Source organism: Zophobas morio, unplaced genomic scaffold (assembly GCF_036711695.1).
Source record: "Zophobas morio isolate AGI-343-1 ecotype UQ-CSIRO unplaced genomic scaffold, CSIRO_AGI_Zmor_V1 ptg000004l, whole genome shotgun sequence".
NCBI classification, from domain to species: Eukaryota; Metazoa; Arthropoda; class Insecta; order Coleoptera; family Tenebrionidae; genus Zophobas; species Zophobas morio.
Window position 1 is genome coordinate 5,315,541 of NW_026972109.1, and position 240,817 is coordinate 5,556,357.

Genomic DNA, 240,817 nt, shown 5'->3' on the forward strand with positions numbered 1-240,817 from the left:
AGAAGTAGTTAAGGTTACTATATGAATAAATCTCTACGAATACCCAGGGATGAATGACCCTGCGTTAGTGGGTCACAAACGGTGACCTTTGTACACTAAGGGACCTTCGATTGCATCACATTCCCCCCTCTGCAGCATACGGAGCTCTACTGCAGTTAATTGTTTCTCCATAGGCTTTATTAACAGAGCCTTAATGTGTGACTCTACAAAATAGGGCTCTTCTTCTTATAAAAAAAACTTCATAATTTAACGTTTCCGTGTGACTGTATTGTGAATCATTGATTTTAATTGATTATTCTGTAAGTGTTTAGGATGACATCATTGAGTTTATGTTTATGTTTGAAAAAGAAAGTGTGTAATTCATAATCAGTCAAGTACATGACACTAATAAGGCTAAGGAACCGTTCATTAACAGCAAATTAAAAATGATTTTGATTATTATCCCATGATTATTTCTAATTTTTGTGTTTGACTCTTAACCTTCGCCTTGACTTCCTCGAGGTAACGACTGATTTTAATTAAACTTTCGTATAACATAAATTCTATTCTATTATTTCCATTTTAACTGAAAATTGGTTCCAATTTGTTGTTAAAAAAGTGGCAAAAATGGTGGAGGTGCCAGGTTAGCGACTTTTGTTTTCTAAATTTTTTTGTCGAAAAATGATTACAGTGAAACAACAGAAATAAAATTCGATTATAACAGACACTGTAAATGAATTGTTTCTATCTATCAGTTTAAACTAATCACTCTGTATACGAGTGAAAGAAAAATGTGTGGTGTATATTTGGTTGCCTATCTAGCGGCGTTTTCCGCCAGATGGCGGCACGGTATTTACCGTTGACAGTGACCATATTTGTGTTTACGGCACATTTTCTTCGGTCCAGATTCATCATCAGCCTCCGCCATGTTTCGAAAACAACAAACATGGACGTAAAAGTAGTGCATGTGCGCCCCTTCTGAGTGCAACAGCCGATATCTTATCAGTGCGTGTTTTTATTGATCATTGATAACGATAAGGTGAGTGTACCTGACGTCAGGCAAATGACGTCGCTTTAAACCGTGCCGTTATTAACAATTTAAAGATCCTTTGACATGCAAATAACACCCTGTTTATAATAATGCCCCATTTACATTCAACGCCTAAATTAAACCGTGACTACGGTACAAAGAGATTTTTTTCGCTAGATAAGAGCAGGCCGTGGAATGCACGACAGATGTCAAATCAGCACTTACGACACAAACAATTGCGAAACGGCCGTAACACTTTTTTTGAGGTTATGTATTTTTCGTTTTTTCTGGCGAGGCGTGCACCTGGCGCTGGCCCAAACGGGTTTTACTTTCCACCTTAATCGCCGGGGTGGCTAGCACAGGTGGTTCGTCGATTTACGATCGCGTTAAATGAGTTATAAAATTATAACGTCGCAGTTCGGTCGTAATGCGACCTAATGGGTTAATTGCTTGGACATCCCAGCGATTGAAAACCGCAATAGCCGCATGAATGTCTTTTTATTGCTGCGGGGATGCTATATGGAGTGTGTAATTTTGAGGGTTTGGAAGTGTGCGCAAGTATTCGTGTCTCGGAGGAATTTGGTGCTGATAATGTTGGCGCGTTTGAGAACACGAAAACTAAAAAGTACACTTAAGAGGGTCGGACCGGAGGAAATTTGATTAGATAGGGCGAGTGGGGTTGTGGAAAGATAAAGTAGAGCAGCGACGAGGAACGTACGAGTTCAGGTTTCGACAGATATGTGGTTGAACGAGCAATACCGAAGAAAGGAAAACGATAACTCATGCTGAAGGTGATACAGCGATGGTTTAGAAAGACTGCTGAGGTTGCAAAAGTTGTAACAGCTGATAAATCGGTCGAAAACTATTCAATAAACGTCCGCGAAGTCTCAAAAGTGGACGTTTTTAGCGCAAGTTGACAAATTGGGGACCTTTTTGAGGCGAAATAGTGATTTTCCACTAGACTGCTTAAGTAAACACGGTTTTACTAAAGTGAGTCTGGTTTATAGAAAAAATATACAGTCAGTGTGACATTTAGTGGTTTGGTTCAGTAGTCGTCACTTTATTTTGATTTATTTTGTAGCGCCATCTATCCCGAACTTGTCACGTACAACCTCGAAACGTCATTTTCAGTTTCAGTAACAGCTGTAACAACCGAGTTTTGTAAATTTTCATCCATTTTCATCATATTTTTTGATAATAAAAACTCCAACCAAGTCATTACATAAAAAAATTGAATATTACATTATTGTTAAGAGAAATTGCGGTTTTATAATTTAATCCTAAACTTTATTACGCAATATAATGAAGTTCCCTGTTCGTCGAAAGCAAGACAATCTTTTCAAAAAAAAACTAAATAACAAAACTCGTCTTTATTGCCAACGAAGCGGAAAGTCATAAGACGATTTGAACATTGTTACGAAATCGCTTTTTGTATATTATTGTGTGTTTTAAATCGAGGTTGTTTCAAAAGCGCATCATCGTTCAGTAAACATTAGAACGTCCTACATTTCTATTTACAATTTTAAAATTACACTTCCTTATTAGAGTAAAAGCTACGCATTAATTTAGTTTCGTGTTTAAAGAAATTAAATTCACCTTTTTAATTAAAACTTTTAATGTTGCAAACAATCTTATTTACGATCGCAGACATTTGATATGCAGTTGTAGAAACACACTATAAATTAGTCGTGAACAGAATGCTAATGAGAGTAACCACAGTTCTTGCTTTTACGGAAATAAGCTTCCTTGAAGGAAAATTAGTTCATTTTTTTTATTCGTTTTACTTCCCTTCTTTCATGGTTTCTGATGTTTCATGACCCCGAGAGTACGGATAATGTGTCTGTCTGTCGTTTGTGTCAGTTCTAATGAGACAGCTAATATTCGAAACTACTGGATCGATGGTCGTCAAATTTTACACCGGGTGTCTGGAAAATAGTAGAATAATATTTCATTATTAACTACTGATATTTTTCAGTAATATATATAATAGGGTCCACCTGATGAATTGCTACTTTGATGTTTACTATTTAATTTTTTTTTAATAACATACTCGTGTATTTGTGGTTTATGAATCCGCTCTGAATTTTTGTCCTACGTATCTAGATTTTCGCAACAAAAATCCAATTGAATGACAATTACACTGTGCTAATTATACCGTGTGATTTTTGAAATTTCTGCTCTGAAAATTTTAGACATGGAGGCCAGTTGTGAAATTCGCTCATGGCAACTAGAGTATAAATTTAAAAAATCACCCGATATCGTTGGCGTCCTGCTCGCGACACGAAGTCGTGTCAGTATCAACATTTGGAACCAAAAACAATGTCTTTTTGTCTGTTTTTTAATTTTATCAATTATTAACAAAAATTCATAGAAATTATGCATTTTTTTTCTTTTTTAGGTCACCATAGATTTTAAAAAAATGTAGACATTTTCGAAAATTATCCAAAGATATTGCTTTGTAGATTTCAATTTGTTAAACTTATTTTCGGGTTCATTTTTTCAAAAATTCCAATAACTTTCTCAAAAAGTATAAGTAAAAAATAATTTTTGAGAATAAAAGAAAACATTTTCAAACCAAATTTTTTGAAAATCTTGATCAGGGTCCATCCACACGTTATGCTTTTCGAATTAGCTTGTCGAAATGTATTTCCCAGCATTTTTGTGGATTTGTAGACAAATTTTCAAAAATGATCGTTTTTCTAAACTCTCCTGTATAATTTTTTTTTTACTTTTTTGAGAGAAGTTTTCCAATGTTAGACCGATTTTGGCGAATAATATACCCTCCAAGAAAAGAGAGGGTGGGTGGGCGGGGCTAGTACCTGCTAAGATAAGAGTGATTTTGGCAAATGAGATACCTTTTAAGAAAACAGAGGGTGGGTGGGCGGGGCTAGTACCTGCTAAGATAAGAGTGATTTTGGCAAATGAGATGCCTTCTAAGAACACAGGGTGGGTGGGCGGGGCTAGTACCTGCTAAGATAAGAGTGATTTTGGCAAATGAGATCCTCTAAGAATACAGAGGGCGGGTGGGCGGGTTTAGCACCTGCTAAAATAAGATCGATTCTGGCAAATGACATACCCTCTAAGAAAATAGGAGACGGGTGGGCGGGGCTAGTATAGTTTTGGAAATTTCTTTCTACCCTATACAATTTTATTGGCAATAACGAGGCGAACAGTAGTACAATAGTTGTCGCGTGCCGGCAATCTCCAGATATTAGAAAGCAGATTAATCTAGTCGTTACTCACGAACGAAAATGACCATTATTTTATGAGTACAACTACTTGCTAAATGTTCTCCGACAAATTCGAATGCACTGGTGTGAGACATAAATATTTCTTACCATTGTGCTACGTCTCGTTATTGTCAATAAAATTTTATAGGGTACAATGAAATTTCCAAAACTATACCTGCTAAAATAAGACTGATTTTGGCTACTGACATACATTCAAATTCTTTCCAAACAGGAAAACACTATAACCTCAAGAGTATTTCAAATTTAAAAAAAAGGGTCCCAAAATTAACCTAAAAACAGAAATAGGGTAAGGTAGTATCTAAAAATTTTTCAATACCCTTATCAATTTTTTTACTTTTTCTCGAGCATACTAAAACGAATTTTTTTGTTGATGTTGTCCTTCTGAAGTCATTTTCGGCTTCAGTTCTTTGAAAATTCCAACTGTTCTTCCAAAAACGCGAAATTAAATTAGGCAATTTTTGATATTTTTCAAAAATTTATTTTGACATCGAATTTTCGAGAAGCTATAGGCGCATCGACTTGGGATTATTTTACCTTTAAGAAGCACTAATTCTGCGTAAACTTGATTTTTTTCATAATTTTTTACTTCACAGTTTTTCCAAAATCGTGTTAGATACGTTTTTAGCAAAAGTGCCAAAATTGACCCGAAATTTTTGTTTCATGGCCCACAATCTTTATCTGGGACCTTCAACTTCTTAGGTTTTTGGATTTGGTTCGTCGAAATATATCGATCAAAATTTGTGTGCAGATTTTCAGGCAACTTTTTCTAAACCAAAATTTTTCAATATTAAATTTTTGACTTTTTCTCGAGCACATTCGAAACATACTAAAAGGGATTTTTTTTTGTTAATTTTGTTCTTCTGAAGTTGTTTTTCGCTTCAGTTCTTTGAAAATTGCAAGTATTTCTCCAAAAACTCAAAATTAAATTGGGCAGTTTTTGAGACATTTCAAAACTTTTATTATTTATCTTATATTATAACATTATATACATACACAACATATTATATTATAACAATTATTATTTTCCATTTTAGAAGCATTATTTCAGCGTAAACACGATTTTTTCACAATTTTTAGGGGCATAGTTTTTCGGGAATCGTGTTAATAATTTTCTAGTAAAAATAGCACCATTGGCCCTAAATTTTCTATAATAGTTCACAATCTTGTTCTGAGACCATTAACACGTCATGTTTTTGGATTCAGCTGTTTGAAATCTATTCGGCAGAATTTTTTGTGGATTTTTTGTCAATTTTTCAAATTTTTCGACATTGCCCACAGTTATGAAATTTTTTATCCTTCTCAAGCATCTCCAAAACTTAGAAAAGGATATTTTGTTGTTGATTTTGCAACCATGAAGTCGTTTTTGGCATCAATTCTTTGAACATTCTTTTCAAGATCATAAAAATAAAGTAAGGAAACTTTTTAGATTCGTCAAAAATTTTTATATACACTTTAATGGTTTTTTCTTTTGTTGGTTTTGTTTTTGTTCATAATTTGTCTTTTTAATTTTTTTTTTTAGTTTATTTATCAATGAAAAATAAGAGCTTGTTTTATTACTAATAATGCACAACGATTAATGACTACTGGTTGTTATGGTTATTGTCCCAAAAAAAAAAAATAAAAGGTCAATTTAAGTCATCGTCGTTACTAAGAAATCAGAAAATAATCATCCGCACCAACAGTGTGATGACGTTTTCGTAAAATTGTTTATAATAATTCGGATTTTATAAAATAACATACATCTGTATTTGTGGTTTATGAATCTGCTTTGAGGTTTTCTCGGAGGCATCCAAATTTTCGCCAAAAAAGTTGTATATTAGTCTTTTATAGAATTTTACAATTTATTGTCAATTATGATTATGCCTTTACGGAATTACTAACGCCCTGACCAAACTATGATCCGTGTATTTCTTTGACACATTGAGTCAGTCAGTTGTTTCCGAATGCATGTGTTAGTCGATTAGGCTAAATATATCATGAATCACAAGATAAAGTAAACAATATTTATTAACTAGTGGGATTATTACAAATATTTTGCTTGTTATCGCTGCACGAATTCTTGGTATCATCTAAATTTCGGATGTATAGAACGGACTGTTGACCAATATTTTTTTCCACGTAGCTTATATCGGACAATATTTGTTCGCCATATTGTATCGCTTTTATGAATTATTCGTGGCTAGGTTTCTCTGCAGATAAATTTAGTAACAAAAAATTGCTCCAAACTGGCCAAACACGTTAACGAGTTAACATCTCTTGGAGCATTATATGTACGCCAGAGTATTATCCAGTAATTACAACATCTGCACATGCTTCGCTAATTGAGCGTGCCATGTAAAGTATAATTTCAACATTCCTCGTCAATTTTGTAAACGCACTTACGTCAGCATTATTCTGCGCATTGAGGAGCTTTTACACAGAAAACTGAAAATAAATTTCATCAAATTGGCAGTTAATTAAGCTTTTTTTGAACGAGTGGTTAAGGTGCGCTTTCACATACGCCTTACTTTGAATTATCAGCCAAAACTCAATGATTTTTCAAGTGCCAATTTGCTTAAAAGTTTTCAAATTAGTTGTCTTGTCATGCTGAATATTTCCCGTACATTTTCAGAGTTTCCTTTTGTGAATAAAAAATTAAAATCCCGACGAACACCTGTACAACATGCTTCGGGTCTTTATATTTGATGATCGTGAATTTCGCCACTTGGCATTTTTCCTTTTTTGTTTCTTTTGATGTCGTGAGCGTCTAATTGTTCCTTTCTTCCGTCTCGTCGTTTTTTACGTAAAAAGGAAAAGCGCTGACAAAAAGCAACCGAGGAAAGTCGTCGCCGAATAAAACCAACCTTGTTATGTAAAACGTGTAAATATAAAGAAAGACAAATTCAGGGACCCAGGAGAAAGTCGATTCCGCTGCGCGCTACCGAATCCATTGAAACGTGTGCGAATTTTCTTCCAGCAAGGTTAGCCCCTGCAAATTAAAACAATTGCAGTGAAATCTCTCGAAAGTTTTATCTTTCCGCTTCCATTGGCAATGCAAATTGATAGTGTCGTCTGGGATCCCCATCGAAGTTTCTTTGTCGCTAATTCCCGCCATCGACTTTTCTAACAAGTTCGCATTCTTGGCCCGGAGAGCACCGGACTCCGCTATTAATTAATTAGCAACGGGTTAACTCCGCTGAAAATTTAATTCCGTCAAGTTGCAGAGCGAATTCTCTAAAATGTCCAATTACACTAATTTAATTAAACTAAAATATCACGTCTGTTTACTGAAATTCTACCAATTAGGGACCGGAACGAGGGTCGAGTTTGGTACGCCGAGTATGATTCAGAAATTTACATTGTTGAATGTTTGGAATAATGGTCGGAGTTGCGGTGTGACTAAGGCTTGCTCCGCTTTCTTCGTGACACTTGGAAATCGTGACTGTCAAAAGGTTAACATACTTTATATTTTAAAGTGGCGCTCTTAAGAGGTTTGTTTCGTTTTAGTCTTTTAACGGGAGAACTTGAGATAATGGCGTTAAGGGAGAAGGGAAGATGGATGGAGCTTTGTTCTCTCGATAGAAAGAAAATGCGTTTGTTCCCCATTCCGCATACGCGACGAACGCTCCCCATTTGCATCAAACAAACACCTAAAACTGGGTTTCCACCCCTAATTCTCCTAGTTCCAGCGGAAGATCTCAATTTTTTCACTTCTGTCCTGTATCCACCGCGTCCAACTTTCTGTGACGCTCTCCTTCCAAGCCAGCGGTCGCATTTCCACTATTCACCGCCCGTAAACCCAGTTTTATCAGACGAGTCGAATCCGAATTACCCTATTTCTGCCGTCAAATTGATTAGTTAAGAGCGGTCACGTTTCATTTAAGCAAATCCGTGCTTGACCCTCGATGCCCAAGTGTGCTCGTGAAAAGTGTCGGTCGAAATTCACTTGAAACATCGCTAATTCGTGCTATTGTCTGCATTTACATAAATAATAACCACCCTCATGGGGAGATTTATGCGGACCCCTTCCGCCCGATTGGGTTCTTTGTAGTGGCTCTTTACATCTCCCCGACTGTTTTAATGGAAAGTTCACAGTGTGACGACACAAAAGAGAGCAAACTTACACAGAGAACACCGGTCGAAGATTGATTCGTGGACTACGGATTTATTTTCGAGGGTTTGGGTGTGGGTGTAGGTCGTAGGAGACGAAAGTGGACCAGAAGGTACAGATGCGACAAAGTGGTGATTCAGTTTCGCGGTTTACGGACGGGAACGCGGAGCGATGATTGTTTAGCTGCGACGTAGTATGGAAGTTTACTCACTTTTGGATTTTTTTCAGTGAAATGGCTCCGACGACCACAATTGAGACTGTTACGATCACAAGACCATTAAAGGTGAGTGAGCGAAGCTGAATTTGGTTTATTTTACTCGGGTTTTTACTGTGCGTTGTGTTGTTCCCTTTTATATTAATAGAAATGCTTCACGGGTTTATTTTTTGCTTTTATTGTGTTAAGGTGCGTTTAGGCCAGACCGGTCAAAAAAGTGCTGATCTTGGCGATAAACGACATGTTTTAGAACGTTCGGTAAGATTTAACTTCAGTGGTTTCCTTGTTGATCGGTGATTTACGAAGATGCGAATGTTTTAATACACTTTGTAAGATTTATTCGGTTCCAGGTTGGTGTATTTGCTCCTTTAGAGTGAGTTACTGCGGTTGCATTCACGAGATCGCTTCAGATATCTCCCAGTTGTTCGTAGAAGTCGATATGTAGTTGAATTTAAACTCCGTAATGTTCATTCGTCTTTAAATATGTATGTTATGTCCGAAGACTCCATTATTAACATTTTATTCGACTTGGTTCCCGATGCACCGCATTTCGTCTTAGATCAATGAACCTTCTTCGCTTATGTTATCAACCCTGCCGAAGTGACCTCTAACCCTGAGGCTAACGCACTCGTTATTACTGGCCTACTTCTAGATGCAACGCACATTCGTCTTAGAGCAATGAACTTTCTTTGTTTCGTACTCCTTATCAACCCTCGACCCTTGGTTGACCTGTAATTCTGATGCAAGCTCTTACATCAGCCCATGTGCAGCTTATCTTCGCCAAAGGAGGTCAAACCTCAGTATATAAGGGAGAAGAACGAGCAGAAGATTCATTCAAGTATTCGACACTCAAGTATTCAACATTCGAGTCGTGATCTGCAGTCAAAAGTCTCACATCATACCGTAACGCCGTTCCCGTCTTATCATAAAATATTTTACTTTTATATTTTGTCCGGACTTAGAAAAGTCTAACGTTATTTTATTATATTCGAACTTAGAATAGTTTCAAGTCTTGTAATCATCATTTAATAAAATAGAATAAAAAATTGTTAATTTTTATTCGTAACGACCATCAGGATCGTTAAAGTGGCGCAGTCGGTAACATTTGCAAAAATTTTGCAAGTCGCGAAAAATTCGCAAACTCGAATTTAAGCGAGAAACGAACCTATTCGACGTAGTTCATCATCTGGAAGAAGCAGCGAGAAGATTCTTGAACACTATCCAGAAAGAAAGCGAAGAAAAGGCGAAATTGAAGAAAGAATTTTCGAAAATCCCGAAGAAAGAAGACTGGTATCTAGGGTTTTCATTTTCCGGATTCCAGGTTCAATGAAGAGCATGTATCTATTACTGTAAGTAGTATTTGTCTCTTATTTTTGGTTTTTTGCAACATATTTCGTATTTTTGCATTTATTCGATTTATTCAAAAATTCCTTGTTATTCTTCAATTTTTCTCAATTTAATGAAATAATTCTTGCCTTTCTTTATATTTTTCCTTTAAGTTAATTTAATTACAAAAAGAAAAATGGCAGATTTTACTCTAAAAGATTTAAAAGAATTAATACCAACTTATGACGGAGAACAAGCAACTTTGTACGACTTTATTGAAGCGGTAAATTTTGCATTTGAAAATGTACAAGACGAGCACAGAAACGCACTACTTTTCGTTGTAAAAAGTAAATTAACCAGTAGCGCGAGAAAATTTATTTCATCAAGGCAACTTAATAATTGGGAAAATATTAGACAACTATTAATAGGTCATTATGGTGACTGCAGAGATACCGAAGGGTTACTTCGTGATTTGACTTCTTGTTATCAAAACCCAAACGAACTTCCAAGAAATTTTGTGCAGCGTATTGAAGACCTTCTTACAAAAATTCGTAGCAGCGTCGCACTAAATAATGAATTAAATGATGCATCCCGAAACGCATTAAATGCATCACACGAAAAAATTGCTTTAAAAACATTTTTAGCCGGTCTATCCGAACCTCTTGGTAGTATTTTACGTTCACAAAAACCTAACTGTCTCGAACAAGCCGAACAATTTCTAATTGAAGAAGAAAATATCTCTTACTTAAAAACTTTTAGATCACTAAAACCATCACTACAAAAATCGTTAAATAATAAAATAGTACCGAAAGAAAATTATCACTCTTCTTCTGCAACAACTATAAAAGCTTGCTCGTACTGTAAGAAACCAGGACATATGATCGGATCTTGTTATAAACGTATACGAAATGAATTAAACCAACCAGAAACACGAAGTATGCAAAATAAAAATTTTAATGCAAATACTTTACAACAAAATAATTTCACTAACATAGAAAATTGTCGAGACTTGAATCAAAATAAAAAACGAGACTTTTATACAAATCAGCGAACAAATGAAAATAATCAGATTAATTATTTAAATCTTTCCAGTAATTCGATGTACAATAAATCTAAAGGTAAAAGTAAACCATCTAAAGTGCATCAAAGTCATAATGAAATTTTAAGTTGCAATATAATGAACAAAAATAGTTCAAAACTAATGTACATTGTAGATAACGATAACAAGACATATTTAGTCGATTCTGGTGCAGCATTATCAATAATGAGGTCAAGTTCTGTACCTAGTAACGTTTCAAGACTAAATGAAAATTTTAAAATTCAAGGAATTGCTCCAAAACCTATTCATATCACCAAAAGTTTTTATAAAAAATTCGATGAAACAAATACTGAGTTTAAAATGTACATCGCCGATTTCAAAATCGCATTTGACGCAATTTTAGGTTTAGATTTTCTCACCTCATACGATTGTGTCGTTGACTTTAAGAATAATGTTCTAAAAACTAATTTTAAGGATATTCCGTTATTAGTTTATTGTGAAACACAAACAAAGAAAAATGTTTTACATCACGAAAAACCTCGGAATTCGAGAAAAAGCTTTACTACCCAAAATGATAAAAATTCTGCGAATTATTTTAAGTCGCAAGTGCGCAAACCTCGTTTTAACCAATATTTGAGATCAAATGGAAATTATACAAGTAACAAACGTTTTTCAAATCCATCCCAAGTTGTGGCACATACTACTGGTTGTAATTATAGAAGTTCAAATCATAAAGATTTTAAACCACAAAAATATAATAACTATTTCCACAGAAGGAATAATTTTAAGAATTTAACAGGAAATCCTTATAATGATTTTAAATCCAAAAGCGCTTACATGAATAAAAATCGTAACTTTTATTATAACGCTAATAATAGCTTTAATTCTGTTTCACCTATAAATGTACACTACATTACACGAAAGCAGAGTAATAATGATCAAAATAAGTTTATAAATCTCAGTCGCTCTCAGACTAAAAACCAATCGTTTAATAAACTTACTTATTTGAGATCAACGGAAAGTAATAATTACAGGAATAAAAAGAATAATTTTAATTTTACGAAAGATTTTTACCCAAATTATGCAACTGAAATAGACAACAGGTCTTATGGAACAAATTTTAGATCTAAACAATCGTTTCTAAATAGAAACTTATTTTCGAGCAACAATGTAAGAAAAGATCAACAGATTTATAACAAAAGCTCTTATTTAAACAAAGATAGATTTTGTTCTAATTTTTATTCAACGTATTAATAGACGTTTCAGTTTTCAAAAGGAAAATAAATTCCTAAGTGAAAGTACTAGCTTATATTAATTAAATATTAAAACATAATAAAAAAAAAAAAATAGAAAAAATAAATACACACAAAAGGTTTAAACAACGTTAATTACTTATCTATCATTATTTTCTTTTTGGTAAACATTTTTGTAATTAATAAAATTATAACTGTATTTAAATTTTAGTATTTACTTTCACGATTAATAATTTACAATTATACTTATTTGAAAAACTAAAATAATTATTGAAGTATTAAAATAAAAAGAAAAGCTTTGGGTAAAGAAAGTATTGTTTGATGACAATATAATTAATCACATTGAAATTAAACTCGTTATTTCATAACTCTAAGAAGTGAAGTTAAGAGAACAAATTTACTTCCTTTTACTTTCAGGTAATTTACGATTAACAAAAAAAAAATCAAATATTTCTTGGTGTATTAAGCATAAAAAAAAAAGTAAACAAATAACGTATACACAAAAGATCTTTTTTATAGCACTATAATAAATCATTAAAGCTACAGTTACCATTTCAAAATTTTAAATCATGAAAATTAAGAAAACTGTCGAAAGCTCTATTTAAATTCTAGTATTTACTTTTACTGTTATTGATTTACAATTATTTTTGAAAAATTGAAATATTTCTTAGAAGATTCAGAAAAAGAAAATGTTAACGATCTTTGGGAAGGAAAATATTACTATGTATCATGTAAAGTTAAACTTGGCATTTTGTAAATCTACTTAACTAAAATAAGTTTAGTTCCTTTTACTTTGAAGTAACTTACAAAAAAAAATAAAAAAATCTTTATTTCCCAGAGTTAGTAAGTATAGAAAAGAAACAAAAACACAAAGGGATAATGTGTACAAAAAGAATATTGCTTGATGGAATTGCAATGCATCATTAAAAAAATTTTATTTATTTTATTTCATTTCAAATTTATTGTATTTGAACTTGTAAGTAGTTTTAAATATTTTAAGGAATAATTTTCATAATATTGAGTTTGTAAAACAAGTGAAATAATTTTATTTACATTGAGAATTAGAAAAATCTTAAACTGAAACTACTGATGGAAAAAAAATTTTACTAAAGAGCTGATTAAAATAAATCGTTATTAGTTATTTAATTATTTTTAAGTAAATCATGTTTGCAACAGGACATTATCATCAGTTATTTTTACAAGATTTAAGAGAAATTTTATGTTTATGATAAAGCCTGAAACTTTGAACCGAGTGGATAATTTGAAAGTAACTATCGATACTTTGGATATTAGTCCTACAGATTTATTAGGAATTATTGATAATAATTTTTGCTATTGCAAAAATCACCACTGGTTTTCTTTCATTACACCAACAAATGTTCAGAATAATGAACGATAATTGAAAATTAATTTAAACTTGCTTGTTTTAGCGTTTTAAGAAAACGAAAATATTTTATCAATTTTACACGGTTTAGATGCAATTTGGAAAACAATTAAACGGAATCTTGATCCTGCAATTTGAGGATATATTGATTAATTGATAAACAAATAAGAAAGGGTCGATCGCGAAACCTTATATTTAAGAAATCAAATACAAGCAGCCACTTCGAGTATTAGTAAATTTAACTATACTGTCTAAAAGTTGCGAATTGATGAACGAACCTTTAAAACAAAAAAAAAATGTCCAAAAGGAAATCAATAAGATCGTAGACATTACTTATCATTTCAATATTCAAGTACATACTTACGAACAGTTGCTTGAATCACTTATGTTAATTGAGTCAGAATTATGTGACATTTTAGAAAGTATTACTTCTGATAAACTAAAGATATTGCATCCTTCAATTATCAAAGCTGAAATTCTTTGGAATCAGTTGAATTTAATTTCTCAACATTTACAACTTTGGATGCGAATATTCACATCTATCAAACGTTTTTGATTTAATACATTTAGAAGCTTTTAGCAAACAAACAAAAGATTTAATTTTGTTTTGAGGATTACATTAGTTCAAAAGGAAAAATATACTGTTTATCATTATTTTATACTCGATTCCATTTAAAGATAATTTTTCATGCAATCATTTCGGAATCAAGATATGTTGCATTAGCTGAGAATAATAGGCACTACTTGAAAATAAACAGTATAGAACGATGTAAAGAACTTGGAGAAGACACCCTACTATGTTTCGAGATGATACCATCCCTATATGAGAGTCCATCTTGTGAAGTCAAAGTTTTGACCAAGCTACAAGCAAATGAAAGATGTCATCCAGTTTTATTCGACATTTGAGGACCTTCGATGTGATCACTATTGTGATTATATCTCCTTTATATAACATGTTTTAAATTTGGACTACTTAAAGATCCCACTGGATACTTCACGGGTTTCAGTCCACCACAACCAGGTTCCTGCTGTCCTCAAATCTTCATCTACTCCAATGTGTCATGAAGATCGTCAATTCATATCGAAACCGATGACCACTCCGAAGAAATTGTCCATCAAAGCGACATCCCACTGGCATCGATTTCAACTAAATGAAGACTATGATACTCTTCTCGGAGTGAAGAGACTTACGGAGGGAGGTGTTATGTCCGAAGACTCCATTATTAACATTTTATTCGACTTGGTTCCCGATGCACCGCATTTCGTCTTAGATCAATGAACCTTCTTCGCTTATGTTATCAACCCTGCCGAAGTGACCTCTAACCCTGAGGCTAACGCACTCGTTATTACTGGCCTACTTCTAGATGCAACGCACATTCGTCTTAGAGCAATGAACTTTCTTTGTTTCGTACTCCTTATCAACCCTCGACCCTTGGTTGACCTGTAATTCTGATGCAAGCTCTTACATCAGCCCATGTGCAGCTTATCTTCGCCAAAGGAGGTCAAACCTCAGTATATAAGGGAGAAGAACGAGCAGAAGATTCATTCAAGTATTCGACACTCAAGTATTCAACATTCGAGTCGTGATCTGCAGTCAAAAGTCTCACATCATACCGTAACGCCGTTCCCGTCTTATCATAAAATATTTTACTTTTATATTTTGTCCGGACTTAGAAAAGTCTAACGTTATTTTATTATATTCGAACTTAGAATAGTTTCAAGTCTTGTAATCATCATTTAATAAAATAGAATAAAAAATTGTTAATTTTTATTCGTAACGACCATCAGGATCGTTAAATGTATATGTTGTTTTTTTGTACCTATTTTCCCGATAGAATAACTTTACGTGTTGAGTTTTAGTGCTGAAATTCATTCATTTGGTCTCTAAAACATTGACAACACATCTGTCGAGTGTGGTAAACGACACAACTTTTAAACTGTTAGTTTCTATACAGATTTTATTTTCCATAAATCTGTTAACACAAACAAAGTTTCTAAGGGCGTTGTCCATTCCCATGCGCAATAATGCTTGTCTATATTTAGTTTAAATCTTGTAGCTCTATATTTTCGGGTCAGTGTGAAATAGAAAATGTGTTTAGTAAAAATGAAGTTCAAATAAACATCAAAAGGAGCTTAAGAACACTAGGAAGTTAAACATGTAAAAAAAAACTAAAACTAAAAAAAAAATTTAATTGAAGAAAACAGAAAAGTGCCAAATATCGAAAGAAACCAAGAGGATGGCGCTGAAAAAATATTGTAGAGCCAAAATTAACACAAAATCGGTTTAAAAAATGCGAAGATTTCGAACCAAAAGGAAATAAGTCAATGAGTGAAGAGGAACTAAGAAAAGAATTGAACGGCACCAAGAAATTAAACACAGAGAAATAACTACATGTGAGCAATGGAGAGAAAGGAATGAAGAAAACCAGGAAGAGCTAAATAGTGAGGAACCAAGAAGAAAATGCCGAAGGAGGAGGTGAACACGGGAAGGAAATGACCCAACGAAATCATGAACTACAGACAAGTATTAATGAAAACTCAAGGGGGTTGAAAATTGAGATAAATCAAAGGAAAGATACCGAAAAAAGCATGAAAGGCCAAAACCAAAATGAAATAACAACAAAATTATGAAGATTCAGCCACAAGAGGAAAGAAGTCATTGAAAACAAGCATAGTCAAGGGGGACCAAGAGAAAAGAGCACGAAGAAGCCAAACAGATCGAGCAATAGACAGAAAGAAATTGAAGGAAACTAGAAGAAGCTCTAGCACGAGAGAAATCAAAATTAAAAGGCTGAAGGAAGGAAGACATGAAAAGTGAAAACAAAAAAGAAATCGCTGAACAAAGTCATGAAGAGCTAGAGACAAGAGTAAGGCATTGAAGAAAATTAGGAGGGATAAATATTGAGATAAACCAAAAGGAAGGCACTGAAGAAAACTACAAGAACCGAAACCAAAAAACAAATAACGGAACGAAATTAGAAAGTTCTAGACACAAGAGAAAAGAGGGAAAATCCAGATACAAGAGAAAAAAGGTCAATGGAAACGCGTACAGCTAAACGTTAAGAGGGACCAAGAAAAAGTGTTCAAGGGATCAAGAAGCCAAACATATGAGCAATAGAGAGAAAGGAATGAAGAAAACTAGGAAGAGCTAAATAGTGAGGAACCAAGAAGAAAATGCGGAAGGACAAGAAATGCAAAAACGGGAAGGAAATGACCGAATGAAATCATTGAAGAAACTCAGGGGGGTTGAAAATAGAGATAAACCAAAGGAAAGATAGCGAAGAAAGTACGAACAGCCAATACCAAAATAAAATAACTGAAGAAAATTATGAAGATTCAGATACAAGAGGAAAGAAGTCATTGAAAACAAGCATAATCAAGAGGAACCAAGAGAAAAGAGCACTAAGAAGCCAAACAGTTCGAGTTATACACAGAAAGCAATTGAAGGAAACTAGAAGAAGGTCTATAACGAGAAAAATCAAAATTAAAATCCTGAAGGAAGACATGAAATGCGAAAACAGAAAGGAAATCGCTGAACAAAGGCATGAAGAGCTAGAGACAATAGTAAGGTATTGAAGAAAATCAGAAGGGCTAAATATTGAAATAAACTGAAAGGAAGGCACTGAAGAAAACTTGAAGAACCGAAACCGAAAAAGAAATAACGGAATGAAGTTGGGAAAATTCAGATAAAAGAGAAAAAAGGTCAATGGAAACGCGTACAGCTAAACGTTAAGAGGGACCAAGAAAAAAGTGTTCAAGGGATCAAGAAGCCAAACATATGAGCAATAGAGAGAAAGGAATGAAGAAAACTAGGAAGAGCTAAATAGTGAGGACTCGAGAAGAAAATGCGGAAGGACAAGAAACGCAAAAACGGGAAGGAAATGACCGAGTGAAATCATTGAAGAAACTCAGGGGGGTTGAAAATAGAGATAAACCAAAGGAAAGATAGCGAAGAAAGTACGAACAGCCAAGACCAAAATAAAATAACTGAAGAAAATTATGAAGATTCAGATACAAGAGGAAAGAAGTCATTGAAAACAAGCATAATCAAGAGGAACCAAGAGAAAAGAGCACTAAGAAGCCAAACAGATCGAGTTATACACAGAAAGCAATTGAAGGAAACTAGAAGAAGGTCTATAACGAGAAAAATCAAAATTAAAATCCTGAAGGAAGACATGAAATGCGAAAACAGAAAGGAAATCGCTGAACAAAGGCATGAAGAGCTAGAGACAATAGTAAGGTATTGAAGAAAATCAGAAGGGCTAAATATTGAAATAAACTGAAAGGAAGGCACTGAAGAAAACTTGAAGAACTGAAACCGAAAAAGAAATAACGGAATGAAGTTGGGAAAATTCAGATAAAAGAGAAAAAAGGTCAATGGAAACGCGTACAGCTAAACGTTAAGAGGGACCAAGAAAAAAGTGTTCAAGGGATCAAGAAGCCAAACATATGAGCAATAGAGAGAAAGGAATGAAGAAAACTAGGAAGAGCTAAATAGTGAGGACTCGAGAAGAAAATGCGGAAGGACAAGAAACGCAAAAACGGGAAGGAAATGATCGAATGAAATCATTGAAGAAACTCAGGAGGGTTGAAAATAGAGATAAACCAAAGGAAAGATACCGAAAAAAGCACGAACAGCCAAGACCAAAAAGAAATAACTGAACGAAATTATGAAGATTCAGACATAAGAGGAAAGAAGTCATTGAAAACAAGCATACTCACGAGGGACCAAGAGAAAAGACCACTAAGAAGCCAAACAGATCGAGCAATAGACAGAAGGAAATTGAAGGAAACTAGAAGATACTCTATCACGAGAAAAATCAAAATCCTGAAGGAAGACAGAAAGGAAATCGCTGAACAAAGGCATGAAGAGCTAGAGACAATAGTAAGGTATTGAAGAAAATCAGAAGAGTTAAATATTGAGATAAACTCAAAGAAGAAAATTTGAAGAACCGAAACCGAAAAAGAAATAACGGAATGAAATTGGGAAAATTCAGATACAAGAAAAAAAAGGTCAATGGAAACGCGTACAGCTAAACGTTAAGAGGGACCAAGAAAAAAGTGTTCAAGGGATCAAGAAGCCAAATATATGAGCAATAGAGAGAAAGGAATGAAGAAAACTAGGAAGAGCTAAATAGTGAGGAATCAAGAAGAAAATGCGGAAGGACAAGAAACGCAAAAACGGGAAGGAAATGACCGAATGAAATCATTGAAGAAACTCAGAGGGGTTGAAAATAGAGATAAACCAAAGGAAAGAGACCGAAGAAACTACGAACAGCCAAAACCAAAAGGAAATAACTGAACAAAATTATGAGGATTCAGACACAAGAGGAAAGAAGTCATTGAAAACAAGCAGAGTTAAGAGGGACCAAGAGAAAAGAACACTAAGAAGCCAAACAGATCGAGCAATAGACAGAAAGAAATTGAAGGAAACCAGAAGAAACTCTATCACGAGAGAAATCAAAATAAAAAGGCTAGAAGGAAGACATGAAAAGCCAAAACCAAAAGGAAATAATTGAACGAAATTATGAATTTCCAGAGACAAGAAGAGAGAAGTCGATGAAAACACGCATATTCAAAAGTTAAGAGGAACTAAGGAAAAAGAGCTAAAGGGTACCAAGAAATCAGACAGATAGATACAATGTAGAAAAAAGAATTTAAGAAAACTAGAAAAAGCTAAATAACTGGAGGAACTATGACACAAAGGCTGAAGGAAGACATGAAAAACGAAAATCGAAAGGAAATCGCGACGAGCTAGAGACGAGCAAAAGAATAGGAAAGGTTAAAGATTGAGGCAAACCAAAGGGAAGGCACTGAACAAAATCGTGAAGATTCAGACATAACAGGAAAGAAATCAATGAAAACACGTATAGTCAAGAGGAACCAAGAGAAAAGAGGACCAAGAAGCCAAACAGATCGAACAAAAGAGGGAAATGAATTGGAGGAAACTAGGAGGAGTTATTAACGAGACGAATCAAGATGTAAAGGCTGACGGAAGACATGAAAAACGAAAACCGAGAGGAAATCGTTGAACGAAATCATGAAGAGCAAGAGAAAACAGCATAGTTAATGAAGGAAGTCAGGACGCCTAAATATTGAGACAAACCGAAAGGAAGGCACTGAAGAAAGCATGAAGAGTCAAAACCAATAGAAAATAACTGAACGAAATCATGAAGAACTAGAGACAAGACCAAATCATTGAAGAAAATTAGGGAGGGTTGAAAATTGAGACAAACCAAACGAAAGGTTCCGAAGAAAGGATGAAGAACCAAAACAAAAGGAAATATTTGAATGAAATTATGAATATCCAGATACAAGAAGAAAGAAGTCAAATTCAAAAGTTAAAATAAGCACATAGACACGAGAGAGAAAGGAATTGAAGAAAACTAGGAAGAGCTAATTAATTAGTGAGAGAAACTAAGGATAAAGCTGGAGAGGGACATGAAAAGCGAAAACGGAAAGTAAATCACCGAACGAAATCAAGAAGAACTAGAGACAAGAGTAAAGCATTGGAAGAAAATCAGGAATGGCTACAGTTTGAGGAAAACGTCGATGAAAGCATGGAGATCTAAAACATAAAGGAAAAACTGGACGAAATTCTGAAAATCGAGACATAAGAGCTAGAAACAAGAGCAAAACATTCAACAAAATCAGGGAGGACTAAAGATTGAGATAAACTAAAAGGAAAGACATTGAAGAAAGCATGAAGATTCAGAGACAGGAAGAAACAAGACAATGAAAACACGTATACCAAACGTTAAGTGGAATCAAGAGAAAAGAGTTACAGAGTACCCGGAAGCTAAACATAGAGCAATAAAGAGCACAAAATTGAAGAAAACTAGGAAGTGTTAAATAGCGAGAGGAACCAAGATGAAGAGGCCGAAGGATCGCATTAGGAATCAAAATAAAAAGAAAATTATTGAAGTAAATCATGACGAACCAGACAAGAGGAAAGCTAAATGAAAGGACCTACGCCAAACGTGGAGAGGAACCAAGGTAGAGGAGTTGAAGAACTACATACCAAGTAAAACAATCTGAAAAAGAGACGTAGCTAAATTTCTAGAGGAATCAAGAGGAAGAAGGGAAAAAGTTCAAGATGAACCAAAAAATTAGATAATGTCGAGGAAAAATAAGCCAAGATTCGTTGAGAAACCTGAGAGATATCTTAAAGTAAAGTAGGTAAAGCAAGTAAAAATGATAATTCCTCAGTATTCTCGTTAATTGGAGGTGTCATGAAGTGTAAGTGTTGATCTAGAATTTCTATTAACCTATTAACTTGGGAAAAGTCCACATACTCGAAGTAGTTGGTATCATTTACGTCATTGTGTGAACCACTTTCTCACTCCTGTCGTTTGTATGAAACAATAAACAATGTTGCGAATGAACATATATAATCCGTTACCACTTCGTGACTCTTACCTTCCCACTTTCCCTGCAAGACATCTATCACCTTCCCTCCCGGAAGCGTCCTTTCCCCTCGACTCTTAATACCTCTTCGGCACACCGCGGCGTAAACAAGCCAGCAATAACCATTAATCCAGCGAGGAAGAGGTTGTTGAGGCTAAGCATCGAGTCGTGGTCCGATTATGAATACAATCTTAATCTAGACAATGGCTGGTCGCCCCGAGGTGTCGTGCCGCTTCCTCCACAGCAACCCGACAATTGTATCGTCGTCCTTCCTCCCCTTATGTTTTATTGGCCGTCGGCCCCGAGGCGATAACAACGATTGCGTTTTGTATGATTGGTTGTATCTCGTGGGGGCAACGTCGCCGTGATTCTGGGAAATTGACGTATTTCGCTCATAGGAAAACGCGGAAATTGCAAATAAACACGTCTGAATGTCGAACGAATCGAAATCCGGGTCGAGGGCTCTTTCTGTGCGAGCTGCGTGAGGATGTGGATGTATGTACGTTTGGATTTTCTGGTTTTGTCAGTTGTTGTTTCGGGGGTAATTTATTTAGGCGGATATGTGGAGCGTGTTGGCGGCGTTGCGATGGGAATTTATAATTTTAAGTAGGGAGTTGAGGGGGCTCGAGATGACGGCAAAGTGGAGATTAAACCGCGGAAAGTTGCGGGAAGGCGGGATTGACACGGCGGGAGGGGGCGGGTTTTAGGTGATTGCAAAAACAAAAGAAATTGAATTGGGGGAGGCTGGAGGTGGCGGCGAAGGGGTTTTGGGTGCGAGAGGAGGATTTTTTTCGTACGCATTGGTGTCTTACTGTGCGTTTGTGGCTCAACTTTTGAAATTTAGGTCGCGAGTTGTATCAACCAGGAAAGGCGACTTCCAAATGGAAACATATGAGAAAGAAATTGATGGGAAAAGCTAATAAAAACTTTACGCGAGAAACTTTTTTTAATACGTCTATGCGAATTTCAATGCTTTAAAGCGGGCTCGTTTTTGTCGTGACGTCACAGCTTATTTACGTTATTGGAAATGGGAAAGCTGGAAATCGATTGTGGTTGTTTTATTGTTTGTTGTTCGTTGTCATTTCATTAACTCAGTGCTAATTCTGTCCGTCAATTTGGTTGATTAAAATAGCTGAACGCCGACATTTCCATAGTTATTTTTTTATTATACTTTTATTTTGTTATCTTGTTCGTTGTCAGTTGGCTCGGTTTTCCGTAATTGGCACAAGTGTAATTATGCTGTGTAATTGTTTTACCATGTTCTCTTTGGGTGTTAGAGGAGCTTCGTCGAAGAAGTGATTTCCGGCTTGATCAAGATAGATATTTCTTTGTTAGCTTTGGCGCATTTGTTTATTCAAGGTTTCCTTCCACCTGACAGGTTGTCTAAATTAGCGCTCCCCCGAGTTGGCCTCCTCTCCGCATTCTGCCGCCCTCCAACAGAGCACACCTGATTACAGCAAAACCGCGGTCTCATATTTTTCCGAGCCCGAGCATGCTTATCTCGAATTTAAACACTGGCCGTAGCGAATCGATTGGCCGCCGGCCAAATCCGATTATTCTTCCTTACACATAGACGTCCGTCGAACTATGCACTAATTGCCCAAATAACTCATATCGAGCGGACCATCTCTCCGAAAAGAGGGTGGAAGGAGTTTTTCCAGCAGCCGATAAGTTAATTTGCCTCATCTCGCCGACTCCCGATCCCGGCCCGAAGCATATTTCTGTTTGTCTCTTTTTGTACTTGCGGCGGAGCCGAGAAAAAAGGAAAAAGTTTTTACAACGCACTAAATCTGGCCCGAAAGCACCGATACGCCTCGGGAGGGATAAAAGTTTTTCTTTTCGGTGAGGCAATAAAATAAAATGCCGGATGAATTTATTTGATGAGGTCGCGTTTAGTTAGGGATATCGGGCCATCTTTAATTATTCATCGTCCAGGAGGCGGACAATGAGGTCCCCCGCGATAAATTCGTCCGTTTCGGGGGGTGAAATATGAATAAACATGGGGATTTTTCCGGGGCTTTGTTTCGTAATGAAAAACATATTTTCGTCGGGTACGCGATTCGTCTTGCTGACGTTGTTGTACAAGACAAAACACGGGTTCCGCGAGGACGGGCTTCATTATTCATCCTAACGGATATTTCATTATTCAATATTGCTTTATTTTTCGTGGGGGTGGAGGTTGGAATTTCTGGCGCTCGTCTGAGATTTTATTCTGGTCCTGCGGAGCCGGATATTTATTCGTATATATTCCCGAAGGGTGGCTCCGAAGACGTATTACCGACAAACGCGACAGCAAAAGGGTTGTGCCACCCTTCCTAAAACAATCCCTTTCCTCTTCGCCCGACCTGACTTCCGTAATGATTTATTAAGACCAATTTTCGAGTCGAACGATTCCCGCCGAAAAACATCGTCCGAATCGATCCCGGAGAAAAATAAAAGGGATCGCATTACTTTTATGTGGAACCATGAGAAATGAATCCAATTTTACGACGCTCTTTTCCGCCGAGATAAACGCTGCCGAAAATATCAAATTTCGAGAGACACACGCAGAAACAATAAATCCCCTAGCCGGGCGACACCCCTCCGTTTCAATTACCATGGTGGGGTAAGTGTCCGCGCGGACGTGGTTGCGGGATGGTTGCTAGATTGGGCGTGAGACCTCGTTATGGTCTGTCGAGCGCGAAAATGAGAAGAAGAGGAGACGTCGGATGTTTTATTCCGGCAATAATAAAATTTAACACGGAGCCCGCTGGCAAAATTTAAAGACGAAATGGAAATTGCCCACGAAGGGAGACCTAACCCTTTGACGATATTAATCACCGCCGAAGCTCCTCATCTGCGCCAATTAAATATTTCCGCGTGCGGCGGGAGACGTGACCCGTTTCCGGTCCGAGTTATGGATGGGGACGGTACTTCCTGTATGGTTTAATCTTGGGAATTAATGCGAGGCAGACGAGACGCCCGTTTTTCTCTTTGACTGGCGAGGGAGCGAGTTATTGGCGCTCGGAGCCGTCACTCTCGGTCCCCCGAATCGGACGAAAATTGATCCGCAAAGGAGCACCGGATTCGGAAGTTAATTAAGCACTAATCAGCTTCCAAATTTAGAAACTCGTTTAAAACAGCACCGGTGATGGATATTCTATTTAGGATTCGTCGAAGCTCATTTTGTGTTGGTTCGTCATATGTTGTCTCCTTGTTGTCTCTTCTTCCACGTGCATTTTGGCCGTATTCGGAAGTTAATTAGTGACTAATCATCTTCCAAATTTAGAAACTCATTTGAAGCAGCGCCTGTGATGGATATTCTATTTAGGAAATTCTATCAATCTCGTCGGAGCTCCCCTCTCGTTCGGAATCGCAACGCAGTGAGTCGTAACCGTCGACGTTCCTTGTATTACACTGTATTTTAATTAAAAAGTTATCCGAGACGAGTTGCCTCGATGGCTTTCTCGAAACTCAATAAAGAACTCTCGTCCATAAAGCTCGCTCAAAAATTAGGCGCCGAATCCTTAAATGAGTCCGGAGCAAAAAAGCCGGGATTATTATCGCTGCACCTGCATCCTGTTCGTTAAAGCCCCACTTTTGTCCCGGCCTCACAATGACAGACGTTCGTTCTCCATTTCAAGCTTTGACGTCGAGACCCAGAAAACCCTCCGGCTAAACTCATAACGACTAATCGCACAAGATCGACCCGCTCCCATCCCTCCGGCCGGGATTAATGCGTTTACATTTAATCAATTTTTGACGCGTTCGGATTGTTTTTCTTCTTCGACGGAGGAAATTTGCAACGCCGGCGTGTCGACGATGAAGTTGCCCATTAAATTGATTTTTCATACCATTCATCAGACCCTTATCAAGGACGTCGACAGATCAGTCATTAGGTGGAGCTGTTGGCTAGAATTCGGGGCGTTTGCGACTGCATTAATCTTTGAGGGATGTTCCGGCGGGGTCGCGCGACCCCACGAGGACCGCTTCCTTCCAACGGAATCGTCCTCGACCTCTTAATTACGCAGAAAAAGCAATTAAAACTGACCGCGTCGTCGTTCCTCTTTTTGTTTGTTATTATGAAATTTCGCCGAGAAGCCCAATAATTAAAAATCGATCCCGGCCGCCCCCGCCCTTTTTTGCCGATCTCGCTGAAAAAACCCTCCGGGCTGAAAAAACAAGCCGGCGGATCCGGCTCGAAGGACCGAATAGCAGCGTCTTCGTCTTCCAATTCAAAATTTGGGGGTAGATGTTTTCACTGTATTCAAATGCAGTGGGACTGAGGGATCAGCGTCGGCCATCATCGCGTAATTAGCACTAAAAACCGACCCTCCCTTCGCATCTATTTAAATCCTAATTGGTTGATTATCTGAAGAGGGGTTGATAAATAAAAAAAGCGTTTACGAGCGATTTTCGAACGTTTTATTAGTCGGAGGGTTGTTTATGTTGGAATTAACGACTTCTGAACGTTTTATTAAGACGAGGACGACCGCATCTCCCCCTACAATATAATAAAGCTTTGATGGGACGAATTGAATGCAGACGTGATTCCATCGGATACCCTGAGAATAATCAGATAATGCCAGCATATACATGGATGAACTTTGATGCGGTCGGACACGGGTCAGATCTGTTTGCGCTCGGGAATACGAGGTTTACGGTTTAAAGTTTGCTTCATTATCATATTATTGGAGATAAAGCGGAGAACAACGGAGGGAGAGTGCATTATTTGCGCGAGCGTTTTGTAATTAAGACATTAAGCATTGGCTTGCAGCACTCCCTCGCGATTCAATCTGCAGAAGTTGGTGCCGTGACCAGGATTCATCGCCAATAAAACGCTCGCGTTCTCGACTCATTAATGTAATGAACCGATGTTCGACAGACATCTGGTGGTTTAATGGGAGCGGAAGAGTGCCGCCCCTTTCGGTCCGAAACAAGAGTCATCTGGCCGAGGGTCTCCCCCCGGTGCGGTTTTTCCCTAACAATGCCATCCGCAGCAGCAGAAGAGAAAAATCGGCCGTCGTAGGCCGTCGAGTGTAGGTTGGCGGCGGCGCATCGCCGCCGTCCCGATAATCGATTCCGGGGGCGGCAGCGGGACGGCACAGCGGCACGCACACCATCCATACACACTCCGGGCCGTTCGGGTCGTCCACAGTTCGAATTTAGCGCTCCATTCCGCAACAACAATTTCGAATTTGACCAGCACGTGTGGTACCCCGTCGATAATTTCGTCCCAGTGTTGTGTACCTAGCGCGCTTAGACTGTGAGTGATGCGGGGTGAACGTCCGAAGCCGGACACATGCATTTTTTAACTTCACAGTCTGTATACCTGGGTACGAGCACCACCGGCTGTGACAGTTGATAGTTTTCGCTTTAATGGCGGAAAATCAGATCGCACAGGTAAAATTCGGGGGAACGCACGAGACCGTGAGGGTTGATATGAATTAGTGCGCTCCTAGCGTCGGATTATGGCCGTCTTTGTACGATGTATTGTCTGAGGGGTTGGTTTTTTATTGTTATTTTTATGGAGTGTAATTGATGGCGGCAGCGGCGGCGATTTTTGATGGATCGGGCATGGAAGCGGTGCGTTCGTGCCGTCGCCGGGATTTTTACACTTTACGATTGTTTGGAATTTGTTTGGATGTTTTTAATTGCGCTTAAAGTTAGATTTAATGGCTCATTTAAGTTCGGGATCGTTATTAGCTTGTTTTCGTGTCAGTTTTTTTGATGAATGCGGAGTTCGTGCGGCTCAAACAAACCCCGCTCGGAATAATTTTGTTAAAAAGTCTGCGGCGCGAGATTTGCTATCAATATTCAAGGTTTAAAGACGGGTCCTTGAAACTTGCACAAGAGGCGAAAATTGATTGATCTAAATTCGAAAGTGTCTCACATCGTCTTCGTACTTAATTCGGTTACGGGCGGTGCGGTTCATCCGGCTTTTAAGCTTCCCTTTCGGGCCGGATTTTTACATTAAAGTCCAAATTGCATAATTTTTTGAAGCGTAATCTTGTTTATTCAATGTAGGAGCGACTTTCGACAACCCTCCAGCTTCCACTTAATAAAAGTAAAAGTTTATGAGGGCATTTCGTTTTATTTGATGCCTGCGATTTTATTTTATTTGTTTACATATTCCGAGTTCTCGGAACAAAAAATTGTAATAAAGTGGCTATTAAGCTCTTTTTATAGTCTTGACAAAGCGGTTCGCGTATAAATCCGTAAAGCGCCCCACACCTCGTAGCAAACGAGCCGTTTCGAAATCCAATTATTCAGCAGAACTCGGAGAAAAAGCATATTTTCGTCGAGAGATAATTTCCGGGGGATTTATCTAACGGTATAGGGTTTTTGGATTATGGCGTGCTAGCTTTTTCCGACGAAAGAAGGGATAATAACTGACCATCATCCACGAAGAAGTCGAGACCAAATTAGGAAGACGGCGATTGCCGAGGGGAGAGCGCTACGAAAGATGATAGGTTCAAGTAGCTACAAAAACCACGCCGACGATCACGAAAGGTGTCCCAGAGCAACTGCACGCCATAAATGTGTTTTTCCTTGAATAACATTTTCGATGGAGCGAGATAGATCGCCTTCATGTGACGAGAGTAAAATGAGAGAGGGTGCAGTCCACGTAGCAACAAAACGATTGCGGGCGTGTGGCAAAGGCAGAAACAACAATGCGGCCCCTCCGGCGGTGGAAACCCGCCCCCGTTCGGAGGATTCGAGTGTCCGCGGGGGCAGTAAATTCGCCCGTACCTGTTGTGTAAATTGTCGCCCCAACCCACTTAACAAGTTTAATCGACACCGTGCCCTGTTTACATTCCGAGGTTTTCCGTCGAAGAAAAGGGACCCGAAACAGCAGCGCGTAATTTCCATTTTACACGGAGCTCGAATTCTCCACCTCGTTTTACATATATTTGTCGATTTTTCGGGGTGGAACCCGGACTCCCGGAACGTCCCCTTCATCTGCAATATTAATCCGGCGCGCTTTTATGCGGCGACAAATGCCGCCGTCGCTGAAGAAAAATACTAACCCTATTTCCTTTTTTCCCCGGAATAATCCGGAGCGGTGCAACCGAGCCGTAACTTGATTATGCCCCGGACTTTGTTACGGCGACGAGTAACTTTCACATTTGCGTATTTAAGGGTTGTTCCTCCAGGTTAATTCCGTTCACCCCGACGTGTGCTACAGGGGGGTTGATTATGGCGCGACTGAGGCACGCCTTCTATCGATTTTTTTCGTCTGGAAGAAAGCGGCAGTCAGTTACTATGGTTACAAGGTAATTTCCAGACGTAGGGACCGACGACGGATGAATGAGGTTAGGTTGCTGGGGGCACGTGATCGATTCGAACCAATGCAATACTTTGGCGCGTCCAGAAAATCAAACTTTTCAAGTCTGTCCATTTCCGAGTTCTTTGTTGGCACGACATATGATGTCACTTAAACCAGTCCACCGCGTTCCGATAAAGTCCATCCAACCCACTTTGAAGAGTTGAGTTCCACAAGTTGCTTTTATCTGTTTCCGATGTTGCGGGGGAATTTTTATGAAAAAACTTGGCGCGACTTTGACGCCTCTCGATTCACTTTCCCACTGAGTTAGTTTGGAATTTTTTTCGCCCGTCCGTCACCTCCGCAATTATCGGTTTTTGCTCTCATTGTCGAAGTTCATTTACCGGTTGGCTCGGAGCCAGGAAACGTGTTGATTTCTGGTGTTTTTTGAAGAAAACTCCCGTAAATTAGGCATTGTTTTAATCAAGAAACGCGTTCGAACACATTTGCGAATATTTCGCCGATGATGAATACCAGCGAAGGAGTGTTGACGTTCGGAATGACCGCAATTAGCGAAATTGCACGAAATTTCGGTTTGCCCCAGTTGTGTTTACGGTTACTGTTAATCCTGGCGTCGGGGCGGGATTAATTAAAATCGCGAGATCTATGATTTGTTCGCGGAATATTTATGTAAATGCAGTTAGTTTTCATAAATTGAATTCAGCCCTCGTTCCGGGAGATTTTGTTGTGTTTAATAAACCAATCAACCGGATGTTAAAGGCAAATTGGTTATTTTTAATTTCGATGAAACAACATTGTCAAAGCGTGTGTTTTTAGAGCCGCGCTATCGGAAAACGTTTGATCGGAAACTAACAATGACACGAAGTAATTCAGGGTTTTTTAATTTGCACAAACTCGATTCTGTATTAAAATGGATTTTTATGGTTCGGCTTTACGGAAAATATTCCGCTGGAATAATTAGTTTCTGTTGGGGATTTCATACTCAAATGATTCATTTATTCCTTGTAGAGCGCTAGAGTACAGTGTTAAAGTACTTCTCGAAGTTTTAGCAATGCAGATGCGATGCGATGAATGCTTTATTGTAGTTTAATCGTGTCTTTCTTTCATCATTTCGGGTGATCGTTCCGGCGTTTGCAAAAATGAGTTTTGCATACTAAATAGACTCTAGGATGGCGTCAAGGGGTTAAGGATATAATGGAAAAGGTATTCTTCGCACGTTGTTTTTACTTTTTACATCGGCCGACTGGCTACTTTTATGTTTTCTCGGATTTCATGACAACTAGAGTACGAAAAAATAGGTCTCCCGTTTCCGTCTATTTGTCTGACTGTCTTTCTGTCATTTGTCCAAATTTTTATTAAGGTCAGTTTATATTATGGGATTTTTCTTAAGAAAACTCCCAAGCGAAATACTAAACGATTTCTTAAGCATATATTTGTCACTATTGTCAGCTGATTTTAGGTTCATTATTTGTTTGTTTATGTTATTTGGTGTACATACATATACTTTGTGTTCTCAGACACAGTTGTCACATCTTTATAGATCAGAAAATTTTGGATTTAAAGTTAAATGTCAAAACCAACCCTAACAAAATCACAAGTAATTTCACAACAATATAAACCCCAAAACTCGAATATTGCTCATAGTGTTTATTCCTAAGCAATCACAAAAAAAATCATAAGGAATTTGCTTAAGAAAGTTCCTAAGAAATATCCCATAATGTAAACTGACCTTTAGATAGATAATCTCCGAAAGTACCGGACCGATCGTTCTCAAATTTTATATGTCGGATTATCGTGTAGATGGTAAAACGCTAACCAAAATTTGGTTAACAATTTTTCCATTTTTCAGTTCTCCGATTTTTCAAATTTTCGAGATCTCGATTTTTTTATTTTTCAATTTTTGGACATTTCGATGTCTCGATTTTCAAATTTTCAATTATTCAATTTTTCGATTTTTCAGGTTTTTGATTTTTCGATTTCTTAATTTTTTAATTTTTCGAAATCTTAGTTTTTCGATGCTTCAGTTTTGGGATTTTCAGTTTTTCGTTTCTACAATTTTTCAAGTATTTTTCAATTTTTCAATTTATCGATTGATCAATTTTTCGATATTTGAGTTCTTGGATTTTTCAATTGTTCCATTATTTAATTTTTTGATTTCTTAAATTTTAGAGTTTTCGATTTCTTGATTTCTTAAATTTTAGAGTTTTCGATTTCTTGATTTCAATTTTTGGGTTTTTAAATTTTTCGATTATTCAGTTTTATCAAATTTTAATTTTTCGATTTTTTCGATTTGGCTCATTTCGATTTCTCGATTTTTCAGTTTTTCGGCTTCTTGACTTCGATTTCTCGATCTCTTTTGATGTTTCAATTTTCCAATTGTTCGATGTTTGGATTTTCCAACTTTTTGATGTTTCGATTTTTCAGTTTTTCTGTATGTACCTATGTATTTCAGTTTTGGTATTTTTCAATTTTTTTATTTTTTAATATTTCAATTTTTGGAATTTTTTATTTCTGGACTTCTCGAAGTTTGCGTTTCTTGACACCTCGATTTCTCGATTTTTCGATTTTCAGAATTTCAATTTTTCAATTTCTCGACTTTTCGATGTTTCCGTTTCTTGACACCTCGATCTCTCGAGTTTTCGATTTTCAGATTTTCAATTTTTCGATATTTTCAGGTTTTGATTTTTTGATATCTTAGTTTTTCGATGTTTCAGTTTTAGGATTTTTCAGTTTTTCGTTTCTACAATTTTTCTTCTATTTATCAATTTATCGATTGATCAATTTTATCATTTCTTGATTTATCGAGATTTTGAAGTTTCGAGTAATTTTTCAAATTTTGATTGTTCGATTTTTCGATTTGGCTCATCTCGATTTCTCGATTTTTCAATTTTTCGGCTGCTCGACTTTTCGATTTCTCAATCTTTTGCTACTTCGATTTTTCACTTTTTAAATTTTTCAATTTTTCTATATTTCAGTTTTGGCATTTTTTAATTTTTCGATTTTTTGCTTTTTTAGTGTTTCAATTTTTCGAATTTTACCTTTCTAGACTTCTCGGTTTTTCAGTGTTAAAATTTTTGAATTTCTCAATTTTTCAAGTTTTCCGTTTTTGAATTTATCAATTTTTTATATTTTAACTTTTGATTTTTCGATTTGTCGATGTTTCGCCTTTTCGATTTCTGATTTTCTCGGTTTTTCGATTTTTTTAGGCTCTTAGAGTTTTCAAATTTTCAATTTTCGAAGTTCCGTCTTCTTCATTTTTCAGTTTTTCGAATTTCCGATTTTCGGTATTCGAATTTTTTGAATTTCCATTTCTTGATTTTACGATTTTTGGATTTTTCGATTTTAGATATTCCGTTTTCTCTGTATTTGGATTCTTGGTTTTTTGATGTTCGATTTTTACATTTTCAATTTGTTTCCTTTGCGATTTCTCTGTTTTTCAGTTTTTCGATTTTTAATTTTTTGTATTTTCACTTTCTAGACTTCTCAATTTTTCGATATTCGAATTTTGACTTTCCGATTTTCAGTTTTTCAATTCTTAAGTTTTTAGATTTTTCAACTATTTTACTTTTCAAATTGTTCTTCAGTTTTAGGCTTTTCAATTTTTTTATTTTTCCATTTCTCAAATTTTCATTTTCATTCTTCAGTTTTTCGATTTCTCAGTTTTTTTTTACTTTTCGATTTTTCCATTTATCGATTTCCCAATTTTCCGATTTTTCGAATTTTCCATTTCTCGATTTTTCAAGTTTTCCATTTTCGATATTCGAATTTTTTTAATTTCCATTTCTCGATTTATTTTTCGATTTCCCAATTTTTTAATTTTCGATGTCTTGGTTTTTCAATGTTTCATTTTTGGAATTTTTCAGTTTTACGTCTCTACAATTTTTCTTATATTTTTCAATTTTTTGATTTCTTAAATTTTAAAGTTTTCGATTTCTTGTTTTCAATTTTTGAAATTTTAATTTTTCGATTCGGCTCATTTCGATTTCCCGATTTTTCAATTTTTTGGATCTCGACTTTTCGATTTCTCGATCTTTTGATGTTTCAATTTTCCAGTTGTTCGATGTTTGGATTTTCCAACTTTTTTATATTTCGATTTTTCCGTTTTTCGATTTCCCAATTTTTGCATATTTCCGTTTTGGCATTTTTCACTTTTACAATTTTTTAATATTTTAATTTTTCGAGTTTTACAATTTTCCATTCCTCGACTTCTTGGTTTTTCAGTGTTTCAAATTTTTCGATTTCTTGATTTTTTCAGTTTTCCATTTTTGAATTTGTCGGTTTTTTATATTTTAATTTTATATTTCTCGATGTTTCGATTTCCGATTTTCTCGGCTTTTCGATTTTTTGGGGCTCTTAAATTTGTCAACTTTTCGATTTTCGAAATTCCGTGTTTTTGATTGTTCCATTTTAGAATCTTCGACATTCGATATTCCGTTTTTTCTGTATTTGGATTCTTGAATTTTTCGATTCTCGAACTTTTGATTCTTCGGTTTTTCGATTTTCGATTTTTACATTTTGAATTTGTTTCCTTTGAGATTTCTCTATTTTTCAGTTTTTCAAATTTTCGGATTGTCAATTTTTAATTTTTTGTATTTTCAGTTTCTAGACAAGTTTTCCCTTCTTCAGTTTTTTGATTTTTCAACTATTTTACTTTTCGACTTTTTGATTTCACGAATTTCTGATTTTCGATACTCGAATTTTCAGTCTTTCGATTTTTGTTTTTTCGAATTTTCGATATTTCAGTTTTTCGGTTTCCCAATTTTTCTATATTTCAGTTTTGGCATTTTTCGATTTTTCAAGTTTTCCATTTCTATCAATTTTGTATATTTTAATTTTAGTTTTTTCGGTTTGTCAATTTTTCGACTTCTAAGACTTTTCGATTTTTTGGACTCTTAAGATTTTTCACATTTTCAATTTTAGAAATTCCATGTTTTTGATTTTTCCGTTTTTCGAATGTTCGATTTTCAATATTCGAATTTCTTTAATTTCCATTTCTCGATTTTGCGATTTTTGAATTTTTCGATTTTCGATCCTTTGATTCTTCGGATTTTCGATTTTCGATTTGTTTCTTGATTTTTTGAAGTTACGATTTCTCGATGTTTCGATTTCTGATTTTCCCGATTTTTCGATTTTTTGGGCTCTTCGATTTTTCAAATTTTCAAGTTTCGAAATTCCGTGTTTGGGATTTTTCGTTTTTCGAATTTTCGATTTTTGATATTCGAATTTTTTTTATTTCCATTTCTCGATTTATTTTTCGATTTCCCGATTTTTCAGTTTTTTGGCTCTCGACTTTTCGATTTCTCGATCTTTTGATTTTTCAATTTTCCTTTGTCCATTTTTCGATTTTCGACGTTTCGGAGTTATTTACGCCACTGGTTTTTACTTTATAGAGATACAAAACAAAAAAAAATGATATTTTTCAAAATACCAGGATTTCAAGCTATACTTCAATCAGTTACATACAGGCAAACAAACAAAACGTAGACGATTAATTTGAAAGTAGAGGGATACGGCCCTGTTCTGTTGTTTCCTTTGCGATTTCTCTGTTATTCAGCTTTTTGGAATCTTCGAATTGTTTGATTTTTAATTTTTTGGATTTTCACTTTCTAGACTTCTCAATTTTTTACTTTTCAATTTTTCGATATTCGAATTTTCGAATTTTGACTTTCCGATTTTCGGTTTAACCATTCTTCAGTTTTTAGATTTTTCAACTATTTTACTTTTCAAATTTTTGATTTAACGAGTTTTCGATTTTCGATACTCGAATTTTCAGTCATTCGATTTTTCTTTTTTTTTAATTTTCGTTTTTTCAGTTTTTCGATTCTTCAGTTTTTAGGCTTTTCAATATTTTTGTTTTTCCATTTCTGAAATTTTCATTTTCATTCTTCAGTTTTTCGATTTCCCAATTTTTTTTACTTCTCAATTTTTCGATTTTTCAAGTTTTCCATTTCTGGATTTATCAATTTTGTGTATTTTAATTTTAGACTTTTCGGTTTGTCTATTTCTTGACTTCTCGACTTTTCGATTTCTCAATGTTTTGAAGTTACGATTTCTCGATATTTCGATTTCTGATTTTCTCGGTTTTTCGATTCTTTTAGGCTCTTAGATTTCTCATTTTCAAATTTCCAGTTCTCGATTTAACGATTTTTGGATTTTTTGACTTTTTGATTTTTCGATTTTCGAACTTTTGATTCTTCGGTTTTTCGATTTTCGATTTGTTTCTTGATTTTTTGAAGTTACGATTTCTCGATATTTCGATTTCTGATTTTTTCGGTTTTTCGATTTTCTAGGGCTCTTTAACTTTTTTCAAATTTTCAATTTTCAAAATTCCATGCTTTTGATTTTTCCGATTTTCGGTTTTCGATATTCGAATTTTTTTAATTTCCATTTCTGGATTTTACGGTTTTTCGATTTCCCAATTTTTTTATTTTTGGATATCTTAGTTTTTCGATGTTTCAATTTTGGAATTTTCAGTTTTTTGTTTCTACAATTTTTCTTTTTTTTTCAATTCATCGATTGATCAATTTTTCGATATTGAGTTTTGGGATTTTTCAATTGTTCGATTATTCAATTTTTTGATTTCTTAAATTTTAGAGTTTTCGAAATGGCTCATTTCGATTTCTTGATTTTTCAATTTTTCAGCTCTCAACCTTTCGATTTCTCGATCTTTTTTTTGTGTTTCAATTTTCCATTTGCTCGATGTTTGGATTTTTCAACTTTTTAATGTTTTGATTTTTCAGTTTTTCGATTTCTTTGTTCTTGTATATGTATTTCAATTTTGGCATTTTTCAATTTTTCGATTTTTCATATTTTTCAATTTTTAATATTTACCTATTTTTCGAATTTTCCATTTCTCGACTTCTCGGTTTTTCAGTGTTTAAAATCTTTGGATTTCTCGATTTTTCGGTTTGTCGATTTCTGATTTTCTCGGTTTTTCGATTTCTGATTTTCTCGGTATTTCGATTTTTTTGGACTCTTAGATTTTTCAAATTTTTAATTTTCGGAATTCTGTTTTTGATTTCTCGATTTTACGATTTTTGATTTTTCGATTTTAAAATTTTTGACTTTCGATATTGCGCTTTTCTGTGTTTGGATTCTCGGTTTTTCGATTTTCGACTTTTACATTTTCAATTTGTGTCTCTATGTATTTTTCAGTTTTTCAAATCTTTGAATTGTCGATTTTTATTTTTTGCATTTTCAGTTTCTAGATTTTCCAATTTTTTTACTTTTCAATTTTTTGATATTCGAATTTTCAATTTTTGACTTCGATTTTCAGTTTTTCCGTTCAGTTTTTCGATTTTTCAACTATTTTACTGTTAGACTTCACGAGCTTCCGATTTTCGATACTCGAATTTTCAGTCTTTCGATTTTTTTTTTCGAATTTTCGATTTTTCAGTTTCCCAATTTTTCTATGTTGCAGTTTTGGCATTTTTCGATTTTTCGAATTTTGCATTTCTCGACTTCTCGGTTTTTCAGTGTTAAAAATTTTTCGATTTTTCAAGTTTTCCATTTCTATCAATGTTGTATATTTTAATTTTAGTTTTTTCGGTTTGTTGATTTCTCGACTTCTAGACTTTTCCGATTTTACGATTTTTGGATTTTTCGATTTTAGGATTTTTTTGTATTTGGAATCCCGGTTTTTGCGATTTTCGATTTTTACATTTTGAATTTGTTTCCTTTGTAATTTCCCTATGTTCAGTTTTTCAAATCTTTGAATTGTCGATTTTTATTTTTTTGCATTTTCAGTTTTAGATTTCCCAATTTTTTTACTTTTCAATTTTTTGATATTCGCATTTTCAATTTTTGACTTCGATTTTCAGTTTTTCGATTTTTCAACTATTTTACTGTTAGACTTCACGAGTTTCCGATATTCGATACTCGAATTTTCAGTCTTTCGATTTTTGTTTTTTCGAATTTTCGATTTTTCAGTTTCCCAATTTTTCTATGTTGCAGTTATGGCATTTTTCGAATTTTCCATTTCTCGACTTCTCGGTTTTTCAGTGTTAAAAATTTTTCAATTTTTCAAGTTTTCCATTTCTATCAATGTTGTATATTTTAATTTTAGTTTTTTCGGTTTGTTGATTTCTCGACATCTAGACTTTTCGGATTTGACGATTTTTGGATTTTTCGATTTTAGAATTTTTTTGTAATTCGATTCCCCATTTTTGCGATTTTCTATTTTTACATTTTGAATGTTTCCTTTGCGATTTCTCTATGTTCAGTTTTTCAAATCTTTCAATTGTCGATTTTTATTTTTTTGCATTTTCAGTTTCTAGATTTCCCAATTTTTTTTACTCTTCAATTTTTTGATATTCGACTTTTCAATTTTTGATTTTTCGATTTTCAGTTTTTCCATTCTTCAGTTTTTCGATTCTTGAACTATTTTACTTTTCGACTTTGTGATTTCACGAGTTTTTCATTTTCGATACTGGAATTTTCAGTCTTTCGATTTTTGTTTTTTCGAATTGTCATTTTTTCAGTTTTTAGGTTTTTCAATTTTTAGGCTTTTCAAATTTCATCATTCCAACTTTTGTGATTCCGATTTTTCAATTTTCGACGTGTCGGGGTTATTTACGCCACTGATTTTTACTTTATAGAGATACAAAACAAAAAAAATGATAATTTTTCAAAATATCAGGATTTCAAGCTATACTTCAGTCATTTACATATAGGCAAACAAACAAAACGTAGACGATTAATTTGAAAGTAGAGGGATACGGCCCTGTTCTGCATTTGACGACCCTGAAGCTATTTTAAGTTAATGATGGAATATCCGACATATCAATACAATTAGAAGTACAGTTTATTATTTTACGGATTATGATATTTAACTTCTAAGTTGTAATAAAATTTTATTAGTGTATAAAAATAGAGTACGAACAGTTGCGCTACACTCGATAACAGAATACCCACAAGGTTCTACGTTTCATTTTATTTCCTCATACGTGACTTTATTCACACTTGATGTAACACAAATTCTTCGATGTCTTTTTGTTCGTTGTCAAACTGGGGGTTAGGGTTCCATTTAATCTTTTCCAAACATTCGACTTCACGAGCCAATCCATTAGTACAACAATCAATTCTCTAAAAATGACACGACAAAACAGGGCGTTTTAAATTTGTAGCTCGCTGCGCTCGCCTTCGGTGTCTCGGAAAGTAGGCGAATCGATCTCGCAAATAATACAAAAAAAAACAAAACATAAAAAACATCGCCACCACCCAACCAAGTTACCCACTCTCGGGTAACAGATAGCATTTACGTGTCCAGTTTTATTTACCCTCGCCGCATAAATATTTACGCTTGACTCGATGCACGCCCCATTAACAAATTGCACTCGTACTTTGCATTCGTGTTTGTTTTGGAGCTGTTTTGTTTGTCCTTCGTGATTAATCAAGGCATTATCTTTACACTCCTTGTAATTAATACTTGACTCTAGTCAGATTATGTTTTGTTACCACGAGATATCGGAACGGAAGTCGCTAAAGTAAATAAGTTTTTATTTTCGTCGTTTTGTTTTTTGAGAGACTGCCCCACCAACTTTGTTATCAATACCTGTAGCCACACCTGACTGGGTGATTACGCACACGTCTCTTGTTTAGGAAATGTTAGTCACAAAGTTGCGGTTGATGGTGATTTTTGTAGAATGGGAGAGAAAACTGTGGTGAGGGTGGCGGCGCAAAGTAGCCGCTACCGTTTGGTATTGGAGGTTAAGATTTGGGTTAGTACTGAGTAAGATTTTTTTTTTGTTGTAGGTGATAGCGTTCATATGTGGACTCATAGTTATAATATTAATGATAATGGGTCTGGCCTCGACGGACTGGCTGATGGCAGCCGGTTGGCGCCAGGGCCTTTTCATGCACTGCATAGAAGAAGACGCCCCCCAGCCGCTCCCCTTCAACATGCAAGAGCCCCCTGGATGCTACCAATCACGGGATGCAGGTGCGTACTTACCCCTCGAGCTAAGTCAACTGATTAATTAAGTCGCTTACATATAGATGAGTCCAACAAGCAACACTAATACGAATTAATTAATATTCAGTGCCGCCAGTTTAATTTAAATGCTCCGAACGACACACACATATAACGTTATTTTCTATTTGCCAAACATCAATTTAGCGGAATTTCCAGCCCCATTAAAACATTTACCCAATCCGTGCGAGTTGTTTTGCATAATCCAGGCCTCCGTCTCTTTGACAGCTGCATGCACAATGAACCGGAACCGTGCTTCCTCCCGAAATTGCAATTTAAAAAAAAGTTCATGCATAATACAGGCCGAACGTGCGAATTCAACAAGTCTTCAAGTTTAAATGCGAAGGGTTCGAGAATAATGTCGTTCTGACCTAAATATCGAAGGGGTGTTTTCGAGTGGCGAAGATCATCAATCTTCCCGCTGTTCGGCAACGTCGGAATGCAAATATCGCGTTTTATTGGCAGGTTGTTGCGAGTACAATTAATAATTCAGGGGTGTTTGGGTTCGAAGGGTTGGTATGTGCCGGGTCAGTGGCGTGCCGGCCGCGTTTTTGAGACTAAAACCGATGTGAATAATTTAATTGATCGGGCGACGATTGGATGAAAATTGTTATCGTAGTGTTATGACAGGGATCAACCGCGAATTGTTCGTAGAAACGAAAGGTCCGTGACGTCACGCATGACGTATCGGTAATGTGTGGTAAGTAAATTTTCCCGTCAACTGGAATGTAAAATTGCCCCTAATATGCATGCATTATTCCTTTATACCATAAGGTGCATGCAGGAAAGTGGCGAAAATGGATCGAAGCGACTAGAACGAGAAACCAAAGCCGCCTCAGCTTTAGCAGTAATACATCAATCATGTATTTTTAGTTCGGAGCGATGACAGGTGAAAAATGCTTGACAATTCGCCACATTATCGCTGTCAGCTTTAAATTGCTAAAATATTTCAGGCGAATAACGCGCTCCACTCTATATGCATCGCTTTTTTCTGGTTTATTAAGCGCGCTTGCAATAAATATGACGGTCGCGTCGATAAAGTGCACGTAAAGAATGCATTATTGCGCGCTCTGCGGTTACGCCGTCACCACATTACTAACCGAGTACTTAAACTAGGAAATACCAACGCGTTTCCATCTAAACACCGGTGGCGATGATTCACATTTTACACTATTGCTATTTTTTGCAGCCTATATCCGGGCCGCCGCCACCCTCTGCGTCATCACGCTGCTCACCGATTTGGTGGCCACCATCCTCACGGGCTTGGGGTTGAAAACCAAAGACCACCACTCCAAATACAAGTACTACCGATTCGCTGTGATAGTCATGGGGTTTGCCCGTAAGTAAACACATATAAGCGATAGCGAGCTTCGCTCGCGTCGGTAATTTTAAGTTCATAAAAATATTAAATGAAGTGGGTCATCAGAATGAAGAGCACGGTGACAAATTACTTTTGGAAAGTAAATGCGTTAGTGAAGACAGTTATGTTAAACACTTTGAATTATCGCTTATTACCTATTTCCGTTATAAACGGTATTTAAATGCGACGTTCAACTAGAGAGAAACTTGTTCATTTTTAAACCTATTTCGTGTTTTTTGTTTTTACAAAAAATATTTAGTATTTTTAGCGAATATTTGTTGCATGCATCAGAGCACGAAATGAAGTTCACCGGTGTGTGGAAAATTAGTAAGTAGTTGTACGTGCTGGCGTGAGTTGTTGGTTGCATAAGCACGATTTATGCGTCTATTATTGGATGAAAGAATTTCATATGATCCCTGACATTGAAAATTTGTAATTTTGTGCAACAGTCACCGGTCAGCGACTATGAAATTTGCTCTTTCAGGAACGCAAAAAAACTGATATTAAACCTTTTGAAGTTAATTAATTTTAACTTTTTGATGCAAAATACGTGTAACTCGTTAAAATTGTTAAAGCGATCGTTTTTTACGCTGAAAATGTCAGAACTAATGCGCAATCAATGTAGGTTAATAATTAATGAAATCATTTTTTTATGACGTTAAACATTTACTGTTTTTAGAATAATTTATCAGTTTTTGTTGAAGTGACGACGCGTCCAAACAGAAAAATGTTATCAAAATTGTTACAGTTTCTAATTTTGCTTTATCCAAACCACTTTTTTATGTTAAGGACATTTCGTTTGTTTTTTTTTCACTGCAAATATATCATAAATAATTGTGATCGTCGGCATCTACGCTTACTGTTCTGAGTTCATGGTTTCTTGGAAAAATGTGTTTGTTTGCAAAATCTAGTTCTCGCTAGCAGATTAACCATAAACAAGTCACTATTTCCTTTGATATTTCAATTTGTACAGTTATTGTATTTTATTTATTTATTTTATCGATTGAATCAGAAATGGTTCATCCAATTTTCCAGAAAATTCGGGAGTATTATGTACACAAAATTTTACAATGTTGTTTCATTGATCTATGTCTTTAAAAATAACAAAATAAAAATTAAATTATGTGACCAAATATATCTGTATCCCATTCTACCATTTCAAAGTCTAAAATTGACAGATTGCAATAAAAAAAAAAATACGTTTACGTGAGACAAGGGAAGGAAATTCTTTAAATTTATAACAAATTTTAAAGGAAACAACAAAATTAAAAAAAAATACAACTTCTTTCTTCGAAATCCGCATAAGCATCAGATGGTAATGTAATAGTAGTTACATGCGGACAAGCATATGCAACCAACAATACGGTAGGATTTTTTAATTTGGGCGTTTGGGGAGGCTCTGGAAACAAAAGATGTGAAAGACGTAGGGCTTAGTCAAGGCGTCGTAATTGGCTTAACCTCAATTTGTATTAATTAGTGTCAATGACAGTGACATTTATATAAAAATTATGAAGCTACGCCTTACGTCTTTCGCATTCTTTGTTTTCAGAGCCTCTCCTTATCTGAAATTTAAAAAAATCGTACGGCAATTTTCTTGTTTTTTGAAAAACGTATTCAATATACAGGGTGTCACTCTGTGGCCTATCTGGAGATCGGATATACATATTAAAATTCTGTAAATGCCATTGTTTCTATCTTGAAAGGGGAAGCTTAATTTAGTACATTGCATCCATGGCGTAGGCGTCGCGAAGTATACCGGGTGTCTGGAAAATAGCGGATTAACTCTCCGCTACGCTCTTTACAATCGGCTGGTGAGTCTGGGAAAAAAATGTAAAAAAGTTCTTCTCACATTTTGGTGGAGTTATAATGATATTAAAATTGTTTTTTTTTGGTACGTTTAAAAACTAAACAATACATTCATTAGTACAATAACTAGTAATCAAATTTTTAGTTAATATTTTTCTCGCCCATGACCATGTTTAATTACCATTTTAGTTGATATGGTTGTGTTTTTTTTGTAATAATTTAATAAAATTCCATTTGACAAAAATGTCAGACCTATCCAAAAATTGTCAAAGTTTTCAAAACCGTACGTTTAAACTGTTTATAGAAAGCGAATTGAAGTTAATTCGAGATTAACAGTTAATTGAGGTCCGTTGCTAAGCAACGTGCATGTTTAACCAATCACGGGCTTATATTCTACATTTTAATCCTGTGTTAAATTAATCGAGGATTAAATATTTAATTCGCTTTCTATAAACTGGCCCCTGGTGTTTTATTTTCGGATAAATTTACAGAAATCTGGGATGGGATTTTGTTTCTTGATCGAAGTGATAAATTATCACTTGCGATAAATGTCATTGCGTAGCTTTTAAATGCAAATCCCATTTGCCAAATTCAGTCTTATCTTGGCAGTTACTAGCCCCGCCCACCCACCCTCTTTTCTTAGAAAGTATGTCATCTGCCAAAATCAGTCTTATCTTAGCAGGTACTAGCCCCGCCCACCCACCCTCTCTTTTTTAAAATCGTTTAAGTTCAATCGTTCAAGTTTTTATTTACTTTGGAAAATTAGGTCCAGATTAGATTTTTTTTTAATTTGAAAGTCCAGGCAACGAAATTTTGAACTTTCAGTTTTCCAATAATGAGTTTTTGAAAAAAATGTAGACGTCTTCGAAAATTATCCAAAGATATTTCCTTGTTGATTTCAATTTGTTAAAGTTATTTTCTAGTTCATTTTTTCAAAAATTCCAATAACTTTCTCAGCAAGTATAAATAAAAAATAATTTTTGAGATTAAAAGAAACATTTTCCAACAAAATTTTTTGAAAATCTTGATCAGGGTCCATCCACACGTTATGCTTTTCGAATTAGCTTGTTTATGAAAATGTATTTCCCAGAATTTTTGAGGATTTGTAGGCAAATTTTCAAAAATGATCATTTTTTCTGTACCCTCCAATATGATTTTTTTACTTTTTTGAGAAGTTTTCCAATGTTATTTAAGGATATTTCCTTGTTGATTTTGACGAAACTGTCAAAAATTGCTATATTTCAATTAGGGATTTTGGAAAAACGGTAGGAATTTCCGAAGAAACGAAGCCGGAAGTGACTTCTGGATTACGAATTCTACAAGAAAATGTCTTTAACTAATTTTCAGATATAGTTCAAATCAGTCTTATCTTATCAAATACTAGCCCCGCCCACCCACCCTCGTTTCTTAGAGGGTATGTCATCTGCCAAAATCAGTCTTATCTTAGCAGGTACTAGCCCCGCCCAACCACCCTCCTTTTTTAGAGATATGTCATCTGCCAAAATCAGTCTTACCTTAGACGATACTAGCCCCGCCCACCCACCCTCTCTTTTTTTACAGGCTATCTCAAACCAAAATCAGTTTTATCTTACCAAATACTGATGACTAACTTTTACAAAAAATTTGGAAACTTTAATGTAGCAATTAACGTTAATTTTGATCATTTTTTGTAAAAATTAGCCAATAGTACTTGCTAAGATAAAACTGATTTTGACAAATGACATACCCTCTAGAGAGGGTGGGTGGGCGGGGCTAGTAGCTGCCAAGATACGACTGAATTTGGCAGATGAGATACCCTTTAACAGAAGAGAGGGTGGGTGGGCGGGGCTAGTACTTGCTAAAATAAAACTGATTTTGGAAAATGACATAGCCTGTAAGAAAAGAGAGGGTGGGTGGGTGGGGCTAGTATCTGCTAAGATAAAAGTGAGTTTGGCAAATGTACATATCCTCTAAAAAAAAGAGAGAGTGGGTAGGCGGGGTCAAGGTACAAGAAGACATGGTATGATATTGCGCACTTTGTGTGACGTCATGTGGATGTCATAACCGCTAAGTTTAAATTCTGGCCTGTTGTATGTTCCTATTATCACAATCAACGAACGATCCCAAATTTTGAATACATGCTATTGGCTTCTGATGTCAACTTAGCACCTTCGAAGATAAGTTAACCCTTAAAACACTCAACTGAACCGAATCTCAACATTCGTTATAACCTCACATTTCATGTCACTGATAAATTGACATTTGACAGCTTTAGAAGTTGTCAGAGGAGCATTTCAAGCACGTTTCTAAGGCTGTTGCGCAAAGCAGACAAAAATTCATCCACCCGACTCTCATACTATGTCTTCTTGTATCATGGGCGAGGCTAGTAGTTGCTAAAATAAGACCGAATTTGACAAATGACGTACTCTCTAAGAAAAGAGAGTGGGTGGGCGGGGCTAGTAGCTGTCAAGATAAGACTGATTTTGGCAAATACGATACCCTTTAAGAGAAGAGGGGGCGGGTGGACGGGGCTAGTACGTACTAAGATAAAACTGATTTTATTTTAACAGGTACTATCCCCACCCACTTGTCCTCTATATTCTTAGAGAAATCTCACTCGCCAAATTCAGTCTTATTTTAGCAGGTATTTGCCCCGCCCACCCGGCCTCTCTTCTCTTAAAGGATATCTCATTTGCCAAAATTAGTTTTACCTTAGCAGGTACTAGCCCCGCCCACCCACCCTCTCTTTTCTTAAAGAGTATGGCATCTGCCAAAATCAGACTTATTTTAGCAGCGACTAGCCCCGCCCACCTACCCTCTCTTTTCTTAGAGGGTATGTCATTAGCCAAAATCAACTTTATCTTACTGATGACTAACTTTTACAAAAAATGATCAAAATTTGGAAACATTACGACCTTACTTATATGTACAAGGCAAGAATTTTGAACATCTCTAGTGTTTAGCTGGCTTTAATGGATTTTTCTGTGGTAGTTTTGATTTTGTTTATAATTTGTCTTTTTTAATTTTTTTTTTTTTTGGTTTATTTATTTATTAATGAAAAATAACAACTTGTTTTATTAACAATAATACACGACGATTAATGACGACTGGTTATTATGATTATTGTTAAAAAAAAATAAAAGGTGCATGCACTGTTGCCAATTTTACTTTTATAAAATTACGTTTTCTTCGTAAATCACACATAATTTTTTATTATTTTTTTGGGACTCCCGAAACCCCCGTACTGAAAAGTTAATCGGCCATTTTCCAAACACCCGGTATAAGAATATAACTGTATATCGGGTGTTCAATTGAAAAAGTCATCATGTGATAAATTAGCGCGAATGGATTAATAAAACATGCGTTTTTTCCTATTTTTTCTATCAAGCCAATTTGATGATTTTTTTCAACCGAACACCCTGTAATTATCTACTATATCTAGATCCACAGTTGAAAAGAACACAATTTGGCAATGTCGGTACTCGTTGGTATATTTAGTTCCTCCTGATTGATGTAGGATTAATCATCTGTCAGTTGTATGTTTGGTTGCATATACTAGCCTAAACAGATATTTTTATTTCAATTCAATATCATTGCATTTCTGAAACAAAATCATCCATTTACGAACGAATTAAGGAGGGATCATCGAAAAAATTCAATAATTGGTAACCCGTTTATCTAAAACAATGATAATAAGCTTCGGTTACTCCTATCAGCAAGATAAACTCGTATTGTTGCATTGTTTCCGTGTAATTAAAACTAGAAAAACAAAAACGTAATTTATTACTAACCTAATTCCATTAATTCCTAAAAATGTTCATCGACCGTTTCGTTGAAGCGGATTACGTGCTGCAGGAGATATAAAAGCACGATGCATACTCACATAATGTTCAATCTAGTTATAATGTGGCAAAAAGTTTCATAACCACTGCTTTAGCGGATACCACCATGCCTTACCGACAGAATGGGGGCAAAACGACGGTAAATATCGTAAAACTTAACACTGATGGAACGTGAAATAGCAATATCTTTCAGGATTTATCTCATTTAGCACGAGTGTTTCTAAATGATTTTCACATACAAAGTAGAACGCTGAATCCCGCTGGCGATTAATTTTTTTTTGTGCTCTCAAGCAATTCGAACTCGGTTACGCCTCGTCAAAAATATTTTTAGTGTTTGTGTTTTCACGTTATTAAAATGTATGTTTTGCAGTTGTCTCAATCCTCATAGCCCTGATCATCTACCCGGTGTGTTTCGCCGCCGAGCTGAACCTCGGCAATAGGACAATATGGGAGTTCGGTTGGGCGTACGGAGTGGGCTGGGGCGCCGCCATCTTCCTCTTCGGCGGCGTGGTGCTCCTCATGTGCGACAAAGAAAGCGAAGAGATCTACTATAAGGAACGAAAAATCGTGCACGATAACGATTCGAGGGCCTAGTGGCCACATAGTCTGCCCGATGTTGTTCTCTGATCGTAAGAGGTCACCCTCTCTCAGAGAACGCGGCGTGAACGAGAGATACGTGTGAATGGGTCGCTTGCCTGACACTGGATGTACACCTGGTCAGTTTGATTACGACAAAATCGCGATTTTCGTCTTTCGTTCCAGTCTACACGTAGACCCGTTTTCGTCCGGAACTTCGCCGTCAAACTGATTAGTGGATTACCGTTTTTTATGATTTGTTTGATTTGCTTGCCTGGTCATCACCAGTCAGCCAGTTTTGTAGTTGTTACCATTTTACGGCGCTGATTGGTTTGATCGTTCGGCTCGATCTTTAAGTTTTGTTTTCGGTGTCGCGCGTGATCGGTCGAACGATCGGATGGATTAGTGCAGGATGCGTGATTAGAGCGACTGAGAGACAACCCGGGCAGGCTAGATGTATGGAACACAAAGACTTGAACCAACTTTTAAAATGAACTGCGTGACATGTGCACGACTGACTGTTGTCCGTTCGAGCGAATAGTGGACATGTCGGGGCAGTTCGTAGTGATGTCAATATAGGTATAGTTATTTCCTCGATCGATGGCAGCTATTTTTTTTTTCGACGAATTTTTCGAAGGGGCATTATTTTGCGTTGGTTTGTTGTATGAAACGAAATTCGTGCAGCTGCGCTTACATGACCAATACGTAGTTTATTTCGGTTCAGTTGTGTGATGTTAGGGTACATTGGAAAACAAGCATATCGATTTTTAAAAATTTAAAGTGAACAAATTTTGCGTACGTTATTTTTTTTGTATAGTTAGGGTAATTTGATAATACTGGACCAATGTTATTTTGCTTTAAAACAACTGCCAGATTTTTTGTGGCCACAAGCATTCATTCAAAACAAAACCTTCTCATTTTCTGTAATTATAGTTCGTAAGTTTTTTGATAATTAAGTAATTTTTTATTTATTATATTGTAAATAATGATATTGTCACATAAGAAGCATGGTATAAACTGTAGTGTTGTGATATATAGCTTGTGTATATAATAGATGTGAGAGCCATATATCTTGGTAGAAAATGCAACTTATAAGTACATACTTACTTACAACTTATATTTTCTACTGTTAATTTCATTCCATTATTATAAAATGTGTAAATTACTGTTAACAGTTGTATAAAAATAATAAAAATTTAATTCTCTTTATGTAAGGGTAGTTGATCTCAACTGGAGGTGTGTTCCAGGGCGGGAAATTCGTTACATCGTGTATTTCATAAAAGCACTTGTACCTATCTTCTGTCAAAAAAAAATAAATTATTTGTATTATAAGGCTTTATTTACAAAGTTATATATAAAATAAACATTCAAATTTCGTACAAAATACACATCCAACGACAAAATATACATTTAAACCATGTTTTTACACTAAATTCTCTTATAAAACAAGAAACTCTGTGTGAATAACGAACGCAGTGTTGCCACGTCTTGAAACTTCAGTAGATTCAACTGGGCTTCAGCACGGGCTTAGCAGTGTTGGATTTTACTACTGACATTAAAGTGACGTTTGTGAATGAGTCATACTTAAAAATACATCGTCAAGAGTTCTACTAAGTTAATGGAATGTTTATATTTTATAACTGACAATATTAGAAAAGCAGGTCTTAAAATTTATTCTGGTGGTATCACTGCATTCTTAAATGGAAACGTCACTTACATTTATTAAATTGTGCATTGTAAAACAGCCTCGCTACGTAGTATCTTTCAAACATTTACATAAAATATACTTACCATATAAACAATCATAACATTTGATGTCAAAAATAAAATAAAAGCACTTTTTGGAAATTCCTCACCAATAATCAAAAGCCGAATTTCCTCGGAGGAGAGTCCAAAATGCCGTTGTCCCACCCAGAATCCTCACTATTTTCCTCAGGTGTATTTATCTTCTCTTCCAGTTTGAAGAGTTTCACTTTTTTAGCCTTTGGCTCGTCCTGTTCTAAGTTTTGGTCAATATTCTGATAAATCTGTGCATTTAGGGTTTGATCCCTGTGTAACACGTTAGGTTCAACCTTTTTAGGTTTGAGAAATTTTAACAAGGCCACGCCTTCTTCATATGACGCATGCGTAGAATAGCAAACGTAGTGCGTATATTCATTGCTTTCAGAAATACCCTTCTGAAGACTATCACTTTTCCATCGAAACGCCGAAACTTTTATATTTTTGACTTTGTAATATACAGTGTTGCGACAGATTGTTGTATAGTGACTACCACAAGCACAATGGACTTTGGTCTTATTTCTGTCTTTAGTGATTGCTTGATCTAATTCAGGTACCCTTTTATAGAATTCATAGATGTCGTCATTAACATGAATCGGCATTTTAACTTGTTTGGAAATTTCCATAAAAAGATACTCGTAGCCATATTTCGCTTGTGTATTCAGAGCTATTATGTGTTTGTCACTCTTCGAAATCCACTCGTTGATAATGTTACAAATTTCATCTAAACTTTCCGCTCTCGAAGGGAACTTTTCATACTCTTTTAAGAAAAAAGTCGTGTCCAAGTACACCGCGTCGATCTTTTTTTGGTTATTTAGAGAATCATAAAATGCTTTGAGTTTGGAAATATCGGAAGAATTAATTCTGTAGTCACCAGTGTACAAAACGGTTTTATCTCCTTCAAAGAGAAACATCACAGAACCTGGGCAATGCCCTGCCGGAATTGGAGTCACACATACGGTCTTATTTTTTAAAGTTATTGTGGTGGAAGAGTGAAAATCTAGTTCCACCAAATTGTTTGCAATGAAGGGGTGCATATTCTTGAGAATTTCTGCAGAGACGTGGGATACGTAGATAAAACGGTTATTTGCAACTAGATTTTTTTGAAAATCGAAGTTACTAAGACCCTGCATGTGGTCGGTGTGGCAGTGGGAGAGGAAGAAGGCTTCCGAGTCGAAATTGGCCCCATCGAACCTGAAATTTATAACTGTATTTTTCATTTTATTTAAAATGGCTTGAATAGGCAACCAGTAATACTGCAAAATGACGTGGACGTGAATACATCCGATGAACTGATTTTAGGACAGCGTTTTATCTTTTCCTAAAAACTCGGATTATATTGTTCGTAATCACGAGTAAATCGGGATTTGTGTTTCATTTTTGTTTGCTTTGTTCGCTGTTCAAACAAAGAGTGATTCTTTTAAAATTTTCTTAAAATATTGTAACCTTAAGTCGTTATTGCTTTCCACAGACACACTTTACTTTATAAATGCGAAACTCCCTCACCTATCGATGCTGATCCCCGGAATCTCGTCGACTTTCCCTCCGAACGTGCTCATTTTCGAACTTCCCGCGCGCCTTTGACAGGAAGCGCGTCGTTGTTTTGGCGGTTGTTGTGTAGGTTATTTTGTCGTTAACCTAATTTTCGTGGGGACTTGTTTGTCCAATTTCGCCCCGAAAATCTGCCACGTTCGTCCGCCGCCGCCGCCAGCAGCCTGCGATCCTCCCCTCGTGTACGCCCCCCTGGACACCGCCGCCGCACCGCCACCGATTCACTGCAACACGAATCGACGAGTCAAGCAGCCATTGCTCATCGCAAGTGAAGGTCGACGCTTTCGTAAAGCTTGGTTAGGTTGTCATTTTTCGCCGTAAAAACCCATGTAAGTAGCACTTTTAGCCCCCTAAACCGGCCGCTTCGGCCTGCGGACGCCGAATCGGCCTTTAGTTTCGCCCCCACGGCCGCTGTCGACGCGAAAATCGGCCGTGATGTAATTGTCGTTTTCCTTTCTTTCCTACAAGATTGGTATGCAATGGACGTTTATAGCACGCAGTTACGGGTAATTTCGTGGCGCTTTGGAAAAAAATCGACTCCGGAATCGGGAAAGTGGCGGAAATTGATTATTGACGGGGGAAAAGCGGCAATGTTTACGTTTTTAGGATTTGTAAACTGTGCTAACCTCAATTACGCATAACCTCACTTGTCAAAATTGTTTAACCTCTACGGGGGACTGGAGCTAAACGGGGTTGCGATGGGGGTTGAAGGGGCGTAGGCTGACGCACACGTCAGCGGATTACGGGGAATCGAGCGATTTGGTCGATGGGTGGCATGGGTTTGGTTATGGCGATGGTTGCGGGTATTGTTTAATTGATTTATAATAGCCGCGTCGAGTCGGTTTATTTAAACGCGAAGATAATGCGTGAACGGATTCTAAATATTTGCATTTTATTATGAAATATTGGGCGAAGAAATGGCCGAATTGGATCGGTGTGACTCCATCGGGGACGTGTACGTCAAACTTGTCATTTACATCTTCAAAGCCTGCGTTGATCTGTCTCATGAATATATTATAACTGGTTTATTGCTTGCTCAATGTTGTACGCTATGTTAATAGACTATTTTGTGATATGAATACAGACATAACTTTTAATGTATTGTTAAAACAATTTACATACTTTTAAACGACCATGTAGTGGATGTAGAGTGCTGCGGATAATCGGGTCGCGTTTCAAGTGTCAAATTATCTAAGGCTCCTTTGATACGACACGATTTTCAAAACAAAATTTAGTATCGTGTTAATTGGACTTTAAACAATAATTTTGGTTCTATTTCCTGTATTTAACTTGATGTAAATTTTGTCGTTAAATAGTGTAAAGCATACTTAATGACATGTAGAATTCCGTTCATAAATATACACCATTTTTGATTAACAAAGTTTCAAATGTCATTGTATCGATTTGAAATTGAATTGCCATTTCGAACTAGTCGGAAAGAAATCTCATATTTATTTGTAAAGTCACACAAAGTATGTTTCAACTTCAATAAAATTTTCAAGTTGGAAACTTGGAGATTCTAACGAACCAATTTCATCAGTGACCTGAAATTTTATGTGTCATAGTTATTGGTGTTTGATTGTTTAATTTACGATTTATGAAAACATTAGTGATGTCATAATGGTAAATTTGCGCGTCGAAGTAGGCTGAGGCCGAAAAATGAGTGTGAAACATAAATTTGTGTATATGGATTTAAAACTCTTTGTTCATCCCTTTATTAAAAGTGGTGACGTCACGTCGAAATATTGTCAATTTAAATACGTTACACAAAAATAAATATGTAATTCTGAATTTGTCGCTTGGGGTTGCACAATATTAACTAAAATAAATTAATTCATCCCCTCCAGAAATTTGATGACGTCAGAGCGTGTTATCTTCAAAAAATATACAGTATTAGTTGTCCCTGAGAAACAAGTATCTAGTTTTAGCATTGATTCCATTAAAAAAAATTATTAAATTTGTTATAAGTTTCCATGTGTATATTAGCCGTGGGTTTTTGTGATAGTGGGTTTTTGTGATAGTGGGTTTTCTCAGATGGATCGCCTTACGCCTATGTTTCACCCAATAATTCACACAATACTAGTTTACCAACATTCATAAGCAGCAATCCGAAATTGATAAGAATGTCGTCAGATAATATGTATAATTTTTTGCCACGCGTTTGTTTGCTATTGTCACAACTTCATGTTTACAGATTTACACTATGAGCGTTTAATATTTATATAATTAGACTTATTAATTATGCATAGTTTTGAGAATATTTACCCCTGACTTGGAATATTTTGAACTACCCTATAAGTTCGATCGAAACCTCACTTGTCACTTGTGCTACGAGTGTGTCAAATTTTAATCGAGCCAGTTTTAAAAATTAAAAGTACCACTTGACTTAAGTAAATAAAAACAAACAACATTATTGTACTTAACTCTCGTTAGAAGGTCAACGATTTTTCATTACTACTAATTCCATCGTAATCGTGTATTGTTTTATAAACTAACTACAATTGTCACTTAAAATTATTAACTGTTTTGTTAATAATATTTGTGTTGTCTATTAGTAACATAATTCACACTTGTTTCTAATTAGTGACATATAACACTCTCCAATTAGTAAGTGTGTGTAAATATACGATAACAAGTGTTTATGATAATATCTTATATGTCAAAATATTGTCTCAAAAAATGTTAATTGAATAAAAAAAAACCCGAACGCTAACTGATAAGAATACGATCTTCGAATCGAATAATCACGGATCTCGCCCAATATCGATAACGACTTAATCCCATTGATATTGTAATCCCATTGAACGTTATCTCTTTTCCAGGATTTTAACTACGATGACTACAAGCACCCACCATGGAAGATAATTTCGCTCTAACTTGGGAAGACTCCGCCGCCGTCGTCCAAGGCGAAGAAGTCATCTGCAGCATAGAAAATGAAATCCTTCCGGCCGAGACCTCGGAGTTCACCGGGGTACAGCAACCCGAGGAGGAAGAAGAGGAAGAAGGTCCACTAGCCGAACCCATCCCCGAGCCCGAGGGCAACATCGTCTACATCACCGAGGACAATGTCCTCGTCATGCAACCGACTAACACCGTCAACTTCCAGGACCAATTCATGGAAGTTGCTGAAGACGTGGCCGAAGAAGTAGCCGAAGAGATCGTGACGGAGCAGTGGGACGAGAGCTGCCCGGAAGAGATAGTAGTGGGGTCGGAAGAAGCGGTGGGTAACGAAGAACAGACGAACGAGGATTTCGATATACCGTTGCCGACGGATCAGGATGAGTACACGGCGTCGAGACCGTACCCGTGCGACTTTTGCAGTCGCAGGTTCAGGAAGAAGGCGAACTTGATGAACCATATGGTGGCGCACCAGACCGATAGGCCCCACGGGTGCAATCTGTGTGGGGTGAGGTACATAAGAAAGTGCGATTTGATGAACCACTTGAAGATACACGCGTATATTCCGGAAACGGATGGGTTGGAAGAGGAGGATGTGCAACAATTGGATGAGTCGGATGGGGAGAAGAGGAGTAAGAGGAAACAGTTTCCGAAGAGGAAGAAGAACAGGATTAAGGAGGAGTATGATTCGTATGAAGGGGATGAAGCGGCGTCGAGTTCGAGGTCGTACAACTACGTCGATGAAGATATGCGCTTGATGGAAGCGATGGAGAATAACGTGAAGGGGGATTACGCCGACTATGGCGATTACATGGCGGAGAATCAACCCGTGGAGGTGCGATACCCGATTACCGACCCTCGTAAACCCTTCGTGTGCCAGCATTGTGGCGTAGGGTTCGCTCGAGAGAAAGCTTTAGCGTCTCATGCTCGTATCCACGGTGGCGATAGCCCTTTCGAGTGCCAGAAATGCGGGGAGATGTTTTGGGACGTCGCCCTCATGCGCGAACACGTGCGCAGTAAACACGGAGACATCGAAGATTTTGATGATGACGAAGACGAAGACTATTCTGAGGAAGATACAAAGTATGGGACCTTCTATTGCTCGACGTGTGGTTTGTCGTTCCACCGCCAGGATAATCTAAAGCGGCACCAACGAGTCCATATAAAAGAAGAATACATCAATGATCATGAATTCGGCCACATTTGTAACGTCTGTGGCGAGTCTTTCCCCGAAGCGTTGGATCTTCTCGCTCATGCCGAAGTCCACGCTCGCGGTTCGGAGCACCGTTGCATGATCTGCGGAGAAGTGTGCACTGATGACCAAGCCGTCGCCGCTCACGTCCAGTCCAAGCACGGGAAGAATCTCCCCCCGAATACTTGCATGTTGTGCGGACGCACCTGCAAGGACCGACGGACGTTGCTGAAGCACTCCTGGGAACACTCGAAAGAGAAGAGCTTCGCGTGCTCCAAGTGCGCCAAAACCTTTCATAATAAAGCCCGTTTGAAACGACACATGTTATCCCACAGGAATAAAATCGTGTCGTGTGACGTTTGCGGCGAGGAGTTCCCGGACGGGAGATCGTTGATGAATCACAGACACAGCCACAGTAGTTTATCCGGGCGCCAGTTTCCTTGTAGAGAGTGTGGCAAGACGTTCGGCTCGCGCAGCTCGCAGCAGATACACATCAGGATCCACACCGGTGAACGCCCGTATGGGTGCAGGTTCTGCTGGAAGGCCTTCGCCGACGGCGGCACGTTGCGCAAACACGAGCGCATCCACACGGGAGAGAAACCCTACGCATGCGCGGTGTGCCCGAGGGCGTTCAACCAAAGGGTCGTCCTCCGGGAGCATATCCGGTCACACCACTCAGGTCCCGATCCTAAGTACACTCACAGCGTGACCCCGTATTGTTGCTCGGTCTGTTCGGATATGTTTGCCACGTCGCAAGATTTAATCGTGCATTTGATCCACCACTGCGATTTAAACACGGCGATGAAGAGACAACCACAGGTGGGTCCGAGGAAGTATAAACGAAGGAGGAAACTCAAACCGCACGAGCTCGAGTTGATTTCGAATAAAGCGGACGACGAAGTGGAAGAGGAAGAAGAGCAGCCACACTACACTGACTCAGAAGAAGAAAGAGAACTCAGAAAGAAGAAACAAAAAAATAAGAAACCTTCCCCGAAACCCACTCTGAACGAAACTTACACCGACTTGTACAACAGTTGTTCGTCTGCGATCGAAAACATCAATTCGATAGTGAACTCGAAGTCGACTTCCAAGTCGAAACGGAAGATCAAGGCAGAGCCTGCGGTTCCGTCGCGCCCGAAGATGATCCACACGCAGAAAACTCGCGTTCCTGTGGAGACCGGCGAGGACGGGAAAGTCAGACATAAAACTAAAACCCTAGTGACGCGGACGCAACCCACCGAATTAAAGTCAGCAACCGGCGAACGAATAAGGCCGAGGACTAAAAACGTCAGTTATCACATACTTAATTCCGAGAAGCTCCCTCTGGCTACGTTTCCGGACGACGACACCGAGCAAGCGGTTAACAGTTTGTTGAAGGAGGATCAACTGAACGATCAGAGCAACGGGGTGGTGTACATGGAGCAGACCGAGACGACGCCCGAGGTGGCCGCCGAGCAAGTGGTGGAGACCGAGATGGACAACGGACCAGTGCCAACCAACATAATCAAAGTGACGTCGACGCCGACGCAGTTGCACAATTTGAGGCCCGGCCGCACGATCATCGGGCCGGGGAGCAAGGTGGTGAGGCTGGTCAAAGGCGGGATGATCATCACGAAGAACAAGAAGATGGAGCCGGAGAATATCCTGCCGGATATCGACAATATGAAGAACGACGACGAAGTGAGGGTCAAGCAGGAGGTCGTAGACGCCAGTCCGCTGCACGAACTGGCCGAGTTGTCCATGCAACATGCACAAAATATGTTTAAATGTGAGATGTGCAGTGCCGTTTTTGACGATAGAGCTAAACTGTTGGATCACGTGCCCATACACATATGATTGTAAATAAGTTCGTTTTTGTTTGGTTCGAGATAGAAGTTTTCTTTGAATTGTGTTGTTTATTCATTGAGATAGGGGTTTCGACCGAATTGTCAAAATTTATTTTTTTATGATGCGAAGTTGGTTAGAAGACCGAGTTTTTCAAGGACTGGATGTGTAGCGATTCTGAACCCTCTTTAACTACTGAATATATTTTTGTATTATTTTCTATGAGGAGATGCTTCTTCAATGACACATTTTTAATACATACATACATACTTTTTTCTTTAAGTAATTGCAAAATATTGTAGCAAACTAAGATGTATTTTAACCTCTTTGTAACGATTTTACTAGTTTTTATGTATATAAAGTATAGATTATAAATGCACTAGTAAATAGAATATGTAAGTTGTATGTTATTGATGGAAATAAATCTTTGGTTAGGCAGCGCGCTCGCTTGATTGATCACAAAAAGGACCACCCAGAAATTCATTTTTGAAGTGCAATGAAACGTGTGCCGAATTTTTTGCTACGTTGTGTACAACACGTATTCTTGACACCTAACTGCACTACCCCACTTTTTTGACATTAGCAACAATTAAAATCGTATTAACACCATAAACAATTAGTAAAACTTAACCAAGTTTGTCAGGATCGCTTTATCCATTGTAAATTCGCAAAAATCTTGAAAATCAAGCTTATAATTGTTATTTATCAATTACTTTGAATTTAAAAAAGTCTAGGCCGCCATTATGTTGGCTGCCTTGATTTTTGACACTTGTCGAAATTGGTTATCGGATTTGCGTCAATCAATTCGGGGGTGTTTTCGTCCAAATCCCAACAATTCCAGTTGGGAACGGTGCACGTGCGTAAATTCCCACAAAAGCCCCCACCATGGCGCTGGAAAACACGGAGCCTGTGGCCAAATCGAAAAAACCTTCAGGTAATTCCGCAATTATGACATTCACGGGTGAATCGACCTTTTCTCAAGAAACCGCCCCTCATTATCGATCTCGCAACCCCATAAAAACGTTCTATGGTGTAACACTATGGGAAATTGCCATGTGTTGTTGTTTTAAGGTCACGAACGTAGCAATTTTGTCCCAAGTACAAAGACTTGCTGTGAAATAATTTACTTGCAATGATTTATAATTCATAAACCACGGTAATGTGTAGACTAATAAACATGGGTTTATTTAGTGTTGAGGTAATGATGGGAGGGTATTGTATGCTCTCTTCAAACATTGGTAAACTTTAAATTACGACCGTGTGATTTCAGACAGCGCCTTCAAGCAGCAGCGTCTGCCTGCCTGGCAGCCCATTTTAACAGCCGGGACTGTTCTACCTACGTTTTTCGTCATCGGGATAGCGTTCATTCCAGTGGGAATTGGGTTGTTGTATTTTTCGGATGAAGTGAAGGAGCTGGTTATTGACTACACCAACTGCAACAAAACAAGGGACGTCAATGGAACTTTCAATGAGACATCTGAGCGTTGTGCTGATGTCATCGCCAATAACGCTACTGAAGAATGCAACTGTACCATTCCCTTCACCCTCGAATCGGATTTTAAAGGAAAAGTCTACATGTATTACGGTTTGAGCAATTTCTACCAGAACCACCGACGGTATGTAAAATCGCGCGACGACTACCAGCTACTAGGCAACTTAAACCCAGAACCATCAGCAGACTGTACCCCCTTTGCTAAAACCAAAGATGGCAAACCGATAGCACCCTGTGGCGCTATAGCCAATTCTTTGTTCAGCGACGTACTTACTTTGAAGCGTTGGGAGAACAACAAAGCCTGGGCTGATGTCACTTTACTAAGAAGAGGGATTGCATGGGACTCTGATAAAAACATCAAATTTCGAAATCCTGATGGAGGTGATTTGAAAGAGGCTTTCAAGGATTATGCTAAACCCCTAGCATGGAAGAAAAATGTGTGGGAGTTGGATCCTGAAGATGAAGATAATAATGGGTTTCAAAATGAGGATTTGATTGTGTGGATGAGGACTGCCGCGTTGCCTACTTTTAGGAAACTGTATAGAAAAATTGACCATGACCAAGACGGGTATAAAGATGGGTTGCTTAACGGAAAATATTTACTTAAAGTGCAGTATTGTAAGTTAATTAACGCGTTCGATTTTTGGTTCTAATATTTTGATTTGTAGCCTACAATGTGTTGCCATTTGATGGGTCAAAACGGATGATTTTAAGCACCACGTCTCTCTTGGGTGGAAAAAACCCGTTCCTGGGCATTGCTTACATTGTGGTCGGGTGTGTGTGCCTTCTTCTAGGAATAGTGCTGCTTTTTATTCACATAAAATGTGGAAAAAGGTGATTGATATTGTGTCGTTTGAAGTAGTAGCTCATTTTTCATAATTTTAGCACAAGTGAGATGATTAATGTCAACCCTAGGACAAACTATCAGTAAGAGCGACATTCCTATGTCTTAGAGATTACAAGTGGCCTTATTGTTACTAACTTCACCACATTGATTTATTCAAGGCTGTCACCAGTCATTAATTTATAGTAGTCGTAAGTTTAATTGTGATAAATGTACAAGAAGATTTTTTAATTTAAAATTGTATAATTGTATTATATTTGTTCGTAAATAAATGTGACGTATTATATAATTATATTAAGTGCGGCACGATTGGTAGCATTGAACGTGGACGTGTTTAGTTTGCAGTCCGCAACAAAATTAAATGCCAAAAACGCGTATTTAATGGTAAAAAACGTGACGTCACAGGTGGGAAAACCGTTGAATTGGCGGTTTCATTTCGTCGCAGTTGGCAATCCTGCGTGACGTTGCAAAAGAAATCAAGCTCGTTTTCTTTTAAATAAGTACATTAGAACGCTCACGTCGATACTTTGCAAAGACTTGAAAAGATATCAACTGTATTTTCCCCGTTTTGTATAATTTTGAACCAGTAGTGACAGTGGTGTCAGTATGCTCATCCGCCGCGCGGTGGCGCTGTTGTTTTTCATCGACAACACTGTCACACATAACCTAAAATATATCGTTTGACAGTTTAGAATGTGTGCATAAAATTAAATAATGCAGTGTTTTTTTAATTTATAAGTAAAAGAAGAACTTATAGTGTTCGCGGACAAACTTCTGCCACAAAAGTAAACATGGCTGCAACAAGTTGGATGCGATATCCAAACACACGTTACGGTCGATTTCAGAAAGGTAATGTGTTTATTCCGGTGAGGAATTGCGATTTAACGCTATTTATGTTTCTAGGACGGTACCAGAACAAAGAAGACGATATTAATTTTGATGTAAATAGCGGTAAGCGTACACGTGAGAGTCATAGTTTGAGTGAGTACATGAGGGAATGCTGTTTCAGATTCACGCCAGAATGTTACGAATATATTGACAGCGCTTTGTCATATCTCCGATATATCCGATGGGAAACGCTTGAATTATTTAAACGCTTTCGTTAAAGTTACTTTGCATATCGAAGGCAACTTTGAAAGTATCGGGTTCAACATGAGGGATATTTTGTGTTGGTAAGTCGCCTCGTGCATTTTTAACGACCGGTTTTTTCATCCGTCACGTTGTAAACACTGACCATAACCTACTTAGATGCTTTGAAAAATTCATGTACAAATAACCTAGTTAGATGTTTCAAAAAGTAAATAGTAGACTTATACTCACGACGTTGCGCAGCCTCCGCATAGCCCTCCTTCACGAGTCGACCCAGGTCCGGTCCGGGGGCTTACGGGCCATCCGTCACGTCTTACGCAACGAGGACGACATAGCCCAACTCAACAAACTCCTAATCCCTTTTCTAATAGCCCGATCTTTAGACTTAGTTTTAAAAAACGACGTCGAACGAATCGAAGCGATGAAACTCATACGCAAGATCCTCCTCCTGTCCCCTTCCAACTTCCACGTGGCGTTAGGGCGGAGCTTGGTCTCTCTGGCCAATGGGGGCGTCGAAGAGAAGGACCGCCTTCTCCGCATCTGTCTCGCGACTTTGTGCGAACTGGGTACGTCTACGTTCGTCGGTAGTGACACCAAATTAATGTTTACGTTACAGGTGTGGTTAACACAAGTTTATTCATCGAAACGGGAGGCGTGGCAGCGGTTACGCGAAATTTACTAGAGTGTCAAACACCGAAAATTTCCGAATCTTTGTGTGGAGTTTTGTTGTCGTTGTTGGATAAACCGGCCACGAGGAACCACGCCGGGGTGGATTTACACTCGATTGCAGCTCCTTACTGTGATTTTCATTATAGGCACGGCTGGAAGGACAAAGACAAATATGTGTTAGTAGCGGGGTGGAGTGGAAGGGGTGTTAGTGCTTTTGTTGTTTTAGGGATGAGAGAGAGTTGAGGTTTAATTGCAGCAGGCTGGCCTTGTTGTCGATTTTGCGAAGTTGGCCAGGGATTCTGCACTTTTGTGGGCCGGCCAATAAGGCGGGGCTTAGGGCGGTCGTTGAGGTGCTGTATTTGAACCAATTAGAAGTCCGGGTGAGTTGTGTAAACTAAGTTCGAATCCTAACGACTGCGCTATTTGTGTTGCTTTATTATAACAGAAAGCCGTTTTGGACCTCCTGTACGAGCTCCTCGGTCTCCCTCAGCCCGAATGGACCGACGAATTTTCAGTGGCCTTGAGTGCAGTGGACCCCAGCGAGCCCCAATCTTCGTGGAGACTGAACGAGGGTTTCGTGGCCGCCGAAGGCCGCTCGATTTTGCCCCACTTAGCCAAAACTACTCCTAGTATAACCGACATGCATTTAGCTCTACTGCTCTACTCTTTTCTCGAGTGCGGCCTCCTAGGGGCCATCGTGGAAGTGATCGCCACCAGCGACACTTTCATTAGTGTGCGGGCCACAGTTTTGCTAGGGGAACTTTTACATTTAATTCAAGTTCTTCTACCTCCTGAGTGTTGTAATATTTCGCCGGCTTTGCCTTCGTTGTTGGAGTATGCGACGTGTGGGAATCCGCAGGCCGTCAAGGCCGTCAACGGGTTGCAACAGTTGCAGAAGTAAGGCGACGTTTGCTATTGAAAGTGTGAAAATACTGACTTGTGGGTTTTAGGTTGCTGCGAATGCGACCAGCGTCGTATAGTTTATATTTGGATTTTATTATGCGGAGTGGGGGGAATGTTAAGTTCGCGAGTAAGAATAATAAAAAAAGTCGACACAAATTGAAGACGTTGAAGGTTAAATTGCAGCAAGTAAGTTGAGTAAATCAGGTCAGCTTTGGAGTTCATGTTTGTTGTGTTTAATAGTTAGTGGGGAAGGACGGCGATGACGTTATCAAAGAAACGGGTGTTTTACTAAACAAAGATGCCTACACGTGGAATTGGAACCTTATTCGGATAGTGCTTAAGGTGAGATGAGTGAGAAGTTACGAAAATAAATAATAACTTAGGGAAAACCACAATTTTACGCGATTTTCAGGGCGAATCTGTCAAACTCGACCTCTCCGACGCCACCCACCGCAACTTCATGAAACGTCTCGTCGACTTCTACACTCCGTCTCGTAACCGCTACTCCCACATGGACCTCACCACTGCCAAGATCAGTACCGCGTACACCCTCACCGGCATCGATCTAATCAACTGTCTTCTCGACCTCGACCACGAAGAAAACAGCAGGATGTTGCGCGATTTGTTCGCGGACATTTCGGGGAACATCAGCGCCATCACCAGCGGCCGCAGCGTCCACGACTGCCTCTTCAGCCCGCAGCACATGAACAGCACCCAGTGCCAAAGCTACTTCCTCTTCGTGGGTCGCCTCACCTCCACCGACTTGGGAACGCAGCTTTTGAGCAGTCTGGACGTCTTCAGGAAGCTCGAACATTTAGCGACAACAACCAACAACGACTGCTACGTCAAGTTAATCGTGTCGTCGTTGGATTACGGCAACGTGGGGCCTTGTAGGGAGCTTCTAGGCGCGGTGCTGAGGTGTCCCGTGGAAAGCTCGAGGTTGTACGCGACACAGTTCCTATTGGTTTTGCTGAGAGCGGGAATCGGCGGCTTTTGTGATTGGGGGGTGAAATTTCTAGTCAATCAGCTGAGGGATAAGGCGAGGTCGGTGTACCTCACCGCCTTAAATATACTACATGAGGCTTGCGAACTCCAGAGTTGTCTGGAGACTTTGGTGAAGCTGAATCCCAATATGGGGAGCTTCGGGGAAAAGGGGTCTTTGCTAGCGATTCGGTTATTGTCGGTAGCGTCGGGGTTCCAGGTTTTGAACAAGAACGACTTTGTGCTTAACGAAATCAAAAGGTGGGACGATTACTTCAGCTGTAGGTACATTAAGTTGGTGGAAGGGGAAACTTCGGACGTTTTGACGTTACATCAGAGGGACGAAGACGGGAAATACGATAAGCGTACGAGTGCGATAAGGATGATTAGCAGGAAGGATTTTTTCTTACCGCCGCATTTGTATGGGCAGTTGGCGAGGCACACGGATGGGTTTTTGATGTTGGTACATCATGGGTCTTTGGAAGCGATGTTACAGGTGACAGAGGCATCGTGCGGTGAAGACAATAATTTAACGCTTGGAGTTTTTAGACCGTCACAACCGCCTCTTGCCACACCGAGGACGACATCCTCAAGCTAAAGGCTGCTCTTTGGGCCCTGGGTCACTTCGGGAGTACCAGCGAAGGTCTGCGCTACCTCATCCTACACAATTGTTTGGCAGCCATGATCGTTTTGGCACAAGACTGTCTAGTTTTTTCAATTAGAGCCACCTCATACTATTCATTAGGGTTAATAGCCACGACACGACAAGGCGCCGACGAGTTGTTCAAACTAGGTAAGTCAGCAAGGCACCGCATTCGGTCACACTCTTCACGCAAATCGTCTACAGGGTGGTTCTGTACGCGTCACAACCGGCACATCGCGTGGCCAATCATCGAAGAGGAGGCCTGGGAGGACGACAGCGACGATAGTTTGCGGTTACCATGCGCTTTCCCCGACATTTCGTCAACGCTGTATTTTTTCGATTCCGGTATTAAAGATGTGGAAGGCAGCACCGATGACGACACGTCGGAATCATTGGTTGCCCTACCAGGTGATTACCACGTGTCTAGCGAATTTTTGCACAAATCCGTGTTTCAGTAGATAGCATTATTGCCGGACCCCAGAAGTCTCTAACTTTACCCGCCAATCAAAATCAACCTTCGGCCTATCACAAGAGGTCGCTGTCGGAGTCGAAGACTTTCGAAATAATCCGAGCGCCCTCCGATAGCAAGAAAGGCAGCTTTAGGTTAGGTACCGAGATCGTGCGAAGGGTGCGCAACAACTCGACGACCGAATCGACGACTTCGGGTGTGAGTTCGTGCGATTCCGTCGGCGGCGGCCGATCTGTCGTATAGTAAGTCAATCACACTAATGTAGAAGTGTAGTAATGTTTATTTTCTAGCGAACGCCAGCAACTCCTCAGCCCCATCCCGAGTTCCTGCAGCTTAAGCACGTTGAAACAGTCTGGCCAGAAAGTGAGGCGTCATTCCGAATCGTCACGCCGCGTCTCCGTTCAAAGTACCGCCCAGATGTCTCGTCGACCAATCGCTAACTCTCTTTCCGTAGGCGGGTCTAACTCGGACAAATCGCTTCAGTCGCTGGTTGGAGGCGTGTCGGGGAAACTCAGCCACCAGGATTTGATCGGCTACGCCACGTTGCGGGCGTTGCGTAAGTCGCCTAGGTACCTCGAAGAGCCGGCCTACGACGCCGACGAGGTCGTCAACGATAGCTTGTGGGACGTACCGATTTCGCTCATTGAGGATTGTAATTTGTTGGAGATGACAAATTCGAGCATTAAGCGATTCTCGGTGCACGATGGGGGGGACGAGGGCGACGAGAGGTGTTACATGGGGATTAGTTTACCCGGAGATATCCACAACCTGTTTTTGGACGTGGAGGAGGAGGTGAAAGATGTGCCGTTGGAGAGGTTTCCGATCATTGAAGACGAGGTCGTGTGTACATTGCACGATTTTAAGGTGAGGGAGGAGACGCTTTGGAAACACGAGGCAGAGATGTGTTTTGTGTGTTCGGGGAAGGCGGCGCAGGAGGTGGAGGTGTTTGTGGCGGTGCCTGGAGGTGGGTATACGGGGGACGTGCGACCAGCGCGATGAACGCAAAATTCCAGACTGAGAAGTTACGAAAATAAATAATAACTTAGGGAAAACCTAAGATGTATTTTGTTTTCGTCGCGTAGTACGTTGTCGCACTTTGCTACTTGGACTAGTTCAGTATTTCATGTCGAGTATGTTAATTTTCAGATTTCGTGGACACCAAATACGACCCCAACAGCCCCGATAGTGAGTTTAGTTCCCGGTTGCGTTTCTGCGGTTGTTATTCGTTCCGTTTTCAGGTTTAATCAAAGCCCACGTGCTGCAGCTGATCGACCAGTTCTCGAACCCCGTCTGGTGCAAGCAAGTCAAGCAGTCGCTGCTCCAGTGCAAGCAGGGCAGCCCCCAGGTCTTCCAGGACCCTTGTCTCTTCTCCGAGGTGTGCAAGTTGCTCTCAGAGTGCACTTACCGCCTCTCTCCGCGTCGGATGCTGCACGAACTCTTTCTCGACGTGAAGTACGACGATCTGTACGCAGAGTGCGCAGATATATTGAAAAACGCGCAGAACGAGATCGATTCGGGTAAGTCATCGGGGGATTCGATCGACACTAGCGAGGGGGCGCAGCCGTCGTCGAACATTAAACAATTAGACTCGCTGAAACTCGCATATAAAGAAAATAAGTTTCCGATTCGGAATCGTAACGAATCGAAAATTGTGTAACTTGTGGTTCCTTTTTTTTATTTATTGTTTTTCGTCGAAGTATACAGGGTGTTCTGTTTAGGTTAAGTTTTAAGTTTTTTTCGCGTTGATTACACTGTCGCTTGGTTTTCTTTTGGCTGAGTTTGGCTCATTCCATTCTGCGTTCTGCCGGGAGGAGAACAACCTGTGTATTTACTTTATTTATTTGGATTTGAATAGCTGTTGATGTTTTATCGATTTGTGATGAAAAAAAAGTGAAGATTTGTGTCTGAAAATTCGTTTATTCACATGTGGAGCAGTTATCGTTACTTTTTTATATACAAAAAGGCAAATAAAAAGTGTTTACTACAAGGGATTTTATTTTCCGGTGTCCATTTTTCCAAGGCGCGTGAAAATGGCGCAGCAGGTGGGATCCTACCTTAGTCAATGCAGTCGCACGTTATAAATCTAGGGACAATATTCTCTAAAAAGGTCGGGTTTTTAATAGGGGCGTTATTCCTAGCGTAGTACTCTATGGTATAAAAAGTGCACAAACTACTCATACCAATCGCCAAAGAATACCAAAATATTACATTGAAAACGATATTTTTATAACCCCCGACGTTCCCCAAAATCGACCCGAGTACCACGAACTCCACAAACAACAAAGGAAAGAAGAAACCCAAAGCGTGCGTAAGACACCACTCGTGAACAAGAGCCGAAATCACAATAACACCGAATTTGGCCACAGCAGCACTCGTACCAAAACTCTCCATAAACTCTTTATAAATATAAACGTACAACCAATCCTGGACGACGATATTCCACTTTCGAAAATAGCCGCCATAACTCGTGCAGGTCCACCAGTCGCTGTAGAACATCCTATCCCCGAATTTGGTGATTTCGCCGAATAAATTTTGGCACGAATGTAGAATTATGAAGAAGGTCAACACCAGAATGAATATTCCGGTAATGGTGTTTTCGAACAGAATTAAAATGTGTTCTGTGAGTTGGTACTCTCGAAGACCGAAGTCTTGAAGAGAGGGATTGAGGAAGCGCTCGATCACAAAACTGAAAAAAAAATGGCTCCTACGAATTCCAAGAGTTTGAAGGCGGCAAAAGTCCAGTCGATTTTGTCTTTGCGGGGGTAGGAATCTCGGTAGAGGAGAGTGGGGATGAAGAGGAAGTATAAGAAGTTGGAAAAAATGGGAGGAGTGTGTTTGTTGTCGGTTCGTTTGGTGTTGATTATGTGCGGGAATTTAGTTCTGACGAAAGAGTGAATTTTCATTAAAAGTCGAACCTGGAAGGGTTAGTTTAATGAAAAAGTTGTAACTTTTGGTGACTTACGTGTTCGCATGTGACGATGAATGCAGAACATATTGGTAATTTAAAAGTGGTCACTATATTTTCGGCTAGATTGAAACTGCCCACGTAATACAATACTAAGAGGGTGATGCAGCACCGGTCCCAAATTTTTGTGTGTTGTTCTAAAAATTAGTGAATTTTTAACTAGCACCAATTGTGGTATAGGTACTTACTGTTTCGGAAAGTTCTAAATTTGGCCCAAATATTGAAACAACAGAAAACTAAGCAGGAGGATAGAATATAACAAAGCCAGGTTATTATAACTATGTGGATTTTTCCAAAGCCGATTTTTATAAGTCGTACCCCAAGGTTGATCCTAAAGGTTTATTTGTATGTCAAACCAAGTACTTTCCAATTGTGTAACTTACTCTCCTCGTTTAATATAATCGTAGGCCACCGTATTGAAAAATAGTCCTATGAAAATTGCAAGAAACATGTTGTATACAGTACGAATGTGTCTATCCTCGAATAAATCAGTCAGTAGGGAATTTCGCTCAATGAAGTCTTTTTCCTTAGAACTGGAAAAGTTCGAGGGTTGAAAGCCAAAATGATTCTTTGGTACTTACACATTATTTCTCTTTCGTGTTGACTCCATTGCGATTTCAATACTGTGAAGTAACACCTTTTTGTTAAAATAATTCTAAGTCAACCGAATCAAAATACGCACTCATTTCGTGTAATCACCGTAGTTATCATGAAGACTCCGACGAACATGAAAATACACTTTACAAATTCTACTATCAATTTCAGCAACGAATGACTAAGCATTCACAATTCTTTGCATTTTTTGGGAAGCTTAAAAAATGAAAGTCAAATAACTTAAAAAGTTCTATTGAATTTACTTGAAATTCATTCATTTCTTAAACTAACTAATGTCAATGCAATCACAGGTTAAAAACCTCGCAACCACCCATTCCCTAAAACTTGGACGCTCAACAGGAGCGTTAGCCCTCGCATAATACTCAATCCCATACATCGTCACCAACGACCCCATTCCCAAAGCCAACGCGTACCAAAACAACACATTAAAAACCGCCGTTTTGGGAGCCCCCACGTAGTTAAAAATAGTCCCGAAAACCAAAAACTCCGCAAACAACAACGGGAAGAAGAACCCGAACATGTAGGTGAGTACCCATTCGTGCACCACCGACGAAATGAGAAAAACGGCCAGTTTTGAGAGCGTGGTGTTCCCTTTGAAGACGTTGTCGTTGAAGTCTTTGTAAACGTAGAGGTATAGCCACGACTGCACGATGATGTTCCATTTGCGGAAGTACCCGGAGAAGTCGGTACAGGTCCACCAGTCGCTGTAGAAGAGTCTGTCTCCAAATCGTGTCAGTTCTCCGAACAAGTTTTGCCATGAGTGTAACACTAGAAAGAAACTAGGGAGGAGGAAAGAGATCCCAGTGGTTGGTTCTGTTTTCGAAAATGCACAGAATTATTTCGTTTGGGGTGGATTTTCGGGTACCGAGATGTTGTACTGTGGGGTTGAGGAAGCGGTCGATGATGAAACTGAGGTAGAAAATGACGGCTATGCATTCTAGGCGACGCAGAAGTACAAAGTTCCAGTTGATTTTAATAGTACGGGGGTAGGTTTCTTGGTAGATTAGTGTTGGTACGAAAAAGAAATAAAGGAAGTTGGAGAAAGAGGGCAGTTTTAGGGGGTTGTTGCTGTGCGGTTTGTGGCTGGTGGAAATGTTGCTTCTGATGAAAGAGTGGATCTTCATTAATAATCTCGTCTGTAAAGAGATTTTTATGAAAAGGTACTATTTTCGTGGTACTTACTTGTTCAAGAACGACTATTGCCGAGGAGGCTGGTGGCAGCTTAAATTCTGTGACCACAGAAGCGGCAAACTTGAAACTATGAATATAGTAGAGAGAAAGGAGGGTTATCCAAAACCAGTCCCAAAATTTCGGGAATTGTACTAAAAATACGATAAGCGAACGAGTGCGATAAGGACGATTAGCAGGAAGGATTTTTTCTTAGCGCCGAATTTGTATGGGCAGTTGGCGAGGCACACGGATGGGTTCTTGATGTTGGTACATCATGGATATTTGGAAACGATGTTACAGGTGACAGGGGCATCGTGCGATGAAGACAATAATTTAACGCTTGGAATTTTTAGACCATGACGACCGCCGCTTACCACACCGAGGACGACATGCTCAAGCTAAAGTCCGCTCTTTGGGCTCTGGGTCACTTAGGAAGTAGCAGCGAAGGTCTGCGCTACCTCATACTACACAATTGTGTGGCAGCCAAGTGCACCCCAAAGGATCGTATTCTGTCACACTATTTTCATTCAAATCGTCTACAGGGTGGTTCTGTACACCAGGTGATTACCACGTGTCTAGCGAATTTTTGCACAAATCCGTGTTTCAGTAGATAGCATTTTTGCCGGACCTCAGAAGTCTCTAACTTTACCCGCCAATCAAAATCAACCTTCGGCCTATCACAAGAGGTTGCTGTCGAAATAATCCGAGCACCCTCCGATAGCAAGAAAGGCAGCTTTAGGTTAGGTACCGAGATCGTGCGAAGGGTGCGCAACAACTCCACGACCGAATCGACGACTTCGGGTGTGAGTTCGTGCGATTCCGTCGGCGGCGGGCGATCGGTCGTCTAGTAAGTTAATCACACTAGTGTAGAAGTGTCGTAACGTTTATTTTCCAGCGAACCCCAGCAACTCCTCAGCCCCATTCCGAGTTCCTGCACGTTGAAACAGTCTGGCCAGAAAGTGAGGCGTCATTCCGAATCGTCGCGCCGCGTCTCCGTTCAAAGTACCGCCCAGATGTCTCGTCGACCAATCGCTAACTCTCTTTCCGTAGGCGGGTCTAACTCGGACAAATCGCTTCAGTCGCTGGTTGGAGGCGTGTCGGGGAAACTCAGCCACCAGGATTTGATCGGCTACGCCACGTTCCGGGCGTTGCGTAAGTCGCCTAGGTACCTCGAAGAGCCGGCCTATGACGCCGACGAGGTCGTCAATGATAGCTTGTGGGACGTACCGATTTCGCTCATTGAGGATTGTAATTTGTTGGAGATGACAAATTCGAGCATTAAGCGATTCTCGGTGCACGATGGGGGGGAGGAGAGCGACGATACATATACATGGGGATTAGTTTACCCGGCGATATCCACAACCTGTTTTTGGACGTGGAAGAGGAGGTGAAAGATGTGCCGTTGGAGAGGTTTCCGATCATTGAAGACGAGGTCGTGTGTACATTGCATGATTTTAAGGTGAGGGAGGAGACGCTTTGGAAACACGAGGCAGAGATGTGTTTTGTGTGTTCGGGGAAGGCGGCGCAGGAGGTGGAGGTGTTTGTGGCGGTGCCTGGAGGTGGGTATACGGGGGACGTGCGACCAGCGTGATGAAAGCAAAATTCCAGACTGAGAAGTTACGAAAATAAATAATAACTTAGGGAAAATCTAAGATGTATTTTGTTTTCGTCGCGTAGTACATTGTCGCACTTTGCTACTTGGACTAGTTCAATGTTTCATATCGAGTATGTTAATTTTCAGATTTCGTGGACAGCAAATACGACCCCAACAGCCCCGATAGTGAGTTTAGTTCCCGGTTGCGTTTCTGCGGTTGTTATTCGTTCCGTTTTCAGGTTTAATCAAAGCCCACGTGCTGCAGCTGATCGACCAGTTCTCGAACCCCGTCTGGTGCAAGCAAGTCAAGCAGTCGCTGCTCCAGTGCAAGCAGGGCAGCCCCCAGGTCTTCCAGGACCCTTGTCTCTTCTCCGAGGTGTGCAAGTTGCTCTCAGAGTGCACTTACCGCCTCTCTCCGCGTCGGATGCTGCACGAACTCTTTCTCGACGTGAAGTACGACGATCTGTACGCAGAGTGCGCAGATATACTGAAAAACGCGACTCTAAAAAGGTCGGGTTTTTAATAGGGGCGTTATTCCTAGCGTAGTACTCTATGGTATAAAAAGTGCACAAACTACTCATACCAATCGCCAAAGAATACCAAAATATTACATTGAAAACGATATTTTTATAACCCCCGACGTTCCCCAAAATCGACCCGAGTACCACGAACTCCACAAACAACAAAGGAAAGAAGAAACCGAAGGCGTGCGTAAGACACCACTCGTGAACAAGAGCCGAAATCACAATAACACCGAATTTGGCCACAGCCGCACTCGTACCAAAACTCTCCATAAACTCTTTATAAATATAAACGTACAACCAATCCTGGACGACGATATTCCACTTTCGAAAATAGCCGCCATAACTCGTGCAGGTCCACCAGTCGCTGTAGAACATCCTATCCCCGAATTTGGTGATTTCGCCAAAGAAATTTTGGCACGAATGTAGAACTATGAAGAACATTAGCATCAAAATGAAGATTCCGGTAATGGTGTTTTCGAACAAAATTAAAATGAGTTCTTTGAGTTGGTACTCGCGAAGACCGAAGTCTTGAAGGGAGGGGTTGAGGTAGCGCTCGGTCACAAAACTGAGGAAAAAAATGGCTCCTACGAATTCCAGGAGCTTGAAGGCGGCAAAAGTCCAGTCGATTTTGTCTTTGCGGGGGTAGGAATCTCGGTAGAGGAGAGTGGGGATGAAGAGGAAGTATAAGAAGTTGGAAAAAGTGGGAGGAGTGTGTTTGTCGTCGGTTCGTTTGGTGTTGATTATGTGAGGGGTTTTAGTTCTGACGAAAGAGTGGATTTTCATTAAAAGTCGAACCTGGAAGGGTTACTTTAATGAAAAAATTGTGACTTTTGGTGACTTACTTGTTCGACTACGACGATGGCTGCAGAACATATGGGTAATTTAAAAGTGGTGACTGTGTTTTCGGCTAGTTTGAAACTGCCCACGTAATACAATACTAAGAGAGTGAGGTAGCACCGGTCCCATATTTTTGTGTGTTGTTCTAAAAATTGGTGAATTTTTAACTCGCACCATTTGTGGAATAGAGATACTTACTGTTTCGGAAAGTTCTAAATTTGGCCCAAATATTGAAACAACAGAAAACTAAGCAGGAGGAGAGAATATAAGAAAGCCAGGTTATTATAACTATGTGGATTTTTCCAAAGCCGATTTTTATAAGTCGTACTCCAAGATTGATCCTAAAGGGTTCTTTGTACATCAGTTTAAGTACGTTATAACTAAAACTTACTCTCCTCGTTTAATGTAATCGTAGGTCACCGTATTGAAAAATAGTCCTATGAAAATTGCAAGAAACATGTTGTATACAGTACGAATGTGTTTATCCTCGAATAAATCAGTCAGTAGCGAATTTCGCTCAATGAAGTCTTTTTCCTTAGATCTGGAAAAGTTCGAGGGGTGAAAACCAAAACGGTTCTTTGGTACTTACACATTATTTTTCTTTCGTGTTGACTCCATTGCGATTTCAGTACGTTCAATGAAAGACTGACCTAATAAAACTATAGTTGTTCAAACAAAACATCTGATAGTGGACAGAATCTCGAGAGATAAAGAGGTCAAAATATGTAGATAAATTAATATGGTTGCACGGAAATATAAAAAAAAAGTTATTTCTGTACGTCGTGTTTCCAACGGCGACAAAACTAATAAAGCTGATTTGAATAAACTGTGAAGCAACACCTCTCTATTAAAATAATTCTAAGTCAACCGAATCAAAATACCCACTCATTTCGTGTAATCACCGTAGTTAGGTATCATGAAGACACATGAAAATACACTTTACAAATTCTCATATCTATTTCAGCATCGAAGGACTAAGCATTCACCAATAGTTTTTTTTTTGGGAAGCATAAAAATGAGAGTCAAGTAAGTTAAAAATTCTATTGACAACCTTAAAATCCATTCATTTCTTACGCTAACTAACGTGAATGCAATCACACGTTAAAAACCTCGGAACTACCCATTCCCGAAAACTCGGCCGCTCCACAGGAGCGTTAGCCCTCGCATAGTACTCAATCCCATACATCGTCACCAACGACCCCATTCCCAAAGCCAGCGCGTACCAAAACAACACATTAAAAGCCGCCGTTTTGGGTGCCCCCACGTAGTTAAAAATCGTCCCGAAAACCAGAAACTCCGCAAACAACAACGGGAAGAAGAACCCGAACATGTAGGTGAGTACCCATTCGTGCACCACCGCCGAAATGAGAAAAACGGCCAGTTTTGAGAGCGTGGTGTTCCCTTTGAAGACGTTGTCGTTGAAGTCTTTGTAAACGTAGAGGTATAGCCACGACTGCACGATGATGTTCCATTTGCGGAAGTACCCGGAGAAGTCGGTACAGGTCCACCAGTCGCTGTAGAAGAGTCTGTCTCCAAATCGTGTCAGTTCCCCGAACAAGTTTTGCCATGAGTGGAGTACTAGAAAGAAGGTAGGAAGGAGGAAAAAGATTCCAGTGGTTGTGTTTTCGAAAATGCACAGAATTAATTCGTTTAGGGTGTATTTTCGGCTGCCGAAGTCTTGTACCGTGGGGTTGAGGAAGCGGTCGATGACGAAGCTGAGGTAGAAAATGACAGCGATGCATTCTAGGAGACGTAGAAGTACGAATTTCCAGTTGATTTTGGCGGTACGGGGGTAGGTTTCTTGGTAGATTAGCGTTGGGACGAAGAGGAAATAAAGGAAGTTGGAGAAAGGGGGTAGTTTTAGGGGGTTGTCGCTATGCGGTTTGTGAATGTTGCTTCTGATGAAGGAGTGGATCTTCATTAATAATCTCGTCTGTAATGAGACGTTGTATGAACAGGTACTCATTTGGTGGTACTTACTTGTTCGAGAACGACTATTGCCGAGGAGGCTGGTGGCAGCTTGAATTCGGTGACCACATAGGCGGCAAATTTGAAACTATAAATGTAGTAGAGAGACAAGAGGGTTATCCAAAACCAGTCCCAAAATTTCGTGACTTGTACTGAAAAGGTATCTAATCAGGAATTAGTGACTTAACTAGTCTAACTCACATTTGTGGAAATTTCTATAAGTGGCCCAAAGTTTGAAAATGTAATAAATTGAACACGTGACTAAGAAGTACCCGCACCACACTAATAGCGCTATGTGCAGTTTTCCGAAACCTGATTTAATCAGTTTTAACCCTAGAACTACCCTGAAACATTCATGGTCATTTTCTTTCCAAGAACAAGTAACTGACTTACTCTCCTTTTTTTAAATAGTCGTAGGCCACCGTATTAACAAACAGTCCAATGAAAGTGGCAATAAATAAATGATAAACCGTCTTAATGTGGTCATTTTCGAACAAGTCGGTCAATAACGAATTTCTTTTAATAAATCTGGACCTAAAAAAGCGATTTTTTTATTGTTTAAATGTCGTGTTACTTACGGCTTGCTTTTATTTTTTTCCGAGTTCATGGTGACCCCACTGTAGCTAAAATAAAAATAAAAAAAAACTTTATCGTGCCGGTACAAGCGATAACGAAGATGTCGCGACGAAGTTCGAAAGGTCACTGATTTTGTGTTTCTGTTTAGCTTCAAATTAGTCAGTTTTTATTGTGTGGTTAAACGGTGTTGATTGATGCATCTGAAGAGATAATGCGTTGTCAAGGTCCGGCGCAGTGCAACTGCACTGATCTGATTCATTCATGTTTTTGTCATCAATTCTGAGAAACTAGTTACTTTCGTTTCGGTGGAAACTGATAAGATAAACGCTTCCGCGTTGCTAAATCATCACTCATTCAACGATTATAATTTATTTCATTAACATTTAAGTACATCGATAATTAAATAACACTTCGAAGATTGCTTTATACTATGAGGTGCGAAACGTCGCTGGTATAGGCCGGTAGGTACCTAGGAACGGGCTGCACTCCTCCACTATCCTCGACCCTCCTCTGCCTAATATCCGAATCGCCTGGCCACGCCCTCTCCGCCCCTCCAATCCTCTGGTACTTATCCACAGCCAGTGAAATCGTAGCCGGGTCATTGACCCCGTTGGATTTGATCCGCCTCTGCGTAGCAGTGGAAGCCCGAAGAGTTTTGCGCTTCTATAAACCACAAAATACACAAAGTACACACACACAAAAAGTGACAAACCAACCTCTACAGCCCCTCGCCACTTATCAGCCGCATGTCTCGCCAATTCCATACGTTTCTGTTTTTTGATTTGGTGCTTCTTGTATGCCATTTCGATGACAATTAGACCGATTCCGCCCACAATTCCTGCAGCCACTAAAATAAAAACTCCGGCCATGTTTTTCAAACCGAGAGTGTTGGGTGTTTTTTCGAACTGTTCGCATTGTTGGACGTTGTTTTGAAGGATCCATTTGTTGTCTAAGTTCTCCATGAAGCCACCTACAACAATGTCAAAGTACAAGAGGGAAAAAATGCACAAGTTTACTTTCGTGGAAGTCTAGAATTGCTAGAGTGACGTCGTCCGCCCAGGGGGACCCTTTCTGGAGACCTATTCCATAACCCGAACGACCGAATAACTCCCCGGCTGTCACTAACTCGCAGTCTTGGGCCGCTTCAAACTCCAAACGAGAACTATCCCAAATGAAGGCCATCAATTTTCTGAAATTTTGAGTCAAATTTTGGATTGGTTGTGTGTGAAACTAAGGTACCCTATTTTGACGTCTTGGATTGCGTCTTCGGCGGTGTTGTAGTTATTAGCTTCCATGGTTCGATACATGTTTGAGAGTTCGACTTGGCGTCTGAAATACATATCGACGGCTGAACCTTTCACCGTAGCACACGTTAAATTCTCCATGGTGTTCCTAAGCTATACAAACAGTCAGAATTAAAGAACTAAGACTGTAACACCGTACCCTGGCGTCGTTGATTCCAGTTAGTTTCGTTTTAGGTCTTTCCAAAACCAGAAACGCCGCCAAGTTGGCAGTGTATGAAGCAACGATAATCATGGCGAAACCCGCCCAAACCATCCCCAAAACCCTCGCAGAGAAACTCCGCGGAGTACCTTCACCGATTCCGCTATTTAGTAGTACCCCCCAAGCAAACCAAATCGCGCTTGACAGATTAAGCGCGTCTTCCTCGGTACCGTCAGTGTTTGCCAATTTGAATCTACCAAACGGAGAAAATCGGTCTAAAAGATACAAAACTAAAGCCACCACGTGCACTGAAACCATCACCAAAATCCACAAAGTGTTACTAAATGGTTGCAAAAACGACACTAGAGTGGACGATCTGGATGGCTTTTTCTCCAAAATGGTGATCCCTTGGTACTTGAAGGGTTTACTGAATTCGATGAATTCGGCCCGTTCGGGGTTGATAGTCAAAGGGGCGACTATCATGTCTGCTCTATTCCCGACAAGCTCCCCGATAAGCCCAGTCCATTCCTTTTTGCCACTACCAGAACTGTTTTTGATTATGTAGTTGCCAAACTGGCCGTCTGGGGAGAGCGCAAGACCGTACGTGAAGTTGATCTTCTCGGAGAGTTTCTTGAGCAAGTCCATGCAGTACCCTTTGCAACAGTAAATCGCAGTCACTGAAATTTTTTTTTAGAGAAATTCAAACTTAGTATCATTCTTACTGTCTTGCGAAGTGTTAAAATGAGGGCATACGATTTCATCAGTTGTACAGTTATCTTTGGGGTCTATGAGTTTTCGAACGTAGACGAACGGTTTCTCTTCGATTGTGAGTACTTTGAGGTGTGTAGGGATTTTGAAACCTTCAGGTTTGACGTACTGGCGTCCCGGCCACAGAATGTCTTTTTCGTCGACGGCCAAGTGCATGCGACTGCTTTCCTGAAACATAGTAATTGTGACAATTTTAGTCAAACGATTGGTATTTGGTGGTACCCTATTGAAGTGGAACTTCCCGACAGTTACTTGTCTCCTTTTCTTCTGTATGTTTACAATGTTGTACTCGGCGTTAATCCGGTCACCTTGATCATCGAAAGCCACCTTCCCGGTCTCCCCATTGAGCAAAACTTGTTTCTTAATAAAGTCGAAAAGGTCGCGTCCGGTTTCCCAAATTTGACCCGAATCGTCGCAATCTTTGGGGGCTTCGGTTATCTCTTTAGTCTGGTTTAAGTCACGAAGAGCCGACGCTAAGACGTATCTAAAGACGAAATAAAACTTGTATACAACTAGTGGGTACTTACATGCTGTCCTTAATGTGTGCTTTTTCATTCGTAGCATTTACCAATTTCAACCCTAACACACCCTCTGCAACATTATTCGCTTCCAGGGCTTGCTCTGTGACGATCCACGCATACCCAGCTTCCGTTATATTGAATTCCGCTGCGTCCCGAAAAATGACTTGAGCGTCAGTTTTACTAAAAAAGGTGTGTTAAATTTGGATTGGTGGCAGCAGTGGGACCCACCTGGCGTACATGAGGTATACTCTCGACTGCGCCTTTTTCATGTCGCTTAGTTGCTCCTTAAAGTTGTCCAAACCCGGCTCGAACTCAATTATTGACTCAACTTGGACTTTTATGTCGACGTCGTCTTCGAGGCTTTGAGATGTGGTTTGAAACCTCCCCAAAAGCGCTCTACCGTCGGTGTCTGAGCTATGAATGAAGATAACTTTTTTGTAATTGAAGTGTTTGAGCATTTCCACCCAGACGTCGGCTTGGTGGGAATAAGGGGGAACGGTTCGTAGAAAAGACACATGAATATTCTAAAAATCGAGTCATGGTAGTCATTTTTGAAAAATTGTATTGTCTTACTTTGTCGGAAAATGCTGAATCTCGGCTGGAAATTCCGATGACCGGGATGTGGTAAAAACCACTAGTGTACGACACCGCAGCTGGTGATAGGTCACCGGTTAGGGGGTGAGACACCACCACGGCGTAAACTCGACTCGAAATTAGGTATTTACAAACGTTGAGGGCCGTCCGGATGGGGTTGGGGTCCATGAGGATCGCGGTGTCGTAGTAGGTGACCCCTTTTGGCACATATTGAGAGTCGAAGTTTAAGTGCTAAGAAAATAACAACGGTGAAAATTGTAGTCAACACTAAGAACTTACCGCTATGGTTTCTTTGAAATAATATTCACTATCGTTGCTACTTAAAACCCCACCAATGTTAAAAACTGTGGGGTTACTGGACGCCCACAGGTCACCCTTAGTAAACAGAAAATTTAGTGCGAAAACCACAAAATATAGCATTTTTAATTTGGGTTCATATCGAACTGACGGTGGATCTGGACCGCGCCCGTTGCTACGGCAACAACTCCAGATGATATCGATTGGGCTTGACCCACCTCAAGGATTTAAATAGGCCAAGGTTTGTTTGTGTGCGGTTTCAGAATTTTTAATCACAACCTCTAGTAAAGTGACAAATTAAATCGTAATCTGATGAACAATTAAATCCTTGTCTTACTCCAGAAAATACTTTTATTCAAAAAAACTCATTACAAAAATTACCCCCATGGGTTATTAACGTGCACGAACTTCGGTGTCACCCAGGCCACTTGCTGCCCGTTGCCCCCTCTCTCTGCGGCCGCCGCCACCGCCGCCGACGTAGCCGTCAAACTCCCGTCTTTTCCGGCCGAACTCTGCTTGATAGCTTCGGCGTTGGAACTCTGCAATGCCGCCAGTTTCCTCGCCGTCTCATCTGCAACCCCAATTTACAACCCCTTCACTCTCGTTGTTTGACTTACCGCTCCTTTGGATTTCGGCCGCCGCCGCCGCCGCGCTCTTCTGAATAACAACGGCGGCTCGTGCTTCCTTGGCAGACGCTACTTTTTGTAGCTCCGCCACCTCGGCTTTGGCGTGGGCTAGTCTTTGTTGGGCCTGGATTAGCGCGTTGGCGGCCGACTTGGCTTCCTGCTGCTGCACCGCCGCCGCCGCCTCCGTCTTCTGTAGAGCCAGAGCGGCTTGGGTTTGCTTGTGGTTGGCGACGTGTTGCTGATTAAGGACGTCGTCCTTAGCTTCTTGGACGCGCTGCTGGGCGGCCATCACGCTGGAGGAGGCTTCCTTGGCGGCTTGAATAGCCGCCGCTATTTCAGCGGGGGAAGGGACGTGCGGCTTGGGGGCAGAAAATTGAGGAAAGGAATGGTAGGAGAAGTCCTGAGGGAAGGCCTCAAAGACGACGCCGCGCTTAACGTTGGCGCCCGAGACAATCAGAACAAAGGTGGCGATTATCTTAAAAATAATAATAATAGTAATGACTATTAAACCGTGGTTGTACTTACTACTGGTGTGTAGATCATGGTTGTGGTGATTCTGCCGCGTCTGTATTGATGGTGTGGTTATATACACTTCCATTATGAAAAAATGCTACAATTAAATGATAGAAGAAATTGTTTCCGTATTTTCTGAGGGCATCCCTATAATCATGCCTTTCATTGAATGCGTGTTATTTAAAATGAATTATAAGTGCGACTAAAACGGAAAGGTGGCCCAAATTGCTGTGTAAAGTTTACAACGACATTATTAATTATTTCAGACCAAAGATGGGAGAAAGTAACCTTTAGATGTTCGCAGTGTTGGTTTTCTTTAAAAAATGTGTAATTTAATGTTACAGTTACTGGTGTTTTGCGGTTGATCGTTTGATTATTTGCGGCTTTTTTTGTGATTGGAATGTTGGCTTAACATTCACGATTTGTCAAGCTGAAAAGAGCGCAGGCATGCAAAGATTAGGGTTTTGGTTGAGAGAAAATTAAGTGAGGGATTTTTGGCGGAGATTCTTGAATTTTTCAGCATTTGTGTTTTCGAAATTTAACTAAACTAACTCCAACCATTTTTGCAGAATCGCCCTTTGTAATATCGCAATTTTTCAAAATTTCAAAAAAAACTAGAATTTCACACCGAATTTTTCGAAAATATTGCTCCGTGACCCTAAATACACTATATTTTTGGAATCAGCACGTCGAGATCTACATCCCTGAATTTTTTGAAAATTTTTCAAAAATGAAATTTTCTGTTCAAAAGATTGGTGTTAAATCCACAATCTTGTTACTCAAATATCACCAAAATTATCAAAACTGTTTAATCACACATTTTCATCAAAAAATTTTTGTGTACGTAGTATACACTGAGTCACAAAAAAGTCACTAAATCTATGCAAAGAAAAAATTAATAACATGTTTTCGAATATCGTGTTATTCAAAGAATATTATGTACCTATATTAAGAAAAAAATAAAGCCAATTTAATTGCAAAATTGTTATTATTTCTGTACAAGAAATTACTATGTTTTTGAGTGTCGTTTTATTCAAAGAATACTATGTACCTATATTAAGAAAAAAATTAAAGGCAAAGATTAAGCCCCACCCATACCTGCCCTGATCTAAATAGCATGAAGTTTTCATTCGTTGACAGACCTAGGGGCAGGGCCTAATTCCAAAATCCATATTTCCTTACAAAAGTTTACCATTTTAAACGTGTTTTAAGTTTCCAAAAATAAAAAATCATCACAATTGAGATGGGGTGGGTGGGTGGGGTTTATATTTTGCCTTTTTTTCTTAATATACATAGGAGTGTTTGAATAACACGATACTCAAAAACATGTTTTAATTTCTTGTAAAGAATGAAGTATTTTGCAGTTAAGCTTCACCCACTTGGTTCACGGCGAATAAAAAAATTCATTACAATTGAGACAGGGCGGGCGGGCGGGCTCACATTTTGCCTTTTCGTTTTCACAACAAGAAACTTAAAACATATTTAAAATGGAAAATTTGTATAAGGAAATATCGATTTTGCAATTTGGTTCCGCCGCATAATTGCAAAATCGATTCCTTGCAAAAATGTACCATTTTAACCATGTTTTAAGTTTCTTGTTGTGAAAAGATGGCAGTGTATATTAAGAAAAAAAGGCAAAATATAAGCCCCGCCCACCCGCCCTATCACAATTCCGATGATTTTTTTTATTCGTTGTAAGCCGAGGGGCGGGGCTTAATTGTGAAATACTTATTTTTCTATGAAAAATTTTTCTTATGCAAACTTCGACACATTTTCGACGATTTTCGAAATTTAACTAAATACATTTTCTTGTAGATTTTGGGTTGCGGAAATCCCGGCCTCATTTCTTTGATATCTCCAACCATTTTTCCAGAATCGCCCATTGAAATATCGCTAGTTTTCAAAATTTCAAAAAATTCAAATTTCACACCGAATTTTTCGAAAATATTGCCCCGTGCCCCTAAACACGCTACATTTTTGGAATCAGCATGTCAAGATCTGTAACCTTGAATTTTTTGAAATGCTTTGAAATCTTGGAGATATTTTAAAGTTATTATAAACATGGTAAACTTTTGTTCAAAATGTATTTGTTCATCCCTCCTAAAAAAATTGATGACGTCACCCTTAAATTTTGCTGAATAAATCTTATCTAAAATGCAAAAAATATGATGAGTTTGTACTTGTGATTTATCATTCCATTCATATTTTTTAGATTTTCTTAAGAGGTGGCTCAAAAAAAATTAATGAAGTCAATTTATTTTATTGATTAAATTAAAGACAACACTTATTATTAGTATTACATTGGACCAACCCAATTTGGTAGACACAAAATTTTTTAAAGTAAAAACTCGGTTGATACATAAGGGTAGCACCCTTATTTACATCGATTTTAACATTACAGACGTGCATTTGTTTTGTGCGCTGACTAGGTTAAGCGAATGTGGAATAGACATGTTTATAATCAACCAATTGTGAATTTCACCGTCAAAAATTAAAATAAAACCCAATGTTTTATATAATAAGCGGAAGTCGAAGTAATAAAACCGATGGTCGTTTTGTTTACAGTTTCTCTGTTTGACTCTCACGTATGCTGTTACGCTTGTCATCTTAAATTAAGAATGTTTATACATAAACGATTTTCAGCTGCCTCTCATATTACACACCGGCGCCGTATACGTGAGTAAATTGTTTCGTTATTTTATTGATTATAACAAATCAATATTCAAAGCGACCCAATTCATTTTCCCGAAAATCTTAGTATTACACTACATCTATCCCAACTGATATACTTGTCCTTGCAAAAATGTTGATGACGTCATCGCAATTTTTTTTTAAATTCCCACTACAAAAATGTAATGAGAAAAAAAACACAATAGGCATGCAGTCGTCAAGTTTCCGACAGCGAGGGAAGTACTGTCTAAACTCTTTAGACCAATTTTTTTCTTAATATACATAGGAGTGTTTGAATAACACGATACTCAAAAACATGTTTTAATTTCGTGTAAAGAATCAAGTATTTTGCAGTTAAGCTCCGCCCTTTTGGTTCACGGCGAATAAAAAAAATCATTACAATTGAGACAGGGCGTGTGGGCGGGCTCATATTTTGCCTTTTTGTTTTAATATATACTGACTTCTTTTCACAACAAGAAACTTAAAACATATTTAAAATGGAAAATTTGTAAAAGGAAATATCGATTTTGCAATTGGGTTCCGCCGCATAATTGCAAAATCGATTCCTTGTAAAAATGTACCATTTTAACTATGTTTTAAGTTTCTTGTTGTGAAAAGATGGCTATGTATATTAAGGAAAAAAGGCAAAATATAAGCCCCGCCCACCCGCCCTATCGCAATTCCGATGATTTTTTTATTCGTTGTAAGCCGAGGGGCGGGGCTTAATTGTAAAATACTTATTTTTCTATGAAAAATTTTTCTTATGCAAACTTCGACACATTGTCGACGATTTTCGAAATTAAACTAAATACATTTTCTTATAGATTTCGGGCTGTGGAAATCCCGGCGTCATTTCTTCGATAACTCCAACCATTTTTCTAGAATCGCCCATTGAAATATCGCTAGTTTTCAAAATTTCAAATAATTCAAATTTCAGACCGAATTTTTGCCCCGTGCCCCTAAACACGCTACGTTATTGGAATCACCACGCCAAGATCTGTAGCCCTGAATTTTTAGAGTTTTTAAACATGTTCAAAAATTTTTTTTTTATCTGAAAAAAAAAGTTTGTTGACAAAAATGGCTAAAAACGTAACTGGAATGTTCAAAGGGAGATTAGAACGCGTGTGCAAAATTTGTACCAGATTCGGCCATCTAGGGGTCGCAGACTCGCATACACAGAGAGAACAAACTTTATTTAAAGTGGACCCCCTTGTATGGCTCTAGAAAATCGATTTCTGTTCAAAATATTGGTGTTAAATCCGCAATTTTGGTACTCAAATATCACCAAAATTATCAAGTTCTGAAAAGATGACTACATGTTAAGAAAAAAGACAAAGTATAAGCTCCGCCCACCCACCCTATTTCAATTGTGATGATTTTTTTTTAATCGTCGAGAGCCAAATGAGCGGAATTTAGTTAGAAAATCCTTATTATTTCTCTACAAGAAATTACCATGTAAGACGTGTTTTTGAGTATCGTGTTATTCAAAGAATACTATGTACATATCATATATTAAGAAAAAATTAAAACCCAAGATTAAGCCCCACCCATACCTGCCCTGATCTAAATAGTAATGAAGTTTTCATTCGTTGGCAAACCTAGGGGCAGAGCCTAATTGCAAAATCCATATTTTCCTTTATCACAATTGAGTTAGGGTGGGTGGGCGGGGTCTATATTTTGCTTTTTTTCTTAATATGCGTAGCATTCTTTGAACAACACGACACTCAAAAACATGTTTTTAATTTATTGTAAAGAAATAAGTATTTTGCAGCTATTCTCCGCCCCCTTGGTTCACGGCGAATTAAAAAAATCATCACAATTGAGATAGGGTGGGTGGGCGGAGCTTACATTTTGCTTTTTTGTTTTAATATGTGTAGACTTCTTTTCACAACATGAAACTTAAAATACGTTTAAAATGGAAAATTTGTATAAGGAAATATCGATTTTGCAATTAGCATTTTAACCATGTTCTAAGTTTCTTGTTGTAAAAGGGCAAAGTATAAGCTCCGCCCAATTTCAATTCGGATGATTTTTTTTATTCGTCGTAAGCCGAGGGGCGGAGCGTAATTGTAAAATGCTTATCTTTCTACGAAAAATTTCCCCTTTCCTATTCTCCACGGAAAATATATTCTTTTCCATATTATTTACACATAAATAATTAATACGAGTTCAATCATCAACAGATGGCACCAAGAGGGGGGGGGGTTAGGCTACATCTATAACCTTGATTTTTTTTGAAAATTTTTTGACGACTTTTTTAAAAATGATGCAAATATACAAATTTCGATACATTTATGACGATTTTCGAAATTTAACTAAATACATTTTCTTTTAGACTTCGGGCGGCAGAAATCACTTCCGGCCTTATTTCTTCGATATCTCCAACCATTTTTCCAGAATCGCCCATTGAAATATCGCAATTTTTCAAAATTTCAGAAAATTCGAATCCAGTTTTTCCTTATGAAAATTTTTACCACCTAGACTTTTTTTGTAGATTTCGACCTTCAAAAGTTTCTTCAGCCTTATTTCATCGAAAACTTCTACCATTTTTTCAGAATCGTTAAATGCAAAATACAGGGTGAGCCAATAAGTGCGCGCTCCTTGATATCTCATCTCATTATATTTATTAGAAACAAGAAAAAGGCAAAGACCAAAGTTGCACGGTTCTTTGAGGACAATACTCTAAAATTATTTTTAACTATACGGAGTGTTCTGTTTTAAAGACTTAACACACAACTTGGTTTTTTTAAATGAAACACCCTATATATTTTTGGATATTTTGCTTATAATTTCCTTCAATTTGAAACGCATTTCTCAGGAATTTTGTTCGTTCTGCTCGAACGTTTGCGGTGCCGACTGTTGATGTTTTTTTAATTTAAAAACAAATAATATAGAAATAAATCATCACTGTTTAAAAAACATGTTTTCATTTGTGGGATAAATCAAGCAAGATATAAATTGCACTGATGTAAACAAATAAGTTTCTATTTTTATTTTGAAAGTATGCACATTTAAAAATCTCCGAGATTATTAAATTTAGTATTGGTTACAGCGAGTGTCGTAAAAATTTATAAATTCCTATCCTTTCTAGTTTGTCAATCATCATTTCAACAGATACTTCGCGGTTTTGTACCTTTCACAATCAATTTTGAATGTTTTAATAAAAAAAAATCGCCCCATGATTCTTAAACTTCAACCAGATTAAAATCATTCAAATGAATGTCGTGACTTTTACTATCTACTCTAATTCAACGCCCTAAGAAAGTAAAAGTTCATTCCAGATGATTGAAATTTCTTTCTTCAGAGGTCACGTTCAAACCAACTCAGGCATAAAATTAACGAAAACCGACGACTTTACAAACAAACAGTATTTATTTATTATTAAATAGAAAACAAATAAAAAACAACAATAAGAAAATATAAAACAATATAGCACATAAAATAAACAAATCTAAACTAAAAAAAACTATAACATTGAGTCATCGGTACTCTTCGTGACATACCACTTCTCCTTAAAAATCTTCTGTTTGTGAACCACTGGAATATTCCGTGATTGTTTCCCTTCGATTTTTTCGTTTCGGAACCTCGGGTGGTCTCCCTTCGAGCCCTTCACCGTCTTCACTTGTACTTTAGGGTTCTTCATAATTTTCTTCCCTTTTCTCATCGGTTTCTCATATTTGCTACTCGTGCTGTAGCTTTCGCTGTATTTGTAACCATCACTTTTGTTATATTTGTTGGGTTTTGTTACTTTCTTGTGCTTCTTTGGTACAGGTTTCGAAGAACCCCTCTCATTGTCTTCTTCATCGTCTTCCCTATAATTATTGTGGTCATCATCGTCGAAACCATATTTATTAAAATAACGATCGTCTTCGTCATCTTCCTCGTAACTCTCCTCATCGTTCTCTTCATTTTCTTCCTCTTCTTCTTCCTTGTTGGGCGCATTTTCCTCCTCTTCCACCTCTGGTTCTTCTTTCTGGTCTTCGTTCACTGCTGGAACACTCATCGGTTTCGTGATTGGTAGAATCTGCTGAGGCTCCGGTGCCTGGAAACGACGATAGGCATTTCGGGTTACAAGAGGTGGAGGGACGAACTTGTGGGTCCCTGCTTGTGGGTGCGTGTACAAGAAACTGGGTCTTTGTTGTGGCTGGAACCCATTTTGCTGCGGCTGGAACCCATTTTGTTGTTGTTGGTGCTGCTGCTGGAAGGCTTGGTGTTGTTGGAACCCATTTTGCTGTCCCGACGGATACGTGATTTTCCCATTCACGTACAGCAACTTCCCTGGGATGTACTGATGGGTTTGCACGTGCTGAGGTAGCGGATGGTACTGCACTTGCGCGAAATTCTGACCATGCCTCACCAAGGCGCTGTGTTGCACTGGTGTGGCCACCGTTTCAGAGCCGCTGAACTGGGCGGGCCCTCCGTCCTTGCTCTGCAGCGGTTGGTAGAACTGGTTCACGTGAACATTGGAAACCGCATTGGTTGGTGTTTGCTGAAACTCGTACAGGACTTGCTGGGCTGCTACTTGTTTGGAGAGCTCTGGATCGAAGACGGGTTTGAGGGTAACAGGGGCGTAGAGGCTGGCGAGGCTCTGGGGCGACACGGGGGTGCTTTCTGGATAGAGCACCACGGGGCGGTTTTCTCCATAGTTGTGGACTTGACCAGAGACCGTGCGTTTCGTTTTGTTCGTGGGGGCTTCTTCGGTGGTGTTCGTGGCGAAGATGCCGGTTGTAAGGTGAAAAATGATTGCTGTCACCTGTAGGGGATTTTTGTAAAATTGAGGGGTTGAAAAGGGAGGTACTTACGATGAGGTTCATCGTAGCTGTGTTTGAGTGATGTTGAGCAATGACTGGATTAGGAACGACAAAGAAATGGTATTTATAGTTGCGCTCAGAAAAAAGGTAATCGACCACAAATGTTTTAATAAAATGTTTCGGTTTAGCGAAATTTTTTGCTTGAGAGAGATTTCTAGAGTGTTTTGGGTAATCTCTGTTGGTCACAGTTGTTGGGTACTAATTATTTGAAACGGTTGGATGAATGTCAATTTCAATGTCTTGGTGAGAGAAGTGTTTTTTTGGGTGCTGGTTTTATGGGAAAATAATGGAACTGGGCTTAGGCGTGTGCATATTTCCGACTGACAATATATTTGTTTCATAACACCGGGTGTCCGGAAAATGGCGGATTAACTCTCCGCTACGCTCTTAACAAACAATTTTGGCGGAGTTATAATAATATGTATTAAAATTGGTTCTTTTGCTACGTTTAACAACTAAACAACACATTCATTGTCACAATAACTAGTAGGAGTAATAAAATTTTTAGTTAATATTTGTCTCGCCCATGACCATGTTTAATTACCATCTCAGTTAGAATGTACAAAGATATGGTTGTGTTGTTTTTTTAAAATTCGCACTTAATTTTAGGTCCCCTGGTGTTTTATTTTCGGATAAATTTCAGGGAATCTGGTGTCTTGTGGGTGGATCAATCTTTTGAGCTTTTAGTGTTTTATTAGTTAGGAGACTCTTGGGTAGCCATGGTGTATTATTTTGGGGGCCCATGGAGATTTTTTTTTGTAAATTATTTAAAACAATTTTGGGGAATTTTGGTGTTCTGCTTTTGGAAAATTCTGACTTGACCTGTTTTTGAGTTAATTTTAGGACCCCATTTTTTTTTGTTTTGAAAAATTTAAAACAATCCTGGGGTTCTAGGTATTCCCGTTTGGAAAGAATTTGAAAATGCTTTGGAGTTTGGAGCCTCTAGGGTCTTTATATATAATTAAATTTCTTAGAGGATACGTCATTTGCTAAAATCAGCCTTATTTTAGGAAGTACTAGCCCCGCCTACCAACCCTGTCTTTTCTTAAAGGGTATCTCATTTGCCAAAATCAGTCTTATCGTAGCAGTTACTAGCCCCGCCCACCCATCCTCTCTTTTCTTAGAGGGTATGTATGTCATTTCCCAAAATCAGTCTTATCTTGGCAGCTTAGCTGCTAGAATAAGATCGATTTTGGCAAATGATATACTCTTAAAGAAAAGAGAGGGTGGGTGGGTGGGTGGTTGGGGCTAGTAACTGCTAAGATAAAACTAATTTTGGCAAATCACATACCCTCAAGAAAAGGGAGGGTGGGTGGGCGGGGCTAAAACTTGCCAAGATAGAACTGAACAATGTTAAGAATTAACACTGGAATGAATAAGGGGTGGGTGGGTGGGTGGGGCTACTGCTTGCTCATAAAACTAGAAAAGAAGATAAACTTGGCTCCGCCGATCTCCCTTCCCCATTTCACTGACTTTTTACTTCCCGAGTGTAAACAAAGGAAGAAAAAAATACAAGGGACCTTTGACAATCTTTAAATTCTTTTTAAAACCAAAACTACGGGTGCCCCTAAGATTCTTTAAATTTTTTTCAAAAATAAAATGCCAGGAGCTGTTTCAAATATTTTTTTTTAAATTTTATCAAATTTTATTTATTATTCCAAATTCATTTTAAAATAATGGGTAGCCCAAAATTCTTTTATGTTGATTCTATAACAAATCAAGATTCCAAGCTCAAGATTCGTTCACATTTTTGAAAAAAAGATGCAAGGGGTCTCTGAGGTTTTTTGACATTAAAAATGATGTAGGGGCCTCTTGAGAAAAAAAATACAAGGGACCCTTGACAATCTTTCAATTATTTCAGACATAAAACAGTAGGACCCCCAAAGATTCTCTAAATTCTTTTCAAAGCCAAACTACGGGTGCCCCTGAGATTCTTTAAAAAAATTTCAAAAATAAAATGCCAGGAGTGGTCAAGTGTTTTCAAATATTTTCTGAAATAAAACCTCTGGTGCCCCTGAGACTCTTTAAAATTTTATCAAATACAGAACACCAGAGGGCTTCAAAATTCTTTCAGATTTAGTTTAAAATAATACAACAGGGTGGCCCAAAATTTCTTCATATTCATTCAACACCAAATCAACAGGGGTGCCCAAGATTCGTTCACATTTTTGAAAAAAGATATACAAGGGGTGTCTGAGGTTTTTTGACATTAAAAACGATGCTAGGGACTTCTGAGATTCTTTAACTTTTTTCAAAAATAACAGAGCAGGAACCATCAAGATTCTTCTATATTCACAAAAAAGAAGACCCTTGAGTTTTTTTCACATTTGTCAAAATTAAAGATTATTTCAAATTAGTTCCAAAACAAAATCACTACTTCCCACCAAAATTATGACACTTATCGTAGCTGTAATAAAAAATAAAACGTAGAATTAAAAAAAATATAAATATTTTTCGCAAACTGCTGGTAAGATAAGACTGATTTTGGCTAATGAGATACCCTCTAAGAAAAAAGAGGGTGGGTGGGCGGGGTCTAGTAGCTGCTAGAATAAGACTGATTTTGTTTTTATTTTTTTTGGAATTCCCGAAACCCTCGTACATAACGTACTGAAGACTTAATCTGCCATTTTCTAAACACCCGGTATAGTGTAGGTATTATATGTAATCATGACAAAGAATAAACATTGGTCTAAAGTTATTTAGAAAAACTTTCCTTGCATCTAAAGTATAGTCGAACAATTCAATTTTTAATAAGTAGACTCCCGACTTTTACGTTTTCTTGATCTTTCAAGACCCATACAGTACGAAAAAATAGGTCTCCCGTTTCTATTTATCTGTCCATCTGTCCGTCTGTCCGTCTTTCTGCCGTCCCGGATTTTTATTACACAGATAATCTCCGAATGTACTGGGCCGATTGGTCCCAGATTTTGTATTTATATTAGGAATATCATGTAGATGGATAAAACGCTAACCAAAATTTGCCTATCATCCCCACCAATAATGTGATGACGTCACTTCAAAATTGTACATAGTAAATGAGTTTTAAATTGTATAAAATAACATAGGCCTACACATGTAGTTTATGACTCCGTGTTGAGTTTTACCAGAAACAAAATTTTTGGAAAAAAATCAAAATTATAAAACAACATTTAGCAATTTAATTTTGAATCTGCAAAACTGAATGCTTTGAAATCTTTTTTAGTTTTATATTCATCCAGTCCATCGGACGAATGGCCACTTTTATGTTTGCTTGACGTTTCATGACTCCTAGAGTACGAGAAAAATAGTTTCCTGTTTCCGTCTGTCTGTCTGCCTGTCGTCTGTATCCATTTTTATTAGATACGTAATCTCTGAAACTGCTGGACCGATTACTGTCAAATTTTGTATGTATATTAGAAATATGATGTACATCGTTAAATGCTAACCAAAATTTTGCTAATCATCATCACCAATAATTTGATGACGTCATTTCAAAAAATTCTATGTTTATTTGATTTAACTGTTATACAACAATATAGTCATAAGACTATATTATTGTATAACACCACGGATTCGTACACCACACTTATAAAATAAGTGTGGTGTACGAATCCGCCTTGAGTTTTTCCGTAACCGTCCAAATTTTTGCAAAAACATAATGCGTAGTGATCCATAATAACAGTTCACCATTAGCGTAATCAGGGACTTTAATTATTGTTATTTTATTCGTTCTTTACCTGATTAGTTCTTCTCTCTTTGTATTTATTTCCAGACATTCGTTTACTTTTTCGATTTTTTTAATTTTTTTTCCCCCATAATTCTTTCTATAGATTTCTTGTCAAGGTCTAACTAGTTCTCAAAACTTACTTGTTGTCGTTTTTTAATATTCTTCTCATTTCTCTTTCCATGTATCTCTTGTTCTTTGAAAAAAAAATCTCTTTATTATTTATTTGATTTTTTTTTCATTTGTTACATATATTACCTCTCCTTTTCTTTGTTAGTATATTTCCATATATTCGTTTACTTTTTTAATTTTTTATTTCTCTTTTTGTGTCTCTATTACTCCGATTTTTCTTCTTTGACATCAATTTTTGTTTTAGATTACTTGTTACTATGTACCTACCTATTTTTAGGAACTTATTTTTTTATTAATTTTTTAGTACTTTTGTGTTCATGTTTCTCCAATCTTTGGCAAAAATTTCATCTCCCTTTTCATATTTATATTTCGGTTGGTTTTTAATATTTAATCGCTTCATGATATCATTGTTTTCCGCTTTCTTTTAATATTCTTTATAATTTTTAGTTTTTGTTGTTTTTTTTTCTGTTCTCCATAAAATTTTCAGTATCTTCCCTAATGTTCAGATTTCACATGCTTTTTTTTACCTGATTAGTTTTTCTCTTTATTAATATTGTTACATTGACCGATGAATAAAATCGACGTGGGTAAAACTCAACAATTTTATTTCTTAATAATTCCAACTTACAGGTCTAACTATACAGCGATTACGTACAGAATAATTCCGACTCGACTGGAATGGACTTAACTAGACTTCTCCCATTGTCTGGACTACACCCGTCGCAACATCCGCTTCCAGGCTCTTCCCGGCCGCCGTCACCGACAATGAGTCATCACTGCCGTACATACTACAACCCATAGGTGTCATATCGGGACAGCAGCGTATGGGTTTATTTCGTAACAATATATTTCCAGACATTCGTTTACTTTTTCGATTTTTTAAATGTTTCCTTTTTTTTTCTCACAATTCCTTCTATAGATTTCTTGTCAAGATTTAACTAGTTCTCAGCACTTATTTGTTGTTGTTTTTTAATATTCTTCTCATTTCTCTTTCTATGTATCTCTAGTTTTTTGAAAAAAAAAAATCCATTCCAAAATTGGTCTTTCGTTGTTTTCTTTTTTTTTTCTATTTTTCTCCCGCATTGTGTATTATATATTTTTATGACGTCATAACAAATTTTTTATGGTTGAAATTATCCCACTTTCTCCTAAAGGTGAAAATACGTCCCTCTTTATTTAAAAATGTGAAATCTTCTCAGGGGTCCCAACTGTCTTTTTTTTACTGTAAACCTTCTCGGGGGCCCAAATGTATTTTTTTAAGAATGAGAAACCTTCTCGGGGGTCCCAATTGTCTTTTTTAAAAATGTAAAACCCTCACAGGGGTGCCAAATGTTTTCTTTTTTTAATGTGAACCGTGTGATACCTTCTCGGGGGTCCCAACTGTCTTTTTTAAAAATGTAAAACCTTATCGGGGGCCCCAAATGTCTTTTTTTTTTTTTAATATGAAACCTTCTCGGGGGCCCAGCTGTCTTTTTTAAAAATGTAAAGCCTTCTCGGGGCGCCAAATGTCTTTTTTAAGAATGTGAAACCTTCAAGGGGGTCCCAGCTGTCTTTTTGAATGTGAAACCTTCTGGGACCCCCAAATGTCTTTTTTTAAGAATGTGGAACCTTTTCGGTTTTACTCCATAGAGGTTATCGCGAAAAAGTAAAAATTCCGCAAAATCTAATTCTATAATTTTTCAGAGAAACATTATTTGTTGCACTGTACTTCAGAAGCAAAGGAAGTTCTGTCGAAATAATTTTCGACCAATTTTTTTTTAATTAAAATGTTTATCCTCTCCGAAATTAAGTGGTCACATACTTGTATAAAATATAAAAACAAATGATTTTACGTCTTTTAGTAAATAATTGTTTTAAATAATTTGCATGTTAAGATTAAAGTGTGGCCACCCTAAAATCCAATTGTGGCCACTGCAAAAAACTGCGGTTTGTGGTATGAAAGCATACGAATGTATGCACGATCAGGAAGGTGATTTGTTATAGGAAAATAAACCAATAATCATTTTTTAGAAATTTATTCCACAATTTTAATACAAATATAAAATATAAAAGAACAACTGATATTTGAAAATAATTTAGAGACATCAGTCTTTCAATATACAGAACCCATGAATAAAAAATAACATCAATCTATGTACAATCTTGAAGTTTCAGTTCAACATGTTTTAAGAAATATGTGCACCGTCAATACGAACAATGTCCATCTGTGTTTAAAATAGACTCCGTCACACGATTTTGCTTAAACTACTCCCCCATCTCGTCACCACAAACATATTCAACCATCATCTCTAGCCTTACATATTAAAATGTTAGGAACTCCTTAGCGTTTAGTACTTAATTTAAAACGAAAAAAATTAATAATTATCCAGACACTTGGGGCTAAACACGTGAACCAAGCTATCCCACCCACAATCCGCCACCTGCCCCTTCCTATGAGTATTCCAATCCAACCCGTAGACGAACTCCGAGTGGTGCTGAATCGTCTCCAACGCCTCCGACCCCCTTTTAAAATCCCAAAGCCTCGTAGTAAAATCGTAGCTAACCGAAGCCAACACGGTGGCATAATGCGGCGAAAACTGCACCCTCCTCACCGCATATTCGCACCCTTTTAACTGAAAAACGGGCTGAGTATAACTTCTAATATCCCACCCTCGAATTAACCCATCCGACCCGCTCGTCGCTAGAATGTTCTCGTCATATTTACACCAATCACACGACAGAACTTCGGCATCATGCACCCTGAACGAGCTCGTGGGCTGCGAGTTCAAGCTATTCCACAGCTTCAAAGTCCCGTCTCCGGACACCGACGCGAAGCAGTTCGGTATATGGGGCGAAAACATGGCGCTGTAGACCAGCTGCGAGTGCCCCTGGAACGTCCCAATGGATGATTGTCGGTTAGGGTCCCAAAGTTTGATGCTGCAGTCCCACGACGCGCTCAGAATGTACTGGTCTTGTCGGGTTCGAGACCAGTCCACCGAGTAGACTTCGTTTTTGTGTTCCCAGAAGGTGACAGGGGGGTTGTTGGGGGACGAGAGGTTCCATAACTGGAGACCGCCATCTCCGGAGGCGCTCACGACTAGAGAGGGGTTGTTTTCCGCCCAGACTACGTCGAAGAGACCGTCAGACCACTGGTAGGTTTGGGTTTCGGTGAGTTTTCCCTCGGGGGTTAAGTCGAGGATGAAGAGGGTGCCACCACCTGCGAGGCCAAATAATTGACTTGTTGCCACCACCAGACGATCGGGCGTGAATGGGGAAAAGCGAACGCTGTAGCCGTGGCGATTTGGGGTGAGATATGTGGCCATAGTCAACGATTAAGGCATTTTTGAGTTGGGTTTGATTTAAAATTTGGGGGTTGACACTTGACAGGTGTCAAAGTCGAAGTGGCTAAAGTGGCACACCGCGCAACGCACTAATTTAATTGTTAAAAGAAACTAAATCATAAATACAAAACAACCATCACATACGATTATAATTCAGATAAATGTAATTTCATGTTGTTTCGTTTTAACAATAATTTGTGAAAAAAATTCCGGAGAAGGCGTAACATTAACCACTACTTTTTCGTGTCGATTGACAGACAGGCAACAAAAAGTGAGGTTATGTGTATATTTTTATTTTTTTCGTATTTGTGAAGACCACAATGTGTTAGTTTATACAAAAGTCGAAAAATGTGGTTGCCTGTGAATTTTAATTACAACTATGCCAAGAGAAACCAGGTGAGTTGATTTTTTTTTCTGCCGAAGTTGAGGGTTATGTTTTTAGTAAATGCCGTGAATGGGAAAAAGAGCGCAGAAATCGTCTAAATGATGCCTTTGCGACCCTAAGTAAAGTATTACCATGTTACGACCCTGCCGTTAACGTTAGTAAGATCGACATTTTGAAAAATGCTGCGACTCACATTGAGGAACTTCAAGCCAAACTTAAGACTTTAATGTCAGAAAGTAACGACGATTCTGCGAAAAAAGTTAAAGGTGAGTTTGATTTTTTTTCAAGGAAACGTTTCATTTTTTGCTCGCAGGCGAAGAATTCAGAAAATTGCATGATCGTATTCGACGGCTTCTCAGTAAAAATGAGCAACTGTGTGCTTTATTGCGTGAAGCCAAAATTTCAATCCCACCAGGGTGTGTGTTTGTTAAAAAGTTTAGGAATCCGTTATTTTGGTCGAACCGGATTTTGCCAGAGCAGGCAAAAATTCTGCAGAAGAAGGAGGCCGGAAGTATATTTTTCATGATTTATATATATACATTAGTTGACTGATTATTTGTAGAAGAAAATGATGCATCCGTCAAGAAACAAAGTAAATTTACAAATAAAAAACAGAATAAAGTAGGGGGCCAGAATAGTACCCCGAAACATAGAAAGGCGATATTGAATCGGTCTGACTCCAGGAAACTTCGCCCCATAAAGAAGAAAAAAATAAAGCCTTTAACACCTTCCAAATGCGTGATAGTATTGTCACAACCTAGTGTCACACAATCGTGTTACGTCATCACGAATGCTCCTTCAAACAACATTGTAGGTGGTACTTCTACAGGTGAGTTCAACCGTCTATGTAAACTTTATCTAAAAACTGTTTTCCAGTTATTACAAACTCAGGTTTTGTTACAAATCCTTTGGTTTCGTCAAAGGCCAATAAAAGCGTTTCTTCCGTGTCTGCTCTCGGTCCGGGTACTTTAATCCTAGCGAATGGTACCATTATGCCGGTACTACCACAACAAACCGTCCTTCCTCTAGCCCCGCAAATCATAACTCGACCACCTATCATTTTCCTGCCGAAAACCCCGGTTACCGTACCATGTAGTACCGTATCAACGAGTAAAATCGTGACGAGCGGCACTAAAACTTTGGCTCGAATCCGACCAAAGTACTGTTCAACGAAAACCACCCAAGTGAATAAGGTACCAATACCGGCGTTAACCTCGAGGTACTCGAACGCAGAAGTAGTACTACAAAAATCCGAACCGAAAGTGGTTAAAGAGAAAAAAAGCGTCGCTAAAGAGAGTAATAAAAAAGAGGAAGTACCGGAAACGGGGGAGAAAAGGAAAGTACCGTTGTCTGAAGAAGAGGCAACTGAAGCAAAGAAGACCAAAGTCGCAGAAGAGAGTACTGGTGATGCTAAGGAAAAAGAGTCAACTGAACAGGAAAAAGTGCCAGAACCAGAGGGTACCGCTAACAAGGAGAAAGATGACGAAAAGGCAAGTGAAGATAAGACGAGTGAGAAGGCTCCACAGAAGGCGAATGAAGTAGAAACGAAAAAACCCGAAGAACCAATTGAGTTGAATATAAATCACTCAGAGTTGTCAAACGATTTGTTTGCTTCTTTGCAAGTACCTCCTGGGTGTCAAAATCCGGAAAGTACGTCTCCGACGGCTGCTTTCCTTCTCGCGTTTCCTTTGGTGTCAACTTTGACTGGTGGCGTGAAGGTTGCAGAAGTGACAGAAGAAGATAATACAGAGAGTCAAAGGGAGACTCCCACGCTTCTTCAAATCGGTACTATGGATAGTACTAAACCGACGCAGTCTGAGAGTTTAACTCCGAGTCTTTTGAATTTGGATAATTTCTCATTCTTGTCTTCAAAGGATATTGGAGGATTTTATAATTCGTTTGAGGGTACTATGGTGACAACCACGGCATCAACTGTGGTCAGTACTCATAGTGTTGCGAGTAAAGATAGTTCAGCAGAGAAACAGCAACAGAGTTATCAAACAAGTCAAGAAACGCAACAGGTTCAACAGCGACCTCCACAACCCCAACAACAAGTGCAACAGCTCCCCAAACAACCAAAAAAACCTCTCCAACAACCCCAACAGCCTCGACAACCTTCACAGTCTCACCATCAGTCTCAACCTCCTCTCCAGCAACAGCAGCAGCCGCTTCAACAAACCCAGCAGCCACAGCAGCCTCTCGCACAGCAACAAACTCTTCAACAACAGCAGCAACCTCTCCCGCAGCAAAATCAGCCCCTTCAGCAACCTCTCCAACAGTCCCAACAACCTATCCAACAGTCGCAACAACCTATCCAACAGTCTCAACAACCTATCCAACAGTCCCAACAACCTATCCAACAGTCCCAACAACCTATCCAACAGTCCCAACAACCTATCCAACAGTCTCAACAACCTCTCCAACAGTCTCAACAACCTCTTCAACAGTCCCAACAACCTCTCCAACAGTCCCAACAACCTCTTCAACAATCCCAACAACCTCTCCAACAATCTCAGCAGCCCCTCCAAAAACCTCAACCCTCACTCCAACAATCTCAACAGTCTCTCCAACAAAATCAGCAACCTCTACAACCTGTTCAGCAACAAAAACAACCACTGCAGCAGCAACAGCCTCACCAAAAACAACAACAACCTCTGCAACCACAACAGCCTCACCAAAAACAACAGCAGCAGCCCCTTCAACAGCAGCAGCAGACTCACCACCAACAAACTCACCAGCAGCAACCTCATCAACAACAGCTTCATCAACAAACTCAACTTCATCCACAACCGTCACACCAACAGCAACACCAACAGACTCAACCGCAACAAGCTCAACAGTCACAATCGCTTCAACAGAATCAACAACACCGTCAAGAAAAGAATCAGTTGGTACCGTGTTTCGACAATCACACCTTCGGTGGTACCAATGCTCAGTCGCTAAATTATCAACCGAAACTTAGCGTCGGCAACCTTGAAACTAAGCAGCAGCCGGTTTGTGGTAACACGTACGGTCAAAAAAGTTTTACGTATGAACCTCCTAAAGGTAGTACCACGTGTGTTTATGCCAACATTAAAACTTATCCAGAGCCGCTGTACACTAATAGTAGTACGTACACTTACGGTAATACGTCGGATACCAACTTTAACCAAAATTACTACAAAGAAATCCCTAAAAGCGACAATCGGAGTTACTATTCTCTAAATTATGAGAACTACGCGGATTATAGAAAGAATGACGGTAATAGTTATTTTCCGAACTCTAATTACTACCCTAATACAAATTATTCAAAGGATAAGTTTAATAATAATCAGAATAATAAGAAAGGGGTTCAAAGTCGACCACCAATTAACTGGATGACTGCGCCAGATAACCGGTTACAAACACCTGCGGATTATGTGTTACCCCAATTCACGAAAGAAACTGACTTTTACCCAATTAACACTTTCACTAACACTCAAACCACATACTTCAACACGAACCCGATGTATCCGACGAACACTAACGAAGTCGCTAACCAAGAACCCCGGAAGAGTCTTGATTTATCGTTGGTACCACCAGTCAATTCGTACCAACGCAACGAAGTCGAAGACAACCAATTATCGTGGTCGCCTACTAAAATCCCACAATTCTTAGATCCACCTCATAGTTTCGCCACGACTCTACCAACTCTAGTCGGAGATTTAGCCCTCGGCAACTCACTCTCGTTCAACGAACAGAAAGATAAGTGTCCCAAGAAAGACAGACGCTTGAAGAACTACGAAAGTACCAATCAAAGTAACTTCCTATCGGTGAGTCAACTCGTCGATCATAATAAAGAAGTACCAGCACGGACAACCACGCGCAGAAACAGCGGAAACAGATCTTCTGGGAAGAAAGTCCAGCAGAAATCCAGTCAAAGAAAAGAGAACAAAGAAGTGTATCCACAAGCAAACAAAGCTGAAGGTAGTTCCGGCAAAGGAATGAAGCAGTTAGGGTACTCGAATAGTACCACCGATATATTTTGCGATTCTAGTCAGAAAAATCGTACCGTTAGTAAAAATAGTTATTCAGCGGAGGCTCTAATCGGTCACCAGATGCAAAACGACACCACGCAGAAGAAACAACAGAACTACAACAACAAAACCATTTCTGTTTCGTCGTTCTTACACGACAATATAATTCCCTATTTCCCGGTTGATCTACCACAGGATAATACCTACATCCAACAAAATCAAAACTACCAAACCTCGTCTTTCAGTCACAACTTCCAAAGTACGTTCCAGAACAACACGTACACAGCGAATAGTTTCATCCCCACTACTACCATCACGTCTACTTACAACTTCATGCACGAAGTGACTCACGACTACAGCGATTTGTTCCCTCCAATGAGCAAAGACAAGAATTGCAGTAAGAACATGAACAGGAACGTACGGGAGCAACAGTGTCCGACGACTCCCAAAAAATCGTCAAAACGGAAACACTCGAACGAACTACCGGGTTTCGATTTCGGGTTTCTGTCCATGCCGGGGTCCATCAATTCGCCGATTTTGCCCGACGATTTTCACACTCATACAGGGTTTTTGCAACCGCCCACCCCTCAGTTGTATCCTTGTAAAAATCCCTTCACGAAACCTAACGATTTGGCGTCCCTGGTACCGTTGCCTCCGGTTCCAGGGACGAGGAGCAGTATACAGCATCCTGAGATTTCCCCGATTAATAGTGCGGGTACTTCGTTGACTAACTTTAACCTGAGTACGATTTTCCCGGAGATTAATAATAAGGTGAGTGGGGAGAGACAGTGGGGGGGTGGTTAACTAAGAAGGTTTTAGGGCGGGTTGTCGGATCCGTACTCCGAAAACAAAGTAAAAGATAATCCGAGAAGTTACACCACTTCAGTTCAAGTAAGTTGTGGCTAGAGAAGGGATGAGTGTTGTGAGGGTTGTTTTAGGTGACCTTCAACGACAAACCGACGTTTAGTTTTAGTTATATTAATTGTACCACGTCTCAAAGCTACAGCAATCAGTGATATGTGTAAAGAGGGCGACCGAAAGTGTACCTGATTATTTAATTTAAATAAAAATCGTATACCTAGGTGTGTTTTTATTGATCCAACTTCACCTATCCCTTTGTTTCCGACCATGGACAAGCCACGTTTCGTATCTTGGTTACCGTACATAACATTGACGGGCTTGTCAGTTCCTCAAAATGAACCGACGAATTCACACCCGTTTGAAAGATTATTCTCTGGTTGGCGTCCCGCCGCCTCCTTCCAGGTACGTCCGGTCATACTATTTGTGGTACTACCCCCAAATTTCAGATTTACTTTAGAAGAATGGCACTTAAACACACAGTTGCGCTACCGAAATTGCTACGACCAACAAACTTTAGCGGATCGCGTTTTGGCCGAAAGCGACCGAGTAAGTAGCCGTTTTGTCCCCACAAACCTGTCACTTTTTTGTAGCTTCGGGACCAAATCGCTGAAATCACTCGCCTAAACCGGCGCGAGGCAGACCACAAACTCGACGAGAAACTCAAAGATATAGAATTTAATATCAGCGAAATCCAGAAGCAGCGAAAAGAGGTGTGTATTGAAATCGACAACCTGGAGACTTACGGTGAGCGAATTCTGGACGCTATGGAGAGTCTGAAGGAGCAAGCTATGAAGATTTGTCAAAAGTGTATTCTTCTGCGCGACGGCCGCATCGGAATCGACTTGGTAAAATCAAACTTCACGTAAGTGGCGCAGTCGCTAGTAATTTGCTTCAGTGTCACGATGTAGTCGAACTCGAGCTGCGCAAAGAAATGGACGTGATTGAAGGCGCCCAAAAGCTTCTCAAACGAACGCTCGAGCAAGCCACCGAGCAAGTCCGACGTCTGCGCTCGACGATTTACTTCATGGATAGAGATTTAGAAGACAAACACAACGTGTTGAAAATCGACCAGTATAATCGTACTTTGCAAGAAACTAATCTCAACTTGAGCATCTACCACGGTTTTGCGCCACTCGATCCTTCGTAAGTGAGTCGTTGTGTGTGCAGTGACGTGAATTGTGGTTGTAGGAACGTCACGGCGGAGGAGTGGCAAGAGTTTACGACGGCCAATATCGAACGAGCTGCCAAAGAAATCAACAGTGCGCGACAGTTGAGGTCGTACGTTGATACTTTACTTAAGCAAGTGATTGAGGATTTGACTGATCAGTGGCATAAGGTGAACGAAGCGTACCGACAGAGAATTGAGGAAGTGAAGGAGGCGAAGACTAAGCTAGAGACGCAGCACTTTGAGGTTTGATTCGGTGGGTTTGTGTGTTAGGTATAATTTGTCTTGTAGATTGTGCGACAGGCGAATGAGATGACGCGCAATATAACTAGACTGGAGAAGGCTATTGCGGAAAAGGAGGGTTTTATGGCTTTAGCACACACTCGATTGGGTAACAGAGCGCAACGACCGGGGATCGAACTGTGTAAAGACCTGGTGGAAGTGTCCCTCGTTAACGAAGTAGGCGAACTCAGACTGAATGTAGCGCAATTGCAACACATGCTGGCTGAAGTAAGTAACTTTGGGTTTTGATTTTCGTTTCAATGTGGCTTCCAGGCTCAAGCGTCTCTCAGATACTTACTCAAAACCCAGATTCAACTAGAAGAGGATATCAACGTAAAAACCAACACGCTAAAAATTGACGAAGTCGACTGCATGACTTTACGACAAGGAATGGATTATCATGCGTACTAATAAATCAATTTGGGTTTAAATTTTTATTTAGGGCCACTCAGCTACACTACATTAACATGTCACACTGTACACAGCCTAAATAAGTTAAATTTAATTCCTATCGGAATGATTTTCGTTAACATGTATTAAGTACAATACGACGTTAGTTCCTTGCGGCGCTACCAACTTAAAAAAATAAAAAAACTTAAATAAATTAAAAAAATGCAAGGAAAAAATCCCCGTTTAGGCAGAATGCGGCTGATTATCAGATCTTCCACTTCCGTTTTTGTTTTCCTTTTCTGGTTTGCTGAGATCAGTAAGCTTGTTCATTTTGTTGGGTCTGCGCTGGTTCAACAAAGACGGCGTCCAACTGAACCCATTCGAGGACGACGGTTGCACGCTCCCGTCGACGTTCTCTCCCAAAGGAGGCGGCGTGGATGCTTGTAATAACGCAGAGTACTTCGGCATCTGCACCGAACTCTTTAGTCGTTTTTCTTTAGTGGATTCTTTCTTACGGTGTTGATCGTGCTCAGGGTAGCAGTTAATCGACCGCAAAAAAGACTCCAGTGGTCCCATTACCGACTCTTTCGTGTTTAGTGGAACGGTTTCTGTCCACGTCGGGTTAGTCACTTCGGAGTTAGTTGTACCTTTGAAGCGCTTGCGCAGCTTTCTCCTATTGGCTATGTCAGGTACGGTGGGGGACGGCAGTTCTACCAACGGTGAAATGAGATTGTTTCGGACGAGGTATGCGTACTTACCGTCGCTTTTAATGGATAGATTTTCCAAGAGCGCTATGTCTAGGCTAACTGGGGGCAAGTCGCTTTGCGAGCGGTTTGTAGACGGCGCTGATGCTGCAAATTAAAATTAGACAAAGTAAACTACGATTGAGTACCTACTTGACGGGGTTGCCTGCGGCGAGTTCTCGATTCGGTCGAATAGTTGCAATAGCATGAGTTTGTCTTCGAACGAGTTAGTTTCGGTGGGCGACAACGCCGTGGCGCCTGCAGCTGCAGGACTCGAATCGCGCATCATTAAGCGCTGCGTCATGGAAAATTCGGCGTATTCGACGTCATTTTCGCCTATAAAAATACATCGAAACACATAAACCACGAGTAAATTTTTAATGGACGTAATACAACAAGTACAAGGATTTGGTTTTAAGGAGTTGCCGGAAGGGATGAATTACCGTCTTTTTCGGCTGCTTCGTTAGTAGGACTGTTAGTATTTTGTGAGTAAAGCGCATGTCCGTCACCATTACCTTTAAAGGTCACAATTACGCAAGGAACACATGGGATTTCATGGTTACCTGACATGGTTTCGTCATCCACGTCATTCTCGTCGTTGGAATTATCCCCTGTACTGATCAGGTTCGTTTCGGCCGGCTCGAACTCCTCCATCATGTTCTCGGGTTCGCTCAAATCCTACACTAGCGTTAAACAGAGATAGAGCGAAACGGAGTTACTTACACTCTCGCTGCTGCTGCTACACAAAGCGAAGGAAACGTTGGAATTCAGGAGGTTAGGCGAACTGAGCGATACCCCTAGTCCTAATAGGTGTCTTGGTGATTCCACTAAACCGTCGCCGGGTTGCCTTCCGGACTCCTTTTGCTTCTTAGTTACGACCTGCGGCTGCAGAGACGTCGCCGACGAAGAACTGCTGGCGTTGTTGGGGCAATCGTCACCGTTGCCCGCACCACCAGCACCTTGTTTACTACAATCATTCCTTTAAAACACACCAGTACCGCCAACTGATGCATACCTATTAGCACTGCTCATCAAATTCTTCGCCAAGGTAGTAATATCAGTGGGGAACGTCTTCTCCGGAACGTTACTCTTAGAAGTGGACGCCACCGGCTGCGAATCCCCCGTTTCAGTGGCCACCACCGGCGTCATATTGTACATACTTTTCACAATCCCGATGGTGGCGATGTCCGGGATTTGTGTGGCCGCCCCCAGCGTCGCCGCCACCGCGTTTCTGGAAATTTCAGCGGCGAGCCGCTCCTTCGATTCGTTAATCTGAGAAATATACTGGTTCTGGACGGTCTGTAGTTGGTTGATGTACCACTGCTGGTCGCGACACCTCTGGTAAAACGTAGGAGCGCGCACCTGGAATCTACACACCAAAATTTCGTAAACGCCATTGGTTTAAGCTTGACTCAATATGACTCACCGCAACACGAGGGTATCTAGTGCCACATTTAAATAACCCTCGCTCGCCAGCAAATCCAATCGGAAGAACCGATTGTACCCCCAGCATTCCCCCACCTCGAAGTCCGACGCGAACTCCCGCACGATGTTCTTCGAGGAGTCCCGACTGGCCTGGTGTATCATTTCAACCCGATATTCATACCTGCAAACTTTAAATCAACCACCATCCCCACAACACCCCGACTTACTTGGACGTTTCCGGGTATCCCGCGCTCAGCTCCAGGAACACCGACAAGTAGTTCCCCCGAACCACTCCGTTTCCGTCCGGGTACACCTTCAACCTCCAGCACAACCCGTTGCAGTGCAGTGGCGTCGAGTACACCGGGTCTGCCTTCCGCTGCAGCTGCGAGAAGCAATGCATCACGAACGTGCTGCTATCATAGGCCGGTACGATCTCGCTGTGGAAGTCCGCCGGCACTGGCGCCGTCACGAAGCTCGTCATCGGTTTCTTCCGAATCGCGTGGATCATCCGCGAGAGCTCGCCGCTCTTGGCGATCATCTCCGAGCGGGTGCAGGTGTGCAGCTGGTGCTCGATCTCGTGCAGCAGGTGCTCGAGCTGCTCGGTCTCCTGCGTGAGCGAGTCCTTCTGACCCATGAGGGTGAGCAGTTTGGTCTTGAGCTGGGAGTCGAGGCGGGCGATCATGAGCTCGACGGCGTTGCGGATCTCGCGGACGCGCTCGTCCTTGGCCGAGCGGACGGACTCGACGTTGCGCTCCTGAGGAGGACACAGTGAGAAGGGGTGGGTTTGGAATGGGGGCACGTACGACTTCTTGTACAATACTGATGAGCTCCATGAGGCGCCGCCGCAGCTGGGTCACTTCGTCCTTGATCTGGGTCACGTGCTGCTCGTAGACTTCGTCGAGGGGCTTGAAGGTGTGGCCGGAGTGAGTGCCGCCCCAGAGGGCGCACTGGTGGCAGATGCAGCAGCGGCAGGTCCAGCAGTACACGGACAGCTTCTCCGAGTGGGTCGAGCACCTGGCGGAACGTCATTTCCACACATGTTATTTATTATCCCCGCAACACCGAAACGATATCTACTTTTTGTGCCTTTTATTTTTCTGTAAGTTTTTATTGCTATGTTATAAAAAAATCAACACAAGCAATTCTATGTAAAAACGCTGCTGTAAGTGGTTTTTCTGTAAAGCTTGGGTTACTTTGGGGTTCCTTACTTGTCTCTGTCGTTGTCATCCCCTCGGCTGCTGTTCAGGTTAACGGCTTGCAGGGTGTCCAGCTGCTGCGTCACCTCCTCTACCCACCGACAATTCACCAATTCGTGTAAATGCAGCGAGGCGCGGCAATGGGGGCACTGCGACCGCTGCTCAGTGAGCCACCTTCGGATGCAAACGTAGCAGCACAGCTTGGAGCAGTGCGGACACAAGTGGGCATCTCGCAGTTTCTCCATGCAGATAAAGCATCGAAAAACTTCAGCCAGAGTCTGGAAAAAGAGACAAGAACGTGAGGGGGTTTCTCGCGCTTCTTACTGATTCCGAGCCATTGCTGAAACAATCCATCTTAACGGGAACTACCGATTTTGACTGGACCTTGACGGTTCGAATTTCGTTGGGTTTGACAAAGACAGGGACCTAGGAAACCACGGTTTTTCGAAAATACTAACCTCGACGCTTTGGTCGTCATGTTTGCTTCCTGATTTGTTCCTAGTGGCCATTTTGAGTGCGGAATTTCGGGAATTCCGGAAACGTCGAGGGGGCCCGTGCGAGTCGCGCAGCCACTACGAGACTACGACGGTGTTCCCATTAAACATTCCACAATTCAAAATGCAGCGAACAAAGGAAAATACAGTTAGAAAATCGTGCGGGGGCAATCAACTGGTTTTTGACAGATGTCAGCGTGGGAAGTGGTTACGGTCACCGACTCGGGATCGACCACTGCCATATACGTCCAACGCAAAAAAAAAAAAATCAAACGGGATTTAACCACTTTATTAAAGTAAAATTAAAATTATTATTAACATAAGTTTACTGTATTTCTAATAAACATTGCAAGACAACATAATTACTTTTTACGCGTTTTACTTGTATTTTATTCTAATCCATACAATTTCAAAGTTCTATCCATGGAAGTGGACGCTATGAATCGTGCGTGTTTGCCAAATCTGACCCCTGTCGCGGTGGCCGTGTGGTCCATGAACACCCTCAGTTCATCCCATTGATAACAAAGATAAACTCTGCAACAAAACAAAATTAAACCAAATTTCCAACCAAATTTTAAAGTAGTTCATTCCACTCACCGTACGTCCGTTCCCGCCACGGCGAGGTACGTCCCGCTCTGATCAAAGCACAAATCCTTAATCTGATAATCCTCATCCAACTGCAACGTCTTAAAGTTCCTCAGCTTCCTCAAATCCCACAACTTCACGCACGCGTCGTCCGCCGCAGTTGCCAAGTAGTACCCATTTTCTGAAAACGAAATCGACGTAATAGCCCCCGAGTGTCCCGTGAAGTTCGCAACGTCCCTCTGCTCCTCCAAATCCCAGATTTTCACGTGCGAATTCGCAGTCCCGGTCCCGAAAATCAGCCCGTCGGGATGCAACTGGGCAGTCGTCAGTGGTACACCCGTCTGATCGGCAACTTTCGTCAACAGTCGACCCGATCGGATATCCGAGAACGCCCAATGGTGATCCTCTGAAGTCGATAGAACATAATCTCCGGTCGGATGGAGTGACAATCCGGTAATAGGACCTTCGTGAGCACGTAAAAGTAGAGTAGTTTGGGACGTCGGAACATTCCATACGCGAATTGTAGAATCGGGTGAGGCGGTGATAACAAGATCTTCGTCAGGATGATAAATAACCTTAGTAACTTTCTTTGTATGGCCTTTAAGAATGGCGACAACTTGTTCAGTGTCTTTATTGAAGACGGTAGCGTTTCGGTCATTGCCGCCCGTGAGAATCTTGCTGGTGTCGGACTTGTGGACGTCGAGGGCGAGAATTCCGGGCACACTGGCGGAATGCAAACCCTAAACAAGCACAAACAAGTCAAGTTTGACAAGTTTTCGTTATTTAATACTTACTGGATGTGATGCTAATGTCTTGAATGCTTGTATCTGCTCCTGCACAGTCAGCTCTTCTGGAACCGTCTCTCCTCTCTTCTTCCTCTCCTGTGTCAGTTTCCTTTCTTGTGTCAACACTGTAGCCTTTTCCTTCAATATTTGTATCACTTCTTCTGTCAATCCATCTTGTTCTGTCGGTTGGTTGGCAACGCCGCCGGCTTCCGCAGCCACCGCCGGTTGCGGCACGGTCGTGATACCAGCTTGAGGTTTCAAAGTGGCTAGCGCTTCTCTCGCGGCCGTCACTTCTTTATTAAGACGAGCGATAACTCGGCAAGCGGCGTCATGTTGGTATAGAGCGTGGCTGAGTTCTTGTCGAGCTGTCTGCAGCTGCTGTCGCTGAGTGAAACTGTACAACATGACGGCGTCCCATTCATCTTGGAGCAGTTTTAGAGTGGCTGGAATACTTGTCGCACTGGGGGGTTTGGGCTTGACGATTGGTGGTGCTGCGGAATTGGCGTTGACATTGGTGTAGATTGAGGTTATGTACTTACTTTTTATTTCGATTAGTTTCTCGACTGAAAGTTCTTCACCGCTGATGGGGTCCTTTCCGTGTTCTTGGATGTACTTTTCGATCATCCGCTTCTCGAAAATCGCCCCCGAAGAAGGGGAAACGACGGGATGTTCTGGCACCTCGTTTGACACTAAAAGCCGGCAAAACGAATTGTGTGAATGGAACGAAATGAATGAAGTTTGTGTTGTGGTTAAATTTTGGACTGATAAATTGTGTGCGACTGATACAGTAATTGAATTATGTATTCGTATAAATAAAATACTTACGGGCACAACACAACGCCATTTTCGTTGACCATTCGGCAGTCAAACGAACGCTAGTGACTTATACTACCAACGTAAAGTGACAATGCAAAAGTCACTGTCGCCACTAGTAAATTCGTGCACATAAATTGGTATCACTGAATAAAATCACAACTATTAATTAATAAAAAATCATCCTTTATTTTTCTTTTTTGCAACAAACTGCTCCACATGATGTTTTGCCACTTTATACAAAATAGAATGTTGCCTAACACTATTATTTACAATAGCCCTTCTATAACATTTCAGTAACGACAAATCGTCTTCTTCTGGTTCCAAAAACCCTTCCAAAGGACACACACTTTGCTCCACAGTCACATTAAACATCTCTACAACCCCTAAATACTCAGACCATAGCGTTTTTCGCCACTTTAGCGAGTGTCGCTGAGCCAGCGGCACCAAAACAAAGTTACCAAACAAAACATCTCCATAACTAACCCCTTGGTACTGTTCCAACAACTGCGTATAAAAATCTTGGAAACTGGTTAATCCTGCAAGACCATTTTGACAAATCAAACTTCAATTTTCACCCCCTTACCTTGTATTTCCTTATTAAAATTTATTTCTTTTTCAGACTTCATGATATTGTTTAGACACAACTGAAGCAAATTGTGGATTTCGTCAATTAGGAATAGGTTGTCACTCCCGAGGAATGTGCAGGCGATGCGGCAAAAACGATCAGTCGGATTTATAGCACAAGCCAACTCCGAAAAATACGTTTCATAGATTAAAATCCAACGTAAACAATTCCGGATGATGAAAACTTGCTCCTGTTCGGTCGGGTTTTGCTTATTTTGTTGTTGGTTGGAGTAGAGAACGATGATTGGAGTGTAAATCCAGTCAATAGGGATCACGTTTCCTTGATTACAGTCTAACGATAAATTCGTGGTGAAGGTTGGTACGTCCTACAAACTTTTATTTCTTTTAGGTTGTAACACTGGGTATATACTTACAATTTTTAAACCCAAGACGCGTGTATACACTTCTAAAATATCATTCAAATTTTCGAGTGATGTAGCTATAGAGTCACTCCTTTGTTCTAGGCTCAAATTTCGCATGAAAACATCACTAGGATAAAACTCTGGACTCAAAACTATATTTTTGAGAACATATTCAATGTTTGTTTTTTGTTCGGTTGTAAATATACTCAAACATTTAATTCCCACTTCATAGAAAGGTCGAGTATCCAGACTATTTTTGACAACTATGGAACACTTCAAAATGTTCATAATTAAGTTACTTTCAACCCTAGTAAACCAGTGGCTTGTGAGATAATACTTATGCAAGTGTCTCATCTCGCTTAAGTAATTTCCAATATTGTTGTCACTCAGAAATGCTAATTTTAAGTCATTGTCAGAACACGCCTCAACGAAATTAGATAAAGCACTCAGAAAAGGTAGCGGACTGTTTGACTGTATTAAGGGCACCACGTGTTCAGACGTGTACCAAGCAGCCGCCTCTAGACTCTTCAAATTGGGGCTAGTTTTATGTGGTTCATAATTATTCAGCAACATTGAACCATTTCTAAAAATTAAGTCAATAATAAATCAAATTATTGTAGCAAATGATTTACGTACGTTATAGTTTTAGTCACAGTTTTAAAACCCTGCGATTTTAAAACTTCACAAATTATTGTAGCGACATCTGCTGGAAGTTCGGTCGCTTTACTTAACATCGCTAGACAGTAAAACATAGAAGCTATTATTTGGAGTTTGCCACACTACAATCAAATATGTAAACACTTCAACTAATTTAGTTCAAACTTACTGTAAATTCGTTCAAAGTCATGAACTGTTTGAACCACTTGGTCATACAAGAGTGCAGTGTGCTTAAAAATGGCGACACTAATGTCACTCGTTTGCAGCAACCACCAATCAAAATTAGAAGTGCGGACACGTGACCCTGTCGGACGTAGGTTGTAGACATGTCAAAGTTGGTATTTTTTAAATGATAATTTAATAGTTCGATTAAAACTGGCTGCAGAACTCTAAAAATCGTGGAATAAACGATATTTCTATGTATATTATGTGAAACTCACTCAATATGTTCCATTGCCAACCCATAGTGAACAAAAACTGACCACAAATGCATACTTTCAGTTTGTAGTTTGAGTCCGTTGGTGTTCATGGAGTATTGATTTGTGGATAAATAGGATAAAATGGCGTCCATGACCCGGTACTTCCCCACTAAGTCGCTTGCGATTGTTTGGCTGCGACTAGCCAAAACCCGCAGAAGTTTCAAAGCCTGAATAAGCGGTAAACCATAGGGAGAGGATGGGTCAGAACTGCTACTTTGTGTGTTTGGGACAAAATTACTAACAATACTCGAAATAAGATTTTCACACTTGTAAAGTCTGGTGAAAATGAACTGAGAATCTCGAGACAAACGAATCAAAATATCCATGCAATAAACAATAGTTTCAAGACTGGGACGCACTGTATTTATGACGTATCTTAAAAAAAAAAAAACAAAATTATTTTTAATAATTGTTAATGCAAATAGGTACCGTATTCTGGCCAAAATTTCCGTTCTTGCTAAACATTTAACTAAATTCGTTTCTGCCAGTTGTTGGTCGTTGACTCTATCATCATCTTCCGGGTCATTATCAACCGCTAAAATCGGCTGAATTCGACCTAATCCAAATCCTAGAAGACAATCAAGACAGGTTTCGTCCACTTTGCTAGAAAACAAATTCCTCATAGCTTTTATAGCCGCGTTGAGGACCGCTGGAGTATTATCATCTAGGCAAAATCGCAAAACGAAAAAAATTTGTTCAATGGGTAACTCAATTACGTCATCATACACTCCCGTGGATTGTAATTCCAAAATGTTGGCAATCGTGTTTAAGGCGACTATTTTTTGTTGAATGACATTTGACCTGCAAGATGTATTTCAATAATTGACTCACTATGGAATTAAAGTGGAATTTATAAATTTGCTGTTGACATTGAAGTAACTTTTACGTGGTTGTAGAAGAAAAGTGGAGGATTTAAGTTGATTACTCTAAAAATTTTCCATTTTAGCCATGTTTTAACTTTCTTGTTGTCGAAATAAGTCTACACATATTCAGAAAAAAAGGGCAAAATGTAGCCCCGCCCACCCACTCTATCTCAATTGTGATTATTTTTTTTATTCATCGTGAGTCAAGAGGGCGGAGCTTAACTGCAAAATCCTTATTTCTCAACGAGAAATTAAAAACATGTTTTTGAGTATCGTGTTGTTCCAAGAATGCTATGTACATTAAGCAAAAACATAAAGCCAAAGATTAGGCCCCCATTCGCGACCAGATCTCAATTCTCAATCGTGATTAATTTTTCATTCGTTGTTAAATCAAGAGACGGGGATTATTTGCAACATAATCTACAAGAATTTACCCTTTTAAACATGTTTTAAGTTTCTTGTTCTGAAAAGACAACTACGTATATTAAGAAAAAAGGCAAAATATAAGAAAATCCGTATTTCCTTACAAAAATTTACCGTTTTAAACGTGTTTCAAGTTTCTAAGAAAAAAAAATTCATCACAATTGAGATGGGGTGGGTGGGAGGGCTTACATTTGGTCTTTTTGTTTTAATATGTGCAGACATCTTTTCACAACTTGAAACTTAAAACATGTTTAAAAGGGAAAATAAGAACATAACGATTTTACAATTAGCCTCCGCCCCATAAATGCAAAATCCATATTTCCTTGCAAAAATGTACAATTTTAACCATGTTCTAAGTTTCTTATTGTGAAAAGATGGAGATGTATATTAAGAAAAAAAGACAAAATATAAGCCCCGCCCACCCGCCCTATCCTAATTCTGATGATTTTTTTATTCGTCGTAAGCCGAGAGGTGAGGCTTAATTGTAAAATCCTTATTTTTCTACGAGAAATTACCAAGTGAAATATCTTGTTAAGTAATCGTGTTATACAAAGAAAACTAAATGGATTAATTAGAAATGAAAACCAAAAGAGAAGCTCCACCCATCCGTTTCGATCTCATTCGTTGTCAGACCGAGAGGCGGAGCCTAATTGCAAAATCGATGTTTTCCTACAAAGATTTACCACTTTAAAGATGTTTTACCTCTCTTGTCGTGAAAAGATGACTACATATATTAAGAAAAAAGTGGCAAAAGTAGAACCCCGCTCACCCACCCTACTTCAATTGTGATGATTTTTTTTTATTCGTCGTGAGCCAAGAAGGCGGAGCTTGACTGCAAAATCCGTATTTCTCTACGAGAAATTAAAAGCATGTTTAATCGTTTTTTTAATCGTCGAGAGCCAAAGTAGCGGAATTTAATTACAGAATCCTTATTATTTCTCTACAAGAAATTACCACGTAAGACGTATTTTTGAGTATCGTGTTATTCAAAGAATACTATGTACTAAATTAAGAAAAAAATAAAGCCAAAGATTAAGCCCCACCCATACCTGCCCTGATCTAAATAGTAATGAAGTTTTCATTCGACAAAAGGCAAAATATAAGCCCCGCCCACCCGCCCTATCCTAATTCTGATGATTTTTTTATTCATCGTAAGCCGAGAGGTGGGGCTTAATTGTAAAATCCTTATTTTTCTACGAGAAATTGCCATGTGAAATATCTTGTTAAGTAATCGTGTTATACAAAGAAAACTAAATGGATTAATTAGAAATGAAAACCAAAAGAGAAGCTCCACCCATCCGTCTCGATCTCATTCATTGTCAGACCCAGGGGTGGAGTCTAATTGCAAATTTATTATTATATTGCTTATTTCTTTACAAGAAAGACTATTCATATGTATTAAGAAAAAAGGGCAAACTATAAGCCCTACTAGTTGGCGTAATATTAGTGGACCTCATTGTCTCTATAAAAATTTAATTTTCGTGGATTTAGTCCTGTCAACTAGAAAAATGTCCCCCTTACTTCAGGGGATTTTCCTTCAAGTTGTCACACTACCTCAATTTGATTGGCTGAAAATGTAACGTCAACGGCAACGTAACGGCGAACAGCAACGTCAACGGCGAATAGCAATGTCAACGGCGAACAGCAACGTCAACGGCGAACAGCAATGTCAACGGCGAACAGCAACGTCAACGCCAAGTTTATAAATCGCCCTTAACACATACCTTGACAACTGAAACAACTCCTGCAAAGTATAGCCAGGTCTACCAGCCTCATCACCATGATGATACAAAACCCTAGATTTCTCAGTGATTTCCTGTTCACTGTATGGCAACAACCACCCTTCAAAATCAAATCTACAACCATTAAAAGTAACAACCCCCAATTTAAATATCTACCTGGCCTCATAACTTCTACTTTTTTCAATTTTCGGTACCTCCACCCCCTTCATCCACGCCAACTTACTACTTTCAAAGACTTTAAAATTGAGCCATTTTTCCGCGTCTGGATTTTTCAAAATTTCGGTAGTTGTGTCAATATCCTCAACTTCCATATTGCGCGCAGCTGCGTTTTGCTCCTCAATCGTTGGATTTCTATTATCCTTTACTGCAGCTTCCACTTTCTGGCGACGATTTTTCAAAAACGCGATAATCGCCGGATCCATTGTCTCCATCAAGCGTTGTCTCTCCTCTAAAATCTCTTTCTCTGACATTTCTTTCATTTTTTTAATATTTTCTTCGTGAATGTCGTTTCTTTCGCTTCCTGTTACAACAAAACTTTGACTTGGCAGTCTTTCTTCAGAAATTTTCACATCTTCACTTTTTTTCACGCGCTTAAATTGCTTGGCAAAAATACTCCCACTGCCTTGTGCACTGTCTACACCAGCGTCTCTACGCTTAGGTGCCGGAAAACCGCGGTTTGTGTTAAAGTTCAAGCGCGGTAAAGTGTGAGTTTGGGGGGTTTTCTCGATAATACTCCCCAGGTTGCTGTGGTCAGGAATTGCTTCGAAAGTGTTAGCCAGCTGGTCTTGAATATCATTGGGGTCACTACTAGACTGAGGTTTTTCATCTGAAAAGAGCCACTTAGGTGTAACAATCTGAAAAATACAATAAACAAACCTAACCTTGCTTTTCACTGACTACAGTCGCAGCCAACTTGACTTTGTTTTCGGAGTGTTGACGAGCAAATTCTTCTTGAAGACGAAGAAGATCTTCGTCGGTTTCACGGGGGGTTGGTCTAGAATACATTTTCACTTTTGTTTTTAACTTAAATTTAATAATTAATCGGTGTTTGAATCATCTACCCATTGCATCTCACTAAACAACAGTGATTTATTTTTTGTTGGGTTGGCAAAAAAATTTCTTAAAAGCATTCCAGAAAAAATAACTTTGAGTTTGAGGCTTTAATCACTGGCTTTAACTGCAACATTTCTTTGAAGTTTGAACCGTCATACTAATAGCATTGCATTATTACAACAATTATTTAATTAATTGTGCGGCTGAAATTTCAGTTGCCCCCCCTGCTCACTTGTCAAAGTTGCGGTAAATTAAAGTTGAATTTTGTCAGTGTTAAATTTGAGAGAAAAGGAAAAATTCCGCCAGTAACAATGAATCGCGATTGCATACTCAGTGAGGGTGTTCTCGAGGTGCCCTTACCCCTCATTTAAACGGGTTTCTACTTTTCTTTAATTTCCAGAAAATTATGAATGGTGCCACCATTCCATACCCTGTACTTCAAGTTTTGGGAAGCAAAAAAATGGTTTCTAACAACATTAAGGATAGTGAACGCCTGAGACTCCTGCTTTCTGATGGAAAATATAAAATAAACGTGGCAATGTTTACTGTTCCTGCGAACAATCAAGATGCGCTGGAACTGTACTCGGTCATCAAACTAATCCGCTATTTTTCCAACGTCATTAGGAGTAAAGACAAGCGTGACATGTATTATCGCTTTCGCTGTTATTCCATTTTTAACTATTGTTTACAGGCGCGTGTTAATTATTTTGGAACTTGAGCTGATTTATGAAGGACGCACTGTAGGGCGCACTATTGGAGATCCAACCACATTAACTGACAATGAGTTTCCAACTTCTCAAAGTTCAGACAGTTCAAATTTTGCCGGCTCTTCAATCACTCTATACCGCCGCAAAAATGAGAATGGGGACTTATTTGGGGACACGAAAACAATCAGCCCCATTGCTAGTCTCAATCCGTTTCACAACAACTGGATTATTAAAGCGAGAGTTATCAATAAAACTTCCATTCGTCACTGGTGTAACTCCAGAGGTGAAGGAAAATTGTTTAGTTGTGATTTGGTCGACAGAAGCGGTGAAATCAGATGTACAGCGTTCAAAGAACTGGCAGATAAATTCTATGAGTGTTTAAACGTAAAGACGGATTTAGTTATTTTCGTTTGTTTAACATTGTAGACTTGTAGGTTGATAAAGTTTATTATATTAGTAGGTGTCTTTTGCAACCAATCAATCGCCAGTTTTGTAACTTAAAACACGACTTTGAGATGACCACGACCCCCGAGACGCAAGTCGAGGAGTGCTTGGACGACGATCTCTTGATACCCAAAGTCAACTATAATTTTACTACGCTTGATAAAGTTGCTGCGATGGTCGGCGGAACTATCGTCGGTATGAATTTTTAATTTAAGTTGAACAAAACTGTGATTAACGCAATTTTAGATGTAATTGCGGTTTGTAAGTCTGTCTCTGAACTTCAAACCTTTACGTCTAAATCCACCAATCGTGACTTGAAGAAAAAAGAAGTTTTGTTGGTTGACCAATCAAAAACAGGGGTGGGTATTGAGGTCGCTTTGCTCGTTTGTATGTGTTTTTATTGTTTTAGATTTGTTTGACTTTATGGGGGATGAATGCTGAGTCTTTTAATCACTCTGATCAGCCGGTCGTTTCTCTCAAAAATGCTAAAATTTGCGAATTTCGCGGAAACAAAACAATAACTCCGGTTATGGGTAGTCTGCTTAAAGTTAACCCAGATATTCCAGACGCGTATAAATTGAGAAAATGGTTCGATTTAGATGGAAATCAAATCGAATTTAACAACGTCAGCGCTAAGTATTGTATGAAATTAATTTCTCTGCAGCTGCATTTTTCTTATTATTAATAGAACAACCATTGGTAACGTTCCATGGATGACTTTCAAAGAAGCCCAACGTTATAGTCAAGACCACGGCGATCAAGGATTCTATTTCCAGACTTACGCCACAATTCTTCTAATCCGTGTAGACAGAGCTGTCTACAAATCCTGTCCAACCCCAGAATGCCAGAAAAAAGTCATAGATCTAGAAAACGGGATGTTCCGTTGCGAAAAATGCAACAGAGAGTATCCAGAATTTAAATACAGATTCTTGGTTTCGGTAGGTTTATATTCCGCATTGTTGCTTAATTTCTCGCCAGATGAACGTTTCCGATATGAGCGGCAGCCAATGGGTGACGCTGTTTTCCGCGGAAGCCGAAAAAATTCTCGCAAAAACCGCCCAAGAGATAGGTGAGGCCATGGAGCACGACCAGGAAAGCGTAGGCAAACTTTTCGACGAAGTGCAATTCAAACAATTCCTGTTTAAAATAAGAGCCAAAATGGAGTCCTACAACGTAAGATTTTCGCCTAATTAACAATCAACTAGTTTAAGATTTCAGGACGAGCAGAAGCTAAGAATGATCGTTGTTAGCACCTCCCCGATAACTTTCGAGGACCACAACGCCTATTTAATCAAGAAAATCGAAGAATTACGTGGATGATTTGTCAAAATTTAAATAAATTAGAGTTCTGTTCGTTTTTCAAACCATTTTTTATTGACAGATATTAATGCGCATGCGTGCCAATCAAATCTTGCGCTTTTGCACGTTTCAGTTGGCAACCCGTTATATTGTGGCGGTCAAACGGTCAAATTTGTTTTCAAACGTACCTCATAACGGTCGGGTGGAGGTTTTTCATCATTTTAACCCATCTAACTCCTGTGATAACCAGTAATGTCCACAAACTAACTCACCATGGATTTAAAAAACAAAACCCCATCCAAATCAAAAACTAACATCATGAACAAAGTGCTTACTAACCCCAAGAACTGTGATAGCCCCTTCAGATATCTCCCCCATATTTCAACCCCTCCATCGCGCTTTTCCAAGATTCTCAACCCATTCGAACAACACTTAATCGATCGCTTACACCTCCCGACATTCAGGTAAGTACATTTTTCGTTTGAAACAATCGTAATATTGACCCCTGCAGCCCCAGCGTTTTCGCCCAAGTATCCACCCCCAAAACCGACGAAAAATTCAAATGGACAATCGACGACATCTCCAGCCTCAAACCCGCAGATATTGACGAAGAAACGATTTCGCAACACGTATCAGACCACGACCCTACGATAGAATCGATGGTTCAGGAAAAAATTGACAAGTTTTTTAACGAAAAGGCGATAGTCCCGAGCCCCTTTAACGAGCAAGTTAAGCAGGTGCCCTTAATTGCTAGCCCCCTGGTGACGGCGAAGCCGCAGTGTTCGGATAGTAGTGCGCAAACGATTTTAACCCTCCCGCCCACCCTTCCTAAGCACGTGGAAGAAATTCTAGCCCCTTATTTCTCGTACACGGTTGATCAACAAGCAGGCGATGATCAAAACACGTCGCTTTATAGGAAATTATTTGACTCGGAGGAACACGGCAGCCCCATTTCCAGTCCCGCTCCATCCATTGGTCTTTCACCGCTGCAGTTTTCGCCTGAATTCAACCAGAACAAATTGGATAGTACTTTGGAGATGCCGGAATTGAGAGACTGCGCCCTCTCTCCTATAGGTCACTCGCCGTTGGCACGGTCAGTTTGTAGACTGAGTTTTTCAGGACGCATGTCAGTGGACGCGAGTATGGTGGTTCCTGATGTTAATAAGAGTCTTAATTGTACGAATTTGGAGGGGCAGGTGTCGTTTCAACCTCTGGAGGAACCCCCAAGTGATTCTTCTGTTAACTGGGATGTGGAATATAAACATGTTTCTATTTTGTCGAAGTCGCCTTTAAGTAGCCCTGAAATGGCCACGGATTCAACAACCCCTCACTCGAAAATCTTCACTAGTCAGAGGAAAAGACTGTCAGATAGTTTTAAGGACGAAGATAGAGACGTAGAGATGGAAGATGAAGAAATTGTTCCTAAACGTGTGAAAAATAGACTGGAACATGATGACGTCACTGATGTTGGGTACCATACAGGTGGCGCCACCATATGTGAGAGTTCTGTACATATGTTTGCATCAACTCCCACTAAAATCAAGTAATTACTTTTAATAGTATTAACTGACTTATTACTGCCAAGTCTAAACTTTGTTTTTATACAGACTAAAAATGCTTTTATTGGTTAAGTTCGCGTGGTTTGTAATTTTAAGACAGTGGAAAGTTGATAGTGATTATTGTTTTATGTGCAATCACTCAGTAAATTTTATTAAAAGTAGTAGGGACTTTTATATTTCACCAACTCCTCTGGATCCTAGTGTTTTTTTTGGGTATTTTCAAAACGAAAAATAACAAACTAAATACTCAGTTCATTAATAATAAAGTCTGACATATCTTACAAAATAAAGCAACAATTAAATATATACTCTATGTATAAATTATTCTTCACCTAAAACCGCTTAGTTATGTCTGCGTCTTGGGGGGCCCTGGCGGCGCTTCGCTGACATTGATAACAGTTTGATCGTTTTGCGTCTGTGCGGCCGCACTCGTCGACGGGCCGTGCATAAAATTCGGAGGCATCAAAATCTTTGGGTTGTTTTTGGGTAAAAGGGGCTGCTTGTCGGCGTGAGATTTCGATAGGCGTTCGCTGAGCGCTTTCAGCGCGATTTGTCTACAAAACAACGATAAATCGGGGGCGACTAACCAGGTCTACCAACCTTCTCCTCTCCATGTCGTGGTGGTCAGCCCCTGGCACCGCCACTGTGATTCCCGTGGGATTGGACATGTCAAACCGGCGCACGACTTTCTTGCACAAGCCGATTTTGACGAGGACGCTGTGTATGCTATTGCTGGCCACCGATATGGGGGGTTGTACCACGTTGGGGAAGAAACTAAAATTCGTGAGTGGTTACACTGAAGTTTGAAAAAGTCACCAACCTTGCGAAAGTGAAATAGTCAGCCATGTCTCCTCTCGAGCCGTTGTTGTGTTTTTGATAAAACCTTAAATAGACCCAGCTGACGAATAACCCACTTAAGAACATGGTAGGGTAAGTACCATCCACTAACCCGATCGCCCACATAATCAACGAGAGAAAAAACACAGTCAAGGGTACGTTCCGGTTGCTTAGTTTCCCCAGCGGCGTTTTCACGATGACCAAGTCCGGCATTATTTGTTTCACAGCTACCGAAACCCCAGCGATATACCCGGCCAAACCATGGATGTGTACTGTGAATAAAAGGTCCGTGTTGAACGTGCACACGTATAAAATGAAATAATAGACTGTGGTTATGACGGCGACACCGAAGTTGACGATTGCGAAAAACGTCAACATCTCCATTTGCCCCCATAACGGTTCGATTAATTTGCCGCACAGTCCCACGGTTATAATGTCTACGAGCACTTCCCAGAAGTGGATTTCGAGAAAACAAAACGTGAACGCCGTCCACAGCCAAAACGAAGGTGGCATTAAGTAGCCTGGTGTCACTGATATCACTCGGATTGCTTCATCGGAGTACGATAAACCGTAGCTGAAGAGCATTACGCCACAGATGAATTTCACGGAGGTGCTCGTGTTGCCTAGTAAGGCACCGAACTGCTGCCGTAAATACGGCAAATTACGACCTAGGGCTCGAAACATAGACATCGTCAGAACATTGAGGTTATGTTGTGGTTGCGATGACAGGAGAGCAGGTGACAGCGACTGGCCAAAAATCCCTAAATTGGAGACGAATTCGAAGATCAGTTTCGTGCCCTAATTAACAATAATAACTCATTTTGGGTCTTTTTTGGATTTCTCGTTAATAATAGAAGACAAAACAGGCGAAAATGCAGCGGTTTCACTTGTCGCCATTTGTTTTCATGCAAGCTTTCACTATCACAACATAGATGGCAGCATTTTTTTTAAACAAACGCGTCACTAGTTAAATAAATTTGCACTACTTAATTAATTCAAATAATAACAATAATACATTTTCTTGAATATTTTTTAACAAGTCGCTCAGCTACTAAAAGGATTTTCAAAATGTCAACAGTGTCAACATAAATTTTCACTGCCTACTATTATAATTTATCCCAGACATATTAAGGTGGTTTTACCTCTAAAAACCCTCTTCAGATCTCTAATGTCTTTAAAATAACAATTGACACAAATCCGGCACGTAGAGGTGGCAAATTTTGACCCTGTCCCGCCTACCAGGGTTCTATGTTTTCCCTGCAGCTGCCTGGTGTAGTCGAACACCTCCTCACTCTCTTGTGATCCTGGTCATGGTGGGGCACAATAGTCTAGTTTCTGGTAAATCACGCCAAAGTGGGACGTTGCCACCTCCTCGACCATCTGTATTCCTGGTCGAAGATTGCTTTAAAGTCTATTCTATGGCAATTTTCTGACTGATATGCGACATTTTAAGTGGCGAAGATCTCTTGTCACCTTCTAAACTCCTGTTACCGTGCCACTTTGAAATGTTACCATTACCACACGGTTATGTTCGTGTTCACTTACGATCTATCTCTAAAAAATGAGCATGTCTCTATTTTTATCACTATATATTTATTATCTGAGTGTTTACCAACACAAGGCGCAGAGTCATTCTCCCGATTGCTTTATTTTCTAGACGATATTTATTGCGAAGCTGCGTTATATTTTTGCAGTTTTTCGTTGTTTAAGCTGAAGAAATGTTGATTTACGTGTTATTATTAACAGTGATTTTAATAGCTTTACTGAATGGCTATAATTTTTTTAAGAAATTTTACACAGATAGGAAACACGTGGAAGGGATTCATGGCCCTCCGGAGAAATTCTTTTTCGGACATATGTACATTCTAATGGCAGATAAAGGTGAGTGCTACTTTACACAAAATGTATATTGTGTTAATATTTTTTTTTTAGATGAAATGTTTACTAGAGCTCGGAAATTTGCCAAACTATATTATCCAATTTATCGTTTCTCGACCCTCTACGTCAACATTATCAACTTTCTGGAGCCCGACGACATCGAAGTGAGTACTTTTTTGTCATTGGGTTAATTTAGGCAATAAATGTGTTCACAGTTGATTTTGTCCTCCACCAAACACTTAACCAAAAGCAAAATTTATATGTTCTTGCACAACTGGCTAGGAACGGGTCTTTTGACAAGCACAGGTACCACTTTTTGAAACATTGTCAATATACTTGCTGCACCCACATTTCAGGAGCCAAGTGGCACAAAAGGCGCAAAATTCTAACACCCGCTTTCCACTTCAGTATTCTGCAACAATTCTTGAACATTTTTAACAACGAAACTGTTAAATTAGTCGAGAAACTCGACGACGAGTGTGGCAAGATCATCGACGTGGTACCACCCGTCACCAATTTTACTCTACAGTCAATCGCGGAGACGGCAATGGGTCTGAGTACCATCGACGATTCCACACGGAAAAAATACAAAGAGGCGATTTACGAAATCGGGCGGATTTTTCTAAGTAGGTTGGAAAAACCGTGGTACCGTATCAATGCCATCTACAACATGAGCAAATTAGCGAAAAAGGAAAGCTCCGTCATCAAGGTACTTCACGATTTTTCCAATAACATAATCGCGGAACGGGAAAAAGAAATCACGAGCATTTCCGACCACTTGAGTACTTATTCTAAGAAGAAACGACTGGCGATGTTGGATTTGTTGTTGTCGGCTAAGCATGACGGTGCGGATATCGATCATGAAGGAATACGCGAAGAGGTTGACACTTTCATGTTTGAGGTACTCCTTAGTCCTTAGACATAACCCAATGACAATCAATGTTTTAAGGGCCACGACACCACCTCCATGGGCATTTCGTTCCTACTTTTGGTACTCGCTAACCTCCAAGACGTTCAAGCTAACGTCTTAGACGAAATCCTGTCGGTACTCGGTCCAACCAAAGTACCCACTTACGACGACTTACAAGAACTAAAATACACGGAAAGGTGCATCAAAGAAACCCTGCGCCTGTTCCCCAGTGTTCCTTTGATTTCTAGGTACGCAGGTGAAGAGTTTGTTACCAAAACCGGCTACACAATCCCGAAGGACACAGTAATGCACATACACATCTTCGACGTCCATCGCAACGAGAAGATTTATCCTGATCCTTTGAAGTTCGATCCTGATCGGTTCCTGCCGGAGATCGCCAACGCGAGACATCCTTTCGCCTATATTCCTTTCAGTGCAGGCCCTCGGAACTGTATCGGACAAAGGTTCGCCCTAATGGAACTGAAAACTGTGCTTTGTGGGGTTTTGAGGAAGTTCAAGCTGGAGAAGGTTGATGACATGAATGACGTGGAGTTTAGACCAGACTTGGTACTTCGACCCATGAGAGATGTCAAAGTCAAAATTTTGCCCCGAAGCTTAGAGAATTCTTAAATTTGTTATAGTTTTTCAATAAAATAAATTCGGCTGTTTTATTATGTTACGTATTTGTTTTTTTCAAAGTTTGCTAATCATTATCGTTGTTGACAGCCTGGAAGGTTGCAAAATAACGATAAGTTTTTGTTTTGTCTGAAGGTAGTTCCAAACTCGTTAACCTTAAATAAGTGTGTACGAGGTAATTATTCGCTGCAATTAGGTGTTAAATGATAATGATTGATAGTACCGGTGGTACTACTACTTAAAACAGTGTTTTTCTAATAAAATAGCAAGATAATTCGTTTCTATTTTATTTTTGTGATTAATATCGTAGTACCTAATAAATATGTTTTTTTTTGCGTATTATTCTTTAAGTAGTACTTGTTCTAAAAAAGATCAATCCAAAGAAAGCCGGCTTTTTTGCAATGGACTTTCGACTTGATCGTTGGTCGGAAGCTATCAATTTAAAAAATTAGAATTCTGTTAAGTCACTTCAGCAACAACAATTTATTATTCTATTGGTGATAATAAAGTAATAACAAAACGCACCGACTTTTTGTTTTCGCGTTTCCCCGTTCTTTATGAGACAATACGTATGCAACAAAGCAAGCATACACAAATTCCTATTTTTATCAGTTGATAAATCACCTCGTTTCGGATTGGTCGTAATTACGTTCTCATTAATAATAATCAAACATACACGAGTGTACTCAGTCAGATAAAATATAAAAGTCAGAATTTGTGCGGTCATTAAAAAACCTGCTGCCGAGGCCTTGGTGGTACCAACGCAGTGCAATTATTTAATCTCATCTCCTGCGTCACAATGTTGACTTATCTGCTCATTGCTTCAATCGTGGTTATCGTCGCTTTAAGATTCGTACGATCTTATATAAAATTCTACAAAAATAAACGAGTACTTCAACGAGTACCTGCCCCTCCGGAACGGTTCTTTTTGGGGCATTTGAACGTCTTCACCAACAACCCTGGTAGGTATAAATTATTCATTAGCTCTATCTCACTAACATTTGCAGATGACATATTCGCCAGAATACGACTTTATTCGAAAAAGTACTACCCGATTTACCGGTTTTCCACTCCTTATATTACCATTGTTAACTGCCTCGAACCGAACGACATTGAAGTAAGTACCCAGAAATGCACTCTCCGTTTTTCTTTACCACAAGTTTTAGCTGGTACTATCGTCAACTAAACACTTATCAAAGAGCAAAATATACACGTTTTTGTGCAACTGGCTAGGAACCGGTCTTTTAACCAGCACAGGTACCACTCTCATTTACGTATAACCCAGTGCACGACTACGTTTTTTCAGGCTCGAAATGGCACAAAAGACGCAAAATTTTAACCCCGGCGTTCCACTTCACTATCCTCCAACAGTTCTTAAACATATTCAACGAAGAAACGTCCAAACTAGTCGAGAAACTTCAGGAGGAAAACGGGAAAATTATCGACGTGGTACCACCAATCACCAATTTTACGCTTCAGTCGATCGCGGAGACCGCGATGGGTCTTGACAATATAAACGAAAGTACCCAGAGGAATTACAAAGATGCCATTTACAAAATCGGGGCGATTTTTTTAAAACGTTTGTCTAAACCGTGGTACCGCATGGACGCCGTTTATAGTTGGAGCAAACTGGCGAAAGAGGAAAGTGCGATCGTTAAAGTACTGCACGATTTTTCGAATTATATCATAAAAGAGAGGGAGAAGGAGATGAGTAGTGAGTCTTATGTGGGTACTTATTCTAAAAAGAAACGACTGGCGATGTTGGATTTGTTGCTGTCGGCGAAAAACGACGGTGCGGATATCGACTACGAAGGAATTAGAGAGGAAGTGGACACTTTCATGTTCGAGGTACTACTACAACTACTAACTTGAAGTTACCTCATCATAATTATACTTGTTTAAGGGCCACGACACTACTTCCATGGCTATTTCGTTTCTTCTTCTCGTTCTGGCCAACCTTCAAGACATACAAGCCAAAGTCTTGGAGGAGATATTGTCAGTGGTGGGTCCAACGAAAGTACCAACCTACGACGACCTCCAGGAACTACGCTTCACCGAAAGGTGCATCAAGGAAACTTTACGCTTGTTCCCGTCGGTTCCTTTTATTTCTAGGTACGCCAGTGAGGACTTTACCACCAAAACCGGGTACGACATTCCCGAAGGTACCGTTGTACACATCCACATTTTTGATGTCCATCGCAACGAAACGCTTTATCCTGATCCTCTGAAGTTTGATCCGGATCGCTTCCTGCCGGAGAATGTCAACGCCAGGCATCCTTTCGCCTACATTCCTTTTAGCGCAGGACCTCGCAACTGCATCGGACAGAAGTTTGCTTTGTTGGAACTGAAAGCGGCGCTTTGTGGGATTTTGAGGAAGTTTAAGTTGGAGAAAGTTGATGATATGTTTGACGTGGAGTTCAGACCGGATTTGGTACTTCGGCCCAAGAAAGATATAAAAGTGAAAATTTCGACGCGGCTTTAAATTGAAATAATTGTAGTATTTTAAAAAATAATAGTTGTTTGAATGATGGTCGTTTTATTTTTTGCGTTTGTGGTGAGTCCAGTTATGTGACGAAAAGTTTTTATTTTAATCGTATATTGCGACAATTAATATACGAAGCCATTACGGGTAGTACTAGGTTGGTAGTTTCACAGTAAACACATATTCGTGCCAACATGTTTCTGATCTGGGTTGTATTTATCGTGGGGTTGGCGACCATCGCCATTAAAACTTTACTCTTCTTCAAAGAAAAACGTGAACGTAGAAAAATTCTAGAAAAAATACCGGCTCCCAAAGAACAATTTTTCTTTGGACATCTATACATCCACATGGGTGATCCAGGTAAGTTTTGCTTTGTGCGTATTTTAAAAGTGACGCTACTTTTTTCAAGACAACTTATTTAAAAGAATGCGCTATTTTGCCAGAAAGTACTACCCCATATATCGATCTTCAGCATCCTGCGGCAACATTGTCCATCTCATGGAACCTAATGACATCGAAGTAAGTTGTAAATTCCCCGTGCTCCAATTTTTCTAGAATAATTGTAGTTGGTACTATCGTCCACTAAACACTTGACAAAAGGTGGAAGATACAAATTTCTAGAAAAGTGGCTAGGAAATAGTTTGCTACTCAGCACAGGTACTACATTTCAACGTTGTGCAGATAATTGTTGAAACTATCATTTTAGGCACCAAGTGGCGCACCAGGCGCAAGTTGTTGACACCCGCTTTCCACTTTGACATTCTTCGACATTCATAAACGTATTCAATGAGGAAACTTGCAGGTTGGGGCAAAAGTTTTCTGAAAGCGAGGAAATTGTGGACGTGGTACCATTACTAACTAATGTAGCTCTTCAGTCGATTGTTGACACTGCGCTGGGTTTAGACAACATAGACCACAGTCTTCAACACAAATACAAAGAAACGCTCCGCAACATTGAGCGAGTACTAATACAACTTTCATCTTCACCTTGGTATGCATTCAATTTCATTTACAAAATGACTAAGTTGACAAGAGAGGAGAGTTCTCTAGTGGCAGTACTTCACGGAATTTCAAACACTATAATAAAAAACAGAGAGGAAGAAATAGTCAACGTCTCAAGTCATTTGAGTACTTATTCTAAAAAGAAACGACTGGTTTTGCTAGATTTGTTACTAGTAGCCAAAAATGAAGGTTTTGATGTCGATCACGAGGGAATACGAGAGGAATTAGATCTGTTCATATTCGGAGGCCACGATACTATTTCCATGGCAATTTCTTTCCTATTTCTGATTCTAGCCAACCTTCAAGATATCCAAAATCGCATTGTAGACGAAATGTTGTCATTACTTGGTTCAGAAAAACTACCATCCTACAAAGATCTACAACATCTGAAATATACTGAACGTTGCATCAAAGAAACCTTACGTCTTTTCCCAAGTGTTCCTTCTATATTCAGAATAGTAAGTGAAACTTTCACCACTAAAACCGGGTACTTAATTCCAAAGGGTACACCCATGGAGATCCACATCTTTGATAGCCACCGCAACGAAAACATCTACCCTGACCCATTAAAGTTTGACCCCGATAGATTCCTTCCTGAAAATGTTAAAAGAAGACATCCTTTCGCGTATATTCCTTTTAGCGCAGGCCCTTGGAACTGCATCAGCCAAAGATACGCTTAGTTGGAATTGAAGTGTATACTTTGCGGGATTTTGCGAAAGTTAAAGCTGGAGAAGGTTGATGATATCAACGAGGTGGAGTTCAGGCTTGATTTGGTGCTACGACCCAAGAAAAATATCACGGTTAGGATCCTGCCACGGGTTTAGATATTTTTACATGAATTCGTAGCGCTAGTTTGATGTTTTTAAACCAGGCTAAGCGAGCAGCGCGACCTGAACAGGAGCTAACTAGATTAAGAATTCTAGGGAATCTTGTATTTATATGTATGTTGTGTTGTGGTTGAAAATAAACAGGCACTTGGGACACAATCGTTATCTTAACAATATCCAAAGCGCGTTTGTCGATATTCTCTCTAGGTCATCCTTTACGTTCTCCAAGAGAGCGAGAACCTCAGACAATGCGCAAAAACCGGTATTATATATTACGTTGGTTGGTTCAGTTAGTTGTTAGATAAACGACCGCTGCCGGAAAGCACGTTAGTCACACTTTCGTTCGTGGACGATCAATATTTACCTACAATTTTTATTCTGTTCACAAAAGCTCGTAATATTGATGCAATCAACATGTGAAACATCGACCCTGGTACAAAGTACACACTCACAAACAAACTCGAATCCTTGGTACGTCGACTGTGTACACTCGATCCGAGCCAAACATGTCGTTTTATGTGTTGTTACTGATAAGCACTGTTTTAACTATTGTGTTGATTCGGAAAGCGTACAAGAAATTCTACCGGGATGAAAAACTGCTGCAAGATATACCGTACCCTCCTGGAGTGTTCCTTTTGGGAAATTTACCCTTGTTGATGCGTGCTGGTGAGTTAATTTAGTGCTAAAACCGCCACCTTATTATTTTATTTTAGATACGCTGTTTAAAAAAATTAGACGGTACTCGAAAAAGTACTACCCGATATATCGATTTTCAACGCCCTATGTTAACATTGTGCACCTTCTGGACCCTAACGACATCGAAGTAAGTAATTAAAATGTCATTTAAATAGTTTCTTTACACGTGTTTTTAGTTGGTACTGTCGTCCACCAAACACTTAACAAAAAGTAAAATCTACACGTTCTTGCACAACTGGTTGGGAACCGGTCTTTTGACAAGCTCGGGCGTTAAATGGCACAAAAGACGCAAGATTTTAACCCCTGCTTTCCACTTCAACATTCTTCAACAGTTCTTAGTTATATTCAACGATGAAACGTCAAGGTTGGTCGAAAAATTGCACGACAAGTGTGACAGTACTATTAATGTGGTACCGTTAGTCACGAATTTCACGCTTCAAACAATCGCCGAAACAGCGATGGGTTTCAGTAGTGTTATAGACGAAACGGGTCAAAAAAAATATAAAGCTGCGATTCACGAAATAGTGCAAATCGTTTTCAAACGATTAGCCAAACCGTGGTTGTGTTTTGACCCGATTTTCTACTTCAGTAAACTCGCTAGAGAGGAAAGTCGCGTGATTAAGATCCTGCACGATTTTTCCGGAAACATAATCAAGGAGAGAGAGAAAGAAATGACTGTGGAAACTTATTCCAAGAAAAAACGTCTAGCGATGTTGGATTTGCTTCTGTCAGCGAAAAACCAAGGTGCGGATATCGATAACGAAGGAATAAGAGAAGAAGTGGACACTTTCATGTTCGAGGTACTACGACTCCAGTACTTGACTTAACTGATTCACAATTCTTTGTTTAAGGGCCACGATACCACTTCCATGGCTATTTCGTACCTCCTGCTCGTTTTAGCCAACCTTCAAGACATACAAGCCCAAGTCTTGGAGGAGATATTGTCAGTGGTGGGTCCAACGAAAGTACCAACCTACGAAGATCTGCAAGAGCTGCGCTACACCGAAAGGTGTATCAAGGAAACGTTGCGCCTTTTCCCATCCGTTCCTTTTATTTCCAGGATCACTGGTGATGAATTCAGGACCAGAACCGGCCACACGATTCCCGCAGAGACGGTTATTCATGTGCACATTTTCGACGTTCATCGCAACGACAAGCTTTATCCTGATCCTTTGAAGTTCGATCCGGATCGATTCCTGCCGGAGAATGTCAGCGCACGGCATCCTTTCGCCTATATTCCGTTCAGTGCGGGTCCTCGGAATTGTATAGGGCAGAGATTTGCGTTGTTGGAGTTGAAAGCGGCGCTTTGTGGAATTTTGAGGAACTTTAGGTTGGAGAAAGTTGATGATATGTATGAGGTGGAGTTTAAGGCGGATTTGGTGCTTCGGCCGATCAAGGATGTGAAGGTGAAGATTTTGGCGCGGGTTTAGAGGAAAGTTCGAGAAATAGTGGCTTGACTGACTGATGTTAATATATGTTTTTTGCTTTGTTATAAAGTATCGAACGAAATCTGGTGATAATTATTATTGGCTGTTTTGTACCTCTAGGATATCAACAAAATGTATTTGTGTAATAAAATTTTGTATACAAGCTTTTTCTCCAATATTTGCTTAAGAAAAACAAATTATCTTTAAGTAAAAAAAATGAAATTGGAAATGTATACAGTCGGAAAAATTGCTACGAAAAAGTGAACACATTTCAGAGTCCTCTGGAAGTTAAAGACAAATAAATATAGAAAAATTGTCAATATAAAAATCTTAATTAATCTGGGATTATAAATCTACACTTCCGGAATATTATTAATTCGATTATATATCTACGTATTGGTCCAAGGTCTCGATGACTACTTTCAGGTCTACAACCTCTGTGTCTAATAAATTTAAGTCGAATGCCAATTTTAAGCTGGCAACCACGACTGACGTGCGCAAGTTCCTAATGAAGGTGGGAATAAATAAAATAAAAAGAAGCCCAGGTATTACGTCAATTTCAAAAAACCCGCAGTTAATTTGGTGTAAATATTTGATTAAATTACGTATGTTCAAGAACCATTAGCTACAATTTTTTTCTTTATTGACATTAATGACTAATTGACACAACACGTAAAGCATGAGTTTTTACTTATTTTTTTTAATTCGGTATTTTTATAGTCATATTAAAGTATTTTTTGTGGAATGGTATTCCTAACTCATAATGTGACATAATTCAAATTTGGTAGCTAATAATTGGCATTTATGGAACGATTTTCATATTATTGCTGTTCTGTTTAAAGCACCCAGATACCTTGCCTGAACTCAGTGTGCCAACATTCAAAAGGAACTTGAATGTCCGCCAACTAAGGCTGTCAAAGTAACTAAATTGATTTAGATGATTTTTTTAAATAAGGACATCAGTTATAACACTCCTTGTTTAGAAAAACTCGCCGCAAACGTCTCGTTTTACAAACTTGAACTCGCTTGAGAATAATGGACCTTGTAAGACATGTTTTTTAATATACTAATACATTTCTAATGTTTTTGTGTTATTTATAACTATTTTAACACGACTTGTAAACATTCTTGTACTTTGAATGAGTACACTTTTTACAATAATACTTAAATCAATTGATTGGTAAGATAATGTCATTGAGCTTGATAGAGTAGAATGTTTGTGGAAAATATTTATATTTTTTTAATTCTACGTTTTATTTTTTAAGCGACTGCTAAGATAAGTGTTATAATTTTGGTGGTGAGCACTCGGTGTTTCATTTTTGCAGGAATTAAAAAATATTGGGGGCCTTTGTGTCTTTTTTGAAAAATGTGAAAGAATCTTGGGGTCCCCTATTGATTTGGTGTAGGATGAATATGAAAGAATTTTGTGCCACCCTGTTGTATTATTTTAAAATGAATTTGGAATAATCTTGGAGACCCATTGTGTTCTGTATTTAATAAAATTTTGAAGAATCTTGACAGCTCTTGGCATTTTATTTTTGAAGACAATTTACAGAATCTCAGGAGCACCCGTAGTTTTGGCTCTGAAAAGAATTTAAAGATTATCAAGGGTCCCTTGTATTTTAAGTTAGTGAAATGGGGAAGGGAGGAGCTAAGTTTAGCTTGTTTTCTAGTTTTATGAGCAAGTAGTAGCCCCACCCACCCGCCCCTTCTTCATTCTAGTGTCTACCCTTAAAATTGTTCAGTTCTATCTTGGCAAGTTTTAGCCCCGCCCGCCCACCCTTTATTTTTTTAGAAGGTATCTCATTTGCCACAATGAGTCTTATCTTAGCAAGTACTAGTTCCGCCCACCCGCGCTGTTCTTATTCTAACGCTTTTATGTCTGTTGAGTATAAGATCCACTTTTCATTCGCATTAGATAAAATGAATTATTGAAATGAAGGTGGCGTGGGTGGGTGGGGTTAATTATATGTTCTTTTGTAGAGTGGGAATGGGAACTAATAGAACATAGGCTGTTAAAAAAAGTGTTCACCGTAAATTTTTTATATGCTATTTGCTATAAGGTCCAATTCTTATTTTAGAAAAAAAAAAAAAGAAAGAACGGGTGAGTGGGCGGGGCTAAGTTTAACTTTTTGCTACAGTCTTTTATAAGCAAGTAATAGCCCCGCCTACCCACCCCCTATTCCATTCCAGCGATTGCTCTTAACATTGTTCAGTCATTTACCAAAATCAGTCTTATCTTAATAAATACTAACCCCGCCTAGCCGCCCTCTATTTTGTTACAGGATATGTAATTTGCTACAATCACTCTTAACTTAGCAAATACGTGCCCCACCCACCCACCCTTTATTTTCTTATAAGGTATGTCATTTACCAGAATCAGTCTTATCTTAGCACTAACTACTAACACCCTCACACATGCTGCTCTCATTCTAACGATTTTACCTCTGTTTAATTGAGATCCACCTTTCATTTGTGACGTGACCGGAATTAAATTTGTTATAATTTTTCAATTTTTGCCGTCTAATAAAGACACATGTTTAATTATTATTTGACGTATTTGTTTTTTTCAAAGTTTGAAAATCATTATCGTTGTTGATAGTCTGGAAAATGTTGATAAAGTAATGATAAGTTTTTGTTTTGTGTGAAGGTAGTTCCAAACTCGTTAACCCTAAATAAGTGTGTACACGAGGTAATTATTCGCTGCAATTAGTTGTTAAATGATAATGATTGATAGTACTGGTGGAACTACTACTTAAAACAGTGTTTTTCTAATAAAATAGCAAGATATTTCGTTTCTATTCTATTTTAATTACGTGGTACCTAATAAATGTTTCCTTTTGCGTCTTATTCTTTTAGTACTTGTTCTAAAAAAGATCAATCAAAAGAAAACCGCAATGGATTTTCGACTTGATCGTCGGTCGGAAGCTATCAATTTAAAAAAATTAGAATTCTGTTAAGTCATTTCAGCAACAACAATTTATTATTCTATTGGTGATAATAAAGTAATAACAAAACGCACCGACTTTTTGTTTTCGCGTTTCCCGGTTCTTTATGAGACAATAAGTATGCACAAAGCAGGCATACACAAATTCCTTTTTTTATTAGTTGATAAATCACCTCGTTTGGGATTGGTTGTAATTACATTCTCATTAATAATCAAACATACATGAGTGTACTCAGTCAGATCATGCTCAGTCAGATAAAATATAAAAGTTAAAATTTGTACGGTTATTAAAGACCTGCTGTCGAGGCTTTGGTGGTACCACCGCAGTGCAATTATTTAATCTGATTTCCTGCGTCACAATGTTGACTTATCTGCTCATTACTTCAATCGTGGTTATTGTCGTTCTAAGATTCGTACGATTTTATATAAAATTCTACAAAAATAAACGAGTACTTCAACGAGTACCTGCCCCTCCGGAACGGTTCTTTTTGGGGCATTTGAACGTCTTCACCAACAACCCTGGTAGGTATAAATTATTCATTAGCTCTATCTCATTAACATTTGCAGATGACATATTCGCCAGAATACGACTTTATTCGAAAAAGTACTACCCGATTTACCGGTTTTCCACTCCTTATATTACCATTGCTAATTGCCTCGAACCGAACGACATTGAAGTAAGTACTCGGAAATGCGCTCTTCGTTTTTCTTTACACAAGTTTTAGCTAGTACTATCGTCAACCAAACACTTATCAAAGAGCAAAATATACACGTTTTTATGCAACTGGTTAGGAACCGGTCTTTTAACCAGCACAGGTACCACTCTCATTTACGTATAACCCAATGCACAACTACTAGGTTTTTTCACCCTCGAATTGGCACAAAAGACGCAGAATTTTAACCCCGGCGTTCCACTTCACTATCCTCCAAAAATTCTTGAACATATTCAACGAAGAAACGTCCAAACTAGTCAATAAACTTCAGGAGGAAAACGGGAAAATTATCGACGTGGTACCACCAATCACCAATTTTACGCTTCAGTCGATCGCGGAGACCGCGATGGATCTTGACAATATAAACGAAAGTACCCAGAGGAATTATAAAGATGCCATTTACAACATCGGGGCAATTTTTTAAAAATGTTTGTCTAAACCGTGGTACCGCATGGACGCCGTTTATAGTTGGAGCAAACTGGCGAAAGAGGCAAGTGCCATCGTTAAAGTACTGCACGATTTTTCGAATTACATCATAAAAGAGAGGGAGAAGGAGATGAGTAGTGAGTCTCATGTGGGTACTTATTCTAAAAAGAAACGACTGGCGATGTTGGATTTGTTGCTGTCGGCGAAAAACGACGGTGCGGATATCGACTACGAAGGAATTAGAGAGGAAGTGGACACTTTCATGTTCGAGGTACTACTACGACTACCAACTTGAAGTTACCCCATCATAATTATACCTGTTTAAGGGCCACGATACTACTTCCATGGCTATTTCGTTTCTTCTTCAAGACATACAAGCCAAAGTCTTAGACGAAATATTGTCAGTGGTGGGTCCAACGAAAGTACCAACCTACGACGACCACCAGGAACTACGCTACACGGAAAGGTGCATCAAGGAAACTTTACGCTTGTTCCCGTCGGTCCCTTTTATTTCGAGGTACGCCAGTGAGGACTTTACTACCAAAACCGGGTACGATATTCCCGAAGGTACCGTTTTACACATTCACATTTTTGGTGTTCATCGCAATAAAACGCTTTATCCTGACCATCTGAAGTTTGATCCTGATCGATTCCTGCCGGAGAATGTCAGCGCCAGGCATCCTTTCGCCTACATTCCTTTTAACGCAGGACCTCGCCACTGCATCGGACAGAAGTTTGCTTTGTTGGAACTGAAAGTGGCGCTTTGTGGGATTTTGAGGAAGTTTAAGTTGGAGAAAGTTGATGAAATGTTTGAGGTGAAGTTCAGACCGGATTTGGTACTTCGGCCTATGAAAAATATAAAAGTGAAAATTCTGACGAGGCTTTAAATTGAAATAATTGTTGTATTTTAAAAAACAATAGTTGTTTGAATGATGGTCGCTTTGTTTTTTGCGTATCATTATGTTTATGGTGAGGCCAATTATGTGGCGAAAAGTTTTTATTTTTATCGTACATTGTGACAATTAGTATACGAAGCCATTACGGGTAGTACTAGGTTGGTAGTTTCACAGTAAACACATATTGGTATTAACATGTTTCTGATCTGGGTTGTATTTATCGTGGGGTTGGCGACCATCGCCATTAAAACTTTACTCTTCTTCAAAGAAAAACGTGAACGTAGAAAAATTCTAGAAAAAATACCGGCTCCCAAAGAACATTTTTTTTTTGGACATACATACATCTACGTGGGTCATCCAGGTAAATTTTGCGTTGTGCATATTTTAAAATTGACGCTGCTTTTTTCAAGACAACGTATTTAAAAGAATGCGCTATTTTGCCATGAAGTACTACCCCATATATCGATCTTCAGTACCCTACGGCAACATTGTCCACCTCATGGAACCTAATGACATCGAAGTAAGTTGTGAATTCCCCGTGCTCCAATTTTTCTAGAATAATTGTAGTTGGTACTATCGTCCACTAAACACTTGGCAAAAGGTGGAAGATACAAATTTCTAAAAAAGTGGCTAGGAAATAGTTTGCTACTCAGCACAGGTACTACATTTCAACCTTGTGCAGATAATTGTTGAAACTATCATTTTAGGCACCAAGTGGCACACCAGGCGCAAGTTGTTGACACCCGCTTTTCACTTTGACATTCTTCGACAATTCATAAACGTATTCAATGAGGAAACTTGCAAGTTGGCGCAAAAATTTTCTGAAAGCGAGGAAGTTGTAGATGTGGTACCACCACTAACTAATGTAGCTCTTCACTCGATTGTTGAAACTGCGCTGGGTTTAGACAACATAGATCACAGTGTTCAACACAAATACAAAGAAACGCTTCACAACATTGACCGAGTACTCATACAACGTTTATGTTCACCTTGGTATGCATTCAATTTCATTTACAAAATGACTAAGTTGGCAAAAGAGGAGAGTTCTCTAGTGGCAGTACTTCACGGAATTTCAAACATTATAATAAAAAACAGAAAAGAAGAAATGGTCAACGTCTCAAGTCATTTGAGTACTTATTCTAAAAAGAAACGACTAGTTATGCTAGATTTGTTACTAGTAGCCAAAAATGAAGGTTTTGATATCGATCACGAGGGAATACGAGAGGAATTAGATCTGTTCATATTCGCAGGCCAGGATACTATTTCCATGGCAATTTCTTTCCTATTTCTGATTCTAGCCAACCTTCAAGACATCCAAAATCGCATTGTAGACGAAATGTTGTCAGTACTTGGTTCAGAAAAACTGCCATCCTACGAAGATCTACAACATCTGAAATATACCGAACGTTGCATCAAAGAAACCTTACGTCTTTTTCCAAGCGTTCCTTCTATATTCAGAATAGCAAGCGAAACTTTCACCACTAAAACCGGGTACTTAATTCCAAAGGGTACACCCATGGAGATCCACATCTTTGATAGCCACCGCAACGAAAACATCTACCCTGATCCACTAAAGTTTGACCCCGATAGATTCCTTCCTGAAAATGTTAAAGGAAGACACCCTTTCGCGTACATTCCTTTTAGCGCAGGCCCTCGGAACTGCATCGGCCAAAGATTTGCTTTGTTGGAGTTGAAGTGTATACTTTGCGGGGTTTTGCGAAAGTTCAAGCTAGAGAAGATTGATGATATCAACGAGGTGGAGTTCAGGCTTGATTTGGTACTACGACCCAAGAAAAATATTAAGGTTAGGATCCTGCCACGGGTCTAGATATTTCTAGATGAATTCGCAGCGCTAGTATGGTTTTTGTTAATCCAGGCTAAGCGAGCAGCGCGACCTGAACAGGAGCTAACTAGATTAAGAATTCTAGGGAATCTTGTATTTATATGTATGTTGTGTTGTAGTTGAAAATAAACAGGTAATTGGGACACAATCGTTATCTTAACAATATCCAAAGCCCGTTTGTCGATATTCTATATTCTACCTAAGTCATCCTTTACCTTCTCCAAGAGAGCGAGAACCTCAGACAATGCGCGAAAACCGGTATTATATATTACGTTGGTTGATTCAGTTAGTTGTTAGATAAACGACCGCTGCCGGAAAGCGCGTTAGCCACACTTTCGTTCGTGGACGATCAATATTTACCTACAATATTTATTCTGTTCACAAAAAGCTCGTAATATTGATGCAATCAACATGTAAAAAAAACATCGACCCTGGTACAAAGTACACATTCACAAACTCGAGTCCTTGGTACGTCGACTGTGTACACTCGATTCGAGCCAAACATGTCGTTTTATGTGTTGTTACTGATAAGTACTGTTTTAACAATTGTGTTGATTCGGAAAGCGTACAAGAAATTCTACCGGGATGTAAAACTGCTGCAAGATATACCGTACCCTCCTGGAGTGTTCCTTTTGGGAAATTTACCCTTGTTGATGCGTGCTGGTGAGTTAATTTAGTCCTAAAACTGCCACCTTATTATTTTATTTTAGATACGCTGTTTAAAAAAATTAGACGGTACTCGAAAAAGTACTACCCGATATATCGATTTTCAACGCCGTATAATAACATCGTGCACCTGCTGGACCCTAACGACATCGAAGTAAGTAATTAAAATGTCGTTTAAATACTTTCTTATACGTGTTTTAGTTGGTACTATCGTCCACCAAACACTTAACAAAAAGTAAAATCTATACGTTCTTGCACAACTGGTTGGGAACCGGCCTTTTGACAAGCTCAGGCGTCAAATGGCACAAAAGACGCAAGATTTTAACCCCTGCTTTCCATTTCAACATTCTTCAACAGTCCTTAGTTATATTTAACGACGAAACGTCAAGGTTGGTCGAAAAATTGCACGACAAGTGTGACAGTACTATTAATGTGGTACCGTTAGTCACTAATTTCACGCTTCAAACAATCGTCGAAACAGCGATGGGTTTCAGTAGTCTTATAGACGAAATGGGTCAAAAAAAAATATAAAGCTGCGATCCACGAAATAGTGCAAATCGTTTTCAAGCGATTGGCCAAAACCTGGTTGTGTTTTGACCCGATTTTCTACTTCAGTAAACTCGCTAGAGAGGAAAGTAGCGTGATTAAGATCCTGCACGATTTTTCCTGAAATATAATCAAGGAGGGAGAGAAAGAAATGACTGTGGAAACTTATTCTAAGAAAAAACGACTAGCGATGTTGGATTTGCTTCTGTCAGCGAAAAACCAAGGTGCGGATATCGATAACGAAGGAATAAGAGAAGAAGTGGACACTTTCATGTTCGAGGTACTACTACTCCAGTACTTGATTTAACTAATTCACAATTCTTTGTTTAAGGGCCACGACACCACTTCCATGGCTATTTCGTACCTCCTGCTCGTTCTAGCCAACCTTCAAGACATTCAAGCCCAAGTCTTGGAGGAGAAATTGTCAGTGGTGGGTCCAACGAAAGTACCAACCTACGACGATCTCCAAGAACTGCGCTACACCGAAAGGTGTATCAAGGAAACGTTGCGCCTTTTCCCATCCGTTCCTTTTATTTCCAGGATTACTGGTGAAGAATTCAGGACCAGAACCGGCCACACAATTCCCGCAGAGACGGTTATTCATGTGCACATTTTCGACGTTCATCACAACGACAAGCTTTATCCTGATCCTTTGAAGTTCGATTCGGATCGATTCCTGCCGGAGAATGTCAGCGCACGGCATCCTTTCGCCTATATTCCGTTCAGTGCGGGTCCTCGGAATTGTATAGGGTAAAGATTTGCGTTGTTGGAGTTGAAAGCGGCGCTTTGTGGAATTTTGAGGAACTTTAGGTTGGAGAAAGTTGATGATATGTATGAGGTGAAGTTTAAGGCGGATTTGGTGCTTCGGCCGATCAAGGATGTGAAGGTGAAGATTTTAGCGCGGGTTTAAAAGAAAGATGTCGAGAAATAGTGGCTTGACTGATGTTAATATATGTTTTTTGCTTTTGTTATGAAGTATCGAAAGAAATCTGGTGATAATTATTATTGGCTGTTTTGTACCTCTAGGATATCGTTAGGGCTTGAATGAAATGTATTTGTGCAATAAATTTTTTATACAAGTTTTTTTCCAATATCTGTTTAAGAAAGACAAAGTATCTTTTAGTAAAAAAAATTAAATCGGAAATGTATACAGTCGTAAAAATTGCTCCGAAAAAGTGAACACATTTCAGAGTCCTCTGGAAATTAAAGACAAATAAATAGCTAAAAAAAATTGTCAAAATAAAAATCTTAATTAATTTGGGAATATTATTAATTCGATTATGTATTTACGTATTGTTCTGAGGTCTGGATGACTGTTTTCAGGTCTACAACCTCTGTGTCTAAGTCGTATGCCAATTTTAAGCTGGTAACCACGACTGACGTGCACAAGTTCCCAATGAAGGTGGGAATAAATAAAATAAAATGAAGCCCACGTCAACTTCAAAAAACCCGCAGTAATTTGGTGTAAATATTTGATTAAATTACGTATGTCTAAGAACAATTAGCGACATTTTTTTCCTTTATTGATATTAGTGACTAATTGACAAAATACGTAAAGCAAGAGTTTTTACTTATTTTTTTTTTAATTCGGTATTTTTAAAGTCACATTGAAGCATTTTTTTGTGAAATGGTATTCCTAACTTATAATGTGACATAATTCATTGTTCCTCTGTTCAAAGCACTCAGATACCCAGAACGAAGTGGGGAAATTTAATGTCAAACTTGGCATTTGTCTCAGTGTGCCAACATTCGAAAGTAACTTGAATGGCCAACTAAGGCACTCAAAGTAACTAAATTGATTTATTGATTTAGATGTTTTTTTTTTTTTAAATAAGGACATTAAATTTAGAAAAAATTGTATAAGGAGGTTGTTTTATCAGTTATAATAACACCCCTTCTTTATAAAAACTGCCGCAAGCGTCTCGTTTTACAAACTTGAACCCCCTTGATAATAGTGGACCTTGTAAGACATTTTTTTAATAGACTACTACATTTCTAATCGTTTTGTGTTATTTATAACTATTTTAACACGACTTGTAAACATTCTTGTACTTTGAATGAGTACATTTTTTACAATAATACTTAAATAAATTGATTGGCAAGATAATGTCATTGAGCTTGATAGAGTAGTATGTTTGTGAAAAATATTTATATTTTTTTAATTATACGTTTTATTTTTTAAGCGACTGTTAAGATAGGTGTTATAATTTTGGTGGGGATTAATTTGAAAGAGTCTCGGGAGCACTCGGTGTTTCATTTTTGCAAGAATTAAAAAATCTTGTGTTTTTTGAAGAATGTGAAAAAACTCAAGTGTCTGCCGTTTTTCTTTGTGAATATTTGTAGAAGAATCTTGATGGTTCCAGCTGAGTTATTTTTGAAAAATCTCAGGAGGCCACTTGTATCTTTTTTTCAAGAATGTGAAAGAATCTTGGGCTCCCCTGTTGATTTGGTGTAGAATGAATATGAAAGAATTTTGGGCCACCCTCTGTATTATTTTAAAATGAATTTGAAAGAATTTAAAGATTGTGAAGGGTCCCTTGTATTTTTTTTCTTCCTTCGGTTACGCTCGGGAAGTAAAAAGTTAGCCCCACCCACCCTTTCTTCATTCTAGTGACGACTCTTAACAGTGTTCAGTTCTATCTTGTCAAGTTTTAGCACCGATCACCCGCTCTTTATTTTCTTATAAGATATGTCATTTACCCGAATCAGTCTTATCTTAGCAAGTACTAACCCCGCCTACACATGCTGCTCTCATTCTAACGATTTTATCTCTGTTTAATTGAGATCCACCTTTCATTCGGAGTAGATAGAATAATGAATCATTTAAATGGAGGCCGGGTGGGTGGGCGGGGTTAATTACATGTTCTTTTGTAGAGTGGGAATAGGAACTAATAGAACGTAGGCTAATAAAAAACAAAAAAACGCTAATCGTATTTTTTTGTTACACTATGTGCTATAAGATTTATTTTTTATTTAAGAAGAAAAAAATGAGAAAACGAGTGGGTAGACGGGGCTAAGTTTCATGAACAAGCAGTAGCCCCGCCCACCCTCCTCTTCTTCATTACAGTGACGATCCTTAAGTTTGTTCAGTCCTATCTTATCTAATTTTACCACCGCCCACCCACCCTAAGTAAGAAGAGGGTATGGAATTTGCCACAATCAGTCTTACCTTAGCAAGAGCTAGCCCCACCCACCCACCCTTTAGTTTTTTAATGGTATGTCATTTACCAAAATCAGTCCTATCTTAGCAGATACTAGCCCCGCCCACCCTCGCTGTCCTCATTCTAACGATTTTATTTGTTCAGTATGAGATCTACCTTTGATTCGGACAAAATAAAATAATGAATCACTGAAATGGAGGCGGGGTGGGTGGGCGGGATTAATTAATATTATTTTGTAGAGTGGGAATGGGAACTAATAGATCGTAGGCTAATAAAAAATAAAAAAAAAACGCTAATCGTATTTTTTTGTTGTACTATTTGCTATACGATTTATTTCTTATTTCAGAAGAAAAAAATGAGACAACAGGTGGGTGGGCGGGGCTAAGTTTAACTTTTTCCTAGAGAGTGTTTTATAAGCAAGCAATAGTCCCACCCATGTAATTTGCCACAATCAGTCCTATTTTAGCAAGAACCTTGGGTTTCTTTGTTATTTTGTTTTAGACAGAATTTGAAGGAATATTGGGGGCCCCTGGTGTTTTATTTTTGAAAGAATTTCGAGGAATTTCAAGGGAATCCGAAGTTTGTTTCGAAAAAAATTTAAAGAAACTTGGTTTTGGAATTTTTGAGGGTCCCTGCTGTTTTATTTTTAAGAGAATTTAAAGATTTTCAAGAGCTTCTGGCATTTTGGTTTTGAAAACATTCTTAAATTCGTTTATCTACTATTACAATGATGCGATTTATCTTGATCCTGACAGATCTAAAAATAGTTATGGACAAAATTTTTCCGTTTTTGGCGGTCTTATCTCGGAATCACAACTTCGTTGACCTCGTGTCATCCATCAAAAATGAGTCAAATTGAAATTTGTACCTATTGATTAGGACACGAGTCTCCAATTTATGAAAATGATACAATGTTATCGTGAATAGAGTTTTGTTATGATGAGTTCAAATCACCCCGATACTTGAAATTTTCCTTAGGAATATATAGGACAATGAACTTTACATCGAATTTTACAAAAACATTTACATTTGCAAAATTAAAACCAAAAATACGTCGTAGAAAACAAACATCAACAAAAATGATCAAAGTAAAAATCTACAACTAAGGACAATACTTTTCAGAGTTTACGAACTTTTAGATGAACTTGATAGATTGTAATCTATTGTATAATCGAGTGTGAAAGATAAGTCGATAAAGAGCACTATTTTTGCTATAGTTGCTTAAATAAGTAAAAGCACTATGCAGTGAAAGGTTAAACCTTCTCAAAATGCTTCTTTCCTTGATAATCATTTCTTCTGTTTGTGCTATACTACTATTCTTTCGTTTTTCACAAATCAAGGACGCCATCAGAAGTTATGTACTGGTGCATAAACTGGACGGACCTCCCAGATCTAACATAGTGGTTGGAAATATTACCTGCATACAAGGAACACCAGGTACAATGTATTTCGTTCAAAGAAAAACAATTTACACCTCATTTTCAGAAAAAATATTCACTACTTTAAGAGAACTGGCGCAAAAGTTTTACCCCATTTATAAAATATTTTCGGTTTATAAAGGGTCTGCCAATATTGTGAGTCCCGAAGACTGCGAGGTAAATTCCCTATTACACATTCTAGAAAATCAGTCCATTTTGCTTTGTAGTTAATTTTGACCAATTCTATTCATAACGAAAAAGGATACATTTACAAACTGCTCCACAGATGGCTTAAATTCGGACTTTTAACTAGTACCGGTCGAAAATGGCAAACCAGACGAAGAATCTTAACACCTGCTTTCCATTTCAATATTTTGCAAGAGTTCATCTTGGTTTTCAACGAAGAAACAGAAAAACTGGTACAAGAATTGAAAAAGGAGTGTAAGAAGTCTTACATTAACATCACCCCGCATATAACACAGTTCACCCTAAAAACAATCACAGGTGCGAGTCTTTATTTGTGGAAGCCTAGATTGTGTATATGTATTTCTAGAAACCGCTATGGGAACAAAACTTAAATTCGAAACCGACAAAGAAAATCGCTATAAACAAGCAATCTACGACGTTTGCGACATCCTCTTGTACAGATTAACCCATCCATGGTGCGTGGAAGACGCAGGTAACGTTGCCTTCAACCCCAGATTCCTCCAAGAACGTCGAAAAACAAAAATTCTACACCACTTCACCAAAGAAGTGATCCAAGAAAGAGAGAAGAATTTCAGCGACATCGAGCTACCAAAAGAAGAACACGACGTCTACAAAGGCAAGAAACGTCTAGCCATGCTAGATCTTCTTCTTTCAGTCAAACGCAACGAAGGAAGCATCGACGATGAAGGAATCCAGGAAGAAGTGGACACTTTCATGTTCGAAGGCCACGACACAACGTCTGTGGCCCTAGGTTTTACTTTAATGCTTCTAGCGAACAACAAACACGCCCAAGTAAGAATTCACCCCTTTTAGAATGTTGTAATTGTCGTCAATTCTAGGAAACCATTGTACAAGAAATGAGGGAAGTACTTGGTGACATTCACAAGAAACCCACCTACAACGAACTTCAAAACTTGAAGTATATGGAACGGTGTCTTAAAGAAAGTCTTCGGTTGTATCCTAGCGTGCACTTTATTTCGAGAATCTTAGGACAAGACTTGAAAACTCACACAGGTCATTTGCTCCCGAAAGGGTTGACCGTGGTTCTACATATTTACGACGTTCATCATAACCCTAATATTTATCCTGATCCTGAGAAATTTGATCCCGATCGGTTCCTTCCTGAGAACTGTCAAAATCGGCATCCGTATGCTTACTTACCTTTTAGCGCTGGACCTAGAAACTGCATAGGGCAGAGATTCGCCATGTTGGAAATGAAGGCTGCCCTTTGTGGCGTTTTAAGCAATTTTGTTTTAGAACCGATTGATTCCCCGGAAACTATTGTCCTTGTCGTTGATATTGTTCTAAGGACTAAAGAGGGCATAAAGGTCAGGTTTGTGCCACGTAAAGAAGAGGGTGACCTTATCAGCTAAAATAATGAGTTGTTTTATAATTGTACAAGTACGCTTTGTTTTTTTTTTGTTATCAGTAAATTGCAAGTTATTAATAAAAAATTCAAAAATTTATCAAGTTTACCTAAATCGCGCCTAAGTGTCACTTATAGATTTATCTTCAGCAGATTTCATTTGTTGTTGTAGTCGGTACTTAAATAGTAAACGAAATTCAACATATCTTTTTCGTCTAGATTCCAGTGTTTATCAATGTAAAACTCCGTTTTTGTTCAATAAATGAGTGATCAAGAGGAAAATTGGGTGGGTGGGCGGGGCCACTTTGAATTTTTATAAATAGATTCGGTCACATGACAAAATAAAATTTTATTTCCATCTAATCAAATAAGCCAATGAAATTCAAAACTGAAAGTGCGTGGGATTAGTTTTAAGTTTTGTTTAGATTACTGAATTCCACTGCTAGTCAATAAAATTGGTCGAAAGTTCTCTCGCTCCTTTAGTACAGTGAAACATATCCAGCATTTTTGAATGGGCGCACGCTCAGAGGCGTCCGTCACCGTTTCTCTGTCATAGTGAACTTTTCCACCTGGGATGGGTACCTGCACCTGTTTAGATTACTGCCTGATAGATTCATCCGCATTCGTGCTAGCCTGTTGACCAGTTCACTTAGGTTTAGTTTCCGCGTGTAAATTTAAAAACCACCCCCTTCTGAAGTATGCATGTTACGCTACTGACTTGACAGTCTCAAGGATCTCTAGTATTTTTTTTCAAAAATGAAACAACCTTGGCTTCTTTGTTGTTCTTCTTTTTAGACAAAAATTTATAAAGTTTTGGAATTCTTGGGGGTCCCTGCTGCTCATGAACATCTAGTATTTTGTTTTTGGAACAATTTTAAGGAATCTTGGGCCCCTTGTTGTTTTGTTTTTGATTTAAAAAAATCTCAAGGGCATTCGGTGTTTTGTTTATGAAAAAAATTGATAAAGAATCTCGAGGGCTCCTGGCGGTTTATTTTTGACAGAATTTTAAAAAATTTCAGGGGCCCTTTGTGTCTTGTTGAAAAAATGTGAAAGAATCTCAGGTGCTCCTTGTGAATGTGTGTTTTTTTTACAAAACAATGAAAGAATTTTGAAGGCTCCTGCTGTTTTATTTTCGAAAAAAGTTTAAAGCTCTTAGGGGCCTTTTGTTGCTTTTTTTTATTGTGAAAGAATTTTAGGCTCCTTGTTGATTTGGTGTGAAATGAACCTGATGGAATCTTGGACTATCGTGTTGTATTTTTTTAAATGAATTTAAAAGAATATTGACAACGCCTGGCATTTTATTTTTGAAAAAATTTTTAAAAACCTCAGGGACACCCGTTGTTTGGCTTTCTTAAAAATTTTAGAGAATCTTGGGGCCTCTGCTGTTTTATGTTTGAAAGAATTTAAAGATCGGCAAAGATCCCTAGTCTTTTTTTTCCCAAAAATGTAAGAACCTTGGGCTTCCTTGTTGTTTTTTAGACCGAAATTTAAAGAGTTTTGGAATTCTTGGGGGTCCTTCCTGTTTTGTTTTTGAGAGAATTTAAAGATTCGCAAGAGCTTCCGGAATTTTGTTTTTGACAGGCTGCAAGCATCTTGGATGCGTCAAGACGTTTTGGTCTTGAAAGACTTTTAAAAAATCTCATGAACATCTAGTATTTTGTTTTGAAACAATTTCAAAGAATCTTGGACCCTTGTTGTTTTGTTTTTGATTAAAAAAAATCTCAAGGGCATTCGGTGTGTTGTTTATGAAAAAATTGGTAAAGAATCTCGAGGGCTCCTGGCGGTTTATTTTTGACACAAATTAAAAAATCTCAGGGGCCCTTTGTGTCTTTTTGAAAAAATGTGAAAGAATCTCGCGTGCTCCTTGTGAATGTGTTTTTTTTTACAAAATAATGAAAGAATCTTGAGGGCTCCTGCTGTTTTATTTTCGAAAAAAGTTTAAGAATCTTGTGGACTTTTTGTTGCTTTTTTTTAATGTGAAAGAATCTTAGGCTCCTTGTTGATTTGGTGTGAAATGAACCTGATGGGATCTTGGAGCATCGTGTTGTATTTTTTTTAATGAATTTGAAAGAATCTTGACAGCGCCTGGCATTATATTTTTTAAAAAAGTTAAAAAAATCTCAGGGACACCCGTTGTTTGGCTTTCGTAAGAATTTTAGAGAATCTTGGGGTCTCTGCTGTTTTATGTTTGAAAGAATTTAAAGATTGGCAAGGATCCCTAGTCTTTTTTTCCAAAAATGTAAGAACCTTGGGCTTCCTTGTTGGTTTTTAGACCGAAATTTAAAGAGTTTTGAAATTCTTGGGGGTCCCTGTTTTTTTATTTTGAGAGAATTTAAAGATTCTCAAGAGCTTCCGGCATTTTGTTGTTGAAAGTCTTCAAGCATCTTGGGTGCCTCAGACTTTTTGGTGTTAAAAGACTTTTAAAAAATCTCATGAACATCTAGTATTTTGTTTTTGAAACAATTTTATAGAATCTTGGACCCCTTGTTGTTTTGTTTTTGATTTAAAAAAATCTCAAGGGCATTCGGTGTTTTGTTTATGAAAAAAATTGATAAAGAATCTCGTGGGCTCCTGGCGGTTTATTTTTGACAGAAATTTAAATATCTCAGGGGTCCTTTGTGTCTTTTTGAAAAAATGTGAAAGAATCTCAGGTGCTCCTTATGAATGTGTTTTTTTTTACAAAATAATGAAAGAATCTTAAGGGCTCCTGTTGTTTTATTTTCGAAAAAAGTTTAAGAATTTTGGGGACTTTTTGTTGCTTTTTTTTAATGTGTAAGAATCTTAGGCTCCTTGTTGATTTGGTGTGAAATGAACCTGATGGAATTTTGGACTATCGTGTTGTATTTTTTTAAATGAATTTAAAAGAATATTGACAGTGCCTGGCATTTTATTTTTGAAAAAATTTTTAAAAACCTCAGGGACACCCGTTGTTTGGCTTTCGTAAGAATTTTAGAGAATCTTGTGGCCTCTGCAGTTTTAAGTTTGAAAGAATTTAAAGATCGGCACGGATCCCTAGTCTTTTTTTTCCCAAAAATGTAAGAACCTTGGGCTTCCCTGTTGCTTTTTTAGACAAAAATTTAGGGAGTTTTGTAATTCTTGGGGGTCCTAGATGATTTATTTTTGAGACAATTTTATTTTTGAAAAACTGCAAGAATCCTGTGTGCCTCAGACATTTTGGTGTTAAAAGATTTTTAAAGGATCTCACGAGCATCTAGTGTTTTGTTTTTGAAAAATTTTAAAGAATCTTGGGCTCCCTGTTGTTTTGTTTTCGAATGGATCTGAAAAAATCTTAGGGCCTCTGGTGTTTTGTTTTTGACAGAATTAAAAAAAAATGGAAGTGTACATTCCAAAATTTAAGAAGGTAAAACCGGTATGAGTGTAAACATGGTAAACGTTATCAAAAATTTGTCTGTTCATCCTTTTTTAAAAACTGATGACGTCATTTTGATATAAACTAGCGCAGATTTGATTAAAAAACGACAAATATTCGTGAATTCGTTTATCTATTATTACAATAATGCGATTTATCTTGATCCTGGCAGATCTAAGGATTGTGTGGGACAAAATTTTTTATCTCGAAATCAAAACTTCGTTGACCTTGTGTCAACCACCTAAGGTGGAGTCAAAGTGAAATTTGTACCTAGTGATTCGAACACGAGTCTCCAATTTATCAAAATGATCCAATATTATCGTGGATAGTGTTTTGTTATGATGAGATTACGGTCAAATCACCCCGACACTTGAGTTGTAGGAATGTATAGAACAATGAATCTTACATCAAATTTTAGAAAAAGAAAGATCATCAAATTTTCTAGTTTTAAATTAAATTACAACCAAATATAATAAGTTGTAGAAAACAAACATTAACAATAAAATTATCAAAGAATGAATCTACAACTAAAGTACAATACTCTTCAGAGTTCACGAAATTTTGGCTGCACTTAATAGATAATCAATTGTACAATCGAGATAGTCGATAAAGAACACTATTCTTTCAAAATGAAGATAAGGAGATGCCAGTTTAATAGTTAAATAAGTAAACGTTCTGTGCCGTGAGATATTCAACTGCCTCAAAATGTTTCTTTCCACGCTAATCATATATTTTATTTGCGCTATCCTACTTTTCTATAGTTTTCCAAAGATCAAGGAAACCATCAGAAATTATATACTGGTGCATAAACTGGACGGACCTCCCAGATCTAACATAGTAGTCGGAAATATTACGTGCATACAAGGAACACCAGGTACAATTTTTTCATTCAAAGAAAAATAATTTACAAATCATTTTCAGAAAAAATATTCACTACATTAAGAGAACTGGCGCAAAATTTTTACCCCGTTTATAAAATATTTTCGGTTTATAAAGGAACCGCCAATCTTGTGAGTCCTGAAGACTGCGAGGTAAATTCCTTATTACATAATCTAGATTAGTTCTTGATTTTCATTTTAGTTAATTCTTTCCAATTCTGTTCATAATGAAAAAGGATACATCTATAGACTTCTCCACAGATGGCTCAAATTTGGACTTTTAACTAGTAACGGACAAAAATGGCAAAGTAGACGAAGAATCTTAACACCTGCTTTCCATTTTAATATTTTACAAGAGTTCATCTTGGTGTTCAACGAAGAAACAGAAAAACTAGTACAAGAATTGAAAAAGGAGTGTAAAAAGTCTTACATTAACATCACCCCGCATATAACACAGTTCACCCTAAAAACAATCACAGGTGCGAGTCTTTATTTTTGGAAGGCTAGATTGTGCATATGTATTTCTAGAAACCGCCATGGGAACAAAATTGAAGTTCGAAACCGACAAAGAAAATCGTTATAAACAAGCAATCTACGACGTTTGTGACATCCTCTTGTACAGATTAACCCATCCATGGTGCGTGGAAGACGCAGGCAACGTTGCCTTCAACCCCAGATTCCTCCAAGAACGTCGAAAAATAAGAATTCTGCACCAATTCACCAAAGAAGTGATCCAAGAAAGAGAAAAGAATTTCAGCGACATCGAGCTACCAAAAGAAGAACACGACGTCTACAAAGGCAAGAAACGTCTAGCTATGCTAGATCTTCTTCTTTCAGTCAAACGCAACGAAGGAAGCATCGACGACGAAGGAATCCAGGAAGAAGTGGACACTTTCATGTTCGAAGGCCACGACACAACGTCTATGGCCCTCGGTTTTACTTTAATGCTTCTAGCGAACAACAAAAACGCCCAAGTAAGAACTCACCCTTTTTTGAATGTTATAATTGTGGTCAATCCTAGGAAACCATCGTACAAGAAATGAGGGAAGTACTTGGTGACATTCACAAGAAGCCCACCTACAACGAACTTCAAAACTTGAAGTATATGGAACGATGTCTTAAAGAAAGTCTTCGGTTGTACCCTAGCGTGCACTTTATTTCGAGAAACTTAGGACAAGACTTGAAAACTCACACAGGTCATTTGCTCCCGAAAGGGTTGACCGTGATTCTGCATATTTATGACGTTCATCATAACCCTGATATTTATCCTGATCCTGAGAAGTTTGATCCCGATCGGTTCCTTCCTGAGAACTGTCAAAATCGGCATCCGTATGCCTACTTACCCTTTAGCGCTGGACCTAGAAACTGCATAGGGCAGAGATTCGCCATGTTGGAAATGAAGGCTGCCCTATGTGGCGTCTTAAGCAATTTTGTTTTAGAACCGATTGATTCGCCGGAGACTATTGTCCTTGTCGTTGATATTGTTCTAAGGACTAAAGAGGGCATAAAGGTCAGGTTTGTGCCACGTAAAGAAGAGGGCGACCTTATCAGCTAAAATAATAACAAGAGTTGTTTTATAATTATACAAGTACGCATTGTTTTTTTTTGTTATCACTAAAGTGCAAGTTGTTAATAAAAATATGTAAAAATTTATCAAGTTGACCTAAAATTCGCCCCTTTTAGTGTCATTTATAGATTTATCTGCAAAGAATTTCATTTGTTGTTGCAGTCGGTACTTAAATCGTAACGAAATTCTCCAACAAGGACAAAAAATTGATCGAAAGTTGTTACGACAGAACTTCCTTATATAAAACACCTTTTTTGTCCAATAAAATGAGTGATCGAGAGGAAAATGGGGTGGGCGGGCGGGGCCACTTTGAATTTTTATAAATAGATTCGGTCACAAGACAAAATAAAATTCTATTTACATCTAATCAAATAAGCCAATGAAATTGAAAACCGAAGGTGGGTGGGGTTAGTTTTAGGTTTTTGTTTAGATTCCACTGCTGTTCAACATAAAATGCACTTTTCGTCCAATAAAATGAGTGACCAAAAGAAAATCGGGTGGGTGGGCGGGGCCACTGTGAATTTTTACTTCCCGAGCGTAAGCAAAGGAAGTATTGTAATCGAGTCCGTCGACCGACTCTCTACTTTTACGTTTTCTCGATCTTTCATGATCCCTAGAAGACGGAGAAATAGGTTTCCCATTTCCGTCTGTCTGTCCGTCTGTCCGTCTGTCCGTCTGTCCGTCTGTCGGTCCAGATAATCTCCGAAAGTACTGGACCGATTGTTGTGAAATTTTGTACTTATATTAGAAATATGTAGATGGTAAAACGCTAACTAAAATGTGTCTAATCATCCCCACCACTACTGCCATGACGTCACTTCAACATTGTACATAGTAAATGGACTTTAAATTGTATAAAATAACATAGTCCTACGTATGTAGTTTACGACTCCGAATTGAGTTTTTACCCGAAACGTCCAGATTTTTGGAAAAAAAATCAAAATTATAAAACAACATTTTGCAATTTAATTTTAAATCTGCTAACTCGAATGCTTTGAAATGTTGCAGATGTTTTAAGGCTATAAAGAGGATCATAAATCTTTAGTCAAAATATATTTTGTTATCCCTTCCCAAAACTTGATGACGTCAGCTCAAAAGTTTGCCGAATAAATCTGATCTAAAATGTACAAAATATAATTAGCCTGTAGTTGTGATCTATCACTCCATTCATACTTTTTGGATTTGCATATACAGGGTGAATCAAAAAAATTAATGATTGCGTAAATTTATTTTACTGATTTACTCAGGAACTATAAAACCGAATGCTTTGAATTCTTGAGGATGTTTTAAAATTATCATAAGCATGGTAAATTTTTGATCAAAATGTATTTAGTCTTCCCCCTAAAAAAATTATGACGTCACCACAAAATTTTGCTGAATAAATCCTATCTAAAATGTACAAAATATGGCGAGTCTTCTTGTGATTTATCATTCCGTTCAAATTTTTTCGAATTGCATATACAGAATGAGTAAAAAAAAATAATGAATGCGTGAATTTATTTTATTGAGTTAATCAGGAACTACAAAACCGAATCCTTTGAAATCTTGCAGATGTTTTAAGGTTATAGAAAGCATAATAAATGTTTAGTCAAAATATATTTGCTTATCCCCTCCAAAAAATTGGTGACGTCAGCTAGAAAATTTTCCGAATAAATCCTATCTAAACTGTACAAAATATGATGAATCTGTACTTGTGATTTATCACTCCATTCATATTTTTTGGATTTGCATATACAGGGTGACTCAAAAAAATTAATGAAAGCGTAAATATATTTTATTGATTTACTCAGAAACTACAAAACCGAATGCTTTGAAATCTTGGAGATGTTTTAAAGTTATCATAAGCATGGTAAGTTTTTGATCAAAATGTATTTACTCATCCCCCCTAAAAAATTTATGACATCACCACAAAATTTTGCTGAATAAATCCTATCTAAAATTTACAAAATATGATGAGTTTGTTCTTGTGATTTATCATTCCGTTCATATTTTTTCGATTTGCATATACAGGGTGACCAAATAAAATGAATGCGTGAATTTATTTTATTGTTTTAATCAGGAACTACAGAACCGAATGTTTTGAAATCTTGCAGATGTTTTAAGGTTATAAAGATCATAATAAATTTGCAGTCAAAATATATTTGGTTATCTTCTGCAAAAAACTGATGACGTCAGCTCAAAAGTTTGCCGGATAAATCCTATCTAGAATGTACAAAATATGATGAGTCTGTACTTGTAATTTATCATCCCATTCAAATTTTTTGAATTTGCATATACCGGGTGACTCAAAAAAAAATGAAAGCGTAAATTTATTTTATTGATTTACTCAGGAACTACAAAACCGAATACTTTGAAATCTACTGCGAAAAGAAAAACATAATAGGCATGCAGTCGTCACGTTTCCGACAGCGAGGGAAGTACTGTCTAAACTTTTTAGACCAATTTTTTAAGCCTAATTCGCCATTTGACATAGTAAAATTCAGTCTTCATCTAGTCAAAAAATCCAATGAAATTTAAAAGTAGTGGTGGGTAGGATTAATCATTACGTTTTGTTGTTTGTCACTATAAAATTCCCCTTTTGTCCAATAGAATGAGCGATCAGAAGGAAAACCGGGTGGGTGGGCGGGGCTACTTTGAATTTTTTTAAGCTTCGATTCAACCACTTGACAAAATTAAATTCAGTTTTCATCTAACCAAAAATCTAATGACATTCAAAAGCGGACGTGGGTGGGGTTAGTTTCAGCTTTTTGTTTAGATTACTGAATTCTACTGTTATTCACTATAAAATCCACTTTTCGTCCAATAAAGTGACCAAAAAGAAAATCGGGTGAGTGGGGGGAGCCACTTAAGTATTGTAATCGAGTCCGTCGGCCGACTGTCTACTTTTACGTTTTCTCGACCTTTCATGACCCCTAGAGTACGAAGAAGTAGGTCTCCTTTGTATAAAATGACGTAGTCCTACACATATAGTTTATGACTCCGTGTTGATTTTTTTTACCTGAAACGTTCAGTTTTTTGGAAAAAAAATCAAAATTATAAAACAATATTTGCAATTTAATTTTGAATCTGCAAAACCGAATGCTTTGAAATCTTGCAGATATTTTAAGGTGACATGATAAATTTTTAATCAAAATATATTTACTAATCCCCTCCAAAAAATTGATTACGTCATCTCAAAATTTTGCCGAATAAGTCCTATCTAAAATCAATCTATACTTGTAATTTATCATTGCATTCATATTTTTTAAATTTGCTTATACAAGGTGATTAAAAATGTGCAAAATATGATATTTTTATCGATCAAATTAAGAACGAGTTACCCCATTTTCGGGAAATCTTTAATTAAGAATTATAATAATGATATTCAGAACGTTTTGATCCTATGTTTTGAGGGGACGAACTCATTCAAATCGAACTAATTTCTACGTGACATTCTTCCGTTGTATAAACACAAACACTGTCAAGTTGTTTTTCTTATCGAGGATAACCTAAGGACGTACAGTAATGGAATCCATCGGGGAATTTGGTACTTTCATATTTTCTCGATATTTCATAACCCCTAGACAAGGCCGTAGCTAGGGGGAGGCTAGGGTATGCTGAGCCTCCCCTAGATCTTAACAGGTCATAATTAACCAAATGTGAATTACAACATGGAAAATCAAAATAAAATGTAGTATTTTAGTCAATAAGTCGAAGTCAGAGCAATAAAAAGTCTGGACCGTCGGCATTGTTATCCGGTTACTGCAATTCATAGAAAACATCTTTTAGTTTAGTTTCTGTTTCACTCTCACGTCTACAGACTGATAAGTGTTATCGCTATTTGTCTTAAATTACGAATACCATAAATGATTTTCAGTTCAGTCTTCTGTCGCACCTCTCTTATTACATACGCCAGACATGATTAAATTGTGCGTATTAAATTTAATACTTCAAATGACCGTAGGCTTTTTAAGATGTCTAGAATTTACAACTTATACTATAGTAAGTGTAAGTACACGTAAGTGGGTGGCGAATGAAGAACATGTTGATTTTAATGTGTCGAAAGTTGTATCAAGTACAAAATAAAAAATAATTACATAAACAACTCAAAAAAATAGCGCGTGCTTATAAATAAATCTAAACATTATTGTTGATGGCTTGTGTGACCTTTCAGATACAAAAACGTTAATAAACATAAATCAAAAATAATTATTTAGTACAATCTATTATTATCAACACACCCGCTGCTTTTTTATTTATATTGTTATTTATGTTGACAACTACAGGACGCAAGCGCCAATTAAAATTCTAGACACAAAAGTGACTTACCACCCCTATGAAAATCGTGTTCAAATACCCTAACCTGTCGACAGTTTAATTACGAAGTTCTTCCTGAAACAAATAAAGCTGTTCATAATTTTCCATATTAGTGTCATCTACAGAGCAAGGTTCAAGTTGATGACTCTTACAACTATATAATCTTGGAGAGTATTTTGCAATGCATCAAACTATAAATACATCGTTTATTTCTTCAGAAGAGCTTTCTTTACTCTTGGTGTGGACTTATCTGTTCAGTGGTACAAAGACTTTCTTAACATTTAACTGCAACTTTAGAGTCTCTGATTTTAAGTACACGATGTTTCTTGCTGGAATCCTCCTCATTCTTATTTTTGCCTTGTTGTCGTTTTATTTTGTCCTGTGGGCACACAATCATATCAGAAACTATGTATTAATGCAAAAATTACCGGGACCACCCAAATCGAACATAATAATAGGGAATTTGTCGTACATTCAAGAGAAACCAGGTATGCATTTTCGCACTTACACACATAAATATACTTAATTCATTATTTTAGAAAAAATATTCAAGCGCTTAAGAGAGTGTGCTCAGAATTTCTATCCAGTGTATAAACTATTCGCAGTACATAGAATAGGGGCAAATATTTTGAGCCCCGAAGATTGCGAGGTGAGTTTTAATTATAGTTAACACTCTCGTCATATCCGTTTTTAGTTGATTCTTTCCAATCCAGTACACAACGAAAAAGGCTATATTTACAAACTGATACACAAGTGGTTGAAATTCGGTCTTCTGACTAGCAAAGGTTTGAAGTGGCAAATCCGCCGAAGAATTCTAACACCAGCGTTTCATTTTAACATCCTCCAAGAGTTCGTACACGTCTTTAACGAAGAATCCGAGAAACTCGTCGAAGAATTGAAAACCCAGTGTACACGCTCGTACATAAACATAAACCCACATATAGCCCAATTCACTCTAAAAACCATCACTGGTACGTCTTCCAGATTCAAATTTAGAAAACTTAACCCCATTTTTAGAAACCGCAATGGGTACGAAACTCGAGTTCATCGACAAAAGGGAGAAAAAATACAAGAAAGCCGTCTACGACATTGGGAAGATTCTTCTCTACAAAATGATTCATCCCTGGTGTATTGAAACCGTAGGCAGCTTCCTAAATCCCTGGTTCTTCAAGGAGCGCAAAGTCCTTAGAACGTTGCACACATTTACGCAGGCAGTAATCGAAGAACGGGAGAAGAATTTCAGCGACATTGAGCTACCAAAGGAAGAACACGACGTCTACAAAGGGAAGAAACGTCTAGCGATGCTAGATCTTCTCCTGTCGGCGAAACGCAACGAAGGAATCATTGACAATGAAGGCATCCAGGAGGAAGTTGACACTTTCATGTTTGAGGGTCACGACACGACTTCTGTGGCTCTAGGTTTTGCTTTCATGCTTCTGGCCAACAACAAACACATCCAAGTAAGCAAAACACCACAGTTTAAAATTCTAGTTATAATTGTGTCAAATTTCAGGAAAATATTTTCCAAGAGATGGTCCAAGTTCTAGGAGATGTTCGTAAAAAACCCACCTACACCGAGCTGCAAAATTTGAAGTACATGGAGCGGTGTATTAAAGAGAGTTTACGATTGTATCCCAGCGTCCACCTTATTTCGAGGACTCTAGGCGAGGATGTGATAACCCACACTGGACACTTGCTCCCCAAGAACGGTATTGCGGTTATACACATCTTCGATATTCATCGCAATCCTGAGATTTATCCTGATCCTGAAAAATTCGATCCTGATCGCTTCCTTCCGGAGAATTGTCAAAAGCGACACCCGTATGCGTATTTACCATTTAGTGCCGGATCGAGGAATTGTATAGGACAAAGGTTCGCTATGTTGGAAATGAAAGCTACTCTTTGTGCCATTTTGGGTAACTTTGTTTTGGAACCGATTGATACGCCGGAGACGATTGTTCTGGTTGTGGATATTGTGCTCAGAACTAAGGAAGGGATCAAAATTCGACTGGTTCCTCGAGGGTACAGACAATAATTTGGGTATACAGAGTTTACTTTATAATTTTTTTTAAGTTTTTAAAGTATTTAAAAATGAATTTACTGATTTTTAGTGGTAGCTATTTTTAAGGCATGTTTTGTTATGTTTAATATTAATGTTTAAATATACGCAGTTATGAGTGTTTTGTTAGTACTTGAACCGTTATCTATAACCCATAAAGTGGAAAAAAATAATAAAGAGAGTGCTGTTCTCAAACAATCTGTGCAATAATAAATAAAAAACAAAGACGCAGCTGCTGTTGCGAAGGAAGTGAGAAAAATAAAATAAGATAGAAGTAAATATTAAAAAAAAACTTCCTAAATGATAACCAAAGTTTACTTACGTCAATTACTTTATTTTGTGATAAAAAGAAAGACAAATGTTGAAGATAGACAGATGTTTACAAAAACGTGTAAAAAATTGCTATTTTTAAGTAGAGATATGTCTATCTAATCATATTATACAAATTAAAGTGATAACATGAATTTAATCAACGAAACATTAAAAGTTATCAGAACCTAATTGTATCTCTTTCCAAAAATCAGAACAGTGGAACCGGTTAGGATGAAAGTAAGATTATTCTTAATTACATTCTAATTTGAAATAATGTGGTGGAAATTTTTATGGTTAGAATCTACTTTCTTGTTGATATCGTTCACAATAAATTCCATTTTTAGACCTTCTTCCGGGTTCGTTAATGTCAACTAACACATTTACCGGCAATTTTGTGTTGGCAATTCTGAAATATAGGCATCCGTGGCTAGTACGTCAGTTCACAGTTGTCAATTTTGACAGACGTCCTGATTGGCTGTGACGATGGCAGTACTCATAAATGTTACTTTGACAATCAAGTACGCTATCATAAAATTTGCAATAGGTTGCCAACTTGACAAAAAATCAACATTAATAGTCACTGGGTATTTTGGTGACACCCGGCGCCTCCACCATATTTGACCTAAAAACAAAAATAAATATGAATGAATATTTTCTAATTAGAGCAACGGTGAACATAAATCAAGATTCGATAATTTTTAAAAGGTTATCTAAATTTTGTAAAATATACTCCTGTACTCGCGAGTTATGAGTGCGCTTTGATTTTTGTCACAATTACGTTACAAAAATTTGTTTGTCCCGTTTCCGTCTGTCTGTCCGTCCATCTGTCTGTCTGTCCGTCTGTCTGCCGTCCCGGATTTTTATTAGACAGATAATCTCAGAAAGTACCGGGCCGATTGTTGTCAAATTGTGTATTTATATTAGGATGATAATGTGATGACGTCGCTGCAAAATTGCACATAGTAATAGGTTTTAAATTGTATGAAATAACATAGTCCTACATATGTGTTTGCTCACCCCCTAGCAAATTGATGACGTCACCTCAAAATTTTGCTGAATAAATCCTATCTTAAATGTGCAAAGTATGAGTTAATATTTGTGATTTACTGCATTAATATTTTTTAGATTTGCTTATACTGAGTCAATTTATTTTATTGATTAAATCAGGAACGGCTCACTCCTTTTTCTTAGAAAATTTTGGGAACAATACTGTTATTTTTAGTATTACACTGCACCAATCTAAGTTGATATACGTGTCCTTGTTTTTTCTTGTGACTACTTTTCTTTTGTGCTGTAACGAATATTATCCAAGTTGATGTCGTTACAAATTTTTTATTGGTCAAATTAAGAACGAGTCACCCCATTTTCTAGAAAATGTGTAGAATCCGCACGTCTTTATAATAATGATAAATTAAGAATTATAATGTTCAGAACATTTTGTTCGATTGTGGTTTAATTAATAATTTTGGTCCTGTGTTTTGAGAAGACAAACTCATTCAAATCATACTAATTTCTACGTGACATTCTTTCGATGTATAAACATAAATAAACATTTGAGGGTCAGATTGCTATTACCTAGTGTTGAAGGACAAGAGTTGTTAGCGATGGATTATTTTAATTTCAACATGGTGAGTCAGCAGAATCTGACAACGGACTATCAATCAGTAGCGTTACAGGCACACTTCAGAAGGGGGTGGTTTTTAAATTTATTTTTTTTAAACAATAACCTACGGAAACATAAACTTAAGTGAAGTGAATCCTATTAAACCAATTTGAAGGTTTTTTAGACAGAACTTCCCTCGCTTCTGAAGTTTTAGAATCTAGATTTCGAAAAATCAAAAAATCCATTTGAAAATCAACATTCGAAAACCGAGATTTCGAAAAATCGAACATCGAATAATCCAAAATCTAAAAATCAAAAATCGAAGATCGAAAATTCTATAAATCAAATATTCGCAAAATCGAATAATCCAAAACCTGTATTTAAAAAAATCGATGATCAATAAATCGAAAAATCAAAAAACCGGAATATGGAACACCAGAAAATCTAAAATTCGAATATTGAGAATTCGTATAATTGAAAATCGAAGAATTGGAAATTCGAAAAATCGAAAATCGAAAAACCGGGAAATCGAAAATTGAAAAATCGAGAAATCGAAAAATTGAAAAATCGTAAATACAAAAATCTAAATCTCGAAAAAAGACATTTTGAAAAATCGAAAATGCAAATATTGAAAAATTTAAAAATTGAAATATCGAAAACCGAAGAAAAGAGAATCCAAAACTCGAAAAATCCAAAATTCGAAAATGGTAAAATCGAAAATTCGAAAATCGACATTTCGAAAAATGGAACATGCAAAAATCCAAAATCTAAAAATCAAAAATCGAAAAAGGAAATTTCTAAAATTCCATGGATCAAATATTCGCAAAATCGGAAAATCGAAAATCTATATTTCGAAAAATCGATGATCGATAAATCGAAAAATCAAATAATCGAAATTTCCAAAATCAGAAAGTCGGAAATTAGCATATTGAGACCAAGAATAATCGAAAATCAACGAATCGAAAATTCGAAAATCGAACATCAAAAAAACGAAAAGTCAAAAATTAGGGAACTATAAAAAATCGAAAATTGGAAAATCGAGAAATCGAAAAATTGAAGAATCGTAAATCGAAATTTTAGATTTTCAAAAATCGAAAATGGGAATATTGAAATATCTAAAAATTGAAATATCGAAAATCGAAGGATCGAGAAACCAAAAACTCGAAAATTCAAAAATCGAAAATTGAAAACTGGGTGAATCAAATATTCCCAAAATCGTAAAATCGAAAATCTAGATTTCGAAAAATCGATGATCGAAAAATTGAAAAATCAAAAAATCGAAATATCGAAAATCAAAACTAGAACATTGAGATTTGGCATGTCGAAAATCAAAGAATCGGAAATTCGCAAATTCGAAAATCGAAAGATCCAAAAATCGAAAAAGCGAAATTCGAGATTTCAAAAAATCAAAATTGGAAAATCGACAAATCGAAAAATTGAAAAATCCAAGTTGTATACTTGTTTTTTCTGGTGACTACTTTTCTTTTGTGTAACGAGTATTATCCAAGTTGATGTCGTTACAAATTTTTTATTGGTCAAATTAAGAACGAGTCACCCTATTTTCTAGAAAATGGAATCCGCACGTCTTTATATGTATAATAATGATAAATTAAGAATTATAATATCCAGAACATTTTGTTCGATTGTCGTTTAATTAATAATTTTAGTCATGTGTTTTGAGAAGACAAACTCATTCAAATCAAACTAATTTCTACGTGACATTCTTTCGATGTATAATCATAAACACTTGAGTGTCACATTGATATTATCTAGTGTTGAAGGACAAGAGTTGTTAAAGATGGATTATTTTAATTTCAACATGGTGAGTCAGCAGAATCTGACAACGGACTGTCAATCAGTAGCGTTACATGCACACTTTAGAAGGGGGTCATTTTTAAATTTATTTTTTTAAAACGCAAACAATAACATACGAAACCATAAACTTAAGTGAAGCGAATCCTATGAAACCAATTTGAAGATTTTTTAGACAGAACTTCCCTCGTTTCAGAAGTTTTAGAATCTTTAGAATCTTTAGAATCTTTAGAATCTTTAGAATCTTTGGTATCTTTAGAATCTTTAGAATCTCTAGAATCTAGATTTCGAAAAATCAATGATGGACAAATCGAAAAATCAAAAAATGGAAAATCGCAAAATCGAAAATCAAAAAATCGACTCGAAAATTAACATTCAAAAACCGAGATTTCGAAAAATCGAATAATCCAAAACCTATATGCAAAAAATCGATGATCAATAAATCGAAAAATCAAAAAACCGAAATATCAAACACCAGAAAATCTACAATTCGAATATTGAGATTTCGTATAATTGAAAATAGAAGAATTGTAAATTCGAGAAATCGAAAATCGAAAAACCGAGAAATCGAAATTAGAAAATTCGAAATTACGAAAAATCAAATTCGAAATTTCAAAGAATCGAAAACTGAAAAATCGAGAAATCGAAAAATTGAAAAATCGTAAATACAAAAATCTAAATCTCGAAAAAAGAGATTTTGAAAAATCGAAAATGGGAATATTGAAAAATTTAAAAATTGAAATATCGAAAACCGAAGAAACGAGAATCCAAACCTCGAAAAATCCAAAATTCGAAAATGGTAAAATCGAAAATTCGAAAATCGACATTTCGAAAAATGGAACATGCAAAAATCCAAAATCTAAAAATCAAAAATCGAAAAAGGAAATTTCTAAAATTCCATGGGTCAAATATTCGCAAAATCAGAAAATCGAAAATCTATATTTCGAAAAATCGCTGATCGATAAATCGAAAAATCAAATAATCGAAATTTCCAAAATCAGAAAGTCGGAAATTAGCATATTGAGACCAAGAATAATCGAAAATCAACGAATCGAAAATTCGAAAATCGAACATCAAAAAAACGAAAAGTCAAAAATTAGGGAATTATAAAAATCGAAAATTGGAAAATCGAGAAATCGAAAAATTGAAGAATCGTAAATCGAAATTTTAGATTTTCAAAATTCGAAAATGGGAATATTGAAATATCTAAAAATTGAAATATCGAAAATCGAAGGATCGAGAAACCAAAAACTCGAAAATTCAAAAATCGTAAAATCGAAAATTCTATAAATCAAATATTCGCAAAATCGAATAATCCAAAATCTATATTTCAAAAAATCGATTATCAATAAATCGAAAAATCAAAAAACCGAATATCGAACACCAGAAAATCTAAAATTCGAATATTGAAGCTTCGTATAATTGAAAATCGAAAAACCGAGAAATCCGAAATTAGAAAATTCGAAATTACAAAAAATCGAACTCGAAATTTCAAAGAATCGAAAATTGAAAAATCGAGAAATCGTAAATACAAAAATCTAAATCTCGAAAAAAGAGATTTTGAAAAATCGAAAATGGGAATATTGAAAAATTTAAAAATTGAAATATCCAAAACCGAAGAAACGAGAATCCAAAACTCGAAAAATCCAAAATTCGAAAATGGTAAAGTCGAAAATTCGAAGATCGACATTTCGAAAAATGGAACATCCAAAAATCCAAAATCTAAAAATCAAAAATCGAAAAAGGAAATTTCTAAAATTCAATAAATCGAAAAATCAAAAAACCGAAATATCGAACACCAGAAAATCTAAAATTCGAATATTGAGATTTCGTATAATTGAAAATCGAAGAATTGGAAGTTCGAAAAATCGAAAATCGAAAAACCGAGAAATCGAAAATTAGAAAATTCGAAATTACGAAAAATCAAAGTCGAAATTTCAAAGAATCGAAAATTGAAAAATCGAGAAATCGAAAAATTGAAAAATCGAAAAAATTTAAGAATTGAAATATCGAAAACCGAAGAAACGAGAATCCAAAACTCGAAAAATCCAAAATTCGAAAATGGTAAAATCGAAAATTCGAAAATCGACATTTCGAAAAATGGAACATCCAAAAATCTAAAAATCAAAAATCGAAACAGGAAATTTCTAATATTCGATGGATCAAATATTCGCAAAATTGGAAAATCGAAAATCTATATATATTTCGAAAAATCGATGATCGATAAATCGGAAAATCAAATAATCGAAATTTCCAAAATCAGAAAGTCGGAAATTAGCATATTGAGACCAGGAATAATCGAAAATCAACGAATCGAAAAATCGAAAATCTAAGGATCGAGAAACCAAAAACTTGAAAATTGGGTGAATCAAATATTCCCAAAATCGTAAAATCGAAAATCTAGATTTCGAAAAATCGATGATCGAAAAATTGCAAAATCAAAAAACCGAAATATCGAAAATCAGATACTCGAAAATTAGAACATTGAGATTTGGCATATCGAAAATCAAAGAATCGGAAATTCGCAAATTCGAAAATCGAAAGATCCAAAAATCGAAAAAGCGAAAATAGAGATTTCAAAAAAAAAATTGGAAAATCGACAAATCGAAAAATTGAAAAATCCGAGTTGTATACGTGTCCTTGTTTTTTCTTGTGACTACTTTTCTTTTGTGTTTTTTATTGGTCAATTAAGAACGAGTCACCCCATTTTCTAGAAAATGTAATCCGCACGTCTTTATATGTATAATAATGATAAATTAAGAATTATAATATCCAGAACATTTTGTTCGATTGTGGTTTAATTAATAATTTTAGTCCTGTGTTTTGAGAAGACAAACTCATTCAAATCAAACTAATTTCTACGTGACATTCTTTCGATGTATAATCATAAACACTTGAGCGTCACATTGCTATTATCTAGTGTTGAAGGACAAGAGTTGTTAAAGATGGATTATTTTAAGTTCAACATGATGAGTCAGCAGAATCTGACAACGGACTGTCAATCAGTAGCGTTACATGCAGACTTCAGAAGGGGGTGGTTTTTATTATATTTATTTTTTTTAAACGTAAACAATAACGCACGGAAACATAAACTTAAGTGAAGCGAATCGCCCTATGTTTCTATGAAACTTCAGACAATGTGAAGGTTTTTTAGACAGAATTTCCCTCTCTTCTGAAGTAAAGTCCAAGAAATCTTGCTCCTTAAACAAATTATAAAATTTTGGGGAATTTTATTTTTTATGATAAACACTATAAGTTAAATGAATAACAGTCACAGTTCAATTTGGACTTTCAGTCTGCATCCCTCCGGACAGGGTACTCTAAGCCGGAGAAACGGATCTCCAAAGTCTCTTTTGAAATAAATAATACTCCGGTTAATAGTTAAAAACAAATAAACGGTGTTTATCCCCACCAGGCTACAAAGGATTTATAAAATTTATCGGATATAGAAAAAATACAAGAAAGAAAATAGAATCTAGTCAAGGGCGTCCGGGACTTCTTTGGGTCCTGGACAGGCGGCGTCCCTGAAACAGTAATAAGTACTTACGGGTTGCTATGGTCGTCGGTAGTACCGGCACCATCACTCGCAGCGTCTGAATGTCTGTTTTCGGGTGTCGCGTCGGCGCGGCTGTCAAGAATTAACCCCTGCCCCTTATCACCTATTTCTTCGTACTCTAGGGGTAACGAAACGTTTGCGCTCGGGAAGTAAAAACGAAGTGAGGTCGTTTGAGTTTTAAAAACATTGTTTTTTCTGATCTTAGCTTATTTACAGAGAACTTAGTAAAATTTTAAAGTAATCACTTCGTTAGTTTTGCTGATTAAATAAACAACAAGAGATAATAGATCGATGAAAAATATATGTTCGTACTTTTGGACATAGTATAGCAAAAAAGTGATCATGGTCACGATAAAAAGTGCATAAGCTTAAATTTCTGGATTATAACCAGTTAACCTTGATGCAACTTTCGTGTCTTATTCAACTTGTTTCGGACAGAATAATAATTGTGAATTCGTCTGCTACTTTTTTTGCCTTCCTAATTTTTAAAATTATAATGTGGCAACTTGTTACCTTGACATGAATGCAGACTATTGCAAGCAGTCGGTGTAAATTTCATACGATAGTCGTAGCTGTTAAAAGTATTTACATATGATGCATATTGTTTCAAACATTTTTGCTTTAGTTTGTACATTATTTTTTGTCTACAGTTTGAAATGGTTGAAACGCAGTCTCAAAAACTACATAATTTTACAAAAATTATCTGGACCTCCACGTCAAGGATTCATTTTCGGAAACGTCTCGTATTTGTGTGAAAGTTCAGGTGAGTGGCAATTTTCACTTAAATAACCTGAATCAACGCACTTTCGCAGACGTCGTTTTCAAACAACTAAGAGAAGTGGGGCGAAATTTCTACCCGATTTACAAGTTCTTCGTTCTTCATGAAATAGGAGCGAACGTTTTAAGCCCTGAAGATATCGAGTTAATTTTGTCCAATCCCGTTCACAACGAAAAAGGAAAATTCTATAAGGCGCTCCATAGATGGCTCAAATCGGGTCTTCTGACCAGCAATGGCGAAAAGTGGCAAACACGCAGAAAAATTCTAACACCGGCTTTTCATTTCAATATTCTGCAACAATTCGTGGTGGTTTTCAACGAAGAAGCACAAAAGTTGGTACAATCAGTGAAACATGACTCTAGCGTCAACGTAACAGAGCTTATGTCAAACTTCTCCTTAAAAATCATTACAGGTAACATTTGCGATTCTTTTCTTTTCATTTTTTTTATATTTTGTATTTATAGAAACAGCAATGGGCACAAAGCTTGAGTTTCAAACACAGCGAGAACAAGAATACAAGAAAGCAATCCACGAAAGTGGCAAAATCCTTCTATATAGAATCCTCCATCCGTGGTTTATCGAAGATGTGTTCAATTTGTTTAGTCCGCACTTTTTCAGAGAGTGTAAACTATTGAAAACGCTGCACAACTTCACTAGACACGTAATTAAAGAAAAGGAGAAGAAATTTGAAGAAATAGGGTTAGTGGAAGACTCAGATAGAGGGAAGAAACCTCTAGCCATGTTAGATCTTCTTTTCCATGCTAAAAAACAAAGAATTATCGACGTGGAAGGTATTCAAGAAGAAGTCGACACTTTTATGTTTGAAGGACACGACACGGTTTCTGCAGCCTTAATCTTCACCCTCATGCTTCTGGCAAACAATAGAAACATCCAGGTAACAAAAAAAAATCAAAAAAGAACTCATCAAGTCATCAATGTATTCTAGGAACGCATCGTTGAAGAAATGCAACAAATCATCGACACAGAACCCACCTACAACGATTTGCAAAATTTGAAGTATATGGAACGATGCATCAAAGAAAGTCTTCGTTTGTACCCAAGCGTTCACTTCATTACGAGACATCTAGGGGAGGATGTAACCACCCACAGCGGATATTTCCTTCCAAAAGGGACACATGTAGCCGTTCACATTTACGACATTCACCACAATCCTGACATTTATCCTGATCCCGAAAAGTTTGATCCTGATAGATTTCTTCCAGAGAATTGTCAAAAAAGACACCCTTTTGCCTATATACCGTTTAGTGCTGGGCAGCGAAACTGTATAGGGCAAAAATTCGCCACTCTGGAAATGAAGGTTGTTCTGTGTGCCATTTTGAGTAAATTTATACTGGAGCCTGTGCATGCTCCAGAAAACGTTGTACTTTTAGCGGATATCGTTCTACGGAGTAAAGATGACATTAGAGTTAAGTTTGTTCCTAGGTCATAATGTCACGAGTGTTAAAAAATTATGTATTATATAATGATATAATAATGTGTAATTTTTGAAAAATGTTTTTCTGAGGTCAATCGAAGCTCGAAAATTTTTTACGAAATACGGTTTGTTTTGACGTTGAGACAGATATCATATTTACACTTTAATGATTAGCGTTAATTAAATTCTCTACATTATAATAAAACGCGATTGTAAAACAATTATCTGTGTGTCAAGGTAATGAAGTGTATCGTCAATGTGAAGATTATTTGCTAAAGCGAGGACAAAGCAAATAGTACAAGGGTGATAAAAAACACTTTGGTGGGGAGGACACGCTATTTTTTTTAGCAAAATTTAAAAGATTACATTAAAAATAGGCCTGCAATAGCGTACACCATATCTAGAAAAAGGAGGCAGATAGAAGACAAATAGACCGACAAACGACAGATAGGCAGACAGACGGAAACTGGAAACCTATTTTTCGCGAGGAAACTAACGCTACGGAAGTAAAAACGAACACTTTTGTTTAAATTAACAATTCTTCACACAAAAAAAAATTGGTCGAAAGTTATTTTCCTTCCTTGAGCACAAGTCCACTTTTTCGAAAATCATTTGATTGACAAACATAGAAAAGCACAACCTGAGTAAGCAACATTTTTTTCATATTGGTTTCACAATTGTCGCTATCCTTTCTCTATCTGGTCGAGTGATTCCTTCCAATCGCCCTACGCATGTCCAACTTCAACACGATTGTTTTGTCTATGAGTTTGTTTAGATATACTGTTTCACCGCGACGTACGAAGTCACGGATAAACAAATGAATGCATGTGAAATTCTTACTAATAAACTCAGTTGCTAAATTGCCGTTGATAGTAACTTTGATGTTCAACTTTTGCCGTAATTAAAGGGGCTGTAGAAGAAAAGTGGAGGATTTAAGTTCATTACTAATGTCGAAATAAGTCTACACATATCAAGAAAAAAAGCCAAAATGTAAGCCCCGCCCACCCGCCCTATCCCAATTGTAATGAATTTTTTTATTCGTCGTGAGCCAAGGGGCCGGAGATTAACTGCAAAATCCTTATTTCTCTACGAGAAATTAAAAACATGTTTTGAGTGTCGGGTTATTAAAAAAATGCAATGGTATATTAAAAAATAAAGCAAAATATAAGCCCCGCCCACCCGCCCTATCTCAATTATGATGATTTTTTTTTAAACGTCGGGACCCAAAAGAGCGGGATTTAATTGCAAAATCCATATTATTTCTATACAAGAAATGATCATATAAGACATGTTTTTAAGTATCGTGTTATTCATAGAATACTACGTGTATTAAGAAAAAATTAAAACCAAAGATTAAGCCCCACCCATATCTGCCCTAGTCTAAATATGTAGTAATGAAGTTTTCATTCGTTGTCAGACCTAGGGGCGGAGCCTAATTCCAAAATCTGTATTTCCCTACAATTCCCTATCATTTTAAACGTGTTTTAAGTTTTTAAGAATAAAAAAACCATCACAATAGAGATGGGGTGGGTGGGCGGGGTTTATATTTTACTTTTTTTTCTTAATGTACATAGTATTCTTTGAACAAACGATACTCAAAAACATGTTTTTAATTTCTTGTAAAGAAATAAGGTATTTTGCAGTTAAACTCCGCCCCGCCCCCTTTATTCACGGCAAATAAAAAAAATCATCACAATTGAGATAGGGCGGGTGGGCGGGCTTACATTTTGCCTTTTTGTTTTAATATGTGTAGACATCTTTTCACAACACGGAACTTAAAACAGGCTTAAAATGTGAAATTTGTATTGGGAAATATAGATTTTGCAATTAGGCTAAGCCCCATAATTGCAAAATCCATATTTCCTCGCAAAAATATGCCATTTTAACTATGTTTTAAGTTTCTTGTTGTGAAAAGATGGTCATGTATATTAAGAAAAAAAAGACAAAATATAAGCCCCGCCCACCCGCCCTATCTCAATTCTGATGAAGTTTTTTTATTCATTGTGAGCCAAGAGGGTGAAGGTTAATTTCAAAATCCTTATTTCTATACGGGCAATTAAAAACATGTTTTTGAGTATTGGGTTGTTAAAAAAATGCAGCGTATATTAAGAAAAAAGGAAAATGTAATTCAATTCTGATGATTTTTTTAATCGTTGGGAACCAAAGGAGCGAAATTTATTCGCAAAATTCTTATTATTTCTCTACAAGAAATTATCATGTGAAACATGTTTTTAAGTATCGTTTTATTCAAAGAATACTACGTATATTTAAGCCCCACCCACACCTGCCCTAGTCTAAATATGTAGTAATGAAGTTTTCATTCGTTGCCAGACCTATGGGCGGAGCCTAATTGCAAAATCTATATTTTCCTCCAATTTCTTACCATTTTAAACGTGTTTTAAATTTTTAAGAATAAAAAAATCATCACAATGGAGATGGGGTGGGTGGGCGGGGTTTATATTTTGCCTTTTTTTCTTAATGCACATAGTATTCTTTGAACACACGATACTCAAAAACATGTTTTTAATTTCTTGTAAAGAAATAAGTATTTTGCAGTTAAGCTCCGCCACGTCCCCTTTATTCACGGCGAATAAAAAAAATCATCACAATTGAGATAGGGTGGGTGGGTGGGCTTACATTTTGCCTTTTTGTTTTATTATTTGTAGACTTCTTTTTACAACATGAGACTTAAAACATGCTTAAAATGGAAAATTTGTATAGGGAAATATCGATTTTGCAATAAGACTCCGCCCCATAATTGCAAAATTCATATTTCCTTGCAAAAATGTACTGTTTTAACTATGTTTTAAAATATAAGCCCCACCCACCCGCCCTATCTCAATTGTGATGATTTTTTTTATTCGCTGTGAACCAAGAGGGCGGAGCTTAATTGCAAAATACTTATTTCTCTACGAGAAATTAAAAACATGTTTTTGAGTATTGGGTCGATCAAAAAATACAACGTACGTTAAGAAATAAGGCAAAATATAAGCCCCGCCCACCCGCCCTATCTCAATTGTGATGATTTTTTTTAATCGTCGGGAGCCAAAGGAGCGGAATTTAATTGCAAAATCCGTATTATTTCTCTATAAGAAATTATCATGCAAGACATGTTTTTAAGTATCGGGTTATTCAAAGAATACTATGTATATTAAGAAAAAAATAAAAGCAAAAACTAAGCCCCACCCATATCTGTCCTGGTCTAAATATGTAGTAATGAAATTTTCATTCATGGCCAGATGTGGGGGCGGAGCCTACTTGCAACATCCATATTTCCCTACAAACATTTACCATTTTAAACGTGTTTTAAGTTTTTAAGAATAAAAAATTATCACAATTGAGACGGGGTGGGTGGGCGGGGTTTATATTTTGTCTTTTTTTCTTAATGTGCACAGTATTCTTTGAACACGATACTCAAACACATGTTTTTAAATTCTTGTAAACAAATAAGTATTTTGCAGTTAAGCTCCGCCCTCTTGGTTCACGGCGAATAAAAAAATCATCACAATTGAGATAGGGTGGGTGGGCGGGCTTACATTTTGCCTTTTTGTTTTAATATTTGTAGACTTCTGTTTACAACATGAAACTTAAAACATGCTTAAAATGGAAAATTTGTATAGGGAAATATCGATTTTGCAACAAGACTCCGCCCCATAATTGCAAAATTCATATTTCCTTGCAAAAGTGTACTGTTTTAACTATGTTTCAAAATATAAGCCCCACCCACCCGCCCTATCTCAATTGTGATGATTTTTTTTATTCGTTGTGAGCCAAGGGGCCAGAACTCAACTGCAAAATCCTTATTTCTCTACGAGAAATTAAAAACATGTTTTTGAGTATCGGGTTGTTCAAAAAATACAACGGATATTAAGAAAAAAGGCAAAATGTAAGCCCCGCCCACCCGCCCTATCTCAATTCTGATGATTTTTTTTAATCGTTGGAAACCAAAGGAGCGAAATTTAATTGCAAAACTCTAATTTTTTTCTATACAAGAAATTATCATGTAAGACACGTTTTTAAGTATCGTGTTATTCTGTTATTCAAAGAATACTACATATGTTAAGAAAAAATTAAAAGTAAAGACTAAGCCCCACCCATATCTGTCCTGGTCTAAATATGTAGTAATGAAATTTTCATTCGTTGCCAGACCTAGGGGCGGAGCCTACTTGCAACATCCATATTTTCCTACAAACATTTACCATTTTAAAGTTTTTAAGTTTTTAAGAATAAAAAATCATCACAATTGAGATGGAGTGGGTGGGCGGGGTTTATATTTTGTCTTTTTTTTCTTAATGTGTACAGTATTCTTTGAACACGATACTCAAAAACATGTTTTTAATTTCTTGTAACGAAATAAATGTTTTGCAGTTAAGCTCAGCCCCCTTGGTTCACGGTGAATAAAAAAAATCATTATAATTGAGAAAGGGTGGGTAGGCGGGCTTACATTTTGCCTTTTTGTTTTAATATTTGTAGACTTCTTTTCACAACATGAAACTTAAAACATCTATCTTTTAAGCGTCTTGTTGTGAAAAGATGGCTATGTATATTAAGAAAAAAAGGTAAAATATAAGCCACGCCCACCCGCCCTATCGCAATTCTGATGATTTTTTTTATACGTCGTAAGCCGAGGGGCGAGGCTTAATTGTAAAATCTTTATTTTTCTACGAGAAATTACCTTGTGAAATATGTTCTTCTTCTTTTCGTATACAAATTTACCATTTTAAACATGTTTTACCTTTCTTATTGTGAATTATTTTTTCCCAAAAATCTGGACGTTTCGGATGAAAACTCAATGCGGGATCATAAACTACATGTGTAGGACTATGTTATTCCATACAATTTAAAACCCATTTAATATGTGCAATTTTGAAGTGACGTCATCACGTTATTGGTGGGGATGATTAGACAAATTTTGATTAGTGTGTTACCATCTACATGATATTCCTGATATAAATAGAAAATTTAACAACTATCGGCCCAGTACTTTCGGAGGCTGTATGTCTAATAAAAATCGGGACGGGAGACGGACAGACAGACAGACAGACAGACAGACGAACCGACAAACGGACACGGGAGACTTATTTCTTCGTACTCTGGGGATCATGAAAGTTCGACAAAACGTAAAAGCAGAGGGTCGGCCGACGGCCTCTATTTCAACCGTAACCGGTAATGGCTTGCACAATAGATACGAGGGGCACTCAAGAAGTCTGAACTTATAGCATTAATCCAAATTTTTCTAAGTACCTCTCTTACGATTCAATAAAAATTGAACAAACTATTCGCAACAGATATATAAAACAGGAAAATATTTTTTTTTAGTATAGTTGTTAAACTCAACCCACTTTTACTAGGAAATATATAACGAAGAATTTAAACAACTTACTAAGTGATAATGTAATAGTAAAAATATTATTTCATCAAGCTTTTGTTTTGATGGACAAGAACTGCGAAGAAATTTGAACCTTGTTATCTTTCAGTTTATGAAACACACTTTGTTCTTGTGAAAAAAAAAGGTGATAAAGATTTGTATTATTACTTCCAAGGTCGTTGGACTAACTGACTAAGAGTATTATCAGTGGTTATTTTCCTTTTGAATCATAATTTATTAATACGCAAATGAGTATATCGCACGTGCAGATTCCAAATTTGCGAAGCCAGAAATAACTATATGATAAAAAATTAAGAACGTTTAAGATTTTTAAAGTACTTGATAAACTTTTAATACATTTTTACACTATGTGGAAACAGCAAATTTATCTTTAAAACCCTCGAAAAGTCCCTGAATTTTGCCGTATATAAATAGAAAACTAAAGCAAAAACATGTATGATTATTTTAGAAAACATATCATTTTGAAGTGATTAGTGGTGGGAGTCAGCACATCACCATAAAAGACGTTATTGGCAAATTGTTGTTATAGTGATCGACAATGCTTCTAGCGGCCACTTTTTTCATCAGTGTTCTTCTAATTGGGGGATTTTATCTCCTCAAACGAATTAAAACCCTTGCCTACAACTATGTCTACATGTCAAAACTACCCGGTCCTCCTCCGGACGGAATCTTCATTGGAAACATGTCATACTTGCAGACCTCCCCAGGTAAAACAACCCCGAGTGTAATAAAACCCTCATTATGCTCCTTGTAGAAAACTTATTTGTCAGGCTGAGAGAAGCCATGAAAAATTTCTACCCGATTTACAAACTCTACGCTTGTCATAAAATTGGAGCGAATATTCTGAGCCCGGAAGACTGCGAGGTAAAAACTAAAACTCATAGGGGTTGAATTTTAAACAAAGGGTTGTAGTTGATCATGTCCAATCCGGCGCACAACACCAAGGCCCAACTTTACGATCTTTTACACAACTGGCTGAACGACGGACTTTTGACTTCCAACGGTCTTAAGTGGCAAACCAGGAGAAAAATTTTGACACCTGCTTTTCATTTTAACATTTTGCAGGACTTTGTGCAGATCTTCAACGAAGAATCTCAGGAACTGGTGAACATTTTTAAGAAAGAATGTAAGAAGTCATACGTGAACGTGACACCTCATGTCACACAGTTCACGCTGAAAACAATCGCTGGTAAGTAGAAATTACGACCCGATAAAGAAAAAATCTATGTAATAACTAATTTCAGAAACCGCCATGGGTAGCAAACTGAACTTCAAAACCCAGGAGGACAACGACTACAAGCAAGCCGTCTACGACGTCGGCAAAATCCTCCTCTACCGCCTCGTCCACCCTTGGTTCGTCCTAAAATTCTTCAACTTTTTCAGCCCTTGGTACCTCCAAGAACGCAAACTCACCAACATCTTGCACGACTTCACCAAACAAGTAATCAAGGAGCGAGAGGAAAACTTCGACCACGACGCGCTGCCGCAGGAACAGCATGATGTATACTTAGGGAAAAGGCGCATGGCGATGCTGGATTTGCTCCTGTCGGCTAAACACAAAGACGGAATCATCGACAACGAAGGAATACAGGAAGAAGTTGACACTTTTATGTTTGAAGGGCACGATACGACCGCTGCAGCCCTCAGTTTCGCCCTAATGCTGCTGGCTTGTCATAAAGAATCGCAGAATTTGATTCTCCAAGAAATGGCTGAGGTGTTGGGGGATTTGCACAAGAAACCGAGCCAGAACGATTTGCAGAGCATGAGATATCTGGAGCGGTGTTTGAAGGAGAGTTTGAGGTTGTATCCGAGTGTCTTCTTCATTGCGAGGGCTTTGGGAGAAGATATGAAGACGTTTAGTGGATATTTATTGCCGAAAGATACGATTGTTATTATGCACATTTACGACATCCATCATAATCCGGATATTTATCCTGACCCGGAGAAGTTTGATCCGGATAGATTCCTCCCCGAGAATAGTCAGAACAGACATCCTTATGCCTATTTGCCGTTTAGCGCCGGAGCTAGGAATTGCATAGGACAGAAGTTTGCTATATTGGAACTAAAAGCTGCCGTTTGTGCCATTTTGGCGAATTTCGTACTAGAACCAGTAGACACTCCGGAAACTATTACTTTGATTGCTGATATTATTCTCAGAACGAAAGAGCCTATCAAAATCAAGCTGATTCCTCGCAGTAATTAGTCAGACAATCATTTTTAGCAACAATGTTGATTAAACAAATTAATGGTAATGACAGTGTAATTTGCAAATGGTGATAATGTCGGTGTAGCTTTATAAAAAAACTGGACAAATATAAACATTTTGAAAGTGATAAATATTTAATTTCTAGCACCTATAGACGAATGCAGTAATTGTGTAATCGCAGGTTATCGTGTTTTTCAAATTCACAACTTACGGAAAAACACAAAATCTTATCTGATTGTTTATAATAGAATGAAAGATTTACTAGACCCTCGATCAATACAAGTGACGTACTTAATGATTATCATTTTTAGTATTTACGCTAACAAAGCACTTGAAAAATTGCAAGTACAAAAATGACGTTATAAATAGGACACCCCCACTTTTTTAGTACTTGACCTCCAACTGAAAATTTGGACGATTTTTGAAATAATAAAAATAAGATCAAACCAGGTTTTTAAGATTTCTAAAATTTTGACGACTTTTTGGAAAATTAAATTAGAAATTAGTCGCAAATGTGGCACCTCTTTCCACACTGACGTTGTTTAGAAACTTCAGAAGCGATATTTTTTTATTTTCGACAAAATCAAGATGCCATTTTTTTTAATAAGACTAGTTTTTATATTTGTCAAAAAAATATTTAAATATCTAACGAACTCAAAAATTCGAATATACAAGAAATCAATGATGGCATTACTATTTTTTTTTAAATAAGGGACTTTTGTTTAGGAAAATTTAATGAAAAGGGATTTTTTATCACTATACTTAGACAACACATTAAAAAATGGGTGGGTGGGTGGGGAACTTCTATTTTTATTACAATGAAATATTTTTGTGGAAGTTGATTTTTACAGATGTGTTTGATCTGGAAATGACTTGATCTTGAATTTTGACGATTTTTATATAACGAGTATGAAATTTCAAACCATTTTTTAGAACCAACAATGTTTAACATAGAATTTGCGATCGGTAACAACACACAATTGTCAAGATTTCTAAAATGTTGACGAATTTTTGAAAAATTAAATTAAAAATTAGAGGTATCTGTGGACATTTTTTTACGCTGATGTTGTTTACAAACTTCAGAAGTGTTATTTTTTATTTTTGACAAACTCAGGACCGTAACATTCAAAAAAATTTTTAATGCCATTTTTTTAATGAGAAGACTAGTTTTTCTTATCAAAAAAATATTTAAATGTCTAACGAACTCAAAAATTCGAATATTCAAGAAACCAATGATTGTATTACTATTTTTTTTTTAAATAAAGGAAAATTTAATGGAACGAAGGTTTTTATTACCACAGACAACTCACTAAAAAATGGGTGGGTGGGTGGTTGGGGAACTTCTATTTTTATTACGATGAAATATCTTTGTGGAAATTGATTTTTATAGATGCGTCTGATCTGGAAATAACTTTCTTGAGCTCCAATTGGAAATTTTGACGATTTTTGATATGACGAATATGAAATTTCAAACCAGCTCTTTCATATTTTAGTGTCAGCAATATTTACCTAAATATGTCATGACATTTGCGGTCCGTAACAACAAATACTTTTCAAGATTTCTAAAATTTTGACGAATCTTTGGAAAATTAAATTAAAAATTAGTCGTATTTGTGGCACATATTTTCACATGATGTTGCTGAAAAACTTCAGAAGTGTTATTTTTATTTTCGACAACCTCAAGATCTCAGCATTCAAGGAAATATGTAATTGTCATGAAATTTCAAATCTGGTCCTCCATTTTTTAAAATCAACAGTGTTTAACATAGAATTTGCGGTCGGTAATAACACTAACAACACACAATTGTCAAGATTTCTAAAATTTTTACGAATTTTTGAAAAATTAATTTAAAAAATAGTCGTCACTTCTTTTCACACTGATGTTACTTGGAAATTTCAGAAGTGTTATTTTTTATTTTCGAGAATCTCAGGATCCCAATATTCAAAAAAATATGTAAGTAATGCCGTTTTTTTATGAGAAGACTAGTTTTTCTATAAACAAAAATATATTTAAATGTCTAACCAACTCAAAAATTGGAATATGCAAGAAATCAGTTGTTATTGTATTACTATTTTTTTTTTTAATAAAGGCTTTTTGTCTAGGAAAATTTAATGAAAAGGAGTTTTTTTATTACTATAGACAACTCATTAAAAATAGGTGGGTGGGTGGGGAACTTCTATTTTTATTACATTGAAATATCTTTGTGAAAGTTGATTTTTATAGAAGTATCTGATCTGGAAGCAAGTTTCTTGATCTCCAATTGCAAATTTTGACGATAGCCTATTCTCTGTCTGGCAGAGATTGTGAGAATGGCAATACTCAATTTTTGCCGCCAAAAAACCTTCTTTTTCGAAAACTGAATTTTTTTTGGCCAGCCATGTTCACGGTTCTCTAGACATAAACTATTCATTAACACCCTGTACATGGATATGTTAGCTAACAAAAAACAGTTCGTTTAATTGTTTAAAACAATTTTTTTTGTTTTAAAACATGGGACGTGTTTTTCTGGTTTAACATCTTTTTTAATTACCTTTTTCAGATGTTTCATCTGACTGATGTTAATTTTTGTTAGATTATTTTTTTATAAATTTCTTTACTGAATTCCATGCTGGCAACTGTAGCATAAAATATAAACTAAAACCGTACAAACAAAATTAATTTTTCTAATCTGTATTCAAAATTTTCACGTTATGATAGCATGTTGACTGTGTTAAACAAAAATAAGTAAGGGCTAATTTACGTAAAAAAGTATATTTTATGTACTTATTTAATTACAAATTTAAAAAAAATAAAATGTTTATAACCAAAAAAAAACACAAAAAAAAACGTTTTAAAATAATGCTAGTTCTTTTTTCTTGTCTGAAATCGTAACTTACTCTCTTTTCTTAGAGGATATCTCATTTGCCAAAATCACTCTAATCTTAGCAGGTACTAGCCCCGCCCACCCACCCTCTCTCCTCTTACACGGTATATCATCTGCCAAAATCACTCTTATCTTAGCAGGTACTAGCCCCGCCCACCCACCCTCTCTCCTCTTACAAGGTATGTCATCTGCACCCTCTCTATTCTACATTCTAAGATAAGAGTGATTTTGGCAAATGACATACCCTCTAAGAAAAGAGAGGGTGGGTGGGCGGGGCTAGAACTTGCTACGATAAGAGTGATTTTGGCCAATGCGGTGTCCTCCAAGGAAAGAAACGGCAAGTACTAGCCCCACCCACCCACCCTCTCTCCTCTTACAGGGTCTGGCATTTGCCATAGTCACCCTTATCTTAGCAAATACTAGCCCCGCCCACCCGCCCTCTCTTCTCTTACAGGGTATGTCATTTGTCAAAATCACTCTAATCTTAGCAGGTACTAGCCCCGCCCACCCACCCTCTCTCCTCTTACACGGTATGTCATCTGCCAAAATCACTTTTATCTTAGCAGGTACTAGCTCCGCCCACCCACCCTCTCTCCTCTTACAGGGTATGTCATCTGCACCCTCTCTATTCTACTTCTTCTACTAAGAGAAGAGAGGGCGGGTGGGCGGGGCTAGTACATTTTAAGATAAGAGTGGTTTTGGCAAATGACATACCCTCTAAGAAAAGAGAGGGTGGGTGGGTGGGGCTAAAACCTGCTACGATAAGAGTGATTTTGGCCAATGAGTTGTCCTCCAAGAAAAGAGACAGAAAGTACTAGCCCCACCCACCCATCCTCTCTTCTTTTACAGGGCATGTCATTTACCAAAATCAGTTTTATCTTCTACTAAGAGAAGAGAAGGCGGGTGGGCGGGGCTAGTACATTCTAAGATAAGAGTGATATTTTGGCAAATGACATACCCTGTAAGAGAAGAGAGGGTGGGTGGGCGGGGCTAGTAGCTGCTATGATAAGAGTGATTTTGGCCAATGAGTGTCCTCCAAGGAAAGAGACGGCGAGTACTAGCCTCGTCCACCCAGCCTCAGTATCTCAGCATTCAAGAAAATATGTGATGCCATTTTTTTTTAATGAGAGACTAGTTTTTCTTATTATCAAAAAAAAAAAACAATGTCCAACGAGCTCAAAACACAAGTATTCAGGAAATCAGGCGCGGATCCAGGGGGGGGGGGCAATGGGTGCAATTGCCCCCCCCTGACACACGACCGACGTCCTTTATTTTGACCAGTTTCAAAATTTTGAAATCAAATTTCATTTTGTACATACAGTACAACCTCTATAATCCGAACTTACGATTGTCTTAACATCCAGTAATCCGAACAGAGGCTATTTGAAGTGGATGCCTCTTTAATCCAAACAAAAACTCTGCAATCCGATCTGAACTTGAAAACATGCATCTACTTTCAAAAATGACGCAAGATCTTTCTGCATATGTTGTATGGAATATTTTGAAATTTTTAAAAATTGCGATATTTTAAAGCACTGAATTAATTAACTAATTCTGGAAAAACGGATAAAGTTATCGGAGACCTGAAATCTACAAGAGAAAGTATTTGGTTAAATGTCGAAAATCGTCGAAAATGGGTCGAAATTTACATGAGAAAAATTTCATTTTCGAAAAAATTTCCTAAAAATTCTGAAAAAATTCAGAGATATATATTCCGACGTGCTGATTCCAAAAATATACCATGTTTATGGTAACGGAGCAATATTTTCGGAAAATTCGCTGTGAAATTCGAATTTTTCGAAATTTTTAAAAATCGCGATATTTCAACGATTCTGGAAAAATGGTTTAAGTTATCGAAGAAATGAAGCCAGAAGTGACTTCTGAGGTCCAAAATCTACTAGAAAATATATTTAGTTAAATTTCGAAAATCGTCGAGAATGTGTCGAAATTTGCATAATGGAGGTAATACGAATACATTATGGAAAATTTCATTTTTGAAAAATGCATCTAAAAATTCTGAAAAATTTCAGGGTATAGATCCCGGGGTGTTTATTCCAAAAGACAGCGTGTTTATGGTCACGGAGTAATATTTTTTTAGAATGTATCTATTATCCATTGTTGCTTAAGAATTCTTTAATTTTTGTTTAAAAAAATGTTATGTGAAAAAGAGTATACTATCCAAAATTTTATAAATTTTGGTTAGAACGAATTTCTGGTAGATAGGTAAAATTGCACAAAAATTGCCCCCCCCCCCTCCCCCCGAACGAAATCCTGTATCCGCCCCTGCAGGAAATCAATGATTATATTACTATATTTCCTTTTTTAATAAAAGGCTTTTACTTAGGAAAATTTAACGAAAAGGAGTTTTTTATTACCATAGACAACCCATTAAAAATGGGTGGGTGGGTGGGGAAGTTGTATTTTTATTGCAATGAAATATCTTGTGGCAGTTGATTTTTATAGATGTGTCTGATCTGGAAATGACTTGCTTGATCTACTGAAAGTTTTGAAGATTTTTCATACAACGAGTGTTAAATTTCAAACCAGGTTCTTCATTTTTAGAATCAACAGTGTTTAACATGGAATTTGCGATCGGTAACAACACGCAGTTGTCAAGATTTCTAAACTTTTGATGAATTTTTGAAAAATTAAATTAAAAATTAAACGTATCTGTGGCAGTTCTTTTCACACTGATGTTTCTAAGAAGCTTCAGAAGTATTATTTTTTATTTTCGACAACTTCAGGATTTAAGATTTCAGGAAAAAATATTGTTTTAATGAGAACTCTAGTTTTTCTTTTTACCAAAAAAAAATTGTAATGTCCAACGAGTTCAAAAAACAAATATGCAAGAAATCATTGATTATATTACGATATTTTGTTTCTTAATAAAAAGCTTTTATTTGGGAAAATTTAACGAAAAGGAGTTTTTTATTACTACAGACAACGCATTAAAAATGGGTGGGCGGGTGGGGAAACTCTATTCTTATCACAATAAAATATCTTTGTTGAAGTTGATTTTCATAGATGTGGTTAATCTGTAAATGACTTGCTTGATTTCCAAGTGTTATGTTTTATTTTCGACAACCTCAGCATCTCAACATTCAAGAAAATACGTAATGCCATTTTTTTTAATGACTAGACTAGTTTTGCTTTATTACCCCAATCTTATTACAAAAAATCAGCCATAATCCAAACTTCTCTCTCCTCTCTATAACTTATCTGACATATCTGCGATAAAAATCTGCTAATGAATATATTAATTACAAACTTGGATCCCACTGCAAACAAGTTCCGCTTTCATTTAACGCGATATTACCTAACCCATCTCCCCCAAACAAAGAACAAGATAAGCCCATAATCACCTAATTTCCAATATAAAAATGGTTTCTGTAGAAACCCGGATTCAAATAGTGAAAGAAATCCAAGCTTCTATCCCCAATTAAAAAAATGTTTTTTGCCACAATTCTACCGTGTTTTATTGCTTTCGCAGCCGTTTTCTATGCCCTAAAATGGCTAAAAGTAGCCGCTTTCAACTACTACATATTAAAAAAACTTCCAGGTCCCCCTTCAGCGAATTTCATAATCGGAAACATGAACTACCTTCAAGCTACTCCAGGTAATCTAAACCACTATTTTAGCTTTTAGTTAGTTTAATACGCTTTCAGAAATCATGTTCCACCGACTTAGAGAAGCCTTCAGACATTTCTACCCAATTTACAAACTGTACGCTTTCCATAAAATCTCAGCTAACATTCTCAGTCCGGAAGACTGCGAACTAATCATGTGCAACCCAATCCACAACCGAAAGGGACAAGTTTACGACTTGATCCGATGGTGGTTGAAAGACGGTCTTCTCACCAGCGAAGGCCCCAAGTGGCAAGCCCGCCGCAAAATCCTCACCCCGGCTTTCCATTTCAGTATCTTACAACAATTCGTCCAAATTTTCAACGAAGAAGGCGAAAAGTTAGTCGAGGTGTTAAAACACGAGTGTGCCAAGTCGTACGTTAACGTGACCCCGCACATCACGCAGTTCACCCTAAAAACGATCGTTGGTACGTTTCAAGTAGTACCGATTTTGTTATTTTTGCACGTCTTCCAGAAACCGCAATGGGTACTAAATTGCAATTTCAAACCCAAGAAGAGAAAAATTACAAGCAAGCCGTGTACGACATCGGGCAAATTCTTATCTACAGAATCAAGCACCCGTGGTTCATTTACCCAATTTTAAACTACTTCAGCCCGTGGTACTTCCAAGAACGCAAAGTCACCAACACGTTGCACAAATTTTCGCGAGATGTGATACGCGATCGGGAAAAGAGTTTCAGCGATATTGAGGTACCGAAAGACGATGTGTACAAAGGTAAGAAGCGTCTAGCGATGTTGGATTTGTTGCTTTCGGCCAAAATGGAAAGGTTGATCGATGATGAAGGAGTCCAGGAGGAAGTGGACACTTTTATGTTTGAGGGTCACGACACTACTGCTGTCGCTCTAGGTTTCCTTTTGATGCTGATAGCGTGCCATCAAGACATCCAGGTACCATTGTTTATATCTTTGGAAGACAAGTGTCCAAGTGGTACTTTTTAGGAGCAAATCGTCCAAGAAATGTGTGACGTTTTTGGTGATTTGAAAACAAGACCGACGTATTCCGATTTACAAAGTTTGAAGTATATGGAACGGTGTATTAAAGAAAGTCTCAGGTTGTACCCTAGTGTCCATTTTATCACTAGGACTTTAGGACAGGATGTGAGGACGCGTAGTGGATATTTGCTACCTAAAGACACTATTGCTGTTATACATATCTACGATGTTCATCATAACCCGGATATTTATCCTGATCCTGAGAAATTCGATCCTGATCGTTTCCTTCCAGATAATAGTCAAAACAGACATCCTTTTGCGTTTCTGCCTTTTAGTGCAGGCCCTAGGAACTGTATTGGCCAAAGGTTCGCCATGTTGGAACTAAAGTCTGCATTGTGCGCCATTTTGGGGAACTTTGTTCTAGAGGCTGTGGACACTCCAGAAACTATAGTAGTGGTGGTTGATATAGTCCTTAGGACGAAAGAAGGAATCAAGATTAGGCTTGTTCCTAGGACCTAATCAACAAATCAATCACTGGTGTTATCAGGGTGATTGTTGTCACCTCTGATTAATAAACGAATGTCATGTAGTGTTTACACTCTCCATAATAAACAAATATAAAAGGATAAAAATATCTTATCTAGTTCTGATTGCGTGCAAATGTATTTTTCACGTTTATGTCAATTCCATGTGTCGTGAGTCTGAAAGGTCGTGAACTTTTTTTAATTGTAATAATTTTCAGAGTTATCTTATCTGTTCCTGTCGGCATGACTCAACCAACAAACGCTTCTTTTTTATACATAGATTTTCGCTGGCGGCTGTCACTATAATCGCTTTGACCGTATTTCTCAGTAATTTAAAATAAATTTGACTCATTAGTATTTAAAATGAACATCTTAACTTTGAAAAGTTGTGAGCTTTTACTTCCGCTTGTTGTTTTTTATTTAATTTTTCCTCAGCTTTGAAAATTTTGACAATGACTGAATTTAAAAACGCAAACATGGCGGTTTTAACGTGGTCTGCATGTTAAAACCAAAATTAACAACGATGTTTTACTCCTAAAGGAAACATTACAACAAGAACATTTGAATAATCTTTGGTGTCACTTCAAAAGAAAAACAATTTTCAAAAACTCAAGTGATTTATCAGATATTTTAGAAACGACTTGTCTAGGTTTATAGAAATTTTAGAAAAACGCAATTTTATCACTAGCTGTACGCATTAAAAGACGATAAATAGAAAAAAATTATAATAAATTGGAAATTGCTCAATAAAGCGTTACTCAAATATTTTTAAATTATGTAATCATAAAACAATAAACTACGCACTACGCATGCTGCTACGTGAACTCCCAAATATAACAAAAATAAAAATAAACAACCGACCGCAAGATAATAAATTGGATCTCACAAGAAGTCTTTGTTCAGTTCGTCAACCATGCTCGTCTCAACAGCAATTCTCATAGCCTTTGTCATTTTCTTGGTGGCTTTGAGCTTCAAAAACATACGGGAGCACTTTTACAGCCTCCTGTACATACACAACCTCCCAGGACCTCCCGCTAATGACATCCTCACAGGAAACTTGCTTTATTTGTACACAACCCCAGGTAAAAGTACTTTTTCGCCACCAAAAAATTAAACTTGATTTGTAGACAATGTGTTCAAAACACTACGCGAATGGAGCAAACTCTACTATCCCGTTTATAAAACAACATGTGCCCATTTGGGTGCCGCTAATATCGTGAGTCCAGACGACTTCGAGGTAAGACTTCCCGTTAATAAGGTAGATTTTTTTAATTTAGTTTTAGACGGTTTTATCCACTCCAATCCACATGGAAAAGAGTTTTATCTATAACATGCTCCACGACTGGCTAGGAACGGGGTTATTAACTAGCACTGGTAATCAATTTTCCGTGAATCATACACAACAAACTAACGATAACCTTAAATCTAGGTTTAAAGTGGCAGATCCGACGGAAAATTTTAACCCCGGCTTTCCACTTCAGCATCCTGCAGCAGTTCACGGCCATTTTCAACGAAGAAACGGAAAAACTGGTCAAAGTTTTCCGACAAGAGTGTGACAAGCCGTACATAAACGTAACCCCTCATGTCACTCAGTTCACTCTAAAAACAATAGCAGGTACTATTATTTCACGGGCTTACCCCAACTGAAATTACGTTTTAGAGACCGCGATGGGTACTAAACTACAATTTACTAGCCACAAAGAAATCAGTTACAAAAAATCGATTTTCGAAATGGGTGAACTTTTGCTCTACCGTTTACTACGAACATGGTTAATATACAAATTTTTGTATTTATTCACCTCCCGGTACTACATCGAGAGAAAAGTCATAAAGCATCTGCACAGTTTCACCGATAGCGTGATAGCCGAACGTGAAAAAAATTTCAAAGAGGTGGTACCACCAACCGAAAATGACGACGTATACACCGGGAAAAAGCGTCTAGCGATGTTAGACTTGCTTCTAACCGCTAAACACAAAGAAGGAACTATTGACGACGTAGGAATTCGTGAAGAAGTCGATACTTTCATGTTCGAAGGGCACGACACCACTTCGGTAGCTCTGAGCTTCGCTCTAATGCAAATCGCGTGTCACAAGGACGTTCAAGTAAGTACCCTAATACTTAGTACTACAATTCTACGTAAATCTGTTAGGACCGCATTGTCGAAGAAATGGGTGAAGTGCTAGGCGACTTGAAGAAAAAACCAACCTGCAACGATTTACAAGAAATGAGGTACTTAGAACGTGCTATAAAGGAAGTACTGAGGATGTACCCCAGCGTGCACTTCATCTCGCGAAAGTTGGGAGAGGACATGGTAACGCGGTGTGGACACACTATATCTAAAGGCTCAATGGTTAATTTGCACATCTATGATTTACACCACAACCCTGAAATTTATCCCGATCCAGAAAAATTTGATCCCGATCGGTTCCTTCCTGAAAACTCCCAAACAAGACACCCTTTTGCGTATTTGCCTTTTAGTGCCGGAGCTAGGAATTGTATCGGGAAAAAATTCGCCATGTTGGAACTGAAAACTGCCATTTGTGGAATTTTGGCCAATTTTGTGTTAGAACCGATCGACTCTGCCTCTACTATTGTTCTGGTTGCGGATATCGTTCTTAGAACGAAAGAGGGTATTAAAGTACGATTCGTACCAAGAGCCTAAGTGACTTTGCTACATTTTTCACTCTTCATCCTGTAATTTAACAAGACTGGAAATTGTACAATAATTGTTATTACTGACACAATTTGTTATCAGTATCTGTTCTAATACTTACGCAATTTACTTTAGATATTTTTATACGAAACTAATACATAATAATTTAAAGCCAGAAAATATGACTTTCGTTTTTCCCCTCAGGTGCCTTTTTTCCCCTCAGGTGACTATTCCAAAGTCCGTCACTTTTTCTCCCAAAAGTAATTGGAAATACACCCAGTCACGCTTATTTGTATTATAGTACGATTACATTATCAATATAGATAAAACAACTGCACAATATAACAGGAGATCGTGCACATCCACCTCCATAACCTAACTGCAATCAAGCAAAACATGGTTCTAACGCCGGTTTTAATCTTCGTGGTTTTCCTAATCATCTACGCCACTTTCTTCCGAAAAAGGGGAAGATTCTGGGAATGTTTGAGTCAGCTGCCGAAACCTCCAGCGTACCCTATTATTGGGAACCTTTTCGAGGTTATGAGGACACCAGGTACGTCGCTTATTTTTTTTAACACAAATTTGAGTGTTTTCTGATTTAGAGCAAATGTTCGTACACGACCGTAAACGCGGCCTCCAGTACTACCCTTTGTATCATCTAGATGTGCTTGGTGTGGGTTCTGCAAATATTCTCAATCCGGAAGACATGGAAGTCGTACTTACAGACATGAAGCAAAACACTAAGAGTATTATATACGAATTCCTGCACTCTTGGTTGGGTACTGGTTTGTTGACAAGCGCTGGTTCCAAGTGGCAAAGTCGCCGAAAAATCCTCACCCCAGCGTTCCATTTTAACATCCTCCAAGAATTCGTGACGATCTTCACCGAAGAAACGAAAAGACTGGTCGATGAGTTGGAGAAGGATAGTGACAAACCTTACATTGACGTGGTGGTACCGATTACCCAGTTCACTCTGATGTCAATCGGGGGTAAGAACCGTCACACTATCGTTTCGTTTTAACCATAATAAACTCTAGAAACCGCAATGGGTATCAACTTCAACAGCTACATGAACGATAAAGACGGTTACAAGAAATCCATCTATGACATCGGACGACTACTCACCTACAGAGCTCCTAGACCTTGGATTTACAGCGACGCCGTCTACTCCTTAACATCCAACTCCCGTGAAGAGAAAAAAGTCGTCAAGACTCTCCACCAATTCACCAACGACGTTATCGCCAAGAGAAAAAGCAACTTCTCGTCGGCGTCCTACTCTGAAAGGAAACGTCTCGCTATGCTCGATCTTCTCCTAAAGTACCGAGCGGAAGGTGCCAACATCGACGACGAGGGAATCCGCGAAGAAGTGGATACTTTCATGTTCGAAGGCCACGACACGACTTCCATGGCGATTTGCTTTGCTTTAATGCTTCTGGCGAACCACAGGGACGTTCAAAACGAGATTTACAACGAAATTGAAGAAGTACTCGGTGAAGACGCCCCCTCGTATAGCAACCTTCATGAGCTAAAGTACTTGGAAAGGTGCCTTAAGGAGAGTCTGCGGTTGTACCCTAGCGTTCCTTTCATTTCGAGAGTGTCAGGCAGCGAGGTTAAAACCAAAACGGGCTACACCATTCCGAACGATTGTATGATCAATCTACAAATTTATGACATGCATCATAATCCAAACGTTTTTCCTGATCCGGAGAAGTTTGATCCGGATCGGTTCCTACCGGAGAATATCCAGAAGAGACATCCCTTCGCCTATATACCGTTTAGTGCTGGATCGAGGAATTGCATAGGTAGGTACTAACAAATGAACCACAAGTGCTAAAGTACGATTTTTGATAGGTCAAAAGTTTGCCATGTTGGAAATGAAGACCGCGATATGCGGGATTTTGAAGAAGTTCATCCTGGAACCTGTAGACACCCCCAAAGACATGGTTTTCATCACGGATTTGGTGTTGCGACCTAAAGGAAGCATCAAAGTTAAATTTGTACCCAGACGTTAAAAATTAACAATCATTGTTATATTTGTTATGTAAACAAGTTATCGCAATATAGTGAGTTAGTTAACCTTGAATTTTAATCAGTGTCCATTTTCCATTCAATCATGATCGCCCTCTCAGTGTTGGTCTTATTTACGGCTACCGTAATTGCTTGTGTCGTGTACATATGGTGGTACCAAAACTTTTCCCGTTTCTTCACTCTCTTGAAGAAAGTTCCTGGACCCTCCGGGTACCCGATTATAGGCAACCTGCTCCAGTTTTTCGGATCTCAAGAAGAAATCTTCAAAATCGACCGCAAATTTAACAAAGAGTACTACCCTATATATAGTGAATGGACTCTGACATATGGCGCTGTTAACTTAACCCACCCTGACGACATCGAGGTAATTACACATATTTATGAAATCAATCACATTGTTGTTTTCTAGTTAATTTTATCCAGTAATAAACATACCGATAAAAGCATAATTTATACCTATCTACACGCATGGCTGGGAACCGGTTTACTCACCAGTGGCGGCGCAAAATGGCAAACGCGCCGCCGAATTCTAACTCCGGCTTTCCACTTCAGTATCCTACAAGAGTTCGTCCCCATTTTTAACGAAGAAACAGTAAAACTTGTGCAAGAATTGAAAACCCGTAACGGGAGTCCTGTTGATATCCTATCACCAATAAGTCAATTCACGCTGTTATCAATAGCAGGTCATTTGAGGTCGCAATGTTAAAGAATCTGCTAAATTGTAATTCTAGATACTTCGATGGGAGTCAAACTTGACGCGTCCCCCAAAAGCTGCGACGACTACAAAAGCGCCATTCACACCTTCGGGCGTGCTTTAACCTACCGCATGTTGCGCCCGTGGCTTGTAAACGACACCGTTTTCTACAACTTTACCCGTTTTGGCCGCTTTACCCGAAAATCGATACAAGTACTGCACGATTTTTCCAGAAATGTTATTTCTGAGAGAAAACGGAACTCCAATTGCGGTCCCAAAACCAAAAGACTGGCGATGTTGGATCTTCTCTTGAGCGCGAAAAAACAAGGGGCGAATATCGATGACGAAGGGATAGCTGAAGAAGTTGACACTTTCATGTTCGAGGTACTACTTCTATAGATTGCGTATTTGAATACAAATACAAATTTAGGGTCACGACACTACGGCTATCGCCATCTGCTACACCCTTCTCCTTCTTGCCAACCACCCGTCAATCCAAGAAGAAGTGTTTCAAGAAATTAAGGACGTACTGGGGTACCCAGCGAAGTCTCCAACGTACAGCGACTTAAAAGAGCTGACTTTAATGGAGCGGTGTATCAAAGAGTCGTTGCGGTTGTTCCCCAGCGTTCCTTTCATTTCTAGAGTGGTCGCTGAAGATATTACAACCGTCTCGGGTTACGTGGTACCGAAAACCGCCGCTGCCAATATTCACATTTATGATTTACATCGAAACCCGGAGATTTATCCTGAACCGGAACGGTTTGACCCGGATCGATTTTTGCCCGAGAATACGAAAAATAGGCACCCTTTTGCCTATTTGCCTTTTAGTGCAGGTGCGAGGAATTGTATAGGGCAGAAGTACGCGATGTTGGAGCTGAAGGCGGTACTGTGCGGAATTGTGGGCACTTTTGTTCTCGAGGCAGTGGATAAGGTTGAAAATGTGACTATGGTTACAGATCTGGTACTTAGGTCCAAAGAGGGCATCAGGGTCAAGTTTATATCACGAAGTAATGTATAATAATAAATAACTGCAAATAAATCGAGAAATAATTGTTGTGACGCAAGATTTTATTAAACCGGTCATTTATATAACGCGACGGTCGTACTTGAATAAAAATAAAAAGCACCTCATTTGTTATATAATAATTAACTAAATATGTTAGTCGTGCTGGTACCAGTAGTTCCTTTTATTTTGATAATCGGGGTAATCTGGTGGTACCAAAACTTCTCTAGGGTGGGTAGACACATAAATAAGCTCGACGGGCCTGGGTATCCAATTGTGGGGGTATTTCTGGATTACCTTTTCGGAGATCTAGGTGAGTACCAACGTTGCTCTCTTTTAATTAAAACCATTTTCTTTTAGAAAAAGTCTTCCAAAATGATCGTGACAGGTGTGCCAAGTATTCACCAATTTTCAAACTTTGGATTTTCCATAAAGCGACTGTGATTTTGCAAAAACCGGATGATATTGAGGTCGGTACTACAATAGAATGTCATTCGCAAATACTTTCTTTAGATTATCCTCTCCAGCACCAAACACATCAAGAAAAGCCAAATTTACGACAACCTCCACATGTGGCTGGGAACTGGACTTCTAACCAGCGATGGTAAGTATTGTGGCGGCACAATAGCACGTTGATAGTCTAGTGGTCAGGACACCTGCCCGGCAAGCGGGTGACGTGTGGTTCGATGCCCACCGAGGCAGAAACATTTTTCTTCGCTTAACCAAAATTTTTCAGGCGATAAATGGAAAAGTCGTCGCAAAATTTTAACCCCGGCTTTCCACTTTGCCATTCTCAAGGGTTTTGTGGACGTTTTTAACGAAGCAACGGAGTCACTGGTTAAAGATTTAGCAACGCGTGCTCACGAAGACTACATCGATGTGGTACCACCCATCACACAGTTCACTGTGCAGTCGATGGCGGAAACTTCCATGGGAACATCCCTGGATTTAACCCAACAAATCAACCGAAATTACAAAAAGGCGATTCTAGATTTCACCAAAATCGCTTTATACAGATTAACTAAACCCTGGTTGTACGACGAGAACCTGTTTAAGTTGATTCCATCGGGTAAACAAGCGACCAAAATCGTGAACACGCTTCACGAATTCACCAGGAACATCATCCACGAAAGAAAAAAACTGTTCAAGAGTTCATACACAACGCAGAAGAGGTTAGCAATGTTGGATCTTCTTCTGAAAGCGCAGGAGACAGATGGCGCTATTGACGATGAGGGGATACGCGAAGAAGTGGACACTTTTATGTTTGAGGTAGTTGCAATATTGTCACTTCGTCTCTAATGGGGTGTTTTAGGGTCACGATACTACTGCAGTTGCTATTTGCCACATTCTGATGCTTTTAGCCAATCACAAAAACGTCCAAGATGAAGTTCGCCAAGAAATTATTGACGTAATTGGAGACAACTCACAACCACCAAGTTATAGCGACCTACAAGAACTTGCATACACAGAAAGATGTCTTAAAGAGTGTCTGCGGATTTATCCGAGCGTGGTTTTGATAGGTAGAGATATAAATGAGGATGTACAAACTTCTACAGGGTATACAATTCCGAAAGGGACCATGGCACACATTTTTATTTACGATTTACATCGAAACCCGGATTTGTACCCTGACCCTTTGAAGTTTGATCCGGATCGATTTTTGCCCGAAAATATCCAAAAAAGACACCCTTTTGCCTATATACCTTTCAGTGCAGGGTCTAGAAATTGTATAGGACAAAGGTTTGCAATGTTGGAACTGAAAGCACTTCTGTGTGGGATTTTAAGAAAGTTTAATTTGGAAGCTGTTGATAGGCCAGAGGATATTGTTTTTCAAGCAGATTTAGTACTCAGGAGCAAGAACCCTATTAGGGTGAAGTTCATCAAAAGGAATTAATACAAAAACTGTCTTAATTTGTAGTCTAACTAGATAATGGGGTTTAAGTATATCTAAATGTTTAAATATTTTTAATAAAACTTGTTTCACTACAACTCGTCGCCTGAGAACTTGTTTGATCTACAGACCAGACCGCGCTCAGGCCAATGTCGACTCTAAGCGTTCACAAGCGATTTGGTTCGTTTGGACTATAATTTCTGGGGGAAATAGTTGTTTGGTCGGTTTTTATAACGACTAAGTGAATATTTTTGGTACATATTTAGATGATTTTACATATTTTGTTTAACTAAGAATTCATTCTTTATTTGTGTTTTATACAAGCAAAAGGTCTTAAACTAAGAATATTGTTGAAATCGTATTAACCCAATGGATTTTTTTCGGGAAAATGTTTTGGAAACACTGTGTTCTATTTTGTATGAATTTTTAAATGTTTTTAGTGACAATTGTTGTGGTTGTTTTCGATACACTGTATAATGTTAACTGTGAGAAAAAAAAAATAAAAATTAAAATAATCGAAAATTCGAGAAATCTAATAATTAATCGAAAAATCTAAACCTTAAAAAATCGTAAAACTGAAACATTGAAAAATCGAAATATCGAAAAACTGAAAATCGAAAAAATGTAAAATTCAAAAATCTAAAATTTAAAAACCAAATAACGAAAAATCAAAAAAGTGAAGAGTCGAAAAATAGAAAAATCAAAAACCCGAAAACTCAAAAATTAAAGAATTGAACAACAGGAAAATCAAAACACTCGAAAGTCAAGAAATGGGAAAATCAAAACATCGATTAATTGAAAGATCGAAAAATTCAGAGTTTATGGAAGTCAAATTTGAAAAATTAAAAAATCGAAAATTTGACAAAATGACAATTGAAAAACAGGAAATCTAAAACCGGGAAGTCGAAAAATCAAAAGATTAAAAAATCGAAACATTTGAAAAATTCGAAAACTTGAAAAATTCAAATATCGAAGAACTGAACTCAAAAATCAAGAAATTGAAAAATCTAACATTTTAAAAATTAAAGCATCTAAAATTTAAAATCGAAAAATTGAAAAATGTAGAAAGTAAAATAATCGACACATCGAAAAATCCACGAATCAAAAAGCGAAAAGTCTAAGAATCGAAATATTGAAAAATCCCAAGCCTGAGATATCGAAAAACTGAAAAATGAAAGAAAAACTAAAAATGGGAAACTAAATCGGGAAACCAAAACATTGAAAAATCGAAAAATTTAAAGCGACAATTGAAAACAGAAAATCTAAAACCGGGAAGTCGAAAAATCGAAAGATTAAGCAATCGAAAAATTGAAAAAACCGAAAAAGTAAAAAAATTGACACATCGAAAACTCCAAAAGCCAAAAATCGAAAAGTCAAAGAGTCGAAATATTGAAAAATTCCAAAACTGAAAAATGAAAGATAAAATGGAAAACCTGAAAAATCCGAAAACTGAAATATCCAAAAACTGAGAACCTAAAAAGTCGAAAAATTCAGCAATCGAAAAATCCAAAAAGTGAAGTCGAAAAATCGAAAGACTAAGAAATTTTGAAAAATTAAAATATCAAAAGATTGAAAAATCTAAAATTAAAAAATCCAAAAATTGAAAAATCGAAAAAGTAACAAGGTAGACACAAATATTGAAAAGTCCTAAAACTGAAATATCTGAAAACTGAAAAATCGAAAAATCAAAAAGGTGAAGTCGAAAAATAGAAACCTTCAAAAATCGAAAAATTAAAGAATTGAACAACAGGAAAATCGAAGCACTCGAAGGTCAAGAAATGAGAAAATCAAAACATCGATTGATTGAAAAATCGAAAAATTGAGAGTTTATGAAAGTCAAATTTGAAAAATTAAAAAATCGAAAATTTGACAAAATGACAATTGAAAAACAGAAAATCTAAAACCGGGAAGTCGAAAAATCAAAAGATTAAAAAATCGAAACATTTGAAAAATTCAAAAACTTTAAAAATTGAAATATCGAAGAACTCAAATGAAAAATCGAGAAATCGAAAAATCTAAAATTTTAAAAATTAAAGAATCTAAAATTTAAAAATCGAAAAAGTAAAAAAATCGACACATCGAAACATCCAAGAGTCAAAAATCGAAAAGTCGAAGAAACGAAATATTGAAAAATCCCAAAACTGAAATATCGAAAAACTGAAAAATGAAAGAAAAACTTAAAATGGGAAACTAAATCGGGAAATCAAAACATTGAAAAACCGAAAAATTTAAAGCTGCAATTGAAAACAGAAAATCTAAAACCGGGAAGTCGAAAAATTGAAAGATTAAGCAATCGAAAAATTGAAAAATCCGAAAAAGTAAAAAAATTGACACATCGAAAACTCCAAAAGCCAAGAATCGAAAAGTGAAAGAGTCGAAATATTGAAAAATCGCAAAACTGAAAAATGAAAGATAAAGTGAAAAATGGAAAACCTGAAAAATCCGAAAACTGAAATATCCAAAAACAGAGAACCTAAAAAGTCGAAAAATTGAGCAATCGAAAAATCCAGAAAGTGAAGTCGAAAAATCAAAAAATTAAGAAATATCGAAAAATTAAAATATCAAAAGATTGAAAAATCTAAAATTTAAAAATCCAAAAATTGAAAAATCGAAAAAGTAAAAAGGTAGACATATCGAAAAATCCAGAAGTCAAAAATAAAAAGGTCGAAGAATTGAAATACTGAAAAATCGAAAAATCAAAAAAGTGAAGTCGAAAAATAGAAATCGAAATTGAAAAATCAACAAACCTGAAAAATCAAAAAATTAAAGAATTGAAAAACAGGAAAATCGAAACACTTGAAGGTCAAGAAATGGGAAAATCAAAACATCGATTGATTGAAAAATCGAAAAATTGAGAGTTTATGAAAGTCAAATTTGAAAAATTAAAAAATCGAAAATTTGACAAAATGACAATTGAAAAACAGAAAATCTAAAACCGGGAAGTCAAAAAATCAAAAGATTAAAAAATCGAAACATTTGAAAAATTCGAAAACTTGAAAAATTGAAATATCGAAGAACTGAAATGAAAAATCGAGAAATCGAAAAATCTAAAATTTTAAAAATTAAAGAATCTAAAATTTAAAAATCGAAAAATTGAAAAATCGAAAAACTAAAAAAATCGACACATCGAAACATTCAGGAGTCAAAAATCGAAAAGTCGAAGAATCGAAATATTGAAATATGGAAAAACTGAAAAATGAAAGAAAAACTAAAAATGGGAAACTAAATCGGGAAATCAAAACATTGAAAAATCGAAAAATCGAAAGATTAAGCAATCGAAAAATTGAAAAATCTAAAAACTAAAAAAATCGACACATCGAAAACTTCAGAAGCCAAAAATCGAAAAGTCGAAGAGTCGAAATATTGAAAAATCCCAAAACTGAAATATCGAAAAACTGAAAAATGAAAGATAAACTGAAAAATGGAAAACCTCAAAAATCCGAAAACTGAAATATCCAAAAACTGAGAACCTAAAAAGTCGAAAAATTGAGCAATCGAAAAATCCAAAAAGTGAAGTCGAAAAATAGAAACCTTCAAAAATCGAAAAATTAAAGAATTGAACAACAGGAAAATCGAAGCACTTGAAGCTAAAGAAATGGGAAAATCAAAACATCGATTAATTGAAAAATCGAAAAATTGAGAGTTTATGAAAGTCAAATTTGAAAAATTAAAAAATCGAAAATTTGACAAAATGACAATTGAAAAACAGAAAATCTAACACCGGGAAGTCGAAAAATCAAAGGATTAAAAAATCGAAACATTTGAAAAATTCAAAAACTTGAAAAATTGAAATATCGAAGAACTGAAATGAAAAATCGAGAAATCGAAAAATCTAAAATTTTAAAAATTAAATAATCTAAAATTTAAAAATCGAAAAATTGAAAAATCTAAAAAGTAAAAAAATCGACACATCGAAACATTCAGGAGTCGAAAATCTAAAAGTCGAAAAGTCGAAATATTGAAAAATCCCAAAACTGAAATTTCGAAAAACTGAAAAATGAAAGAAAAACTAAAAATGGGAAACTAAATCGAGAAATCGAAACATTGAAAATTCGAAAAATTTAAAGCGACAATTGAAAACAGAAAATCTAAAACGGGGAAGTCGAAAAATCGAAAAATTAAGCAATCGAAAAATTGAAAACACCGAAAAAGTAAAAAAATCGACACAACGAAAACTCCAGAAGCCAAAAATGGAAAAGTCGAAGAGTCGAAATATTGAAAAATCCCAAAACTGAAATATCGAAAAACTGAAAACTGAAAGATAAACTGAAAAATGGAAAACCTGAAAAATCCGAAATCTGAAATATCCAAAAACTGAGAACCTAAAAAGTCGAAAAATTGAGCATTCGAAAAATCCAAAAAGTGAAGTCGAAAAATCGAAGGATTAAGAAATATTGAAAAATTAAAATATCAAAAGATTGAAAAATCTAAAATTTAAAAATCCAAAAATTGAAAAATCCAGAAGTCAAAAATAAAAAAGCCGAAGAACTGAAATATTGAAAAGTCCTAAAACTGAAATATCTAAAAACTGAAAAATCGAAAAATCAAAAAAGTGAAGCCGAAAAATAGAAGCCTTAACAAATCGAAAAATTGAATAATCAAAAACCCGAAAAATCAAAAAATTAAAGAATTGAACAACAGGAAAATCGAAACACTCGAAGGTCAAGAAATGGGAAAATCAAAACATCGATTAATTGAAAAATCGAGTTTATGAAAGTCAAATTTGAAAATTTGACAAAATGACAACTGAAAAACAGAAAATCTAAAACCGGGAAGTCGAAAAATCAAAAGATTAAAAAATCGAAACATTTGAAAAATTCGAAAACTTGAAAAATTGAAATATCGATGAACTGAAATGAAAAATCGAGAAATCGAAATATCCAAAATTTTAAAAATTAAAGAATTTAAAATTTAAAAATCGAAAAATTGAAAAATCGAAAAAGTAAAAAAATCGACACATCGAAACATCCAGGAGTCAAAAATCGAAAAGTCGAAGAATCGAAATATTGAAAAATCCCAAAACTGAGATATCGAAAAACTGAAAAATGAAAGATAAACTGAGAATCTAATATCCGGAAAAATCCGAAAACTAAAATATCCAAAAACTGCGAACCTACAAAGTCGAAAAATCCAAAAAGTGAAGTCGAAAAATCGAAACCTTAAAAAAATTAAAAAATGAAAAATCGAAAAATTAAAGAATTAAAGAACAGGAAAATCGAAACCCTCGAAAGTCAAGAAATGGGAAAATTAAAACATCGATTAATTGTAAAATCGAAAAATTGACAGTTTATAAATGCCAAATTTGAAAAATTGAAAAATCGAAAATTTGAAAAAACGACAACTGAAAAACAGAAAATCTAAAACCGGGAAGTCGAAAAATCGAAACATTTGAAAAATTGAAATATGGAAGAGCTGAAATAAAAAATCGAGAAATCGAAAAATCTAAAATTATAAATATTGAAAAATTAAAATACCAAAAAATTGAGAAACCTAAAATTTAAAAATCGAAAAAAAGTTAACACATCGAAAAATCCAGAAGTCAAAAATGGAAACGTCGAAGAACAGAAATATTGAAAAATCCCAAAACCCAAAACTGAAATATCCAAAAACTGAGAACCTAAAGAATCGAAAAATTGAGAAATCGAAAAATCAAAAAAGTGAAGTCGAAATATCGAAACCTTAAAAAAATCGAAAAATTGAAAAATTAAAAACCTGCAAAATCGTAAGATCGAAAAATGCAAAAATAAGTAAACTGAAAAATCCCAAAACTGAAATGTCCAAAAACTGAGAAATAAAAAAATTGAAAAATTGGGAAATCGAAAAATAAAAAAAGTGAAGTTGAAAAATCGAACCCTGAAAAAATAGAAAAATTGAAAAACCAAAAAACCTGAAAAATCAATCGATTGAAAAATCGACAAATAGAGTTTATAAAAGTCAAAAATTGAAAAATCGAAATATTCAAATATTGTAATTAATTTTATTCCTAGTTAGAAACAAACACTGTTGCCAACATAAGTCGGAGTCCTCAACCGTCATTTAATTTAAACTATAACGCTTCTCTATGTTCTCTGGTCTTAAGTTAACCTCCCGCTCCTCCTACTTTTGTCCATCATCCAATAAAAAACGCCTACGACATACCTTGTCCCCACCCCACAAAACACCCAACTATGACCATCAGGCAAGGACAGTGGCAATATCTTAGTAACAAAACCCTAATTTCTTTATTTTATTAATAAATAATGGTTCACAATTCACTACCACAATACATCCTAGAGGCTCAGTTTAGTTACAAATAAACACCAAATTGTACCAAAGGCCGTAAAAAATCCAGATTTAGAGAGTTAGGCAAATAATAATGACCCTTAATTGCAAGACACTGATTAATTGACATGTTTAACACAAGTGAACACTGAGCCATGAACATTTTGATTGAAAACGAAATTGCACCTTGTGCATGCACTACATAACAAAAATCGAGCAGTTAGACCGCTCAACCAAGGAAATATTAGGACTCAACTCAATGTAGCACACACAACTACTTAAAGAATATAATTTAAATTAAATATAGTTCTGACACAAAATATAATTTCAATAGTAGAAGAAAAAACAAAAACAAGAATGGCAGTATAGATTTCATAAACGCTTTAAAGTTCGTTTCTTGTCTTTAAGTATCTTCTTTTTCTCTGCTGTGAGTTGTTTGTTTTTGTCGCTGGCGTGTTTCTTGGCAAGGGGCCCTTCACCGCTGCAACCCTTCGAGATTTTCTGCGGCTAAAAAAACGTGTAATTTTTATCATCTATGACACGACAAGACTCACTTGAGCGTGAATTTCCGTCATCATCTTAGCTCTTTGGGAGTAATCTTCGTATTGTTCTAAAAGTAGCTTTCCAGCTTCTTCATTGAGAGCTGACTCAGCGTTGGGCACTATTAGGAGGCATTTAATGGTCTAGAAAGTGAAAGTGGTGATTAAAGTCGCCGTTAATTACCCTACGCACCAATAATATATGTTTGATTCCGAGGTCTGACTTCCAATCCTTTTTTAACGTGTTGACGCAAATCTCCCCGTTAGCAGCCACATTTGGGTGGAAAATCTTGGTTAAAAAGAACGCTTTGGGTGGCTCTTGCGGAAATCCTTTCCCTAGAGTGAGTTTCACTTTAAAAACGCCTCCCATATAGGGCGTTCCTAAAACAAGTCATCAGTGTCGGTCAATCGAGGGGTCATCACCCACCTGCAGGTCCGTCAATGTAAGCTTGAATATCAGTCACATCCTCGTCGTTAATTTGAACTTTAATACCTTCAGGTGGGTTTGAGACTAGATCTTCCATTTCTTTGACAACACGCCTTATTATCTGAGGCGAAAGATTCTCGACATTGTTTGACATCTAAAAAAGGGAGAAATGCACGAAAATCACCATACAACCACACTTACCGTTCCAGCAGTTGCCATAAAGTAAAAATATCACAAAATTTGAACGAAATTGGCGATTTCTAGAAGCTAATCACTTTGACAAACGTGATAACAAACATCAGCTTAGCGTTCTAGAGCAAAACAGAGCGACAACGAAATTTGAATTTTGCCACCAATCACATGCTTGGAATTATGACAGTTTAATCTCGGACCCGGGGACCACGCGCCGACGAAAAATCATATTTCGGGCGAATTAAGCGGCAATTTTGACGCGAAAAGGCACCCCGGGGTTGGAGAAAAACACCCCGAAGATGACAAAAATGCGAAAGAAAATAAATCGTGGAAAAAAATAGACAGCGAAAATGGCGCCATCTGTCGACAGACGGTTGCGTATCATGGACAAAAAAAACGTCACAAAAACTCCAACCGTTAACAGCGTCAATAGATTATTCAAAAAAAAAACTGCTGATTATGACAATACACGAAATTCGACTTTAAAAATTAAGGTTAAGGTTTGCTGTAATAATACACACAATGCTTTAATAATAGGTTTAACCTTGAGCTTGCAAAAACTGATTCGTTTTTTTTATCATGGTCTGCGACGTCACGCACCAGATTGACCCCAGCGCCAATCGAAAGCGCTCTATTTTGGTTCAATTTCTGTGGTTAATTCAACGGTAAATCGCTGATCAAGTCATCTGTGAATCGTGCACAATAAACAAAAGAATTGTGAAATTGAAACGTCAGTCATTTTCCAATTTAAAAGTGAATGAACCGATAAAAGGAGGCAAAATGACCGATCAGGTAACAAATCGCTCCAAAAAACACGTCCTTTAACTGTCCCTTCCAGGCAGGCGACGTTTTCGTCAATCGCAAATACCCCCGTGATTTCAATAAACCATCCTGTCCAGACTCAAAACACTCAAAATTTTCCTATCCCTCCGTGATGGTATCACCCACATTGCACCTTTTTGACGTCAGGTTTTTACATAATGACTTTCAGGAGGCGCAAATCAGGAAGCTCAAACATGCGTTGGAGCACTGGAAGGAGATAGTCCTTCTCGGGAAGAAGGTTTTTATTTGGGACAAACAGTGGCACCCCACTGCGCTCGTCGGGGGTAACTGCGTCATACAAGTAGCGAAACGCAATGACCCGTTGTTTTAGGTAGCACGATACTGTTCACGTTTTTGTGGCTGCTGGACCCCAGTATTTTAACTGTAGTTTCAGTATTTGGTTTAGTTTTGACGGTTTGTGACTACATGATTCCCACAATTGCGAGCTCGTTTTTTAAACCCGAGAAATGGACAAGTCGGAAGGAGCAGGAGTTTGAGGAGTTGTGCACCAGCATTGTTTTATATAAGGCGAAGATAGAGTTGGCGTGGGGGCGCTACTATAGAATGAAGAACACCAATAGAAAAATGGTAATTGTTGTTTCACACAGATGGACAATTTCATGTTTTGGTTTCAGTATTTTGGTTTGACAATCGTGTTTTTGAGCTTGCTGGCGTATATTGGATGTTCTTTTAATAATCTGTTCATAGCGTATGTTTTGGTTACGCTGTTGATGCTGTTTCCGGGTATGGAGCACAAGGGCATGATACGGAGATGCAGTGAGCAAATACACAATTTCGTGACGGAGCTTTTGAGACAAGGCAAATCAAAATTGCCAGAGAAAAAAGATTAATTTGCTCAAACTATTAATATGAAGTTGTGTGATACTTTGGACTGATGTAATTTAACTGTAGTTTTATACAAATAAACATTTTTGTAATTAAAAAGCTACAAGCGTTAGTGAGGTATAGAAGTAGGGTTTCATTTTGACGCAAACATCTGTAGACTAGTTTCGATGTCCTTAGGTCTCATCAGTACAGCATATTTTAAAGGTTGTCTATTATTGGGAAGTTTTTATTTAACTTTCGCCGTTACATTGACGTTGGGTTTTCAACCAATCAAATTGCAGTTTGCGGTAGTGTGCAATGCTGCCAACTTGAAGGAAAATCCCCTGAAGTAGAGGGACATTTTTATGATTGACAGGAATTGGTATTCCACGAAAATCAAATTTCTCGATGTTTAAATCAACAAGATTTATTGCCATTATTCGTTTCAAAAACAAATTATAACTACAAGAGTTCATATTTTGCTCTTTTTTTTTTCTTAATATGTGTAGTCTTCTTTTCACAACAAGAAACATGTTTAAAATGGTAAATTTTTGCAGAAAAGTATCGATTTTGCAATTAGGCTCCACGCCTCGGTCAGACAACGAATGAAAAATTCATCAAGAGAGAAACTGAGAACTTATGAATTTTCAAGAAAAAAAAAAACTCAAATTTTGAAAATTTAAAAAAATCAGATTTTGTATTATTGTTCCTGATGGACGTTGTTGCTTCTTCGACAAATTGAAAAATAAAAATTCGATGAACTGAAAAATCGAAAAAAAAAATGTGAAACTGAAAAAACCAAAAAATCGAAAAGTGAAAAACTGTAAATTGAAAAATTGTAGAATGAAAATTTTTAGATTCAAAAAACGAAGAATAAAAAAATTAAAAAGTGAGAAAATGAAAAAATGGAAAAATTGTAAAGTCGAAAAACTGCAAATAGAAAAAATGTAAAATCAAAAATTTCTTGATCGAAAATTTGTACAAACGAAAAAGTGAAAAATTGAAAAAAGGAAAAAAAACATCTAATTGTAAAATAAAAAATTGCAAATTAAAGAAACAAAAATTTAAAACTTAAAAAGCGATAATTGAAAAAGAAAATTGTAAAATCGTAAAATTGCAGATCGAAAAATTCAGTAATTTAAAAATTAAAAGTTGAAAAATTGAAAACTTACAAATCGCGAAACTGAAAAGTGAAAATATTGAATTGAAAAATTTTAAAAACTAAAAATTCGAAAAGTCGAAAAATTGTAAAAAACTAGGAAAAATAAAAAATCGGGAAACTGAAAAATGGAAATACTGAAAAAACGAAAAATTGAAAAAACAAAAAATTGTAAAATTCAAATACTGAAAAACTGAAGCACGAAATATTGTTAAATCGAAATTTTGAAAATTCTAAAAAGTGAAAAATCGGCAGGTTGCAAAAACAAAAACTTAAAATAGCATCTATAAACTCGAAATTCGAAAAATTGACACATTGCAAATCGAAAAATTGAAATAACGCAATATTGCCAAGTGCAAAAATTTTAAAATCGGAAAATTAACAAATCGAAAAATTGTAAAATCAAAAATTTGCTCGTCGAGAAATTGAAAAGTGAAAATATTGAAAAAACCAAAAATTTTAAACAAAAAATTGCAAACTGAAAAATTGAAGAAACGAGAAATTGAAAACTCGAAAAATTAAAAAACGGCAAACTGAAAAATGGAAATATCCAAAAATAGAAAAACGAAAACCTGAAAAATCGGCACGTTGAAAAAACAAAAATTTATAATAGGACCTATAAATCAGAAATTCGAAAAATTGACAGATTGCAAATAGAAAAATTGAAAAGTCTAAAAACTTGAAAGAAATATTCTAGAGTCGAAAAATTGTAAAATTATAAAATCGGAAAATTAACAAGTAGAACAATTGCAAATTCAAGAATTTGAACGTCGAAGAATTGAAGAAAAGAAACATTGAAAAAACGAAAAATTAAAAATCAGGAAATTGAAAAATGGAAATACTGAAAAAACGAAAAATTGTAAAATTGTAAAATCGAAAAATTGCCAGTCGAAAAGGAATTGAAATAGAAAAACTAAAAACTCAGATATTGAAAAACCGAAAAAAGTAAAATCGGAAAATTTAAAAAAATTGTAAATCCGAAAAACTGCAAATCGAAAAACTGAAAAAATGGAAAATCGAAAAAAGGAAAAAAAATCAAACGTCTAAAAATTGACAAATTGTAAAATAATGAAAATCAAAAATTTGTTAATCGAAAAAGGAAAAATTGAAATGTCTAAAAATTTTAAAATTGTAAAATTAAAAAAAATTCAAATAGAAGAAACAAAAATTAAAAATCAAATAATTGAAAAATTCAAAAGTTGGGATGAATATGGGTGGAGCTTAATTTTTGACTTGTTTTTTCTTAATACACATAGTATTTGAACAACACGATACTCAGTAACATGTTTTCTATTTCTTGTTGAGAAATAAGGATTTTGCAATTAAGCTCCACTCCTCGGCTTACGACGAATAAAAAAAATCATCAGAATTGAGATAGGGTGGGTGGGCGGGGCTTATATTTCGCCTTTTTTCTTAAAAAATAAAATTAAAAAATCGAAAAACTGCAAACTTCAAAAATTCTCAAATCCAAAATTGAAGAAACGAAATGTGAAAATTGTAAAATCGAAAAATTGGCAGTCAAAAAAAAACGAAAAACTAAAAATGCAGAAACTGAAAAAATTGAAAAATCAAAAAATTAAAAAGCGAGAAAATGAAAAATCGAAAGTATAGAAAAAATAGAAAAATTGTAAATCCGAAAAACTGCAAATAGAAAAAATGTAAAATCAAAATTTCTTCATCGAAAATTTGAACAAACAAAAAACTGAAAAATTGAAAAATCGAAAAAAGGAAAAAAATCAAATGTCTAAAAATTGACAAATTGTAAAATAAAATATTGCAAATTGAAGGAACAAATATTAAAAATTAGACACATTAGAAAAATTGAAAACTTAAAAAGCGATAATTGAAAAAGAAAATTGTAAAATCGTAAAATTGTAGATCGAAAAATTTAATAATTTAAAAATTAAATAGTTGAAAAATCAATAATTTAATAATTTCAAATTGAAAGAGTGAAGAAACAAAAAAAATTAAAAATTGGAAACTTACAAATCGCGAAACTGAAAAATAAAAATATTGAATTGAAAAATTTTAAAAACTAAAAATTCGAAAAGTCGAATTGTAAAAAACTGAAAAATTGAAGGAACGAGAACTCGAAAAATCAAAAATTAAATCGGGAAACTGAAAAATGGAAATTCTGAAAATACGAAAAATTGAAAAAACAAAAAATTGTAAAATTGAAATACCGAAAAACTGAAGCGCGTAATATTGTTAAATCGAAATTTTGAAAATTCTAAAAAGCGAAAAATCGGCAGGTTGCAACAACAAAAACTTAAAATAGCATCTATAAACTCGAAATTCGAAAAATTGACACATTGCAAATCGAAAAATTGAAATAACGAAATATTTCAAAGTGGAAAAATTGTAAAATCGGAAAATTAATAAATCGAAAAATTATAAACTCAAAAATTTGCTCGTCGAGAAATTGAAAATTGAAAATATTGAAAAAACCAAACATTTTAAACAAAAAATTGTATAATCAAAAAATTGCAAACTGAAAAATTGAAGAAACGAGAAATTGAAAACTCGAAAAATCGGCAAACTGAAAAATGGAAATATTTAAAAATAGAAAAACGAAAAACTGAAAAATCGGCAGGTTGAAAAAAACAAAAATTTAAAACAGGATCTATAAATTCGAAATTCGAAAAATTGACAGATTGCAAATAGAAAAATTGAAAAGTCGAAAAACTTAAATAAGGAAATATTCTAGAGTCTAAAAATTGTAAAATTATAAAATCGGAAAATTAACAAATGGAAAAATTGCAAATTCAAAAATTTGAGCGTCGAAGAATTGAAGAAAAGAAACATTGAAAAATCGAAAAATTGTAAAAATGAGAAATTGAAAATTTGTTAAAATAAGAAATTGAAAAATTGTAAATTTGTAAAATGCAAAAATTGCCAGTCGAAAAGGAATTGAAATAGAAAAACTAAAAACTCAGATATTGAAAAACCGAAAAAAGTAAAATCGGAAAATTAAAAATGGAAAAAATGTAAAATCAAAAATTTCTTAATCGAAAATTTGAACAAACGAAAAACTGAAAAATAGAAAATAGGAAAAAAATCCCAATGTCTAAAAATTGAGAAATTATAAAATAATGAAAATCAAAAATTTGTTAATAAAAAAAATTGAAAAATCGAAGAAACAAAAATTAAAAATCAAATAATTGAAAAATTCAAAAGTTGGGATGAATATGGGTGGAGCTCAATTTTTGACTTGTTTTTTCTTAATACTAATACACATAGTATTTGAACAACACGAAACTCAAAAACATGTTTTTTATTTCTTGTTGAGACATAAGGATTTTGCAATTAAGCTCCACCCCTCGGCTTACGACGAATAAAAAAAAATCATCAGAATTGAGATAGGGCGGGTGGGCGGGGCTTGTATTTCGCCCTTTTTTTTCTTAATATACATAGCCATCTTTTCACAACAAGAAACTAAAAACATGGTTAAAATGATACATTTTTACAAGGAAATATGCAATTATGGAGCGGAGCCTAATTGCAAAATTGATATTTCCTTATACAAATTTTTCATTTTGAGTATCGTGTTGTTCAAAGAATATTATGTATATTAAGAAAAAAAGACAAAATATAAATATCGCCCACCCACCCTATCTCAATTGTGATTATTTTTTTTATTCCTAGAAACTTAAAACATGTTTAAAATGGTAATTTTTTGTAAGGAAATATGGATTTTGCAATTAGGCTCCGCCCCTAGGTCGGCCAACGAATAAAACCCTCATTACTATTTAGATCAGGGCAGGTATAGGTGGGGCTAAATCTTTGGCTTTAATTTTTTCTTAATACACATATAGTATTCTTTGAATAACACAATGTTCAAAAACATGCCTTACGTAGTCATTTCTTGTAGAGAAATAATAAGAATTTGGCAATTAAAATCGAGACAGGGTGGGTGGGCGGGGCTTATATTTTGTCTTTTTTCTTAATATACCTAGTTGTCTTTTCAGAACAAGAAACTTAAAAGACGTTTAAAATGGTAAATTCTTGTGGCCAAATACGGATCTTGTAATTAAGCTGCGCCCCTCGATCTGAAAACGAAAAAGATGTTTTTAAGCTTTCGTAGAGAAACAAGGATTTTGTAGTTAAGCTCCGCCTTCTTAGCTCGCGACGAATGAAAAAATAAATCATCACAACTGAGATAGGGCGGGTGGGCGGGGCTACATTTTGCATTTTTTTTTCTGAACATGTGTAGACTTACTTTGAAAATTAAAACATGTCTAAAATGGTAAATTTTAGTCGTAATCAACTTAAATCGTCCACTTTTCTTCTACCACCCCTTTAAATACGGCAATTTTCAGCTCTAAAAGCTGAAGAATATAATTTCTCTATTATTAACACACCTATTGTTATGAAATTTTAAACGTAATTTGTCCACAACTTTCACTACATAACTGCGGGAGCAGTTTTTTTTTCAACAATTTGTTGTCATTTTTTTTAAATTATTGAAATTTTTGCATCACGTATTTTAAAAAATCAATATTTCAGTTAGTTATGGAAATTTTGGAACGGGGTTGTCACCACTGTTTTCAGCTTGTAAAACTTTAGAAATCGTGCTAGGTCTACTTTTGACTTGTTGGGACTGAGATATAATAAAAATAAAAGTTAGCAATTTCTATAAGCTTTTTTCAACAAAAAAATCGACGATATATCTGGTGTGATTTCCGGAGTTTAGTAAGCTGAAAACCGTGTTCTGAAATTTCCTTTAATAATTGAGAAAAAGATGAAAAATTTTACGAAAATTAAAAGAAAATTTTTTTCTCAAACTGTGACAGGAAAAAATGAAATCATTATTGTTTGCTTGCCTTGAGCTTTAAATGGCAAATTTAAATAATTTTAATCATAAGTCAAAGTTAAATTTCAACTGTTTAAAAAACCATGGTGAAAAAGTTTTGGATTGCAGTGGGCAACACCTTGTGTAATCCTGTCTAGCCTTGCCAGCTTAAAAGACAATTCTAATGGAAAAGAACTGAATTGCTATATTAATTTTGTCTCTAAAAATAAAATGTTAAGTAGTTCTGCTACACAAAGTATGTTTTGGCTTTGCCGCCTTGTTGAAATAGATATTATAATCAGTGTCAACTTATGGGTCAATGATTTACAGATATCTTATGCTTAATTACATTTGTTGTTTGCACAGCACTGAAGTTATTTTTTCCACTTAGAATGGATCGGGATGGAGGATTCAAAAACAGCAGCCACTAAACAAAGTTTTTTATCCAAACTACATATTTTGCACTAGTGTATATCGTGATTAAGAACAGGTCGCGTCACACTTAAACGTCTTTATTCCTATCAATACAATTTACATTAACAAGAAAACAGCCTAGTACTAGGTTTAGTTGTGAAAAACGAACCGCATACGTAATACTCTAGTGATTTATAAAAAGTAAGGCTCATTACAATAAAATTACAAACTAAAACTGAAAAAAAACACATTTCACAAAGTGGACCGCGCACGTAGCGTCTCTGATAAGAGCACTTGTTTATTTCATTTCCTTGGTGTAGGCATCCAACTCCGCGTCGAGTTCTTCGGCAGTGGGTTGCTTCTTTTGATTCCTGAAACTCCTCCCCCCTCCTCGACCTGGCAAAGAAATTACGTTAGTCCTCGGCATCGCCGCCGCTCAAGAAAATCTACCTCTGTTCGGTCGTCCCTTGGGCGCCCCTCTCGGACTCCTGTTGTTAAACTTGCGCTCGCCGATGCCCCTCCTCACCGGCGAGGGTATCTCCGAGGTGATAATCTGAATATTCATCGCCCTGCCGTCCAGGGGCACTCCGTTGTACTGTTTCATGGCCTTAATGGCGTCACTGCGCCGCTCGAAAATCACGTCGGCCGTACCGAGCGACCGCCCCGACCGGTCGTAATGCACTGAGGCGCTTTTCAGCGGCCCGAACTCAGCGAAGAGTTCTTGGATGTCGGAGTCGGAGACTCCAAAGTCTAAATTCGCCACCATGAGCTTCGTGGGGCCCATGCTGGACTGCACCACGGCCCTGGCCGCGGCGACTTTGCGCGGGCCGTAGCCCTCGAACAGATCGTGCTTCCAAGCACTGTTCACATCTCCCTAAAGAAACAAGCGGATGGAGGTCAATCTGCCGTCTCGGCTGCGAGGTGGGATGCACTTGCTGAGCCAGCGCAGCTGCTTAAGTAAAACAATTTATAAACATTTACCCGGGTGTACTGGCGCGTTATTCCTCCGCGTCCTCGGCCCCTTTGGACGCCGCCTGCTCTTCGGAACGTGCCTCGTCTCGGCGGACCGCCCCCGCGGGGTCCGCCGCGTCCGCCCCGCCGACCACCTCGGCGGGGCTTGTTCGACTTTATTATCTCGTCTAGGCTCATCTCGATCGTGTCGACCATTCTTGATGTTTTTACGAAGACTTTGTGGCTAACTGAAGCACTATTTTCCACCGGCGACGACGCGCACAACTATGGACAAGATGGCGAACAAGATGAAAGTAGACGCGGGAACGCGCAAGCGCAATGTCAGAACGCCTCGGTCGGTAACAGCGCGAAATTTAAACCCGCAAGTGAAAGTCACCAAAAACGACAAGATTTTCGTAAAAGTCGAAGAATACGTGTGGGAAATGGGTCAACGCGAATGGAGACATTTGCTCCCCATGGATTCTTATTCAATTTTAACACGAAAACACAAAACAAACGTTGCCTGATTTTTTTATTTCAAAATGGCGAATGACGTGTGATCACTGATCAGCTGCACGAGATTTGTCGCTCCGTCTTATTTATAGATTTAAATTTCCGGAGACACTGGTCCTTTTATATTTAGAAAATGACTCAGGCCACATGCTATGATTTATGTTGTGTAAAATTTTGAAATATGGTGTATTTTTGGTTGCCTATATAAAACGAACGTTAACAAACACATGATAATTATAATGACTAAAATCGCATTTCTTCTGTCTTATTAGCTTATTACAGTGGAACTGGAACGTCAAATTTTGTTACAAATAACTACAACTTATAAATTTCCTTTGTTATTGTGCATACAATCATGTCAATCATGCACCTGTACAAATGACATTTCCGTGTCATACGCCCCTCCCTTAAGATAGATGGAGCCACAGAAAATAAATCCCATCTAATAAACTAACTTATTTTTAAAAGCTACTTTTCGAGTCACTCAACATATTTGTGAAACCATACAAATCTACCGGGTGACCAACACAAGAATTAGCTACAATCATTAATAGTGACCCGGTATTTTTATCGCCATCTTTTATCTATCTTGGTGTCGGAATTTGGCGGGAAATCGCTTTCAAACGGAACGAGATATAGCTAATGTAAATAGATTGATTAATGTTACCTCTAATCTAATCGACCTGATTTTTATGTAACTGTGAAGTACTTCCGCTAACTGTTTATCTCAAATATGTAGAGGTAAAACGATTAAGATAAGGACTTATTTATTTACTTTTATGTTGACTAGTTTAAGGACTATTTTTATTAAACTTTTTCCTTTATTGGAATTTATGGAAACCCTGCTATGACAAGCAATTTTTTTTTCTGTGTTTGATACGCTATAATATGCAAATAAACTTCATTATAACATAATTAACTACCGAGTGACTATTAATGCTTGTGATTTATTTTTTGTCGTCTTTATGTAAAGTCAATTATAGTGGAGTAATATTTAGAAACGTTCGTCAATTTTTTTCTCTTTCTCTGCTAAATACCTTTAGTGTATTTTCTCACTCACTCTAATCAAAATTTTGGATAGTGAATGATTTTTAACGAAAGGAAAATCATTCAACCCAGGGACTTTTAAATTTATGTCGTTTACAAAATTTGAAATATTAATATATTAAGACCCACCACTGACCCGGAAATGACCGGCATTCAGGCAAGACTTCTATCATTACGGGTACTAAGACCAAGTAATGATATAATATATATATAATTATTAAATAAGATAATAGATAATTTTAAATATTGAAATATGGTTGCCATTCATTATTTATTTATTTATTTATCCTCTGCAAAAATTTGATGACGTCATGTCATAATTATGCTCAGTAAATCCTATCTAAAATGTGCAAAATGTTACAGTTTATCACTTTCTAAGATATGACTGATTTGGAAAATAACATATCTTCTAAGAAAATAAATGGCGGGAGTGGGGCTAGTACTTGCTAGGATAAGACTGATTTAGAAAATAATATACCTTCTAAAAAATAAAGGGCAGGAGTTGGGGCTAGTGCTTGCTAAGATAAGACTGATTTTGGCAAATGATATAATCTTTAAGAAAAAAGTTGATTAATTGTTTCCGCTTTTTAAGTTTGTCGATTTTTAGTTTTTCAGTGTTTCAATCTTTCGTTTCGTTAGTTCTTCGATTTGAAATTTTCCTATTTTATCGATTTTTTCAGATTTTTATTTTTTCAATTTTATGATTTTTCAATTTTCCCTTTCTACAATTTCAGCAAAAAAAGCAAATTTATTAAAAATGATATTTTGAAAAATTGCAAATAAAAGATCGTAGATTATTTTTTCTGATAGACTGCATAAAATTTATAATTTTAAATATCAAAAAATTGACAATTCGTATAAATGAAAAACTGAAAAATTGTAAACTTGGAAACCGAAAAATTGAAAAAGCGCCAGATTAAAAAGCGTAAACTAAAAATCGGAGAGCTGAAAGATCGAAAAATTGAATCTAGTAAAAATTGAAAAATCGAAAAACTGGAAAATAAAAAAAATAAAAATTTGGAAAATTGAAAAATCGACAAATTGAAACTAGAGAACCAAAAAACCAAAAAATTTTAAAATCGAAAACTTGCAAAAACGAAAAATTGAATAATTAAAAACTGAGAAGTCGAAAAATTGAAAAGTTCAAGACTGAGAACTCGAAAAATTGAAAAATCCACAAATTAAAAATTTTTGTTTCTCACTTGTTTCGATTTTTCAATTCTTCATGTCCTCAATTTTTCGATTTGCAATTTTTCGTTTCGGTTTTTATTTTCTTTATTTTTTCAATTTTTCGGTTTTTCAATGTTCTGATTTTGTAGTTATTCTTTTTTCAATAGGAAAATTTTCAATTTGGATTCTTCAATTAACCGATTTTCAAATTTTCGATTTTTTAGTTTCTTACTTTTTCAATGTTTCAGCAAAAAAAAACAAATTTATTAATACTGATATTTTGAAAAATTGCAAAAAGGGAGATTTTAGATTATTTTTTCTGATAAGACTGTATAAAATTGAAAAATGGTAACAATAAAAATGTGGAAAATTGAAAAATCGACAGATTAAAACTAGAGAAACAAAACACAGAAAAATTTAAAAATCAAAAATCTGCAACAACGAAAAATTGAATAATTAAAAACTGATAAATCGAAAAATTGAAAAATCTAAGAATTGAGAAATTGAAAAATCGACAAATTAAGAATCATTTTTGAATTTTTAAATATTCGAATCAAAAAATTAAAAATTTCGAAATTGTAAAATTAAAAAATCAAAAGAAAAACGACAAAGTATAAGACGAAAACTTTGGAAAATCTGAAAATTGGAAATAAAGAACTTGCAAAAAATTGCGAAACTTAAAAATCGAAAAAAGTGCGAAATATTGTAAAATCAACATATTGAAAATTAAAGAAATCGGAAAATCGAATAATTTAGAATTCCAAAAACTGCAAAATTGGAAAATTTAAGAATTGTAAAATCGAAAATTGAAAAATCAAAAACTGAATAAACGAAAAATTATAAAATCGAAGTAAACATTGAAAAAACAAAGGAAATGAAGAAACGAAGAATTGTGATATAAAATCGAGAAAATGAAAAATAAAAATCAAGAACTTAAAAAATTGAGGAGACAAAAATTGAAAAAATCTAAAAATCGAGAAATCGAACAATTGAAAAATCGACAAATTAAAAATCATTTTTGAATTTTTAAATTTTCGAAAAATGAAGAACTTCGAAATTGTAAAATTAAAAAATCAAAAGAAAAACAAAAAGTATAAGACGAAAACATTGGAAAATCTGAAAATTGGAAATGAAGAACTTCAAAAATTGAAAAAACGACAAATTGAAACATGGAAAGACTAACACACTTAAAATCGAAAAAGTGCGAATATTGTAAAATTGAAAAATTGTAAATTAAAGAAATCGGAAATGACTAGTACTTGCTAAGATAAGATTGATTTTGGCAAATAATAATATACACAAGGAAAAAAAATCGAGAAATCGAAAAATCTAAAATTTAAAAAATTGATACATTAAAATGTTGAAAAATTAAAAAATCGAGAACTCGAACATCAAAAATCGAAAAAGTGAAAAATCTAAAATTAAAAAAGCGAAAAGCCGAAAAAGCGAAAATAGAAAAATCGGAAAATAGATGAATCGAAAAACTGAAAATTCGAGAAGTTGAAAAATTCCAAGTCTGAAATCATGAAAAATTAAGGGGAAATCGAAAAATTGGAACACCCAAAAACCGAAAAATCGAAAATCCGAAAAATCGAAAACCGGAGAAATTGAAACATTGAAAACCTGAAACACCAAGAAACGAGACATCGAAAGATCGAGAAATTGAAGAATTGAAAAACTGAAACATCGAAAAATTTATAAAACGAAAAATCGAATTTTTTTTTAAAAATGATAAGTTAAAAATATCGAAAACTTCAAAAATCGTGAACTCGAAACATCAAAAAATTAAAAAACCGAATAGCCGAAAAATCGAAAAAAGTGAAAAATCGAGAAATTAAAAAATTCCAAATCAGAAATTATGAAAAATTGAGAGGAAATCGAAAAATTGGAACATTAAATAACTGGAAAATCGAAAATCCGAAAAATCCCAAAACTGAAACATCGAGAAACGAACCATCGAAAGATCGAGAAATTGAAAAATTGAAAAATCGAAAATCAAAAATTGCTCAGAAAATTGAAAAATCTCAAATTTAAAACTTCGAAAAATTGAAAAATAGAAATGTTGAAGAACCGAAAAATCGAAAAATCTTTTTTAAATTTACGTCTACAAAAATTGAAATATTAATATAACTATTAAATAAGATATTAGATAATTTTAAATATCAAAATATGGTAAATCGCCACTCATGATGTATTTATTTATCCTCTCCAAAAAATTGATGACGTCATGTCAGAATTATGCTCACTAAATCCTATCTAAAATATGAAAAATGTTATAGTTTATCACTTTCCAAGGTATGACTGATTTGGAAAATAACATACCTTCTAAGAAAATAAAGAGGGGAGGGTGGGGTGGTATTTCTTAAGATAAGACTGATTTTGGTAAATGATAGAGTCTTTGAGAAAATAGAGGGTGGGTGGGCGGGGATAGTACTTGCTAAGAAAACACTGATTTTGGCAAATGATAAAACTCTAAGAAAAAAAATCGTAAAATCGAAAATTTAAAAAATTGATAAATTAAAACATGGAAAAATTCTAGAATCTAGAACTCGAAACATCAAAAAATCAAAAAATTTAAAAATCTAAAATAAAAAATCGAAAAATCGAAAATTGAAAAATCGGAGAATTGAAGAATCGAAAAACTGAAAAATCGATGAGTTGAGAAATTCCAAATCTGAAATGATGAAAAATGGAGGGGAAATCGAAAAATTGGAAAGTCGAAAATTCGAAACATCGAAAAACTGAAACATCAAGACACATCGAAAGATCGAGAAATCGAAAAATTTTAAAAACGAAATATCGAAAAATTTTAAAAACGAAAAATTGAAAATCGAAAATCAAAATTGCTCAGAAAATTGAAAAATTTAAAATTAAAAACTTCGAAAAAGTGAAATATAAAATTGTTAAAGAAGTGAAAAATCGAAAAATCTTTTTTAAATTTGCGTCGCTTACAAAAACTGAAATATTAATATAAACCTTAAATATATCGAAATATGATTAATCGCCACCCATAATTTATTTCTTTATCCCCTCCAAAAACTAAATGACGTCATGTCATAACTATGCTCAGTAAATCTTTTCTAAAATGTGCAAAATGTTATAGTGTATCACCATATGACTGATTTGGAAATTAACATACCCTCAAAAAAATAAAGGGCGGGTGGGCGGGGCTAGTACTTGCTAAGATAAGACTGATCTTGGCAAATGAGATACATTTTAAGAAAATAGAGGGCGGGTGGGCGGGGTTAATACTTGCTAAGATAAGACTGATTTTGGCGAATGATATACCCTCTAAGAAAAAAAAGCGGGTGGGCGGGGCCTACAAAAATTAACACAAAAAAGCAAAATGTAAGCCCGCCCACCCACTCGATCTCGATTGTGATGATTATTTTATTCTTAGCAACCTAAACCACGTTTAAAATGGGAAATTTTTGTAAGGAAATATGGATTTTTATCGGCACATTTTATCCACCTTGGTGTCGGAATTCGGCGGGAAATCACTTTCAAACGGAACGAGATATAGCTTATATTATGTAAATAGGTAGATTAATGTTACCTCTAATCTAATCGACCTGATTTTCATGTAACTATGAAGTACTTCCACTAACTGTTTATCTCAAACATGTAGAGGTAAAACGATTAAGATAAGAACTTAATTGTTTACTTTTATTTTGACCAGTTTAAGGATTATTTTTATTAAACTTTTTTCATTATTGATATTAATAGTAACCATTCTATGTTTTTGACTGAATTGGAAAATTACATACCCTCTAAGAAAAGTGAAAACAAAAGGTGGGGTTAGTACTTGCTAAAATAAGAGTGATTTTGGCCAATCATATACCCTCTAAGAAAACAGAGGGCGGGTGGGCGGGGCTAGTACTTCGTAAGATTTCCGTCAAGAATGATAGATTTCTAGTATAATAAAACGTGTTTTAATTTTTGATGAAAATGTTGTCAAAATAATAATTATTTTAAATTGTGAATGTTCTTCTCTTCAATTTTTCGATTTTACAATTCTCCGATTTCAGGTCTTCTAGTTTTCAATCTTCAATTTTACAATTTTTGGAATTTTTCAGTTTTTATATTTAAATTTTTCTTAACTAATTATTTAAAATTTGTTATACGGGGTGACTAAAAAAAATTAATAATGAAGAAATTTGGAGACCTAGATTTCTTTGACTGTACTTAGGGAACGAAGGAAATTCTGTATAAATAACTTTAGACAAAAAAATACTTAATTGAAGCAAGTGCTAAAAAAATAAAAACAAAACTACTGAGTCCACATCAAAAAAAGTTTGATGTTCGTCAATTTTTATCGAATTTATTAAAAATTAGTAACTCAATAACTGTGCACGTAACTTGGCTGTAACAGCGTACGCCTATTTTGACAAGCAATAAATACACTGCAAAATCATCGACCTTGCGATGAGTGATCAAACATGGCTGTAACCACAAATATTTGAAAGTATATCAAGCAAAAACATGTGTCTAAATTATAATAGCTTCAAGTAGGTGTACGTCTGCTCTGTTTATTTACACAAGATGAGTGTTTAATGCACATTTTTCATTTCAGCGTTTACACGTCAGAATTTAATATCAAATTTATTGCACCGAGGGAATTTAAAAATACCTAGTTCCTACGCCCAACAATAGATGGCTCCTTAATAGCCCACAATTTTTACCTTGAAATAGGAAAAGCAGCCGTTGCGCTGTACTAATTGCTCAGTAATTACGAGCAGTTACGACTTAAGCCAAACTAAAAATACCCCGTTCTCTGAAATTCTTAATGCGGTAAAATGACGCAACTTGAAGTAATCGATAGACGCGCCGGCGAACCAAAATCCCATGGTCTTAGTAGCCCAAAAATAATATTTGGCAGTTAACACAATAGAATAATGCGCTACAATCAAGTATGAATGGGCGTCTTTATTAATAGAGTTAAGCCATGGGGACTCCAGAGGACGCAGACCGTGAGTAAAAACCCTCTTCTTGTACGTCACTTGTAACGAGCATTCCGTTTGTTGAGGTCAAGTTTTTATCTGTGGAACGTCAGATGTAACGATTTCGTGAATTTAATAAACTGATAAAATAATATTTTGAGTACAACACAAACATTATTTCGTGTTATGTTTAACATAGCTCAATTCACTCAATCAGTACGTGTTTACATTAGCTTGTAACATGGGTATATATTAAACCGCGAACTTAACTTTATCTTAAACTAATCTACTATTTTGCACCTGATAAAATTTTATTATACAGTGAACGCGATGGCCGGCGCTGGCTACGTGCTCGGAATCGACATCGGCACGACGTCGGTCAAAGTGTGTGTTTTCAACCCCCAGAATAACGAAATTGTCGCCCAGATCGGGAAGGACACCCAGTCGAACGTGCCCAGCGACCAGGGCATCGACGGGAACAAGCAGGACGTGCCCAAGATCATCTCCGCCCTGAATACGTGCGTCGCCAAATTGCAAAAGAATCTCCTCCAACACGTAAGTGCACTAGGAACAGGTGCGACACATTTTAAAATTAGTGCATGCCAAAAAAAAATAACTATCGAATTGTAAAAAATAAAAAGATGAAGCACGCTTTGAACCAAAATTTTTTTAATGTCACCGAAATTATAAATTAATTAATCGCAGGTAATTGAGATGACGTCATCGATTTTTCGAAATTTTGGTTTTGCGTTTTTTTTTTGAATCTGAATATATTTCCAGTTGATTGGTTAATCGTCGTAATGGCCTGGTTTATATATAAGTTTATGACCACTTAATCGCATGTACGATGTATTAATACATTTATTGTAGGTATATTTTCATACCAAATAGAATATCTGATAGTGGAGCTGTGATTAAAAGATAGTAAACTGTAATAAGTAACGGCCTTTTTAATTTTGGGTGGTTGATTACGTCATACGCGATTTATTGTTATAAATAAGTTTATGGTATGTGCTCAAAATTTTACGCGTCCCAATAAAACAAATCACAATTTCTTAGTCGGAGTTAGTTGTTATTGCACATAAAACGTTTAAGTAAATGTACAGGGTGTTTCACCCAAGACGTACTCTAGACATAAAAATAACTAAAAAGAAATCCAAAAAGTGTTCTAAATATTTATTTGCTATTTATTATTTTACTGAGCAGCTGTGATTAAATGCATTTATTTGCTGTTCCGCTTAATTATTTTCTCGTGTTTGCTATAAAAATAAACTGTGTGCAACTGTGTAATAAAGCCGATATTCTTCTCTCTTACGCACTGGAAACTTTTATTTCTGGACTGACCATATAAAAATCGATTGAAAGTGGTGTCGATTAGCGTTTTTCAGAATGAGCTAGTTACAATAAATGTAATGGTGTGTTTATTTGAACTGGTAAACATAGTTTATTTTTATTTTAGCATTAATTTAACGGAAGGTAAAGTTGTTTACTCGTCAATTTTAGCAATAATGAAGCATCGATTAATTTTAATGTAAATAATGCTGGCGACGTTTGTTAGTACTTATATAAAGTTTCAATAATGAAAATTTTGAATATTTTTTGTGACTGATCGAAAGTAAGTTTTGTTTCGTAACGTTTACGTAATAGGTATGACGAAAATATTTTCGTAAACGTTAGAAACCACATACTAATTTTCGTGGTAGGATCTGAAGGCCGTAGACTTATTGACTCTTGCGTTGCACGTTGCGTTTAGTTAATATTCAGCTTAATTATGTAGTGTTGTCTCCATTATCACTCATTAAAACCTTGAACTTATGAAAGCGAGCAAAAAGTGTTCTATGATCCCAACAAATAAATAAATTGTGGAACGATGATGAAAAAAAACCTTTAAAAATGGTCGAAGGTTGGTTGGTTGATTAAACTCTGCAAATCAAAAAATTAAAAATTTTAAAAATTGGAGAATTGAAAAATCCGGCAATTGAAAAACTCCCAAAAAATTGAAAAACTAAAAAAACAAAAAACTGAAATTCGAAAATCAAAAATTGTTCGGTAAATTGAAAAATCTAAAATTTAAAACTTCGAAAAACTGAAAAGTAGAAATGTTGAAGAACTGAAAAATCGTGAAATCATCAAATACTGGAAAAGTTGAAAAATCTAAAACTGAAAAATCGAAAAGCCGAAATGTCGAAAATTGAAGAATCGGAAAACTGAAAATAGAAAATTGAAAAATTCCAAAACTGAAATGACGAAAAATTGAACGGAAATCGAACAATTGCAATATTGAAAAACCGAAAATCGAAAGATCGAGCAATAGAGACATCAAAAAATTGAAAAATCCGGAAATTGAAAAATTCCCAAAATGTTGACAAATTGAAAAATCGAGATATCTAAAAAACGAAAAATCGAATTCAAGAAACCGATTCAAAAATTGTAAAATGGAAAAACTGAAAAATGTAAAATTTAAAAAATCGAAAAATTGAAAAATCAATAAACTGAACAATCAAAAATTTAAAAATTCGAAAATTTGAAAAAGAAATATGGAGAACTGAAAAATCGAAAAACTGAAAAATCTAAAATTTTAAAAATCGATGAATTAAAATATCAAAAAATTTAAAAATCGAGAAATCGAATGAAAAACTCGAAAAATTGAAAAATCTAAAATTAAAAAATCCAAAATTCAAGAATCGAAAAACTAAAAAATCGCAAACTGAAAAATTGGAACATTGAAAGATCGAGAAGTCGAAAAATTGCGAAATCGAAAAATAGCCCAAAATCGATAAATCGGAATATTGAAAAATTGAGAAATTGAACAATGGAAACATCGAAATCTCGAAAAATCGAAAATTGAAAAACTGAAATATCGAAAAATTGAAAAATCGAAAGATCGAGCAATCAAAACATCAAAAAATTGAAAAATTCCCAAAATGTTGAAAAATTGAGAAATCGAAAATTTGAAAAATCGAGAAATCTAAAAAATGAAAAATCGAAATCAAGAAATCGATTCAAAAATTGTGAAATTAATGGAAAAACTGAAAAATCGAAAAATGTAAAATTTAAAATAGTGAAAATTTGAAAAAAGAAACATCAAAGAACTGTAAAATCGAAAAATCTAAAATTGATGAATTAAAATTTCTAAAAATTGAAAAATCGAAACATCAAAAAATCGAACAACTGAAAAATCTAAAATTAAAAATCGAAAAGCCGAAAAGTCGAAAATTGAAAAATCGAAAAAGTGAGGAATCAAAAAACTGAAACATCAAGAAACGAAACAGCGAAAGATCGAGAAGTCAAAAAATTGTGAAATCGAAAAATAGCCCAAAGTTGATAAATCGAAAATCGAAAAATTGAACAATCGAAAAATCGAAATCTCAAGAAATAGAAAAATTGAAAAACTGAAAATTCGAAAAATTGAAAAATTCCCATAATGTAGAAAAATTAAAGAATCGAAAATCTGAAAAATCAAAAAATCTAAAAAATAAAAAATCGAAATCAATAAACCGATTCAAAAATTGTGAAATGGAAAAACTGAAAAATCGAAAAAAAAAAAATTAAAAAAATTGAAAATTTGAAAAAAGAAATATCGAAAAATTGGAAAATCGAAAAACGAAGAAATCGAAAAATAGCCCAAAATCGATAAAGTGAAACATCGAAATCTCCAGAAACTGAAATATTGAAAAATCGAAAAATTTATAAAACGAAAAATCGAAAAATTTAAAAAACGAAAAATCGAAATATTTAAAAAACGAAAAAGTGAAAAACGAAAATCAAAAATTGTTCAGAAAATTGAAAATCCAGAAATCGAAAAATCTACAATTTTAAAAATTGAAAAATTAAAATATCAAACAATTGAAGAATCGAAAAATTGAAAAATATAAATCTTAAAAATCGAAAGTCGAAAAATGGAAGAATCGAAATGTTGAAAAATCGCAAAACTAAAATATCTAAAGATTGAAAAATCCCATAATTGAAACATCAGTAAATTGTGAAATATAAAAAAAATCAAAAAATTAAAACATCGAAAAACTGAAAAATCGAAGTCGAAAAACCAGAAAATTGATTGATTGAAAAATTGACAAATCGAAAAATTGAAGTTTTGGAGACGTAAAAACGGAAAAATCGAAAAGTCAAAAATTTACAAACGTCAAAAATTCAAAAATTCAAAAATTTAAAATACAAAAATTGTAAAATCTTAAAACTGAAAAATCGGAAAATTGAGAAACTGAAATAAAAAATTGAAAAAAGGGAAAATTGTTTATTTCAAGTATCCAGAAATTGAAGAATTGAAAAAAAAATGGAAAAATTGAAAATCGAAAAATACAAAACTGAAAAATCCGAAAACTGAATATCGAAAAACTGAGAAATTGAAAAATTGAGAAATCGAAAAGTCGAAAAATCGAGAAACTGAAAAGTTCCAAAACTAAAATGACGAAAAATTGGGAGGAAATCGGAGATTGGAAAATTCCAAAAATCGAGAAACTAAAACATCAAGAGATCGAGAAATCGAAAAGCCGAGATGTCGAAAAATTGATAAATCGAAATAGCCCAAAATCGATAAATCGAATCATTGAAAAATTGAGAAATTGAACAATCGAAAAATCGAAATCTCAGAAAATTGGAAAATTGAAACACTGAAAAAACGAAAAATTTAAAAAATGAAAAATTGAAAATCAAAAATTGTTCAGAAAATTGAAAAATCTAAAATTTAAAAGTTCGAAAAACTGAAAAATAGAAATGTTGAACTGAAAAATCGAGAACACGAAAAATCTAAAATTTTTAAAATTGAAAAATTAAAATATCGAAAAATTGAAGATACGAAAAATTAAGAAATCGAGAAATCAAAACATTAAAGAGCCGAAAAATTGGATTAGAATCTTAAAAATCGAAAGTCGAAAAATGGAAGAATCGAAATATTGAAAAATTCCAAAACTGAAATCAATAAATTGTGAAATCTAAAAAAAAATCAAAAAACTGAAAAATCAAAAAAATTAAAATATCGAAAAACTGAAAAATCGAGTCGAGAAACCAGAAAATTGATTAATTGAGAAATTGAAAAATTGGAGACGTCAAAAACGGAAAAATACAAAAATTGAAACATGGAAAAATCGAAATATTGATAGATTCCAAAACTGAAATATCGTAAAATTTAAGAATTTAAAAATTGGAAAAGACTGATCAGACATCGGTAAATTAGGAAATCGGAAAGTTGAAAAATAAATCTGAAAAATCGACAAATCGAGAAGTCGGAAAATCGGAAAATTTAAAAATCAATTAATCAAGAAATTGGGAAATCGACAAGTTGAAAATTTAAAACGTCAAAAATAAAAAATTCGAAAAGTTGTAAAATTGATGAAAGATCGGAAAATTGAAAAACTGAAATGAAAAATTCAAAAAAAGGGAAATTGATAATTTGAAGGATCGAGAAATTGAAGAATCGAAAAAGTGAATAATTGAAAAACTGAAAAATCGAAAAACCAAAAAATTGATCAATTGAGAAATTGGGAAATCGATAATTAAGAGACGTCGAAAACTGAAAAATCCAAAAATTGCAGAATCGTAAAACTGAAATATCGTAAAATTGAAAAATCGAAAAAAAATTGCAGAATCGAAACATAGAAAAATCCCAAGACTGAATCATCGGTAAATTGAGAAATCGAACAGTTGAAAATTCAAAAACCTGAAAAATCTTGAAAAATTGAAAAATCGAAGAATCGAAAATCTGAGAAATTGACAAATCGAAACATTAAAAAATCGAAAAGTTGTAAAATCGTAAAACTGAAAGATCTGAAAATTGAGAAACTAAAATGAAAAATGGAAAAAAAGAGAAATCGAAAATTTGAAATATCGAGAAATTGAAGAATCGAAAAAGAAGTGGAAAAATTGAAAGTCGAAAAATAAAAATCTGCAAACTCCCAAAATTAAGTACTTATCGAAAAATTGAAAAATCGAAAGGTGAATAATGGAGAAATCGAAAAGCCGAAAATTGGAAAAATTGAAAAATCGAAAATATCTACAATTTTGATGTCTTTTTTTCCAAAAGTCTAGATGTCTACTTAGGATACAGAAGTTCAGGACTATGTTCCTTTTTAACATTTAAATTCTGATTGACGATTTACCATTCTTTGAAAGAAAGGATTCAATTTTGCAGTTTCAAAGCAGGCAAATTTAGGTTAGCGCTTTATCATCTACATGCCATTATTGCCATTGCTAACATACGTACAAAATTTGACAACAATCGGTCCGGTTGTTTCCGAGATTATCTGTCTAATAAAAATCCTGAGACGAAAGATAGACAGACAGACAAACGGAAACGGGAAACCGATTTTTTCGTACTCTAGCGGTCATGAAACGTCAAGAAAATATGAAAAATACTTATGCTCGGGAAGTAAAAAGATGACAAAAACGAATAAAAGAATATTGCGACGACATCTTGAAAGAGACTAATTTAGAAGTTGCAGTTCATAATATGTATGTATATAATATTATAACTTTATTCATGTCATTGAATTTTGTATACCTTAAATAAAGAATTAACTTACTATTTTAAATATTTCCGGTAAAAAAATATATACATATTATTTTAACAATAATGACACATCTCATCTTCAGATCACAAAAATCGGAATATGCGGCCAAATGCACGGAGTCCTCTTCTGGAACCAAGGAAAAGCCTGGGAAAGAATCGAAAAAGACAACAACTTAGTTCGCTACGACGTAGTCCAAGAAGAAGTATCAGCCCTATACACCTGGCAAGACAGCCGCTGCGACCCCGCTTTCCTAGCAACTTTACCCGTCCCTCAATCCCACCTGAGAGTCTACACGGGATTCGGTGCCGCCACTATTTTCTGGATGGCCAAAAATAAGTGAGTTTTGTAACGTTTGATATAAACCAGAACCGACTTTTATTACCTCTTGGGTCAATTTAGTTACTCATAGTTTACGTCTGCGTTTATAGTCAGTAGCGGCGATCCGGGAGCTTGACCATCACATTAATTAAATTAAATTAAATTCAGGCCTGAGAAGCTCAAACGTTATAACTGCTCGGGGACTATCCAGGACTTCGCCGTCGCCATGTTGTGCAACCTCCCCAAACCCATAATGTCCGACCAACTGGCCGCAAGCTGGGGCTTCTTCGACTGCGTAAACCACCGCTGGAACGAAGAAATCCTCCAGGAAACAAATTTTCCGACGTCGCTTCTTCCAGAAATCAAGCTGAGTGGCGAAATCGCGGGCCACTTGGCTGATAACTGGCACAGCATCCCCAAGGGTACCCCGATTGGAATCGGTTTAGGGGATCTCCAGTGCTCCGTTTTGTCTACCATAGAGACGCAAAAGGACGCCGTTTTGAACGTGTCCACGTCTGCACAAATCGCTTTCGTGGCAGAAGATTATAAACCCCACTCGGGTCCACCGACGGTGAACACCGTGGATTACATTCCATACTTCAAGAACAAGTACCTGGCGGTGGCCGCGTCCCTCAACGGGGGAAATTCGCTGGCCACCTTCGTCAAAATGGTCCAGCAGTGGACTATGACGCTCGGGTTTTCGGTACCACAATGTAAGTATTGGGAGTGCGTTACCGAATAATTTAGCTTGTGTTTTTAGCCAAAGTTTGGGAGAAGGTGATCAGTTTGGGGCTCGAGGAAAGTAGCGTGTCGGAGTTGAGGATTTCGCCAACGTGTTTGGGGGAAAGGCATGCCCCCAATGTCACGGCTTCGGTTACCAATATAAATATCGGGAATCTGGATATGGGGAAAGTTTTTCGGGCTCTTTGTAACGGGTTGGTGGTGAATTTGCACAGTATGATGCCCCGCGATGTGTTACAAAAAGCGAATATCACCAGGATTGTCGGGAATGGGTCAGGTTTGTCTAGGAACAAAGTCCTGCAGAATGAAGTATTGAGTCTCTATAAGTTGCCTTTGGTTTTTACCACGGGGGGCGATGCCGCTAAAGGTGCCGCCATGGCTATGAATCTATCAACTGTTAGTCTTTAATGCATATCAGATCTATTTAATTTTATAGTTTTATAGTTAGGGTAATAAGCTTGAAATGTTCGTCCATTAGTGGCCTGTGCTATCCATAAGACTGGAGTTTATATAGAAACGTGAATAAAATTTGCGAATGTGTGCTGTCAGTTTTGTTTTTATTAGGGTTATTATTGATAATCATCAATATTAGATTACCTGGATTGAAACACCTTTGAACTATCACAGTTTTGTTTATTCAATACTTTCCCGTTGTTTCCACTCAGCTTTCAGTTTATTCAACTTCTCTCTCCTTCTATCTTTATCCATCCTTTTCTTACTCTCAACTGCTTTAATTTGAGCCTGCACACTACTGTCTCCATTTAGTAAGTTATCAAGTTTCGTAATTAAATAATCGCGCGCTTTTTTTCTATTTTGATCCAACGATCGCGTCTCATGACATTTAACTACAATACCTGAAACACATATTATTATTTAGAAAAATAAATAATTATTAACAAAACAACCGCACCGGTTGGAATATGTTTAAGAACAACACAATTCGACGTTTTATTAGTTGCTTGGCCCCCAGGGCCCGAGCCCCTCACGAACTGTTCTTCCAAATCACTTTCACTAAGTTGGGGGACCCTTGAATAATCAACATGCTTATTTCTGATTAACCTAAGTAAAACCCCAGTAGTACGAATCATTTGACGCTGCGTCTAATGAGTAAAACGGCCCCTTTCTACGATGAAATTAAAATAATTGCAATTCAAAAAATAAAATGGAAACCTAACCTCAAAATTAAAGCTGATGTCTGACTGCTCCTGCAGGCCCCGATTTTTTCTAAATTCGTACCGGATTCGTTCACAAAAGTAGTCTTTGTCGGTGAGTTTCAATTCTTGACCGTATCTCAATAAATTTTTGTATAATTTGAGCACGTCGAGTTTGGTTATGTGAGACATGTCGGTAATACAGGTCGCAATGGCGCAAAATGTGTTTGTTGCTGCGTTTTTCTGAAGAGGGCGCTTCGCCAACTAAACAAATCACGTAATAAAAAAAATGATTAATTGACTGCAAAATCCAATTAAATTAATTCGAAATTTCGGAAATTTTCGTTTCATATTCTAAATTTTGAGCAAAGTAATGGAAAATTTTAGAAATTATCACTTTTTGACTTGAAATTTTCTTTGGTTGTTTTCTCGAAAATTGAACTGAATTTATTAGAAGCTTGAACATAATGAATACAAAACTTGAAATTACAAACGTAAAACTTCTAATTTTCGTATCAAAACTTCCACCTATTTAATCGATATTTCCATTTTCTATTGCAGAAATGTTCATTCTCAACATGAAATTTCGACTAATTAAATGTAAATTTAGATTAACTAACTCGAAATTTGAACTTATTGATTTATTTCCAAATTCTGATTTATTCACTAGAAAATCCTGTTAAACTAGTTCGAAATTTCCACTTATGTTTCGAAAATTTTCATTTTATATATCCAAATTTTGACTCATTCTTTCGAATTTTGTTTATTAACACGAAATTTTCACTTATTAACTTGAAATTTTCTAGAAAATTGAACTAAATTTCTTAGAAGTTTGAACATAATTGATTCCAAACTTGAAATTACAATCGTAAAACTTCTAATTTTCGTGTCAAAATTTCCACCTATTTAATCGACATTTCCATCTATTCTACAAATTTTCAATTCTCAACATGAAATTTCGACTAATTAAGTATAAATTTTGATTAGTTACCTAGAAGTTTGAACGTATTTTCCATTTATTTGGAAATTTTGATTCATAGACTGGAAAATCCAATTAAACTAGTTCGAAATTTCCACTTATGGTTCGTAAATTTTCGTTTAATATCTCCAAAATTTGGCTAAAGTAACAGAAAATTTTCACTCATTCTTTCGAATTTTGTTTATTAACACGAAATTTTCACTTTTTAACTCTTGAAATTTTCTAGAAAATTGAACTAAATTTCTTAGAAGTTTGAACATAATTAATTCCAAACTTAAAATTGCAAATGTAAAACTTCTAATTTTCGTGTCAAAATTTCCACCTATTTAATCGACATTTCCATCTATTCTACAAATTTTCAATTCTCAACATGAAATTTCGACTAATTAAGTGTAAATTTTGATTAGTTAACTAGAAGTTTGAACGTATTTTCCATTTATTTGGAAATTTTGATTCATAGACTGGAAAATCCAATTAAACTAGTTCGAAATTTCCACTTATGGTTCGTAAATTTTCGTTTAATATCTCCAAAATTTGGCTAAAGTAACAGAAAATTTTCACTCATTCTTTCGAATTTTGTTTATTAACACGAAATTTTCACTTTTTAACTCTTGAAATTTTCTAGAAAATTGAACTAAAATTCTTAGAAGTTTGAACATAATTAATTCCAAACTTGAAATTGCAAATGTAAAACTTCTAATTTTCGTGTCAAAATTTCCACCTATTTAATCGACATTTCCATCTATTCTACAAATTTTCAATTCTCAACATGAAATTTCGACTAATTAAGTGTAAATTTTGATTAGTTAACTAGAAGTTTGAACCTATTTTCGATTTATTTGGAAATTTTAATTCATTGACTGGAAAATCCATTTAAACTAGTTTGAAATTTCCACTTATGGCTCGAAAATGTTCGTTTCGAATTTCCAAAATGTGGCTAAAGTAACAGAAAATTTTCACTCGTTCTTTCGAATTTTAGTTTATTAACACGAAATTTTCTTTAATTGTTTTCTCGAAAATTGAACTGAATTTATTAGTAGCTTGAACATAATTAATACCAAAATTGAAATTACAAACGTAAAACTTCTAATTTTCGTGTCAAAATTACCACCTATTCAATCGATATTTTCATCTATTGCACAAATTTTCAGTTCCCCATATAGAATTTCAACTCATTATATGTAAATTTTGATTAGTTAACTAGAAATTTAAACTTATTTTTTGATTTATTTGGAAATTTTAATTCATTGGCTGGAAAATCGAAATAAAATAGTTCAAAATTTCCACCAATGTTTCGAAAATTTTCGTTTCATATTTCCAAACTTTGGCAGAAGTAACAGAAAATTTTCACTCATTCTTTCGAATTTTGTTTATTAACACGAAATTTTCACTTTATAACTCTTGAAATTTTCTAGAAAATTGAACTAAATTTCTTAGGAGTGTGAACATAATTAATTCCAAACCTGAAATTACAAACATAAAACTTGTCATTTTCGTGTCAAAATTTCCACCTATTCAATCGATATTTCCATCTGTTCTACAAATTTTCAATTCTCAATATGAAATTTCGACTAATTAAGTGTAAATTTTGATTAGTTAACTAGAAGTTTGAACGTATTTTCGATTTATTTGGAAATTTTGATTTTTTGACTGGAAATTCCAATTAAACTAGTTCGAAATTTCCACTTATGGTTCGTAAATTTTCGTTTAATATTTCCAAAATTTGGCTAAAGTAACAGAAAATTTTCACTCATTCTTTCGAATTTTGTTTATTAACACGAAATTTTCACTTTTTAACTCTTGAAATTTTCTAGAAAATTGAACTAAAATTCTTAGAAGTTTGAACATAATTAATTCCAAACTTGAAATTGCAAATGTAAAACTTCTAATTTTCGTGTCAAAATTTCCACCTATTTAATCGACATTTCCATCTATTCTACAAATTTTCAATTCTCAACATGAAATTTCGACTAATTAAGTGTAAATTTTGATTAGTTAACTAGAAGTTTGAACCTATTTTCGATTTATTTGGAAATTTTAATTCATTGACTGGAAAATCCATTTAAACTAGTTTGAAATTTCCACTTATGGCTCGAAAATGTTCGTTTCGAATTTCCAAAATGTGGCTAAAGTAACAGAAAATTTTCACTCGTTCTTTCGAATTTTAGTTTATTAACACGAAATTTTCTTTAATTGTTTTCTCGAAAATTGAACTGAATTTATTAGTAGCTTGAACATAATTAATACCAAAATTGAAATTACAAACGTAAAACTTCTAATTTTCGTGTCAAAATTACCACCTATTCAATCGATATTTTCATCTATTGCACAAATTTTCAGTTCCCCATATAGAATTTCAACTCATTATATGTAAATTTTGATTAGTTAACTAGAAATTTAAACTTATTTTTTGATTTATTTGGAAATTTTAATTCATTGGCTGGAAAATCGAAATAAAATAGTTCAAAATTTCCACCAATGTTTCGAAAATTTTCGTTTCATATTTCCAAACTTTGGCAGAAGTAACAGAAAATTTTCACTCATTCTTTCGAATTTTGTTTATTAACACGAAATTTTCACTTTATAACTCTTGAAATTTTCTAGAAAATTGAACTAAATTTCTTAGGAGTGTGAACATAATTAATTCCAAACCTGAAATTACAAACATAAAACTTGTCATTTTCGTGTCAAAATTTCCACCTATTCAATCGATATTTCCATCTGTTCTACAAATTTTCAATTCTCAATATGAAATTTCGACTAATTAAGTGTAAATTTTGATTAGTTAACTAGAAGTTTGAACGTATTTTCGATTTATTTGGAAATTTTGATTTTTTGACTGGAAATTCCAATTAAACTAGTTCGAAATTTCCACTTATGGTTCGAAAATTTTCGTTTAATATTTCCAAAATTTGGCTAAAGTAATAGAAAATTTTCACTCGTTCTTTTCAATTTTAGTTTATTAACACGAAGTTTTCACTGTTTAGCTTGAAATTTTCTTTGATTGTTTTCTCGAAAATTGAACTGAATTTATTAGAATTCTGAACATAATTAATACCAAATATGAAATTACAAACGTAAAATTTTTAATTTTCGTGCCAAAATTTCCACCTATTCAATCGATATTTTCATCCATTGCACAAATTTTTAATTCTCAATATAAAATTTCGATTCGTATGTAAATTTTGATTAGATAACAAGAAATTTAAACTTTTTTTTTTATTTATTTGGAAATTTTAATTCATTGGCTGGAAAGTCGAATTAAAATAGTTCAAAATTTCCACCTATGTTTCGAAAATTTTCGTTTTATATTTCCAAAATTTGGCTAAAGTAACAGAAAATGTTCACTCATTCTTTCAAATTTTGTTTATTAACACGAAATTTTCACTTCTTAACTCTTGAAATTTTCTAGAAAATTGAACCAAATTTCTTAGAAGTTTGAACATAATTAATTCCAAACTTGAATTTACAAACGTAAAACTTCTAATTTTCGTGTCAAAATTTCCACCTATTTAATCAACATTTCCATCTATTCTACAAATTATTAATTCTCAACATGAAATTTCGACTAATTAAGTGTAAATTTTGATTAGTTAACTAGAAGTTTGAACGTATTTTCGATTTATTTGGAAATTTTGATTTTTTGACTGGAAAATCCAATTAAACTAGTTCGAAATTTCCACTTATGGTTCGAAAATTTTCGTTTAATATTTCCAAAATTTGGCTAAAGTAATAGAAAATGTTCGCTCATTCTTTCGAATTTTAGTTTATTAACACGAAGTTTTCACTGTTTAGCTTGAAATTTTCTTTGATTGTTTTCTCGAAAATTGAACTGAATTTATTAGAAGTCTGAACATACCAAATCCGAAATTACAAACGTAAAACTTCTAATTTTCGTGCCAAAATTTCCACCTATTCAATCGATATTTTCATCTATTGCAGAAATTTTCAATTCTCAATATAAAATTTCGATTCGTATGTAAATTTTGAATAGATAACAAGAAATTTAAACTTTTTTTGATTGATTTGGAAATTTTAATTCATTAATTGGCTGGAAAATCTAATTAAAATAATTCAAAATTTCCACCTGTTTCGAAAATTTTCGCTTCATATTTCCAAAATTTGGCTACAGTAACAGAAAATTTTCACTCATTCTTTCGAATTTTGTTTATTAACACGAAATTTTCAGTTCTTAACTCTTGAAATTTTCTAGAAAATTGAACCAAATTTCTTAGAAGTTTCAACATAATTAATTCCAAACTTCAAATTTTCAATTCTCAACATGAAATTTCGACTAATTAAGTGTAAATTTTGATTAGTTAACTAGAGTTTTAACGTATTTTCGATTTATTTGGAAATTTTGATTCATTGACTGGAAAATCCTATTAAACTAGTTCGAAATTTCCACTTATGGTTCGAAAATTTTCGTTTAATATTTCCAAAATTTGGCTAAAGTACCAGAAAATTTTCACTCATTCTTTCGAATTTTAGTTTATTAACACGAAGTTTTCACTGTTTTGCTTGAAATTTTCTTTGATTGTTTTCTAGATAATTGAACTGAATTTATTAGAAGTCTGAAATTACAAACGTAAAATTTTTAATTTTCGTGCCAAAATTTCCACCTATTCAATCGATATTTTCATCTATTGCACAAATTTTCAATTCTCAATATAAAATTTCGCCTCGTATGTAAATTTTGATTAGATAATTAGAAATTTAAACTTTTTTTTGATTTATTTAGAAATTCTAATTCATTGGCTGGAAAATCTAATTAAAATAGTTCCAAATTTCCACCCAAGTTTCGAAAATTTTCGTTTCATATTTCCAAAATTTGGCTAAAGTAACAGAAAATTTTCACCCATTCTTTCAAATTTTGTTTATTAACACGAAATTTTCACTTCTTAACCCCTTGAAATTTCCTAGAAAATTGAACCAAATTTCTTAGAAGTTTGAACATAATTAATTCCAAACTTGGAATTACAAAGGTAAAACTTCTAATTTTCGTGTCAAAATTTCCACCTATTTAATCGACATTTCCATCTATTCCACAAATTTTCAATTCTCAACATGAAATTTCGACTAATTAAGTGTAGATTTTGATTAGTTAACTAGAAGTTTGAACGTGTTTTCGATTTATTTGGAAATTTTGATTCATTGACTGGAAAATCCAATTAAACTAGTTCGAAATTTCCACTAATGGTTCGAAAATTTTCCTTTCATATTTCCAAAATTTAACTAAAGTAACAAAAAATTTTCACTCGTTCTTTCGAATTTTAGTTTATTAACACGAAGTTTTCACTGTTTAGCTTGAATTTTTCTTTGATTGTTTTCTCGAAAATTGAACTGAATTTATTAGAAGTTTGAACATAATGAATACCAAATTTGAAATTACCAACGTAAAACTTATTTCCATCTATTGCACAAACTCTCAATTTTCAACATAAAAATTGAACTCATTAATTGTAAACTTTGATTAGTTAACTAGAAATTTGAACTTATTATTGATTTATTTGGAAATGTTTATTGTTTATTCATTTGCTGAAAAATCCAATTAAACTAGTTCGAAATGGAAAATTTTTAGTTATTCATTTGAATTTTAGTTTATTAACACGAAATTTTCACTTCTTAGTTTGAAATTTTCTTTGGTTGTTTTCGAGAAAATTGAACTAAATTTATTATACGTTTGAACATAATTAATGCGAAACTTGAATTCGCAAATGTAAAACTTTTAATTTTCGTGTCAAAATTTCCATCGTTATTTGCATCTATTACACAAATTTTCAACTCTCGACATGAAATTTCGACTTCCTAATTGCAAATTTTGATTAATTAACTCGAAATTTAAACTTATGATTTATTCGGAAATTCTGATTTATGGACTGGAAAATCCATTCAAACTAGTTCGAAACGGAAAATTTTCGGTCATTCATTCGAATTTTAGTTTATTAACACGAAATTTTCACTTCTTAGTTTGAAATTTTCTTTGGTAGTTTTCTAGCAAACTGAACTAAATTTATGGATGTTTATATGAAACTTGAATTCGCAAATGTAAAACTTCTAATTTTCGTGTCAAAATTTCCACCGATATTTCCATTTATTACACAAATTTTAAATTCTCGACATGAAATTTCGTCTTACTAAAAGCAAATTTTGATTAATTAACCCGAAATTTGAACTTATTGAATTAGTTGGAAATTCTGATTTATTGACTAAAAGATCCAATTAAACTAGTTCGAAATTTCCACTTATGTTTCGAAAATTTTCATTTCATCTTTCCAAATTTTGATTAAAGTAACGGAAAATTTTCACCCATTCTTTCGAATTTTTTTATTAACACGAAATTTTCACTTCTTAGCTTGAAATTTTCTTTGGTTGGCTTCTAGAAAATTGAACTAAATTGATTAGAAGTTTGAACATAATAATTAATACGAAACTTGAAATTACAAACGTAAAACTTCTAATTTTCGTGCCAAAATTTCCACCCATTTAATCAATATTTCCATCTATTATGTACACAAATTTTCAATTCTCGACATGAAATTTCGACTTACTAAATGTAATCTTAGATTAATTAAATCGAAATTTAAACTTATTGATTTATTTGGAAATTCTGATTAATTAACTAGAAAATCCAATTAAACAAGTTCAGAATTTCCACTTAAATTTCGAAAATTTTCGTTCCGTATTTCCAAATTTTGACTAAAGCAGCAGAAAATTTTCATTTATTCTTTCGAATTATAACACGAAATTTTCTTTGCTTGTTTTCTAGAAAATTGAATCAATACCAAACTTGAAATTACAAACTTAAAACTTCTAATTTTCATGTCAAAATTTCCACCTATTTAATTGACATTTCCATCTATTACACAAATTTTCAAATGTCGACACGAAATTTCGACTTACGAAATTTAAATTTAGATTAATTAACTCGAAATTTGAACTTATTGATTTATTTGGAAATTCTGATTCATTGACGTGAAAATCCAATTAAACTAGTTCAAAATTTCCAGTTATGTTTCGAACATTTTCGTCTCATATTTCCAAATTTTGACTAAAATAACGGAAAACTTTCACTCATTCTCTCGAATTTTGTTTATTAACATGAAATTTTCACTTCTTAACTTGAAATTTTCTTTGGTTGTGTTCCAGAAAAGTGAACAAAATTGATTAGAAACTTTTTACGAAACTTGAAATTACAAACGTAAAACTTCTAATGTTCCTGCCAAAGTTTCCACCCATTTAATCGATATTTCCATCTATTATACAAATTTTCAGTTCTCGACATGAAATTTCGTCTTACTAAATGTAATTGGATTAATTTACTGTAAATTTAAACTTACTGATTTATTTGAAAATTTTGAATCATTAGCTGGAAAACCCAATTAAACTAGTTCGAAATTTCCACCTATGTCTTGAAAATTTTTGTTTCATATTTTCAAATTTTGACGAAAGGAACGGAGAATTTTCACCCATTCTTTCGAATTCTAGTTTATTAACACCATATTTTCACTTCTTAACTTGAAATTTTCTTTGCTTGTTTTCTAAAAAATTTAACAAAGTTACTTAGACAAATTTTCAATTCTCAAAATGAAATTTCGACTAATTAAATGTAAATTTTGACTAGTTAAATAGAAATTTGAACTTATTTTTGATTTATGTATTTGGAAATTTTGATTCACATATGTGAGCTATGTCGGTAAAACAGGTTGCGATGGGTCAATTTGTGCTCCTTGCTGCGTTTTTCCAAAGGGGGCGCTACGCCAACTAAACACTCTTACGTACGATTCCCGTGGACTTTAATTCGTGATGCAAATCATCAGTCCAGTTCGCCTCCAACTCCGCTACTTCGCGTAATTGCATTTTGAGCGTTAAAAATAAAATTTTAATTTGGTGAATTAATTTATTAGGTTTTGGCTTGGTTTCTCGTCTTCCACTCACGCACGTCACAGCGAGTCATAAATTAAGTCGATGCGTGGTTATTTACGTTAAACTGCACTCGAAGTAGGTGAATTTCATTGAAACTGAATCTGCTCGAGGCCTCTATTTGCATTTATTAACCCATACGTCGTGGGCGTATCACTATCAATATTCAATTAGTTGCTCAATCACTTACCAGCTCCATCTACTCATCCATTGTGTCCCGTAATTAAAAAAGTCCTATCAACGTGGGAACGTCGTTCCACCCAGAGGTCAAGCGAAGTAACGGTCTAAGTTTCATCAAAATTTTAATTTCCAAACGTACGCCTTTGCGACAATGGGGTTAACGGGCACCGAAGAGTTTTCCGGTCGTATACCGTATAAGGGATAGTCGCTCATGACATACTTAACACCACTTAAAGACATACCGATTTCTTTATCGTCTCAATCAATCACTTGAGATTAGATCGTTAGGAAAAAACTTACATGGGAATCATTTCTTTTCGTGTAGGTCAAATCGATTCTTGATTGGGTGATGGGCGTGAAGGAAAGTTTGGGGCCATTATGGTGGCGAAATTAAAAAATAATTGCTAAAAGGTATACTGGGAGAGAATTAGAAACTCCATTTTATGGCCTTTTCCACGCACCTGCGAAGATTGCTGGCCGACTTCCAGGGAACAAGAAGCGTTTTTCAAAAATATAAACCATCGTTGTAGTTCTGCAATTAGCAAGAGTGTAGCGATAATTAAAGACCACTTTTCTCAAGACGGATCGCTGACGAGCCTCTACTTTTTTCGGATGGAAAATAAAGTGGTTTTGCTTTCAACAAGTTATTAACCCACATTTTTCCACTGGAAAGAAATAAACCGAAGAAAGGATATCGGGTAATAAAAGTCAGAGCACGCGGACGGATGTCACGCTGGTGCTGACACTTCGGTGAATTCATGCATAAAGGAACAATGCAATTCGACGATCACGAAGAAATAAAGAAAAGTGCTTCTGTGTGGTATGAACGTCACTGTTGCTGGGGTTTAATTGGTGGAAGGGGCGATGGCCGCACGAGGGGAGGTAATTAACACGGAGTCTAATTGGTGGATTCGTAAATCAACAATGGCTACGACAGGGGAGGCACCTGTATACCTGTAAACATTCCATTTGAAACTTTGTCAAACAAACTACCAAACCGCGTCCCAATTAGTGTCCACTTAGCTAAATTATCATTAATTGGACTCTACCCATGCTTTCTAGAGGCACTTCTCCGACTGTTTTAATAAACACACGATTCCCTGCAGCTGTTGGAATAAGTTACGAAGACAAGTTCATGGTGGAACTGTCATTCGCCACCACGATGGATTTCTTTACTTTAACAAACCAACCGTAAGTGGAACATGGATTATTACCAGTTCAAACTATGCCCAGAGATTACCTATCTCTTTGTGTCTGCTAATTAATTTTGAATATATTAACAATAATTATAGGTTGAAAAAATTTGAAGAGTCCGTCATAAATTGGAAAATTTTATTACCAAGAGAAGCGTCCTAATTTTTAAATCCGTTCTCACTTTTTTATGTCTGGGTTATTGTCAGCATCAAGGTCCGTACTTTGTTTTTTCTGCGTAGGTAGGTCTTTGTCTTCTCCAAAGATGTTTTCGGAGGCAACACATGTTCGCCGGTTATTTATACCCACTTATCATTCTTATCAAAAGTCCGCTTCGTTTCTGTGAATGCCGACAAGGAAATAACTTTTATCAAGGCTTCACGCTTCTTTATTCTGGTCGAAAAAGTTTATTTTGTTGCGGTTTTCCATATCGACTCTTCCGCTTCTCGGTCGTGAGTCACACGCAACTTTTGTTGTTCTTTATCATTTCACTTACATTTGTTAATTGCGACGTATTTATTTCGCCGGTAATTTTCGGTGTCAACAACCTCACCGGCGCGCTTTACAGTATTATGTTTGAAACATACTGCCACAGCAGTGACCCATAGAAAATAACGAGTTGCTTTAATAGAAAAATCCTTTATTATTAAAACAGCACGACCTAACTCAACTGTAACATTAACATTCGACCTGAATGTCCAACACGACTGTTCCATAGGCGATTTTTCCCCGTGTGGTATACCTGTCACCTGTCGGTGGGTTTCACCGATCACGTTTCAAAAATACACAGGGAACACGCAAGTATTCATTAACTTAGTTTCGTCGATGAAGACGGTGAAATTCAAAAGTGTACGACTTTCGGGCTTAATGACATTAATGGCCTCAAGCGGGGAGGCAAAAGCACAACCGAGTGGGGGAAAACATAACCCGAAATGTTGCTCCTGAACAAGTCTGGAGGTACTTCAAGTGTTATTATTACTAGTAGCAGCCGGAAAATAACCATCATTATCGAGTGGCATATTCCCATACCGATTTGTTTGCTTTTGTTTGGGTTCGCTCCGCCTTAATTGCCCTAAACATGTTCGTGCGAAATTAATAATTACCTGTCGAGTGTTAATAAAACTTCGACATCCATCGTGTGAATTTCGGTGAAAGTCCCTTAATTGGGAAAGCTTCACCGATTAACTGGATATTTCGGTTTTTGCGCATACCGGGCGTAATCTTTCCCGTCGATTAATTAAATTAATACCGCCAATTAAAAATTCACGAACTGCGCTTACGGGTGACCTCTTAACATGATCCAGATTCGAAAAAAGCCGAGATGGTATGTAATTTTAAGAGGGAGCACGATTTGCTTCCCCTGCGGCGGCCATTAAACCGATTCAATTATTTTGCGGAATATCAAGCACAAAAACAATGGTTTAATCAAAATTCCAGTGCCTCCCCTCCGGCGGCCATTCTATAGTAATCGGTGCTCGGTTTGCGATGATTCATTATGGATGCTACTTGCATGATACGTGGACCGACTGGAAGCTACTCTGTTTACAGAATAATTAATAAATAAGTGCTTTGATAAACAGTGATTCAAGTAATTACGTGTCAGCGTCTGCTGTGATTCATTTGCAACGAAACGATCTTTTTCAAACGGGAAACTGATGAGGTTTTTTGCTTCCCCTCCGGCGGCCATTAAAAACATAACCAATTATTTGTCGAAACTAACTAGACTTGTTACAGTTAAATAAATTATTTACTTTGCAGCAATTATATCTTCAAGTGTAATTGGTGCGTTTAGTTGTTTGATTTTTTACGGAACGAGTAAACGCAATCGCCACTTATGGATGAATAGTGAAAATGTGTTTTAATTACTGAACACGCTTTTTACGGGAGAAAATTTCAAATAAGAAGATTCCACTCGAAGGAAAGTTAATTAATCTGTACGAAAGTGACGCGCGGCTCTTCCTTTTCATATTCGTACCTCTTACTTGTCGCTTTTTTAAGGGTGATTAGGTGGTGGGGGTTCAGCGATGATGGCGCCGAGCGGGGAGGTTAAACAAATTTCTTTGGTCTGGACTAATTAATAACCCCTAGTCGTGGCTGGAAGCTCTGCTGATGATAGCTTGCGTTTTATGTAAGGTCAAAAACAACAAATTACAAGTCGTGACTTTGACTCGAGCTGTTCGATCGGCGGCAAAGCGTTTGAGCTTTTTATGATCTTTTCCGCGTTTAATGCTCACTCGGTAATTAGAGGCGCGAGTATGGACGTTAAGGCGTTAAATGAGTTATTACACGGGCAATTTGTAGTGGAAAATGATCAAATGTGGCCGAATTTTTAATTTGGGTTTCAGGGTCGGCCAACAAAAAATGTAAAGTTTGCTAAACAAATGAGTGCAAGGTTTCTGGGTTAAATTATCCCAAGGAAGATGAGAGCGGCAATTTGGATTGTTTTGGTTTGGTAATCTGTACATCTTGTAGTCTAATCTGTGGTAAGCCTGCAGACAATAAAAGGCGTACTGTAGAAAGTCGACTTAATATATTTAAATTAATATAGCGAAGCTACGTTACAAGATAAACATTTGAATTACGATTTTAATTAACTTTCATTGGTTGATTACGATCTCGGTGACGTGCACTTTTAGCCATTGTCAACAAATAGGCGGCTGTCGGTTTGAATAAATTCCATTTCGTTTCATAATTCCTGATTTGTTTGATCTCGTGCTGAGATTAATAGTGCGGTTGTCGGTACGCGTCCGTCAGGAGTAAGCGTGATGGCGGCGAGAGGGGAAGCTGACGATAATGGCGCGGCTAGGGGAGGCACTGCACCCAACTTTCGACAAAGTCAACGTAATTCAGTGCTCGCTCCCAAAATACAGAGTTAAAATTATCGTTTGGCGCCTGTCTCCACTCCAAAAGTCCGATTTAATGGATTTAGTGCACTATCGGGTGACATCGTCCCGCCTTGACATTACGCATTTCCCACGTATACTTTACACAATTGTTTGGAAAGCGCGGTTGCGGCATTTTTGTTTTTGCTTTTCTAGTTTATTATCGGCCGGTATGCACTCAACTGTGTGGCCTAGATCGACCAAACCCGATTAGGAGCATTGTTTATTTGCCGTAATTGACAATGATACTTACCGTTAAAGCGACAATAAACGCAATCATCAGAGCGAACGTGCGAGAACTTAATCTGCAATTGCGGAGAAATGCAGGCAGATTTATTGATTGGTGGTGCAGCGAGCGCTCGGGACTCGCCTGTAATTAATTTAATCGCCGCTTTTTACGTGTCGTTATCAAAATGGGGCATGATAAAGTAGCGTCGCGCAAACAACCTTCGCATAGTTAAATAATAACACTGAAAACAATAAATAATCGCAGACTTTGCTCTCCAACTTACTTTCGGTTGGTATTATCTCTGGCTTAAGTACGTTTCGAATGAAATTTTGCCAAGTGGGACAAGTAAAATTTACCTAGCGACAACACTTTACAGTTATTTTCGTGTTTTCCCTCGATAAACACAGCGAGGATTGCGAGCTCTAAGTCAAAGTACGCGAAACATGTCTGCAGTAAGGTGCAAGTTTCTGAGTCGAGTGATTTAAGTCACTTTAGGGATTTTCGCGCCTGAGGTGAAGAACACTCTTCCGAAAAGTGTTCATTACGCAACGCGGATATGTTTAGAGCGCGAAAGGCCGGAGTGATTCTATATTCGGCAAGACGTACTATTAATAAAGTGGCCACGAGCCAAAAGTCATTTCACACGTACCCGTGGAAAAAGTACAGCTGAGAACGCTCAGCCAATTCTCCAACACCTCCCAATGTTTTGACGCAAATCGTACTTATAGAGAGATTCCGGAAACTGGCTTATGCTAATTAATAAGTTTTATTATAAACTCGCGGCTAAGGTCAACACGTTTTGCATCAGAGAGATTATTACAGAGTTTCCAACAATCGACTAAATTAGTCACGGAAATTACGGTAATAATTACGCACGATTTGATTGGACTATTTGCAGGTGCTTACTCAGACGTACTAACCTCGGAAAAAAGGTAAAGCACACCTGGACCACCTCTCACTAAAAAATTGTGAAACTAGGAACTCGAGACTCGAGAGGATGAGATTTAGAACCGAAAAGGTCATAAATTAGAGAAATGGAGAGGTCTAAGACCGAATATAAAGTAGAGAAACTCTGATGGATGTAGCCAGGAGGCGTTAATTAATATCGCGTGTCGAAGACCATATTTGATGAAACGCAAACATTGTCGCCGCACCTTCCGAATGGCGGCGGCAGGGGAGGTATAAAAACCATAGCGTAGCGACCCCATCACAATGGCCGCGCGAGGGGAAGCAAACACAAAATACGACCCAGACGTTTAAGGTTACTTTTGGATTTTTTCTCCTTCAAGTCATGAATGGCGTTTACAGAGGTCTGTCGTGTAGTAAATAACTTCCCACAATGTTTGGGTTAAGTCCAGAATTTTGCCGATCTATCCCACATGTTTCACGTTCCATCTCCTGCAACAAATCTAGCAAGAAACGTCGTTGTGTTTCTCTGAAAAACGTCCAAGCGGTTCCAGAATGTCTCACCCTTTCAGGAATTCGCGCTTTTATAAAGCGACGGTTTAAATTTATATTGTTTGCGCCGATCCAAGTTTAGTTTGTCATTGACCTTCGCGAAGAAGACAGTTATGCGGACAATACTTGAATCATTACCCCAGGATGTGCGCAAATAGCGCGAGGTGACGAATTATGCCCTTCTTCCAAAAATTTCGCCTGCCAACTATGAAGTCAAATTTATTTAAATCGCGAGTGTTTTTTGCGACTTTGTAGCGCTTTATGCACCTGTCACGCCGAGTCCGGCGAAGAAAAGACGACTTTCACTCATCACTCATCCGTGATTTATTAAATAAATCCGATAGCTTTAATTATTGGCATAAAAAAGGGAAATCGGTAATGGATGGTGGCTCTTTCTGCAACACGAGAAGACAATCAGAGAGGAATGCGCCGCCACTGGACCGTGGTACTTAACAACAACTAGGAAGAAGTGCGCATGAAAGACCGTCTCGACTTTAATTATTTCCTTAAAAACGCGATATTAATGGTAGCACGGTAAGAGCACACCTCTGGGATTTAATGAAATCGTTTAAGCTGGACGTTTTTTGTTCGCCGCTTGCACGTGTGTTGTGAAATTGTAACTGTACTTTGTTGTACGGTGTGATGATGACGAAATATTGTAAATGATCGTATTCTTTGTGTGCGCCGACAAATTTGTCTCCGGAAAATATAGCACGTCGCACTTTTTATTTGCGAACGGTACCTTCCGAATAGAATTTTTATGTGTTTTGTACGAGTTCATGCATGAAATTTACCTTTTTTAGGGGTCCGTTGAGCTGATTGTGGGTTTTTATTGTCGGTGCGATAGTTAAGGATTATTTATGTTGCGATTGTGTTTTTCAAAGTGTTTGAGTAATGATTACTTAGTTGTCGGTCGTAATATAAATCAAAAGAAAGCAGTATAATCTATCTGCAAAAGGGGAAAGAACTTTAAATGGACGTAGTGATGGGAGTAAGGAAACAGTTATGGCCTCTGGAGGGGAAACTGCTTGGCGATGGTCTGATTGGCGAGAGCAATAGGGGAGGCAAATTTGTGTTCGTGTGTGGGTAACTAAAAACTACAAAATTTTTAGTTAATAGGTTAAAATTCTGAGTCATTCAGTCAAAATTCGGACGTAATAAATTTCTAATTGCCTCATACTACAGACTTAAAACACAAAGAAAAAGTCTCCCTCTTCACAAATTAAGCTTATTCATACGATTGAAGGTCGCCTTTTTATTAAGTCGATTAAGTCGACACGATCATTACAATTAAGGTGATTTATAGTAATTATTTTTGCCATTTATTTTATGTAGAAATTTGCACGTATTAACCGAAATTTTAACCAATACTGGATTAAAAGATACAAATTTGAAATTTATAAATAATAATTACAAAATTCAAAAGTTCGGCTTTAATTTTTGTATAAATTAATTATAATTTTCTACTTAATTTTTCTTTTTATATTGAAATTTTTGTTTGGACATTTTTGCCTGAAAAATCCGACGAAGCTAGTTCGACATTTCCAGTTGTGTTATGAAAGTTTTCTCATTCTTTCGAATTTCAGTTTATTAACATGAAATTTTCACTTCTTAAATTGAAAGTTTCTTTCTTGGTTATTTAGAAAAATGAACTAAAAACTATAAACGTAAAACTTCTAAGTTTCCTGTCAAAATATCCACCTATTCAGTCGATATTTCCATCTATTACACAAATTTTCAATTATCAACATGAAATTTCGACTCACTAAATGTCAATTTTGATTAATTAACTAGAAATTTGAACTTATTTTTGACTTATATGGAAATTTTTATTCATTGGCTGGAAAATCCAGTTAAACTAGTTCGAAAGTTTCACTGATGTTTCGAAAATTTTCGTTTCATGTTTCCAAATTTTGACCAAAGTAACGGAAAATTTTCACTTATTCTTTTGAATTTTAGTTTATTGACACGAAATTTTCAATTCTTAACTTGAAATTTTCTTTGGTTGTTTTCTAGAAAATTGAACTAAACTTCTAATTTTTCGTGCCAAAATTTCCATCTAGTTAATCGATATTCCCATTTATTACACACATTTTCAATTGTCAACATGAAAATTCGACTCATTAAATGTAAATTTTGCTTAGTTAACTAGAAATTTTGAATTTATTTTTAGCTTATTTGGATATTTTGATTCATTGACTGGAAAATTCACTAAACTAGGTTGAAATTTCGACTTATTATTTCGAAAATTTTCGTTTCACATTCCTAAATTTTAACTAAAGTAACAAAAAATTTTCACTTATTCTTTGGAATTTTGGTTTATTAATACGAAATTTTCACTACTTAACTTCAAATTTTTTTTGGCGGTTTTCTAGAAAATTAAACTAAATTTATTAGAAGTTTGAATATGATTAACATGAAACTTGAAATTACAAACATAAAACTTCTATTCTAATTTTCGTGTCAAAATTTCCATCTAGTTAATCGATATTTCCATTTATTGCACACATTTTCAATTGTCAACATGAAAATTCGACTCACTAAATGTAAATTTTGCTTAGTTAACTAGAAATTTTGAATTTATTTTTAGTTTATTTGGAAATTTTGATTCATTGACTGGAAAATTCACTAAACTAGGTCGAAATTTCGACTTATTATTTCGAAAATTTTCGTTTCACATTCCTAAATTTTAACTAAAGTAACAAAAAATTTTCACTTATTCTTTGGAATTTTAGTTTATTAATACGAAATTTTCACTTCTTGACTTCAAATTTTTTTGGCGGTTTTCTAGAAAATTGAACTAAATTTATTAGAAGTTTGCACATAATTATCATGAAACTTGAAATTACAAACGTAAAACGTCTGTTCTAATTTTCATGCCAAAATTTCCATCTAGTTAATCGATATTCCCATTTATTACACACATTTTCAATTGTCAACATGAAAATTCGACTCATTAAATGTAAATTTTGCTTAGTTAACTAGAAATTTTGAACTTATTTTTAGTTTATTTGGAAATTTTGATTCATTGACTGGAAAATTCACTAAACTAGGTTGAAATTTCGACTTATTATTTCGAAAATTTTCGTTTCACATTCCTAAATTTTAACTAAAGTAACAAAAAATGTTCACTTATTCTTTGGAATTTTAGTTTATTAAAACCAAATTTTCACTTCTTACCTTCAAATTTTTTTTGGCGGTTCTCTAAAAAATTGAACTAAATTTATTAGAAGTTTGCACATGATTAACATGAAACTTGAAATTACAAACGTAAAACTTCTGTTCTAATTTTCGTGCCAAAATTTCAATCTAGTTAATCGATATTCCCATTTATTGCACAAATTTTCAATTGTCAACATGAAAATTCGACTCATTAAATGTAAATTTTGCTTAGTTAATTAGAAATTTTGAACTTATTTTTAGTTTATTTGGAAATTTTGATTCATTGACTGGAAAATTCACTAAACTAGGTCGAAATTTCGACTTATTATCTCGAAAATTTTCGTTTCACATTCCTAAATTTTAACTAAAGTAACAAAAAATGTTCACTTATTCTTTGGAATTTTAGTTTATTAAAACGAAATTTTCACTCCTTAACTTCAGATTTTTTTTTGGCGGTTTTCTAGAATTTTGAACTAAATTTATTAGAAGTTTGCACATGATTAACACGAAACTTGAAATTACAAACGTAAAACTTCTGTTCTAATTTTCGTGCCAAAATTTCCATCTAGTTAATCGATATTCCCATTTATTACACAAATTTTCAATTGTCAACATGAAAATTCGACTCATTAAATTTCAACTTATTTGTGATTTATTTGGAAATTTTGATTCATTGGTTGGAAAATCCAATTAAACTATGTAGTTCGAAATTTCCACAAATGTTTCGAAAATTTTCACCCCTTCATTTGAAATTTTCTAGAAAATTGAACTAAATTTAAGGTGGATTTGTAAACTTGTTTACGACTATTCTGTCCACTTTTCTTAGAAAGATAAGGATTTTACACTTACGTTCCGCCCTTCATGGGTTACCACGAATTAAAAAAATCATCAGAATTGGGATAGGGCGGGTGGGGGGGGGGCTTATAATTTGCCTTTTTACTTCCCGAGCGTAAGCAAAGGAAGTATTGTAATCGAGTCCGTCGGCCGACTCTCTACTTTTACGTTTTCTCGATCTTTCATGACCCCTAGAAGACGAAGAAATAGGTCTCCCATTTCCGTCTGTCTGTCCGTCTGTCCGTCTGTCCGTCCGTCTGTCCGTCTGTCCGTCTGTCCGTCTGTCCGTCTGTTGTCACGGATTTTTATTAGACAGATAATCTCCGAAAGTACTCGACCGATTGTTGTGAAATTTTGTACTTATATTAAGAATATCATGTAGATGGTAAAACGCTAACCAAAATTTGTCGAATCATCCCCACCACTAAAGCGATGACGTCACTTCAAAATTGTACATAGTAAATGGGTTTTCAATTGTATAAAATAACATAGTCCTACACATGTAGTTTACAACTCTGAATCGACTTTTCACCCGAAACGTCCAGATTTTTGGAAAAAAAATCAAAATTATAAAACAACATTTTGAAATTTAATTTTTAATCTGCTAACCAGAATGCTTTGAAATGTTGCAGATGTTTTAAGGCTATAAAGAGCATCATAAATCTTTAGTCAAAAAATATTTGCTTATCCCCTCCAAAAACTTGATGACGTCAGCTCAAAAGTTTGTGGAATAAATCATATCTAAAATGTACAAAATATGATGAGTCTGTACTTGTGAACTATCACTCCATTAATATTTTTTGGATTTGCATATACAGGGTGACTCAAAAAAATTAATGAATGCGTAAATATATTTTATTGATTTAATCAGGAACTACAAAACCGAATGCTCTGAAATCTTGCAGATGTTTTAAGGTCATAAAGAGCATAATAAATGTTTAGTCAAAATATATTTGCTTATCCCCTCCAAAAACTTGATGACGTCAGCTCGAAAGTTTGCCGAATAAATCATATCTAAAATGTACAAAAAATGATGAGCCTGTACTTGTCATTTATCACTCCATTCATATTTTTTGGATTTGCATATACAGAGTGACTCAAAAAAATTAATGAATGCGTAAATTTATTTTATTGATTTAATCAGGAACTACAAAACCGAATGCTTTGAAATCTTGCAGATGTTTTAAGGTTATAAAGAGCATAATAAATTTTTAGTCAAAATATATTTGGTTATCTTCTACAAAAAACTGATGACGTCAGCTCAAAAGTTTTCCGAATAAATCGTATCTAAAATGTACAAAATATGATGAGTCTGTACTTGTGATTTATCATTCCATTCATATTTTTGGATTTGCATATGCAGGGTGACTCAAAAAAATTAATGAAGGCGTGAATTTATTTTATCGATTTAATCAGGAATTACAAAACCGAATGCTTTGAAATCTTGGGAATATTTTAAAGTTATTATAAGCATGGTAAACTTTTGTTCAAAATGTATTTGTTCATCCCTCCTAAAAAAATTGATGACGTCACCCTTAAATTTTGCTGAATAAATCCTATCTAAAATGCAAAAAATATGATGAGTTTGTACTTGTGATTTATCATTCCATTCATATTTTTTAGATTTTCTTAAGAGGTGGTTCAAAAAAATTAATGAAGTCAATTTATTTTATTGATTAAATTAAAGGCAACACTTATTATTAGTATTACACCCCAACCAACCCAATTTGGTAGACACAAAATTTGTTAAAGGAAAAACTCGGTTGAAACATAAGGGTAGCACGCTTATTTACATCGACTTTAACATTACAGACCTGCATTTGTTTTATGCGTTCACTTGATTCCGCGAATGTGAAATAGACATGTTTATAATCAACCAATTGTGAATTTCACCGTCAAGAATTAAAATAAAACCCAATGTTTTATATAATAAGCGGAAGTCGAAGCAATAAAACCGACGGTCGTTTTGTTTACAGTTTCTGTGTTTGGCTCTCACGTATGCTGTTACGCCTGTCATCTTAAATTAACAATGTTTATACATACACGATTTTCAGTTGCCTCTGATACGTAGGTATACGTGAGTAAATTGTTTCGTTATTTTATTGATTATTACAAATCAATATTCAAACGACCCAATTCATTTTCCCGAAAATTTGAGAATATAATAATTTTATTCTTAGTATTACACTACATCTATCCCAACTGATATACGTGTCCTTGCAAAAATGTTGATGACGTCATCGCAATTTTTTTTTAAATTCCCACTACAAAAATGTAATGAGAAAAAAAACACAATAGGCATGCAGTCGTCAAGTTTCCGACAGCGAGGGAAGTACTGTCTAAACTCTTTAGACCAATTTTTTTTCTTAATATACTTAGCCATTTTTTCAGAACAAGCAACTTAAAATTGCAATTATGGTACGGAACTGCAACATCGATATGTATTTCCTTATATAAATTTTTTATTTTAAACATATTTTAAGTTTCATGTAGTGAAAAGAAATCCACACATATTAAAACAAAAACGCAAAATGTAAGCCCGCCCACCCGCCCTATCTCAATTGTGATGATTTTTTTTTATTCGCCGAGCTTAGCTGCAAAATACTTATTTTTTTACAAGAAATTAAAAACATGTTTTTGAATATCGTGTTGTTCAATGAATCATATGGACATTAAGAAAAAAAAGACAAAATATAAACCCCCCCACCCACCCCATCTCAATTGTCATGATTTTGTTTATTCTTAGAAACACGTTTAAAATGGTAAATTTTTGTAAGGAAATATGGATTTTGCAATTGAATTTCGCTCCTTTGGCTCTCGATGATTAAAAAAAAATCGTCACAATTGAGATAGGGCGGGTGGGCGGGGCTTATATTTTTCCTTGATTTTCTTAATATACATAGCCATCTTTTCACAAGAAACTTAAAACATGGTTAAAATGGTACCTTTTTGCAAGTAAACATGGATTTTGCAATTATGAGACGGAGCTTAATTGCAAAATCAATATTTCCTTATACAAATTTTCCATTTTAAACATGTTTTAAGTTTTATGTTGTGAAAAGAAGTATACATATATTCAAAACAAAAAGGCAAAATGTGAGCCCGCCCACCCACCCTATCTCAATTGTGATGATTTTTTTTATTGGCCGATAAACAACGGGGCGGAGCTTAGCTGCAAAATACTTATTTTTTTACAAGGAATTAAAAACTTGTTGAATATCGTGTTGTTCAAAGAATCATATGTATATTAAGAAAAAAAGGCAAAATATAAGCCTCGCCCACCCACCCCATCTCAATTGTGATGATTTTGTTTATTCTTAGAAACCTAAAACGCGTTTAAAACGGTAAATTTTTGTAAGGAAATATGGATTTTTCAATTAAATTTCGCTCCTTTGGCTCTCGATGATTATAAAGAAAATCATCACAATTGAGACAGGGTGGGTGGGCGGGGCTTATATTTTACCTCTTTTTCTTAATATGTGTAGACTTATTTCGACAACAACAAACTTAAAACATGTCTACAATGGTAAAAGTTGACAACCCAACTTACCTAATTGAAAAGTTCCACTCATTCTTTCGAATTTTGTTGATTACTATCTACAAAATTATTCAGAAGTTCAGACGTAATTAATACGAAACTTACAATTACAAACATAAAATTTTTAATTTTCGTTTTAAAATTTCCAGGTATGTAATCGACATTTCGTTTTATTGCACAAATTTT

General features: G+C 36.5%; 38 protein-coding genes and 4 pseudogenes across 47 annotated transcripts; 27 read left to right on the plus strand and 15 right to left on the minus strand.

Annotated features, from left to right (window-relative positions):
- The first annotated feature begins 826 nt into the window (after nt 1-826).
- LOC135138664 (uncharacterized protein) lies at nt 827-47,105 on the plus strand. 3 transcript variants are annotated; one of them, XM_064068644.1, is made up of 5 exons: nt 827-1,018; nt 8,579-8,633; nt 37,994-38,180; nt 39,400-39,549; nt 45,568-47,105. In XM_064068644.1, the coding sequence occupies exons 2-5, from the start codon at nt 8,583-8,585 to the stop codon at nt 45,789-45,791; spliced, it is 612 nt and encodes a 203-aa protein (XP_063924714.1). In that variant the 5' UTR covers nt 827-1,018; nt 8,579-8,582; the 3' UTR covers nt 45,792-47,105. The 3 variants fall into 3 exon arrangements, with proteins under 3 accessions (XP_063924714.1, XP_063924719.1, XP_063924710.1); XM_064068649.1 differs by lacking the exons at nt 827-1,018; nt 8,579-8,633 and adding an exon at nt 26,110-26,355; XM_064068640.1 differs by lacking the exons at nt 827-1,018; nt 8,579-8,633 and adding an exon at nt 37,805-37,938.
- Nucleotides 47,091-49,143, minus strand: LOC135138620 (protein artemis-like). Its single transcript, XM_064068601.1, has 2 exons — nt 49,059-49,143; nt 47,091-48,746 (listed from the first exon to the last, which is right to left on the minus strand). The coding sequence occupies exons 1-2, from the start codon at nt 49,109-49,111 to the stop codon at nt 47,636-47,638; spliced, it is 1,164 nt and encodes a 387-aa protein (XP_063924671.1). The 5' UTR covers nt 49,112-49,143; the 3' UTR covers nt 47,091-47,635.
- Nucleotides 49,144-49,342: 199 nt separating this feature from the next.
- On the plus strand, nt 49,343-55,455 carry LOC135138560 (zinc finger protein 91). The gene is made up of 2 exons (XM_064068543.1): nt 49,343-49,432; nt 51,926-55,455. Exon 2 carries the CDS (start codon nt 51,958-51,960, stop codon nt 55,027-55,029), a length of 3,072 nt encoding a protein of 1,023 aa, XP_063924613.1. The 5' UTR covers nt 49,343-49,432; nt 51,926-51,957; the 3' UTR covers nt 55,030-55,455.
- A 324-nt stretch (nt 55,456-55,779) lies between these two features.
- LOC135138631 (cell cycle control protein 50A) lies at nt 55,780-57,642 on the plus strand. Its single transcript, XM_064068610.1, has 4 exons — nt 55,780-55,951; nt 56,288-57,127; nt 57,178-57,343; nt 57,395-57,642. The coding sequence occupies exons 1-4, from the start codon at nt 55,903-55,905 to the stop codon at nt 57,438-57,440; spliced, it is 1,101 nt and encodes a 366-aa protein (XP_063924680.1). The 5' UTR covers nt 55,780-55,902; the 3' UTR covers nt 57,441-57,642.
- Nucleotides 57,643-58,025: 383 nt separating this feature from the next.
- LOC135138516 (rapamycin-insensitive companion of mTOR-like) lies at nt 58,026-64,094 on the plus strand. 4 transcript variants are annotated; one of them, XM_064068508.1, is made up of 17 exons: nt 58,026-58,202; nt 58,257-58,304; nt 58,363-58,525; nt 58,686-59,008; nt 59,059-59,287; nt 59,338-59,491; nt 59,557-60,008; nt 60,062-60,200; nt 60,255-60,356; nt 60,427-61,491; nt 61,545-61,788; nt 61,843-62,046; nt 62,094-62,349; nt 62,398-62,513; nt 62,562-63,071; nt 63,254-63,292; nt 63,346-64,094. In XM_064068508.1, exons 1-17 carry the CDS (start codon nt 58,145-58,147, stop codon nt 63,762-63,764), a joined length of 4,521 nt encoding a protein of 1,506 aa, XP_063924578.1. In that variant the 5' UTR covers nt 58,026-58,144; the 3' UTR covers nt 63,765-64,094. The 4 variants fall into 4 exon arrangements, with proteins under 4 accessions (XP_063924578.1, XP_063924586.1, XP_063924564.1 ...); XM_064068516.1 differs by having other exon boundaries at nt 62,097-62,349; XM_064068494.1 differs by having other exon boundaries at nt 62,398-63,071.
- Nucleotides 64,095-64,124: 30 nt separating this feature from the next.
- Nucleotides 64,125-67,130, minus strand: LOC135134179 (sterol O-acyltransferase 1-like; annotated as a pseudogene).
- An 18-nt stretch (nt 67,131-67,148) lies between these two features.
- LOC135134205 (uncharacterized) lies at nt 67,149-68,345 on the plus strand. The gene is made up of 5 exons (XM_064062834.1): nt 67,149-67,157; nt 67,211-67,417; nt 67,472-67,704; nt 67,753-67,859; nt 67,908-68,345. Exons 1-5 carry the CDS (start codon nt 67,149-67,151, stop codon nt 68,246-68,248), a joined length of 897 nt encoding a protein of 298 aa, XP_063918904.1. The 3' UTR covers nt 68,249-68,345.
- Nucleotides 68,346-68,723: 378 nt separating this feature from the next.
- On the minus strand, nt 68,724-70,702 carry LOC135138586 (sterol O-acyltransferase 1-like). The gene is made up of 5 exons (XM_064068568.1): nt 70,402-70,702; nt 70,204-70,353; nt 70,011-70,153; nt 69,818-69,957; nt 68,724-69,770 (listed from the first exon to the last, which is right to left on the minus strand). Exons 1-5 carry the CDS (start codon nt 70,428-70,430, stop codon nt 68,757-68,759), a joined length of 1,476 nt encoding a protein of 491 aa, XP_063924638.1. The 5' UTR covers nt 70,431-70,702; the 3' UTR covers nt 68,724-68,756.
- Nucleotides 70,703-70,839: 137 nt separating this feature from the next.
- Nucleotides 70,840-72,621, minus strand: LOC135138594 (sterol O-acyltransferase 1-like). 2 transcript variants are annotated; one of them, XM_064068582.1, is made up of 5 exons: nt 72,359-72,621; nt 72,174-72,314; nt 71,982-72,124; nt 71,793-71,932; nt 70,840-71,745 (listed from the first exon to the last, which is right to left on the minus strand). In XM_064068582.1, exons 1-5 carry the CDS (start codon nt 72,385-72,387, stop codon nt 70,888-70,890), a joined length of 1,311 nt encoding a protein of 436 aa, XP_063924652.1. In that variant the 5' UTR covers nt 72,388-72,621; the 3' UTR covers nt 70,840-70,887. The 2 variants fall into 2 exon arrangements, with proteins under 2 accessions (XP_063924652.1, XP_063924644.1); XM_064068574.1 differs by having other exon boundaries at nt 71,793-71,944.
- An 88-nt stretch (nt 72,622-72,709) lies between these two features.
- Nucleotides 72,710-76,178, minus strand: LOC135138576 (glutamate [NMDA] receptor subunit 1). Its single transcript, XM_064068560.1, has 11 exons — nt 75,962-76,178; nt 75,662-75,913; nt 75,317-75,612; nt 75,095-75,268; nt 74,790-75,051; nt 74,522-74,735; nt 73,800-74,476; nt 73,596-73,753; nt 73,373-73,545; nt 73,073-73,326; nt 72,710-73,019 (listed from the first exon to the last, which is right to left on the minus strand). Exons 1-11 carry the CDS (start codon nt 76,100-76,102, stop codon nt 72,780-72,782), a joined length of 2,841 nt encoding a protein of 946 aa, XP_063924630.1. The 5' UTR covers nt 76,103-76,178; the 3' UTR covers nt 72,710-72,779.
- Nucleotides 76,179-76,294: 116 nt separating this feature from the next.
- On the minus strand, nt 76,295-77,410 carry LOC135138646 (uncharacterized). The gene is made up of 3 exons (XM_064068626.1): nt 77,131-77,410; nt 76,597-77,080; nt 76,295-76,550 (listed from the first exon to the last, which is right to left on the minus strand). Exons 1-3 carry the CDS (start codon nt 77,146-77,148, stop codon nt 76,357-76,359), a joined length of 696 nt encoding a protein of 231 aa, XP_063924696.1. The 5' UTR covers nt 77,149-77,410; the 3' UTR covers nt 76,295-76,356.
- A 5,731-nt stretch (nt 77,411-83,141) lies between these two features.
- Nucleotides 83,142-84,660, minus strand: LOC135134360 (probable ATP-dependent RNA helicase ddx20). Its single transcript, XM_064063015.1, has 2 exons — nt 84,591-84,660; nt 83,142-84,541 (listed from the first exon to the last, which is right to left on the minus strand). Exons 1-2 carry the CDS (start codon nt 84,600-84,602, stop codon nt 83,255-83,257), a joined length of 1,299 nt encoding a protein of 432 aa, XP_063919085.1. The 5' UTR covers nt 84,603-84,660; the 3' UTR covers nt 83,142-83,254.
- Nucleotides 84,661-90,433: 5,773 nt separating this feature from the next.
- Nucleotides 90,434-91,839, minus strand: LOC135138739 (peroxisomal targeting signal 2 receptor). The gene has a single exon (XM_064068735.1). It carries the CDS (start codon nt 91,734-91,736, stop codon nt 90,789-90,791), a length of 948 nt encoding a protein of 315 aa, XP_063924805.1. The 5' UTR covers nt 91,737-91,839; the 3' UTR covers nt 90,434-90,788.
- A 59-nt stretch (nt 91,840-91,898) lies between these two features.
- On the plus strand, nt 91,899-97,215 carry LOC135138693 (uncharacterized). Its single transcript, XM_064068675.1, has 7 exons — nt 91,899-92,150; nt 92,197-92,405; nt 92,453-92,650; nt 92,702-92,968; nt 93,016-96,905; nt 96,954-97,025; nt 97,073-97,215. Exons 1-7 carry the CDS (start codon nt 92,134-92,136, stop codon nt 97,148-97,150), a joined length of 4,731 nt encoding a protein of 1,576 aa, XP_063924745.1. The 5' UTR covers nt 91,899-92,133; the 3' UTR covers nt 97,151-97,215.
- Nucleotides 97,216-97,259: 44 nt separating this feature from the next.
- On the plus strand, nt 97,260-98,879 carry LOC135138734 (tektin-1). Its single transcript, XM_064068721.1, has 7 exons — nt 97,260-97,397; nt 97,442-97,541; nt 97,586-97,840; nt 97,891-98,138; nt 98,184-98,406; nt 98,452-98,670; nt 98,716-98,879. The coding sequence occupies exons 1-7, from the start codon at nt 97,330-97,332 to the stop codon at nt 98,851-98,853; spliced, it is 1,251 nt and encodes a 416-aa protein (XP_063924791.1). The 5' UTR covers nt 97,260-97,329; the 3' UTR covers nt 98,854-98,879.
- On the minus strand, nt 98,862-102,896 carry LOC135138702 (E3 ubiquitin-protein ligase TRIM37-like). Of its 3 annotated transcripts, none has more exons than XM_064068687.1 (12): nt 102,655-102,896; nt 102,209-102,474; nt 101,804-102,014; nt 101,228-101,754; nt 101,002-101,181; nt 100,591-100,944; nt 100,299-100,542; nt 100,139-100,253; nt 100,019-100,090; nt 99,729-99,911; nt 99,591-99,683; nt 98,862-99,542 (listed from the first exon to the last, which is right to left on the minus strand). In XM_064068687.1, the coding sequence occupies exons 1-12, from the start codon at nt 102,703-102,705 to the stop codon at nt 99,076-99,078; spliced, it is 2,763 nt and encodes a 920-aa protein (XP_063924757.1). In that variant the 5' UTR covers nt 102,706-102,896; the 3' UTR covers nt 98,862-99,075. The 3 variants fall into 3 exon arrangements, with proteins under 3 accessions (XP_063924757.1, XP_063924765.1, XP_063924771.1); XM_064068695.1 differs by lacking the exon at nt 102,655-102,896 and adding an exon at nt 102,521-102,624; XM_064068701.1 differs by lacking the exon at nt 100,019-100,090.
- A 68-nt stretch (nt 102,897-102,964) lies between these two features.
- Nucleotides 102,965-104,978, minus strand: Prp19 (Pre-RNA processing factor 19). Its single transcript, XM_064068711.1, has 5 exons — nt 104,886-104,978; nt 104,600-104,749; nt 104,070-104,551; nt 103,288-104,015; nt 102,965-103,224 (listed from the first exon to the last, which is right to left on the minus strand). The coding sequence occupies exons 1-5, from the start codon at nt 104,902-104,904 to the stop codon at nt 103,080-103,082; spliced, it is 1,524 nt and encodes a 507-aa protein (XP_063924781.1). The 5' UTR covers nt 104,905-104,978; the 3' UTR covers nt 102,965-103,079.
- Nucleotides 104,979-105,038: 60 nt separating this feature from the next.
- On the minus strand, nt 105,039-111,095 carry LOC135138745 (RNA polymerase II-associated protein 1). The gene is made up of 10 exons (XM_064068748.1): nt 110,908-111,095; nt 110,183-110,852; nt 110,009-110,140; nt 107,428-107,799; nt 106,960-107,373; nt 106,689-106,908; nt 106,499-106,641; nt 105,875-106,445; nt 105,460-105,826; nt 105,039-105,412 (listed from the first exon to the last, which is right to left on the minus strand). Exons 1-10 carry the CDS (start codon nt 111,029-111,031, stop codon nt 105,054-105,056), a joined length of 3,372 nt encoding a protein of 1,123 aa, XP_063924818.1. The 5' UTR covers nt 111,032-111,095; the 3' UTR covers nt 105,039-105,053.
- A 224-nt stretch (nt 111,096-111,319) lies between these two features.
- LOC135134369 (replication protein A 70 kDa DNA-binding subunit-like) lies at nt 111,320-113,570 on the plus strand. The gene is made up of 9 exons (XM_064063026.1): nt 111,320-111,429; nt 111,480-111,724; nt 111,771-112,170; nt 112,221-112,425; nt 112,477-112,589; nt 112,640-112,866; nt 112,919-113,168; nt 113,209-113,403; nt 113,449-113,570. Exons 1-9 carry the CDS (start codon nt 111,391-111,393, stop codon nt 113,548-113,550), a joined length of 1,776 nt encoding a protein of 591 aa, XP_063919096.1. The 5' UTR covers nt 111,320-111,390; the 3' UTR covers nt 113,551-113,570.
- A 122-nt stretch (nt 113,571-113,692) lies between these two features.
- Bora (aurora borealis) lies at nt 113,693-115,264 on the plus strand. The gene is made up of 2 exons (XM_064068837.1): nt 113,693-113,993; nt 114,041-115,264. Exons 1-2 carry the CDS (start codon nt 113,803-113,805, stop codon nt 115,074-115,076), a joined length of 1,227 nt encoding a protein of 408 aa, XP_063924907.1. The 5' UTR covers nt 113,693-113,802; the 3' UTR covers nt 115,077-115,264.
- A 56-nt stretch (nt 115,265-115,320) lies between these two features.
- LOC135138823 (transmembrane protein 115) lies at nt 115,321-116,828 on the minus strand. Its single transcript, XM_064068847.1, has 3 exons — nt 115,909-116,828; nt 115,689-115,862; nt 115,321-115,642 (listed from the first exon to the last, which is right to left on the minus strand). Exons 1-3 carry the CDS (start codon nt 116,613-116,615, stop codon nt 115,435-115,437), a joined length of 1,089 nt encoding a protein of 362 aa, XP_063924917.1. The 5' UTR covers nt 116,616-116,828; the 3' UTR covers nt 115,321-115,434.
- A 727-nt stretch (nt 116,829-117,555) lies between these two features.
- LOC135138768 (cytochrome P450 4C1-like) lies at nt 117,556-119,392 on the plus strand. The gene is made up of 5 exons (XM_064068784.1): nt 117,556-117,806; nt 117,858-117,967; nt 118,019-118,109; nt 118,160-118,704; nt 118,753-119,392. Exons 1-5 carry the CDS (start codon nt 117,644-117,646, stop codon nt 119,341-119,343), a joined length of 1,500 nt encoding a protein of 499 aa, XP_063924854.1. The 5' UTR covers nt 117,556-117,643; the 3' UTR covers nt 119,344-119,392.
- A 501-nt stretch (nt 119,393-119,893) lies between these two features.
- On the plus strand, nt 119,894-121,875 carry LOC135138786 (cytochrome P450 4C1-like). The gene is made up of 5 exons (XM_064068807.1): nt 119,894-120,311; nt 120,357-120,466; nt 120,516-120,606; nt 120,656-121,197; nt 121,253-121,875. Exons 1-5 carry the CDS (start codon nt 120,149-120,151, stop codon nt 121,829-121,831), a joined length of 1,485 nt encoding a protein of 494 aa, XP_063924877.1. The 5' UTR covers nt 119,894-120,148; the 3' UTR covers nt 121,832-121,875.
- Nucleotides 121,876-121,934: 59 nt separating this feature from the next.
- On the plus strand, nt 121,935-123,657 carry LOC135138776 (cytochrome P450 4C1-like; annotated as a pseudogene).
- Nucleotides 123,658-123,973: 316 nt separating this feature from the next.
- Nucleotides 123,974-125,946, plus strand: LOC135138803 (cytochrome P450 4C1-like). The gene is made up of 4 exons (XM_064068827.1): nt 123,974-124,326; nt 124,374-124,483; nt 124,533-125,156; nt 125,208-125,946. The coding sequence occupies exons 1-4, from the start codon at nt 124,167-124,169 to the stop codon at nt 125,784-125,786; spliced, it is 1,473 nt and encodes a 490-aa protein (XP_063924897.1). The 5' UTR covers nt 123,974-124,166; the 3' UTR covers nt 125,787-125,946.
- A 2,968-nt stretch (nt 125,947-128,914) lies between these two features.
- LOC135138832 (cytochrome P450 4c21-like) lies at nt 128,915-129,590 on the plus strand. The gene is made up of 3 exons (XM_064068858.1): nt 128,915-129,252; nt 129,298-129,407; nt 129,456-129,590. Exons 1-3 carry the CDS (start codon nt 129,090-129,092, stop codon nt 129,567-129,569), a joined length of 387 nt encoding a protein of 128 aa, XP_063924928.1. The 5' UTR covers nt 128,915-129,089; the 3' UTR covers nt 129,570-129,590.
- On the plus strand, nt 129,589-132,756 carry LOC135134224 (cytochrome P450 4C1-like; annotated as a pseudogene).
- A 138-nt stretch (nt 132,757-132,894) lies between these two features.
- On the plus strand, nt 132,895-134,899 carry LOC135138795 (cytochrome P450 4C1-like; annotated as a pseudogene).
- Nucleotides 134,900-138,219: 3,320 nt separating this feature from the next.
- On the plus strand, nt 138,220-140,072 carry LOC135138763 (cytochrome P450 4C1-like). The gene is made up of 5 exons (XM_064068772.1): nt 138,220-138,418; nt 138,467-138,576; nt 138,627-138,903; nt 138,953-139,398; nt 139,446-140,072. The coding sequence occupies exons 1-5, from the start codon at nt 138,250-138,252 to the stop codon at nt 139,977-139,979; spliced, it is 1,536 nt and encodes a 511-aa protein (XP_063924842.1). The 5' UTR covers nt 138,220-138,249; the 3' UTR covers nt 139,980-140,072.
- A 3,913-nt stretch (nt 140,073-143,985) lies between these two features.
- On the plus strand, nt 143,986-145,873 carry LOC135138753 (cytochrome P450 4C1-like). Its single transcript, XM_064068759.1, has 5 exons — nt 143,986-144,216; nt 144,264-144,373; nt 144,423-144,699; nt 144,749-145,194; nt 145,242-145,873. The coding sequence occupies exons 1-5, from the start codon at nt 144,048-144,050 to the stop codon at nt 145,773-145,775; spliced, it is 1,536 nt and encodes a 511-aa protein (XP_063924829.1). The 5' UTR covers nt 143,986-144,047; the 3' UTR covers nt 145,776-145,873.
- A 4,385-nt stretch (nt 145,874-150,258) lies between these two features.
- On the plus strand, nt 150,259-152,263 carry LOC135138842 (cytochrome P450 4C1-like). Its single transcript, XM_064068869.1, has 6 exons — nt 150,259-150,343; nt 150,397-150,571; nt 150,623-150,732; nt 150,778-151,054; nt 151,101-151,543; nt 151,597-152,263. The coding sequence occupies exons 2-6, from the start codon at nt 150,403-150,405 to the stop codon at nt 152,116-152,118; spliced, it is 1,521 nt and encodes a 506-aa protein (XP_063924939.1). The 5' UTR covers nt 150,259-150,343; nt 150,397-150,402; the 3' UTR covers nt 152,119-152,263.
- A 7,615-nt stretch (nt 152,264-159,878) lies between these two features.
- Nucleotides 159,879-161,716, plus strand: LOC135138860 (cytochrome P450 4c3-like). The gene is made up of 4 exons (XM_064068890.1): nt 159,879-160,188; nt 160,238-160,615; nt 160,668-161,098; nt 161,150-161,716. Exons 1-4 carry the CDS (start codon nt 160,017-160,019, stop codon nt 161,651-161,653), a joined length of 1,485 nt encoding a protein of 494 aa, XP_063924960.1. The 5' UTR covers nt 159,879-160,016; the 3' UTR covers nt 161,654-161,716.
- Nucleotides 161,717-167,488: 5,772 nt separating this feature from the next.
- LOC135138852 (cytochrome P450 4c3-like) lies at nt 167,489-169,364 on the plus strand. Its single transcript, XM_064068879.1, has 4 exons — nt 167,489-167,734; nt 167,782-167,891; nt 167,940-168,216; nt 168,272-169,364. The coding sequence occupies exons 1-4, from the start codon at nt 167,566-167,568 to the stop codon at nt 169,228-169,230; spliced, it is 1,515 nt and encodes a 504-aa protein (XP_063924949.1). The 5' UTR covers nt 167,489-167,565; the 3' UTR covers nt 169,231-169,364.
- Nucleotides 169,365-175,629: 6,265 nt separating this feature from the next.
- On the plus strand, nt 175,630-177,293 carry LOC135134378 (cytochrome P450 4c3-like). Its single transcript, XM_064063039.1, has 4 exons — nt 175,630-175,713; nt 175,763-176,149; nt 176,197-176,630; nt 176,682-177,293. Exons 1-4 carry the CDS (start codon nt 175,689-175,691, stop codon nt 177,192-177,194), a joined length of 1,359 nt encoding a protein of 452 aa, XP_063919109.1. The 5' UTR covers nt 175,630-175,688; the 3' UTR covers nt 177,195-177,293.
- Nucleotides 177,294-178,071: 778 nt separating this feature from the next.
- Nucleotides 178,072-180,010, plus strand: LOC135134385 (cytochrome P450 4C1-like). Its single transcript, XM_064063051.1, has 6 exons — nt 178,072-178,281; nt 178,327-178,436; nt 178,483-178,573; nt 178,629-178,814; nt 178,860-179,302; nt 179,350-180,010. Exons 1-6 carry the CDS (start codon nt 178,113-178,115, stop codon nt 179,860-179,862), a joined length of 1,512 nt encoding a protein of 503 aa, XP_063919121.1. The 5' UTR covers nt 178,072-178,112; the 3' UTR covers nt 179,863-180,010.
- Nucleotides 180,011-180,199: 189 nt separating this feature from the next.
- On the plus strand, nt 180,200-181,929 carry LOC135138869 (cytochrome P450 4C1-like). Its single transcript, XM_064068900.1, has 4 exons — nt 180,200-180,406; nt 180,456-180,842; nt 180,891-181,655; nt 181,705-181,929. Exons 1-4 carry the CDS (start codon nt 180,250-180,252, stop codon nt 181,863-181,865), a joined length of 1,470 nt encoding a protein of 489 aa, XP_063924970.1. The 5' UTR covers nt 180,200-180,249; the 3' UTR covers nt 181,866-181,929.
- A 5-nt stretch (nt 181,930-181,934) lies between these two features.
- On the plus strand, nt 181,935-185,567 carry LOC135134261 (cytochrome P450 4C1-like). Its single transcript, XM_064062888.1, has 9 exons — nt 181,935-182,245; nt 182,291-182,564; nt 182,613-182,959; nt 183,006-183,590; nt 183,726-183,891; nt 183,939-184,048; nt 184,092-184,182; nt 184,315-184,847; nt 184,891-185,567. The coding sequence occupies exons 1-9, from the start codon at nt 181,967-181,969 to the stop codon at nt 185,470-185,472; spliced, it is 2,967 nt and encodes a 988-aa protein (XP_063918958.1). The 5' UTR covers nt 181,935-181,966; the 3' UTR covers nt 185,473-185,567.
- A 6,436-nt stretch (nt 185,568-192,003) lies between these two features.
- Nucleotides 192,004-193,160, minus strand: LOC135138880 (ubiquitin-conjugating enzyme E2 S). The gene is made up of 5 exons (XM_064068908.1): nt 192,898-193,160; nt 192,697-192,850; nt 192,463-192,650; nt 192,285-192,413; nt 192,004-192,237 (listed from the first exon to the last, which is right to left on the minus strand). The coding sequence occupies exons 1-5, from the start codon at nt 192,913-192,915 to the stop codon at nt 192,103-192,105; spliced, it is 624 nt and encodes a 207-aa protein (XP_063924978.1). The 5' UTR covers nt 192,916-193,160; the 3' UTR covers nt 192,004-192,102.
- Nucleotides 193,161-193,327: 167 nt separating this feature from the next.
- Nucleotides 193,328-194,655, plus strand: LOC135138890 (ADP-ribosylation factor-like protein 6-interacting protein 1). The gene is made up of 4 exons (XM_064068919.1): nt 193,328-193,680; nt 193,880-193,994; nt 194,042-194,298; nt 194,346-194,655. The coding sequence occupies exons 1-4, from the start codon at nt 193,669-193,671 to the stop codon at nt 194,559-194,561; spliced, it is 600 nt and encodes a 199-aa protein (XP_063924989.1). The 5' UTR covers nt 193,328-193,668; the 3' UTR covers nt 194,562-194,655.
- A 6,256-nt stretch (nt 194,656-200,911) lies between these two features.
- Nucleotides 200,912-202,171, minus strand: LOC135134394 (THO complex subunit 4). Its single transcript, XM_064063063.1, has 3 exons — nt 201,882-202,171; nt 201,351-201,774; nt 200,912-201,296 (listed from the first exon to the last, which is right to left on the minus strand). Exons 1-3 carry the CDS (start codon nt 202,065-202,067, stop codon nt 201,199-201,201), a joined length of 708 nt encoding a protein of 235 aa, XP_063919133.1. The 5' UTR covers nt 202,068-202,171; the 3' UTR covers nt 200,912-201,198.
- Nucleotides 202,172-209,298: 7,127 nt separating this feature from the next.
- On the plus strand, nt 209,299-217,652 carry LOC135138900 (sedoheptulokinase-like). 2 transcript variants are annotated; one of them, XM_064068930.1, is made up of 5 exons: nt 209,299-209,551; nt 209,844-210,076; nt 216,128-216,381; nt 216,532-217,076; nt 217,124-217,652. In XM_064068930.1, the coding sequence occupies exons 1-5, from the start codon at nt 209,527-209,529 to the stop codon at nt 217,510-217,512; spliced, it is 1,446 nt and encodes a 481-aa protein (XP_063925000.1). In that variant the 5' UTR covers nt 209,299-209,526; the 3' UTR covers nt 217,513-217,652. The 2 variants fall into 2 exon arrangements, with proteins under 2 accessions (XP_063925000.1, XP_063925008.1); XM_064068938.1 differs by lacking the exon at nt 209,299-209,551 and adding an exon at nt 209,595-209,737.
- A 64-nt stretch (nt 217,653-217,716) lies between these two features.
- LOC135138914 (mitochondrial translation release factor in rescue) lies at nt 217,717-218,372 on the minus strand. The gene is made up of 3 exons (XM_064068949.1): nt 218,280-218,372; nt 218,015-218,227; nt 217,717-217,958 (listed from the first exon to the last, which is right to left on the minus strand). Exons 2-3 carry the CDS (start codon nt 218,190-218,192, stop codon nt 217,738-217,740), a joined length of 399 nt encoding a protein of 132 aa, XP_063925019.1. The 5' UTR covers nt 218,193-218,227; nt 218,280-218,372; the 3' UTR covers nt 217,717-217,737.
- Nucleotides 218,373-240,817: the final 22,445 nt, after the last annotated feature.

Bases quoted from the DNA above. Each gene is read 5' to 3' on its own strand.
- LOC135138823 (XM_064068847.1), bottom strand. From the start codon at position 116,615: ATGTCTATGTTTCGAGCCCTAGGTCGTAATTTGCCGTATTTACGGCAG. The intron at 115,863-115,908 runs GTTGGTGACTTT...CACGAATTTTAG, and splicing joins GACTATTTCACTTTCGCAAG to TTTCTTCCCCAACGTGGTAC. The intron at 115,643-115,688 runs GTTGGTAGACCT...GTTGTTTTGTAG, and splicing joins CACGACATGGAGAGGAGAAG to ACAAATCGCGCTGAAAGCGC.
- LOC135134378 (XM_064063039.1), top strand. From the start codon at position 175,689: ATGAACTACCTTCAAGCTACTCCAG. The intron at 176,150-176,196 runs GTACGTTTCAAG...CACGTCTTCCAG, and splicing joins CACCCTAAAAACGATCGTTG to AAACCGCAATGGGTACTAAA. The intron at 176,631-176,681 runs GTACCATTGTTT...GGTACTTTTTAG, and splicing joins CGTGCCATCAAGACATCCAG to GAGCAAATCGTCCAAGAAAT.
- LOC135134369 (XM_064063026.1), top strand. From the start codon at position 111,391: ATGAATCGCGATTGCATACTCAGTGAGGGTGTTCTCGAG. The intron at 111,430-111,479 runs GTGCCCTTACCC...TTTAATTTCCAG, and splicing joins TCAGTGAGGGTGTTCTCGAG to AAAATTATGAATGGTGCCAC. The intron at 113,169-113,208 runs GTAGGTTTATAT...ATTTCTCGCCAG, and splicing joins AATACAGATTCTTGGTTTCG to ATGAACGTTTCCGATATGAG.
- LOC135138646 (XM_064068626.1), bottom strand. The intron at 76,551-76,596 runs GTAAGTCAAACA...TTGGGGTTGCAG, and splicing joins GGCCGAAATCCAAAGGAGCG to ATGAGACGGCGAGGAAACTG.
- LOC135138586 (XM_064068568.1), bottom strand. From the start codon at position 70,430: ATGGAGTCAACACGAAAGAAAAATAATGT. The intron at 70,354-70,401 runs GTAAGTACCAAA...GAACTTTTCCAG, and splicing joins ACACGAAAGAAAAATAATGT to ATCTAAGGAAAAAGACTTCA. The intron at 69,958-70,010 runs GTAAGTATCTCT...ACCAATTTTTAG, and splicing joins ATTTAGAACTTTCCGAAACA to AACAACACACAAAAATATGG.
- LOC135134261 (XM_064062888.1), top strand. From the start codon at position 181,967: ATGATCGCCCTCTCAGTGTTGGTCTTATTTACGGCTACCGTAATTGCT. The intron at 183,892-183,938 runs GTGAGTACCAAC...ATTTTCTTTTAG, and splicing joins TTACCTTTTCGGAGATCTAG to AAAAAGTCTTCCAAAATGAT. The intron at 184,848-184,890 runs GTAGTTGCAATA...GGGGTGTTTTAG, and splicing joins TGGACACTTTTATGTTTGAG to GGTCACGATACTACTGCAGT.
- Bora (XM_064068837.1), top strand. From the start codon at position 113,803: ATGGATTTAAAAAACAAAACCCCATCCAAATCAAAAACTAACATCATG. The intron at 113,994-114,040 runs GTAAGTACATTT...TGACCCCTGCAG, and splicing joins TTACACCTCCCGACATTCAG to CCCCAGCGTTTTCGCCCAAG.
- LOC135138832 (XM_064068858.1), top strand. From the start codon at position 129,090: ATGTTGACTTATCTGCTCATTACTTCAATCGTGGTTATTGTCGTTCTA. The intron at 129,253-129,297 runs GTAGGTATAAAT...TAACATTTGCAG, and splicing joins CGTCTTCACCAACAACCCTG to ATGACATATTCGCCAGAATA. The intron at 129,408-129,455 runs GTAAGTACTCGG...CACAAGTTTTAG, and splicing joins TCGAACCGAACGACATTGAA to CTAGTACTATCGTCAACCAA.
- LOC135138594 (XM_064068574.1), bottom strand. From the start codon at position 72,387: ATGAACTCGGAAAAAAATAAAAGCAAGCC. The intron at 72,125-72,173 runs GTAAGTCAGTTA...TGAATGTTTCAG, and splicing joins GACTATTTAAAAAAAGGAGA to GGTAGTTCTAGGGTTAAAAC. The intron at 71,746-71,792 runs GTAAGTACCACC...GTCTCATTACAG, and splicing joins CAATAGTCGTTCTCGAACAA to ACGAGATTATTAATGAAGAT.
- LOC135138842 (XM_064068869.1), top strand. From the start codon at position 150,403: ATGTTTCTTGCTGGAATCCTCCTCATTCTTATTTTTGCCTTGTTGTCG. The intron at 151,055-151,100 runs GTACGTCTTCCA...CCCCATTTTTAG, and splicing joins CACTCTAAAAACCATCACTG to AAACCGCAATGGGTACGAAA. The intron at 151,544-151,596 runs GTAAGCAAAACA...GTCAAATTTCAG, and splicing joins CCAACAACAAACACATCCAA to GAAAATATTTTCCAAGAGAT.
- LOC135138739 (XM_064068735.1), bottom strand. From the start codon at position 91,736: ATGGCCACATATCTCACCCCAAATCGCCACGGCTACAGCGTTCGCTTT.
- LOC135138516 (XM_064068494.1), top strand. From the start codon at position 58,145: ATGGCTGCAACAAGTTGGATGCGATATCCAAACACACGTTACGGTCGA. The intron at 58,526-58,685 runs GTAAGTCGCCTC...GACGTTGCGCAG, and splicing joins ATGAGGGATATTTTGTGTTG to CCTCCGCATAGCCCTCCTTC. The intron at 60,009-60,061 runs GTAAGGCGACGT...TGTGGGTTTTAG, and splicing joins GGGTTGCAACAGTTGCAGAA to GTTGCTGCGAATGCGACCAG.
- LOC135138620 (XM_064068601.1), bottom strand. From the start codon at position 49,111: ATGAGCACGTTCGGAGGGAAAGTCGACGAGATTCCGGGGATCAGCATC. The intron at 48,747-49,058 runs GTGAGGGAGTTT...TATAAATTTCAG, and splicing joins CCGGGGATCAGCATCGATAG to GTTCGATGGGGCCAATTTCG.
- LOC135138576 (XM_064068560.1), bottom strand. From the start codon at position 76,102: ATGCTATATTTTGTGGTTTTCGCACTAAATTTTCTGTTTACTAAGGGT. The intron at 74,477-74,521 runs GTAAGAATGATA...AAAAAATTTCAG, and splicing joins TTTTAACACTTCGCAAGACA to TGACTGCGATTTACTGTTGC. The intron at 73,020-73,072 runs GTTGGTTTGTCA...TGTGGTTTATAG, and splicing joins AGTGGCGAGGGGCTGTAGAG to AAGCGCAAAACTCTTCGGGC.
- LOC135138803 (XM_064068827.1), top strand. From the start codon at position 124,167: ATGTCGTTTTATGTGTTGTTACTGATAAGCACTGTTTTAACTATTGTG. The intron at 124,327-124,373 runs GTGAGTTAATTT...ATTTTATTTTAG, and splicing joins ACCCTTGTTGATGCGTGCTG to ATACGCTGTTTAAAAAAATT. The intron at 124,484-124,532 runs GTAAGTAATTAA...ACGTGTTTTTAG, and splicing joins TGGACCCTAACGACATCGAA to TTGGTACTGTCGTCCACCAA.
- LOC135138768 (XM_064068784.1), top strand. From the start codon at position 117,644: ATGTTGATTTACGTGTTATTATTAACAGTGATTTTAATAGCTTTACTG. The intron at 117,968-118,018 runs GTGAGTACTTTT...ATGTGTTCACAG, and splicing joins TGGAGCCCGACGACATCGAA to TTGATTTTGTCCTCCACCAA. The intron at 118,110-118,159 runs GTACCACTTTTT...CCCACATTTCAG, and splicing joins GGGTCTTTTGACAAGCACAG to GAGCCAAGTGGCACAAAAGG.
- LOC135138914 (XM_064068949.1), bottom strand. From the start codon at position 218,192: ATGATTCGTACTACTGGGGTTTTACTTAGGTTAATCAGAAATAAGCAT. The intron at 217,959-218,014 runs GTGCGGTTGTTT...TATGTGTTTCAG, and splicing joins TCTTAAACATATTCCAACCG to GTATTGTAGTTAAATGTCAT.
- LOC135138860 (XM_064068890.1), top strand. From the start codon at position 160,017: ATGATGCATATTGTTTCAAACATTTTTGCTTTAGTTTGTACATTATTT. The intron at 160,189-160,237 runs GTGAGTGGCAAT...GCACTTTCGCAG, and splicing joins GTATTTGTGTGAAAGTTCAG to ACGTCGTTTTCAAACAACTA. The intron at 161,099-161,149 runs GTAACAAAAAAA...AATGTATTCTAG, and splicing joins CAAACAATAGAAACATCCAG to GAACGCATCGTTGAAGAAAT.
- LOC135138693 (XM_064068675.1), top strand. The intron at 92,969-93,015 runs GTGAGTTCAACC...ACTGTTTTCCAG, and splicing joins TGTAGGTGGTACTTCTACAG to TTATTACAAACTCAGGTTTT. The intron at 97,026-97,072 runs GTAAGTTGTGGC...GGGTTGTTTTAG, and splicing joins GTTACACCACTTCAGTTCAA to GTGACCTTCAACGACAAACC.
- LOC135138745 (XM_064068748.1), bottom strand. From the start codon at position 111,031: ATGTATTCTAGACCAACCCCCCGTGAAACCGACGAAGATCTTCTTCGT. The intron at 106,909-106,959 runs GTGAGTTTCACA...CACGATTTTTAG, and splicing joins TTGGCAATGGAACATATTGA to AGTTCTGCAGCCAGTTTTAA. The intron at 106,446-106,498 runs GTACGTAAATCA...CTTAATTTTTAG, and splicing joins ACTGTGACTAAAACTATAAC to AAATGGTTCAATGTTGCTGA.
- LOC135138786 (XM_064068807.1), top strand. From the start codon at position 120,149: ATGTTGACTTATCTGCTCATTGCTTCAATCGTGGTTATCGTCGCTTTA. The intron at 120,467-120,515 runs GTAAGTACCCAG...CACAAGTTTTAG, and splicing joins TCGAACCGAACGACATTGAA to CTGGTACTATCGTCAACTAA. The intron at 121,198-121,252 runs GTACTACTACAA...TACTTGTTTAAG, and splicing joins TGGACACTTTCATGTTCGAG to GGCCACGACACTACTTCCAT.
- LOC135138560 (XM_064068543.1), top strand. From the start codon at position 51,958: ATGGAAGATAATTTCGCTCTAACTTGGGAAGACTCCGCCGCCGTCGTC.
- LOC135134394 (XM_064063063.1), bottom strand. From the start codon at position 202,067: ATGGTCGACACGATCGAGATGAGCCTAGACGAGATAATAAAGTCGAAC. The intron at 201,775-201,881 runs GTAAATGTTTAT...TTGTTTCTTTAG, and splicing joins TAACGCGCCAGTACACCCGG to GGAGATGTGAACAGTGCTTG. The intron at 201,297-201,350 runs GTAGATTTTCTT...TTTCTTTGCCAG, and splicing joins CAAGGGACGACCGAACAGAG to GTCGAGGAGGGGGGAGGAGT.
- LOC135138753 (XM_064068759.1), top strand. From the start codon at position 144,048: ATGTTTCTTTCCACGCTAATCATATATTTTATTTGCGCTATCCTACTT. The intron at 144,374-144,422 runs GTAAATTCCTTA...TTTTCATTTTAG, and splicing joins TGAGTCCTGAAGACTGCGAG to TTAATTCTTTCCAATTCTGT. The intron at 145,195-145,241 runs GTAAGAACTCAC...GGTCAATCCTAG, and splicing joins CGAACAACAAAAACGCCCAA to GAAACCATCGTACAAGAAAT.
- LOC135138763 (XM_064068772.1), top strand. From the start codon at position 138,250: ATGCTTCTTTCCTTGATAATCATTTCTTCTGTTTGTGCTATACTACTA. The intron at 138,577-138,626 runs GTAAATTCCCTA...TTTGCTTTGTAG, and splicing joins TGAGTCCCGAAGACTGCGAG to TTAATTTTGACCAATTCTAT. The intron at 139,399-139,445 runs GTAAGAATTCAC...CGTCAATTCTAG, and splicing joins CGAACAACAAACACGCCCAA to GAAACCATTGTACAAGAAAT.
- LOC135138631 (XM_064068610.1), top strand. From the start codon at position 55,903: ATGGCGCTGGAAAACACGGAGCCTGTGGCCAAATCGAAAAAACCTTCA. The intron at 55,952-56,287 runs GTAATTCCGCAA...GTGTGATTTCAG, and splicing joins CAAATCGAAAAAACCTTCAG to ACAGCGCCTTCAAGCAGCAG. The intron at 57,344-57,394 runs GTGATTGATATT...TCATAATTTTAG, and splicing joins CACATAAAATGTGGAAAAAG to CACAAGTGAGATGATTAATG.
- Prp19 (XM_064068711.1), bottom strand. The intron at 104,552-104,599 runs GTAAGTACATAA...CCAATTCCGCAG, and splicing joins GAAACTAATCGAAATAAAAA to CACCACCAATCGTCAAGCCC. The intron at 104,016-104,069 runs GTAAGTATTAAA...GTGCTTGTTTAG, and splicing joins AGACATTAGCATCACATCCA to GGTTTGCATTCCGCCAGTGT.
- LOC135134385 (XM_064063051.1), top strand. From the start codon at position 178,113: ATGCTCGTCTCAACAGCAATTCTCATAGCCTTTGTCATTTTCTTGGTG. The intron at 178,437-178,482 runs GTAAGACTTCCC...ATTTAGTTTTAG, and splicing joins TGAGTCCAGACGACTTCGAG to ACGGTTTTATCCACTCCAAT. The intron at 179,303-179,349 runs GTAAGTACCCTA...TAAATCTGTTAG, and splicing joins CGTGTCACAAGGACGTTCAA to GACCGCATTGTCGAAGAAAT.
- LOC135138852 (XM_064068879.1), top strand. From the start codon at position 167,566: ATGCTTCTAGCGGCCACTTTTTTCATCAGTGTTCTTCTAATTGGGGGA. The intron at 167,735-167,781 runs GTAAAACAACCC...TGCTCCTTGTAG, and splicing joins ATACTTGCAGACCTCCCCAG to AAAACTTATTTGTCAGGCTG. The intron at 168,217-168,271 runs GTAAGTAGAAAT...AACTAATTTCAG, and splicing joins CACGCTGAAAACAATCGCTG to AAACCGCCATGGGTAGCAAA.
- LOC135138880 (XM_064068908.1), bottom strand. The intron at 192,651-192,696 runs GTGGGTGATGAC...GACTTGTTTTAG, and splicing joins TTACATTGACGGACCTGCAG to GAACGCCCTATATGGGAGGC. The intron at 192,414-192,462 runs GTGCGTAGGGTA...TTCACTTTCTAG, and splicing joins GAATCAAACATATATTATTG to ACCATTAAATGCCTCCTAAT.
- LOC135138702 (XM_064068687.1), bottom strand. From the start codon at position 102,705: ATGGCCACTAGGAACAAATCAGGAAGCAAACATGACGACCAAAGCGTC. The intron at 100,945-101,001 runs GTGAGTCATATT...TTTGGTGTGTAG, and splicing joins CTAGATACCCTCGTGTTGCG to ATTCCAGGTGCGCGCTCCTA. The intron at 100,091-100,138 runs GTAACCATGAAA...TGACCTTTAAAG, and splicing joins GGATGACGAAACCATGTCAG to GTAATGGTGACGGACATGCG.
- LOC135138890 (XM_064068919.1), top strand. The intron at 193,995-194,041 runs GTAACTGCGTCA...CCGTTGTTTTAG, and splicing joins CCCCACTGCGCTCGTCGGGG to GTAGCACGATACTGTTCACG. The intron at 194,299-194,345 runs GTAATTGTTGTT...TTTTGGTTTCAG, and splicing joins AGAACACCAATAGAAAAATG to TATTTTGGTTTGACAATCGT.
- LOC135134205 (XM_064062834.1), top strand. The intron at 67,418-67,471 runs GTGATTACCACG...TTCAGTAGATAG, and splicing joins AGGGTGGTTCTGTACACCAG to CATTTTTGCCGGACCTCAGA. The intron at 67,860-67,907 runs GTACCGCCCAGA...CTCTTTCCGTAG, and splicing joins GCGCCGCGTCTCCGTTCAAA to GCGGGTCTAACTCGGACAAA.
- LOC135138664 (XM_064068640.1), top strand. From the start codon at position 37,885: ATGGGAGAGAAAACTGTGGTGAGGGTGGCGGCGCAAAGTAGCCGCTAC. The intron at 37,939-37,993 runs GTATTGGAGGTT...TTTTTGTTGTAG, and splicing joins AAAGTAGCCGCTACCGTTTG to GTGATAGCGTTCATATGTGG. The intron at 39,550-45,567 runs GTAAGTAAACAC...TATGTTTTGCAG, and splicing joins GATAGTCATGGGGTTTGCCC to TTGTCTCAATCCTCATAGCC.
- LOC135138734 (XM_064068721.1), top strand. From the start codon at position 97,330: ATGAACCGACGAATTCACACCCGTTTGAAAGATTATTCTCTGGTTGGC. The intron at 97,841-97,890 runs GTAAAATCAAAC...AATTTGCTTCAG, and splicing joins GCCGCATCGGAATCGACTTG to TGTCACGATGTAGTCGAACT. The intron at 98,139-98,183 runs GTAAGTGAGTCG...TTGTGGTTGTAG, and splicing joins TTTGCGCCACTCGATCCTTC to GAACGTCACGGCGGAGGAGT.
- LOC135138869 (XM_064068900.1), top strand. From the start codon at position 180,250: ATGGTTCTAACGCCGGTTTTAATCTTCGTGGTTTTCCTAATCATCTAC. The intron at 180,407-180,455 runs GTACGTCGCTTA...TTTCTGATTTAG, and splicing joins CGAGGTTATGAGGACACCAG to AGCAAATGTTCGTACACGAC. The intron at 180,843-180,890 runs GTAAGAACCGTC...AATAAACTCTAG, and splicing joins CACTCTGATGTCAATCGGGG to AAACCGCAATGGGTATCAAC.
- LOC135138900 (XM_064068930.1), top strand. From the start codon at position 209,527: ATGGGGACTCCAGAGGACGCAGACC. The intron at 210,077-216,127 runs GTAAGTGCACTA...TCTCATCTTCAG, and splicing joins AAAAGAATCTCCTCCAACAC to ATCACAAAAATCGGAATATG. The intron at 217,077-217,123 runs GTAAGTATTGGG...TTGTGTTTTTAG, and splicing joins CGGGTTTTCGGTACCACAAT to CCAAAGTTTGGGAGAAGGTG.